General features: G+C 44.1%; 2 protein-coding genes and 1 long non-coding RNA gene across 10 annotated transcripts; 2 read left to right on the forward strand and 1 right to left on the reverse strand.

Annotated features, from left to right (window-relative positions):
- Positions 1-1,544: 1,544 nt before the first annotated feature.
- On the reverse strand, positions 1,545-211,110 carry HLCS (holocarboxylase synthetase). Of its 8 annotated transcripts, none has more exons than XM_055313524.1 (11): positions 210,931-211,110; positions 192,983-193,120; positions 186,706-186,868; positions 183,904-184,844; positions 178,615-178,797; positions 146,938-147,209; positions 15,973-16,040; positions 14,103-14,263; positions 10,469-10,583; positions 7,590-7,803; positions 1,545-5,649 (listed from the first exon to the last, which is right to left on the reverse strand). In XM_055313524.1, exons 3-11 carry the CDS (start codon positions 186,755-186,757, stop codon positions 5,478-5,480), a joined length of 2,178 nt encoding a protein of 725 aa, XP_055169499.1. In that variant the 5' UTR covers positions 186,758-186,868; positions 192,983-193,120; positions 210,931-211,110; the 3' UTR covers positions 1,545-5,477. The 8 variants fall into 8 exon arrangements, with proteins under 8 accessions (XP_055169499.1, XP_055169500.1, XP_055169494.1 ...); XM_055313525.1 differs by lacking the exon at positions 210,931-211,110 and adding an exon at positions 200,941-201,627; XM_055313519.1 differs by lacking the exon at positions 210,931-211,110 and adding an exon at positions 196,634-196,873 and having other exon boundaries at positions 183,904-184,841.
- LOC129502091 (uncharacterized) lies at positions 196,735-198,597 on the forward strand. The gene is made up of 2 exons (XR_008662894.1): positions 196,735-196,801; positions 197,956-198,597. It is a non-coding gene; the product is annotated as an uncharacterized LOC129502091 (long non-coding RNA).
- A 25,926-nt stretch (positions 211,111-237,036) lies between the features above and the next one.
- RIPPLY3 (ripply transcriptional repressor 3) lies at positions 237,037-246,930 on the forward strand. The gene is made up of 4 exons (XM_055313649.1): positions 237,037-237,166; positions 237,990-238,056; positions 243,699-243,766; positions 245,802-246,930. The coding sequence occupies exons 1-4, from the start codon at positions 237,081-237,083 to the stop codon at positions 246,067-246,069; spliced, it is 489 nt and encodes a 162-aa protein (XP_055169624.1). The 5' UTR covers positions 237,037-237,080; the 3' UTR covers positions 246,070-246,930.
- The last annotated feature ends 25,970 nt before the right edge of the window (positions 246,931-272,900 follow it).

Consider the following 272,900-nt stretch of genomic DNA (forward strand, 5'->3'; position numbering starts at 1 on the left):
AACTCGCTAGAGGGTTGGTAGAGCAATGGTGTATACATTTTCTTCAGCATTTCCTGCATTTCCTGCATAGCAAGAACATGCCCTGTATGTAACAGGTGAACAGAAGTCCTTTTATAAAGCACCAGCAGTGTTTTAAAAAATAAACTTCCATGCATTTTTGTCTTACTCTTCTATTTTTGCTTCAAGATTTCACCATCTAAAAATCCGACCGTGGCTCTGACGGGGATCGGTGCAGTGAGCCGCCGTTCTTTCAATGTGCTCCGCGCTACAAACCCTCCATCATTTCGCTGCTTCGGAAATGGTTTTCTTTTAGGAAACTCTGCGCCCTTCTCAGGGGAAAGGGTTTCTGCAAATGTCTTTTTAATTCGGCGTTCTAGAATCAAAGTGCAATCTATACTTGTTCACAACATGTGAGATGATGGCTTGCCAGCCTGGTGTCACACTGAGGGTCTGCGTCATTCTTAGCAGGGCCTCGGCAGCCTTATGGTAGGGGGTGAAATTTGCAAATTTAGGAACATCTGTGGGGCAGCAAAGGGCTGAGTCAAAAGAATCAAAGGCCAACACCTCTATCCCGCACTTACCTATACCTCATTAGCAGCACTTTGTGCACACAGAAAATAAGCCCGGGGTATTATTTTTTTACGCTCACAAGTCTCGTCATTAAACCACGATTCCTGGAAGGTGCAGGTTTGATGAGCAGATCTCACCTGACATTTTTCAATAAACTACCACAAAATGTGCTGTGTCTACCTTGTTATTAATCGCTGGGGGGCTGCGGTCATGAGTAAACACAAACCATGAAGGCTTTCGAGCAGTTTAAGATCTGAGGGTTACTGTGAAAAAATAAGGCCATTAATAGATTTACAAATGATAACGTAAACAGTCTTAACAAGGAGTGTGCATGTGCTTGAAAAATGAAATGTGTGCGAGGGAAAACTTTGTCTAAACAAACACGGGGGTTTTCAGAGCCTAGAACATGAAGGAAGATTCCTACGCAAGCCAGCTTCCAGGCGGCGGGCAGCCCGGTGCAGAGTTAACAGGAGTTACCATGGAAACCTAATATTGTTACCTCCATCTTTGAGAGTCTGCACATTGAAGCTGGGGATATCATTTCTTGACAACTTCAGTGAGGCTCCAGCAGGGGAAGAGGAAGCATTTTAATAAATATGACTCTCTTTCACACACACACAAAAAAAGAATAAAGAAAAAAATCGTAGTGGGTCCTAACACGTTGACAAAAATGCCAGATCAAACGGATTTGAGAAATAAACCCAGTTCAAGACTTGCTCGGCCCTCCAAGGGGCCTCCCAGGGAAAGGAATTCCTTTATGTTCATGGAAGCCCTTTCTAGAAAAGCCATTCCATTCATACCTTTGTAGAGAAGGGAACAGGGTGTGAAGGCTGAGGAAATCTGCAAGAGCTGAGTATTTTGCACCCCCTTACCCCCCACCCCTTTGTCCCTTTTAAAGTCCTATGGCCATGCCTTCCCCCTTGGTCCCTAAGGGCGGGAGAGGTTTATACGGCCAATGAATCCCGTACAAAGTCTACCCGAAGTTGTAATTTATTGCAACTGTAAGACAGGGTAGACTGGGGGCTGCTACAGATAAAATGGAATAAAAAGAACATTTCAAATAAATGCCGGCAAATGACAGTAGTTTAAAATCTTAGCGCATCGTAGCCCTTGGGTTATCGAAGATGCATTACGCAAGCTGTTCCTAAACTTAAGTAAGATATAGAAGGTTAAAATCTTGGGGAAAAAACTCAAAACACAAATCAAGCAGTTCTTGCAAAAGAATAAGAACAATTCTACAACAACAAAGCCTGTTCTTATAGTAAATATGCTGTTACATGGAATTTATTTTTCAATGAAAAACTTTACATTAAACCGTTTTATTACATTTATTTCTCACCTCAGTTAAAAGGGGTTTTTTTGACCTTGGGTTTTGCTCACTTTCCTTCTTTGGAGTAGTAGTAAGATTTCTCTTTTGTACGACACATAATCCATTTGTCAAAAATAAATCAAAAACAACAAAAACCCCCGAATTCTCAATACTTAGAAATACATACACCTCCCTTACTATGTAAAACTATTTATTTTGTAAAAATGTTTAACTATGAATAAAAATACTGTAACCAAGAGTAGTTGCCTCTTTTTAAAAACGAAACTTGTGGCAAAAATAACAATGAGCCCAAACGGTACAGAAAACCTTAAAGTTTATTTTGGTAGAGTTGCTTTTTTATAGGCATCGGTTTAAAGTAATGACTTTTCTGAGATGGTTCTTGGAAAAGGTAAAAATGCGAAGGTTCACACTTTTTTGCAAATTTCTGATGTGCATAGTAATAACCCAGGTGTTCTGCCTGTGAAGAGTGAACAGATCTTCCAGAAAGCAGGCTGAAAAATGTCTCCCCGCTGCAATCCTGAAACTGCTGGACGAGGCTGGCTTCTCTCCGGGTTCCCAGGCTCCAGGGCCGGGGCAACTGTGTAGGCCACCTCCGGGGCTGTACGTGGAGGGGGGCCCGGGGACTGGAGGCTGCATGCTCTCCCCGCCTGGGCCTGTGCACCCACTGGTTCCCACATAGGGCAAAGTCTGCAGCAGCGAACCCCACCCACTGCCTTGGCCCAGACACCAATCCTTCGACTGTGCCCGCACCCCGTGAAATCGGGGCTGGACACCCAGTGTCCCCAGGTGCTGCTTCGGCAGGGGCCACGGGAAGGCCTTCTGGAAAATAAAATGCGTACTGGAGAAAACTTCCTTCCTGAAACCTCCTTTCAGGGGTTGCTTCCCCACGGCTTCCCCTGAAATCCGCGGCCGGCCTGGAAGGGACAAGGTCTCGCCTTTTAACATGCCCGGGTAGCTGCTCCATGGTGCACAGCCTCTAACCTCGCAGGCAAACCAGATGCCCTGAAGGCGCATGCCCATCCTGAGCTCAGTTGCCACGTTTTTAAGATTAGGAAGAAAATGCAAAGTCCCTGTTAAGACTTTAAAGCTCCTTGAGATCAGAGATTGCCAGGTGCACCAACGCCCCCAATGCGTGAGTGTAGTGTAGCAAGCAGATAATTTCCCTAACGCTAATAGCTCTGGGTGAGATGCTTTTATTCAGCTGGTCTCTATGAAGCAGAATTTCAAAAGTCTTTGGTTCATATGAGGCAACAATCAGGTTTACGGGAAATGTAGCATCTGCTTCAAGTCTCTTTTGTCTCCCTCAAGACAACCGGGTGGCGGCACAAGTCTCAAAGGCACAGGGAAAGCGGTGCGCCCGGAACATCTCCATCTGCGCTGACGTGGCCACACATCATTAGTTTTAATTTACAGAAAGGAAATTAAATGATAACATTTTCCCCCCAAAGCAGAACTGTCTAGAATAGGACTTCAGCTTAAAACAACACATAGCATGTTTTTCATTAAAGAACCCCCCAAAGAAATTCAAACAGTAACAATGGCAGCTCTGAGGGATGACTTGCCTTATATTACAAAGTTTGAGAAATGAGACTTGCAACATTAGCCCAGAGATCTTTCCTCTTGATGATATTTTGCAGATGCCCTCTCAAGGGTGAGTCCATTTGGTGATTTCTGGGGGTGCCGTGGACTTTTGTTTAAACTTGTCACTAATTCCAAAAGAAGACTTGGACACTTAGGAGAGAGCAAGTTTTGTTTTTGGTTTTGTTTTGGTGGTTTTTTTTTTTTTTTTTTTTTTTTTAGAAAAATCATTCTAATTGAAGCCTTATTTGCAAAAATTACTTCTCCGGTTCTTTTAAAATGACATTTCCAAAAACCACACACTGGGTTGGTGTACTTAACTAAACACGCTATTTTCCCCCCTTCCTATGGCGCTGCTTGTGCCTGGCTGAAGGTAGGCAGATTTTTACCTGCCTACCTTTTCCTGAAAGCCACAAGTTTCTGGAATGAGCCTGACTGGGTAAAGCTGGATAAAGATGGTGCTAGTGTATAAGGAGGAGGATCCTGTTCAAAGCTGAGAGCCCCATCAAGTTTTCTTTCCACTACTTTCAGTTGCGACTGGCAGGAAGAGAGAAAAGTGGACAAAAATTGGCCTTTTAAGGACTGAAAAGTAATGTGTGTAATTCACAAGTTCAACGGAGATACGAGTGACATGGAAAAAGCATGGGGTACATCTGGAAATCGCAAATGCATATCAAAAGGTTTCCTTTCTTTTGTTCTTCCGTGGAGACTTTTAGGGCATCAGATCTTGAACATCTTCTTCTAAAGCTTCTCACACACGCACATGCGCGCACACACACACATCCCCCCTCTTCAATGACGGTGTTCAGTATCGGTTGCATTTTGTTTCTTGGCAATTTAGGAAAAGCGGAGCCAACAATTATGACTTACAAACAAAATGCCATGTATTTCTGCATTCTGTGCGCCACATGGTCTTTCAGGAATGCTCCAGATTTCAAAGTGAGCCTACAACTAGCTTAAGAGCGCCCAATCCTCCCTGGGGTGGGGCATGAGTGAGTCTTCGTCTCTGGCTGTTAGGGTCCAATTGTCTACCCCTCACACCCTCACGAGGCCTAATCCACACGTGAAGGATCTTGAACTTGATCCCATCACTTCAGAACATGCAGTAAATTCAAACTTACGGAAAGGGAGCTCGTAAATTACGGCCGACGTAAGTAACTGATTTCCTTTCCAAGGGTCACTGCACCCACACCAGTGACACCAGTCTCTGCAGCCACTGAGGCACGGTTATTGGACCACAAACCACCGGGCCCAGAGTAACGCTCAGAAGTCTTCCATCCCTTTTCTCATTAACAAAAAAAATAAAACAACGACCAAGTGCCAATGTATGTTCCTCTCGGAAAACGCCTCCCTGGACGCTCATAAACAGTGTTACCAAACCTCTACTTCATCGCTGGCCTGGGCCTGGAAGCTTTTTTGGATTTGTTTTTTAATAGTCTGGGAGTGAAGGTCTCCGCTACTGGGGAAACATCTGAATCATACCCTTGCTGTTTTCCAAATAAAAACTTTCTTTGGGGGGCTAGGAGGGGCAATAAACACACATTCGAGCCCAAGAAGGGAGAAGGATTTCACACCTGGGGTCGTGCTTCACCTGAACTAAGTCTTCCGCTGGTCATCCCTGCGCCCCGGGACATCTGCAAACACCAAGTAAAATGGTAATAGACAGAACCAAATTAGGGAATTAAGCAGATTAATTGGAGGGAGGGAACATTCGCCTACAACCCTAAATCAGTTTTCCAGGTCCTGAGGTTAGGAAAAAGCAGCAGGAATTGAACTGGAATGCTTGCTGCGGTGGCTTTGCCCGCCTTCCTGCTGCCCCGTGGCAAGGACAGCGGGCCCCAGGCAAGTGAGCCCCAGGCAGGTGGGTCCCAGGTGGGTGGGCCGCAGGCAGATGGGCCCCACGCAAGTGGGTTCCCAGGTAGGCAGGCCCCAGGTGAGTGGGCCCCAGGCAGGTGGGCCCCAGGCAGGTAGGCCCCAGGGAGGTGGGCCTCAGGCCCTGCTACTGCTGCTTGGGGATGATCAGGTTTCTCAGCATGTCGAAGGAGTTGCCATCGGGATGCACGGTCACCACGTCGCCATTCTCCTGCTGGACTTGAAGGAAGCCAGAGTCATCCAGGCCGACTATCCACACTTCCGGCCCCTCGAGGCCTCCCAGGCGGACCTGCTGGCCACTGGACATAAAGGACAGCAGAGGGTCAGTGAGAAAGGTAATGCGGTGTCTAGAGACAGGTAGCTAAGTCCTTACCCATCTGGCAGAAGGACTGGGGGAGGGGGCCCAGGATGGGGTAGGCGAGATAAAATTCTCTGGCTTCCACTGGTCCTCCGAGAACCGTCTTGATAATTACTAGAATAATCAGGGTGATGGAAATTCCAATAGGGAGTGTGGACTTTCTCCCAACTCCGATCATCTGGATGATGATTTGCACCACTTCCTCACCCTCCAGCACTTTTAAGAACCACTGTGCAATTCTATTTTTTTTTTTTTTGGCTGAGGCTAGGGAAGAAACAGCTAGGTTGGAAAGTTGATTTTCTAGAACGAAGCTGAGTATCATCAACTTCAAGTTAAACTCACTCTAATGCTGCTGCTTTTAATATTTTCCAAATGTACCTGTTGGGTTACATCCTTGTTAGATGATAATAATTATTATTTTAAAAGATTTTATTTATTTACTCATGAGACACACAGAAAGAGGGGCAGAGACATAGGCAGAGGGAGAAGCAGGCTCCCTGTGGGAAGCCTGATGCGGGACTCGATCCCAGGACCCTGGGATCACCTCCTGAGTGGAAGGCAGATGCTCAACCACTGAGCCACCCAGGCATCCCTAAGTAGTTTTTAAAATACAGGATCCACCCCCCACCCCACCCCATGCCAACTCATTTTTATTTGGAATAATTTTAAACCTACAGAAAAGTCGAGAAAATAGTCCAACGATCCCCAGAATTCCCCCTTCACTTATATTCACACCAACTGATAACATTTTCCATATTTGCTTTCTCTCTTCATGCACACACACATGCTTTTTTGCTGACATTTAAAAATAAGTTGCAGGCATCATGACACTTTATACTTAAATACTTCAGCATGTACCTCCTAAGAACAATCTCCCACAAAACCAGAATACCATTATCACCCTCAAGAAATCTAACCTCCACATAATAACACATCTAGTATATAGTTCATGTTTAAATTTCCCCATTGTCCCATTAATATCTTTTGTGGCTCTTTCCTCCCATCCAGGATCTAATTATGAATCACATTTTGCATTTGGTTGTCATGCCTCTTTAATCTCAAACAAATCTCCCACCTTCTTTTTATTATTATTTTTTTTTGTGTGTGTGTTTGAAGACCTCAACATTTCTGAAGTGTAGAGGCCTGCTGGAATACACCAGGGCTTCTCAAGCTTTGGGTGCATGTGGTGGTGGGCAGGCAGGCTGGCCGGGGGTGGAGGGAATGCCCCCCAGAGCATGTTAAAATACAATGCTCAGCCAGCCTCAGAGTTTCTGATTTAGGAGGCCCAGGGTGGAACCTGAGAATGTGCATTTCTAACCAGTTCCCAGGTGAGGGTGCAACTGGCTCCCGGAGATCTCACTTGGAAAACTGTTGTTATCTAGAATGTTCTCCAACTTAAAATTTTGTTTCCTCACATTAGGTTCAGCTTAAGCATGCTGGAAAGCTCTCAGGTGATGTTGTGTCCTTCCCTCGGCATCCCACCAGCAGGCACGGGACGCCCGTTCGTCCTGGTATTGCTGATGGTAACTTGCTCAATGTGGTGGACACCGGTTTTCTCCGTCAGAAAGGTAAAAAGTAATTATCTAGGGGCCCCTGAGGGGTGCACAGTCGGGTTGAGCATCTGACTCTTGGTTTCCGCTCTGATTGTGATCTGAGGGGTGTTGGATGGAGCCCTGCATGGGGCTTTGCGCTCTGCCAGAGTCTGCTTGAGAGTCTCCCTCTCCCTCTGTGCTTCTTCCCCCAGCCCACAAACACACACATTCTCTCTCTAAAACAAATAAATCTAAAAACTTTTTTCTAGACTTGTACTTACTTTCTTGTTTTAAGATACTGAACATTTTAAAAGACATTTTAAAAGAATGAAGACGGATCAGCACTGACCTGTGTACCCAATACTTATAATAAAGGGGAAGAACGCCATTGGGCCCTTTGTCCTGAAACGTGTCGATGAGCTTCTCCAGCACAGTCACAGTTCTGGCGATGAGCTCGTCGGCTCTTAAGGGCTTCAGCTCTGCCTTGTGTTGCTTATTGTATTCTGTGACGAGATCATTGATGCATATGGTAGGGTTACTGTTACTCACGTTAAATCCGCAGCCTGCGCAAAACCAAACAGTTGAAAAACATGAGCATCTCAACCTCTTGAGAACATCACACATTCTTCCCAGCCCCCTGGAAGACGTCACAGCCTTGTTCACTGACTGCCTGCTTCCTTTCTCTCATTGCAAGTTTATCATCTCTGGCCACTTGAAAAGGACTTATCGGGGCACCTGGGTGGTGCAGGGGGTTAAGCTTCTGTCTCTTGGTTTCAGCTCAGATGGTGAGATCAAGCCCTGTGTGGGGCTGCGCAGTCCACACAGAGTCTGCTTAAGATTCTCTCTCTCCCCCTCTGCCACTGCCCATCTCAAATAAATAAATCTAAAAAAAAAAAAAGAAAGAAACAAAGAAAGAAAAGAGAAAAGAGAAAAGAAAAAAAGGAAAGGAAAGGAAGATAAAAAAGAAAAAAGAAAAGAAAAGAAAAGAAAAAAGAAAAGAAAAGACAAGACTTATCTGTTTGGGGCCATCTTCCTTTTCATCACTCCCTTATTATCCTCATTCAAGCTACGACCCCTCCAACCTTGCTGCCAATCGGTCGGGTAAATAAACCAGCTAGATTCGACTCAATTAAACAGAAGCCATGAATGGGGCAAAGCTCCTTGGAGTGACCTCCGAAACAATACCTCATGTGGTCTAGCCAAGAACTGTAGCTCTGCACTGAGCCCAATAGAAAGTAAAATCTCCTGTTCCTTTTCCAACTTGAGTAACAAAACACATGCCTGAAAATAAGAATTTTATTCAAGTCTTAAGGAGTAAACTCTGGATTCAGGGATTTCAAACCTTGGTCATGGCACAACCCTCGGACACAACTTTTAATACTTTATCCCTGGAAGTCTCTGGTGTTACGGTTACGCCACTGGCAAGGGGCCAACCCGTGTTCCGTGGCTCGTGGCTCCCTTGCAGGCTCCCGACCCGGGGCTTCAGGAGAGGGAGTTACCAGCAGAGGGGTTTGAACAGGCTGGTCGCTGCTGTTACTTAATACCACCATCCTCTCCGGGAGAGTCGGAGTCTTCAGGAAGCCAAACCTCAGTTTTCAACAGGGCCCTGAATCAACCTCAAAGAGGGCTTCCATGAGAAATGAAATACTGCAAGCAGTGAGACTTGTTTTCAGGGCCTCTGAGAAAAAAAATCCCCAAATACTCGCCTCAGAGAGAATGATGATATTTATAATAACAGTATTCTTTGGTAAATGTTCTGAGTCATTTTCAGTGTGAAGGGAAGGATTGAATGGCCTCAGATTTAAAAAAATATATATATATATATACTGGCTATTAAAATACAAAGCAATGTAAATTACACCTGGAAAAAAAAAACAAGTAACTATAGTAACAAGGAAGAATCAGCAGTTGTTCACTTGTTCATTCATTCAACTGCACCCACAGTATGGAAGGTAAAGCATTAAATTAAGTGTATATAGTGCTGAAAAATCTCCCTTATGCTCAGAAAATTCAAAGTCCTGGGGAAAACAGCAACACTGAGTACTGCCAACTTAGGCTATGTTAAAGACATTTTTTTAAAAGATTTTATGTATTTATTCATGAGAGACCCAGAGAGAGAGAGAGAGAAAGAGAGGCAGAGACATAGGCAGAGGGAGAAGCAGGCTCCATGCAGGGAGCCCGATGCAGGACTCGATCCTGGGACTCCAGGATCACGCCCTGAGCCAAAGACAGATGCTCAACCACAGAGCCACCCAGGTGCCCCGAGGCTATGTTTTTCCAAGGACCAGAGGGCACCTCTGTTGGGGATCCTAAATCTTTCCCCAAAGACACCTCTTCTCCCCTCATCATCTCCCATGGCCTTAAGAATTTAATAAAAGCCATGAATTCCTTGGTTCCCTGAAGCCATCCCTGGACCTCCTTGATCTCTCTGGGCCCTACTTTGGAATATCTGCAATCTAGCCGAACGAACACATTTAAACATGGGATGCAAAGCTTGGAGGATCTGAAGCCCTTTGCTCAGAATAATATTCCCAGTTGGTAGCAGAGCTTGGAAACATAAGCTTTGCACTTTTTTGGCCGGTGCTTCCAACACACCATCATGTGTTTGCTGCCCGTTACTAATTAATTTCTGAACATTAAGTTCTCCTGGGCATTAGGGAGAAGCTGATGCTTGGATGAGCAGGAGCCTAACAGCTTCTGAAACCGATTCTGAATCCATCTCCTGGTCTGATGTGGATGTGCTGAGCGGAAATGGGATTCTATATCTCACCTTGACCAGCCTGGAGCTGCTTCTGCAGGTCAAAAAGAATTCAACTTTTTCATGGCCTGGGAAAGTCCAATTAAGAATGCAGGACCCCCAGGAGACCAGGAGACCCATCCTTGCAATTCATTTTCTTTTCTTCTTACAAAATGGCATATTAAATGTTTATTTTCACCATTTCTAATTCAACAAGATGCAGGCGTGTGGAGAGGTGTAATAAAAAAAAAAAAACCTGCTTGATGTGATACCAATTTGGTGGTTTCCATGGCCATAGACAGGAACGCTAAACCCCTGGAAGGGCTTTCAACCAATCTGGCCTGTTTTGCATACATATTGTGCTCTGCAACCCAAGACTCAAAGAAAAAGTAATCCCATATGATAATCCACTCTCCTCAACGTGGCCATGTATAAACCATCTTTATTTTTGCTTTTATGAATAAAAAAATGTGGAAACTTTAAAAACTTACCAATAAGTATATAAAATGTTTCTCCCAAAAGCGTCGAGTTAACCAGAACTCCACCAAGCTTCATGAGGTCACTGTAATAAATATCGTTGGGCCACTTCACTCGTAAGCTGATATCCTAAAGGAAAATCTGCACATGAATCAAGCAATCACAGGACACGGAGGGACCAGGAGAGCTCATCCAGCTACAAGGAAGATGAACGGGATAGTCTCGGATCTAACGGAACATTGAGATCTCATCCCCTCTTCTTGCTCTGGCAGCTAATCACTTCTTTGGGACAATCCAGTGGTAAAGGACCACTCTGGGGCTAGGAGAGAGACCTACAGAACACATCTGGCGCAAATCCCAGCACTCTCTCCACATCCCTGCATTGTTCATTATCCCATGACAGGCATAGGTCGTTTTACTGTGTTTCACCGACACCGTGTTTCTTAAAAATTGAAGGTTTGTGGCCACCCTGAGTCGAGCAAGTCTACTGGGGCCCATTTGTCCACGAACATTTGCTCACTTTATGCCTCTGTGTCACATTTTAGCAATTCTTACATTTCAAACTTTTTCAGTATTTGTTAGGGTAATCTGTGTCCAGTGATTAGAACTCGCTGAAAACTCAGATGATGGTTAGCATCACCCAGTGATTCATCAGTGGCATACAACACCCAGCGCTTTTAATTAAGGTGTGTACTTTTTTTTAATTCACCATTTTAATCATTGCACACCTAATAGTACCACAGCATAGTGTGAACTTTTACATGTACCAGGAAACCAAAAACTCCTCTGACTCACATTCTCGTGGGGATTTAGAACCAAACCTGCAACATCTCCAAGGTGTGCCTGTATCAACAGCCACCACCACTGAGTGCCTATCGTGTGCTAGGTGCCGGGGGCAGGGAGACAGGTATACCCTCAGGGAGCTCGTGCTGGAGAGAGAACGAAGCCCTAAATTAACCAATGTCACAAAAGGTGTGTAGAAATGTCTCAAGCTGGGACGCCTGGGTGGCTCAGTGGTTGAGCGTCTGCCTTCGGCTCAGGGCATGATCCTGAGGTCCTGGGATCGAGTCCTGTATCAGGCTCCCTTTGGGGAGCCTGCTTCTCCCTCTGCCTGTGTCTCTGCTTCTCTCTGTGTGTCTCTCATGAATAAATAAATAAAATCTTTTCTATTTTTTTAAAAAAGAAATGTCTCAGGTAGAATCCTAGAGAGATACAGAGAAGGAACATGGTTCCGCTGAATTATATCTGAAGGCCCCAAAGAACTGCCAACAGTCAGCAGGTAACAGAAACAGATTTGTTCTGTGGCTCGCTGCCTCTCCATCCTCGAGCAACCCTGGGCAACCAACCCTGCCTGTGCCCTCCCCCCATCACATCACAGTAGAATGGTCCAGGGGTGGACACTGCCTCGAGCTGGCCCACCCAGACCCCCACCTCCTGCTGTGACTCCAGCGAGGACACAGGGACCGAGTGAGACCCAATGGGTGCCAGGACTGCCAGGCCATACCATGGGTGGGTAGAGGATGAAAATCTGGATATATGGGGCTGGAAAAGAAAGAGACTTGGCAAAATAAAACCAAAAGGTTGCTGCGGAGCTAATGGCCTCCAGTCCCCCAGGGCTGGCTCGTTCTTCACAGAGGGCCAGCCGGGCACGGAGCCCATCTCGGCACTAGTCTGTCTGTTGCTCATACCAAGCCCCCATCCGGGGGGGTACTCGCTTCACCTCTGCTTAATGAGGAAGAAACTGAAGCTGAGAGAGCCTGCTTGGCTTGCCTGAGGTTACACTGGAAAGCAGCAGAGCTGAGAGTCAAACCCAGGGCTTTCTCTCAGTTTAACAAGCGAGGAGGCTACAAGGTCAAAATCAAAGCCAAGAAGAAACTAAACTAATTGAAATTTTAAATTTTATTTTATTATTTTATTTTTTCTTGTTTCCTACTATTTTTTAAAAATTTTTAAAATTTAAATTCAATTAATTAACATATAGTGTAGTATTAGTTTCAGAGGTAGAATTTAGTGATTTATCAGTTGCATAAACACCCAGTGCTTGTCACATCACGTCCCCTCCTTAATGCCCATCACCCCACCTTCCCTCCTGCATGTCCCCACCCCACCTTCCCTCCTGCAACCCTCAGTTTGTTTCCTTATTTTTTTTAAAGAAGATAATAATGCTTTAGAATACTCTGCATGAAATGATTATTTTTTGCATGTTTTTCTTAGCATTGTTCTTTTAAAAATTTTTTTAAATTAAATTCAATTTAGTTAATCTATGGTCTATTATTAGCTTCAGGAGCAGAATTTAGTGATTCATCAGTGACATATGACACCCAGCGCTTGAAGGTCCCTGGAAGGGAGGTGGGTGGGAGGATGGGGTAACTAACTGGGTGACGGGCATTAAGAAGGGCACTTGATGTAAAGTTTTAATTATTTTCCTAAGACTAATGAACCCGCTGCTAGGGTTAAAAATATTTCCCCCCATGACAGAAGTTTATCTTCTCAACTGCCTTCTGTGAGGCAAAGTGCCTAGCTCAGGGGCTGCAGGCCGACCTGTGAAGGTGTGTGACAGTCTGATGAGCCCCAGCCCTGCAGACACAGAGAACAAGGCTGCTGAAAAGCCTGGTGATAAAAGTCGTATTTCAGCATGTGTGCCGGGGACTTGATGGGATTGGGGAAACACATACCACCAGTCCTACGTGCAGTGACCATGAGGACACGACCACAGGGGAGGGGAGGACTGCTTCCCTGTCCAATGCCAAGCAGGCCCCTTTGAAAGTCATGATCTTAGCCTCTTACTTCAGGAATTAATACAATAATTGTGTGCAGCCTGACCAAGAACTGTAGGTGGGAGGGAGGCTGGGGGAGGAACCCCCTCTTTATATCCACGTGAAATTCTTCTAGGAAGGGACACATGGGTGGCTCAGCAGTTGAGCGTCAGGCTTCGGCTCAGGGAGTGATTCCAGGGTCCCCAGATTGGGTCCCGCATCAGGCTCCCTGCCTGCTTCTCCCTCTGCCTGTGTCTCTGCCTCTCTCTCTGGGTCTCTCATGAATAAATAAATAAAATCTTAAAAAAAAAAAAAAGAAATTCGTCCAGGAAAACTACATCCATCGCCCTCTTCCTTTGTCTTCTTCCTACTGACACTGAAGCCTCTGATGGTAACGACGAAGCAGACACCTGTGTCCCTACAGCGGGGAGCAGACACCTCACGTGAACCTGTACATTTCACCCGGGCAGCCACAGGTGAGGCTGGTCCTGCTGGGCACTGACCATGCTAAATGAAGACAGGGCTGAGAAGGTTGTTTAGGCATAAAACAAGCGTTTTCACCAGAAACCCCAACTGGCCTATCCAGCCCAATGTGCTCCAATTAAAGGGGAGGGGGAGAAAAACAAGGAAGACAAAAAAAGAGGCTTGCTCTAAGATGCTTGAGCAATCTAACAACAGCACAGAAAGGGAATTTTGGGAAATCAACCCATCCCAGGCAAGCCCAAGGCCACTCTAAAAGCTGACAGTGCTTTTAAAACTCCAGAAGGTGCCAGCTTTGCAAAGGGCAGGTGACAACTCCACATGCAGCGGTCATTCGGGCAGAGCCACACACCAACCCCATCTGAGACGTGCATGCAGGGGTGGGGATGTAAGATGAGGAAACCGCACATACCTGATACTCAGGAATCGACCTTACTGCCTCCACGACGGCCAGGGACATCAGATGCTGGATGAACGGGATCCTCTGTCCCAGCTGGGATCTCAGTGGGATGGAGATGAGCAGGGTGGACAGCGCGCATCCCATGGGGCTCAGCCAAGCATTCGCTCCCCGCCCTGGAACACAGGCCCCATCAGGAAAGCGGCCACCTCATCCCGTGACCAGAGTCGGACACACAGGATGCCAGAGACTGTGCCCAGGACTCAGAGCCACACGTGGAGTCAACCCACACTGTTGAAGATGCTTGGAGATTTTGGGGTTAACTCAAGAACAGAGAAGCTTTGTAAAATCCGATGCTTTGTTGCTGAACAAATTTCTGGTAAGTAGCGGACTGTCCTGCCTCAGTGAGCCTATCATTTATGCTTTGCTGATGCAAAGTCTAACGTGTCTGAACATGACTGTCAGCTTAATTGTCACCATCTGGTAGCACAGGCAAAAACGGAGACAGTGGGGAAACCGGGCTGGGTCTATCCTGGTCCAGGAGAGGTCCTGGAAGCCACATTCTAGAAGTGGCCCGTACTGGGGTGATGGTCCCACAGCCCTGTGAATATATTAAAACCCCCAGAATTGTACACTTTAAATATGGAAATGTGACGTCCGGTATGTGAATTATATCTCACTGTTACAAGGGGTGAAAAAAAAAGGAAGCTGACTTTAAAAAGTAATCCCTGATATTATCTCTCTGAGCTACTTTTCCTAAAAGAGAAATTGGGAAAATAAAATGATCCAAATGAGAGATATAATCAAAGTTCTTCTATGTCCTTTTTTTTTTTTTAAACCACCATATTAAGCCCTTCAGCTTTGGATAAAATGAATTTTCTCCTTGCGTTAGGTTCAAAAGACATGTTCAAAGGGAAGAAGTGGAAAACAGTGGATTTCTTATTTCATTGCTCCTTCTGAGCAAGGCGTAGAGCCTCTGAGAGTGAAAAGCGTATTTGGGGTGGCCTGGCACCGGTGGGGGCAAGGGCCAAGTGCCTCCTGCAGGACCACTGAGCATGGAGTCTGCTTGCATTTGGACCCCAGGTGGATTCCGGGAGGACGCAGGCTCTCGATTCCAAGGGTCAGCAAGTGGCGGAAGCTCTGAGCAGCCCATGGCTTCTCGGTGGTCACTTTATGAGTGGACACTGACCGCTGGCCAAGTGCCCGCTGCCTGGAACTTCCAGGGCAGCTGGGGTGGGGGCTGGCAGATGAGAGGCCTCTCCACGTGGCACTGAACAGGGGCAGAGAGGGCACCTCCCAGAGAACCTTCGGGCAAATAAATGTCTCTATAGCACAGTAATGATTCACACACTGCAATGCTTAGAATGTGTCAGAAAGAATTTACAAGATGTAGGTGACGGAATGTTAACACCATCCCCAGCGAGAGGGCACCTCGGTGGCTCAGTGGTTGAGCGTCTGCCTTCAGCTCAGGGTGTGATCCCGGGGTCCTGGGATCGAGCCCCACATTGGGCTCTCTGCAGGGAGCCTGTTCTCTCTCTGCCTGTGTCTCTCATGAATAAGCACTGGGTGTTATTCTGTATGTTGGCAAATTGAACACCAATAAAAAATAAATTTATTATTTAAAAAATAAAATCTTAAGTAAAAAAAAAAAACTATCCCCAGCGAATGTCTAGTGATTAATAACCATCTCTATTTGAGTCCTACCAAGACTCTGCCTTCTGATCAATCTCCCTCCCTCTTCCTCCGTTTTAGGGGGTGTGAAAGCAAGCGCTTCTAACCCGAGTCTTCTCCATGATCAGTACACACCCCCAGTGGCCAATCGGGCCACAAGAGTCACAGATTCTAGAAAACACAACAACAGCAACGATAACAAAAGATGACTGACCTTTGCCCTGGGTTTGGCGGACTGCGATGGCAATTAACCCCATTTCCTGCGGGATCTCAAACATCAACCTGCAAATGGTGGGAAAGACTGGTCAGCCAGAACCGGGACATGACAGCAGAGCCTGCAGCCCAGATGAAAGGAGGACCTGTTTGCGCTCACTTGCGGGTGTGCGCGAGTGACAAAGGGCTATCCTCCAGGTGTGGGGGGGGGATACTGACCCCATTCCCAGCCTCTGGAGTGATAACAAAGGAGAAAACACCACTGAATCAAGAAAGACCGCGGTAGGGGGAAGCAGGGGTCCCCGCCTGGGCTGTTAGCTCATTTAAGATGCTGTTAGAGGGGATCCCTGGGTGGTTCAGTGGTTGAGCGCCTGCCTTTGGCCTGGGGTGTGATCCTGGAGACCTGGGATCAAGTCCCGTCAGGCTCCCGGCAGGGAGTCTGTTTCTTCCTCTGCCTGTGTCTCTGCTGCTCTCTGTCTCTCATGAATAAATAAATAAAACCTTAAAAAAAAAAAAATAAGGGCAGCCTTGTGGCTCAGTGGTTTAGCGCCGCCTTTAGCCCAGGGTGTGATCCTGGAGACCTGGGATTGAGTCCCGCGTTGGGCTCCCTGCATGGAGCCTGCTCCTCCTTCTGCCTGTGCTTTTGCCTCTCTCTCTCTCTCTCTCTCTCTCTCTTCTATGTCTCTAATAAATAAATAAAATCTTAAAAAAAAAAAAAAGGCAGCCCCAGTGGCTTAGCAGTTTAGCGCCGTCTTCAGCCCAGGGCGTGATCCTGGAGACCCGGGATCGAATCCCACGACGGGCTCCCTGCATGGAGCCTGCTTCTCCCTCTGCCTGTGTCTCCATCTCTGTCTCTCTCTCCTCTGTCTCTAATAAATAAAAAAATTAAAAAAAAATGCTGTTCAATTCCGTTTCTTTGGAATATCCGATCAAGAAGTCCCGTCTTTCCTTCCGATGTGGCGTCCCTTCTCTGAGTGACAACTGGCAGCTCCTGACATTTGTTTCTACTTATGGTGCATTTCTGTCCAAACACTGGTACATAATCATAACAGAAGTTTCTGATTATTCAGAAAGCCAATATGGTGGCAGTAAAGCTGTTTAAAAGATACACCATCCCCTGAGAACTAATTATGTTTTAACTATAGTAAATAAATCTACACCTTCGGAGAAGTCCGGAGAACCTTGGATCATTTTAGACTCGAGTTCTGCTTTTAAAACGCTCTCATTTAAAAGAACGCAAACTTCCCTTTGGGGATAGGTAGAAAAGTGCCTTATATCTCCACCAAATGAGTCAACATTAACCTCTTTTTTTTTTCCAGAAAAGGAAAAGGGGGAAAAAAATCCCTCACACTGAGAATTTCCTCCCAGCTACTTTCTACATATTTTAACTCTGTGTTAGGAAGGCTTTCCACTGCGTTCCCAGAAGCTGCTGACCAGGTTCTGAGCGGGCATGGTTCATGGTAGGATTTATTAAAGAAAGCCAAAAAAATCAGGTTTGCCCACTGTCGGTGCAGCTGCTGGGGCTCTTGGAAATGCTTCTGGGGGACCAGTGCTGGAGAAGCTATTTGCATGGTGCTTCCAGTAACAGTTTCCAGGGTCCCACAGCAGCCCCTGTGTCAAGGAGAAAGGGCCCTCAAACAAGACCACATGTTCTGGGGGCTCTTTATCTGCTTTTGGGGCTTAGGGGAGGCGGTGGGGTTCTACAAATGGTAAGAGAAGAAACACACTTAAGAACAGAGAGAAGCAACAGTGTCTCCCTGTACATCACTGGCCAGCAGAGTTTGGCACCGGTGTGTGCAGACCCTGGTGACAAAGAGCCCAGAGGACCCCCCTCACTTGCTAAGAAGAGCCTGGCCACATCAGGCGGGGGCCAGTGGGTCCGACAGGCACAGGGCATTCCCAGCAAGCAGGCCGCCCCACCGTCTGTGTGCCAAGCCCACTTCCATCTTACATGAAGCACAGTTCCAGAAGTATTTCTCTTGGACACCATGAATAACCCATTGAGACCGACTGTTCCTATACACCGTGGGGCTCCCAGAATAAAGCGTCCTTTTCTTGGGTTGGACCAGAGGAACACAGAGAAGGAATCTTTGTCCACGCGGGGAGGGAACACTATCTTCTCGGAGCCTCGAGCTCTCCGGAAAGTTCCAGCAACCCCTTACCTGGGCTCCTAGGGCTGCGGTGGCAGCTAACAAACTTTTCCAAGGGAGTGGGCAGGGGGATGATGTGGCCTTTTGTGAGCAGCTTGCAAAAGCCCTCTCAACGGCAGGCGATCTAGGATGTTCTTTAAATAAACATGTAGACAGTAGACGGTCGAGTCTATAGCCAGTGAGGGTGATGGTGGAATTGGGCGAGGGGGTGGGGGAGGTAGAGAAACCAAACACAGACTTCTAGAACAAAGAGAAATGATTAAGGGAACATATGCACTCAACTGTTGGAGGTTTGGCAGCAGTTAACAGGGCATATTGATGAGAAGACGGGAGTTTGTGCAGCTGAAGGCCAAGAGGAAATTTCTGCAAGGAGGGGACAGAGAGGGAGGGAGGTAATGCTCACTTTGAGACAACGAGGGGCCGCCAGATTTATTTGTGCTATCTGAGATAAGTCTGGGGGCCAAACCACACGGCTCACGGTCAACAAAGAATCATTTATGAACTTCACGAATTCTGCATTTCTGAAAATGAAGTCGCCGGAGTGTGCTCGAGCAGAAAGGAGACACCGTAAATGCCTTTCCATCCTGAGCTGATGATGTTCTCACAAAAGGAAACAGAAAAAAGAAAAAGAAAAAAATTGGGGGAGCACTGGGTGGCTCAGCGGTTGAGCGTCTGCCTTGGGCTCAGGGCGTGATCCTGGGATGGAGTCCTGCATCGGGCTCCCCACAGGGAGCCTGTTTCTCCCTCTACCTGTGTCTCTCAGGAATAAATAAATAAAAATCTAAAAACGGGGGGGGGGTTAATCATCAGGTCCCTGCTGCTGTAGATTTTCTTTTCTCTTTTGCAAAGGCTGTGGAATGAAAGGTTTCTATGAATGGCAGCTCAGCGCAGGCCCTCGAGTTTGCTGACGGGGCATGCAGGAAAAGTGCTCCGTTTGCTACTCTCCTCTGCTCCTCTGGAACATCCAGACCCCAAAGGGTCGCTTTGCAAATGTGACCACTTTGGTTCCTGAGGACATCACAGCACCTAGGGGGAGCCCTGCCAGTGCGAACATCCTGGATTTCACCAGGTGGTTGGAATAAAGCTTCCAGGATTAAGACTAAGCTAGAAGCCAGGCCGGTATGACCCTGTGTGAAAATTCTGAATGAACAGAAACTTAAATTCAGACCCAGTCAATCCATTTGGGGGATTCAAACCTACGGCAAGAGTCCACACTCACCACCGTGCTATAAAAGCTAAAATGTGGGAGTAACATTCAGTGTTCGATAGGAGAATGCGGAGTACATTGAGGTATGTGAAGCCAAAGGGATAATTCACGGTCATTAAAAACAAGAGTGATGAAGAGTCTGTGGGAAGCAATGCTTGTGACACTCTACTAAATTTAAAAAGCCATATATAAAAACTACATATACGTTTATTCCACCTACGAAAAATTCATAGAAAATGGAGGGATTGAAATTTACTTAGGCTTTATTTATTAGGTCTTATTAGGGTGATTTTTTTTCTTTATTTTAAAACTTTTCCTTAAGATTAAGTGGTTATCCTTAAAAATTATTCTGAAAAATTCTGGTTAAAAAAAGCAGTTTTTATGTTTAGATATAATATTGGTAATTAATTCTTCATAAATATTTCAAAGAAAAGAATGAAAAGACCTGCTTTAAAATTAAATAAGACAATAAGTGTTACCTACAGCACCTATCATATTAGGAGCAAAAGTTTGTTTTATAGTATTAATGAAGAGAAATTCTTTTTTTTTTTTACAAAGAGAAATTCTTAAAACTAGTCTGTTCATATGCATCAGAGCTTAAAAATTTTATACCTTCTGACCCTATGACCATCCTTCAAGGAATGCATCCTAAGGAGTATTCAGGGAAATGAAATAATTCAGGGGCACAGTGGTTCATCACAGCCTTATAATGTGAAAAATCAGAAACAATACAAAAAAATCATAGCGTCCCTGCATGAACAACTCCCACGTAGCCATCTGTGGTAGAGGCAAACGTCCACTGGACTCCATCAGGTAGGTGATTTAATCACAAGCCAAATCCCTATACACAGCACGATTCTAATGATGTTTTAAAATCTGCTTTTTAAAACTGTTAAGCAATACAGCACCATATCAGCTCTGGTTATTTTGAGGAATGTAATTATTTGAAAAACTACGGAAAAGTACAAAGCAGAAAATAAGTCCCTCTTTTCATTAAAAGTGTATATCCTTCTGGACTTTTTCCCCTTTTAACAAATACACGGATATATTTTACAAAATAGGTTTCTGATGATTGGGGAAATTCTTTACTGTGGAGCTATTAAAATGATGTTGTGGATGCATAGTTATGGACTTTTTTAAAAAAGATTTTATTTATTTATTTGAGAGCGAGAGAAAGCACAAGCAGGGAGAGATGGAGAAGCAGGCTTGCCGTGGAACAGAGAGCCCCATGGGCCCAATTCCAGGACCCTGGGATCATGCCCCAAGTCGAAGGCAGATGCTTAACCTACTGAGCCACCCAGGAGCCTTAGTTAGGGGACATTCTTATTACACTGATAACTTGAAACATTTGAAAACAGCATGTCTGGTCTCATTTATGTAAGCTGTTCATGTGCATTTATAGAATACAGGACATACATCCACAGTGGTTGCTGTCCCCAGAAGCTGGAGGTCCTTACACCTGTCCCATTCAGTCTTTGGGAGGTAAGACTGCAAGCGGCTATTATTGTCTCCCTTACACTTTCCTGAATTTTCCAGTATTTCTACACTTGGAGTGGATTCATTTTATAATCAGGAAAAATGCTATATTTTTAAAAAGATATTTCTTTACACTCGACTCTGCTTTAAGTAGGGTAAGCATGCAACCGCCAGCTCACTGGCTGAACAAGCTCTTCCTTTTGAGAGATGATAGTTTTGCAACACAAGGGCAGCCGACCGACTGGGCTTTTACCAGGCTCACTGTGCGGATCCGCCTATAATGCACACGAAGCACGTATGGAGTGCTCCTTCTCTGGGGAGCACGTGCCCTGTGCAGTGGTGACAGGCTGAGTCTGCTTACTGTCCCTGCACAGACTCCCTCTGGGCTGGGGAGATGGTGTGCATGTGGCTGCTGGCATCCTTGGGGCGCGGGGGAGCTTCATCAACTCATGTTCTTGATGCACAAGTTGTGCCTTTTCACTGATATCTTCTTCCCCTGATATTTTCAGTTCTGACATCTCCTTTATTCTTAGCGTTCAGAAAGATACATTCTCTGCACCCCCTCCATACTTCCTCTCTATATGTGAAAAAGAACCCCTGATTAAGGGGGTAGGAATGAGGCAGGAGGAGGAGGATCCAGGCAGTCAGGCATTTATAAGTCACTATTTCTGATTTTTTAAAACTTCACTGGAAGATAAATTCCCACTATGCATAACCCCCACTGACATCTGCGTAGTTCAAAGGAAACAGCGCTAAATTTCATTTCAGGAACTTTTGAAAAAATATATTACATTGCAAACACCAACCATTATATTCGGGCAGCACTTTCTTTTTTTAAATTAAAAAGCTAAAATAATTTTTTGAAAAAGCTAAAATATCAAGATATGTGAGGTTTTAAAAAGTCTGATTCTATCAATGCAATCAATTTTTTTAAACAAAAAGTTGTCTTTGATGTAAGGATGCGCAGCGCTGTTTTTTGGAAAAAAATGCATAGCCATTTCTGTAACAACACGTGAAATGCAACAGGGAGTACATCACTCTGTGATGCGTGGGGATGCAGGGGTGACTTAATAGGCAGCAAGGCATGCGGGTGCATCCTGGGACTGGGGGGCCCACCTGAAGTCTGTTAAGGGATGCCGCTGGGTCAGACCCTCTGTTGGAGATGCTGTTTCATTTCCATATCTCCTAGCATACCAACCACTCCCAGGTTTCCAGCTACTTGTTCCCCATCTCCAACATCATGATCACACCTCACTACTGCTAAATCATTTCATTGCTCATAGGGAAGGAGTCTTGTGGATTCAGCTTTCAGAATGAGGCACCTGTCTAGCAGACCCAGAATTTATTGATGTTGGTCTGTATTATTCAATCAAGATGAACACAAGCCACTATTTCTTACCCCTGACCCTGCACCATAGATAACGGATGTCTGAGCATCATCTCCTTTTACCTTAGACGTGCAGTTACAAAATTCGCAGACGGACAACAAGGCTTGTGCAAACGGAGACCATCGTGGCACCCACAGCTACATCTATGACCATGTCCAACAGCGGTCCTGACCCTAGATCCTCACCCTCTGGACAGGAGCCTTTGCTGTACTCCCACCCACAGGAACTCAGACCATGGGCTAGGCCATCCGCTAAGAGTCACCAGATTACAGGATCTTCTCAACCCCCTCCCACATCCCTCCATACCCCCGCTCAGGCCGATCAGAGTCTATCCTCTGCAGCTGGATGTGGAGGGGCTCCACATGGAGTGTGTCCACAGCCATTACCATGAGACATCTACCCAACAGAGGGCCTTCTGCTGGGAGACACGGCTGCCATTACAGAAGACAGGACGCTGACGCATCTTGACCACATGGTGAGCAGACATCTGGGAACGCTTTTCCTACAGGCACTGGGTACACTTCCAACTTGGGCATTTGGAACTGATGCCGATTTTTTGCACGAGTGGTACTTCACACGCATTATCTCATCTAAGCTTCCCAAATCAGATGAGGACACAGTCTTGGACAAGCGAAACCATTTCTGTAAGGCCGCAGAGCCAGCAAGTCAGCAACTCAGATCAAGTTCTGGCTGGTTCTATGGCCCATGCTATTTTGCTGTTGTTTTCAACCTTTTTCTCTGAAATAATAACAGACTTACAAAAAAGCTGCAAGGATAGTATGAAGAATCCCTACAGGCCTTTACCCAGCACGCAGATTTCCCAAATGTTAACTTCTTACCACATAGATTGTTCTATCTCTGTCCATAATTTTTCCCCCTGAATTATGTGAGAGTTGCAGCTATCACACCTCTGTATCCTTCTGTATGTCTGTGTATAAAAATCAAGGCTTTATTTTATGTCATCAGAGCACAATGATCAAAATTGAGAACCTAGTACTGTGTTACAACACTGTTACCTCATCTGGGAGTCGGCAAACTTCTTCTGTGAAAAGCCAGATAGTTTAAATATCTTAATCTTTGTGAGCCATTAGGTTTCTGTTGCAACTGTTTGACCCTACTATCTGGGCACAAATAGCAGACACAGACAACATGTAAATAAGAAAATGTGGCTGTGTTTCAACAAAACTTTATAGACAAATTTAAGTTTTCATATATTGTTCGGGTGTCACAATATAGTATTTTTAAAAACTTAATAGGCTTTTTTTTTTTTAAAGTAGGCTTCATGCCCAGCGTGGAGCCCAAAGTGGGGCTTGAACTCACAACCCTGAGATCAAGACCTGGGCTGAGATCAAGAATCGGACGCTTTACTGAGTGAGCCACTCAGGTACCTGTAAATAGCCTTTATTTTTTGAATAGCTGTAGATTTATAGAAAACTGAGCAGAACGTAGAGTTCCCAGAGACACCCCCCACAGCCCCCCTGCCCCTGCTTCCTTATTACTAATACCTCATCTTAGCATAGTATGTTTAACTGACAAACCAATACGTTATGATTAACTAAAGGTCATTGTTTAATATTAGGGTTCTCTCTGTACCGCACAGCTTTACAGGTTTGGACAAATCTCTAATGCCATGTAGAACAGTTCACTGCCTAAAAATCCCTTGCACCCCACCTATTCATCCCTTCTTTGCTCCTTCCAACCCCTGATGGTTTTAATTTTTATTGTCTCTACAATTTTGCCTTTTCCAGAATGCCATAGAGATCTTACTCTTTTCATTTTGTTCCCAATCATTAAAAAATGTAAAAAACCATTCTGAGCTCCTAAGTGGTACAAAAACTGGCAGCAGGCCACATCTGGCCTGAGGATCACAGTTTGCCAATTCCTGATCTCATCTACAGAATTTATTCAAATTTCTCCCACTGCCCTGACAATGCCCTTGATGGTAAAACACAGTCTTCTTTCTGGTTTAGGATTGAATCCAGATCATTTAGTACAGTTAGTTGTCATCTCCCTTAATTGGGTTCAATTCTTTAGTCATGGTCTTTTGCAACCTAGACATTTTCTGAAAAGTGTAAGACATTAAGGTTATTTTGTAAAATGCCTCTTGATTTAGATGAGCTGAAATCTCCTCATGATGAGACTCAGGCCAGTATTTGGGGCAACAAAAAAGTTCTGAGTGAGGCAACACCTGGGTGGCTCAGTGGTTGAGCAACTGACTTGGGCTCAGGGTGTGATCCTGGAGTCCCAGGATCGAATCCCACATGGGGCTACCCACAGGGAGCCTGCTTCTCCCTCTGTCAATGTCTCTGCCTCTCTCTGGGTCTCTCATGAATAAATCAATAAAATCTTAAAAAAAAATTCTTAGTGAGGCTATATCCTTCTTGGTGCATCACATTAGAAGGCACATAGAGTTGCCTTGTCCCAGTGTTGGTGAATTAACTCTGATCCACTGGGTTAAGATGGTGTGTGCCACATTTTCCACTGTAAAGTCAGTGGTTTTCCACTGTAATTAACAAATAATTGTGGAGAGATAAACACCATGTTTCTCATAAAATCTAACTAGTTTCAGCATCTGCAGATGAATCCTGCTTGAACAGATTATTAATTCGATGGTTGCCAAATAATGATTTTGATTCATTACTTCTTCCATATTTACTTGATGGGATGCTACAATAAAGAAGAGTAAGGGTTTTTTTTATATATCTACTTGCATATCTATGTATTTATTTTTATCAGAATGGATTTATAGATTCACATTTAACAGGCTACATATTTTCCTATCATTATTTATTTTGATGATCAAATTGCCCCAGATTTGGCAAGTTGAAAGCTCCTTCAGCTGGGTTAACTGTGTTCTACTGACATGTCCCTGACATGATCAGCATTTCCTTACTTTCTGGCATAAGAAGAGGTTCCAGACTCACTTTCAAATGTCTTAGTCCCAGCCCTAGAATCAGCCTTTTTTCTTCACAGAGCTCTGGCTCCTTTTAGCAAAAATAAACTTACTTACTAAAAAATAAATAAATAAAAAAATAAACTTACTTACTTACCTATTTATTTATGGGAGGGTGGAAGTGCAGAGAGAGAAAGAGAGAGAGAGAGAGTCTCAAACAGACTTCACACTGAGCACAGAACCCAAGTAGGGCTCGATCCCACAATCCTGAGATCATGACCTGAGCTGAAATCAGGCATCAGATGCTTAACTGACTGAGCCACCCAGATACCTCACAAAAAAAAAAAAATGACATTTATAAAACAGATCTGGGTACTAGGTAATGACAAGAACAGGTGTTTCCTTTTTCCTTCCCTTCCTCCCTGTGTCCCCTTCTCCCATCCCATCGACCCATCTACTTTAAAACCACTGAAGTCCACTGAAATCTCCAATTCCCATTCAACACCACAAGGTCCATTCTATTCTCCTCCTTTCTATATTTGTAACTTCCTCCTCCAAAAATGAGAAATCTGGCTCCCATTATGTCAGATATATTTACTTATCTGCTCAATGCTGTCATACACAGAAAGTGGTTTCATAATTGCTGACCCATGCTACTGTGAAAAACATAGTAACTAGACTTCATTATTTATCTACAGTTCCTGTTTGTCTTTAGCCTGAAGATATACAGTCAGATAGCACATGTTTAAAAGTTCCTTGGCTTGTTCTTTGTTTCTTTCATTTTAGTGTGGTTATGTTATTTATCTAAAAGAAAGTTGGGCTTAATTATACTTCTGTATCCCACACAGGGTCCCTCCTTCCATCGCTGTTTCTTTCCTATTTTTTTAAAGATTTAAAAAATATTTATTTATTTTATTTATTTATTTATTTATTTATTTATTTATTTATTTATTTATTTGACAGAGAGAAAGAGAGAGAGCGAGAGAGAATGAGCAAGAGAGAGTATAAGCTGATGGGGAGAGGCAGAGAGAGAAACAGAGGGAGAAGCAGATTCCCTACTGAGCAGGAAGCCTGATGCAGGGCTCTATCCCAGGACCCTGGGATCATGACCTGAGCCGAAGGCAGATCTTAACCGACTGGGAGGGAGCCACCTAGGCACCCCTCTTTCCCATTTTTTTAACTTGGTTCCAAGAATCAGAACTATACAGAAAAGCATACTGAGAAGTGTCACGCTCCCCAACTCACCTCTTCTACCTGGATGGATCTCTCCCTCCAACTCTTTTCTGTAAATAACAACTCAACTAATGTCATAGTTTCTGGTTTATTCTTCCCTTGGTTCCTTCCACACAGGTGAACAGATATATGCATATTTTCTTATTTCCCTTTCTGCCTTAAGAAAGATACTCCTTTGCCTTTTGTGTGTGTGTTTGTTTTACTTACTATAACCTGGAAACACTCCTTGTAAGTTCCTAGAGCTCTTCTTCACTCTCTCCTAAAGCTGAGGAGTACCCCGCTGTATGGATGTAGCATGGCTTATTCAACTACTGTCTTATGTACAGGCATTTAGGTTGTTGCCAAAAGACAGCATAATGAATTCCTGTTGTTCTCACGTTTTTTGTGTTGTTGAAGTGGACCTTCAAGTGAATTCCTAGGAGTGGGATGCCAGGTCAAAGGAAAATGCACATGTAGCTTTGTTAGACACTGCCAGAGTCCCCTGCATTACTAACGAACCAGCCACAGATGGCATATCTGTTCCCCCACTGCCTCACCAGTACAGCATAACATCACGTTTTTGTTTTTGCCATGTGAGCTGGCTTTCAGTGTAGTTGTAATTTGCATTTCTCTTATTTGTGAGGTTTTCATATGTTTAAGAGCCGTTTGTGTATACAGTATGTGTGAATTACCTGTTCATGTCTTTCGCCTATTTTTAAGAGTGTGTTAATTGATAGGGAACAGTAGTGCTTTATCTGTGGCATCTTGCTAATATTTTCTCCCAGTTTGTTGTCTTCTGATTTTGTTTATGATGATTTTTACCATGCAAATTTTTAAAAAATATTTATGTAGTCAACTGTATCAATCTTTTACTGCCTCTTGTTTTTGTGTCTTCAGAGCCTTTCCCTATGCTCATCCACTTGTTTCTGAAACTTATAGGATTTCATTTTAAATTTAGAACCCTGATCCATTTGGGGTTTATTTTTATGTATGGTGAAGGGATGGGTCTGATTTTATCCCTAATTCCTCCCAAATATCTATCAAATTGTCCCTGGATCATTTGTTTAAAAGTCTATCTTTGGTCTAGGTATTTGAGATGCCACCTTTATTATCTACTACATTCCTCTATGCATTTGGGTCTATTTCTGGACTGTTTCTATTTCATGCTGCTGGTCGCTCCATTTATTCACGTGCCAATATATCATGTTGTTTTCATTACAGAGGCTGTATAGCATGTTTTAAAATCCAGCAAGACTAGTATCATCTTGTGGCTTTTCTTTTTCATTGCTTTCCCAACTATTATTGCACAATTACTTTTCTAAATGAATGTTAGCATCTACTTGTCTAGCTTAATGGTTAAAAAATGGCATTTTAATATAAATGCATTAAATTTATAAATTAACTTGGAGAAAACTGGTATTTTGGTGATGTCAAACTGTCCTATCTACCAGCATGCAACGCCTTACATTTTTTTCAGGTTACTTTTGTGGATTTCAGACATGTTTCAGAACTATCTCATGTAAATTTTAGACATTTTTTTGTTGTTATTCATTAGGTATTAACATCTGTTGTCTATTTTGATTGGCTAATACCTTCAGTACAATATTAAATAGAAATAGAGATAGTGAATATCCTTGCCTTATTGTGTTCTTAGTGGAACCCTTAGTTTATAGGGTTCCTCCACTAAGACACTCTCTATTCCTCACACACACATACAATCATATTAAGAAAATACCCATTAATTCTTATTTTGGGAATTTATTTATGATGATAGGATGTTGAATTTTAGGAAATGCTTTTTTGGCATCTGTGGAGATAACCATATGTTTTTCCTCCTTTTCACTCTGCTAACATTTTAATGAACTAATATATCTCTAAATATATTAATTTATTTTTTCCAATATTGAACCAACCTTGCATTCCTGGAAAAAACTGATCATGGTGTATTATTTTCTTAATGTGGTGTTGGATTCTGTTTCTTAATGCATATTATTTCTGTATCAATGCTCAGAAGTGATACTGGTCTGTAATTTCTTTGTGCTGTCTTTAACAGTTTTTTTTAAAAGATTTATTTATTTATTTATGATAGACACAGAGAGTGAGAGAGAGGCAGAGACACAGGCAGAGGAAGAAGCAGGCTCCATGCAGGGAGCCTGATGTGGGACTCGATCCTGGGACTCCAGGATCACGCCCTGGGCTAAAGGCAGGCGCCAGACCGCTGAACCACCCAGGGATCCCCAGCAGGTTTAAATATCAATGTTATTTACTTCATTAAAGAGGATCTGAATTTTTTTCTTTGTCATCTTGGTGGCAGTGCTCTCTCTGCTATACTCCTGCCTATTAACAAGACTAAAATGTTTTGGCTAATGATCCTATAGGACAATTCCAAGGGAAGCCTTTTCTATTTCTTCCTGAAATGGCTTCAGTACTCCTGGTCTGCATCCAATCTCTTTGCACCTGTAATTCTGTGTCATTTGCAACATGGAGGGATCAACCAGTGAGTCCCATTAACATGGACTAAGTTAAGTAATTTATGCTTACGAACCTGAACTAAGGCTTCCACTTCACCCTGGACAGCCAGGCCAGACAGACACTAGACTGTCTCAGGAAGGGATGTACCAGGTCTGAGAGAGATCAGCCAAAATGACCAGGTCTCCTGATATTCTACAGAGCATTTGTCACATTTACCAAGACAGGGGTCACAAGGGAAACCATTTTAAGATTCTTAATCATCTCCATTAAAACTTCAGAAAGAACTTGAGGACACGCTGCACTTTTCACTCAATTTTAACAGATGACTCAGTCTTTGCTAGAAACCACCACACTCAACAAATGTGGGATCCTGACCATAGAATCAAGGTCACAGAATCAAAGGTGCCTCTAGGATGAGGTCCTCTGACAGAGATGTGCAACCACCTGTGCAGTTAAAAAAAAAAAACAAAACAAAACCAAAACACACAGATGGTTAAGGCCTTGTCTTAGACCCATCGAATCCCAATCTTCAGAGAGACTGGGTATGCCAGAGGTAAGTAGGATAAAGCTGGTCCAAAGGCTGATATCCTGAAACCATTGCACCAAAAGCTATTTTCCAATGAAATTTTTTTTCTTAAACTGTATTTCTTGAAAAACGCCAGAGCTACAACATGAAAGAGTCCCCTCTCTCCTCTGGCCATACAACTACTGAAATAAGGTATTGTGTTCTTTTTATATCCTCTAAGATAACATGGGGGCATTCCCGCAGATGAAAAGATTTTATTTTCTAGAGCTAAGGTGGTGATTGGTAGCTGAAGACATGTGGCAAGGGGGAAAGGCATAGGGATTGGCAGCCAGACAGGAAGTGTACACCAGAAAGCACTACTGTATACTAGACTGGGACCTGGAAATGTCCGAGTTCCTTGTTAGTGTCCTGTTCCCCTAGATTGACTTCATTCATGGTCACCAAATGTCAGGCCTGCGTAGTTTCCACCCCCATGAAGCATGTTAAGAGCTAGGACAGTCTCAGTCTCTCCTCCCGCCCTCAATCTCTCTCCCCTCTTTTTTTCTTTCCTTCTTTTCTTTCCTTTTTTTCTTTTATCTTTTCCTTCCTTCCTTCCTTCCTTCCTTCCTTCCTTCCTTCCTTCCTTCCTTCCTTTCTTCTTTCCTTCCTTCTTTCTCCCTCTCTCTCTCTCTCTCTCTCTCTCAAACACACACACACACACACACACACACACACACAAACACCTGCATTCCTGATCACTACCTCATTATGACAGGCTTCCAACACTAAGTACACCAGCCAACAAAGTACCATTTTCCCACTCACTTTAAAAAGTTCTCCAAGGCCAGCGCACCTGGGTGGGTCAGTTGGTTGAATGTCTGACTCTTGATTTCAGCTCAGGTCATGATCTCAGGGTCATAGGATTGAGCCCCACATCAGGCTCTGCGCTCAGTGGGGAGTCTGTTGGTGATTCTCTCTCTCCCTCTCCCTCTGTCTCTCCCCTCATCCCCCAAAGCTCACATGCTCCCTCTCAAGGAAATAAATAAATCTTAAAAAAAAAAAAGTCTCCAGGACCTTGTGAGCTAATTAATTAATGAGCCATGTATCTTCGATTACAGGTAAAGAATGGTATCTCTAGGTCTCAGAAGGTATAGCAAGGTTACTGCATAATCCAAGGATACCATTCACGGAGCACCCAACCATGTGCTTGAGCCCTTAGTATGGGCGATTTTCTCCCTTGAACAACCCAGTGGCTCTAGTGACAGGCATTGCCACATGGTCTTTTTTATTTATGAGGATGTGGAGGCTGCAGAGATTAACAACCTGATGAGGTCCCAGAACAGTTAACCAAGTTTGCCTGGCTCAGAGGACCACTCTCTGAGTCACCACCAAAAAAAAAAAAAAAAAAAAAAAAAAAATCTCTTTTTTTTTATCAAAACAAAATTTGAAGGTAGGAATGCCACCAGTCTCTTAAAATGCATCTTCTAGTTGTATTAAGTGTGACTGTCCTGGGGAGAGGGGGAGGTTATACATTTTCCTGGAAAGTTATGAAAGTATACACCCAAAGCGTAAAATCAGAATGAGCTTCTTGCATTTTTTAGAACTGAAATAAAGTCATCTTAAATTTTTTTTTAAAAAGAAAAGAAACACCACCAGATTGTGCCAAAGTTCATTTGCTCAGCCTTGCCTGTCTGAGTAGATGTTTTCCCTACCTTGTGTGCACTCTTATTTCAAAAATGCCAATCATGGGACGCCTGGGTGGCTCAGTGGTTGAGCGTCTGCCTTTGGCTCAGGTCATGATCTTGGGGTCCTGGGATCGAGTCCCATATCGGGCTCCCCACGGGGAGCCTACTTCTCCCTCTGCCTGTGTCTCTGCCTCTTTCATGAATAAATAAATTAAAAAAAACCCTCAAAGTTAAAAAAAATTGCCAATCTTTCTTCACCAAATTGACATTAAAAATTCGAATCTTTTCCAACAGAGCCAAGGGGCTGCTGAAACAGCTGGGCAGACAAAGCAACAGGAAAGTAATGAATTTCTTCCTCTAGAAAGGGAGGCTCCACCCTGCCACCTAGGCCCTCATTGGGCCCCTTCTTCCACCCCCAAACCATCGCTGCTTCGAGGATAATTATGAGCAAGAATTTCCTGCCCCTGCCAGCTGGCCTCAAAAGCCATTGCTTCTTTCACCACCTTGCTGCCCTGAACATCACCCTTCCTCTCTCCCTCTGGCGGCTCAGACCTCTCTCCAGAGCCCTCCTTACACCCCACCCCACCAGAGATCAAGCAACATGCTGGAGCTCTGTTCCACCAGGAAGCTTAGCACCAGCTTAACTCTTCATTCCCTGGGACAAGGGGCCTCTTTCTTTAATGCACAGCTTTGCTCCATGATACGCTGGGCTTACGGCCCCCATGAACTAAACCTGGTTCTGAATCCAATTCTGTAACAAATTTTCATTCAAATGGTTATGTTCCATCGTCCGCTCCCCAACTGCATTTTCTACCCAACTCCGCTGGCCCCATGAGAGGCCAGCTTCTAGAGAAGGCTCCGTGCTGGCAGGCCGCTTCATAGTCTGCTCCCCAGCTGAATTCTTTTATTGTGCCAGCACATTTCATCATTGATGCTCCAAGATTTCCCAGCTCTACTATCGCATCAACTGCAAAGAGGGACAGTTTCACTTCTTTTCCAATTTGTACACCTTGATTTGACTCCTCTTGCCTGACTAACATGGCTAATATCCCTAGGACGATGTTAAGTAGAAGCAGAGCTAGCGGGTTTCCTGACCTTGGTGGAAATACTCTTGGGATGTCCCCATGAAGTGGGACCCCAGCTTTAGGATTCAGTGGCTCTTACTTTCTCCCAATACCAGGCCTCAGCCTCTACTCTCATCGATCCCCACCCCCCAGGGGCTCTGGGAAATGTTAGTTCAGGCCCATGAGTGGCAAAGGATCCCTTGTGTGGCTGGTCTCTGGAAATGCCCTCAGCCCAGGCCTTAGGGTCCTGTCCCCCTGCCCTCACCTCCGCAAGCTTTCCCTGCATTTCAGTGGGACAATCTGTCTCCCTGATGACTGCAGGTAGCAACCATGTGCCCAGCATCGTAGGATGGGTGGTATCCTTGGCCTTGTTTCAACAAGATATTTGTGCATTGAGAGGAGGCTGAGCAGATGGAAAGTCAGTTTTTCCTGGGGTCTCCTGGAAATTCTCTCTCTTGATAACTATCTTTATCCTGCCTCTGGCTGCCCCTTTAAAGAGAAAGTCCTTCTCATTTGTTAATTTGTGTGAGTTTTTACTGCCCTTTTATTTTGCTTGACATTTTATAATCAATCTTCTGTATATGTTTATATATGCTTTTCTATTCAAACCTTTTTTTTTTTAAATCTAAAAAACACAGTACCATACCGCCAAAGGTGTCAGGAAACGCGCTCAAATGAGGACGGGCTCCAAAGACCGCCCTGCCAACAAAATGCCAGTAAAATCTGAAACCCGGTTCAGACACACTGGGAAGGTTCCAAAATTTAAGACTTAAAGAACTTCTTTATTCCAGTAAATCAGCTTCCCTGTGAATACCATCAAAATCCTACGCTTTAATGAGAGAGGGAATATCAGAGGAAGGGGTGGAGAAGGAAAGGATTTGGATAAGTATGAAATTTAATTTAAAAACTATTATGAGAAGTTGAATTTCCCCCTCCCCCAACCAAATACATAAATCTTTCTCATGCATTTTATTTCATTTTTCTTAAAAAAATATTTTTTAAAGGTATCCTGAACCATTAGAAGGAAGGACAGGACAGGGTAGGTCAGCGGAATGGAGTTTTTTGGTAACAAATATTTATTTACTGGATTCCTAATAATTAAAGTGCCATGTTATATGGACAGGGGAATGCAAAGGAATTTTAAGTGAAGTCGCATTTCTCGCTGGATGTATAATTGAACCAGGGAGAAAAGAGCTCACTGGGAAGGATCATCATCAATACAAGGCCGTGTGGACCACCTACGATGTCAGGACAACGGGAGGTGCCGGAGTCAGGGGCAGACGGCTCACTTCACGGTGGGCGCAGGTCAATGCACAGCAAACCCACACTGCATTTAAAGACGTGAACACGTGTAGGAAATAAGCTTGCCTTTGTAGTTAATAATTTCATCTATATACAGCACTGCCTTCGGCCATGTCCCAAAGCTGGAACTTATCAAGGTCAAGAAGTACTGAACAAATTGCAAGAATATGGACTTCTCAGATTTTTCAGCCGGCAGCGTGTGTGTGTGTGTGTATGTGTGTGTTCACGGACACATGGGCGGGTGGGTGTGCACATGTGTGTGTGTATGCACACGCTGGTTGGCTTTTGTCACCTCCACTCCAGGTCCTGGTTGGGACTCAGCTGGGATGCTCTTCCAAGAGCGACTCCCTGGGCCACAGTGGGATGAGGCCCCACTTGACTCTTACACAGCAACTGGCAACTCAGCACCCAGCTTTGGGGGGAGGCCTGGGCCACTCTGACTCCAGCACAGCCGCCAGCCAGGGTCACAGAAAACCCAGTGGGGAGGTGCTCGGCTGGGGGTTTTGGGGGGGAGGGGGAGTCACCTGCTTGAGCTGACCCCAGTCTCCTGGTAGATAAACCTGGACCCCGCCCTCCCAGGCCGCTCAAGGAAGGAACGAGTCCGACCATCCAGGCACCCCGAGCAGAGCACCCAGCACACTGTGGACATTCAGCTACCGATGGCTCCCTCCCGCTGTCAAACTGACTTGAGTGGAAGGGAGGGAATTGGCTGGATCTCTTGTAGCAGAGGAGGAGGCTTCTGCCTTCCGGATTGGGCCATCTTAGGGCGCACTTCACCCTTGTCTGGGGTGCTCAGGAATGTTCTGGAGAAAGCGGAACCGTCTTGTCTTCCCTTCCCACCCCACCTGACTGAAAGGAACCTTCAAAGAAAAGCCCCGTGAAAGCACCTGATCGAGCAATCAAGGCCTGCTAACCACAGCGGTCCTGGGCCCGTCTGCGGCTGCTAAAGGCTGTCACCTGCGCCGCCTCTGCTCTTGGCCATCCCCGGAGGGGAGGTCAGGGCTCCCTGGGGAAACACTGCTGCCTTTTGCCTATTTTGCTCTCATCCCCCGGCCTGGCTCGGTTCTGATCACAGGTACATTCTGTTGGCATCTTGCTAGACTCACTCCATCTCTCACACCACTAGTAACCTGTCCAGTGACCACTGCCCAGAAAAGTCAAAACCCTGGCATTTCCTGGAGATACTGCTTCGTCTCCCTGATGCTGTAAGGTGCACGTCCATGCGCTTCGCTCCATCCTGGAGCACCTGAGCTCAATGCTTCATCCTTGCCCCCGAGGAACACACGCAAGTGGCACGCACTGAGCTCTCACGATGGGCTGGGCCACCTGCCACACGTGGGGCTAAGGCGACACAGCACAGCCGCCCCGTGTCAACAGCGGGGGCCCAAGTGGCTCCTCCTGCAGGATGTGGGGATGGACACGACTCTAGACCTACTGCTAAGCGCAGTCCCCGCGAATGACCCTCATAAAGCCACGAACAGTAAATGGAACTTCATGTTCTAATGAAATCGAGATTGCTGGGTGTGCTTTCACAAAATGAAACTGCCTGGAACTTCTCATAACGCTTTTTACGATAAGCATTAAAAGGCAAAGAGGAAGATGGAAGTTCCTGCTACAGACCAGGTCTGTAATGAGGGGGAGCGGTGGCCTCGAGGGCGGGGTCTGGGAGAGAGGTGTGTGCACTGCATTACTGTTAGAGATGATTATATAAAATGAGTGTGTTATTAAAAGGATCCCGAAGTCATAAAAAGTCAAAGGGACTTTTTAGTGAGGATGAAATAACTTCTTTGGTAAAAATGAATAACTTGTATTATAATGCTCTGGAGCATGGGGGAGTCCCAAAAGCAGGCAGGCACCCCATGTCCTATAGGCTGGGTGCATTCACATGCCAGAGATCTTTCACTGCCAGTCATTGGATTATGTTGTTTTTGTACAGCATTTTCATTTTGGAAAGATCAGGAACCCAATCTTTCAGGAAGTTGGTACAAGAGAATCCCTCCAGTTAGCAAATGAGTACCTTGATTATCTTATTAGGAAAAGTCAACAAAATGACCCATCTTCTCCAGCCACGCCAGCCACTAGACACGATTTGTTCTTACTTCTTATACACTACACACCACCTCATCCATTTAATGCTACAGAGAGAATGAAATCATTGGGTCAGATGACTGTGGTATGATGTGGTGGGGAAAAAAAAGTTTTTCATGCAGTTCTACTTCTTTCAAATGCATTCAATCAATTAAAAATATGCTAAAGTATGATTTTGGGCTTGAACTCAAGTTATTTAAATATTTTCCCTATAATTTTGTTTGTGCCCATAAAGGAAATTCCAATTTAATCTCTGACCAGACAATCATAAATTCTAAATTAGTGGAGGACAAATAGGACTCTCCTCTACTGTGGTCAGGAGGATGTAAGATATTTAATTTACAAATGTAATCATGCTAATGATAGTTTGGAAAACAGAAATAAAAGATGCAATTATTCATCCTAATGGAACATAACCACTTTTCCATAGTTCCTAGTCTCTTGTCAGATGCATGTTTAAAGATTTTTAAATTGATTCGCTACTTATTTTAACCTACTTTTTAAGTGATATAAGCATTGCTTTCTACTGTTAAGTCTTTCTGTTGATGGATAATGCCCCACTGAGTGGCTATATCCAATGCGTTTCCTAATGTATGGGTTTCCCCATATGTATTCCTATATATTTTCCCATCTATTTGTTGAATGTAGATTACTACAAAGTAGGGTTAATGGGTAAAGGGTAGGAACTTCTTATGATCCCTAATGCTCACTACCAAGTTGCTTTTCAAAAGGTTGTTCCAACTTATATCCCTGTCGAGGTTGTTGTTTTTTTAATATTTTATTTATTTATTCATGACAGACACAGAGAGAGAGGCAGAAACACAGGCAGAGGGAGAAGCAGGCTCCCTGCAGGAAGCCCAATGTGGGACTCGATCCCGGGTCTCCAGGATCACACCCTGGGCTCCAGGCAGCGCCAAACCACTGCGCCACCAGGGCTGCCCTCCTGTCGAGGTTTAAACTTGGTTTCAGAGTACCTATTTCATTATATCCTTGCCTCTCTTGAACAGTATCTCTCTCACACACACACACCCCAATCCATGTTTCTTGTTTGTTTTATTGGCTAATTTAGTGGGTGACAAGCATGTGCAGTGAACTGTGAAGGACTGTGAAGTAGGGTCCTGTGTTGTTATCTTGGCTACTATATCCCAGAGTAAAGGCATAAAAATAGTCACAGACACATATTCTGTATCTGGCAGCCTTTCTCAGCATCTTATGTTTCTGCTCATCTGCAGAGAAAGATCCAGAAGGCAGTAGGAATGCTCCAATCTGGTCTGTCAAGACTCAGACAGCAAGGGCAGGGGGTGGGGGGGAGTGGGGGCTGTCTGCACTGGCCAGGCTACGCAGTATTACTGTTCTGGCGTCATTTTTGCTCAGCCTGCAGAGCACTTGAGTTTCCGGAAGCAGACGGCAGGATTTTGGTGTTCTCTCCATTTAGAAAAATCCATGAAGTCGGCAGAATTTTCTTCCGTGGGTCTGTTCACCATCATTGCGTATCTGTGCTGATTAGCTGCTGATATGGTTTCTGATTCTTTTTAAAGCAAAGAATTTGGGTGTTGGACCAGCGCTTTGTACACAGAATAAAATGAAACAATAGGGACACCTGGGTGGCTCAGTGGCTGGGTGTCTGCCGTCGGCTCAGGGCGTGATCCTGGGATCTGGGATCGAGTCTTGCATCGGGGTCCCTGCGGGGAGCTTGCTGCTCCCTCTGCCCATGTCTCTACCTCTCTCTCTGCATCTCTCATGAATAAATAAATATTTTTTAAAAAATAAAGTAAAATGAAACAATAAACTAAGGTGTGCCTTAATTTTGAGGTTTGAGCTTGCTTATGCTTACAATGGGTTAAATATGCCTTATCAAAGATCTTCTGGAACATGAATCATAATAGAAAAGATTCCGCAGGAGGTGGGGGGTGGGCAATAGCAAGGTACCTGTCCAAAACAAAATCTACACACACCTCGCTGGGCCCTGGGTAACCCTCAAAAACACTCTCGATCATAAAAAAATTGCGAACACACAGCAAGCCAAAAGAATGGTGGAAGGAGCCCCCGCGTGCGCGATCACTGTCGACAACCAGTAAGCCCCTTAACGCGCACAGACTGGAAGGAGGCGCCCCACCCTCCCGGGGTCGCTGCCCCGGTCCAGCCTTCCCAGCAGCCAGTGACTCCAGTGAGGCAGCTTTTAGCATTTGCGAGAAGCAGCACCGCCAGCTGCCAAATTCCTGCTGGGTCGGCCAAGAGGTATGAACCAAAAATGAAAAAACACGAAGGATTTGTTTTTTAAAAGCAATACATCAAACATAAAAAGAGCTCTTTTGTATGAATTTTTGGTGTGGGAGCCAGAGAAGAGAAAATCATTCTCCCTCCAGGGAGGAAGCAGCCTGACCTCACCTGCAACTTTTCTCTGACGGTATGGGTTTTTCTCACCCCATTAAATGTAACCTACTCTAGGTGGGTTTGTACCATATGGGAGAAATAGGGAGTGATAGGGACAGTCCCCAAGGGCTGGCTGGGCTGCCACTAGCGCTGAGCACCCTGGAAGTCGGGCCCTCGAGCCACATAACCGGGGTGGTGGGGGGCAGACCCACATAAGCAGGGGGCCACATACGTGGTGGGGGGGGGGTGCACAGGGCCATGTGGATGCGGCTGTTTCAAAGGTGCCTGTCTGCCAGACCCACAAGGGCGTGAGGATCATGTTTCTGTGGCTTCACAAATGTGTACACCACCCCCCCCAAACACTCTGTAAAGGGAAAGGCAAGAGGAGAAAAAGAAAAGAAAAAATGGGCAGAACAATGGGGTTAAAATGGGGCATCCTCCCACCACTTAAAAATTAAGGGCCGGCTGGGATGGTGGGAGTACATTTCACGCTGCAGAGGAAAGGCAGCGGGATAAAACCAGTGTTCTGGAAGGGCATGGGCCAAGCAGCAGCAGCGGGGACGCCTCACAACCAGCCGGGGAGCACCGCCTGCCGTCGAGGCACTCAGGCCACGCTGCCCGGACCGGGAAAAGGCGATGTCAGTACTGCGTCCCTAAATCCCCATCCCATTAACCAGGTGCCAATAGTGAAACCTACAAAAGGACCCCAGTTAAATCACCTGGCGGCCGCTCAACAGGCTCCCAGCGCTAATCCCTGGGGACACGCAGCCTTTTCCTCGCTCGCAGGGCAGCGCGAGCTCACTCTGGCATCCGGGGGACCGGGGCCAGCTGCCGCCTGCCTGCGCACCAGCCACCGTAGACGGGTTCGGGGGGACTGCGCAGTGCCGTGCGAGGCATCGCTGACGATCCACCGGCAAAAACAGCACTTTGCCATGATCCAGACTGAGGAGGAGGAGGGTCACCCTCCGCTGATTCTCTGACATCAGCGCCCGAGTGAACTGCTGCTTGTGATTCCGGGCAACCCTGGGGACAGTGCTCCAAGGTTGGGGACCTTACGACCCCATTTGCGGATGAGACAACTCAAGTGATTGATCCAGGACCCCAGCTGGTCAGAGGCATGCCCCGTACCCACGACTAATAACTATTCCCAAATAAGGAAACCGAGAGCCAGTTGTCACATCACAGCACCGCAGAGCTGTGGAGATGCGTGGTGCCCTTGCAACTGCAGCCGGAGGCAGCTACGGGGGGCTCTGGGGAAGGAGGGTTGTGTCAAGCCGGGCCTGGGCCCTTTCAGAGTGACTGAGACCCAACGGGCTGCCTCCACCGTAGCTATGACAGTCACCCTACTGGTTTGCTTTCGCTTTCCTTTTATTCTCCTGCGAAGGCACCTGCTACAACATCCTGGGTGGAAGCCGCATGTGGGACACCCAGAACCCAGGTTGGCTTCCCCACAGCCGACAGGAGGGGATCGTGTGGCAATTCCTCTCCATTCCCTCATTCCTGAGCTTTGCCCTCGCTTCCCAATCCTGCAGAGATGTTCACAGCTGGACACGAGCCCCTAACATGCTCTCACCTCAATATAAGTGACCTGTTCACGGGCTCAGCTGGTTTGTACCAAGAGGAGAAACCTTGACTTTGCTGGGACAAGCAAAAAGTTAAGGTCGTTGAGATCTTTAATTACCCTTTCTAATGTTCCATTCACTTCTGGAGGTTTCCTTAGGGACAAGCACCTCGCTCCAAGCTCCTGCTTCTCCCAAGAGCTTGGAGGACATGCAGAGGCCCGTGTCCACTGGAGGACTCACGAAGACACCAGGGTTGACAGTACATCCTAACCTGTGCATCAGTTTTACTTTGTGAAGCAAAAAGGCTGAGTAAGCTGATAGGTTAAAATACTGTTTTTATTTAAAACAAATGCACACCAGAATTATGGAGTAGAAATACACATAGACTAGGGAAATACACAAAGTGGCAAAGAGAGCAAAGTAAAGCAGAGTAAAGGGACAGAGAGGGACAAGGTGTGGGGTGTCCACTATGTGTGGGATGGTGAGGCAGGGCCCCCTTCGGGAAGACATTTGTTCAGAGAGCACAAGGAAGCCAGACAGTGTTCCATGAGGGTATCTGAGACAGGAACGTTCAAGGCAGTGGAAACAGCAAGGCCAAAGGCCCCCAGCAGATATGGGGAAGAACACGGTGGCCAAGTACATTGTGAATGTGTATGGGGGTGGGGGTGGGGATGGCTCCAGGAAGGTGGGCTGTGGGGGGGCAACCTTAGGGCTTTGAAGGTCTGGATTCTGGATTTTATACTGAATGAAGAAGCAATGCTGAGCCATTCTAAACAGTGGGTGGATATAACCTGATTTTTTTAGGAAAGATTTACCTGGATGCTGTACGAAAAAGAGCCAGGGGCGTGCAGGGATGTGTGTGGGGGGTGTCAGGGGTCACAAAGGATCAACTGGGGGGCTGTAGCATGATCAGGTAAGAGGCAAGGCTGTGGGGGCTGGCGTGGAAATGCCAGAACCTGGAGGGGGGCAGGGGCATTCTAGATATTTCAGAAGTGGGGCCAATAGGATTTGAAAATAGTCTGAGTTCCTGAAAGAAAGAGAGAGAGAGGGAGACAGAGAGAGAGAGGAGGGGGAGAGAAAGGAAGAAAGGAAGATAGGAAGGAGAGAGTTAAGGACGAGTCTAAGAGTTCTGGCCTGCAGCAGCTAGAGGGTGGATCAAGTACTAGGTTTGGAAGCAGCAAGTATGAGAGGCTCACGGGACGGTCCAGGGGATCTAAAAGGCAGTGTGGAGTTGAACAGTGAAATCTGGGACAAGGCTACTCATTTGGGAACCATTTCTGTAATGGTTCCCAGAAATGGACCCTCAACTCTATGGTCAACTAATCTTTGACAAAGCAGGAAAGAATATCCAATGGAAAAAAGACAGTCTCTTCAACAAATGGTGTTGGTGAAGATGCAGAGAAAGTGGGACCCTCTTACACTGTTGATAGGAATGCAAGCTGGTACAGCCACTCTGAAAAATGGTATGGAGGTTGCTTAAAAAGTTCAGAATAGAGCTACTCTACAGCCCAGCAATTGCACTACTAGGTATTTACCCAAAACATACAAATGTAGTACGGAATGAGTAGGGAATGAGTCAAACTACAGAGGGAAGACGTCTGATCACCCTGACTTCGCTCTCTGGCAAAGGCTCCAGGTTGAGAATTCAGAACCCACAGCTCTGATTTCTTAGATACACAAAACTCGGTGACCATACCAGGTCAACACACCTGAACTGCCAACCCCAAGAAAAGGCAGAAAGGCAGCTCCTCCTCTGCTAAGAGACATGGATGGTGCTCATCAAGAAGTGTCTCCCCACACACATCTGCAGAGCAGGGCAGGAGGGACCCAGAGGATCCCCTCCTGAGATGCTTCTGCCTTCAAACATTTTTTAAATATATTCAGAAAGGGAGTAAATGATGACAGTATGCATCTTCCAAAATAATGCTGGCCCTTGACACAAACTACTGAAAATGACTTCAGAGTTTCTGTGTTATACACGTTGCCTAGCATAGAGTAGGGACTATATATATTTGAAGAATGGATAATTACACACATTTCTACCTGAAACTAGAAAATCTGAGACCATGAATCATTTGCAGCTCAACAAACATGCAAAATCACTATTCTGTGAGAGACAAATATCTGAGGTTTCCGGTGATCCAACACCCTCCTTTCATAGAATGAGACATGCTGCCTTAGATGAACGAGCTCTGCTTCCCTTGCAGAAAAAATAAGGGAAGGACTCTCACCATTGATTTCTAGCCCAGTGCTCTGTGCAGAGCAAATGCCCAGTAAATCGTAATGAATGTCCATTGAATGAGTGAATAAATATTCATTAAAAATTAACTGGACAGTTAATTTAGGTCACTCACTGGAAAAAAGAAAACAGTGAAACCAGAAAAGTATCTTTTTAATTTAAAAGGTTAATTAAGGATAAAGTTAAACAAATATTTTGGTGGCTAAAGTAAACCAAACACAACTGGGGTTCTAAACATTTGCAACTTGCAACTTTGAAAACATTCCATTATGTTCCACAAATTAGAAAGAAAAAAAAGAGGAAAAACTGCCTAACTCATTTTATGGTTCTAGTACAATTAATCTCAATTCTGAGTTAGGTAAGTAAGAAAACAAAGTAACAGGTCCTCTTCACTTATAAACAGGGAAGTGAAAACCTTAAATGAAATGCTAGCTAACTGAATTCATTTACACCTCTTATGTATAATACATTATAATCAAGAAGTGTTTATCCTAGAAATGCAAGGATGGTTTAACATCGTATCAATGGAACGCATCACGAGGGCAAAATGAGAAAATCACCTGATTGTCTCAGTAGATGCAGCGAAGGTAAGTGATACATGTCAGTGGGCCTGGGGCATTTCTCCAAATGACCTATTAGTCAGATGATTGGCTTCCTAAATTTACCAAATTTCCCGATTCCCAAAAGCATGTTTCTGTTACTATTCAAAATAGTACAGCAATTTGTATTATACATATCAGCAGGCCTGTGAGAATGGCAGGGGACCAGGATTCAGATAATCTGGGATACCGGAAAACAAAAGGGCCTCCCCTCTCCAAAACTGGCAAATAATCCCAAGCACCACTGCATCCCTTCAGACTTCCCACAGAACCCACCAGCCTGACCGGGGCCACTCACAAGGACGGAAGCAAAAGTACTTTAAGGTCATCATCCCCTTCGGCTCTTTTTCTGGAGGACAAGCGTGGATCCATGCTCATGAGCCGTAACCTCCAGAAGGAAGAATTCAAGAATGGGGGGAAGTAATGAAGCATCTACAGAAAAGATCATCGGACCTAAACCAGCAAATGCATTATGTAAAAGTGACTTCCGATCACAATCTCCCTTAACACTGTCCCTACACGGCAATGCCATCCAAAGACAGTATTCTGTGCTACGTCTAAAATCTTCCGATTCAGCTTTAAAACAAATCTTTAGCAACAGAACAGAGTGATGTCAGAAAACAGTATTGGTTCCATGTCCACACTTTCAGTAGCATGTAAGTCCAACATTTCATAAACATTATTACAATTATTTTTCCCTAGGTTTGCCTCATATTTTTGTTTTTATAAACGGGAACAGGTGTAGGGAGGAAGACTATTAATCCGCATTGGTATATATCGTTTGAGAAGTTTCCTATATAAAAAGCTCTCTTTTCATACCTTTGCAAAAATGTCAAGAATTTCCCATTTGAACACATTAAGTGAGGGAGTAAACGCACTGGCACTAATTTCCGATGTGTACTTCATCAGTTCAGTTTCTCAAAGCTCAACAGAGTCAGAGGCTGTGCAGCACACGAATGGATGACAAGGCTAAGGAAAAGCTGAGAACACAGAAGGCAACAGTAGATATCCTGACCGGGCGCAACATTCCTGAGGTCTCATCCTATCCTGCTGCCTGCATTCCTAATTTTGTGCATTTGCACTATTTCTGGGGCACTTACTATGTAACGGTATCCAGAGAGCAGGAAATGTAGCAGTAGACAAAGCAGGCCTGCATTCTGGCAGGAGGAGGCAAATACTAAACAAATAAGTAAATAAATACATCACATAATAGGTGAGGGGGTGACAGAAGGGGTAGTGGAGGCTGTTTTCTACATTTTGTAAAGGCAGTGAAGGAGGCCTCTCTCAGGAGCTGACATGTGAGCAGAGTCCTGAAGGAGGTGAAGGCAGGAACAGCATCTGGGAGAGGAATAGTCCAAGCAAGGGAAGAACACGCATGGAGGATCTGAGGCAGGGAGTGGGTGCTTGCCATGTCTGGGGCCCAGCACGCATGTGCGTGTGCATGTGTGCAAGAGCATCTAGGTCTGCTAGGCAGGGGCTGTGTGGGGGGCTCAGTCAGGGAGGGCTTCCCGACAGGTAAGAACCAGGGATTTTCTTTTTTTTTCCTCCCCCCTCTGGGTCCCATCAGATCTTTTTTTTTTTTAATAAATTAATTTTTATTGGTGTTCAATTTACCAACATACAGAATAACACCCAGTGCTCATCCCGTCATGTGTCCCCCTCCGTGCCCGTCACCCATTCACCCCCACCCCCCGCCCTCCTCCCCTTCCACCACCCCTAGTTCATTTCCCAGAGTTAGGAGTCTTTATGCTCTGTCTCCCTTTCTGATATCTCCCACACATTTCTTCTCCCTTCCCTTATATTCCCTTTCACTATTATTCATATTCCCCAAATGAATGAGAACATACACTGTTTGTCCTTCTCCGATTGACTTACTTCACTCAGCATAATACCCTCCAGTTCCATCCACGTTGAAGCAAATGGTGGGTATTTGTCGTTTCTAATGGCTGAGTATTTTCATGTGGCATAACATTTCTGAGATGTACTGCAGGCGCTCGTATTTTGCTCCTTTATATTGTTGAGTAGTATTCCAGCAATTTGTTTACCCATTTACCAACGTATAAATAGTGGGGTTGTTTCCAGTTTGGGGAGATTATGAATAAAAATGCTATGAACATCTGCATACGGGTCTTGGTGTGGACACACGTTTTCATTTATCTTGGGTCAAGTCAATCCCTAGGAGTAGCACTGCTAGCAGGGTCATATAGTGAGTGTTTATTTAATTTCCTAAGATATTACCAGAATGTTTTCAGAGGTGGGTGTATCATTTTGCATCCCCACCAGCAATACGAGACTTCTGGTTTCTCTGCATCCTTGTCAAGATAGGGTATTATCAGCCACTAAATTAGCCCTATAAATGGATGCATAATGATATATTATCTTGTGTCTCCCTGAAGATTAGTGATATTGAGTAGCTTCTCACATACTTTCTGGCATTCATGTTTTCTTTGAAGTGTCTGTTTGATTCTTTTGCCTTTTTTCCCCCCCTTGACACTGGGTTGTCTTAATACTCAGTTGGAAGACATTTTATGTATTCTGGCTACAATTTCTTTGCCAGGTATATGTTTTGCATATATTTTCTCCTAGTCTGTGGTTTGCCATTGTGTGTTCTTAAATGGGTCTTTTAAAAATAGCTTTTAAAAGTATATATGCAATGGGATATTACTCAGCCATCAAAAAGAATGAAATCTTGCCATTTGCAACGACGTGGATGGAACTAGAGGGTATTATGCTAAGCAAAATAAGCCAGTCAGAGAATGAGAAACACCACAGGATTTCACTTGTATGTGAAATTTAAGAAACAAAGCAGATGAACATGGGGTAAGGGAAGAAAAAATAAAAATAAGATGGAAACAGAGGGAAACAAACCATAAGAGACTTGCTTCTAGGAAATGAACTAAGGATTGCTGGAGGGGAGCGGGGGGGATGGGGTAACTGAGTGACGGGCATGAAGGAGGGCACTGATGTGATGAGCACTGAGTGTTACATGCAACTGATGAATCACTAAATTCTGCCCCTGAAACTAATAATACAATATATGTTAACTAAATTGAATTTAAATTTAAAAACTTTTTTAAAGTTAAAAATCTTTTTTTTCTTTTACAATTCATGCTTTGTGTTTTGTTTAAGAAATTTTTCCCCTCTCCAATGTCACAAAGATTTTTTTTACTACCATTTTCTCCCATAAGTTTAACAGTTTAGCTCTTATATTTAGGACTATGATCCATTTTGAGTTAATTTTTCCATATAGTACCAGGTAAAGGCTGAGATTCATTTTCTTTTTTCCACACAGACACCCGATTGTTTGAGCACCATTACCGAAATGACCCCATTTCTTTTCCCCCATTGAATGACCTTGGCATCTTTACCAAAAATCAACTGGCCATGTACACGTAGGTGTTGTTTCTGGGACTTCTACTCTTCTATTAATCTGCACCTCAACCCTTATGCCACTGCATTTATCTTGATTACTGGGGCAAGTCAATTTTAAACTGTCTCTGGGATATGTAAAAATTAGATCTGTACGTGTAATTATAGTTTATCCAGTCAGCGAGTCAACGTGACAATCTGAAGACCAGGGGAGAGACTGGAGATGTAAATTTGGAAGCCATCTGTTCAGAGAAGGTATTAAAACAGGGGACATTCCCCAAAGCAAGGATGCCCACACACGTGCCCTTTTATCACACTTGGAGCTGCTCGTGCTAAGAAAGTACACAACCTCTCTGATCTGTAAGCAGTGCGACTCCACTCCCTAGCAATGCCAGCAAGGTCCAATGTAGCTCTATATAATTTGGATCCACTAGATTTCTAAGGAGCAGAAAACTTGGACCCAACAAATCGAGTCCCAGATGCAGCCTGCAGGAAGTCACTTCAGTCTTCAAAGCCTCGCTTCTCCAATTTGAAAAAATGGCATTTCAGTAACAAGCCCAAACCACAGGGTTATGCGTGAACAACTAATAACAGCAACATGTAAACATCTAGGCACGGCCTCATGAGGCAAATCTGGCCATCTTTCTTTCTACAGAAGGGTGTCTGAGTGTCACAGAATTCGTTCCCACATTTATTAACCGTGCTTACCATCAGCTGCAGAGCATGCATGCAGTTTCTGCACTGTTCATCTCAAGCCTAAAAGAGCCCCTAAGGTTTGAGGCCAGCTTGATCCTATCACTGCATCATCAGAGGATGATGGGAAGAGCCTCCACGTACTAGCCAGACTCTGTGCTGATGTGCAGAGGTCAGTGCCACAGAGCACTTTCTACTGAAAACAGACAATAACACAGACGCGGACATGCTTGGGATACAGCTGCCACACTGTTCAGCATACAGCAGGTACTCCATAAATACCCGGTGAGCAAGGAGACACATGCAAAAACAATTTGTATAACAAGCTGAAACACAGAGAATCTGTAATCAGGCTTCCCAAATAAAATGAACATGGACATTACACGTGAACAGATACGTCGAGCAATGACAATGACAAGAGGAGCCAAGCCCTCCATCCCCGTGGGTCCCATTCTCAACATTTCACACGCAACTCAAAAATCTTAGCAGGTAGTACTATCATTAACTCCATTTTACTGGTGAGGAAACAGGCCAGAAGGTAGTAGGATTCCTGAATGATAAGGAAACCAGACCAGCGCTGGTCTGGGTGATCCCGCTGTGGGGTTTCCCGAACTACTGGGTCTTCATCAAGACAGTCAACCAGGCTCGTCCTCCCAGTGTTTCCTTCACCTCAAGCAGAAGACCATTTCCATCCTACAACTTCCGAACATGAGCCCAGTTGTTACAGAACCCGCTAGTAAGTTTAGAGTTGGCTCCAAGTCTTTACCCTGGGGTGTGAATTCTGTCCCCTTAGTTTTGGGGGTTGAGAGTGGTATTGAAGGAGAGAGGTAATGTTACGAACCTAAGGTCAATTGATTAGTAAGCATTTGTGGCTGCTGGGGCCATATCACCAATGGCAGCATGTGCCTCCACGGAAATTATTGTGGCTATCGTGCTTGGAGGCTTACAGCAGATGGATGAACATGCAGAAAACCATATTTGGTTGGACATAGTTACATAGGAAAATTAAAGAAATAGACTGGTGAAATCACTGGTAAGCCATAAGTGCCCCCTGAATAATTATCCTTGTTACTAACACTAGCCAAAATAAACCCAGAGACACACAATAGAGACACATTTAAGTTTTCAACCTACAACGGTCTACCAGAAATGGACTTTCGTAGTTGCTGGTCCTATGACATTTTAGAAATCAGGTTCTCATATATAATTAGCTCCTTGGCTTAATTCATGGGTCTCACATATTTATAACAAGGGGGCAGGGAACAGGACAATCTAGAAGAGGAGTAAATATGCTTTTGTCTCATACTCCAGTGTCAACAAGTATGAAGCAATTTTGAAAGAAAAAGCAAATGTCTCGCTTCAGGAACATTCCTACTGTTGTCTATAAGTCCTTAGCACCGTATGTCTGGCATATAAGTGCTTCACCAGTGACCGTTTATCTTTCTTTAGGATTATGAATGTTTCCAGTAGGAATTCACCTCCCAGTGAGTTTATTAACTTCTCTTTTGGTCAAGATATGTACAAAAATTTAGTGAATCTTAAATTATGGATCCTGTTCATTGTGAAAAATTATGTTTTATTTATAAAAACTCCAAATAGGCGGATTTTCATTTATACTCTTAGCAACAATAAGATATATAATATGATAAAAAATACCCTTAAATGTACATTATATTTATGGTGTATATATAAACATACAAGTACTTGGGGTACCTGGGTAACTCAACCGGTTAAGCTCCTGACTCTTGATTTCAGCTCAGGTCATGATTTCAGGGTCATGACACTGAGCCCCACATCGAGCTCCACACCCAGTGTGGAGCCTGCTTCAGATTCTCTCTCCACCCCCCAGCCCTTCCCTCCCACTCCTGCTCCCATGCACTCTCTCTCTCTAAAAAAAAATGTAAAAGGGCAGCCCCAATGGCCCAGCGGTTTGGCACTGCCTTCGGCCCAGAGTATGATCCTGGAGACCTGAGATCGAGTCCCACGTCAGGCTCCCTGCATGGAGCCTGCTTCTCCCTCTGCCTGTGTCTCTGCCTCTCTCTTTATCTCTCTGTGTCTGTCATGAATAAATAAATAAAATCTTTAAAAAATAATAAAATAAAAAATAATTTTTTAAAAAACAAGTATTTTATATGCCAAGAGTGCCAAATAATATTCTTTTCCAAAATTGTGATTATTCAGGGCTAACACTGGGTGAAAACAGCCCTAAGGGCAGTGGCCCAGGTCCAAGGCTAGTTAGACAGCTCTTCTCCAAGTGGTGACTCAGGAACGGGCCTCTTCCAACCTGTAACACTGCCACTTTCCTGCCTGACCTCCAAAATCACAATAGAAGGGGAAGGAAGGGGGGCGGGAAGCATCTAACAGGCCAGGCCTGGAAAGATGCATGCTTCGTGACCATCCGGCCTGTTGGCCATCCACACAAGACCAGCCCAGGTGAGAGGGTGGCTGCGTGCCCAGGAGGAAGGAACATGAAGCAGAGTCGGGAATCACGTAATAGTGTCTCTGCCACAAATATTCTCTACGTATACAAGAGACATTTGCCTTGTAGTTTACAAATGTTTACATGGCACTTTCTAGTTACATCTTATTTACTTATCAGTAGAAAAAGCTGCAAAGCTGCTGCTATCGCTGCCACTTTACAGGAGAAACTCTAAGGCTTGGAGAAGTCATTTAGCATCCAAGCAGATGAGTGACGTGGTGAAGACATATGTCCCCACCACCCGGATCTAGATTTCAAGCCCTCGCCACTGTGCTCAGCATACAGAACGTCAAGAATGCTGGACTAACGGAGTTTCTGTGATAGAACAGACCACAGACCATAGACCTAGAGCCGTCTTTCCACTCTCGGTGTAATTCCATAAAACAATCCACATGGGTGAAGTCAACAGAACAGTTCAGGCTGCCTTTCACCAGTAAACAGTTGTATGTCAACCATCTCGGGGAGTGTCTCAAAAACAAAATAGGAATCACTATGGCAACAATCCCAAAATGCGACCTGATTCTTATTCTGGAAGTCGGAGATATAGGCACAAATGTAGAACAGAAAGATTCAATTGAAAAATTAATGATGTGAGGGGTACATGGGTGGCTCAGTGGGTTAAGCATCTGCCTTTGACTCAGGTCATGATCCCAGAGTCCTGGGATCGAGCCCCACATCAGGCTCCCTGCTCACTGGGGAGTCTGCTTCTCCCTCTCCTCCCAGTTTGTGCGTTCTCTCACTATCTGTCACTATTTGTGTCTCTAATAAATAAGTAAAGTCTTAAAAAAAAAAAGAAAGAAAATTAATGATGTGAAAGAGAACTCTGTGCAATTGGAGTCCAGTTCCCAGTCCTACACCTTTAACTGAAAGGGAATCTCAGGTGTCACAATCATTGTCATGGTGACAAGGAGATGACTGGTGCTTGGACACAGGACAGAACACACAGCTGGGGACTCAAAGCCCGAGGCAATCCAAGCTGATCATAGGAGTGGCTATTCCTCCATCAACAAGATGCCCCTTCCTGATGGGAGGAGGTTCGGAGGCCAGGCCTAGAGAACGAGTCTGCACTCGTTGGCCAGGACGGGGCAGATGTACTTTCCACGGCTTCCTCTGCATGTTCTCTGTCCAGCATCAATATTTCCATGTTCGGGACGAAACAGAGTTACCTAACATTTAAAGGAATGACTTTCTCCTTTCAAAACAAGGAGGAATGTGCAGTATCAAATCTGGATTCCAGAAACCCTGGCACAGGACGACTCTGCGTCCCAAACTTTCTTGCCAAGGTTCCAGTTTATGCCCACGAGGCCCAGAGAAGGTTCCGGATGTGGCGGCAGCTTTTGGCTCTGAATGGTTTTGGCTGCAAGAACTACCCGGTGACTGATTTACTCCTCGATTTCGAGTCTTTTTTCCCCCCTCCATCAAAATAATTCTCCACGAATCATTTCCATGTTTCCAAGGCAAAAATAGAAAAAAACCAAAAGCTGTAAGTTAAAAAAAAAAAAAAAAAGGCCTCCGAACAGGAATGGATTTGCTATCCGACTGCCCTTTCAGGAAACCGTCAGGTAAAATCAGGCAATGTAATGGGCAATTTGGTCTCAACTTCCCCACCAGGAGAAACGCCTGCGCGCACATGTACACACACATCCATTCCCAGGCGGGCCCCACACCAGACCATAAGCTTCTAGTGAGACCGAATTCCTGTAGGAGGGCAGTTTCCTTTCTGCTATACCAACATAATGCTTCATTACACCAAGACACAGCACTCTCCGAGCTGCCAGGGAAGAAAAGAACGAAGCCTAAAATTCACAGTAAACTTTAACGTGCTAAGTGTAAATACCTAAAATGAATGTGTTCTATCAACCCTTTCCGGTTCTGTGTTTGATTCTTCCCATGGCCGAGGTGCAACTGGCCTCTCAAGAGGCCACTGGCTCAGTGCTCCCCGCAGGTGCCGTGACCACCACACAATCAAACCCCCCATCACACTCTGAGTTAGGGGCGAGGGGTGGGCCTCGACTTTCGTTCTGTGGGCATCGCCAGAACGTCAAGCCACCTGTGGTCAGTAAATCCAGTAATTCAAGTGGGTTGGAGAAGATGCCGGGTGCTTGATCAGAGGTATCCAGTGGAACCTGCCCAGGGACTCAACAGTGGACAGTCCCCAAACCTCCTACCCTGGGCCAGGAGCTGACAAAAGGACCCAGCCCACCTTCAGCTTCCCCAGGTAAGTGGGTCTCATGATGAAGCAAGATGTCCCACTGAGCTAAGAAACTCTCACCCACCCTCTTCCTACACTCTGATCCTTCTGTCCACCGTGGTCCTCAACAGGCCTGAGAGGCACTTGGCCAGAATTAGAGGGAGCATTTGGATTTATTTTTTTTATTTATTGAATGTTGCAATATTGCATAGCATCTCTAATAAAATATCAGACACCTAGCAGGAACCCCAGGTTCTGATGTTCTTTAGGTGATCATTAAAATAAACACCTCCCTCAGCTCTACTGAGGAGTCAACTAGAAGCAACCCAACCCCGGCATTCAATAATTTCACCTCAGAGTTATGTGATATTTGGGAGTTTACATACTGTTTCCTTCCAGGTAGTCAGGGCAGGGACCATCATCTCTATTTTGCAGTGGAACACACCATGGTGCAGGAACAGGGTTTTATTTTATTTTTTAAATTATTTATTTATTCATGAGAGACCCAGAGAGAGAGGCAGAGACACAGGCAGAGGGAGAAGCATGGGGAGCCCAATGCGGGACTCGATCTCAGGACCCCAGGGTCACGACCTGAGCCAAAGGCAGATGCTCAACTGCTGAGCCACCCAGGTGCCCCCAGGAACAGGGTTTTAAAACCGGTGAGGGTTGTGTTGACTTTGCACCCAAACAAGCTGGCTCAATACACACTAAGCCATGCCAGAAACAGGACGACACAAGATCGCTTTTAATAGCAAAGAAACAAAGCGAGTGTGATGTCCAGCTCAGGAAACACGAAGCTGGTGAAGATGAAAAGATGCTTCCAAATTTTAAAGGAGGAAAAAAAAAAAAGCCCTCATGGTTAACCCTCCCTCCTCTGTCGACAATAAAGGCAAGGTTCCCGTAGCACCTGACTGTGTGGCGGGCTCAGATCTGCACCGTCCTCTGCATCCTGGGCCACACGGCCACCCGAGCCTGCCGGTGGCTCTGTGTTTATGGGAGGGCGGCGGGGAGGACATGACCACCTCAGCTCCGTGGCGGGTTAAGCAGCCTGATTGAACACTGCTGCTAATTAAGGGCCCCTCTCGTCTGGCAGGACCACCGGGGTACCTTCTGCACTTGTTCATGACCACAGCACCTCGCTCAGAAATTAACTCCTGATGAGTGCAGACAGGGGCCCAGCTGGTCCTCCTGAGTCCTCCCAAATAGATAAATGAAGTGTAATAAGAATGCTGCTGACTGCCATGGCAAGAAGGGCTCTCCGTGACCTCTCGGTAAAATCCAGAGTATACTTTTACAGTGACTTAATTCTGTGCACTGGGGATACTTAATGCAGCCAGGGATGGTGTGAACAGGCTGATGGCCACAGGGACAGCATTGAGAAGTCCATCACCAAATGTCCTCTTATTAAGTATGAGCAAAAAGAATAAAGAGGCAATGTATGAGAAACTAATTTTCAATTGGCAAGCATTTTTGTTGGGTAAGATGTGCTATTTTTTCCCCAGCACTCTTCACGGGTCTAGGGACAACGGTGGCTTTTATTACAGTTTGCAAATTGTACAACCACTGCGCTCAGGTTTAAAATATTAAGCCCTCATTTCCCATCACTTATAGAGGACATCTCTTCCTAACGCTCTGTTTCAGAAGAGGGGAAGGGTGGCCATGATTGCCCAGGCCTTCCAGATAGAGAAACTTGATGGAAAGATGGGTTCTGGGTCACACAGCCAAGCCGCAGGGGAGATGGGACAAGAATCCAGAGGTCCAGCCACTCGCTCCATTTAGTGCCCCATAGGTCAGAGGACTCTCCCCTCTTTTATCTCAGTAAGTCAATGGGTGGTAATGGGGAGGGCTTGGAGCGAGGGCACTGGGGACCATGCGTGGTCACCACAGTCCCAATGCACTGGCCCATGGTGACTAATGCTGAGTGTGGTCCTGTGTGTGACATCCTCCTCAAGATATGACAAAAGGACAAGAGCAGGTTGTGAAGCACTGCCCTGGCCTCTAGATCGCACTGAAGCTACATCCTCCTGTGACTTTTTAAAGGAACAGAGGAGATCACCCAAGCAACAGATGAAATGACAACACTAGTCAATTTGGGTTTTTTGTTAACACAGCAAAAAAAGCAGGAAGCAGGATGACAAGATGAAGGGACGGGCGGGAAAGGCATCTGATGCCTTGATGTCAAATTTAAAAAAATAAAAGGATGCCAAAGAGAAACTGCCACAGTTCCCCCCAGGGATCGAGGCAGAGGGGATGGAATGAGGTGGAGGAAATCAAGGGAGACACCTCTTTGCTTTAGAGAGTGTATTAGTTACTGACTGCTGTGTAACAAATATACCCCAAATCCAGTAGCTTAAGACACATTATCCCTACTTTCAGAGGGTCAGGAATCTGAGAGTTGCTCAGCTGGGTGCTTCTGGTTCAGTATCTCCCACAGGTTGCAAGGAAGGTATCAGCTGGGGCTGTGGTCACCTCAAGGCTTGACCAGGATAGGGTCCACATTTGAGTTTAGTTACATACAGGCCTCAGCTTCTCAAGGGATGCACATCAGTTTCTAGCCATGTGGGCCTCATCACAAGGTGACTCACTGCACGTCAGCTTGTTTCTCCCAGAGCAATGGCTCCAAAAAGAGGGAGTGAAAGAAGGCCAGCAAGACAGAAGTCACAATCCTTTTCATAACCTACTCTCAGAAGTGACATCCTGGGGCATCCGGGTATCTCAGTGGTTGCTTTTGGTTCAGGTCGTGATCCTGCATTAAGTTCCGCATCGGGCTCCCCATAGGAAGCCTGCTTCTCCCTCTGCCTGTGTTTCTGCCAATCTCTATATCCCTCATGAATGAATAAATAAAATCTTAAGAAAAAAAAAGAACTGACATCCCATTACTTTTGCTATATTCTATGTTAGAAGTGAGTCGTTAGGTCCAGCCCACACTCAAGGGGGGGGGGGGGAGGCTTACAGAGGAACATGCATACCCCAGGGCAGACCTCACTGGGTCCATCTCAAAGGTGGCTTACCAGAGAGATTCCTCATTCTTTCCTTCTTGAATAAATCTAGAGATGGACTCTTCCGCAGTGTGCCTCCTCATACTCTAGGTGGGCTACCCATCATCATCTCACATTCAACGTCCTTTCTCACATAAGCAAGAACATCTTCACCCAAGACGTGGAGTTTTAAATATCAGGAAACATAACATATATGCCAGCCTGATATCATTTTTTAGGTGTGGCTGCCCAGAGCTGGCACCCCCGAGGACTGACTGTTCGTGGCTCCTCCTGTCATGTGACCTGCCCACAGAATGGTGTAGTTGCTTCCCAGAGCTCAGCTCTGCACCCTTCCAGAAAGTATATGCAAGAGATACAGCCTCACAGTAATAAGCACCAACATTTGTCAAGAACAAATGATGGCTGCGTACTGAGTTAGGACTCTGCATCCATCATCACATTTAATCCTTACAAGGAGCCTACTCCACAGATGAGGAAGCAGGGATATACCCAGGACATGTAATTCCCCACCTCCTGGGATCCACCAATTAGTGTGAATGAATGGTGCTGATTAGCTCCTGGGGATTCTCTGTTGCATTAAGATAAGCATCAGACACGAAGAGGTCTCATGACTGAATGGTTGTATGTCCATCACACAACCATATGCTCAGAAAATCTAAAGGAATTAGTGTAAAGCTATTAAGATAAAAATTAATTTAGTAAAGTATCATAATAGAGAATGTAGAAAAGCCAAGTGTTAATATATAACTATGTGCTAGTAATAACTAAAAAAAACTTTGTGATAATCTATGCTCATTACAGAAAATTTATTTTTTTTAAATTTATTTATTTATGATAGTCACACAGAGAGAGAGAGAGAGAGGCAGAGACATAGGCAGAGGGAGAAGCAGGCTCCATGCACCGGGAGCCCGATATGGGATTCGATCCCGGGTCTCCAGGATTGCGCCCTGAGCCAAAGGCAGGCGCCAGACCGCTGCGCCATCCCTCATTACAGAAAATTTAGAAGAATGTAGCAAACTAAGGCTGGGACATTGAGTCACCTAGGATTCTACTACCAAAAAGCATTTTGGTATATTTCCTTAAACTTTTTCTTCTATACTTTGCGGGTGTATGAATTTTTTTTTAAATTGTCATACTACAGAGGCTGAGTATCCTTTTTTCACTTTGCACAACATCAGAAGCATTTTACTCTTATTAATAAATGTTCTTCAGGGCGCCTGGCTGACTCAGTCAGTAAAGCATGAGAGTCTTGATCTCAGGGTTGTGAGCTCAAGCCCCGCATTGGGCATGGAGCCTACTTTTAAAAAAGAAAAAGAAATGAAAAGAACCAGGGCAAAATAAATGTCTTTAAAAAGTGTACCTTGAAAAATTCAATTTTAAATGGCTACCATCATATTCTTATAACCTAATTTTAAAAACGATTTCCTTTTACTCATTTAATGGGTCACAAAATAAATAAAAACTTTGTTCCTGTTTCTCATTTCCTGCCTTTAGCAAAAATTATTTGAATATCCATTTCAATTCTCATATTGGCTTTTTAGCTATATTTCTTTGCATTTTTAAATGGCTGCACCAGGGATTACCATATACATCGTAACTTTTCATAGCCCACTTATAGTCAATATTGTACCACTTCCTGTAAAATACAGAAATCTCTCAACAATAGAGGTGCTTGCCTACCCTTATGATTGTTATAGCTACCATATCTGCAAATGTTACAAGCCCCACAAGACAGTTATAATTTTTGCTTTTAATAGTTACATGATTGACAAAGAAATTGAGAGAAAAAAACACGAGGAAAAAAATGGTATTTTGTATTTACCCCAAAATTGACCATTTTCGGTATTCTTCATTTTTCCTCAAGAGTCCCAGTTCCCATCTAATGTCATTTCATTTCCCTCCAGCTTCAGGAAGTTCCTCTACCATTTCTTGAAATTCAGGTTGACTAGGGATGAATCCTTATCATTTTCTTTATCTAAAAATGTCCTGATTTTCCCTTCACTTTTTTTTATTTAAGCAGCTTCCATCCCCAGTGTGGAGCCCAGTGTGGGGCTTGAACTTACAACCCTGAGATCCAGACCTAAGCTGAGATCAAGAGTCAAACGCTTAACCGACTGAGCCACCCAGCCACCCTAAATGTTATTTCTTTTGTTCTGGTTGGCAACTACCTTGGCTGAACCAGAATGCAAACTCTTCCTCTGGGCAGCAAATTCAGTCTTAGTTCCGATCTTCTATCATTACCTGAGGTTCTTTTAGTCTAGTCCACGCATGCATGGTTCAACAGCTGAAGATGTGCATAGATGGAATTCGGAGATGCCCTCTCTGAACCCTTCCCTTCTGGTGCTCTCCCTCACTGCACTGCTAGCACTTGGCCAGAGGTTACTCTGAATGGCTCTAGTTTTTCCCTTTACAAGGACAGAGTCCCACCAGAGCCTGCCTGCTTCTGTTCATTCTTCAGTGACTTAGGGTAACTTTTTTGTGTGTTATGCTCAGTTTGCAGGATTATTTTCAGGAGGAGGGAGAGGAGTCTAGTCAGCTCTTGGTCCATCATTCTCAGAAAGAGAAGTTAAAGATCTCCATTTCTAAGTATAATTTGCCTCTAACAAGAACCAAATTGGCCAAATCCAAACCAACTCCGTAGAGAGTAAGGAGTGTGATGGATTATAAAATAATAATTCACAAGTCCAGAGCACGAGCTGAGAGACAGCCAAGACAAAGAACAAAAGAGAAGTACATCCCTCATTTGCTGCCCCTAGAGTGACTAGTACGTCATCTAACTTCCTACTCTGAAAATGATTCCTTACAAAATAATATCAGTTAATAAATGAAGAAGGAAAAAAAGACAAGAAAAATTCCCATTTTGCAAACCTTAGAGAACTGATTCAAGCAAAGGATCGCCAAGGTTGTAGGTGAACAGAATATTTCCTGGTGTGCCAAAGGGACGCTCCATGGATTATTCACTGAAAGAGACCATAACTGTAGAGAGAACAAGTAGTGGAGCTTCTCACCAAGTGATCCAATCAATAAGAAAGGTACAATATGTGACACAATACGAAATACACAGTATCACCTAGAAAGCTTGCCTCCCCAAAATATTTAACCTGAATCAACTCAAATTTTTAGACCTAACTTCTAGTTTACGAGAAACTGAGGAGCTAGAGGAACACAAACGTCACCACAAGGCCATAGCCAAATCCAGAATGTGGGGTATTTGTTAAGATAACTGCTCTGGTCTCTCCAAAACCTTGATGTCATTTTTAAAAAAGAGATAAAAGAAATATGTCAAACAAGTGCAATGCACAATTCTAGTCCACTCTTTTGGCTGGTTCTGACTCTACATCGGGAATAAAATCCAGACTAAGGTGATTTTTGGAGTCAATCTTGAAATGGCATCGAGAATGGTGAGAAGCCCACCATTTCCTCTTTCGACTCCAGAAGTGACTTGGAGAAGAATGGCTTGTACATAATACCTGTCCCTCCAGTGTCCATAACTTGCTGACCCATGACTTTGGGAAAATAAAATACAGCACCTGTGAGAATGAGGTTGATTGGGATCACCGGGCAAAAGTGAAGTTTCAGTGCTAGTAATTTACATGTTCACAATATTCATGTATTGATCTACAATATGCCAGATGCTGAGGTATACCCCAGCCTTTGTGGAACTACAGTTGAGTCAGAGAGAGAAAATAGGCTGTTACAAACCAATGGAATAAGCAGGATGATGAGTCAGTCAAGTAGAGTGTTCGAGAGTGCAAACATCTAAGGAACAGGGGAAGAAAAGGAGTACTATGGAGGCCATGGGGAGAAGACAGCAGATCTCCTTCAAGAGAAAATAGTTGACTGATAGCCTCTAGCCACTGCCAGGATACAGTACAGCTCCAGGTCCACATATTAGGTGCAGAGTCATTGTTTAGTAAACAAGTAAGTGAATCTCGATCACCCATGCCCTCCTTGGTCCCCACAAGTACTTCAGATAACTGTGATGCTCGTATAGGTTTTAGTTCCAGTAATCTAGTGCTCCTTAACAAACCACTTCAAATGTTAGTAGTTTCAGTAACTCCATCATTTATTTTACTCACAAATCTGTATTTGGGGCAGACATAAGCAGTTGTGTCAGCTGGCACAGCTCCAGTGGACACAGAGGATCTATTTCCAAAATGGCACAGGCACATGGCTAACAGGTTGGCACTAGCTTGGAGTTCAGCTAAAGCTGGGCCAGGAACTCAGTTCTCCACAGACCCATACAGGCTTCCTCTTGGCATGATGATTGGACTCAAGAGCAAGTGTCCCAAAAGACAGAAGGTGGAAGCCACCATTTCTTAAGGCCTGGGCCCAGAAATGAACCGTTACTTCTACCATTCTATTGGTTGAAGCAGTCAGAGCCCACCCAAATTCAAAGAGAGGGGACATGGACCCTAACTACTCATGGAAGGATCAAGCCTCTTCTTTTGAAATGGGCTATTTAAGAACTAAAAAGATATATTTCCTTCAAACCATAGTATATACACACATACACACACACATATCGGTATCCACTCAGTATGGCATTTGTTACCTGGGGCTTGGTAACAAATCACCAGCTCCCCTTACCAAGTCAAAGAAGGCTTTGAAAAGAATACACATTTGTCTTACAGTGTAGGAACAAAACTGATCCAAGTTTCCTTAACTAAACTCAATGTTCATTCACTTACACAACTTTTTTTTTTTAACACAACTTTCTTTGAGCAATTACTATATGTTATCCTAGGAACAGAAGGGAATACAAAGATTAACCAAATGCAGCATTTTCAAATTGCTCTCAATCTATTAGGGAAACAAATACACCCATTACAATGAACTCTAATGAGATAGAATTCAAGGATGCCAACAATGAGCAAAGTCCAAGGACCCAGAAAGAGAAAAGGAAGGAAACACAGGGAACGCTGACATTCTCCACATTTACCCCAACAGGGGTCAACTTATATCTTCATTTCTCTCTGTCATCTCCAGCTGGGCTCCCAGCCCTATGAGGTAGCCACACAGAATTCCAAAATCCAAAAATATTTAATACAGGATCCCTTTAAATGATATGTCCCTAAGAATGTCAACACAATTTGAAAAATGACTATTAATTCTATACAGTTTTTTAAAACTTTAAAGCTCTACTACTAAAACAATATATGCATGCATGAGGTATAAATCCCACCCCCATGCCTACATAACAGTAGCTCTGGCTTTTCCCAATTGCTTACCCTGGTCTTGTCACCTTCCAATTACAGACCTGAAACCAACTCAAGAGTATTAACATCTCACTGCCTGCTCCTAAATTGCATTTGGCTCAAATATCAAAATAACACTCAGCTAGAAATTGACATTCATGTGCTCCTGAGGCTACATGCTACCCAGGAACTTTGGTTGATTCCAGGAATCAACAAGGACAGTAATATCCTAAAGAATTATTGTCATTGCAAGCATCAGGAGGGGTCAAAGACTAAAGATTTTACTCCTGAAGCTTTAGACTACTTTATTTTTATGACTTTCTAATCAGATCTCTCTTTAAGACCTCCATCAACTCCTTCTGTCATTTAAAGCATTTAAAGAGTTTGTTGCAGATTAAGAATGGTCACAGATTCCTTGAGGCCTATTGAAAGGTGGGGGTCTATGTCCCTTCCCCTTGAACGTGGTTGGGTTCTGTAAATGTTCTGACCAATAGGATATAGTGGAACAATCTCTCACGCAGGCCTTAAGAGATTGAGAGCTCTCACTGCCTGTTTCCTGGAACATTCTCTGGGAATCCTGAGCTGCCGTGTAAAAAAGTCTGAAAGCCTTGAGACAGTCACACTGAAGAGGCCAAGAGTTCCACTACGAGACCACAGCCTTCCAGCCCTCCCACCAAGGAGACAGTCCTGTAAGTAAAGCCCATCTTCCTCCCTCCTGCCCAGCCCATCCACCAGTGAGTTATCACCATGTGAGCTCAGCCAACACAGCATAAAGACAAATAACTCAGCTCAGCCTTCCAAATTTCTCACCCAGAAAAATCACTGGATATAATAAAATTGTTGTTGTTTAAGTCATTAAAGTTTGGGATGGTTTGAACTGCAGCAGTAAATAACCAGAACAAATTTTAATCTTGAAACTAATAACTTTGGTTAAATGTATGCAAAAAACAAAAATGTAATCACAGAAGAACTATGAACAGAATATTCTTCTCACAGCTGACCTACTACCCCTGATAGCTATCAGCAAAGATTAGATCCTGGTTCAGACGCTTGTCTAAAAATAATACATTTCATCTATGCAATGTAACCATAGAGCATTTTAATAAATTATCCTTTAAATATCATTCATAATATTTTCCAGTTTTTACACTTTTAACTGCCAACCATCTAGTCTCTGATTTATTGGATTCTACCCAGAGAGAGCACACTTTCATCTCTTTAATGATATAACTGCCAGGCCCTTAGACATTTTATTATTCTGGTGTATCACAATTCAAGCTAGTAGTGACCTGCTTATCTTTCAGGACCATGCACAGTATGCATCTCTTCATTTTTAGAAACCCATCTTCAAAATCTGTAACCCAGTACAGAACAGTTGAGCCAGAGAAGCAGAAACCTCTGCCTTCAGTAGGCTGGATCCCTGTCTCAAGAAGGACCCAACCACCACATTGTTAATAAGCCAGAACAACCTTCCCACTGCCACTATAGTGAATGTAGCAGAAGAACTAGAATCTCAGCTTCACAGTCTAGAAATTGGGAGACAACATAGTTTGCCTCAGGAAACTAGGTATGAAAATAAGATTCATCTAGTAGTGGTCCTCAGAGAAACGTGGCTTAAAAATTAAATAACTGACAAAGATCTCTTCCCACTTATGACACCAATATATAAATATGTGGATCATAATTAATCTCTAAGCTTTCACAAAATCCCTGCTTTTGAACCTGCTACTGAACCTGACTTCTGAAAAAGGTCACCAGCACCAGACAGTGTGAGATAGTAGAAAGGGCCCAGGATGTGACTTGAGAGCCATAGCATCTAGTGCAGACTGGCTGTTGACCTGACAAATGGAGACACAAACCAGCTTCTCTCTCTCTTTTTTTAAAGATTTTTTAAAAGTAATTTCTTCACAATGTGGGGCTCAAACTCACAACCTCAAGATCAAGAGTCACATGCTCCACTGACTGAGCCAGCGAGGCACCCCTCTCTTAGTTTCTTTACCATGTAACACCAGAGGGATGGGGAAGAGCTCGTAAGTCCCTTCCACATCTGAAATTCTGTGATTCTTTATTGTTCTAGGAATGGCTAGGAATGGCTGGGGCACCTAGAACACTGGACTGCTCCTTGCACCCTACCAGGATCACTCTGCTTCAGTAGGAGATTGTAGGACACACTCTAGCCTCATGAACACAAGGGATGGTCCTACAAAGGACAAGGATAAAGCCAGGCTAAGGTGAAAACTACTGAGGCTTTATGGAATTGACTCTGCCTCTAAAATCTACTTAGTAAATGTCTCCTCCCACTGACCTTCTTAGAGTCTGATCAAACTGGGAGATAATGGATTCCCAATGGGAAATATCAACCTCCTATGACATTATTTATAATTTTTATAACACATAGAGTATGTTAATTAACATCTTAAAGTGCCAGATATCCTTTATGTCACTTACGCCCTAGTTTACCCTTTGACCTCAGAACAACTGTTAGTTGAAGGATATGACTGCCTAATACTGAAATCTACCAAATTATGTCTTAGAATTTTAATTTTTGAAATAAGTTTAAAAAAATTATTATGTGAGGCTTCTTCATAGGCCCAAGGCAGATCTTGTTATCTTGACTTCAGTTGTTTGTTTAAATGGCTAAGAAAATTATTTCCTCAACAAACAAATACTAGTCACCAAATTTAGTGAGTTTAAAAGAAGAAAGTATATATGAGGGGCACCTAGGTGGCTCAGCAGTTGAGCATCTGGCTTTGGTTTGGGTTGTGATCCTGGGATCGAGTCCTGTATCAGGCTCCCCAGAGGGATCCCTGCTTCTCCTGCTGCCTATGTCTCTGCCTCTCTCTGTGTGTGTCTCTCAAGAATAAATAAATAAAATCTTTTTTTCAAAAAGTATATACAAAAAAGTAAGCCAGAGACCATATACCAAAAAAAAAAAAAAATCAGATATACAAGGAGTCTTGAATTCCTGTTTTCTGGCAGTATTATGCCACATGTATTTGCAAACATGTAAACAACATGATAATTTTGCTGCAACTAGGAATATCTCTTTACCAGGTTATAAATCTAGTCAGCATTCCCCCCATACAACCTACTTCATGATACTAAGCAACGCAAACACACTGCCGAACAACCAGTGTTTTAATATTCAAGCTCCCATTTCTTCCACCACATAATTTCCTGTAATACTCTCATTCATGTCTGAGGTCCAAACACATTCTTATTGGTGCTTTTCAGGTGAGTATGCCAATAGCAAGAAGACTCATTCTTGAAAGATTGAGCTTTCCGAAAGATTGAGCTTTCCGAATGAGTCCTGAAAGAATTCTACTAACACTGCATATTTCCTGAAGAGGGATAATGTAAAAAAGCAAAATTTTAAGAAAATGGCTCTAATGCCATTTTCAGTTAAAAGCACTGGGAGATTTACAATGATCAAGTAATATGTCAATTTCTTTCAAATCTTGCCAACATTTGATGCCAACACAATTACAAGTTGGAAAAATGTGTAATGAATAAGGCAGCTCATAATTTCCCTTAGAATATGTATGTACAACTTATTAAGTGGCATAAAAAGCAAAGAGTCATGGCAAATGTTGAAACCCTAAATCTGAGTTTCATTGCTTTGGGGCATTTGAGTCAAACTCCATCATCTGGAAGTACCTAACAATAAGAAATATTAGGTCACGAGCTGTTTTAGAAACACCTGCAATACTTACACCTAATGAGGTGAATAAATGAGAGCTTCAGGTTCCCCATCAAACAAGAAAACTTAATAGTTAAATCTGACATAATAAGCCCAAACTCGAACCCTGTATAAATGAAAATACTCACATGGAGGGCATTTTCGCTTCCAAATTTTGTGGTTCAACTCCACTAGTTCCCTTACCTAAAGCCACCTGGTGGAAAAATGTGCCCCCAATTCTAGATCAGTACGGGTTTTTCCAGAGTATGGCTTAATTTATTGGAGTTTCTAAAGGCTCAGAAAGAATAGATATAGCTTTCTCTTGATGTCTTCTGTCCTCACCCCCACCCCACCCTCAAAACACCTATAAACTCGGTCAGAGGCAACGAGCCACTGACATCTCATTCCAAACCCCAAATCCCATCCTTTTCAAAGTAAGAGCCAGGCCAAAGGCAGGATGTGAATGGATGACTCTCTAGGCTTTCCCCTTGGAAACTGCGTGCGTGACTTATATACCATCACTTTTTCCCAAAGAGGAGATCATTTTGTTTTCTAGCCATGTGGACTAGAGCTTGGATCTTGAGGGTTGCCAGGTTTTGCAAATCAAAATCCAGAATGCCCAGCTAAAAGGTGAATTTTAGTATACGTGCTGCCGAAGTGAGCACTAAAAGGTGAATTTTAGATAAACGACAGATAATGTAGTAGCTTAAGTATGTCAAAAAAGACTATTTTCTCTGGCAAACCTATGCAGAACATTCATAATACTAAGGAAGAGAAATGAACACCACTACCTCTTCCTGAAAGCCCAGGAAGCAGAGAAAGGCAGCTAGGAGGTGTGAGAAGAAGTTAGAGGTGAGGAAAGGGAAAAGACACATAAAGAGAAAATAAAGTCTTTAGTAGAATTTCCACATGGTGCTTCTCAAACTTTAACATGTGCACCAATCACCCAGGGATCTTAGGAATTTAACCTGTGGGCTCTGACCTGCTAGGGCCAGGGGTCCCCGGTTTTCATCTTTTCTCAGGTGATGCTGGTTGATGCTCGTGGTGGAAAGCTCTCTGAAGCTCTGCCAGACAAGATGGGGGACATCCAAAGGGTGCGGGTAAGCAGCTGGTGAGGAGGGGGAAAGAGGGCAGCATTTCAAGAAGTTTTTCAGGCAGTTAAGGTTAAATACAAAGATCTGATCTCTTGTGAATTTTCTTCTAATTCCTCAGTGTGAGAAATAATCACTATCATCATACATACTAAGAAACAGGTTCTAACCCCCCAAAAGAGAAAGAGAGAGAGAGAGAGAGAGAGAGAGAGAGAGAGACACAAGCATCAAAGAATCTCAGACATGCATGGTTTTTGTATTATTGTTGAGAATCAAAGCAGCATTATTTAAGAATCTAGCACAAAAGCCTTGTCACGTTTAACAACCCAGTAAACACAGGGTGTAAGTTGTGCAGAATCCATCAAATTGGTGCTCTTAAAAACCAACTTGAGACCCCAGGCTTTGGCCACAGCATGGCCCGTGGGGGCAGCCTTTTGAGAGCTGTCACGAAAGCTGTCCAAATCTCATCTGGCACATACTTGCTGCACTTACCACCTCCTATTTCTCCTCCACCTCCCGGAAGACAGGAGAGGCCTGGCTCTCCACGGAACATGGTGTTCCATCTTGTCATTGGCGGCAATGAGTCTGGCTTGGGTCTCTATTCCGGATGATTCTGTGCCCACGTGAGCTCTCAGGAGGCAAGGACTGAAGGGCCCCAGGCTCTGGCTCCCCAGGGCTGTGGCCACATATACATGCAGACTCAGTGCACACAGACAGTGGACAGAAAAGAGGCAGACAGTCTCTAAATTCCCTTTAGGTCTTAACCAGGAAAAACACCCCAATGTGTAAATTTCTCACAGTGTGAGTAGGCAAAGGTGAGCATTTTTTCCACACTAGCACTTTTTGCAGATTTGGACACTGTTCAAAAGTGTTTATATTTATTTGGTTTCTTGGGGGCGAGGGAGCAGGGCTGCTGCTGGTTAGGAGGCAATAAATGGAGAATATGGAAAATCAGGTGCACCAGGACTGTGAGAACATGCAGGGAGGCAAGAGCATGTACACACCAATATGTGCGTACATGCCACTTTCCAAAAGTTATTTGGAGAAAAATTTTCCAATTTTTCGGCAGCTTATCATATGGGCCTGGGGTGGACATCTATAACCAGGGACATAGACATATGAGATTCTTACAGTGTCCTTGATGTCTCTGGCTCAGGACAAAATTTAAAAAGCCACTGGGAACTTGGGTAAACCATAGACTAGTCACCTCAGATTCCCTTCTCTTACTCAGCTTCTCTAGTCCCAAAGCCAAGTCTCTAGCTGGGTCCAAGGACACAGAGTTTATATGTAAGTCGATGCGGCCCCTGAAGGGTGTTGCTAGAGATACTAACCCATCACAAATATTTATTTTGGGAAGTAGAGATACACAGCTCTGGTTGGTGCCCACAGAGTCCTGGTCCAATAAATCCTAATTGTATGCACATACATTCATTGTATCATAAAATCCTATTTTTCCACTTATTAGAATTCATTATTCCAGAACCAATAGATGACCCTCCTCTAACATTTCAGACACGGAAATTCCTTTTTTCCAGATGATGGAGAGCTCTTTCACTAGCATGTAGGAGATTATGCCCCAAGACAAAAAGAAGGCGAGAGACACAAACTTGTCTTATCATTGCCATGCCCACAAATAAGGGCACCAAGAAATACTTTCCAAAGCTCCTTGCTCTAAAGACTGTGTTAGTGATGGCTCCACTTTATGATGGTGCAAAAGCAATGTGCATTCAATAAGAACCATACTTCGGATTTTGAATGTGTATCTCTTCCCGAGCTAATGCTATATGGTAGGATAGATACTCCCTTGGGATGGTGGGCAGGGGCAGGGACCCACAGCTCCCAATCACAAAGTCACGAGGGCAAATGACCCCTACACTTACAACCATTCTGCACCCATACAACTGTTCTATTTTTTCACACTCAGCAGTTTTCACTAAGTTACATGAGATAGTCAACCCTTCATAAAAAACAGGCTTGGTGTTAGGTGGTTTTGCCCAACTGGAGGCTAACGTAAGTGTTCTAACGTACCAGGGAGGTGAAGCTAAGTTATCACGTTCAGTAGGTTAGTTGTCTTAAATGCATTTTGGGCTTACCAATATTTCCAACCTACGATGGGTTTAATGGAACATAACTCCATTGTAAATCAAGGAAGGGCAGAGTTGATTGGAATGGGATGCCATCCTACGTTGAGGAAGAGCTATACTGATGTAAGGGATGGCCTAGCATTGGCTTGAGGGGCCAGGACCTTAGCTGACCCCAGATGAGGGTCAGAACATGACTGCATTCTCGTGAATGGCAACGATGTCGCCAGAGGCGGGCAGGCCACAGCTGCCAGTAATCCAAGCACCCCTGACCATGCTTTTTGCTTTATACTCACAGATATGAAAGAGCAAGGTGGTAATATTTCCTTTTTCGTGACTAGCAACCTTTTCTTTTTTTAAAGCCTGACAATGATACTAATAACTTAAGCAACGGATCAGATCGGTCAGCTGTTGCCACTGCTTAGATCCCAGTAAGACTTCCATTAGCAAAAATTAAAGTTGGCTTTCCTCCTTCCTGGCAATCATTCAGAGCAACCTTGTTTGGCTGTAATACACCATGGCTGTTGTAGGAACTTTCCGGAGCAAAGCATAAGCATTTGATAAAGGTTAAGATTAAATTAAAATGAACGACTAAGCATTAAATAATAGGATGCGTTACGTGCCATATTATTTTCAAAATAGAAAAAAAGCTACTTGTGGAATCTTCCAATATAAAGGTAGATTATAAACACTGTTACTTTCCCTTTTACTCACATTTGGAATTGCTCTGGTCTTACCATTTGCGCCTTTGTTCGGTCTGGACTTAATTGGTTTCTCTACCCTTCCCTCTAAAATTGAGTCTTTTCACCAAATGACCCTGAATTCGCCTTAATTTGATTTTCTGGGTTTACTGCGTTTTCATCTTCTAAGAACCATTACTTATCTTGTGCCATAGCTGTGATCACTTCGCCGACATTTGTTTGACTATGGCTCAAGATTTAAAATTTTTTTAAAAGGAGAAGAATTTAAATCTCTTAATTCTCAAACACTCACCTATTTTGCACCCATGGGGTATCCCCGCTCACCCCGCTCCTGCACCGGCTTCCCCACCCACTGCACTGGGGCTTCTTGTCTTTGACATCATGCAGCTCCCTGAATAAAAGGAGACTGCAGTCTTGTTACCAATGAAACGAACTTTACATTAGAGACGTCCAAAATGTGTGGATTTGGTATAAGCTTCTTTCAAAAAGTACTACTCCATTATTGGGAATGTTTATGCCTAAAAAGAAGATTCTGTGTTCTATTGTGTCAGAAGCTTTCAAAGTGCAATTGTTCAATTTGCAAACTGCAATTGGTTAACCAAGCTAAACTTAATTAGTCCAACGATCCTACAGCCCACATCAAACCCCACTGTTTGATGTATTCTGCGAGGTGTCCAAGCCGCCTACAGCTGTCTAAGTGCCACAATGAAAAGGCAGCTAGGCTTAGGTCTGGGAACTGAAATGAGCTGTTCTAAGTGGGGCTTTTCTTCCATTTTCTGAGGCTGCACTGCTCTGACCTTCTCCAAATCAATCCTTTGCGGATTAACATGTAAAGCAGTGTCGAATTAATTTCAGAAAGGGAATATGAGATCAGCCTAGGATCATACAAAACATCTAACTCCTAAACACACTAATGCTTCTAGCCATTCAATGAGAAGCTGTCAATAAAGGGAAAAAAGTCGGGGAGGGGGGCGGCCAGAAGGATTTGAAGGTTGGAGCAATCTATCAGACTAGTTAGCGCATTGCCTACTTCTGTGGCATGGCTAATGCATTCCTCTAGAAGTTAATCCTATTTCTAAAGACCATCCCGCTAGGGGCACATAGGCCGTGATGAATGAGAACTAAAATGCATTAAAATTCTCAACAACTTCACCAAAAGGCACACTATTAGATTCTGAGTGTCTACAATAAGACGGTTCATTAAAAGTGCAGGTCTTAAAGAAACCGCTTTTGTCCCTACAAAGTGAGGAGAGAGGATCCGATGTGTCACTTGTGACACCTGCAGCCAAAATATTTTTACATTAGGTTGTCCAAGTCATCACACAAGAAATGCAACATAAAACGGCAAGGGAAGGCCCTTCGCCGCGAGCTGGCTTAAATACCGTTATTATGCGCCTACACTCAGGGGAGGCTGTGTGTTTCCACAGCATTAGCCACACAACAGTGTCATTAAACCCACTTTTAAAAAATCAGACATGAAAGAGCACTTATTCAATTTCCCTTGAAGAAACTGCAGTGTTTGAACATGTCTCTTTTTCTCCCATTGTATTTTGCTTGTACTCAATTAAGAGATGATTTAGCCATTTATCACGACGGAGTTGGGGCTGAGCGTTTATACAGGCATTGAATCCAGCTTTTCTTGCAGGCAGAAGTCTGTAACTACCTCTAGAAGACAGCTGACGGTGGCGGGCCGAGACTGGAAATTACATCTTGATGAGCTGGGTCTTGGTCCCTGTCAACAGGCGTGGGGAAAGGCTGCTGGACAAGCCTCAAGAATGAGGCGGCGATGAATTATCACGCGGTGCTGATTCTAACATCAGAGATGCCAATAACGCAACACTTGAGGCCCGACGGAGCTGCCAGGGAGCAGCAGGTGAGGAGGCTCTGTGAGACAAATCTGCAGAAGAGGGGGGCACGCCTCGAGGTGGGAGGGGGTATTTGTTGAGTGAATGAATGAATGAATGAATGAAGGGATGGATGGAGTTCGACTTGGCTGCTGGGCTCAGGACAGTCACAGCTACTCAAATGGCTCAGGTTCTGCAAAAGTTCATCCTTGATGTGAAACACACGAGGGGGTAACCTGGACAGGGGAGCAGGGACAAAGAGTGGGGAACAACAGAGATGGACGTGTGACCGCGTACACGGTGTTTCTGTGCTTCATACACCCAACGATTGTGTCTAATCCTCACACCACATCACGACGCTGGCATCTGTGTTACAGATGAAGCACCTGGAGCCCAGAGAGGGCAAGTCGGATGTGAAAGGTCACACAGCTTGCGGGTGCCCGACAAGGACTGAACTGGGATCCGTCAGACTCTAAAATCCAAGCTCAGGTCGTGATCCTGGGATCCTGGGATCGAGTCCCACATCCGGCTCCCCATGCAAGGAGCCTGCTTCTCCCTCTGTCTGTGTCTCTCGTGAATAAATAAATAAAATCTTTAAAAAGATAAAATAGAATCCAAGCTCTTTCCACTTCTCTATAAAGGAAAGTCCTGTGCATCATAGAAAATTACAATATGGACTAACAGAAGGATTTGATGGAACGACACTGAATCCCTTACCCCCAAATGTCTGCCACCCATCAGGTCTTAGATGCTACTCTCAGTCTTCCACTTCGTGGTCTGAGCAGCTTTTGTCTTTTGGATTACCCTGAGAGAGGCAGTCCAAAAGCCCGAGGAACTGGAAGTAGGTCTGCAGGTGGCTGCCCAGTGGAGGGGGGGCAGGAGCAACCTCCGCCAGAAAACCTAGCATGAGGAGTACACAGCTGGGAGGTGACCTGGTGGCCTGGACTGGGGCCAGCCCCGGTGCCCAGGACGTGACGGTGCTCTGGCAAGTGGGTAAGAAGATAAAACAAGTAGCACTTGGGAAGGCATGGTCCCCCCCCATGAGAAAGGGGGAAATAATCCACACAGTATATCACTTTACAGCATAAAAGGTTGTGAACTGGGACAGAGGCCACCTGGGTGTTGGCAGGTTTATTTTACCACGTTCTTCTAGCACCCTGGGGAACGTGGGCATAGGGAGGGGTGCGCCGGACACACGTTTCCTTCCACAGATTTGCCTTCCTTTGCATCTGCCTTTTGCACACAGTAAGAGTGCGTGTGAACTAAGAAGAACAAGAGAGGGGAGCCTGGGTGGCTCAGTGGTTGAGCATCTGCCTTTGGCTCAGGGCATAAACCCCGGGGTCCCGGGATGGAGTCCCATATCGGGTTCCCTTTAGGGAGCCTGCTTCTCCCTCTGCCTGTGTCTCTGCCTCTCTCTCTCTCTCTCTCTCTCTCTCTCTCTCTCTCTCTTTGTGTGTGTCTCATGAATAAATAAATAAAATCTTTAAAAAAAATAAGAGAAAACAACTGTCCATATTTCACTGGTTTTGTTGAACCACAGTCATGAAGACTTGTAAAAAAAAAGTGAGGTGACAAATTCTAGACACTCATGCGTGCATTCATTCATTCATTCACTTGGTTAACAGGCTAAAATGATCACCATCACATTCACCAAAAAATACGGACTGGGAGATTGGGCCTCTGCCAACTATGCAGAACCTTCCTCCTCAATGTTGTGTTTCACGTTTTGCTCTAGCATGACCTCAATGTGACGCTATGAAAGCAAGTTTTCTGTACTCCTCTAACCCGGATGCTCACATTGTCACCTCCTGAACACCTTGTGAATGGGTTATATGATATCTAAGCATTTGTTTAAAACAAACAAACAAACAAACAAAACCCTTCAGGAATGTACTCTGAATAGATTAGAGGCTTAGTGCTGACTTTTCAGTACAAAGGCAGTCAGTGATTATCCTAAAACTGACATAAGGTTTAAGATACAAAGTCTGGGCTGTAGGAAGTAGATGCAAGAAGCATGAACACTGATTCCCTACAATGAGAATCATGACCAACACGAAGAAAGGCATGGGGAGGAAGAGGATGGGGAGAAGAGGGATGGGGAGATAGGGGAGACATGGACACATGGGTGCTGGGTCCCCGGCATAAGCACCAGGACCATCAGCCAGCCACCCTGATGAGCGAACAGCTAAAGCCAGTTGTCCTCATCTTCCCATGCCCACCAATGAGCTACTGTCACGCCATATACAAGTAATTTACAGTCCTGTTGATCGGTTTTATACATACTATGCGGTGATAAAAGGTCAATCCTCATCTAACGGGCGAAGCGGACTTAACAAAGCATATCCAGCAGACCTGGATATGCTGGCTTTTTTTTTTTATAAGTTTTATTTATCTAAGTAATCTCTACACCCAACATGGGGCTCAAACTCATGACCCTGAAATCAAGAACTGTAAGCTCTCCCAACTGAGCCGGTCAGGTGCCTCTGATATTTTTGTGCTTTTTTAAATAAACTTTTTATTTTGGAATAATTTTACATTTACATGTTTTTAATGATATGGCAACTTAATGGTTTTCTTTTTTATTTTTTAAGATTTTTATTTATTCATAAGAGACAGAGAGAGGCAGAGATATAAGCAGAGGGAGAAGCAGGCTGAGCCTGATGATGCAGGGCTCAATCCCAGGACCCCGGCATGATGTCCTGAGCCAAAGACAGGCACTCAACCACTGAACCACCAAAGTGCCCCAGTGGTTTTCTTTGTGATGGGCTTAGCATGTGTGACAGCAACCAGCACATATACACGCTTGCCCAAATCAATCAACAACTTGTTCAGGGATACAGAGACGTAGATACAGATGTGGTATCTAGGTAATACTTACCATGAATTTTACCACTCACTGTATTTTAAAAATATGGTCATCGAGGTTAACTGTCCATGCCTGGCAAACGCCCAGAAAATGGAAGAATAAGAAAAGGACAAGATCTAAGCGTTTAGGTTTAGTCACAGCAGGATAATGATTTTAAAAGCAAGTATTTTTTTAAACTATCAATAAGTACAGCATTTAATTCACAGTAAGGCTAAAAGAAATAAAAATACCCAAATAAAAGTTAGTATATGACTCATGGATTTACCTGTTCTATAAGCAAGTGCATAACTGCTCAGGTTTTCTTGACCTGTGAGCCTGGACTTCTCCCCAACCCCTTTCTTCCTTTTCAGAGCACTGCCAAATATAATAGTGACTAACAGTTTTTTGTTTTTTTTTTTTTTTTGTATCTAAGTCCCCACTGATTGTAACATACATCTCAATTTTAGAAGTGTTGAAAATGTATCTTTTAGAGCTGGTGAAACAGTAATCGTATTAAACCCAAGCCAACCAAAACTACATCTCTTATTTGTTTGGATAATAATGCACAATGCCAGGCAGAGTGGAAACTGGGTAAATATTTACTGAATCAATGGATGGTCTGGGAGGTAATACTCCTCTGTTCATACAGAATTACTTGCGTTTTGCTGACACACCATCTTCTCTCCCCTCTGAACTTACCTATGCCTGTGACACACCCTCTTGGATGTGTTTCATTATAAGGAATTATGTCAATCATTACGGATACCTCTTTACCATATGTGATAATTTCCATGTAAACTACAAATACTAATTTTTTAACTTCGTCAAGGATTCAAGAAGACTTATTGAATCCTTTCATGTACCCTGGACTTGTAAATACAGGTATGTGTGAACGTGGTCTATGAAAAGACAAACAGTCCATTTACCACCTTCAGGCATACAGGATGTATGTGTGCTCTCATCTTCTACCTCTGCCTGTCTTTTTGCATTTTGTCTTGGAGCCAGGAGACAGTGTGTGTCCAAGTACGCACCCACGTGCTGCAGGGCACGACACGTGTGATGTAATCTACTTCATAGGCCTCTTATCATCAGATGCACAGAGTCAGAGTCACCTGTATAAATTAAACTCAACTGGGTTTTTGTGTTTGCATTATCTACATAAATCTTTTTCTCTGCATTTGAACTATGTAGACAAGGCCTATTCAGCAGTTTCCCCTCCCATCCACGGAGGACAAAACTCCATTTGCTGCTGCCCTCAGAGGTTCTCTGTGTACCTAACACCATGACATCAAGAGAAATGAAAGAGAATGTGAATGCCATGCTTGCTGGAAGACCAATAAGGAGGATAGAGGACGGTGAACAGAATTATAATCAGTACTGAGATATTGTCACTTCTCAACAGAAAAAAAAAAAAACAGGAGGAAAAATCAGAATATCGGAAACACATTAACAGACCACTCTACTTGTGGCCTCCCTGGTAGCACAGATGGAGAGAGAAATCTTTTAGTATAAGCTATTGATGAAAGCCCATTAACAAGCCATCAAAGAGGCATTTCAGCAAATAACCCATGGACTACCTGCCTCCTCACCTGGTTTCCCTGCCACGCTCCTGGATGCCATTTGGGATGGTCAAGGCCAAATATGAAGCCACCTCTGCTATCTCATGCAGAATTTTTGCTTCTTGTAGGTATTCTCTTGCCCATACTATATGGAGACACTCTCCTTCAGAGACTTAACAAAGGACCAGAACCAAAGACGGAACCTGGGTGAGAGGCAGAAGCCCAGCAAACAGAGTACAGACATGTGCACTCCTCCTAACCAGGAGGGCAACAAGAAGCTACAAGAGTAAAGGGTAGTGTTTTCCTCCTATACCTGGGGCCATATTTAAATCAGTGACTTAGAGCTGGTACATAGAGGTGCCTCCATCTAAATGCTGGTTATGTGGCTTTGTTAAAGCTCTTAACCATTATGCTATGTAACCCATAGTGCAGGTAGGGGGGCTATATGGTTAATACTGAGCTCAGACTGGCCTGGGTAGAGCAGAGTTTATCAAAACAGGATGCAAATACCATGGTGATATGTAGAGCAATCTGAAATGACATTAGAACTTTCGAAGCCTGGCTGTCAAAGCCCACCAGGAACGCATCTGAAGTCAGGGTGGAAACTGTTCAACTTGCTGCAGAAAGGAGTTCACAGAGGAGCCAGGGAACATTCTGGTAGGGAGTTGGGAGCCACCTACTACAGACTTTGGGCTTGTGCTAACTGCTTCTATGGGGTGGTTAACAGTCGAATAGTGTCCCCTTCCTTAAAAAAAAAAAAAATTAGAGTCCTAAGTCCCTGTAGCTCAGAAATTTGACCATATTTTTGGAAGTAGGGTCTTCATAGAGATAAGTTAAAATGAGGTCATTTAAGGGAGACCCAAATCCAATTCAACTGATATCCTTATCAAAAGGGGAATATTGGACACAAAGACAGACAGACACACAAGGAAAATGATGTGAAGAACAGAAAGAAGAGGGTCGCATGACTGGAGTGACACAGCCACAAGCCAAGGATGCCACAGACTGCTGGCCACCACCAGAAGCTGGAAGACATGAGAAAGGAGATAGCCCTGCCAATACTCTGATTTTAAATTTCTAACCTCAAGAACTATGAGACAATAAATTTGTCATTTTAAGACAAAAAGAACTGATTGGCCATTATGGAACTCTGAAAATTATACTGCCTAGATTTCAAATTAGTTTCCTATTAAAAAATAATTACGGGGCACCTGGATGGCTCAGTGGTTGAGGATCTGCCTTTGGCACAGGTCGTGATCCCGGGGTCCTGGAGTCGAGTCCCGCATCGGGCCCCCCACAGGGAGCCTGATTCTCCCTCTGCCTCTCTCTCTCTCTGTTTCTCATGAATGAATAAATTTAAATATTTTTTTAATTAAAAAAAATAATTACAGCCTGTGTGTCAACAATTCTCGAGATTGGTTTGGTTCTGACGTGGGTGTGCAGGCATAGGCATTTATATTGTGATTTTTAAAAGATGAGCTTCAGTCATGTAACAAATCACTTAGACTTCTTGATTCAGTTAAAATTCAGGAGGTGATTTTGGTCCTGTCAGTGTTGCTTGGGATCTTGTGGATCCCCACGTCCCTCCCAGTCCCAGGACTCCATTATTCTGTCAGCAGAATGAGCATAACTGGGAGCACAGATGGATGATTGTGACCATCATCCACAGACTGCATCATGATACCAGTGATGCTGCAGAAAGGCTATGGGGCTACAGGGATTTGGCCACCATGCAACAAGTGGCAGGCTGGAAATGAGAACTATTTCAAGGATGAGAGATGCCCGCTGATGAAATGTAGCTCTAAACAGTGAGGACGGAACTTGAAATCTGGCATTCTGGCAAGCAATACCTCGGATGGCAGAGGGAACATGGAGGAGGGATGGTAAAGTGAGGGGCATCCTCTCCACATAACTGAGGACTGGAATTACCTGGATGGGAGAGGGGAGTTTGTTCAACCACTATAAGGGATTAGAATAAAAAGTGATATAAAAATATGAAATGGAGAGGATCCTAACTATTTTCACTCTGTTCACTCTGATTTTAATGTGAAAGTGACAACGATGGTAAATCTATCAAAAATCGTGTTTTTGCATTACACTGAACACCATGTAAAATGATTCTTGACAAGCTTCGGTAAATTTCAATTCTTTTAGGCCAACATTTCTTTTTTTTAAGATTTTATTTATTTATTCATGAGAGAGAGGCAGACAGACAGAGGCAGAGACATAGGCAGAGGGAGAAGCAAAGCAAGCTCCATGCAGGGAGTCCGACGTGGGACTCGATCCCAGGTCTCCAGGATCATGACCTGGGCTGAAGGCAACGCTAAACCGCTGAGCCACCCAGGCTGCCCTAGGCCAACATTTAAAATACATAATCACCTTTTACTACTATTGATTTAAGTACTTTTTTCAGTGAATGAACCTTTTAATCTTTCTCTCCCTCTCTCTCAACTCATTCTTTATTTTTCTCATGTGCTTAGAGTTCCAGAAATTGAGATTTCTCATAAGAAGGGTAGGGTACCTGACTGGGAGAGCTTCTCTGATAATGACACAGCGTTTTGATTTTTGGTTTGGGGGGGTTTTGGGTTTTTTTTTTCTTTTTGATCTTTAAGATTTGGTGTTGTTTTTGTCAATTCCCCTAATTTCCATTCTCTTATGTTGCTGTTGAGTTGTTTTTTCCAAATACATGAAAGGTATATGCCAAATATCAATTTTAAGTTTTTAAGTGACAAATCAATCCCATGCATGTGTGTTTATAATTCAGCATGAAAATATTCATAAAAAGTAACTTAGAATATATACATACTCAAGCATAACCCTTCCTGACTGTGAGACAAAAGCATGCCAGTGCTCGTGTGGGAAGGCATCCCCAAGAGAGGGGTCTCAGGAGCTGCAAAACTGCTTGGGGAACAGACAAGGAAAGAGCACCCCAGGCGTGTGATGCTGCTGTTTCAATGAGGACACAGAGGCAACAGCAAGCAGGCACATGAAAGAGTAGTCAGGCACTTGGGCCTGAGATGAAAGGAAGAGCCAGGCTAAGTGTGCTAAGGAAGAAGTACAGGAAGCGATAGATCTCCGGTGCCTCCGTGAAGAGTCTTTAAACACAAAGAAGAGCTTGGATTTGGTCCAGAGTTTGATGAAGATCTCTGCGGCACTTTACAGAGGAACTACCTCAGGAGAAGGGTTGCGGATGGAAATGAGGCCAATGGGAGAAGCCTTTTCTGAAGATGAACTTTGGGGCCAGGAAAAGAGGCTAAAAGAGGAAGAAGGACCTGATTACCCAATGATAGGTAAGAAAACAGATGGACAAGTAGAGCCAACCCAGAATATGTGTCTTTGATCCAAATCCCACTTATCCCTAAAGACCAAGCCAAAGCCTTCCTTCTGTAAGAAGCCTTTGCTGACCACTGGATAGATAAGGCGACCTTATACCCCAAATCCTTCCATCTTCCCTCTAGATTGACTTCCTGTCCTGCGGTGGCTGAAAAAATTAAAAATGGCATTCCCAGACTCCCTACAGGTAAGGCTTTGGAGGCAATGGACATAGATTTGCCAGTTAGATGTGCTCACACGAGATTTGGAAGGAGGAAGAGAGGCAGAGACACCCCTCCCTGACCTCCTCAGTTTGGCTATTGTGCACATCCAGTCCCCAACCCAGTAGGAACAGCAGAGCGAGTGTCCCAAGGCCACAAGGGTGTTGCAAGCAGGTGCAGTGGCAGTGGGGACCTGCCTCCTGGTCTCAGTCATGCTCCTGAGGTCACCAGTTCTGGTGGTTCCTCTGATCCCTCCCATTCCTCAGGGAAGACCACTTCAGGGGCCGGTTTCTAGGTCATTGTTGGAGCTGGCCCAGAGTCAGTATCTCAGGCCTTCTGACTGATCCCAAGTACCCAATCCCTGCATCCAGTCCCTTCCCACTCAAGAGACCTGGAACCAAGCCTGACTACCATGACTACCATGTACCCAGTTGGTGTCCTTCTTCACCTCCAACTGGATAAAGAGTAAAGTTCTATCACATGACATTTTCTAGAACGGTTAAATCAAGTTTTTCATCATGTCAAGTACTGTTAGTAACCTTTTCACAACAGCCTAAATAAATAAATAATATCATTAATACCATTTCACAAACAAGGGAGCTTGTCCAGGTTTACATGGTTAGCAAGGAACTGGGATTCCATACTGTTATACTGCCTCCCAGTCAAAGTTTATATGGTGAATATAGAATAAATATTCAAATGAGAGAAAGGGAAATATGGAGGTGATAAAGGGCCCAATGTTAAAGGCTAAATAAGTATAAACACAAACTAGGCATGTTTGTAGGCAAAAGGAAAAAAGAAGAGCAAAGAAAGGATAGTCAAATGTGTGGATAAAAAGAGTGTTGATGGTAGATCTAGTAACTGAGAAGGGATAGTGCACTAAGGAGGACCAAGGAGATATGGGAGGATGCAGACGTTTGGTGGCAGGTGCCTAATAAAATCCATGAGGAGCTTACACCAAACTCTGTTGTGAAGGTGAAAAAGGACAAGGGGCAATAAGTTAAGAAAAGTACTAAAGGTCAACAAGAGCTCTTCAGCGAGCATATTCAACTGGGAAGTGCAAAATACTGCTAACCTGGAAAAGATCAGCAAATAATTCCCTCAGTAGAAAGACACTCAGTTGATGAGCATATTTCTATAGATTTCTCATGTTCTAAGAACTGAAGAAAGGATACTACATTTTGCTCTATGTGCAGGCTCAGGTCTGATTCAGAAGTTCAGAAGGAACTGAATAAAAACCAGATACCAGGATAGAGCATATCACCAATAGGGTGAAGTATTTCTAATAGGACTAAATTTCTTAAAAGAATATTCATACTTGTATTTCCCAAGAGTTCAATGCTTGGTACACTGATGGTACTCAGAAGTTTGTGGAATGAATGAGTGGTTATGCTTTGCTAGAGCAGGCAGGACCAATATCCTGCAAATGTTAAAGAATGTGCTGAATGAAACTGCTCAAGAGAGACCTTTCCTTCATTATTCCTTTTATACAAAGGGGTAATGGCCTATTCAGCAATTCTTTCTTTTTTTCCCCCGACTATAACAGAGAACGTAATACCATATTTTCACTAATAGCAAAAACAATTCACATTAGAAGGGGTCCTTCCATCCACCAGAGTTAATTTTTTAAGTGGATAAGCAATTAAAGATGCCAAGTAGATTACAATTGATCCCTAGCATAAAAGTTGTGATCAATAAAAAAACAATCTGTAAATTTGATTGCATAAATCCTTTTTACTTAAGTCCACCATAAGCATAATTTTCAGGATCACTCCTTTGATCTCACTTACTGGAAAAGAAAGTGTAATGAAAATATTACTGCAGAACTGAGTTTTCAAAAAATTACAAAATACTTCTTTTTAAATTTTGAACCACTCATGGAAGACAAATGTATGATTATCAGGTCATACTACTAATCATGGAAAATGTATGATTAAAAATCCCCTTGGGATCTAGCTGAATTCCTAAACTAATATAATAAATACTCTAAAAAATGCAGCATGCTTTATTTAACTGGTTCTAACAGATCCTTACTGGTTTTCATGGTTTGGCAAATTTACATGTTGTCCTTTCACCTCATGCAATGAAGACTTCACTCACCTGACATCCATCTTGTCTCCCCTTGTTTGTTATGCATCTGTTGCCAGATCTTGGACTAAACTCCTTGAAATTTCAGATAACATACCAACCACACTTACTGTTTTACCTCCAGACACTGTGTCTTGCTGCTCAGTTTGTGAAAGAGGTACATCAGTGCTCAACTTCCCACTGCACTTCTCCTCCTACTCTGCTACCCATTACATTACCAAATTTCTAACATATAATCTCCATTCAGTAGCAACTATTGTATCTTTTGTTATCTGTCTATAGGTTAATTCTAGAAGTTGATACATACCAACTTTTTATGTTATGACACATATTTTACATTATTAACTACATAGATATTATTTGTTACAGAGCCAAATAGTATGCTAGAATTACACTTCCTTCTCAATGGGCTCACTGTGCCATCTAATGGAGAATGTTTTTCATTTCAAAATAAAAAAGAAACCCCTCTTTTTTTGTATTCTAACAGATATTGTTATGTAGTGGATTGGGAATGGTAGTCCCCCAAAAGATATGCCCATATGTCCTAATATCTGGAATCTCTGAATGTCATCTTATCCTGAAAAAGTTTCTTTGTCGATAAGATCATGCTGGATTACCCATATGGGCGCTAAAGCCAATGACAAGTGTCATTATAAGAGACAGAAGAGGGAAAGACACAGACAGAGGAAAATGAAGGCAGAGACTGGAGTGATGTGGCCACAAGCCAAGGAAGCCAGCAACCACTAGAAGCTGAAAGAGGTAAAGACAGGATTCTCTCCATAGAGCCTCCAGAAGGAACACAGCTCTTGAGAATACCTTGATTTCATATCTCTGGTCTCCAGAACTGTGAGAGAATAAATTTCTGTTGTTTTAAGCTGCCCAGTTTGTGGCAATTTATTAGAGCATCTCTAGGAGACGAGTATACCTGAACTCCCAAACACAGTACGTACTTACACACAGCATCAATTTCCTTTTTGTTCTGGACATTTTCCTCCTGAAGTACTCTGTCCCGTTCCATTCTAAACAGGCCTTCTGTATGACTGTCTTCCCAGGACTGCCTTTCAATGTTTTCATGGTTAGATCCTTGGACCCACCATTTTCTGGACCTCATGCTTTCATCCTTCTTGGTTTCCTTTTTTGTCTTGCCACAGCATAACCTCAAGTAACTGGCTAAGAAAAGATATACATTAAGCTAACTTTCTGAGTCTTTGAGTGTCCCCAAATCTTTTTATCTGTTTTCAAATTCAACTGAGTGTTTGAATTGAAACAAAACTCTAAACTCAAGACCTAGAGGGTATCATGTTAAGTGAAATAAGTCAGACTGAGAAAGACAAATACCATATGATTTCATTCGTATGTGGAATCAAAAAGAATAAAAAACAACAAATGAGTAAACAAAAAACAGAATGAGACTAATAAATACAGAGAATAAACTGATGGTTGCCAGTGGGGAGGTGAGACGGGATTGGGTAAAATAGGTGAATGGGAGTCGGGGAGTTAGGCTTCCAGTTATTGAATGAATTAGTCATGGGAATAAAAGGCACAGCATAATGAATATAATCTGTGATACCATAATAGCACTGTATGGGCACAGATGGTAGCTACACTTGTGGTGTACATAGCACAATGTATAAATTTGTCCGATCACTAAGTTGTACACACCCAAAATTAATTTTAAAAATTACAGGCTCAAAATTATTTTATGTTGGAATTTTAGCACTACCAATTCTAATTCCTTCATAGATATTTGTATCTATCCTCCTCTGGAAATTTTTAGCATATGCCCTTTATCCTTGGGTCCCTGAAATTTCACACTGATATGTCCAGGTATGTCTTTTAAAAAGCCACTCTGCTTGGTTTTATGTAAGGCCTTTCAACATGAAGTCATGTCTTCATGTATTATCTATCTGACAAGTATACCCCACCTTTTTCTCTCATCTCCCTTTTTCTGCAATAGAAATTTTCTAGAAGTCTCCACTGTCCAATAATAAAGCTGCTCACTACATATGATTATTGAGTAATTGAAAGTAGGCTAAGGAACTAAGGACTTAAATTCTAAATTTAGTATTTATTAATTTAAATTTAAATGGCCACATGTAGTTAGTTTTAGTCCTTACCTAGAACATTTTCTGGATTATATTCTTACTCTGCCTGAGAATTGCCATACCCTTTCAATTTTATAACTCTTTAACAGAATTTTATTCTTGTTTCAAGGATGAAATGTTCTTGACTAAACATTTATACCCTAATTAGAGGTTTGTAAATTCTATTCATTAAATTAGCTCTTTTTCCATCAGTCGTCAGTTTTCTTGTTTATCTTGGTCTTTTTCATTGTAAATTTTTATTTATTATACAGAGAGAGACAGAGCATACACAAGCAGGGGGAGCAGCAGACAAAGGGAGAGGGAGGCAGAGGGAGAAGCAGGCTCACCGCTAAGCAGGGAGCCCAACGTGGGGCTTTGACCCCAGGACCCTGAGATCATGACCTGAGCCAAAGGCAGATGCTTACCTGACTCAGCCATCCAGGTGCCCCTCGTTGTAAGCTTTAATAACATATTTGGTTACCTTTGGTTTTCCATTTATATTCAAACCTGCAGTAATAAAAAGACTGACGTATGGGGGCACCTGGGTGGCTCAGTGGTTGAGTGTCTCCCTTCGGCTTGGGTCATGATCCTGGGATCCCGGGACCAAGTCCCTCATCAGACTCTCTGCAGGGAGCCTGCTTCTCCCACTGCCTATGTCTGCCTCCCTCTGTGTGTCTCATGAATAAATAAATAGTCTTTTAAAAAAATTAAAAAGACTGATGTTAGAAGACGATTCTCCAAAGATATTTTCACATTTCTGCACAGTGCAAGCATTCACATCAAAAAGTCCTGGCCAGGGATACCTGGGTGGCTCAGGGCATGATCCCAGGTCCTGGGATCGAATCCCTTATCGGGCTCCCTATAGGGAGCCTGCTTCTCTCTCTCTGCCTGTGCCTCTCTCTCTGTGTCTCTCATAAGTAAATAAATAAATTTTTTTAAAAAAGAGTCCTCGTCAACATGATTGAATAGAAGAAAACATCCCCTGGAAGCTATAGAGAGTATATTGTTTCAGAGAGATTTAGATAAATCTCCCTGGGGCCATTTGTTTACATTGCAGGGTAGTAAAAACCTAGGGACCTTCCATGTTCTCTCCACCTTCTCCTCTTCTGAGAGAAGACTTGCTTATAGTCTAAAGTCAGTCTCTCTCTGTCTTTCTGTCTCTCTGTCCCCATAGGGAAGGAGAGGTGGATATGCTAGCTACCCCAAAGAGGATCCAAGTCTCATAATTCTGGGATTCCTTTCCTATGGTACAATCCAGCTGCACATGCAGGGTACCATGGACTGAATTGTCCATCACACCAAAATTCATATGTTGAAGTCCTAACCTCCAGTATCTCAGAATGTGGCTTTGTTTGGAGATGGGGTCTTTACAGTTGATTCACTTAAAATGAGACCCTTATGGTGGGCCTGAATCAAATATGATTGGTGTCTACCACAGACCCATAATAAGAAATTTGGACACAGACATATACAGAGGGAAAACAATGTAAAGACACAGGGAGAAGATGGCCATCCACCAACCAAGGAGACAGCCTCCTCACAGCCTTCCGAAGGAACCAATCCAACTGACATCTTGCTCTCAGACTTCTAGCTTCTAGAACTGTCAGAAAATAAATTTCTGTTATTAAGCCACCTAGTCTGTGGTTGTTATAAGAGCCCTGGAAAAAAAAAATACACATCAGCCTTTTACTGTGTCATCCCATGGAGACTGGAGCACTGAGAAGCTCTGTATCACAAGGTCTGCTCCGTGATTCAGAAATCTCATGTTCCTTTTAAAAAATAGATCCATATACCTCTGTGTGTGTGTGTGTGTGTGCATGCGCGCGTGTGCGTGCATGCACACAGGCTTAACAGCAGAGAGCTCTGTGTGATATACAGGGCTTGTCAAGAGACAAGTTTCACTTTAGCACAAGTATACACTGAGGATCTCTAAATTCCAGGATGAGAAGGGCTTTACTCTGTGATACCTATGTCACACTAACTGCCCTAGTTATCCTCAGAAGGTCATTTCATTTCTTTAAAGATAAGAATCAGATGAATGTTTTGCTTGGGGTAAAACTAACTGCCATTCTGTGGTGGAGGCAGAGGAGAGAGGATACTGACAACTCATCATACAGCCAGGCTCTGTTTTCAGCCCTCTGTAGTAGATGCCCTCCAAATCCAGAGCCTACGAGAGCTCTACCAGGGGGACCAACCCCTCCACAGTTGCAGGTCTCCATGTGTCCCCTAGGCTTCATCAGCACCAGACTTCCATCTGCTTTCCATCTTCCAGAAATTGGTTTAAATCTCATCTGCTGATAACCACCTCTTATGTTCTCTGATGTTGTAGATGTTTAAATTTTATGCACATACAGTCATTTTAACGGGGGCGCAAGAAGAAAATAAACGTGTGCAGATTACCACCTTGAACTAGAAGTGCCAATAGTTTTTCTTAAATATTGTTTCCTGATATTAAATCAAATAATAGGCCCAGTTATCTTAACTACAATTAACACTCTCAAGTAGCTAAATGACCACATGACATGTTATACAAAACCATTTTTTCAAGTGGTATTGAAAAATTTTAAGAAAAACAGGAGAAACCAAAATCTTTGAGGGTAGTCCAGCAGAAGGAAAGAAGTTAAAAGTTTCAGAATACAGAAATAAAGTCTTTCCATCAAAAGAGCTATTTTGTGTCTGGACATTAAAAATTATTTCATACATATGTGTGTGTGTATATTTTTATGTTAGTATTTAGGTATTGAGTTTTTTGGAATTAGGTGTTCTTTATAGGTAGAAGGAAATAATTTTAAGTTAAAAAAATACAAAATACAGTTTTTCATATCCTTGATTCCAGAAATAGGTTCTGAATCATCCCTTCCCAGGAAGTTCATTAGTAGTGTTCTACAATGACTTACCTTAGTCTATGAGCATCAGGATAATTGAGTAAATATAAGGTGGCTCAGTTGGTTAAGTAGCTGGCTCTTGATTTCATCTCAGGTCATGATCTCAGGGTCCTGGGATGGAGCCCCTTATCATGCTCTGTGCTCAGCAGGGAATCTACTTAAGGGTTCTTTCTTTCCCCTTCTCCCTCTGCCCCACTCACATGTGTGCTCTATCTCTGACATAATAAACCTTTATTAAAATAAAAAAAAAGAGCAGCCTCAGATACAGAACACAGCTGAGCTCTATAGCTCAGATTTTCAACCCTTCTACTGCCATGGTGGAAGGAAAAAAAAAAACCCCTTTCTATTCCCCAAGGGATGTGTTCTTGCACATAAATCAACATTCAGGCTCAGTTCAATACCGAAGGCCTGGTCCTTTGAAGCCAAGCCAGAAAGTCCCAGCCAGGTAGGTTACTGCTACCTCTCACTTGTCTACTGCGTGGTGAGTGGCCTTCTGGCTTTTATGTGATCGGACTTACAACCTAATGAAAGGGTGAAAAGGCCCAAGAAATACCTCAAGAGAAAGAAAAGATGGAAAGAAAAAAACACAAGGATTTACCCTATACTGTCTACTTGACTTGGAACCCCAGCAAGCAGAGTATCAGAAAATCTTGATGAAGGGTCTAATGTAGATCACACAATTGGAAAGCTTTTCTCCTTAACATCTGACTCAGTTAATATAGGAAGAAAGTCGGTTAGAAATGAAACAAAGTTAGTGGATACTATGACTCCTGACTTCACTTGCAGCCTAGTCAAGGATTCCTTTGGCCACAGGTAGACTATTGTATGCCAGGCATGATTCTGAGCACTTTACAGCCATTGCTCATTTAATACTCAACACACTATCCTTGCTTTATGGATAAGAAAATGAGTCACAGAGAGATTCAGTAACCTAACTAGTAAGCTAGTAAGTCACTAAGTGGCAGAACCAGTAAGTGGCAGATCCTCAAACCTGATATTGATGGTCATTCCCTAACTCCTTGCTTGTTATTACCTTTAAATTTCTTTCTCTCATTTAAAAAATGACTATTATGCCAACTTGAGCCAGCAAAATGGATCCTCAAAGGTAAATAGGAAAACAAAACCATGTTCCTTCAAAAAAGTAGCCCTCACTGCAGCATGAACCTCGAAAGAAACTGTGACCAAGTTCCAGATTCACAGCCACCTTCTCTAGACTTGATTCTTGGTTTCACTGTTTGGATGACTAAGGGAAGTAGAGGAGTTTGCTCTTTATTTTCCAGTTTCTGGAAAGGCCAAAAGAAGTGAACTTTCTCCCCTCAGAGGATAATATAAGACACAAAGATAGCATAGAACCCCAAAAAAGTAGGAAAGCTTTTAACAAACCTTTTGAAACTAAACATTTGATTCAGACCTGCTTCTATATGGAGATCTCAATATTATGAAATATGATATTCATATTCATGAGTATAGTAATATGCTATGAATAGTAAGGAGAGGGGAAGGAAGAAGAGGAAGGGGAAGAGGAAAAGGAGAAGATGCAGGAAGAAGAGAGGGGGAAGGCAGAGGAAGGAGGAGAAGAGAACAGCACAGCCAACCCAGAAAGGGATAAATCAGATTAAAAAAAGGAAAAAGTTCCAAAGTAAGAAAGTGGTAGAAGAGGGGCACCTGAGTGGCTCAGCTGTTTGAGCATCTGCCTTTGGCTGGGATTGTGGTTCCAGCATCCTGGGATTGAGCCCCGCATGGGGCTCCCTGCTCAATGGGAAGCCTGCTTCTCCCTCTCCCTCTGCCTCAAATAAAATCAATCTTTTAAAAAAAAAAAAGTAGAGGATCTAACATCTCCCACACCAGAATTATGACTGAAATAACTTTACCTTGAAAGTGTTTCCAGGGACACCTGGGTGGCTCAGTGGTTGAGCATCTGCCTTTGGCTCAGGTCGTGATCCCCGGGTCCTGGGATTGAGTCCCACATCATGCTCGAAAGTATTTCCAGCCACCAAAATTAGCTCAGAAACTATGGTCTTAAGTTTTGAGAAGTGAAACTCCTCCCTGACATGTTTTTCCCAACTAAAGAGATTTGCTAGACTCCGTATTTATCACCTGGCACACCGGGGCTCTCCATTAATAAATACCAGGAGCCCCCTAGTTCCTGCACATTGAGGTTCTTTCATTCCAAAAACAAAAGTGCATTTTCCTCCCTGGTTGTGAGTAGAGGTATAAAAGAGAAAAAGAAGAAAGTAACTCAGCATGGGCATGACCAAGTTTGAGGGTGACTGACAGGCCAGAGCCAGAGACTGCTCAATTCAAGACAGACAGGGAACAGGTGCAACGGACTACAGGACCAAGCAAGTGCAAGCATGACCTATCGTGAGAAAGACCGAGAGTCAGTGACCTAGGCGAGGCTGCGATGAGCAGAACCAGGGGGAAGCGGGACTCTGCAAGCATGTCTGCATGCTGTTGGGTGGCCCCACACCTTAAGGCTGTACAAGGAGACTCTTCCAATACATATTCTAAGGCTTCATATTCTGAGTTCAAAAATAAATTGTAAGGGGCACCTGGGTGGCTCAGGGGTTGAGCATCTGCCTTTGGCTCAGGGTGTGATCCTGGTGTCCCAGGATGGAGTCTTGCATCGGGCTCCCTGCACGGAGCCTTCTTCTCCCTCTGCCTGTGTCTCTGCCCCTCTATGTCTCTCTTGAATAAACACATAAAACCTTTAAAAATAAAGACAAAAATAAATTGTAAGGTTGAGAAACAAGTCTCAAGTTCTTAAGAAATGAGGAATTATCAATCGGGAGTTGCATGGGACCAGGAACAGGTGCAGCGCTGCCTTGCCTGCCTGAAGACTTCTCAAGGAGATGGCAGTCCTCCTAGGTGCCCTGATGAAGGTCTTCAGCCTCGTGTCCCATTCCCAGTGCCCTGACCATATGGAACCCCATTTGGAACCCAAGTGCTGGGGAGAAGCTGTTTTCCAGCACACTAGGCAACTGCTTCCAAGATTGAAAACCCAGGGGTTCCAAGGCGCCTGACTCAGATTTATCAGTAAAGCAAAATTACAGTTTTGTCTTTTCTAAATATTGTGACAAAGACTTTAATTTCACATTATGTCAAAAGTTTTACGGAGCCAAGAAACTTTCCAGTACTGAATACTCCTCACATGAATCCCACAGAAATCAGGCAGCAAAAAAGCAGCAATCATAACTATCACCTTTGGGGTCAAAATTCTGATTAAAACCAACTGACAGCTAAAGTGTATTTTATTAGCAGTAAGATTAAATGCAGAGCATATGTCAAAGCTGTAATATGAAGTCACAATTTCTCTAGATTACACTTGGAAGCAGTAATTTTATAACTTTGCCCCTCCCTGGCCCGTAAACCCAAATATAGTTCAGAAAGCTCCTCTGGACTTCAGGGCGCTATCGCTGCTCCGTGCAAGACCAGGGAAGGCGCTTCTCTCTGTGGGGCCTCAATCCCTCAGCAAGGCCATGCCAGGGCTCCCTGCTCCCCTTGTTTATGGACCTGGGTGTGTCTCCCAAGTCCGTGACATCGCAAGTCAGGGCCGAGATCAGGTGTCACAGGAGTACAGGGCTCCCGCACACCCTGGATCAGCTGTCCCCAGGCAGGCATGCTACTTGAGTAGTCTAATTAGCCACTATAAAGATGTTCTGTTTTGCCAGCAATCATGAGCACCAGGACATTTTTAGACACAAAAATATCCATTCAGGCATGTCAGAGCGGTGCCCTCTTTCTGTGGGCCTCTTGGTACTTCAGTTACAGTTGCAAAGAACAGATTCCCATTTTTTTAGTCCAACCAGGAGTCACTTGGCTTATATTCATCCTCTGGCTAACCCTCCCCATGTCTAACTCATCTTCTCAATAATCGCATGCAAATATGCCCCTGACCTGTTCCCAATTCCTATGCCCAATGCACTGTCGAATTTCAGGCTTATTATGGTTTGCTTTGATTAGTGAGATAGCCTCCAAAAACTTCCCCTGAGGCAGTCAACCACTATCCCCAGCCACTATCACAGGACTGTTCTGGAACACAGCCCTGCTTATATAGCTCCATACTCAGAAGGGCTGACAGCACTCTATGGTCAGCCCTTCCATCCAAGTGAGTTAATCTGTTTTTCTACTGTAGAACAGGAAAAAGAACCATGCTCACTCTGAGGCTAGAACAGGACCACTATTTTGCTTACCAGTATAGTGAAAACCTTGATTTTTTTTTTTTAAAGGCAGTAAGTGTCAAGGAATGATCTAAGTTTCTCATGTAGGAACTATACCAAAGATGTCCGCTGACCAATGATCAACATACACAAACTGGATGGCACTTGATGTTCTTGGTACTGGGATCTGACCTTATTGTTTAGAAAAGTATTTATAGGGACACCTGGGTGGCTCAGTGATTGAGTATTTGCCTTTGGCTCAGGGTGTGATCCCAGGGTCCTGGGACTGAGTCCCTCATCGGGCTCCCCGCAGGAAGCCTGCTTCTCCCTCTGCCTAGGTCTCTGCCTCTCTGTGTCTCTCATGAATAAATAAGATCTTTTTTAAATAAAGGCATTTAGAAAGGTTTTGTGAAGTGCTCATTTCGGCAGCATACATACTAAAAGCTTTGTGAATAACCTAAAGCAAAAAACTATGCACTATATTAGATGAGTTTTTATAATCTGAAGACCCTTTTAAATAGAAATCTCAACTAATAGGCAACTCAAAATTTCCCCAAATACACACTGTTTTACATATTTAAAAACACAACACAAAAGACATCTTGGCTATGTCCATGCCAAGGAAAAGTCCAAACAGAATGAAAGTGGCTGAATCCCAGAAAAAACATTTTATTAATCAAGAGGGAATTAATGTTTAATTTATCTACTGGGTGCTATTACCACAACTTCTTAATATCAAGCTCACAAAAGTATCAGCAGGAACGGAATGATAATTTAAAAAAAAAAAGAAAATTCTCCTCCCAGTAACGTTAGTCCATAGAAGAACAAACATTAGTAAGATCCACAGTGGTCAAACATGAAGAAATGAGTGGTAATTTTTACACATTGGAAGTGTTGGTTTTTCATAAAAGTATAATTTTAGAGAAATGTGCAAGTCAGCTGCAATCATGAACCTTGTATCAAGCTCAATAATGAAAGCCACTTTTGTGTTGGTGGGCTCAGCACAGCCCAGCCCCTGGTGAAACCCTGATATGCTATAGAGCTAATAACCAAGTTCTTACACTAGGGGTTGGAGGTGGGAGGGTGGGGAACGGAACAAAATATAAGTTGAAAACAAAATGAATATGTTTCCTGAAACAAAGCCAAAATCTGAATAATCCTTAGGTAATGACCATTTAGGCAGTTGATAGTTTCCCAAGTTTTTCTTTCCCCACTTCTTAAGTAACATGGGAATCTGGGCCAATTTTTCAAGCCAGAGAATACTTAGGAACTATTTTTAGGTCATTTCATCCTACTTTTAGTTGACTAGTGTAACCTAGGTGGCAGCTGGATTTCAAACCACCAAAGGACGGCACGCCTGTGCTCTCCCTGCTCCCAGCACCCTTTCCTCACAAGCCTCCACCCTCCCAGGAAACTGGCCAGTGAGATTTAATTGCCCTTCCTGCCATCGGCTTCTTAGTAATGCAAGTTTCCTTTCCTTCTGTGGTGGGCTGAAGCATGGCACCTCCTGTCTCCCCAAATATATGCTCAAGTTCCAATACCCAGACTCTGTGAAGCGTTTCCTCATTTGGAAAGAAGGGATTTGCAGATGTAATTAAAGATCTTGAGGTGAGGTCATCCTGAATCCCGAGGTAGGCTCTATATCCAATGACACATGTCCTTAGAAGAGACAGAAGAGGAAAAGACACAAAACACACGGAGAAGCCCACATGAAGACCAAGGCAGAGATGGAATGATGAATCCACAAGCCATAGAACTCCAAGAACTACCAGAAGAAGCTAGAAGTTGCAAATAACAGATACTCCCCAGGAGCCTTCAGAGGGAGCGTGGCCCTGCCAACATCTTGATTTCAGACTTCTGCCCTCCAGAACTGTAAGAGAATAATTTTCTGTTGTTTTAATCCACCCAGTTATGGTAATTTGTTTCAGCAGCCCCAAGAAACTAATACATTCCAGATACACAGATAAACGATTCGCATTTCTGAGCAACCAAGAAACATCACTTCAACAGTAACAGGAATCAACTTCTCATCTTTATGGCAACCTAAGCATTTGGTCTCTAAAATTAAATGGGATTGAAATGAACGCGGCTTCATGGAGTCAACCGCTGTGCAAATGCCCATGGTTGAAAAGACACAGGAGAGGGATCCCTGGGTGGCGCAGCGGTTTGGCGCCTGCCTTTGGCCCAGGGTGCGATCCTGGAGACCCGGGATCGAATCCCACGTCGGGCTCCCGGTGCATGGAGCCTGCTTCTCCCTCTGCCTGTGTCTCTGCCTCTCTCTCTCTCTCTCTGTGACTATCATAAATAAATAAAATTTTAAAAAAATTATAAAAAAAAAAAGAAAAGAAAAGACACAGGAGGTCAATGGACAGCATTAGCATGTCACTTCATGAAACAATGACATATTCTTCAGTGCTGCTTCAGTAAATCCTGGATTAAAAGGCAGAAAATCTCATTCAGTCACATGTGGATGGCTAGCTTTCAGAAATGAGTCTGAAATTATTGACCATCTTCTTAAGTTCACATGTGAGGAGGTAGGCTGGAGGGGCACCTGGGTGGCTCAGTGGCTGAGCATCTGCCTTTGGCTCGGGTCATGATCCTGGAGTCCTGGGATTGAGTCCTCCATCAGGCTCCCCTCAGGGAGCCCGAGTCTCCCTCCACCATGTCTCTAGCTCTCTGTGTCTCTCACGAATAAATAAATAAAATCTTAAAAAAAAAAAAAAAGGAGGTAGGCTGGAAAGGTGCCCAACACTAAAATCCTTCCAAACACATTTTTAATGACTCATTATTTTGTGAGAATGTGCTTTTCTTTCTACAGCATTCCCCACCTTATCCAGTTTTGCTTTCTGCGGTTTCAGTGACCCACGATCAGAGTCCAGAAGCAAATGATTCCCCTTCTGACCTACCATCAGAAGGTCAACAGTAGCCTAACACTAGGTCACATGCCTACATCATTTACCTCACTTCATCTCATCACAGAGGCATTTCATCATCTCCCATCATCACAAGAAGAAGGGTGAGTGCACTAGAGTAAGTTATTTTGAAAGACCACAGTTGCGTAACTTTCGTTACAGTATATTGTTATAACTATTCTATGATTAATCACTGTTGTCAGTCTCTTTGTCTAATTGATCAGATAAAATTTATCATAGGTATGTCTATGAAAAAACACAGGTACAATTGACCCTTGAACAACATGGGTTTGAACTGCATAGGTCCACTTACATGTGGATTTTTTTTTAATTTTTATTTATTTATGATAGTCACACACACAGAGAGAGAGAGATAGAGAGAGAGAGAGAGAGAGGCAGAGACATAGGCAGAGGGAGAAGCAGGCTCCATGCACCGGGAGCCTGACGTGGGATTCGATCCCAGGTCTCCAGGATCGCGCCCTGGGCCAAAGGCAGGCGCTAAACCGCTACGCCACCCAGGAATCCCATATGTGGATTTTTTATAGTGAGGCACTGTAAATGTATTTTTCTTATAATGTTCTTATAACATTTTCTTTCGCTTACCTTATGATGAGGATACAGTCTATAATTATAACATGCAAAAATCTGTGTTAACTGCCTGTGTGATTGGTAAGGTGTCGGTCAACATCAGGCTGTTAGTAGTTCTGTCTTCAAGGAGTCAAAAGGTATGCAGGGATTGGTGCCCCAATCTCTACATTGCTTAGGGGTCAACTGTGTAGGATCTGGTACTATCCGCAGTCTCAGGCACGCAATGGAGGTCTTCCCGTGGATAAGGGCAGGGACTCCACTTTATATACAAACACAAGCACACGTCAGCTCAATTAGGAAGTGCAATTCTTGGAAGGAGGTAGAAGAGACAGGTAGCAGCCCTCCAGGGAAGAAAGGACAGTGGGAGAACAGATGATAGCAGGAGATTACTGAACACGGAAAGGAGGAGATGTACACGAGATATAAGAACTTCAAAGCCAACGCTCAAAATATGAAGGAAAGGAAAGGAAATTAACAGGCACATCACAGAAGAAATCCAAATGGCCAAAAAGTTCATAGGAAGATGGTTCAAACTCATGATTCACACCTTATGATCATGCTTTTGAAAATTTCACAGTGTTTTAAGATACAGGAAGCCTCCTCAAATCCAAGTGTGGATCTGAAATGATGTTATATGGGTCTTTTCCAACCCAATTGCATTAACACACGTAAAACTCAAGATAGCACAATACTGCCTATTACCTTGATGATAAATTCTAAAGCTAACATTTATTTCACTGGGTGCCAAAGCTAGTGAATAACAAAAGTGTTATTTAGCTTATAAATGGTCCCCTTGTAATTTGCTAGCACAAGTGCTTTCCAAGGGAAGGGGAAAAAAAACCCTCAAAATATAAACAAACTCTAATATTTAGTAAGACCCCCATTACTCACAATAAAGGTTAAAGATGGATCTTAAATAGCTCATAAACAGAAAAAGTATGTGTGGCTTGATTGAAGAAATGTGTAACATGTTAGAGATCTATTTATCCTGGTAGGACTTTCATTGCTCATTTTTACATAATCACAGAATGAGACAGGCATATTGCCTAACACTTAAATTTGGTTTAAGACAAAAAAAAAAAAAAAAAAACTAGTCCCAAATATAAAAATCACCTATCCCTGGAAAAAGGGAGTCCTTTCTAATACCATCTACCTTTATTGTTGAAGCAGCTTTGCTTCCACAGCCATTGATGGGAGCTCAAAAAACACTCTCCATGGGAATATATTCAAATATCTTTAAAAAAAATGTCCTCTGAATCTTAATATATTGATTAAAATGGATAATAATGATTTCTTTTGAAATGCTTACACTGGGATTGTGATATACAAAAATGATAAATTTCTCCCATATTCCTTTTTAAAGATTTTATTTAAATGAAATAGAGAAAGCATGAATACTGGGGAGGCTCATAGAGAGAGGGAGAAGCAGACTCCCCACTGAGCAGGAAGCCCAACACAGACTCAATCCCAGAATCTTGGGATCATGACCTGAGCCAAAGGCAGACACTTAGCCAACTGAGCCACCCAGGCATTCCTCCCATATTTTGAAATTAAAGCCATCATCTGGTAAGATAGAATGACATTATAAAATAATATTCCTAAAAGGATGAGAAGGAAATACATACTATAAATAATAATACTGCTTTTAGGCTAAGTTGGTAGTCTTTAAAAAGAAATCCATTAAGATTCTCATTTTTCTCAGAGGGATAGAGAAGTGATATGAAGATAAAACTGTCTGGGGAGGGTGAATTTTACAATATGTAAGTTATATCTCAATTTAAAATTGAGAAAGCCCAAGACACACAAACGCACGCACACAGAATGCTCAGGGGATATTTACTTATTTTCCATCTAACTGCTATAAATTAAAGGTGTTTCTTAATTTGCCAAAAATATTTCAACTCAGTTGGCTTATACTTAGGTAACTGTCCTATCTACAAACAAAATAACACAAAAAAAAAAACATTGTCTGAATATTAGGAACAACTTACAATGTGTGTGAAGACTGAGAGTTCACAAAATTTGGCAATAAATAGTCCTGGTCCATCAGCACATAGTTTACTATTACTACAGTAACGGTAAAATGCTTTGTACATTTGAGGCCCCAACAAAGACTAACAATAACAGCCTCCCCGTGTTATGTAGAAGTCACATATTGCAACTTCCTTGGAAGGCAAGAATTTAGTCAGTCCTTGAACACGGCAAAGGGCTGCCCAATATGGTAGCTAAGAGCACAGGAGTCAATTTGGGTCTGGGCTGGGATTTGGGTCTGTCCTCAGTCACATGGGACCCTGGACAAACCAGATCATCTTAGTTGCAAGTCTTCTGATCTGTAAAATGAGCCTAATACAATTTACAAGTCTTGTGAACGAATGTATGTCAAAGGACTAGGCACGATGCCTGGCTCACAGCAGACAATTACAAATGGTAGTTGCATCCCACGTTGGCCTGGCTCTGCTCCCTGGCCACAGGTCAAGCCAGGCATCCTAGAAATCCTTCTGTTGATAACACAGGGTCATCAAACAAGAATGCTAGGGGTGACCTTGAAAGTCTACTGACCCAGAACTCTCACACGGCTGGCTGGAAAACTGTGTAGCAGACTGAGCAGCAAACACTGAGGCTGACGTGTGCGCACCTTACAGCCCTGCCATTCTGCTCCTGGGTATATACTCAACATATGCTTGCATACATTCACCAGAAGAACCAGAGTGTTCGCAACTGCACAACTGCTAAAAGCCCCAAACCAGAAACGACCTGAAAGCCCATCAGTAGTAGAACGGATAAACAAATTGTGGAATGTTCACTCCGTGGAGTACATAATAGCAATGAGGATTGCTCAATAAAGCAAGCCCATGGACTGACAGGGAGGAACACAGAGTCCCTGCTGTACGTTTCTACACCTGTCAAGAACAAGACCGGGCAAAACTCAGTGGTAGTGTAGTGCCTCTCAGAGGGAGACCATGACCAGAAGGGATCGTGACGGGGGCCTCTAGGATGCTAGACCTTTCTATGTCTTCATCTGCTTACATGCATGAGTTTAGTATGTAAAAATTCAGATGCTGCACCCTTAGGATATGTGTACCTTTCAATAGGCATATTATACTTTCATAAAAATGATTTTAAAAAAAATCCACCTCTATCGCTGATCAAAACAAAAAGTCCATACCCCACTCGAGGCCATACACGGAGAGCAGCACATAACACTCTAGTCCCGGCCCTGAATACCACCAGCCTACGTGGAAAAGGGACACATACCAAATGCAACACATAGCCCCCATCCATGATTTCTTCACTTATTTCTGGGCCTGGCATCTCTCTGATGCTTTTCACATGTTTGAAACTGGGTGTTTTTCCCTGCCATTATTTCTTCACTCCTAGTCTTTGGCTATCATCTGTATGGATGTAATCTTCAGATTAAAAAAAAAAACCCACCTCGGGATCCAGAGCTAAAATGAACCAATGGACACTGAACCCTTTCCATTAACCACACCTTACCTCAAGCAAGTCATTTAAAATAAGTATTCACATTAAAGTTACAATCTTAAATAAATGACTCCTTCAAAGATTAATTTATTTGTAAGCGACTAAAATGAATGCTAGCTATTTATAGAATGCTCTAATTATTAAGGATACATCATACCATAGTAAAATCTATAAAAATACATGCAAAGTTTTCTTAAACTGGAAAGCATGTGGAAAAAATAAAGTTCTCTGAAGTTTTGTATAGTCAGTTCTAAAAGATCAAAATGACCATTTCTTCAGGTCGCTATGTATGAGAAATAATTTTTTATTTTTTTATAGATTTATTTGAGAGAGAAAGAGCGCACAGCAGGGGGAGGCTAAACGGGAGAGGGAGAAGCCGACTGATGAGCAGGGAGCCTGATGCAGGACTCGATCCCAGGACCCTGCGACCATGACCTGAGCCAAAGGCAGACACTTAACCGACTGGGCCACCCAGGCATCCCAATAATTTCTTTTTTTTTTTTTTTTACGATTTTATTTATTTATTCCTGAGAAACACAGAGAGAGATAGGCAGAGAGATAGAGGGAGAAGCAGGCTCCATGCAGGGAACCTGAAGTGGAACTCAATCCCAGGACCCTGGGATCACACTGTGAGCCAAAGGCAGATGCTCAACCACTGAGCCACCCAGGCGCCCCCAATAATTTCTTTTAAAGTAAACACATCCTCAGGAATACTTTAGTCAATAATGCTCCCTCCCACAAGTGGAGCAAAGGGGATTCTTTAGGGCAATGGAACCAGGTGGTGTGATACTGTAATGGTGGACTGGTCCCATCATACTTTGTCCAAACCCAAAGAACGTACAAACCAATGAAGGGGAACAGTAATGTAAATGGTACTTATAACTAATAATGATGTATCAATATAGGCTCATCCATTCTAACAAAAGAGCCACACTAACTCTAGATGTTAATAACAGGAATAGGAAGAGAGAAGGAAGGGAATATATGGGAACTCTATTTTCTGCTTAATGTTTCTATAAATACTAAAGCTGCTCTAAGCAATGAAATCTATTCATTAGAAATGAATAAATAAAATAAATAATGCTCCCTCCCAACTTTTAAGATTTCCACACGTTTACCTTGCTGTTTTTCAGGAAATGCCTCATTTAGAACACAAAAGGAAAGAACAAAAGCTTTCACACATTTTCAAGGGTTTCCAGTTGCTCCTGCAAACATCTTTCAGCCACTGTTGATGCCTGTACAAACACAATTTTAAAAACTCACTAGAGAGACCGGCTATCTTGGGGTTTTGTACCGGGCTGGCATACGGTTCTTCTGTGTAAGAAAATATAATGCAAAACGTATTCAAATAAAAGCAAGAATAAGGGTCGACTTTAATACCTCAGGGAGAAATCCGATCGATTGGGTCCATAAGAAAAGATGTATGCATTAGGTGCTCCCTAATTACGACTGCTTTGGTGGGCAGCGGCGGTGGTGAAACAGATGTTGCAGACCTATTAAAGAAGGGGTTTCAAACATCTGCTTACAATTTTAAGGCAATTGTAAATACAGCAGGGAAGGTCAATTGGGCCAATTAAGACCGATGTGCAAATCCACCACCGCAGGTTTCTTTTCAAGCTTACATGGACTTGAGTTTTTTATGCTTCTATTTTCTCCAACCACAGTGCTTTTCTTTAAAGCACGGGAAATGGGTTTAAGAACAACTTTTGTCCATTTTGATTGTGATTTTTTTTTTTTAATAGGCACAGATTCTCTGTTGCAGGCACGAGCTGCACACCTTTTTCTTCGGGATGACTCTGTTTTCTTTCTCTTCCCCTTCCACCCTTCACAGCTGCTGTTCGGCTCCCAGACTGGCCAAGGGGGTCTGCTGTTACAAGCTCCCAGGGCAGGAATGAATAAGCAGAATGAACGGGGGCAGGTGTCACTCCCAGAAAAGTCAGCACTGTGACAGGCAACTTAGCACTCTCAGCTGTGCAGACGTTGCAACAGGGAGCGCTGGCTATTTCTACCACAAGCACCCTCACCAGCCCTGGTGGGGAAACCATCAGGTTTACGACCAAACAGTGGCAAACTTTAGTCTCCCAGATCCAAGTATGCAAAAACCAAAAATGCCCTAGGGTATGAAAAGTTCATGCACATCACAGGTGATACCGGGAACGCTCTTCTAGGAAATTCTAGGCCTTCCAGGAAATTCTAGGCCGGTGCTGTGAAGCCCAAGACTCCTGTGCCGCTCAACAGCTTGGCCCAGGAATACAGCAAGACTCAGAGCGAGACACAGGTTAGAGCAAAGACAAGGGGCGTCCATCCCAAACTCTACTAGGTAAACTTTCCCTGAAGCTGAAAGCTGAATGGCTGGATTTTTAAGACCGCTAAGTAGGTATAAAAGTCCAAAGTATCCCAGCCACCAAAATGCCTGCTTTGATAGGGATGAGAAATAATCTTGACCCACCTTCTTTCCCATGAGCTCAAGAGTTTAGGCCACCAGGCATATTTTGCCCCCCCCCCTTTTTTTTTGGTGACCCAGACCACAAAATTATTCTCTTTATTAAAGGGGGGAGAAGCAAAGTTAGACAAACCTGAATTCAAATTCTGTACATTCCAGCTGAGGGACCTCAAAGTTTATTTCCTCATCTAAAAAGTAGGAGTATCACTACTTTCCAGAGCATTACAAGTTGATACACAAGTTGATTTATTGAGCAAGTACTCAATGTTCATTTCCCAGATTGTACACAGTGAGCAATCAATAAATGTTGCGTTTCTGCCCTCCTTTTTTTTAATAAAGATTTTATTTTTTTATTTATTCACAAGAGACAGAGAGAGAGAGAGGCAGAGACACAGGCAGAGGGAGATGCAGGCTCCCTGTGGGGAGCCCAATGTGGGAGTCGATCCTAAGACCCCAGGATCATGACCTGAGCCGAAGGCAGCCGCTCAACCCTGGGCCATGAGGTACCCTTCTGCTCTCCTTCTAAGACCTTCAGGACCTCCACCAAGACATGGGTAAGGGTCCTGAATGTGTTCCCAACTGGGGTGGGGACAAAGGGGATGGTTCTCTTGAGTTACTATTTGTTTGTTTGGGGGGTAAAGGGCGTATGTATTCCTTTTTTTTTTTCTGTTGTCAATGTTATCATTATTGTTTGCTTTGTTTTTGATGCAACAACAACAAAAAAAAAACTGGATAATGAAAACTTAAAGCAAGTTCTAAAAAAAAAAAAAAAAGAGTCCTCCAAGCAGTAGGATGAGAAGAAATGGCATTAAGAACAACAACGACAACAACAAATGTTGAAGGAAAGTCAATATAACACAGAGAAATCGAAGTTGAGAAAGAACTTTCTCTTCTTCTATTCCCTTTTTACTTCTCAACCTTGAGGCTCGGCTGGCTCAGGTCTGAGCAAGAATAAAGAGCCCTGCTTGTCTAAACAACTGCTAAACCTGAGAGCAAACAGCTCAACTCCATGTGCTTCTTCAGCAAAATTCCTGTCAATAAACCCTGTCTTTGCTCAATTGGTCCAACAATGCCAGACTTAGAGCTGTCCGCTCATCCTGTGGCCGGCATGCCAGGGGATTTGCACAAGGCCATTCCAAGAACAGCTCTTGCGACTTCTGCAACCTTTTCGAAAACACAAAAAATCTAATTCATTTGGCTCACTGTTTTGGCTCTCCAGCTTCAGCTAATTTAAAAAAAAAAACCCTTTTAAAACAGTGTGAGTTACCGCAATATAAAATGACTACTTTCTTCTCTTTTGCAACAAATTAACACAGTCTTGTAAGCGAAAAGCTTCAGGCAGGAACCTTCGGGGTGGGCATTACTACCTGGGGTTCAGAATATCTCAATGTCACCAGATGCTAGGAATCTTTTTAACATCGAAATAAAAATTGCTGTTAAAAGAAAAAAATCAAGTGTTCAGCACAGGATTTGGTTTAAAAAGGAAAGAGCTGGGAGTCAGCAGCACACTAAATTCACAAGCATCTGAGTTCCAATACGGACCCACCTCTGTGAATCATTTAAAAGGGAATTTCATAGTGCCAACAGCATCAGCACAGAAAGTTAGAGTCAGCGTTAAGAGTAGATATGCAATATTAGCATCTTATTTACTATCCAAATAATAGGCCTGCAAATAAGCTAAGTAATTGATACCAAGGTACCTCAATATGAGTTCTCAAAGATCACTTTTCTTTAAAATACTGCATATGGTAGGTTGCAAAACCCAAAATATGATTTGAGTCAAAACTCCAGGGATGCCTGGATGGCTCAATGGTTGAGCATCCGCCTTCAGCTCAGGTCATGACCCCAGGGTCCGGGATCGAGTCCCACATCAGGCTCCCTGTGGGGGACCTGCCTCTCTCTGTCTCTCATGAATAAATAAATAAAATATTTTTAAAAAATAAAAATTAAATTAAAAAACCTCCAAAGACCTGGATATCACTGAGCTAGAAAGACAAGACCAGCATCTTCCTAATACTCTACATTGCAAAAACATTGGCTTCTCTTTTTCCTTCAACAGGATTTATTGTTTTTTCTTCCTGGTTTATAGCAGCAATATATATACTCACAGAAGAAATTTTAGAAAATTCAGAAAAATCACAAAGAAGCTGGGGATGTCTCCCATAATTCCATCACCCAAAGAAAACTGCCTTTAATATACTCTAGTTAACTTTTCTCAGCTCTCAATGCATACACAGGCCTTTTTTTTTTTTTTAAAGTAATTGGGTCATACTGTGGGAATTGGTTTTTTATCTGGGTTTTTTTTTCGTGGTTTTTACCAATTATAGCAACAATTTCATAGATTAAAAAATCTAACCTCCTATTCCTAGGCACTGAGGCAATCTCTGTGTTTACTTACAGAAAGTAGAGCAATGAATGTGCACACATATATATTTCTGGGCCTACTTCATCTTCTTGGGTTAAATTCGACAAACTGAATCATTGGATCAAAATATATGCACATTTTAAGATGTGTGTTACACAAGACACACTAGAAAGGCTGTATTAATTCTGCACCAACAGTGTGAAATGCCTGTTTTGCCACACCTTTGCCCAAATACTTCTTAATCTTCACAGTTTAGAGTGCAAAAATTATGTATTTTTCCATTTTTATTAATAATGATATTCAGATGTTTTTCCACACTTTTACTGGTCACCTGATTGATTCCACTGGGAATGGACTGCTTACTTACTTCCTTTACCCATTTTTCAATTGTGAAACATTTCTGTGTACTGAAAACATTAACCCTTTGATTACTATTTGTGTTCCAAATATGTTTTCTCCATCAGTCACCCATTTCCATAGTGTTATTTGACATTTAGAAATCTATTACCATAGAGAAACCTACCAACCTTTCCTTTTATCATTTTTTCCCTGGGTTTTTAAGCTTCAAAAGAGCTTTCCTATCCCAAGAGCAAATAAACAATCTGTTTTACATATTGAACTAATATCGGGAGGGCACTGATCTTGATTGCAATGATTGAGAGGGCAAAGCAGAGTTAAGGAAAGAAAGAAGAAATCCCGGAGGAGTGAGAAAGAGGTGAGAAGGCTTCTAAAAATAACATTTGGCAGACATCAACTAAATGCAAGTCTAATTTGCTTCTTAGTTAATGAAGGAGAAACCGGAGGTGGTGAAGGAATGAAAGGCCCATTCTAGAATGGAAATAATAAAATCCCCTCTGAAGACAATAACAACATTCTTGTTATACACGGAAAGCTAATCCTAAAATAATAAAGAATATATTGATATAACAGCACTGTGAATAAATTCCATTTAAGCTATGTTATTTTAACAATGACCCAGAAAATGTTGAACGAAAGTAGTTTGCTACATGCCCAGTTTGGGGAGGATAAAACCCACTTAGAGAACCCCAGGTTCTCAGTAACATACCTGGAAAAGGCCTCTTTGTCTGCAATCGGATAATCAATAATTGTGTGGCAAGAGGCTCACTTGTTATTGTTTATAAAGAGGAGCTCCATAAATATATGTGCATATACATATAAATTTCACTTCTTTCAAAAGGTAAAAGATCTATGAAATTTCACCATCTGAACCAGTTGTTAAACATAATCATAATCTCATTAGGGTCTAACAGAAAAGAATGACTTTGGCAGCTTTCAAACCAAACCCCTGCACCTCCTTTCTGTGGGTGGAGGAGCCCCTTGGGGGGGGAGGGGTGGCGTCTGGGAGGGAAGAGGCCACAGAGGCTGGAGACTTGCAGGTCCAGAGTCTCTCTGGCTAGAGAGCCCGGACAGCCTAAACCCCAGGGGCGGTGGGCACAGGGAGGACTAAGCCTCCTCCGGCCCCGCTCGAGCTGCTGGATTGTGGCTCTGCCCACCTTTGCTTTCAAACTTGCTCTACCAGCCTCCTCCTTCAAACTCCCCCTTGGTTTTGTAAGCTACCCGAGGTCCAGGCTCCAACCCATTCCCTTTCTGGTCAAGTGATACATGTCAATTTCTGTCATCCACAATCACCAACCCTGACTTGTACAAATTCTCAAGTTGTTTTTGCCACAAATTAAAATTCACTTTGATACAAAATGTCTTCAGCCCTAAAGTACTCAGACTCTACTGAAAAGCTAGCTTGGGGGCACCAGGCTGGCTCAGTCAGTGGAGCATGTGACTCTTGATCTCAGGGTTATGGGTTTGAGCTCCACGTTAGGTGTAGAGATTACTTAAATAAAGAGTTACTTTAAAAAGTAAAGATTACTTAAATAAAAAACCACAGGACTTCCACCCTGGTTGGGGAGTTGGGGGAAATGGGGGAGCAAGCCCACACTCTGTACCCTGCACCTTGGGGCTCCCGTCCCTCCCTAGACTTGCTGGGATGTCCCAGGGAGCTGGCTCCAAAAAAAAAAAATGGATCACTCTGGTCAAATAACTAGATTCATGGAAACTTAGCCATGAATTCCCTCTGGGTTACCTGGACAAGCCATATGGGACTGGGGGTTCATCCCTTCTGTCAGCTTCTTGTGTGGGACCGCAGGCCTCCTCTCCTGGCAGAAAAGGCCAACCCAGCTTCCTATGGGCTCCCAAGTTTCCACATGCAAGTTAGCTGATTTCCCAAACCATTCCTGTAAACAGCTGGTACCTAGGGTCCTGCTGCTTGGTGCCAGACCACCTGTTATCTGATTGACAAGGGGGCTCTTACTAGTCCCATACAAAACAAGAGCAAGAGGGGAACAGCATCCTTCTCCAGAATGTAGACCCACTTCATCCCATCACAGGGCCAGTACACCTCTCCCCTGGGGACCAGAGGGGTCAGGACCTGATCCTTGGCTGGTGAGTCTCCCTCTACAACCTGTTTCTTAAGCCATACCCCATGGCCTTGAGACCCCATCCACATCCTGGTACACACCGGGCATCTTCTGCAAAGGGACCGATCTGCCTGACAACTCTTGGGTGCAGATAGCTAGTCTTTATTTTGTGCATCATTGTTATGCGTTCCTACCATTGCTGTGGGTGTGTTTCCCCAACCACTGTATGTCTCTACCATTGCTTCTCCTTTCTCCCCACCCAATTTTAAATCAGGATCTGACAGATTTTAGCATCCTTATAAATTGCCTTAAATAACTTTCAGGGAAGAGTAGAGCAGAAGAAGGGGAGGGAGAGATGGGAAAAGGGAGAAAAGACAGGAGTTCTCTAACTTCTGAATGCCAAGAGCAACTTTTTACAATTCTTTGGCTTTCTAGGACTCCGTGCACACCACAGCTACAAGATTCTCAAGATCACAGAGGACTGAGAATGTCTTAAAACACAGCCATCTTCAAATGGGGCAAAACATCTATCCAGGAGGACATGTAGGCTCATCAGCTTTAAGAGAAAATACCCCCAGAGGCCCAACATGCCATCAGCATTCTCTGCTAACACAAGTCTATTTCAGAATGGCTTGGCGTCCAGGCACACACACAAGCTCTACCTTTAAACCTCCTCTTAAACCACTGCCTCCCTCCCACACGACAAGGAAAGGCATACCTCTCACCCTCCCTGGGTCTAACTGAGGGGCACAGCCTGAGATATAAAAACCTCCCAGGGGTACCTGGGTGGCTCAGTGGTTGAGCATCTGCCTTTGGCTCAGGTCATGATCCTGGGGTCCTGGGATGGAGTCCCACATTGGGCTCCCTGCAGGGAGCCTGCTTCTCCCTCTGCCTGTGTCTCTGCCTCTGTCTCTCATGAATAAATAAATAAAATCTTAAAAAAAAAAAACTAGAGGGGTAACAAAGGGCTAATGCAAAATATTGATGACTGTACAAAGATCCTTTAAACCAACACCACAAACCAGAGATTGTTTCCCATCATAGACCCAAAATGCAAAGGGTGGCATTTAGAAATGAAGTATTTTGATCCATGCTGCAGCATTCTGGACTGAGGTTTGTTCTAGGGTCAGGTAGATGGAGTGAAGACAACTTTCACTTTAATTTGCCTCTTCCATGACCTAGTTGCTATTCAAGAATACTTTACTCCCAGAGAAATGCCAAAAAGAGCTATTTAAGATAGGGCACCTTATGTCATCCACGGGGCAAACTGCATGTGCCTCATTTCATCTTTAAATTGGAATGAAGTGAGATGTGGCCTTTGGGGCATAAATACTAACATGTTTACCTAAATTCAAAAAGGAAGGTGGACTTTCTAAAGCAAGTCTTGTTTGGCTAAGAGGTTTGTCAGTGAGGACTGGATTCGACAATTAGGTTCTATGGCAGGTAGTTTCCCAAAATTGGAAGAACTAAATCTGTAGCTCCAAGGTGTTTATGAAAGTATATATAAAACATGGGATAAAATAAAAGCATTTTGTTTAAAAATATACCTATTGTGTTGACGAGGATGAGTCAAAATTACTTCAACTTTCTCAACTACTGTTAAGTAGATTAAGCTAAGGTGTCTCTAAATGAAGCAATAATCAGTATAATTAAGACAATTTGGTAAGTAATAGTAGAGTCTCTCGGGTATCTTTGATAAATCAGGTAGTTTCCAGCTTTTTGTATTCAACAAAAATGAAGACTGAGGGCAGACCTGAGTTATTAGCTGACAGACGGGTAAAAATTATCAAGAGAGAAAATGCCATTTTTAGCATATAACTTGAAAACCTTTCAAAAACCTGAGTTACAATGCTATAGAAGATGACGACGATGAAGGAGAAATATTTCCATTCCCATCTATGTTTTTAATGTGAAGATAATTTCTCATTCATTACTTATATAAAAAAGAAGAAAATTAATGCTGAACAGTCTCATTCTGTGAAAAAGTCATGTCCATCCACAGAAAACTGAACTGAAACCAATGACCTGATCCATTTCATTCAGAGCTCTATTTCCCGCAAAAATTTAGTTAGGTTGAATAAGCATTTGTCAAAATTTACAGTGTATTTGTTTTTCATATATTGTATACCACTAATCATTATAAGAACTCAATCCAGAAGAAATTTTTATCTTTAAAGCCTATGTTCACAGAAAATTGCACATTGTTGTTGAGAGTAGTATATTAGACTGATCAATAAAAATGACTTCCAAACATCTAAGTGTGTTACATTAGTATAAAATTCTATAGGGGAAAAAAATAAAATAAAAAATAAAATAAAATTCTATAGGGGAACTGGAAAGGCGATATGAGTTCAAGGAAATAAAACAAAACCATAAACTTTTGGCTAATAAAGAAGAGCTTCATATACCTTTTCATGGCCTAAAATAGGCATGGCAGTTAGATTCATGGATAAATCTCCAAAAGAGACACTGTGCTCTTGAACATCAATATTCATCATACATTGAAAATTACATCCTTCACAATTATTTAAATTTCAGATGGAAATTGTTAGATGTCAAGTAAACCACATGTAAGGGGATTTAGAGATTTCCAAAATTATTTTAGGGGGACACAAGTGAGAAAGTTTAACAACCACAGTATAACAGCGTCCCGTCCATTCCTCCACCGCAGAGAGTAATGCTCTCCGGCTCCCCCCAACCCGGGCACAGCGAGGGATGCTTAGGAGGATGTCCCCATCAGAAGATAATTTATACTGTGCAACAGTCGCAGTAAGCATCAAAAGGAGATGCAGACTGCGTGGCTCCTAGGACCTCTGACAACATAACATTTCAGAACAGATGTGGACATCTAGCAGGATCTTGGGGTGGTGGGGGACACAGACAATCAGACAAAGAGTATTCCCTCTTCATCCTGCCTGAAAAAGGTACCAGCTTTCCTCCCATTAATAAGAGGATGGCCAATAATTTGAACAGTTCAGGGAGGAAAAAGCTTAATGAGAGATATTCATTGCTGAAGCCCATGTCACAAAGTAGCCCCCAGAGCAAGGTCCTCTATGGGTGCAGGATTGCCCCCTAGGGGACATTTCAGAATGCCATTTTTTGGAGTCGTTAACAGTGACCAGAATTTAGTGTTCAGGGACTCCCACTGCCCTGCAGCGCACAAGCAAAGACCCTCTCACCTGCTGAAACAAAATTTTAATGTCCTGCTGGTCACTCGCATAGATGAGAAACTTGTTCATAACAATCTACCATGAGAGCCTGATTTTACCATTACCTGTGAACAAAAAGTACTTTCTGTACAGTTTTATCATATCCTTAATTTTCCAAGGATGCACATAAATCAAGGGGAGATGGGTAAAGTCCAAACGAAGTACAGAGATGTTTCCCATTACGTAAAATCACATCACCTAAGGCAACACCATTTGTGGTGTCTGAACGGCCAAAGGCAACACATCCTTATGAGTCCTTTGTTGCAAGGCCATTGTATGCATGATTTTAGGTCCAGGTGCATCTAACTACCTCATTGTGTCTTCTCAAACACTCGTACATAAGAGCCTGTATTAAAATGCACATTATTTTTCTTTACTTTTTGCCTGTTTTATGTTTAGATTATACTAATTTTTTCTTTTCTTTTTTTTTTCTTTTTAAGTAATCTCTACACCCAAGGTGGGGTTTGACCTCATGATCCTGAGATCAAGAGTCATGTGCTCTACTGATGGAGCCAGCCAGGCGCTCCTAGGATATACTAAATTTTTAAGTTATGTGTGTAGATCGGTTACACAGTCTAAGAATTCAACTTTAAGAGGTTAAATGATAGCAACACAAAATATTTATTATAAAAAGAGGTATGCACAAGGATGACCCTTTCACTTAGGCTAAGTGAAAGAAGCCAGACACACAGGGCCAAGTGTTGCCATAATTCCATTCATATGAAACATTCAGATTCAGGCAAATCTATAGAGGTTGCCTAGGGCTGGGAAGGGGCAGGAGGAGGATTGCTAATGGGGACGGGGTTTCTCTTTAGGTTGATGAAAATGTTCAAAAATTGACTGTGGTGATGGTTCCACATGTGTGAATATACTAAAAACCACTGAACTGTATGCTTTAAATGGCTGAATTGTATAATTGACATCCAATTATCTCAAAAAAGCTGGTGAAGAAAACTTTGGTATGGGTCTAATTTGGTTGGAAACCACTACTTTATGTAGAGTTACTCACATGGTAAAGAGCTGCTGGGGAAAAGGCAGGCCAGAACACCGGGGTGGGATTCCTGCCGTGTTAAAACCGTGCTTGAAGTTATGGAGCACTTCTGGTATTTAGACTGCGGACGGCTTTAGTTATAAAGGACAGACAAATGGCAATAATCATAGGTGAGACTTTCTAAAATAGAATCTGTCTCAGATTAGATGTAAACCATGGCTTCTATGGTTGAGAAAGACATAAATAACACATACCATACCAATAGCAAAGCACCAATAGTGCTTTGAAACCCTACGGAGCCAATTAACACTCTGAAAAAGCATTAAAACATAACCTGTTGTAGGAAGTATATCATCAGGCGATGTAATACAGCCCCCACAGCAACAAAAGGAAAAATAGGAAGAAAAAAAAATACATGAATGCCCAAATAGCACCCACCACCAATAATCACCTAGTTAAGAGAAAACCACATCTAGGGATCATGTTCCCTCACCTCTAGTTATGAGGTGGGTATGAGCCAGAGCATGAAATGGCTAATGTATTTTGAAATCAGAAAACTAGCTCAAAGGAGCTAAGATTTACTAGCATGTGAAACCACACAGACACACACACACACAAAGACACATACACACACCACACTTTTCCCTGGTGAGGTCATACTTTGATGGCCTTAAGTGTATTTATTTATTAACACAGGGGGATCCCTGGGTGGCGCAGCGGTTTGGCGCCTGCCTTTGGCCCAGGGCGTGATCCTGGAGACCCGGGATCGAGTCCCACGTCGGGCTTCCGGTGCATGGAGCCTGCTTCTCCCTCTGCCTGTGTCTCTGCCTCTCTCTCTCTCAGTGTGCCTATCATAAATAAATAAAAAAAAATTTTTTAAAAATTTTAAAAAATTTATTTATTAACAGGAAGTTCTCCCTTTGTGAGATGCATGTTAGTTGGACTTCGTGCATACGGAAACTCTGTCCTCACATGTCCTGCAAGAGCAAGGTCACGGCTCTGACACACACAGCTTTGGCCATGCAAAGTAAGGAATGCTTTGCACTGAAAGAGGTCAACTGATGTTTCTAAGTCTTCACTACTACGGAGGTTCATTTAAACAGTTGTCTCAGGACATTTTATCTCTTATTTATGGTCAGGCACACTAGGTATGCCAGTTCTACGTTAGTTGCTTCAGCAACAAGAAAATAAATAAACCTTTAGATCCTTTCTCCTTTCCTTTCTTTCTGTCCAACCCTATCCCAAAGCAGGAGATGGGAAGGCAGAAGGCAGGTAGGAGAAATACACAGAACCTCCATCCCCTGGGCTGTGCTCTCTCACCACTAGTCCTGTTCTGAAGACGCCCATAAGGATTCATGTCGGTGTTTTGTCTGTGCATACGTGAGGGAGCCTGGCCCAGCTATGAGACCAGCCAGTTGCAGTGAGGCCTTGGTAAAACAGTGAGCAGTAGTGTCAAGGCCCTGGCATTGCCCCCCCCCCCCCGCTTCGTTTGCCTACCACAAACCTCCAGGGCCCTCCCCAGGGCTCTCCAGATGCTCACTGCTCCCTCCATGTTGGCATTCCCAGGGGCCTGTGCTCTGCTCGCTTCACACAAGCTCCCCTTGTCAAAACAGAGTGGCCCTGTTTTCTCTGCAAAAGCCTAGCTCTTGGGGCACCTGGGTAGCTCAGTGGTTGAGCGTCTGCTTTGACTAGGGTCATGATCCAACGGTCCTGGGATCAAGTCCTGCACTGGGCCTCCTCACAGGGAGCTTGCTTCTCCCTCTGCCTGTATCTCTGCCTCTCTCTGTGTGTCTCTCATGAATAAATAAAATCTTTTAAAAAAATTTTTTTTAATTTTTTTTAATTTCTAGAAAAATCCCATTGGTTGTCCATACACTTAAGAAACCTTATCTTGTCATGAGCATGACTAAGTATCCCATTTACTGTCTTCTCCTTTCTCGTGTTTTTATTGTCAATTCTTTGAACGCATCTGGAACCTATTTTTGATATATCTCCAAAACACAGAAAATCCCAAGAGTACCTACTGGTTCAGCATTACTTGGAATATAAAGTAGGACTCTCTCCCTAACCACCAAGCCTCTTTTGTAAGAGGAGCCACGCTGGTAAAATCGAAGTTGGAAAGATCAATCTCTTTAAAAAAAAAAAAAAAAAAAAAAAAACAAGACTGAGGGGAAACCATCCAGACAGCCCTGAGTGTGTTTTCTAAATGCACCTGCTCATTCAACAAACATCCACGGAGCCCAATTCACCCAGGCTCAGGGGATATAGCAGCACACAAATCCCTGACCTTGACAGCTTTAAATTTTGGAGGGAGGGGGAGAGGGGATAAACAAGACAAGGGCAGGAGGTCAGGGAGAAGCGTGGACAGGGGTCCTTGGGGCAGGGCGGTGCCTGGGGTCATCAGGGTGGCATGGGGACATCGGAGCGAGATACACAGGGAGACAGAGCAGACCACACATGCGTGGACAGAGCCTTCCCATGAAGGACAGCATATGCACCACACACAGGAGTCTAACCCCCGCTTCCCAAGTGAATCAGCTGACTCTTCTCTCCCACCCTCTCCGGGCTCAGGACAGGGGCAGCAGGCTCTGATCTGCTGGGGCCCGTTTCCCACGAGGTCTGTGATCTTCCCTTCACTCAGCCCTTCCTTGAACTTCACCGTCTTTCACATCCTTCCTTACCTGACTTGGTTTTCCAGCATCTCAGCAGAATGCCCACCTCACTCTCTGGCTTTTCACCATCTCTGAGTCCAGACCTGCACCCACCACTCCCCGCCACTGCCATGTGCCCTGCAGACACGCACGTGTTCCACAGAAGGAAGGAAACCAGGGTGACAGTGGCCATCTGGTTCTTCACAGGAGCAGAAGGACTGAGGATTTTTTTTAATCTTTTAATCTCAAAAGTTTGTCTCAAAACTATAGCTGACAGGGCATCACTGCACAGTGCAACGCCCTCCCCGTGTAACAGCCTAATACTCTTTGCATTTCCAGAACTGCCTTTGATACAGGTTGTCTTGTGTTTAAAGAGCATCCAACCACAAACCCAACTGACCCCTCGAACTTGTGGCTGTAGTTTAAACCGAAACTGTGAGGATGTTGAACAAGGATTGTAAGGAGTGTCAAAGTCGGGCTTCATGAACCACGCTTCCCAACTGTGTTCACATGGAAACGTCCAGCAGCAACACCGCTTAACTACTGGTGTTCTAGCACAGTGACAGGGAAATGGGAAAAGTGGTCTAGCAATCCTCAGTCACACCATGGAGACTAATGCCTGCCTGGAGGGTGACACTGACCTGCACACCTCATCCTAGAATTGCTCCTTGCAGGTCACATTATTTATTGAACCAATATTCATCCAGAGCCCAGTATATGGCAGGACTCAGGTCAGAATTAACAGGGCAAGGATAAGAATGCACAGGGATCCCTGTATGCATGCACACATGTACTCTGTATGTGTACGTGTTGGGGGAAGGGCTAATTTTCATTGAGTACCTGCTCTGTCCCTGGCATCAGATTTAGTGTTTGATTTCATCTCATTCTGTCTGAATAGGCATCATTATTTCAGATTTTTCAGATGAGAAAACTAAACAGAGAGAAGTCATATAATTTCCCCAACATCACCCAGGTAGTAAGTGATAGAACCAGACTCAAACCCGGTTCATCAGACTCCAAGGCCATGCATGCCCCCCACGGGAAGCCACACCCCCTCTGGGAAGCCACTCTCCTTCCCCCAAACTGGCCACCTAAGACCAGGTTTGAATTAATGAAATGGTGAACTCAGACCAATGTGCGGGGAAAACCACTGATGCTTCATTCCTCATAAGACCTCAACCCCAAGTTCTCTCTGGAGACATTCAAATTTTAATTTAAGCTATTTTTAATTGAGAAAAATATGCCACAATGCTGTTAATTTTTATGTTCAAAAAAAAAACAAGGCAAATTAGAACTTTAGCTTTACTTTAGAAGGAAAAGTGGATGAAGAAACAGGCAATAAATAAAAAGGAAACTTATTACTTTTAGAAATTCACCTGATAGAGGAATTTCTGCATTTTTAAAACCATGTCTACTTTAGACATGGCACATCTGGTATGATAGATGCTGTGTATGAATGGAAACAAGTTTAGAGTAATAAATGTTTCCCAGTGTTAAAATAAACACCTCAGCGGTTCAGATTTTGGCCAGGCAATTTCTCCACAGTAGGAGGCACTTATCTACTTTAACACTTTGCTACTTAGAAATTATCACTCAATCAATTACCATCCACATGGGTTTATTTTTACAGAGAGCTTCAATAAAATGAGTGTGAAAATAAGTTAAACACATTCTATTCATTTTCTCAATTTTTCACCTCTCCCAATGGTGGATATGTTGACAGAAAAATTACTTCATTTTATTTCGGCAGACATTTATGGAATGCTGACCAGGTTCTGTGCTAAGGGCTCGGAGACAGGATATGACAAAGAGGAATGAAATGCAGGCCCCCGTCGTTAAGGAGCACATATAACCTACCTTATAACGTGGCTGTGTCTCCACAGCCCAAGTGGAGGCAAATGCAAGGAAATTCTGGACCAGATAGCTTCAACGGCGCCCCCTAGCTCCGCACAACCCCAAACCCTCTGGGCTCAGCCCAGATAATCTGCCAGTGAGTGGTTGGTTAGCTACCGTGGGCATTGCCTCGCTGCTCACAGTGCTTCCAGATATGGAAGTACTTTCTCACCAAGAGTTGTTTATTAGATTTTCTTTTTAAAGAGTACTTACCTGTTACATCACTTCTTATGAACACTTCTAAATTTATATACCACTTATTTAAAAAAAAATAACAGTTTTGTTGAGATATAATTCAAATACCATAAATTCACCCTTTTCAAGTGAAAAAGTCAGTGGTCTTAATATATTGATAGAACTGGGTACCTGGGTGGCTCAGCTGGTTAAGCGTCTGACTCTTGATTTCAGCTCAGGTCATGATCTCAGGATCGTGAGAGCCTGGGATGGGCTCCACGCTGCATGTAGAGTCTGCTTGAGATTCTTTCTCTCTCTCTGTCCCTCCCCCATGCGTGTTTGTTACGCAGTGGTAGGTAACAATGAAGCTGAGGAATCATGGGACATATCACTTTTTAGGGAAGAGACAGGTTACGAATGGATCATAGAGAATCTTAAATCTGCTCCTATGTGTGGGCACTCCCTGTCTAAAATAAAGATAAATACGCATTCACGGAATTGGGCAATCTCCACTACTATCTGATTCCAGAACATTCTCATCACCCCAAAAAGAAAATCCCTACCCATTAGCAATTGCTCACCATCCCCCCACCCAATCTCCTGGCAACCACCCATTTACTCTGTATCTCTATGGATTTGTCTGTTCTAGACATTTCATATAAATAAAATTATATACAGTGTGGTCTTTTGTGTCTAGCTTCTTTCACTAAGCATAATATTTTCATGGTTCATCCATGCTGCATGTGTATCAGAACTTCATTCTTTGTCATGACTGAATAATATTCCACTATACAGAAGACTACTTGTTTATCCATTCATTCATCCATTGATAAGGATCTGGGTTGTTTGGCTACTGTGAATAGCGATGCGTGTGCACACAAGTTTTTGTGTGGACCTGTTTCACTTCTCTTGGGTGGATATTTAGGAATAGACTGGCTGGATCATGTCTAATCTTTTAAGGCTGCCAGGCTGTTTCCCATTTGGCTGCCCCATTTCATATTCCCACTAGTAACATACAAGGATTTCAAATTCTCCACCTCCTCACCAATACTTCTGTTTTCTTTGTTTTAGCTGTTCTTGTGGGGCTGACGTGGCATCCCTCTGTGGCGCTACTTGTCCCTAAGGAAGTCACTATCATCACGTCCTGCTGCAGTGGAGAAAGGAAGGTCGGTCCTGATGGGGGGTGAGAGGTCTCCCTCCAAGCTCCAAAAGCTCATGCCCAGCCTCCCAACTCTGGTCAATTGCTGTCCCACCAAAGCAATGCTGTCTCTGCTTGTATAAAGGAATAAAGAAGTACACGTGTTTAGTTAGGTATTTTAAATAATTTGTAATATGGGATGGGATCTTCCCATGAGATGAAGACTAAGTTTCTTCTCCACAGCACCTTCTCTGTAATACTTAAGCTGAGCATGGAGAGCATGCCAGGCATTGTTCTAGAGCTTCACATAGTTCATTTAACCCAGATGACAACTGTAAGCTAGATTTTCTTTCTCTAATTTACAATTCAGGAAATGAAATAGAGAAGTGAGGTGCTGTTCACACTGCCACAGTCACCCAGGGAGTACAGTCGGCTGTCAATCTTGGGCAACCCAACTGCACAGCCCCAGGGAAAGAATGAGCCACTAACTCACTGCTACTTCCAGGAGCAGATGCAACCATGCCGTTCAAGAGCCAGAAACGGGAATGAGGGAGTGAAAACGCAAGATGCACAGAGGGGGGTAATTATCCAACCCTTTCTTGCCATCCGCAAAGCTCATCTTGCTAGGGAATGCTTCACAAAATTATAGGATGGACGATGGAAAGGGGGTAAGAATACAGATGAAATAAGATCAGCTACAAGTTGGTAACTGCTGATGGCAAGTGATAACACACAGGAGTTTCACTAGAATATTCTGTTTCTGTATGTATTGGAGATTTTCTACGCTAAAATAGTAAATTGTGGTGTCAAAATATTTCCCTTGAAATATTTATTCATCACAAAGGGAAAAACAGAATCCTGGCAGACGCCACCTTACCCTGGTGATCAAGGTTGGCATCATGCCACAGACATCATACACCAAGATGATGTAACAAGAAGTCTATCACTTGTGATACTCATCCCCAAATGCACAAACTCAATCTAATCCAAAGAAGACATGAGACAGACCCAAACTGAGAGGCATTCTATCTCAAAAGTGTCAAGGTCATGAAAGACAAGGAACCACAGAGGAATAGTGACAAATTAGAAGACACCAAGGAGACATGATGAACCATGCAAGGTTCTGCAGTAAGTTCTGCAACATTGGTTAACAGCTGTCCAGAAAGGAGTTAACACAGGACCTTACGCTACCCTTAGAAAGGCCAGCTTACAAGGTGGTCCTTGATTGGCTTCTGGGAACTTGGATTTCTCACCATTTCCTAACTTACAGGGTGGTTTACTGTCTCTGTGCTGTCTGTTCAAACAATATGGCTAATGCTGAACATTCTCTTTCCTTCTGGGAGTATAAAATTTTGATGTGAACCAGGCAGAGAGTACTTACATGACCCGGCCCCAATAACAACCCTGAGCACTGTCTCTAATGAGCTTCTCTGATAGATAGTATTCTGTGTCTATTGTCCACTGCTCATTGCTGGGGAAATTAAATATGTCCTATTGAACCCATGGGAGAAGAAACTGGGAAACTTGCACCCAGTTTCCTCCAGGCCTCACCCATACACACATTTCCCCTTTGCTGATTTTGCTTTGTATTCCCCCCACTGTAATAAAAAATAGCCATGAGTAGCACTGCATGTCCTATGACTTCTCCTAGAAAATCGGTGGGGGTGGTCCTGCGAACCCCCACCACTGTAACTATACCGAGGTGAATGTCTTCTTTTTGATACACATGCTGTGGTTTTGTCAGATCTTAACATAAGTGGAAGCCAGGAAGGTGAAAGCTTTATAGAAATTGTTTTTGCATAATCCATTAATTATTTCAAAAAATTAATTACACTTTTTCTTACTCTATCAGTAATTCATGTCTGTGGTACAAAATTTGGAAAATAAAGGAGAACATAAAGAACAAAATAAGAATTCCTAAGAATCCTCTCTTCCCAAGAAGAGGTCAATGCTAAAAATGACTCTTCTCCTAATAGATTTCACATCCACCAATTGGTCTCCCCAGAAGTCTGTGGAGAAATAGTTTGGGGTGATACTACAATGATGCTGTAGGGAAGGAGGTTTTAGTAAAACGAAGTCAGACTTGACGGGTCTCACCAGGTTTAGTCAATACACTGCAGCTATGGATAATAAGCTGCCCCCTTTACCAGCAAAAAACTGTGTCTGAAATTAATGATGGAAAAATGAAATGTAAACCACCAGAGCATATAAAGATGCTACAGAAAACTGGGATAGGTAGCAATATAAAACATTTTTTTAAGTTGATTCTGGGGGCGCCTGGATGGCATAGTCAGTTAAGCATCTGACTCATGATTTCAGATCAGGTCGTGATCTCAGGTTGGTGAGATTGAGCCCTGAGTCAGGGTCCATCTGGGAATGGAGCCTACTTGGGATTCTCTCCCTCTCCCTCTCCCCCTCTCACACTCCCTCTCTCTCTCCTCTCAAAGAAAAAAAAAAAAAAACAGTGGATTCTTATGCCAGAAAACAAGGAATGGTTCAAGACATGGTGGTGTGGATCCATCAAAGGACACAGGAATTATCTTGAAGGGGAATTATTCTTGGGCCAATCTGGGACACTGTGCACCAAAATAATACCTAATGCATTATAAGCCCTTGGACAAAATTAAAATCCACACATTTGTACTGACATAAACGAATGAATAAAGAATAAGAAAAGCTATTTCTTTTTTTTAAGATTTTATTTTTAAGTTATCTCTACACCCAACATGGGGCTCAAACTTACAACCCCGAGATCAAGAATACTGTGCTCCACCAAGGAGCCAGCCAGGTACCCCAAGAAAAGCTATTTCTTCCAAAGAATGTCAACAAATAGAGTAAAAGAGAATCTCGTCATTTTGCCACCTGATTTCTGCAAGAATCATAATAAAAGTATGGAGTGAAAAAATAAATAAACAAACAAACAAATAAATAAATAAATGTGTGGAGTGAAAGTCTGGACTAGCCTCAAAGCGTCTCCCTCACAGATGACCTATTTATTACAAAAGGAAAGCAATGATGTGTGGGTGAACGTGAACCTCATGCACGACAGCTGGCGCCCTGAGCCTCCCAATGGGATGCCCTGAGGACGTGACATCACGTGGGTTGTGTTCCTGCCCCCAAAGGCTTGAATCAAATCCTATATTCTTCCCCACGTCAATACCAGGATGACAAAGGAAGGCTGGGGGAATGCTCCAGATTATATGAGACTCCAGAGATGCAGCCACACATGCAATGAGCGATTCTGGAATGGGGTTAGATGACCACAGGGGATGTGGCTGACAACGGGCAATGTGTGGATACACACTATTGGAAAAAGACTTTGAGGGGAGCCTGGGTGGCTCAGTCGGTTAAGCCTCTGCCTTCGGCTCAGGCTGTGATCCCGGGTCCTGGGATGGAGCCCTGCAACAGGCTTCTCAGCAGGGAGTCTACTCCTCCCTCTGTCTCTGATCCTACCACCTGCTCCTGTTCTCTCTCCCTCTCTCTCTCAAATGAATAAATAAAAAAATCAGGAAGGAAGGAAGGAAGGAAGGAAGGAAGGAAGGAAGGAAGGAAGGAAGGAAGGAAGGAAGGAAGGAAGGAAGGAAGGAAGGAAAAGAAAAGAAAAGAGAAAGAAAATGACATTGTACCAACATTAAACGTGCTGAGTTACACGACATGCTGTAGTTACACAAGAGAAAGTCTTGTTCTTAACATGTAGGGTCGAGAGGGCATGAGGGCTCAGGATACACATATACTCACAACACGTGTGTACTCATTCATTGAAAAAGAGAAAGCAAATGTGGCAAAATGTTAGCAACTGGTGAATCTTTATGCTTATCTTTCTTTTAAAATAGGAAGCTTGAAGTATCGCAAAAACGGACATGGAAAGCAATGAGGTGTTCAAGGATCCCAGCAGACCTTGCAATCACACTAAGTCTCGCAAAGGAATGGAACGGGGCATCTGGGCCACACAGGGCTGGAGCAGTGGTTCAACGTGAAGCCACACAATGGAGAATTAAAAGTGTCGAATACACAACTGATGAATTCTTCAAATCTCCATCTAAAACTAATGATGTAAAAAAAATAAAAATAAATAAATAAAACTAATGATGTACTCTATGTTGGCTAATTGAATTTAAATTTAAAAAATTAAAAATAGTGATTTCTGGGTGGCCCAGTAGTTGAGCCATCTGCCTTTGACTCAGGTCATGATCCCAGGGTCCTGGGATCGAGTCCCACATCGGGCTCCCCGCAAGGATCCTGCTTCTCCCTCTGCCTATGTCTCTGCCTTTTTCCATGTGTGTCTCATGAAGAGATAAATAAAATCTTAAAAAAATAATAAATTAGGGACACCTGGGTGGCTCAGTGGTTGAGCATCTGCCTTCGGCTCAGGGCGTGATCCCAGGATCCAAGATTGAATCCCACATCGGGAACTTGATCCCGGTACTCCAGGATCATGCCCTGAGCCGAAGGTAGACCCCCAACCACTGACCCACTCAGGCGTCCCCAAAAAATTAAAAATTAAAAAAAAAATAAAAGCATCAAATACAATTGTATGTTAACTAACTGGAATCTAAATAAAAACATTTAAAAAAAAAAACTGTCAAAGACAAAGGGATTAGAAGACAGGCGGCTGCTACCAAAAGCCACAGTGGCCATCCGGGAGAAGGCTTGGACCCTGGCAGAAGATGAGCGAGGGGCCCAGCCAGAGCTCCACAGGACCAGCAGTGAGGGCCCCCTCTGGAGACTCCTGCGACTGAGATTGCATCACCAGGTGGACTCTTGGCCCTCAGACAGGAGGGGAGGCAGAGGGAGGCATGATTACCTGTGAGGGATGAATCTACTGACCTTCTCTGGCCTTGGCTCCTTCACCTACACAATAAGAGGGAGGGGAGGAAGGCACTGGAAAGCCCGTTAGTACATCAAAGTGCTCAATAAAGACCTCTTGCTGACTCCTGCACAACCGGAAAGGCAAAAAACGAGGAGACCGTGAGAGAGGGGACCCAATAGAAGAGACACAAAGCACCATCCCAGGGAGGTGGCAGAGGGGATGTCTCCAAATAACAATAGTGCAGCAGCCCTAGAGGAAGGCTTCAGGAAAGGAAAGCTGAAACCAACCAATGCAGTTAAGGATTTGGGAAATAACTTTGCTAAATTTCATTAAGTGTTGGGGGGGGTGTATACACAATTCAGTGGCTTTTAGTGTAACCTCAAAGTCACAGAACCACCATCACTACGTAATTCCAGAATATTCTTATCAACTCCCCCCAAAATAACCCCCTACGCATTAACATTCAATCCCTGCATCTGCCAACCCCTGGCAACTACTAATCTTACTTTGCGTCTCTATGGATGAGCCTATTCTGCACTTTTTTAAAAATATTTTATTCATTTATTCGTGAGAGACACAGAGAGAGGGGTAGAGACACAGGCAGAGAGAGAAGCAGGCTCCCTGTGGGGAGCCCGATGTGGGACTCGATCTCAGGACCCCGGGACTATGACCTGAGCCAAACGCAGACACTCAACCACTGAGCCACCCAGGCACCCTATTCTGGAAATTTCATATGAAGGATCATACAACATGCAGTCTTCTGTGACCGGCATTCCTTTACTCAACATAATGTTTCCAAGTCCATCCATGTGCAGTATGGACGAGTGCTTCATTTCTTTTTATGGCTGAATAATATTCCATTGTGTGGATGGACCATGTTTCATTACTGCACTCATCTACTGATGGGCATTGGGTTGTTTCCACCAATTGGCTACCATGAATAATATGGCTACAAATATCCACCTACAAGTTTTATGCGGACCCAACCATGTTTCATTTCTCTTGGGTAGATACCTACCAGCCCAGCAGCTGGGTCACACAGAGCTCTATGTTTCATCTTTGGAGGAATTGCCAGACTGTTTCTTCCAAAGTCACTGTAACATTTTCCATTGGCACCAGCAGTGTATGAGGGTTCTAATTCCTCCACATACTCACTCATACTTCTGTGTGTCTCTTTTATTATAGCCATCTTCGTAGGGGAGAGGTGGCCTCTCCCTGTAGTCTTGATTTGCACTTTCTTGACCGGTAATGAGGTTGAGCATCTTTTCATGTGCTCATGAGCAGGTCTGTTTTCCCTCAAAATTTTCTAAGATTTTCTGTATTCTTTAATCTCACATTCTGCCCTACAAGCTCAGAAATGCTCGGCATCCGTGTCTCTCACCCTCCTGCTCTCTGCGTTTTCCCACCTCACAGCCACAGCCTGTGAGCCCTACAGAACCTGTAATCTCAGCTTTCAGACCTGGAAGGGGATGAAAGAACCTCTAATCAAGCACTTATATGTTTGACAGACAAGAGAAGGAAGCAGGCAGGGGCAGGGCCGGGTGGCTTGGCAAAGCAAAAGCAACTCAGTGATGGATGAAGTGAAGCCCCAAGGTCTCTGGACGATTCTTTCCATCAAGCCAAGCCACACCCCTAAGTCAACACTTGCCATTTCTTAACTGCCACAAATTCCCCAAATCCCACAAGCCAAAAATGTACATGCAACCATAATACGAGTGCTCGTTAATCTCCCAGGCCTGGTGTGGCACACACAGAATGCTAATCCTGCCTCTGGGTGTGTGTAGTCGGGGGGGGGGGGACACATGGCACACGGGCGCCGGTGTGATGTCAAGATGCATAAGGGTCTAAGGAGAGAGCTCCTGACTCTACCTGGAGACATGGATGAGGCATCCAGAGTACACAGCTGACCGAGCTTGCCCCGTGAGCATGAAGCAGATAGGAAATAGTGGGGAAGGCAGTTAGGCAGTGGGACTAGCACATTCAAAGATCCAGTTTCAGGACACAGCAGGTGTTTTCATGAAACTGAAAGTAGCAGCAGGGTCACGGGCAGGGTCGGGCAGGGTCGTAGGCAGACCCAGGGCTGAAAAGAAAGGCTGGAGCCAAGTGGCATGCTACAGGTTGGGCTTTTGTGGAGGAAATGCAGACCTTGTGAGTTTTTGACAAAGGAAGGGAAGTGATCAAATGTGCACTTCAAGAGATCACTGGAGAGACTGCATCCCTGAACATCGTGCACATAGATTTTTTTTTTCAGCAAAGTTATGAAAACTGAAAATTACTATAAAACAACACATAAACTTGTTTAACATTCTCTTTATATTATTTCCTCTTTGAGAAGTTGTGCTGCCCAAGACCAATTAGTGCCTTTCAACCTCCTACCCTGGAGTGAAGAAATGCTACTATGACTTGGGGAACTCTGCTATGTACCCCAAAGCAGTGGTCTTCAGATCTTTAGCTTGCAGATCACCCTAAAAATTCACAAAAAACTATGTCTTGCATATTTTTAAGTTGACATATAATGGTTTTCAATATATGCTTGGATAGCTCCAAAGGCTGGAATCTCTGGCTTAGGGTAGACATTGATATTTTAAATAAAACTAGTATACCACTCTTAAATGTATTCAAAGGAATCAAAGTGCCACAAAAATGTGTTGCCCACAATCATCTATTTAAAAAGTACATGAACAGGGGCACCTGGGTGGCTCAGTCGAAGTGTCTGCCTTTGGCTCAGGTCGTGATCCCAGGGTCCTGGGATCGCGTCACACATCGGGCTCCTCACAGGGAGCCTGCTTCTCCCTCTGCCTGTGTCTCTGCCTCTCTCTGTGTGTCTCTCATGAATAAATAAATAAATTCTTTTAAATATATTTTTATTGCAGGGATCCCTGGGTGGCTCAGCGGTTTAGCACCTGCCTTCAGCCCAGGGTGTGATCCTGGGGTCCTGGGATTGAGTCCCGCATCAGGCTCCCTACACAGGGCCTGCTTCTCCCTCTGCCTGTGTCTCTGCCTCTGTGTGTGTGTGTGTCTCTCATGAATAAATAAATAAGTAATCTAAAAAATTTTTTATTGCAAGTTGATTTAGAGTTATAATTATCAATAGTAGAGACCTGATCAAAATATTGACATTTCAAATTTTAATAAAAATCATACACCTTAAAACTGGGAATCCACTGGAAATACATCGTTAGGAAATGAATGGGCCCTTCTTCTTTATTGCATCCATGGTTGGATATTCCTTTTTTTTTTTTTATAAATTAATTTTTATTGGTGTTCAATTTACCAACATACAGAATAACACCCAGTGCTCATCCCGTCAAGTGTCCCCCTCCGTGCCCGTCACCCATTCACCCCCACCCCCCGCCCTCCTCCCCTTCCACCACCCCTAGTTCATTTCCCAGAGTTAGAAGTCTTTATGTTCTGTGTCCCTTTCTGATATTTCCCACACATTTCTTCTCCCTTCCCTTATATTCCCCTTCACTATTATTCATATTCCCCAAATGAGTGAGAACATACACTGTTTGTCCTTCTCCGATTGACTTACTTCACTCAGCATAATACCCTCCAGTTCCATCCACGTTGAAGCAAATGGTGGGTATTTGTCGTTTCTAATGGCTGAGTAATATTCCATTGTGTACATAAACCACATCTTCTTTATCCATTCATCTTTCGATGGGCACCGAGGATTCATCTTTCGATGGGCACCGAGGATGGTTGGATATTCCTTATTGCTTATGAGATAGGAGACAACAGCAAGCCCATCCCTTCTTTCCACTTTTACACATTAAACACTGAGAAACCTTATTCACATACGTAAGTATGGGGAAATAGAAGGAGCTTTATTACAGCAAGGTCACTCAACTCTTTAAACTCCTTCCAACACATTTGCCAAAAATCACACCCTTATGTATCATCGAAGAATCTTTTTTTAATGACCTGTCAGCTGACAGATGCGGTAGGTCTTCCTTCAATTTTGTCTAAAGACCTGGAAATCACCCAAGGGGCAGAAAGGAACAGCCACCTGGTGGCATTCACTTTCTGACATCAATATTTCACACTGCTCTTCTGTTTGCCACCCCAGAGGCTATGCTCCAGCTCGGGCAAGCCTCCATCCATAACAAAAAGGGTGGGTGGGTGCGTGGGTGAGTGTGGATAAAAACCCACCTGAGGCCCCACCGTAGGTGTGGATTTCAGGGACGAGTCCACACGGAGGCTCAGGGTCTGGAATCTGAACCCTCCCCACTCGCAGAGCCCAGAAAGCACCGCTGAAAGACCACTGCTCCAAGGCACGCATGGGCAGACCACTGTCTACCACTCAGGTTAAACCTGTAAAGGAGGCTTTGCTCCTATTGACACCAAGAATGGACAGGGAAGCAGGAACACAGCAAGGCCAGAAAAGGGTGAAAAAGATAGAAAAGATCAAGAAGGGCTTAAAAAAAAAAAAAAAAACACTGAGCTGAGCTCCACAAATCAGAACTCTGCCACCTGTCCCCTGAAAGTCCATGAAACAGGGCACCTGGGTGGCTCAGTGGTTGAGCATCCGCCTTGGGCTCAGGGCATGATTCTGGGGTCCTGGGATCGAGTCCTGCATCGTGCTCCCCGCCGGGAGCCTGCTTCTCCTTCTGCCTGTGTCTCTGCCTCTCTCTCTCTGTGTCTCTCATGAATAAATAATAAAATCTTTTTTTTAAATTTTTATTTATTTACGATAGTCACAGAGAGAGAGAGAGAGAGGCAGAGACACAGGCAGAGGGAGAAGCAGGCTCCATGCCGGGAGCCCAACGTGGGATTCGATCCCAGGTCTCCAGGATCGCGCCCTGGGCCAAAGGCAGGTGCTAAACCGCTGCACCACCCAGGGATCCCTAAATAATAAAATCTTAAAAAAAAAAAAAAAAAGTCCATGAACCGAAAGTGTTCACCTTCCTCGGCTGTCCCCTTGCCAGTCCCTGCTTCTCCCTCACTGCACCCCAGAATCTCTCTGCAGAATCTCTTTGCACACAGTGTTGTGTTGTTGTTCTGAAAACAAAAGGCCATCATTTCAACCCCAGGGCTTCCAAACAGTAAATGTGATAGAACATTCTGACCATTCCATCACCACCATTCTGATACGGTCTCGTAACTCAAAATTATTCCCTTATCATATGCACTTCATATGACATCAGCTACCACACAAGTTTTTAATACACAGTAAGCAGATGGCCCCTGGAACTTCCCTTATATCTCACATCTGGTATTGTACTCCATATAAGGTGCTGAGTCCGATTTTTTAATAAAAACATGGCCTGAGCTTGTAAAAGTTCAAGTAAAATATACCTCTAAAACTGCTGTATTTAATTTCCAGTCATGAAAGTCCAAAATTATTGTAAAATAATACTCAACCTTTTTCATAGATCCGTTCAGCGAAGCTTAAAACTACTTTCCTTTCAGAAAGGAAAAGAGCTTCATAACTAACAGCTTCTTGGGTTCACATGTGCTATCTTACTTTTGTGAGCCTGAATTGTATAAATGTTATAACCTTCCAATCTGGACAAAATTAGTTTGGTTAGTAGCGGCAGAGTAATAAGGCACTGAAGTTTCTGGAGAGCGGCAGGGGGAAGGGAAAGGCAGAAAATGGTGAAGATGAAATCAAACGGGTCCACCTGAGGCTTGGTAGAAATTCATCTTCCTCTAAAATGAGATTCATGAAATTCACGAAATTCACACACTGGCAAATAAAGACCTCAACAAACACAAAGGTGACCGTAACCATGCTCTTCTGATCCAACCACCGTTTCGATTATGTTACGGCACTGTACATGAGGGTGGTGTGTAAGTGCGTCTCTCCCAAAAGGGCACAGATTTGTGCAAAGCTCCAACTCCCAGCCGTGCAGCTGATCCGACCCAAGCAGCTCCACGTGCACTGAATCTCCCGCTCTGGCCCATGAAAGGCACAGTTCCTCGAATTTCGAGGACTGTTCTCATGATTTGAGCAAATCCACAGCGGAAACGCAGGGATCACATTCCTTCGATCATAAATTCCTCAAAAGCAATCTTGCTCCCAAGGCAGCTGGTTCTAAATCAAAAGGTAACTTTCATTTCCTTTAAATAATTTGGTTTCATCTTTAACTATCATCTTCAACCACAGATTTCTAAATTGTTACTAAATTGGGTAACTAAGTAGAAATAAATGAGTATTAGATGCCAGCTATAAAACAAAGTCAAAAAGTGGAGCAGTTTAAAAAAAGAAAAGGTGTTCTGCTCTAACGAATCTACTCAGTAATAAATATTTCTCTGAAGAACTATCAGCCTAGTGTTTTTCTTTCTTTCTTTTTCTTTCTTTCTTTTTTTTTTTTTTTTTGAGCGTGGGGAAGGGAGGGTGCTATTAACTCCCTAGTTATCAGAATTGATATGCAGGAATCAGCTGACAAGGCCACTGTACAGAAACATGTTCTCTCAAATTCCGGGGGCCAAAGTGTAAACTGGCATATCCACTCGGTTTGGATGGCAGTTTAAGAAAAGCTATCAAGACTAAAGACACACCCCGGATGACCCAGTTCCGACTGGAGAGAAATATCACACGTGTCCGCAACGACCCGGGGGATGTAAGGGCATTGCAACACCAAATCTAAGAGTAACTGGTATACTCAGCTAACTATGCATTAGTAGGAAATATTAAACAAGAGTGGCCTGTTCTTACTGTGGGAGTATCACCCGGCAGTGAAGTATCACCAGGCAGTGAAAAGCAACAGGCTGGATTGATACACTGTAGCAGGTGCGTCTCCAAGACGCCTGGTGAATGACACAATATTGCAGCAGCAAAGATAGAGAGCAGTGCCCCGCACCTATCCTCCCTTCTTCCCCGCGCCCCGTACATCTCCTTCCTGCCGGGCTGGCTGGGACCAGGCTCTTGCCAAAGGACAGTTGGCATGTGCCACTCCAGCTCTCCTTAAGAGACCATGCCTGGCCCGCTATTTCCACCCTTATGCCATTCCCACTAGATAGAACAGCAATGACCAGACTGACCTGGAAAGCCACACGTTAAAGACACAGCGCCACTGTTAGCCTGGGGCCCTGAATGACCACAGGGAACACAGCAGCCCAATGACCTAGGCTACTTATCCTGGACTCTTGTAGGAGGCCAAACTGAATGCTTTTATTTTTATTTTTTTAAGATTTTATTTATTTAGGGACATCTGGGTGGCTCAGTCGGTTAAGTGTCCTACTTCGGCTCAGGGCGTGATCCTCCAGTCCAGGGATCAAGTCCCACATCGGGCTCCCTTATGGAGCCTGCTTCTCCCTCTGCCTGTGTCTCTGCCTCTGTGTGTGTGTATGTGTGTGTGTGTGGGGGGGTGTCTCATGAATAAATAAATAAATCTTTAGAAAAGAAAAGATTTTATTTATTTATTCATCGAAGACACACACAGAGAGGCAGAGACACAGGCAGAGGGAGAAGCAGGCTCCCTGCGGGGAGCCCGATGTGGGACCCAGGATCACACCCTGGTGAAGGCAGACGCTCAACTGCTGAGCCACCCAGGTGTCCCAATGCCGTTCTTTTAAAGCCAACTTGTTGCTAGGCCACCTGCTACATAGCAACTTAGTCTTTAATCTCAATATGGACGCATATAGCCAGACACCTGTTATATAACACTATATAGAAAAGTCCTTGAAAAAGACAGATCAACCTCCCAACAGTGATCACAGAGGTGGAAATAGGGGACGGGATGTGCCAGGGCAAAGAAAACAGGACCGGGGTGAATTTTAACATTAGTTGCAATTTTTAATTTTATGAAAGCAAAATACATTCATGTATTACATCCATCATTTGAAAAAATGAAAACAATCTATACAACTGGATGATTTTCAGTACCAATGACATCTTGCCTCTCAATTCTCCACTGAGCCTGTATTTTGATCCCAGTGTAACTCTAGCAAATACATCCTTCCACAGAGCAGAAAGAAAATGACCACCAGGGGAATCCCTGGGTGGCTAAGCAGTTGAGCGCCTGCCTTCAGCCCAGGGGGTGATCCTGGTGTCCTGGGATTGAGTCCCACATCGGGCTCCCTGCATGGAGCCTGCTTCTCCTTCTGCCTGTGTCTCTGCCTCTCTCTCTCTCTCTTTCTCTCTCTCTCTCATGAATAAATAAAATCTTTAAAAAAGAAAAAAAAGATCACCAAAATAAAAATCATAATGGAGAAAAGCATCAAGAAAATATTGTTTGCCTGCCACCCACACCCTGGAAAGGGGGAGGACAACTGCCCCACATAAGCAGAGAACTGTCTCAATGGAGTGTGGTCCTGCCCGTCCTGGGGGTCTCCAGACTCTGGGAGCAGCCCATTCCCCGGGCCAGGAGTGCACTGGCCTTGGCCAGGAGCTGGGGCAGAGGCTCGGGGGGTTAACAGCAGCCCCTCCTCCCTACAAGCTGCACTTTTCTTCCCATGAAAACTGGAGAGACTGGAGAGACTGTGTCTGGGCTCTGATTCCTCGGATTCATGCCTCGGCTGGAATGTTTAAAAGCAAAATCACAACTTCTTTTTTTTTTTTTTTAATGATCTGAGTCCATTTTTTAGGGGAAAGAGGTTTAATTTTAGACAAGTATCTTCCAGCTATCTTCTATGTGCCAGAAAAGAGCTTTCAATTTTCAAATCTCATTTCTTTCCTAGAGATTACCCAAGTAAACTGCATTTCATGTTTTCAAAATGTCCTTTGCCTTAGAAAGCAAAACAAAACACTGACAGAAAAAGAAGGTATGCTTAAGAAGTTCCATGGAACTCAGAGAAAAACCACCTCCAATAATTTCTCATCTTTACCAGATTCACTTTGTCCCTATTAAATTATCCAACCCCAATGAAAGTCTTTTTCTGATGCCATAGCCTTATTTTGTTAATCCTTCACTCGAAATTTGCTGACATCCTTAATCTCGTGTTTATATCGGTGGAGCTGAGCCACAGGCTCTGAGAATATTGCACTGCTTCACAGTAGTACATCAAATCCCATCCCCTTAATTTCTTAAAAAAAAAAAAAAGGAAATGGAGGTCATCCCACCTAGAATTATTTTAAGAACAATAAGGGAGCCTAATTTCTGGAGGACTAGGACAGAGATAGGAACAGCAGAGACCCTCCCCCCTTTAAAATAAAAGCTCTGAACCCCCAGTAACTATGGCAACCCCAAACTGCAAAGGATCTAAAGAGTAAAAGCTGCCTGCTGTGGTTTTAAAATAATTCCACACCAAAGCACACGTGCTGCTCATTTCAGGGACTTGGGAAATTGACACCGAATGTCCTTGGCAAGATCTGGCTGCTTTGGTTTTGTCGGGAACACAGCCTCTGGCCACCACCAGTCTGACCACTGTGTCTCCTCGGACACACGTCAGGCTTTTTAATACCATGGAGAAGCATGGGGAGGGGGAAAAGAGAAATTTTGGAAAGTTCTAACCAGTGGGTCTTGTACACAGCCTCAGGAAACAGTCCCCCTCATGGTTATTAGCCATTTGCCCATTACCTTGATTAGTTATTACTCACAATGATTTCTACCCAGAGGAGCACCTTGCTCCTTCCCATTTCCCAGAATATAGGTCACAATTCATGTAAAAACTAGACTATCAAGGAAGAGAAAGAAGGGACGCCTGGGTGGCTCAGTGGTTGAGCGCCTGCCTTTGGCTCAGGGTGTGATCCCGGGGTCCTGGGATCGAGTCTTGCATTGGGCTCCCCACAAGGAGCCTGCTTCTCCCTCTGCCTGTGTCTCTGCCTCTCTCTGTGTCTCCCATGAATAAATAAAAATCTTAAGAAAAAAAAAAGAAAAGAAAAAAAGGGGAGAAAAAGAAAGAGAAAGAAGATGCATTACTACCTGTGCCATCATTCCATCAATTGTTGGCAAATCGGCTCAATTTGGAGATAATATGGGTTTTCATCTCAGTCTCCTCCCAGAGATTACTGCTAAGGAATGAAGAGTGGAAAGTGTCCCTCAAAGTCTTAAGGACAAGGAAGGGGTGGGGGGGAGGGGTAGAAATTGCTTCACAACAAAACATCACGTTAGGAAAAATATCTTTAAAAAAAAAAAAGATTTAGTTATTTGAGAGAGAGTGCATGCAAGCAGGCGGAGGGGCAGAGGGAGAGAGAATCTTCCAGCAGACTCCCGGCATGAGCAAGGAGCCTGACACGGGCAGGACTCGATCCCACGACCCTGAGATCATGACCTGAGCCAAAATCAAGAGTCACACACTTTACCTTTACCGACTGAGCTACCCAGGCAGCTCATTACAAAAAAATATCTTAAAGACTACTTATGAGAAGAATTCCCAATAAAGTGATGAGCTAGAGATATCAAAGACTAAAATCCAAGGGTGCCTGGGTGACTCAGTGGTTGAGCGCCTGCCTTTGGCTCAGGTCGTGATCCTGGAGTCCTGGGATCCAGTTCTGTGTCGGGCTCCCCACAGGGAGCCTGCTTCTCCCTCTGCCTGTGTCTCGCCTCTCTCTCTGTGTGTCTCATGAATAAATAAAATCTTAAAAAGAAAAAATAAAGCATATGAATTCTAATAAAATTGGTATGATTTTTAAAAAAAAAAAAGACTAAATTCCAAGCACTAAGAGAAGAAGGCCAGCTCCTCAGTCTACCACAACTGAAAGGACACTGGAGGGCAGAAGCACCTACCCCCTCACCCGCCTCCGGCTGGAGCCTTGGAGAGGCTCTTTTGAGCAGTGTGGAGTAAAATTACATCAGAATACACATTAATGAGAATATTTTAAATAACGAGAATGCTGCTAATTATATCCTTTCTTTTTAACACGGGGTTGAACACTTTACAGCAACCCTGAGACTCGAGTGTACCCAGCAGGGAGCCTCCTATTCGGCACACACTTGTAAAGGCCATGACAGCAGCCTGGACCATATGAGGTGTGAGAAATGAAAACTTTATGTGCAGACAAATTTAGATTTTTAAAATATTTTCACTAGGGGCATAAATAAAGAGAAATTAGACCCCTGGGATTTCAGAAAACGAGAATACAGACTGTGATTTTTGTTTTAAATTTTAGTACTCAGAATACCCAATTCCTAAGGAGTAAATAATCCAGCAAGTCACCAAAAGGAACACTTCAGTGTTAACTTCAAATTTTTCACATCCTTTAAGCTGTTTTGTTCCTGGAAGGTGGGGAGGGAGGTGGGGAATTGTGTACATTGAAGCAAGAGAAAGAATGGTGAAAAATGTTTGAATGTAGGAAACAACACACATTTCCTTTTATGATGTGCCTCTCCTATGTAACTGGGGATGCCAAGTGTTTACAGAACTCCAACTTTAGTGAATTTATTAATTTATTTGTTTGTAAATTTATTTTAAGTATACTATCAGGACTATTTTTACAACTCTTCCCCAGTAATTCACTTATTACAAAAAACAAGAACACATTACAGCAAGGGTGAATTTTGGAGCGTCCGCTCATGTATCCCCCTGCCCAGTAATAGTCTACCATTTATACTCTCTTATACTTGCCTTAGTACATACCTATCAACCAGCTATGCATCCACTTATGCTTCATGCATTTCAACATAAATTTCAGATTTCCCCCTCTTAATACTTAAGCCTGCATTTTTAAAAAAAGATTTTATTTATTTATTCAAGAGAGACACAGAGAAAGAAGCAGAGACATAGGCAGAGGGAGAAGCAGGCTCCCTGTGGGGAGCCCGACACAGGACTCGATCCCAGGACACCAGGATCACGCCCTGAGCCAAAGGCAGATGCTCAACCATTGAGCCACCCAGGTGCCCCTTAAGCCTGCATTTCACTAGATTTCAATATATTAGTTTGTATGTAAAATTTACCTGCAGTGATATCATCACCGGGATCATGACCTGAGCCAAAGGCAGAAGCTTAGCCGCTTAGCCGCCCAGGCGCCCTGTGCATATAGTTTTTGAGATTCCTGCAAGTTGATAGATCTATCAGCAGTCCAGCCTTTCTTATTGCTGATATTCAAGTGTATGAATATGCTACAATGTATCCATTTATGTGTTTGACAGATGTGTGGGCTGTTCCCAGGTTTTGGCTATTAAAAATTAAGCTGCTATGAACAATGACATACAACACGTGTACACACATATTTTCATTTAGCCTGGGTGAATAACTAGGAAGGCAGAGGACTATTGGGTCAGAAGGGAAGTACATGTTTACTTTAATTTTAAAAAAAAAAACCTTTATAAAAAACCCATCACTTTTCCAAAGTGGCTATACCATTTTATATTCCTGCCAACAATGAGATGTTTAGGAATTGTGGTTGTTCCACATCCTCACCAATATTTGATGCGATCAGTCTCTTCTATTTTTAGCTAATCTGGTGGATGTGGGGGGTGTGCAGTGGGATCTCATTCTGGTTTTAATTTGCATTTTCCTGAAGACAGAAAATGTTAAGGGTCTTTTCATGTGCTTACGTGGCTGCTGGCATTCCTATTTTGTCAAGCATTGTTCACATGTTATAACTGAGCTGTTTGTCATTTGATTATTCAGTTGTAAATATTCTTTATGTATCACAGATACCAGTTTTTGTCAAATATAGGTTTGTGCAAATATAATCTGCCAGCATGTCGCTCTATTCATTTTAGCACTATCTTTTTGAAGAGCATACCGTTTCCATTTTTATGAAGTCTCACTTGTTAATTTTTTTAATGGTTACTGCTTTTGGTAACCAGTTCATAAAATCTCTGCATACCACTAAAAGTCACGAAAATACTTTATTTTCCTTGAGAAGCATTTTAATTTTAGCTCTTGGATTAAGGTCTATGATCTATCAAATCAATCCCAGTGTATGATGTGATATAAGGGCTAAGATTCACTTACTTTCCTATGAGAACTATGCATAAGGTTATGCCAGCACCATTTCTTGAAAAGACTTTCCTTTCTCCTTTGGATTGTTTTGACACCTATTACAAAAATCAAATGGCCAATTAAGGGCAGGTCTATTTCTGAAATATACTGTTCTCTTGATCTATCTCTTGTTAATGTCAATATGACATGCCTTAATTAATAGACATGCCTTAATTAATTACAAGTTTACAGTTATTCTTAAAGCCAGAGAATATGACTTCTTCAACTTTGTTCTTGTTTAAAATTACTCTCTATTGCAGTGTCCTTGCACTTTTATGTAAATTATATGTAAAATTTAGAATCAGCTTCGACCTTTCTACTAAAACTCCTCTTATAATTTTGATTAAACTTGTATTGAATTCATAAATCAATTTAAAGCAAACTGGCATCTTAATACTGAGTCTTCTCTTCTACAATCATAGTATCTCTATTTAGATATTCCTTAACTTTGAAAGGTTTCAGGATGCCTGGGTAGTTCAGTGGTTGAGCAACTGCCTTCAGCTCAGGGCGTGATCTCAAGGTCTCGGGATCGAGTCCCACATGGGGCTCCCTGCACAGAGCCTGCTTCTCCCTCTGCCTGTGTCTCTGCCTCTTTGTGTGTATGTCTCTTGTGAATAATTAAAATCTTTTTAAATTTTAAAAATTAAAAAATTAAAAATTTTTTAAATTAAAAAAAAACTCAGAAAGGTTTCTAATTTCTATCGTGATTCTTCCTTGATCCATGGATTATTTAGATGTTGTGTTGTTTAATTTTAAAATATTTGTGATTTTTCCTAGATACATTTTTGTTACTGACTTCTATGTTGATTCCATTGCGGACAGAGAAGGTGTGTCTTGCTCTATGTGATTTCAATCACTTGCTCTATGTGATTTCAATCACTTTATTTTTATGGAGACATATTTTACGGCCCAACATATAATCTACCTTGGCGAATATACCAGGTGCACTTGAAGAGTGTGTGCTGGATGTCGTGTTCTATAAACGCCAATTAGGTGATAGGAGTTGATAATGTTATTCAGATCTTTTGTTTTTCACTTATTTTTGGTTAGTTGTTCTAGCACCTGTTAAAGTGGTATTCAAATCTCCAACTGTGATGGTGGGTTTATCTGTTTTTCTCTTAATTCTATTAATTTTCTCCTCATTTTTTTGAAGCTCAGTTATCAGGCAAATACACAACTATGATTGTTATGTTTTCTCAGTGAAATGACCCTTTTATCCTGATGAACTATTCCTTTACCTCTCCTTATTCTTTGTCCTAAAGTCTGTTTTATTGGATGTTAATAAAGTCACATCCACCTTCTGAAGCTTGCTGTTTGTGTGGAATATCTTTTTCCATCCCTCTACTTTTAATCTATCTACATCTTTATAATTAAGCATGTCTTAAGTCTTAAAGAGAACATATACTCAGGTCTTGCTTTTTTTTTTTTTTTTTGTATCCATTCTGACACTCTTTTAACTGCAGTGTTTAGTCGATTATCATTTAGCTGAATTATGCCTGACATTTTGTTCATTTTTGTTTTTCCTTCTATTTTTCATTCCAATATTCCTTTTTTCCTGCCTTCTTTTGAATTATTTGGATTTTTAGTTTATCTACTTGCTTTTTAGCCCTACTTCCTTGCCTTATGTTTCATAAGGCAGAAAGATTTCTTTTAATTAATTAATTTATTTAAAGAAAGATTTTGGGGGATCCCTGGGTGGCGCAGTGGTTTGGCGCCTGCCTTTGGCCCAGGGGGCAATCCTGGAGACCCGGGATTGAATTCCACGTCGGGCTCCCGGTGCATGGAACCTGCTTCTCCCTCTGCCTATGTCTCTGCCTCTCTCTCTGTGTGTGTGACTATCATAAATAAATAAAAATTAAAAAATAAATAAAATAAAGAGAGATTTTGTGTGAGGGGAGGGGCAGAGGGAGAGAGAGAGAAAGAATCTCAAGTAGATTCCCCGCTGAGCATGGAATGCAATGCAGGGCTCGATCTCCTGACGTTAAGATTATGACCTCAGCCGAAATCAAGAGTCGGACCCTTAACTAACTGAGCCACCTAGACACCCCTTTGCCTTACATTTCTAGTGATTACAATATAAATGCTTAACGGACACATCTATCAAGTTTATACCATTTCACGTCAGATGTAGAAATACTGCCACCATATAGTTCCATTTACTCCTCTTCTACTTTCCTTTATGGTAGAGTTGCTATATGTACACCACCAGCATTCACAGGTGATGCCAGATGTTATAATTTTTGCTGTAAACAGTCATATATTGGGGCTCCTGGGAGGCTCAGTTGGTTAGGCATCAGCCTTCGGCTCAGGTCACAATTCCAGGGTCTTGGGATCAAGCACCACATTGGGCTCCCTGCTCAGCATGGAGCCTGCTTCTCCCTCTTCATGTGCCCCTCCCCAAACCCTTTTGTGCTCTTGGATAAATAAATAAAATCTTTTTTTTTTTTAAGTCATACTGCTTTAAAGAAATTAAGTAAGGGGGATCCCCAGGTGGCTCAGCAGTTTAGCGCCTGCTTTTGGTCCGGGGCTCAATCCTGGAGTCCCGGGATCAAGTCCCACATTGGGCTCTCTGCATGGAGCCTGCTTCTTCCTCTGCCTGTGTTTCTGCCTCTCCTCTCCCTCTTTCTCTTTCTCTCTCTCTGTGTGTGTCTCTCATGAATAAATAAATAAAATCTTAAAAAAAAAGAAATTAAGTAGGGAAAGGTACTGTAAATTTACTCAGATATTTGCTGTTTCGTTTCTTCTTGAAGGATCCAAGTTCCCCTCTGGCGTAGTTCCCTCTACTCCCTGGCACTCCCATTGGCATTCTATCCAGTGGATCTGCACTATAACAATTTATCTTAGTGTCCTTTTATCTGGGAGTGTATTTTGCCTTCACTGTTGAAGCCTATTTTTGCTGGGTGTAGAATTCTGGGTTGACAGGGTTGTGGGTTTTTTTCTTGGAGCCCTTTACAAATACTGTCCCATTCTTTTCGGGCTTCCATGATTTCTGATGATAAATTGTGCATGTTCAACTCATCATTACTCTGCATGTAAAGCAATGTTTTCCTCTGGCTGCTTTCAATACTTTCCCTTTATCTTTGTCTTCGGCAGTTCGACTATGATGTGCTCTGGTGTACTTTCATCAGCTTCATCCTGTTCATGGTTTGCTGAACATATTGAACTTGCCAATTCATGTCTTTTACCAACTTGGGGGATCACATGGCCATCGTTTCCTCAAATATTTTTTTCTGCCTCATCTGTCTCTCTTCTTGTGGGATGCCAATTACTATATACTGGATATTTTTAGATTATCCCACAGGTTCCTGAGGCTTGATTTTTTTCCCTAGTCTTTTTCTCTCTTCTTCAAATTGGATAATTATTATTATTCTATTTTCAAGTTCACAGAACTTGAGAACATGAGGAAAATATCATTATATCCATACAGTTGATCTTTGAAGGGTTATTGTGAACTAGACAAGCTAAAAGAAAAAAAAATGCCATTCTAATTTTTAAAGGAAATTACTAATTAGAGATGGCCTATCCCTGTTGAAATTCAAGGAAATAAGGAAATTACTTCTATGTTCTACCTAGTACAACATGAGTACCAGGAACTAAACTGAGACTTTCACATGTACCCTTCTATTTAACCCAGGAATATAGGTATTACTGTCCATGTTTTACAGATAATGGTACAGAAGAGCAAACAAGTTAAATAAGATGTCTCACTAGTAAGCTCAAGAACTGGGACTTTAACTATGACTCCCATTATACCCCTCCACAAAAAATCTCCTAACAAACTTAAGAAAATTACCAAGAATTAGATATGCAAGGTAATCTGATTTTCTATTATAACAAGATTAGTAATATGCATAGACGTTGGAAGGATGGGGGATATAGTGTATTAGGATTTCAAAAAAGCACCTGTAATAATATAGTATTAGGGGCTAGGAATTAAAGCTCTCACACAAATCTTTTAAATGCTGGTTCTACCACTTAACTCTTTGTATGGCTCTGGCCATTTCAACCCTCCAAGCAATAGCTCTCTCATTTCCTAAAATGGGAACCACATAATGGTACCTATCTTCTAGGGTTCTGGTAAAGACTGAATGGGGAAAATGCACGTAATGCACAGTACCTGCCACACAGTACATGCCAGATTAATTTCAGGTATTATTAAGGCATGGCCTCTCTGTGGACAAAAGATGAAACAATGTGAATTATATAATGGTGATGAAATAACATGAAAAGTTATAAACAACAAGTATTATTGGCCTCATCCCATTCAACTTCTAGCAATGTCTGCTTTTGTTTTATAATTTTCCAATTATCTTCTGGAAAAGAAATATTGTAATGGGGTCAACTAAAGAATTATACAGAACCATTGCCTCAAAAAGAAATATGCTTATTATTTAGAAGAGAAAAATGCTGGAAATGACAGGAGAGCATTCACTGGAGATTGCTTAAATAAATCATGGCCAAACTATATGCACAGAACAAAAGACGTGTTTTTAGCAGACTATCTGATTGCATGGGAAGTGATTATTTCATAAACAACATAATCACAGTCTTACATGTATTGTGTAGGATGAAAACAGACTAGAAGAAAATATACAAAAAGATTAATATGGTCATTTGTAGGTGGTGGGGTAACAGATGAATTTCATTTCCTTAGTATAAATTACTATATTGTCTAGTTTTCCATAATGGTCAAGAATTCTTTTTATAACTAAAAAAAAATACTTTCAGAAAAAATAATTAGTTTATGTACACTGGCTGGCTTTATGTCAAGACTTTTGGTCCTTCAGACCTAAAGTTTTCATCCCCAAAATGGCGATATAACTAAATGTTCATTTCTGGAGATGCTGAGAGAAAAGGTGATATGGGGATTAAAACAGTCAATAATGATCCTCAAATATCTTAAACCATCTTAACTAATTAACAGATCTTTTAACTATCATTTGGGAGAAAGTTAAATAAATTTTCTTGACTTAGATCCATGGCCAGACTTCCTCTTTGGAATGGGACGAGTTTTAAAGGACCCATCCCTTTAGAACAGCACTAGTCCTAAGATGCTGGGATGAGCTGCCTGAAGGTGTAACAGCTCAATAAATATTTGTAAATTGAACAATTCCATAAAGTTGCTCACCATGAAGGATTCAGAAACATCTGAAACAGTGCAGAGGGCATTCAGGTAGCTGGCCTTTCAGGTGCCACCCCCAGATCTAAGAGACCATGAGAGTTTTGGTATTCATCGTTGGTCTGATCTTGGGTTTACGAGATGCCAGCTATGACAACGTTGTGCTGAACAGATGTGATCTGTTTCATGACAGTTTCCAGGTGCCACAGCAAAACAGGAAAAGTGCTTCCAATCTTACCAGGGGGTTCCACCTCCACTGACCTGCCTGCAGAACCCCAAGACAGCCTCTGATGATCATCAACAGTTGGGAGGCACCATACATTGCAACAAAAAGAAGGGAAGGGAAAGAAAGGAACAACATCTATACAGAAAGCTACAGGAAGCCTTTTAACTGAGCTTCTAAACAAAAACAGAAACAATACTTTGTAAGGGGAGGTTCTCATCAGAGATTTATAATCCTAACAGGCAATATGCAAGTTTCTCCACCAAAGCTGAGATTCCCCTCTCGGAGTCTGAGTCTTTGAAACCCAAGCTACTCCAGCAGAGACTTCTCCTCTCAGACATTACTCATCTGTTAACTGGAGACATCTGACTAATCACTGGATAATCACCCCAAGATAACAGCTACTTAGCTTAACAGGGGCAGGGGATCTAGCCAGGCTTCCCTGGGTTCCAGAGGGGACCCTAGTCATTCAGTTTTCATTTTCAGTCTGGGGAAGGTGGGAAAACTGAATGGCGCTGAGTTTTATGACTAATACATGCATAACTTTGACATGACTCACAGTAACAACAAAAGAAACACAGTATAATCCCTCTGGATTGTGTAGTTGCACCTACAACAGGAGAAAGAGCTTATCTCATAACAGATATACTTCAATCCCCATTGCCTTAAATCTTCTTGGAACTAGGCAGGGTATGAAAAGAAACAGTCCAGGGGTTCCTAGGGGGCTCAGTCAGCTAAGCATTCAACTCTTGATTTCAGCTCAGGTCATGATCTCGGGATCATGGGATTGGGCCCTGTGTCAGGCTCCACCCTCAGCATAGACTCTGCTTGAGATTCTCTCCCTCCCTCTCCATCTGCCTCTCCCCCAGTTCACACTCTAAATAAATAATTAAAATATTTTTAAATTAATTAATTAAAAATTCTTTTCAAAAAGAAAGAAAAACAGTCCAGCCAACCAAGTCAGCCTGCCATTACGATTTAATTGTCCCCATCAGCTGGGCCTGAGTGTCCAGGTGACAAGACCTTGGGCACTTTGTTGGCCAGTGGTCTCGACTGACACCCATGACGTGAGGAACCAGGCTCTAGAAGGCTCTCCGGCCCCATTTGTATGGCGTGGGGCAGGGTGGGGCGGGGGTGGGGGGAGGGAGTAGTTCATGTAAAAAGGGGCTTTACTGCTTAAAATATATATATATATAAAATCAAGCCACAGATCTAGTACAATCCTCTCATTTTACAGATAAGGAAACAGATCCAGAGAATTTGGGTGGTTCCCCCAACATCACACAGCTGGTGTGTGAGAATGACAGAGATAAAATTACGATCTAAGTTTCCAAGGTCACTGACACCGCGATCCCACCATGTAGTTTCATTTTGGGGTAAATTCTGTTCACACTCTTTTACCCAATTTTAAGCTGGGAAAACTACATTAGTATCCAGGTGACCTCTAGAGCCAAAGGCCAGAAAAAGAAGTAGGGACAGACCTCAGCATAATCCCTTCCTCTTTTCTTGTCTCCTCTACCCTTCCCACATCCCGAGAAAACACTTCTCTGCCAGGCAATGACTTCATCATTTTCCTTCTCGCTAATTTGAATACTCTTGTGGGAGAGCCAAACAAAAAATGAAAATGATGAATGACCCCTTGTGCAATGCAGAAAAAATGTGGCGTCTGGGTCTCAGAGTGATGGAATCCCCCTCATGCAGAAACAGAACATGCTTCTCTCCAAAACAAAAAGCAGAAACAAGGGCATTTCAGAGCTCCGAGTGTGTGTGGACAAATGGTAGGTGTGTAAAAGATTTTAAAGGGGCAGATGAAAGCAAATCAACCCTCACCTCCAAAGCAGGTAAGTGTTTTATGTGAAAGAAAAACAGAAATTTTTCTGAGTCACAAAGCCATGTCGGGGGAGGAAAGGGAACAGGGAGAGGTATGCAGAAGAGGCCAAGGGAAAAAGATTTGCTTGATCACCTAACACATTTCTACAAAAACAAATGTTTTAACCCTCAGTTCAGCCTCTACTTCCTCACATGTATACAGGTAAGTGGCCATACTTGAATGATCATGAATATCAAAATCTAAGAATATTTAAAATTTTTCCACTTAGAAACTAGGGGCACCTGGATGGCTCAGTGATTGAGCGTCTGCCTTTGGCTCAGGGCATGATCCTGGGGTCCAGGGATTGAGTCCCGCATCAGGCTCCCTGCATGGAGCCTGCTTCTCCCTCTGCCTGTGTCTCTGCCTCTCTCTGTGTCTCTCATGAATAAATAAATAAAATCTTTTTTAAAAATGTGAATTCATAAACTAAGTTTTACTTTTTTCCTGCATTGAGTTTTACTTTTTTAAAATGAAGCATATTTGACATATAACACTGTGTACATTTATGATGTAGGTGTTAACTGGATACACTTATCTGTTGTAATGTGATTGCTATTGTAGCGATAATTGGCACCTCTATTACTTATCATTTCTGTTTTTTGGTTTTAAGTAGGCTCCATGCCCTACACGGGACTCAAACTCACAACCCTGAGATCAAGAGTCAGATGTTTTACTGACTGAGCATCAAGACGCCCCTCACATTACTTATTCTTTTTTTTTTTTTTTTAGTGGTTGGAATACGTTCTAGTCTCAAAGTATGTTTGACAATTATAATATGGTCCTGTTTACATTCACTGTGCTGTGCATTAGATCATGAGGACTTACTTAAGAACAACTCATTCATTACAAGTTTGTGCTCTTAAACAACATCTGCTCCAGGCTCCCACCCCCCCATTCCCTGGTAACCACCATTCTACTCTCTGTTCTTACAAGCCTGGCTTTTCAAGATCCTACATACAAGTGACATCACACAGTACTTCTCTTTCTCCATCCAACTTCTCTCACTTAGCATGACGTCCTGTCCATGTTGTCACATAACCAAGTTTTTTAAATGCTGCTTTCTTGTCATACATTTTTTTACTGCAGTAGAACCTTGGGACACATTCTCAATCTTCATTTTTGTGTTTTAGAGTAGATGGTTATCATCAGTCTCCATCTGTACCCATCTCAGTGGGCAAAGAGGAGATACAACCAGCACTTACCGACCACTGAGCAAAGGGCTCCTCATTTCACCCCTCCCTTTGGCCCTCTCAACATCAGTGGCATTCCTATGAGTGGGCATCACTACAGTTTGCTCGTTTCAAGATGAGAAGTCATGGAATTTGCCAGCGATGCTCAGAGGCGTGAGATGCTGTCAGCACCATGTGCTACCCTGACCCCAGATTTCTTATCTGTCCACTCTGGGCCCTCCCTGTCATTAAGAAACCACTCCTCTGCACTCAATAACTAAGAGTGAAAACATTCCCAGCCATCAGAGGACTCGGTTCGCTTCTAAATTGCAGTTAACCCTTGGCTTTCTAAGATGCATCTGAACCAGGGAAAAACATGTTTAGGGAATTTGCTGTTACCTTCTTTACTGAAAGCCTTTTCCAGCCCCAAACCTCGCTTTACTACCCTTTATGGCATTTTATTATTCGTTTGAATATAACAGAGGCATCTGACAAAATGAGTATCAAATGCAGTATACAGCTGAGCAATTCTGCAGAGTTTTAAGTTTATCTGAGACGTTTAACTCAAAACAATCGTGTGACATCAAACACGTATTTCTGAGCAGCACGAGAAATTTAGGGGTTCAAGGAAGATATGGGTGATACACAAGGCATATCGTGAGATGGATGAAAATGTTCAAAGAGTTGATGTTCTGGCTCTTTCCAAATGACTGTTGTTACCTATGAAAATAATAAATTGTGAAGATTTTAAGAAAGAACAAATGTGATTAAAAGAAGGGGGAAAACTGGCTCCACATACTTCAAGGGTAATACAAACACAGACAATGGACTATGTTTTCTCATCTTTCAAGAAAAGCTGGACTAAAACAACACATTTTTGGCAAGATAGTAACTAGTGATGAGCCATCATGCTTCATGCATGATGAGAAAAAACTGCCAAAATCTTCAACAAAAACTCCACCCCAAGAAAACACATATTACAATCTGGGGCAAAGACAATGCTGATCTGTTTCACAGACATTCACAGCACTGCCACTGAAGAGCATGTGATGAAGATTAAGGATAAGTAAATGGTGGCCTGCATGGTTTCTGATTTACCCAAGATCACTCATGTAGTAAAAGGCAAAACTGGAATTCCAACCTAGTACATCCTCAGATCTAAGCCCCTAGGTCAAACCAGCAAGCCTATCCTCAGGAATTAAAAATGAGTAAACCATGGGGAACTAGTTGTTTCTGCAAATACTTCCCACAGTGGATACCTCACGATAGTATTTTAGGGTTTTGTGTTTGGTATGGTTTGGTTTGATTTTGGTTTTGGTTTTTTGGTCTGGCATACCCTCAAAAGATTAAAAATCACCACCACTGAGAACATGAGAAGACTATGCAGTGTGTTTGGAAGAAGGCTCCAGAGGAAGAGCTTCCATTGTGTGTGGGGTCCAGAAGAAGCACCGCCATGGCTGGGCAGCCTGACCTGCATGCCCCTGAAGCCAATGACGTTCACTGCTCACATGGCCATCGCTGGATGGTTATATTCACCCTCACTCTTCTGTACAGCAAAACCTGGGACGCTTCAGGTTATCCAATAGTTAAATGTTGTTTAATGATAAGAGAGACAAAGAAGGTCCAATTCTAATGAAAATGCTACCCAGACAACACATGTTGCAACCATCACAAAATGGCAAGCCTCACAATGAGTTTACCCCGCTTTAAAAAAAAAAAAAAAAAAAAAAAAAAAAAACAGCTACAGAATGTGAAAGCAAACATCCTAAAACACTAAAAATTAATGTGGAGGCATCTCTGGAAAATAATGGGCCACTTCAAAATTCACTTCCAGGAGCTTGGCATGTGAAAGGTTAACTTATTCAGGTGTTGAATTTGGGGGGGGGGGAGAAGCATTTGATGGAGAACTTGCCAAAATCACCAGCCCTTCAGTCGTGACCTCTAGAGTCAAAGGCTAGAGTTATATTCTAAACCTTAATTTAGAAGTAAACATTAAAATGAAGGTTTCTTTAAAATACTTCAATAATTTTCACTTTAGAAGTACCAAATTGGCCCATAAAAAAGCTCACACTAATTATTCCAAAGCAATCAACTTCTTAAAAACCCTTTATTTCACAATTATACCAACATCCCATTAATTTGGGACACTTACCCATGTATTTATTCTTTGCTCATTACCTATGTGCACATTAAGAGTACACCAATAACACAATACAGGCATTAATATGTAAAACGTCAACAAAAGCCATCTGGAAAGCTAATGAATAATCAAGGGATTTCAAATTAAACTACAGAATTTTCCCTTAGAATCTTTAGGACAACACTGTCAAGTTCAATCTATTCACTTCGCCTCCAGAATCAATTTTTCAAACCTTATGACAGGTCTAATCGCTTCCACCTGTGTCTCTAGCTTGACTCTTGACTGGCATGCTACCAGCCAGGGTGGAAATGTAGACAAAGACCCCTATTAGGATCCGGCTGTTTCTCTACTGTGAGGTCACTCAGCCATTAAATTAGTTCCAGCCCAATTTCTGTCTCTCAGGCCTCGACTTCAGGGGAGGAGGGTGTGCAGGAGAGCGAGTTAGGGGAACAGAACCAGAAGAGCAGAAAAGGGAAAAGAGATATTTGGGACTGAGTGGACACACATGCAGAGTGGCGAGAAGCTAGGATGGGCCCTAAATGCTGAAACAAAAATCCTCTTTCTGAAATGATGGTGGCAGTGCTCCCCGAAGTGATTCCCCCAAAATGTTTTCCAAAACTGTGTTATGGGATTGTTTTTCCATCTCACTCCATTTGCCTGCAGGAAGTCCACTGTCTCCCATGCAAAGTGAGCCTAATTCACAAAACCATTTCAGCCTTCCAGAGGTGCTGGAGCAAGGCTGGCTGGTGAAAGAGGCCGACTCAGGAAGATCACCCGATCGAGGGAGGGTCCAGCGCCCCAGATCTCACAGCTGAGAGCAAGGCCCAGGGGAGGGATATTGCCACGGTTACAGAGCCAGGGCACGATAAAATATTCAGTTCTAGCATTCTGCTCACCAGACCGGGAGATTTATGGAGAAGAAATGGGTAGGAAATACCAGAAAGAGAGACAGAACATGGAAGACTCCTAACTCTGGGAAACGAACTAGGGGTGGTAGAAGGGGAGGAGGGCAGGGGGTGGGGGTGACTGAGTGGCGGGCACTGAGGGGGGCACTTGACAGGATGAGCACTGGGTGTTATTCTGTATGTTGGCAAATTGAAACCAATAAAAAATAAATTTATTATTAAAAAAAAAGAAAAAAAAGGAATGATGCCTGACACATAGTAACTGCTCAAAAAAAAAAATTCACTGACGAGTCTACTTCCTTCCCTCCAACACGTTACCTACTATGCCCGCTTCTCTCCACCCGAAGCCCTCATGCTCAGAACAAGAAGGGTGCCCACAACATGTATGGACTGAACGTGCGCTGCAATTTGAGTCTTCCAATGCACTGTAAGGCTGGGGTAGTACCTTCTCCATCATTCTCCCTCATGCACCTAACACAGTGCCTGGCATATAGCAGGCACGTCGTAAATGCTTATTCCATGAATGAGTAAGGCAAGCATCAGCCTGAAAAACCCAGGGACTTAAACAATAGTAAGAAAATAAAGAACTTTAATAAGGAAATATGTATTATTCTTTACAAATAAAAAAGTGGCCGCCCTGGGTGTGTTTATTGGGGATATAGCAGTATATGCAAAGGAAACCAGTATCAACAAGTTTGTGTCCATCTGACTCACCATCAACTGTGGCTTCACACAGGAGTTATTTCAACATCTGACAGCGACTTGGCAAAAGTCATCGAAAAAGATGATAGGAGTCAAAATCTAATAAGTGACAATTCCAAAATTATCATAACTTGGGGCACCTGGGTGGCTCAGGGTTGAGCATCTGCCTTTGGCTCAGGTCGTGATCCCCAGGGTCATGAGATCGAGTCCCACATCGCGCTCCCCAGTGGAAGCCTGCTTTTCCCTCTACTTATGTTTCTGCCTCTGTGTGTGTGTGTCTCTCATGAATAAATAAGTAAAATCTTTAAAATATATATATCATAACTCAGTTACTCCCAAGCTCTGTGCTCTGTGGTCTAGCCTAATGCCTTCTCCACAGCCGAAACTTATCATGAGATGAGACACAATGTAGTATCCCGAACCACGCAACTTGGGAGTTATTTCTCCCAGCAGTGATGATGGATTAGCACCATCTATTGCCACCACTGGGTGGTGTAGACCCCACCACCACCAATAGCTCACATTTATAAATGGCTTCCGGGGTGCGCAGCTGTAGGACGTGACTGTGGGACATTGTAAAGTTCACTGGTCCAGACACAGTACTGAATCCATGCCCTTGGGCCCTATCCAATCAGCTGAGCTAACTGGTCACAGGAAAATCTACCAGGAAATAGGGCAGAAAGAAAAAGAAAGGTGTCTAAAGGCAATCAAATCCAGCATTACATCCAAAAGGTTACCCTGACAATGGAGTAGAGAACCCATTTCAGGGTCAGAAACACAGGCCAGGTAAAAGGACTAGAACAGAAAATACAGGGTGAAATTATCTGTCCTAATTAGACTGGTGGGTAGCTCGGCCACTATTAGGGGAACATTACCCACTGACATGGCTTTCACTTCTTATATTTGGAGAGGGGAGCCCACAAGGCCCTTCAATTGCCTTGATTTAGTTGCCAGCAAGCAGCTGCCTTATCCCCGCCCCCCCCACCCCCAGTTACTCCCTTTCCCCAGAGCTCCTTCCCCTCTGCTGAATTACTAACACACCTTTAAAGTTCACAGTTTAGGGGCCAGCGTGAAGGCGGTGGTGGTGCATGGCTTTCACACCAGCCAGCTTTCATACCTTGAGATCAAATGGAAGCTTTCGATGCCTGTCTCAGGGCCACGGTAGGTTAACTGGGGTTGTAGCCAAAGGAGAAAGTAGGATGCCCTCTGAAGTATTTGTCAGAAGAGAAATTTCCAAATCGTCCTCAATTTGCACTAGTAACATAAGAAAAATACCTCTAATGGCACTGAGTAGGCAGTGACACAGAATTAATGTTAGTACTCAATTATTTTCGCCCATTTTTCTTTGATGGTTATTCACACAGAACTATCAGAGGCCTATTACAGTCTTCAGAAACTTCTATCTCTATGGAAACCATAAGGCTGACCTAGAAGGCTGTGATTTCACCCTAAGAACACCAACCCTGAGCCCTCACAGAGAGTGGGTGTCAGAAGCCCATTCCCTCTGATGTATATCTCAAATATGATACAGTCAGGACCCTCCTAAAAGGAAAAGCCACAACCCAAGGACACCAGGCTAGAGAGCAGGACCAGGAACTTACCTACCACCACCCCAGGGAGACTTTCCACTCCCTGCCCAGGGTATCTCATGGTCCCCATTTCACTCACAGCAGCACAGTGCATGGGGGTGTTGGAGGCAGAGAAAAAAGATTTTAGAAACCTCATAATAGGGACGCCTGGGTGGCTCAGTAGTTGAGCGTTTACCTTCGGCTCAGGTCACGATCCCAGGTCTGGGGATCAAGTCCTGCGTTGGGCTCCCTACAGGGAGCCTGCTTCTCCCTCTGCCTGTGTCTCTGCCTCTCTCTGTGTCTTTCATGAATAAATAAATAAAACATAAAAAAAAGAAACCTTATAATAAAGATCTATTATCTAATTTAAATTTTACCTCTATTCCAGACCATTAGGGAAGAGCCACAGAAGTGAGAGACATAAAGAAAGAAACACACATGGAGTTCAGACCCAGGCCATTCTTTTGAAAATTCTCCTTGTTCTGCATAATGGATCTATTGATGTGGCCAATCAACAGGAACAGTTCCATATACAGTAAATTCTGATATGCAGCTTTCTATGTGCTGGCATGAAACCAGAGTTTGACTCTGATGACCCTAGGCACTAAGAGATAATGTATGAAATTGGTTGATACATATAAAGTACATTGAAGCAGTGTCTGGAAAATAAAAGGTTTTAATACATGTTAGCTGGTATTATTATAATCACAATAGATTGTACTTCCAAGAGGATAGCTCATATGGGATCCAATATAATATTAGCTATAGAAATGGTTTTGGCCTGGAGCACCTGGGTGGGTTAATCAGTTAAGCATGTAAATCTTGACTTCAGCTCAGGTCACAATCTCAGGGTCGAGGGATCAAGCCCTGCATCGGGCTCCCCACTCGGTGCAGAATCTGCTGGAGATTCTCTCTCACCCTCTGCCCCTCCCCCTGCTCTCATGTTCTCTCTCTCTTCTCAAAAACAAATAAATAAATCTTAGAAAGAAAGAAAGAAAGAAAGAAAGAAAGAAAGAAAGAAAGAAAGAAAAAAAGAAAAGAAAAGAAAAGAAAAGAAAAGAAAAGAAAAGAAAAGAAAAGAAAAGAAAAGAAAAGAAAAGAAAAGAAATGGTTTCAGTCTTACTCTTAGAAAGTAATAAGCCATATGTTTCATCTACCTATCTCATGGTCCCTTGGTGGACAACTGAGTTTTTGGCATCAAGGTGACCTCTTCAAATTCCCTCTCCTAAAAAAGACTACAACCCATCCACCCCACCCCACCCCCAGGAACTTCTCACCAGGCCTGCTGAATCACGAGGCTGCAGTGAGTAACTTTATCTCTTAGTGTTAGGAAGGAAGCCATGCGAGCAGTGGGAGAGGACATCTGTAAGTTACGGTGAGCGGCCACTATTTATTTATGCAATATCTGCTCTGTGCCAAGGAGAGGGATTAATCATTAATCATCAAAGCTATTTCATTCTCTGTGTTCTACAGAGACCAGGCAAGAAGAGAAACAAAGAAGCTTCCTAAATGCCCTTGGAAAAGCCAAAATATTTTTCTCTTTTATAAAAATAAAAACTTCATCCTACAGAAGATTCCGACTCCGCGGTTGTGACGCTCAGCTACACACTTTTACAGACTCATGCTGCTTAACACAAAATTTAAGGGGAAAAAAAGAGTTCATTATCAAAAAGGAACTTACCAGTATTCAAGGGTACTAAAGCAGTATTTACCTGGCATTTCTTTTTCCATTCTAAGACATGTGTTCACAAGGGTGTAAGGAAACCCAACCACCTGATTACACAGGCAACAGGCCATCCACTCTAGAGGGATTGCAGTCCCCTCAGTAATGCACTGCCCACTACAGGAGCTCAGAGTCCATAATTCCAGTGGCTCAAGATCGTCCCAACATAAAATATTCTTTACTATTGCCCAACAAAAATGGACAAGAAGTGCCAGTCCTATCTAAATTTAACCTCCCGGGCACTGGGGTGGCTCAGTGATTGAGCATCTGCCTTTGGCTCAGGGCATAATCCTGAAATCCTGGGATTGACTCCCTCATCAGGCTCCTCACAGGGAGCCCACTTTTCCCTCTGCCTGTGTCTCTGCTTCTCTCTGTGTCTCTCATGAATAAATAAAATCCTTAAAAAAGTTAAATTAAAAAAAATAATAATAAACTTAATCTCCCCAAATCTTATAGCAAATACCATGTCTGATTCTTTTATTTGGAAAATATAACAGGTCACCTTTTCAACATAGTGTTCTCTTGAGTAATAAAGAATTACCAGAGAGTTCACACGCGCAAGTAACGATTGTTCCATATACAAACACGGGCTTTTTCCTTCTCGTCGAAGCGCAAGGGCCCGGGTAGTAGGGGAAGCAGAAGAGGTTGGGAACACTAATAAAGAAAGTACTCATGACAACACACAATAACCCAGCAAAACAAGAACTGTTCATTACCATGGCTCGTATTCCCATTCCCATTACACCCGCCTGGCTCTACCAATCCCGCAACACGAATGCTTCCCCTACAAACTCTTCACACAAAACTGCCAATTCCACGGCTTTGAGTATGACCATCAAGAAAATGCTAAGGTTATCTCATCATTTTATATGAATATATTATCAAATTCCAGAAAATAATAAGAAAGACCAAAATATTTCCCTACTGTGAATTACGCATCTAATTGTGTAGTCCCATGAGTGAAAAAGCCCAGAAACTCAGAATCCAGTGCTTTGTGGTTTATTTTGGAATCTTACATTCCTGAAACTTTAATACCATGTTGAAGGAAGATGCCTTTCTTACTCACTCCCTTTATAAGCCTACTTTTTAAATGATCTCAATATAAGAGTACTGATTAATACTAATTTAAGTACTTTCATCTGGTTGATGTTTTTTTAAACTTTAACTGAAGTCCAAGAAACAGAAGAAATACGAAGGAAAGCTCAGTAAGAATAAATCTCGAACATCTTGGGATGCCCGGGTGGCTCAGCAGTTGGGTATCTGCCTTCGGATCAGGGCATGATCCCGAGATCCGGGATCAAGTCCCACATTGGGCTTCCTGCAGGGAGTCTGCTTCTCCCTCTGCCGGTGTCTCTGTCTCTTTCTGTCTTTCATGAATAAATAAATAAATAAATCTTTAAAAAAAAAAAAAAAAAAAAACCCTGAACATGTAAATGGGATTACAGAGCGCTTACAAAATGGATTGGGTAGGAACATCAAAATGGGTTTGCGAATGTTCGAAATTTCCAATTTGTTTCAATTTAACACAGTTCACCTGTTGTTCAAATGTGCTAACCCCCTCAAAACACCTTCGACTAAGTGTTAGACGCCGGCTACGACCACATACAAATAAAAGGATAAACTGCGTAATATCGCCACTGGCTGAAGATATTTTTTCATGAAGTTTTTTCCAAGGATCATCTGAAAAGCCCACTAGCAAAGGAAGAGAGTCATGATTCACAAAATCCCCTTGTTTTGAGGTACAAACCTGTGATCAAGAAACATTTCTCAATTTTTCTTCCTACATTTTACCTCTTCCAGGATAAGGGAACTCCCATCTTTTTGCTAATGGGTTTATTGGGAGTAATCCTTCGTTCCCTCTACCCCTTCTCCCCCAGCACCAGTCAGGACAATCAACATAACTAGACTCCTCTGAGTAGGTACACAATATCCGCCCCCAACTTACCCGTCCAGAAGGTTCATTGTAGTGGGCGTCACCTCGGCAAACAGAATAACTTTCCCAAGTCGCTTTGTCTGCAGATTTTGTCGGTAGATCTCTAGGTTAAAATTTTCCGAAGAGAAGGCGCCCACGTCCGTGACCACAGGTAGAGCAGATGGGGTGATTTCTATTTCAGACATGTAGGATGAAAGAAACTTAAGGGAGAGCTTGCTGGATTTTATTACTCCTTCAGGATCCACATGTTCCCCCAGCCACTGCATAAGAGGGTCCAAGATTTCCTGCATTATAAAGAAATGAAGAGGTCGTAATTTGGCATTACATTAGGTGACGGTAGCCTTTCCCTAAAATACCACTTGGTAATGTAAGTACTTCCTAATTCATGACCAGTGAGAGCTAAGTAACATATTCCAAACATCTACGCTATCATACAATAGACAGGAAGTATTTGGAGTATGTCTACACTATGCAGGTCCACTTACACATGGGCTTTTTTCGGTAAACACTGTTCAGTGCTGTAAATTTACGTTCTCTTCCTTATGCTTTTCTCAATAACCTTTTCTTTTCTCTAGCTTACCTTATTGTAAGGATACTGTATATAATACACACAGCATGCAAAATATGGGTTAATCGACCGTTTATGCCATTGGTAAGGTTTCCAGTTAATAGTACGCTATTACCAGTTAAGTTTTGGGGAAGGCAAAATTATATGCTGTGGATTTTCAACCTACACTGGTAGGGATGGGGGGGGGATTCTCCTAATCATCACATTGTTCAAGGGTCAACTGCAAACCATTCAGAAGCCAGGATCCAAAGAAAAAAATATAGCTCCTTATTAAATTTTCTATCCAGCATTATGTCCTATATCCTTAAAGTCTTCTCCAGCTCTAGAGCTCCTTAGTAATTCTCTAGTCTGTGCATTTTGCAGAAAATGTACAGCTTTATACTTTTGCCTCTCAAGGAAATTCCTCCTCCTCGGCTGGGGAAATACTGTAAAATGCCAGTGAAAGCAGTCACAGAAGGGCCACCTGGATGGCTCAGTGGTTGAGCATCTGCCTTTGGCTCAGGGCGTGATCCCAGGGTCCTGGGGTCAAGCCCCACATCGGGCTCCCTGCGAGGAGCCTTCTTCTCACTCTGCCTGTGTCTCTGCCTCTCTCTGTGTGTCTCTCATGAATAAATGAACAAAATCTTTTAGAAAGAAAGCCAGCCAGGGAAGACAAAGTATTAAGACAATAGCTATCACTCTCCACCACTGGAGGACCTCCACCCTGTTCTGCTAGACAAGCTGGACACCACCAGCCACTGACAGGTCACCAGTAGTGGGGGGGACATGACTTTTACATCAGAAAATAATGGGGAACCCAACAGCTGCTTTGTCTGAATATGGGTCTGGGGGGAGGGGGTTGAGAGGGAGATAGAATCTTCCAGAAACCTTGCCTAACCCAGAACAGAGTTCTAATCCTTAAAACAAGAAGAGGTCTTGGAGGCTCCCGGAAGGCTGCAACATCCTCTCAAGCCCTGGAGGACTTCCCTTCTGGGTGGGGTACAAGGTGGGGCACCAGGGAAACATGGGATCAGAGAGGAGTTATTACCCCAAGAGGCCAATACCAAATGTATTAAAATCAAACAGTTGGGATGCCTGGGAGGCTCAGTTGGTTAAGGTACCGACTCTTGGTTTCAGCTCAGGTAATGACCTCAGAGTCATGAGATCGAGCCCTGTGTCAAGCTCTACACACTCAGCACGGAGTCGGCTTCTCCCTCTCCTTCCCCCTTTGCCCCTCCCCCACTCACACACACTGTTTCTCTCTCTTTTAAATAAATATTTTTAAAAATTAAAAAAAGGTGTTAAAAAGGTAAAATAAAACACACACAAGAAAATGATAAAATAAACATTAACTATGATAAAAACATCAGATTCAAGTAAAATGTTCTGTGCATTCATTCGACAAGCATTATGATATTATAGGGTCCCTACCATATGATAAACATTCTAAGTTCTGAGATTCGATTTGAACAAAGGGGCCAAAGTTCTCATCCTCAATAGGCTTACACTCTAGCATGGGAGTCAGATAATTTTGAAAAATTCAGCGGCACAAGACATCAAATGTTAGTAAGTCCTAAGTGCCAAGGAGAGATGATAAGCAGAGAGGAGAGATAAGAAATGTTGGAGGTAAGGGGATCCCTGGGTGGCTCGGCGGTTTGGCGCCTGCCTTTGGCCCAGGGCGCGGTCCTGGAGTCCTGGGATCGAGTCCCGCGTCGGGCTCCCGGCATGGAGCCTGCTTCTCCCTCCTCTTGTGTCTCTGCCTCTCTCTCTCTCTCTCTCTCATGAATAAATAAATTAAAAAAAAAAGAAAGAAAGAAATGTTGGAAGTAAGCCATTGTGCAGAAGGCAGATGAACCCAGGACGGAGAGATGGAGAGAAAGAAGGTAGGATCACATAACATATGGAGTCACATCACTCTTCTTTATTTATACAGACAATTCCAAGGAGGAGCAGAGGCTCCAAGTGAGCACGATGGCGGCAGGGAAGTGCCAGGAGGACAAGTGGATGGAGTTGGGGGTAGAGGCACCCACACCAGACAGAGCCATCAGGTCTACCGTGGGGACTCGGGCTTTCACCCTGGAGGCTTCAAGAAAGGGGGTGTGGTGACTTCCTGGTCACAGTCGCAGCAGGATCACTCACTTAGCCAACTGTACCAAGAACAGATTAAGGGGGAAGCAAACAAGTGGGAACAGACACCACCAGTCAGCAACCCTCTGATGTTCCCAGGACGGAGATGATAATGCCGGCACAGGTGCACCAGTGGCCATACGAGTCTGCGGTAGAGGCTGCAAGATTCGCTGACAGATCACATCTGGGACGTCAGAGGAAATGAGGAGTCAAAAATGAGCCCAAGCAACTGATTCAGCCAACTTTATTTATAAAACAAGGAAATAAAAGCTCACTTCTCTTTAAAAAAAAAAAAAAAAAAGAGCCCAAGATTTCTGGCCTAAGCACCTAGAAGGATGGAGCTGCCACCAGAAATACTGAGGGAAGGAACAGGTTTGGATGGGAAGAGTCAGTTCTGGGCACATCACATTTGAAATATTGGTTAGAAATGCATGGGGAAGGGACACCTGGGTGGCTCAGCAGTTGAGCATCTATCTTTGGCTCAGGGCATGATCCCGGGGTTCCAGGTTCTGGGATTGAGTCCTGCATCAGGCTCCCTGTGAGGAGCCTGCTTCTCCCTCTGCCTGTGTTCCTGCCTCTCTCTCTCTCTGTCTTTCAATGAATAAATAAATAAAATCTTTAAAAAAAATGCATGGGGGAAATGCTAAGTGAAATAAGTCATTCAAAGAAAGACAATATCATACAGTTTCACTTACATGCGAAATATAAAAAATAGCGCGGAAGATCATATGGGAAGGAGGAGAACTGAGTGGGGAAAAAATCAGAGAAGACAAGCCATGAGAGACTCTTAACTCTAGGAAACTAACCGAGGGTTTGCTGGAGGGGAGGGGAGTGGGGGATGGCGTAACTGGGTGATGGGCACTAAGAAGGGCACCTGATGTGATGAGCACTGGATGTTATACTATATGTTGGCAAAATGAATTTAAATCAAATAAATAAATAAAATTTAAAAATAAAGGAAGTAAAGAAATGCATGGAAGCAGAGAATAATAAGCAGGACGTGTCAGTCAGGGACTTAGGGGAGAGGTGCACACCAAGGACATAAATTTGGGATATTTCCAGACTACACCTGATAATTTGAAGCCAGGAGACAGGCTGAGAGCAATGAGAGAGTATCCATAAAAAGAGGGGTTCCACTGGTTTCCTGGGGCTGCCATTACAAAGCACCATAAACTAGAGGGCGTAGCAGAAATGCATTCTCTCACAGTTCTGGAGGCTGGAAGTCCAAAATCAAGGTGTCGGCAGGGCCACACTCCCTCTGACAGCTCTAGGAGAAAATCTGTTCTAGGCTTCTCTCCCAGCTTCTGGTGTTGCTGGCAATCTCCAGCTCCCTTCCCTCTGTCTGTGTCTCTTGTCCTCTTCTTAAAAGGACACTAGCCATATCGGATTAGGGCCAGCCCTCGTGACCTCATCTTAACTGGATTACGTCTGCAAAGACCTTATTTCCAAATAAGGTCACATTCATAGGTTCTGGAGATCAGGACTTCAATGTACCTTTTAGGGGAACAAAATTCAACCCACACCAGGTATCAATGCTTAGATGTCAGAGAGATGAGGAGGAGTCTGCACAGGACACTGAGAAGGCAAAGGAAAATCAAGTGTGTGTGTGTGTGTGTGTGTGTCTGTGTGTGTGTGTGTGTGTGTGTGTGTGTGTGTGTGTGTGTAGAGTGCAGAAGTGCCCTGGAAGTTCTGGGCCCAGTTTCACAGGCAGCAAGACAAGAAGATGATGGTAGGGCAGTAAGAAGAGGGCTGAGCAGTAACCACCAGGCTACAAGGCAGGGCCTATCTGGTGCAGGCAAGTCTGATATTAACAGGGGAAGGAAAGAAACCACAGACTCTAGGAACAAAATTTGGGAAGGAGTTTCCTCTAGGGGAAAAAAAAAAGACTGGGGCAGTGGCTACAGGGAGAAAGGGAGTCCAAACAGGTATGGTTTGGTTAAATAAGAGTAATAACAGCATGTGTCTTAATGATGATGTGAACTGTCCAATCCAGAAACGTAACAGGTGAACAGGTGAGGGCTGCATCCTAATGCTCAAGCACAGAGGTCAGCTTCAGGAGCAGAGCCTTCATCCACTGGATGGACGGGGTTCACATCCCCACTGGAGACAGCCAGCCTGTTTCCCCACTGATTCGCAGCCCTCCCTCACTCCGGCTGGCCGGACAGCCATCCAGGACAGCCCTGCGAACTCATCTACCACTACTCTGCTTTCAGGCCTCAAGGAGGGAGGGAGGAGTCCTGTGCCAAAGGCTGTTGACATCATCTTCGGATTCCTTCTGTTTTTCCTCAGTAAATAAAGCGCAAGATCAACAGCTAAGAGTGAAAAGAAAGAGGTTTGAGAGGGCAGAGTGATAAAAGGAAGGAAGTGGGGGAAACTGAATGAACAAGTAGAAGTATTCAGGGTCCACTCCAGGTTAGTGTTTCTGACTTCAGAGTAAGCAGGGCGCACAATTCTGTGATTTTATCCAGCCACACTCCGCAACAGAGCTTCACAGAATAGATGCAGAGGAAGCTGAGGGGGGTATATAAAGCAGCAAAGTAACCTGACCTACTGTAAATGAAGCCGGGATGGAGATAGGAAGATAAATAACAGGATAATCCTGGCCTAGGAAGTCACAATCCAATGGGGAGGACAGCTAGAGGAGCACTCCAGAACAAAACCAGAGAGGACCGTTCCAGAGGGAAAAGCAAAGTGCCCAGGAGGAGCACAAAATACAAAATGATTCTGTTTGAACAAGTACCAGAAAAGCTGTCAGAAGGCGAAAAGCTGAAGTGAGCTAACAGAAGCTACAGTACTAACTTTCCATCTTTGCATGAAGAACCAAGATAAGTTTTATTTTTTTTAAGACTTTATTAATTTGAGAGTGAGTGCCAATAACAGAGCATAAGCAGAAGGAGAGGGAGTAAGAATCTCAAGCAAACTCCACAGCAAGCAAGGAGCCCGACGCAGGGCTCGATCCCAGGACCCAAGGATCATGACCTGAGCCAAAGGCAGACCCTTAACCAACTGAGCCACTCAGGTGTCCCTCAGGATAAATTTTAAATAGAATATTCCCTGTTCACTATTATTTCTTTGATATAAATTCTATTAAGGAAGAAGACAGAATGAATAAATAAATATACAAAAGGAACCCTCTGTTATGGACTGAACATCTGTGTCCCCCTAGAATTCACATTGAAATTGAAATCCCCAACGGCTCTTATAAAAGCAACTCCCCTCGCCCTTTCCATCAGGCATGGACACAGTAAAAAGACAGCTCTCTGCACCCCAATAGAGTGTTCTCCCCAGAACCAAACAGGCCAGCGTGATCTCAGATGTGGAGACTCCAGAAGTGAGAAATAAATGTTGTTTATAAGCCCCCATCTGGTCTATGCTATTCTGTTTCAGCAGCCTGAACTAAGATACCTCCAAACCTCAAATCTGGCCTTTAGTTATAACCAATGCCTTAAACTTTGGTTAATGCTCCTAAAACATAAAGTTAACAGCTCTGAAATGCCTTCATCACATTCCCCAGGAGAGTCAGAGGTCACAAGGGCAGCCAAAAGCTACGGACACCTATGGGTGAATAGGTTAAATCACAAAAAGGGGAAATAATCTGGGTAACAAGTACTTCTTAACTAACTGCAGGTTTCATTAACTCAAGCAAAGAGTTAAATGGTTTCTCAGCAGCTATAGGCAATGTAAATCTCCATTCGAAGTCAATGAAACCAAAAAGAAACAGCTAGAACTGGGTAGCACTTTCAGAAAGGGAATAATGCAGGCAATCTTCTCTGGAGGGAATTATCCTACTGGTCACCTATACTCGTTCATCTAAGAAATACATATGGAGCAGCCAACTAGGTCTCAAAAATAGTACCACAGAATAAAGAGAGAAGGAAAGACCGGTCTGTATACACACAACTACAACCTAGTATGACAAGTGCCTAAAAAATTCATTCAAACTATTCAAATATACACATCCTTTGGCAAAGTGGATCAACCTGACCTGTCAAATTTAACCACTTATTCTTATTTACATACAAGTTAAGAGCCAGATTCTCAAGGAACTGCATTATCACTATTATGCCTACTAATTACAAAAGTAATATTCCAAATTATTTGTTTTTTTTTTAAACATTTTATTTATTTATTCATGAGAGACACAGGGAGAGAGAGGCAGAGACACAGGCAAAGGGAGAAGCAGGCTCCATGCAGGGACCGGATCCCAGGACTCCAGGATCACACCCTGGGCCAAAGGCAGGCGCTAAACTGCTGAGCCACCCAGGCTGCCCGAAATTATTTGTTTTTGAAAGCAATACTTAAAAGATACACAAACATGCAAAATAAAATCGATGAAAGCAAGGCACATGGGTTTTTGTTCTTTTGCCTCTTTCACATAATCTCTCAGGACTTACCCACAGTCAAGTAAATTACTCAGAACAAATATAATCTAAAAGATATAAAAAGAGATCTGGAACCTCTTAAGAAAAATAACTGTAGACCACCTATAATTTTCCCAAATATGTATATTCACTACAGTGAAATACAACTTAAAGTTATCAAATAAAACTGAGTACACAGGAAGGCTCCTCCTTCCATCATCCCTGAGCAGGGTAATAAAATTCTGGTTGCAAGACCTATCAAAATTACTACCTGTTTGATGCCAACCTGCCTGATACATCCTCTCAGATGCACTCAAGTTACAATGACTTATTGCAGAAGTAGTTGCTAACATATATAGGAGAAAAGAATTAATTCATGATTCTTAGCTTAACTCTACTAATGACCACCAAGACAGTATGGAAGTGCCACCCCCAAATCTACCTAACTTTTTGAATTCAATCACCAGAGTGTAGCAAAATGTCACTTCTTTAGGGAAGACTTCTCTGACCCATGACCCTCCCAATCTAGATTAGAACTCTTATTCATAAACAGTGACTTTATAGCACTTATCAAATTACAATTCTATAATTTATATACCATTTATTCAATGCCCACTGTCTTGCTAGAATGTAAGCTCCATAAAGACAACATATACACATTTCTGTCTTACTCCCAACTGTATCCGTGGCACCCAGATCTAACAAATAGTCCATGCTTAATAAGCACCTACTATATAAATCCATATGAAAATCCTTACTAAGAAAAATTCCTGAAACACCTGAGTGGCTCAGTGGTTGAGCGTCTGCCTTTGGCTCAGGGCATGATCCCGGAGTCCCAGAATTGAGTCCCACATTGGGCTTCCTACATGAAGCCTGCTTCTCCCTCTGCCTATGTCTCTGCCTTTCTCTCTGTGTGTCTCTCATTAATAAATAAATAAAATCTTTAAAAAAAGAAAAATTCCAGGAGCACCTGGGTGGCTCAGTAGTTGAGTGTCTGCCTTTGGCTCCAGTTGTGATCCCGGGGTCCTGGAATGGAGTCCTGCATCAGGATCCCCACAGGGAGCCTGCTTCTCCCTTTGCCTAGGTCTCTGCCTCTCTCTTTCTATGTCTGTCCTGAATAGATAAATAAAATCTTTAAAAAGAAAAACTCCACAAGTTACAGATAGATACAGATATAGATATAGGTACAGATATAGATATGTATTCCAAAAGGTAAAATCCAAAAAAGGCACTGGTAAGAGATGGTCTTGATATGGATACATAAGCCTCAAAAAGAAATCTGAAATCTTTGGAAGCCCCATCGGTCCTACTGAAAACAAAACAACTGCTATCAAATTTCACAATGAAATTCATAAAAGCCTTCCAATTAGTGTTATTTTGTTAATATTTAAAGCACAAGAATTTAGTATTTACCTTTCCTTAAGATTTCAAGCTAATTGAATACAATTCAGGTGAAACCAAAAACTGGGGCAGCCCCAGTGGCGCAGCAGTTTAGCGCCGCCTGCAGCCCAGGGCGTGATCCTGGAGACCCTGGATCGAGTCCCATGTCAGGCTCTCTGCATGGTGCGTGTTTCTCCCTCTGTCTGCGTCTCTGCCTCCCTCTCTCTCTCTGTGCGTGTGTCTCTATGAATAAATAAATAAATAAAGTATTAAAAAAAAAAGAAACCAAAAACTGATTGTTTTATAGTCACATAAATGCTAGCCCTTTGAATTAGTCACAGCAGTAGGGAAACATTAGCCATTCTCAAGAAAGGTGAATATGGCTTTATATTTCTTATTGGGACATGTTGCACATGACATGAAAACACATCCCAATAAGAAATGTCTGGGACAAGATGACAGGAACCCACACAAAAAAAGTACTAGACTAGGGTACCGGGGTGGCTCAGTGGTTGAGCATGTGCTTTTGGCTCAGGTCATGATCCCAGGGTCCTGGGATCTAGTCCCACATCGGGCTCCCTGCAGGGAGCCTGCTTCTCCCTCTGCCTGTCTCTGCCTCTCTCTATGTGTCTCTCATGAAAAAAAATAAATAAAATCTTTTAAAAAAAAGTACTAGACTAGCAAACAAGTTTAGCAAGGTTGCAAAATACAAGGTCAATATACAAAATTAGGTGTATTTCTATATACTTACAATGAGTACTTGAAGTCTGAAATTTTTTTTTGCACACCATTTTAAATGGAGTCAATAGATCTGAAACATTTAGGGATAAATTAAACAAAATGTGTCAGAACTATACACTGAAAACTACAAAACAGTCCTGAATTAAAAATGTTAAAAGCCCTGAATAATTAAGAGATATACCATGTTCATGAATCAAAAAACACAATAATGTTAAGATGTCATTTGTTCTCTAAATTGATTTATGGATTCAATGCAATCTCAATCAAAACCCCAGGCATTTTTTGTAGAAGTTGATAAGTTGATTCTAAAACTTGCACAAGGGCAGCCTCGGCGGCCCAGCAGTTTAGTGCCACCTTCAGCCCAGGGTGTGATCCTGGAGACCTGGGATCAAGTCCCCTGTCCAGCTCCCTGCATGGAGCCTGCTTCTCCCTCTGCCTATGTCTCTGCCTCTCTCTCTCTCTGTGTCTCTAATCAATAAATAAATAAAATCTTTAAAAAATAAATAAATAAAAAATAAAACTTGCACACAAATGGGAAAAGACCACAGAATGGTCAAACAACTTTGGGAAGAAAGTCTTACATTATCTTATTTCAAGATTTATTCTAAAACTGCAGCAATCAAGACTGTATAATATTAGCATACAGATACAGATTACTGAAACTGTATAGAGGACAGTTAACAGAATAGAGGACAGAAATAGAGCCACACATACATATGCAATTGATTTTTTATAAAAGTGCCAAGGTAATTCACTTGAAAAAGTATCATCTTTCAATACATGGTGCTGAAACAATTGAACATCCATATGCAAAAAAACAAAACAAGACAAAACAAAACCTTGGCCTTTACACCTTCCAGGTATACAAAACTTGGAACAAATTACAGACCCAAATATGATACTTCCAAAATAAAATAAATGAGAGAAACTTTCTGACTTTGGGACAGATAAAGCCCTTCTCAGATAAATAAAAAATATGGGGATCCCTGGGTGGCGCAGCGGTTTGGCGCCTGCCTTTGGCCCAGGGCGCGATCCTGGAGACTCAGGATCAAATCCCACGTCAGGCTCCCGGTGCATGGAGCCTGCTTCTCCCTCTGCCTGTGTCTCTGCCTCTCTCTGTGTGTGTGTGTGTGCCTATCATAAATAAAAAAAATTAAAAAAAATTAAAAAAAATATGAACCATAAAAGATAATAAATTAAATTTCATTAAAATTAAGAATTGCTGCTCAAGAGATAATATTAAGAAATATGAAAAGACAAACAGACTAAGAGAAACTATTCTTAATACATATATCTGACAAAAGATTTGCATCCATAAGATAAGAAGAACCCTTAAATCAGAATTATAGGAAATTTTTTTAAGATGAATAAATATCATGAGAGACACACAGAGACAGAGAGAGAGAGGCAGAGACACAGGTAGAGGAAGAAGCAGGCTCCATGTAGAGAGCCCGACAGAATTATAGAAAATTTATTTTCTTTTTTTTTTTCTTTTTTTTTTTTATTTATTTATGATAGTCACACACAGAGAGAGAGAGAGAGGCAGAGACACAGGCAGAGGGAGAAGCAGGCTCCATGCACCGGGAGCCCGATGTGGGATTCGATCCCGGGTCTCCAGGATCGAGCCCTGGGCCAAAGGCAGGCGCCAAACCACTGCGCCACCCAGGGATCCCCTAGAAAATTTATTTTCAACTTAGAACATCAATGAAAAGACATGAGCAGACACTACCCAAAAGAAAACATCAGCTGGCCAATAAGCACATGAAACTTGCTTAGCATCATTTGTCACCAAGGAAATGCAAATTAAAACCATAACATGCTACCACCACACATCCATTAGAATGGATAAAATTTTAAGTTCTGATAATATCTAGTTTTGGCAAAGACATGAAATAACTGGAACTTATAGAGATTACTGATGTGAATATAAAATGGTACAGTGAGGGCACCTGCATGGGGCACCTGCACCTGGATAAGGAGTCCAACTCTTTATTTTGGCTTAGGTCACAATCTCAGGATCAAGAGATGGAGCCCTGTATTGGGCTCCGCACTCAGCAGGGAGTCTGCTTCTCTCTCTTTCTCTCTTTGCCCCGCCCCCTGCTCATGTTTTCTCTCTCTCTCTCTCTCTCTCTAATAAATAAATAAATCTTTTTTTTATGTTACAATAATTCTGGAGAACAATTCGGCAGTTTCTTACCAAATTAAACGTACACTTACCATATGGCCCAGAAATTCTATTCCTAAGTATTTACCCAAGAGAAATAAAAACACATCCACACAAAGGACTTGTACATGAATGGTCATAGCAACTTTAGTCACAATAGCCAAAATTTACAAACAATCCCAATGTCCACAAACAGGTGAATGAGTAGATAAGTTAATGGCTTATTCATACAATACAACACTACTAGGCAATAAAAGGGAATGAACTACTCACATATGCAACAACACGGATGAATCTCAAAAACATATGCTGGCTTTTAAAAGAAAAGACAAAAAAAGAAAAAAGAAAAGACACAGAAAAGTAGCTACCATATGATTTAATTCAGAAACTTCAAAAAAGACCAATCTAATCTATATAGTGATAAGCAGATCCAAGCTTGCTGAAGCTGGTCACATGGGGATGCAGAGTGGAGGAGGACTGACTGAGGAAGAGAAGGAGTGAATCTTGTAGGACACTGGGATGTTCTATATCTTGATTGTAATGGTGGTTACACAGGCATGTACATTATCAAACCCTACACTGAAATGAGTACATTTTCTTGAATATAAATCATACTTAGAATTGATTTTTTTGAAAAATGTAAATAACAAGTTTATGCAACACTAAACGATAACTGAAGTCCACAAAAATCTTTAGTAACTCATGTCCAAAAAACACCAGCATCCCAATTTCTGAAGAAATGAATGCTTATTACTTTTACACTCAGCGCAAACACACAGGAGTGACTAAGGTTAGTTAGTAAGTCTGCTACAGGAAGTGCAACTAAGATCAGAGATGTACAGTATTCTGCATCATACCACATTAGAGCACTTCACCCCATCTCTCAACCTATTTGCTACATTCACCCATCTAACAAGATCCACTGGGTAAAATACAGCCACACCTCTAACTCAGCGATGGATTCAAAATATTTATTGTGCCATCTGGGTTTAGGTGCTCCTCTTCCCAAGAAACTCCAAATAACTGATCTTAACCGATAAAGGTTTTCTATCCCAGGGACATTTGCCTCATTGTAAATAATCGAATTAGTTGTGCTTCAGTCATAACACTGTCAGCTGCTAGGCAACGAGAAGTGGGCAAATCAGGAAATGAATCCACAAAGACATGGAATACAAGCTCTTTTCACGGGTGTCTCATTTTCAGTTAAATACTATCAAGGAGCAGATATTCTCATGGAATTTATATGAAGCAACTCAATTCTTAGTATTTTCCAAACAAAATATTCAAAGACAATTTCACATTGACTTTGTCTTCATGCAAGTCTAAAGGCACACAAGGTGGTGGATCTTTATAATCAAAAGATGTCACTCCTGGAAGGGCAGGATGGTTCTTGGTCCCGACCTCATTTAAGGCAGGAACTGCTCATTTGGCAACCTCTGGGTCAACTTTTATTCTGAGCACCAGTACCAAGCAGAGCAGGGTCTGAGATGAGTGTTCTCCTCCCTACGTGACTGGTCCCCTAGGCAGACACTTCTGTCCCAGCCCCACTGACCCCACAGTCTGATCATTCCCCACCTAACTTGTCCAGATTCCTCTTTGGATAGGAATGCATCCCAGTTTCGGTTCCCAAGACCTCTGCTTTCCTGTTCCCCCAAATATGCTCAGCCACCAGTCCCAAGCAAGCATGGTTACCCCAAAATGAATGGACTGAACCTGGAGGGGCTTCTAGCTTGAGTGACACACTGCTGAAACCAACCTATCCCCACAAACATCCAGGTCACCCACTGCCAAAAGACACCCACAAGCCAAAACGATCCCACAAGGGATGTGTTTTATTTGGCCCACTCATTTTGAACTGGTTGCTAACACATAAAAATCAGGATATTTCACAACAAATATCCTCTTGCTTTGGATTAAATGGAAACTCTTTCCCACATGGCAGTAACTGGCTGGGACCAAGTAGCACCACCCTTATGACTTTGGGACACACACTCTTCTGCCCCAGAGGCATTTGGGTTTGAGGTCACTCATCTTGGTCCTATATCAAGTGTTGCATCAACGGAGCAAGATCTCCCATGGGGCCCTCAATGAGGCTTCTTCCCCCATTAAGTCCATCTTAATTCCTCCGAGTGAGTCCAGTGATACTGACTCTTAAGATAGAAGGGGTCAAAATTGGCAGTTCCTCAGAAGTTAAACAGTATTAACATACAGTCCAGCAATTCCATTCCCAGAGGTATACCCAAAAGAAGTGAAAGTACAAACAGATACCTGAACACCAATGTTCACAGCAACACCGTCCATCATAGCCAAAAGGTAAAAATAAGCCAAGTGTTGACAGATGAATTAACAGACAAATGGACAAACGAAATGTGGTTGATACATACAACGGAGTATTCGTTAAACCACACCAAGGAATAAGTTCTGATAGATGCCATGTCATGAATGGACTATTATATTATGCTAAGTGGGGATCCCTGGGTGGCTCAGCAGTTGAGCGCTTGCCTTCAGCCCAGGGCATGCTCCTGGAGTCCCGGGATCAAGTCCCACATCAGGCTCCCTGCATGGAGCCTGCTTCTCCCTCTGCCTATGTCTCTGCCTCTCTCTGTGTGTGTCTCTCAGGAATAAATAAATGAAATCTTTAAAAAAATATATTATGCTAAGTGAAACAAGCCAGATCCAAAAGGACAAATACCATGATTCCTATTATGTGAAATATCTAGCACAGGCAATTCACAGAAACAGCAAGTAGAATAGAGAGGTTACCAGGAGCTGAGGCAATAAAGGAATGGGGAGTTACTGATTAATTGGTACAGAATTTCTGTGATGACAGATTTCTGGAAATAGACAGTGGGAATGTCTACACAACCTTGTGAAAGAAATTAATACTACTGAGTTCTACACTTAAAAATGGCTAATAGCATATTTGATGTTTCAATTATTTTAGCTCAATAAGAAAAGAAGAGGGACCAAGGTCTCAATCCTTTGCTCTGCCCCCATCGATCTGTGCTGCACACAGAGAGGACATGAAGGGGCAGCCGGTGTGCCATCCAAGGCCCTCAACATTAATGATGCCCAAGCCCCACAGGCAGTAAGTCAGAGTTGGAATCAAACTCAAGAAGCTCAATCTGCCTGGTTCCCAAATCCCTGCACTAATTCCTATCTCACAGTCTCCAGCAAGAGGACCCAACCCAACATAGGAACTGCCTACTTACTGCAAGCAAATGCTCAGGGCCTCACAAAGAAAGATACAAATTCGATATAACATGCAACTATGAAATAGTGATAAAATAGTGATAAAACAAATATATGTGGCTTAGAGCCAGAGTGCGTGGGAGAGAGTAAAATGTTTGGCAATAGAGACTTAAATTTGAAGCTTGGGCCTACCATTAATCAACTCTGTCTACTTAGGCAAGCCCAGACTAGGACATTTACACAAAAAAAGTTTTTATCATTTAAATGAGTTATCACTCACTACTCCGCTTTCCGAGGGACAGAGACAGTTCATCCAGAAGGGTTCCACTGAGAAGCCACTTACGGAACTGTGGGCAAGGAAGAGAAGCAAAGAGCTAAGGAATGGGGAAGCGCCTGGGCCCGGGATGGGCCTGAAGGATCAAGAGCACAGAGCTGCCCACAAGGGCTGTAAGCCAGGAGGGCGGAGGAAAGGTGTCCACCTCACTCACCTCCAGCCCACGCAACCTTGCAGCTAAGAGCAACCAGAGGCCGGGAAGGGGTAGAGAACAAGGAGACGGGGGAAACTGGGCAGTGGCCAACACATCCGCCAAGGGGGAACCCACAGCTGCTCGGAGCTGGCTGGGGGAGCGCTCTCTGAAAACCGGCTCTGAGGCCCAACCTGGACCCGGCAGCAAGATGAATTTCTGCACGAGCTGACCCTTTGTTAGCATCGAGACCACACCGGGGACAGTAACCCGGCAACTCCAAAGGACTCAGGACAGACGGCATCAGGTCTCCAAATCCCAAGGACAGGAGTCCCTCATGAGCAGGCCACTTCGCAGTCATTCTAGGTTGCCAGGCCTGGGACACAGTAGACGCTCAATAAATGTCTATTAAACTGTATTCCTTTTATTATGTAAAGGTATCGCTCAGGCTCTGAAAGGCCACGGATTTACTGCATTTTTTGTTACCTGCCAACTAGTGAAGACCACAAAAGGCTCGGGTAGAGTAGTAAAACAGAGGTAATGAATAAGGCATTTCTAACAAGGCTGCTTTTACAGGCATCACACCTCCGCTGGGCCAAACGGGCTCGTTTGAGAGGTGCAATCTATTCTGCGAGGGCGCAGAGCAGGAGAAAGCCGTGGGCGGCCCTAAAGGAAAGGGGGGCGTTCTGGGGTCGGGGCTCGCCCACCGCTTCCACACGAGAGGCGCTAACTTCCACTGACGGGGCTCGTGGGTTTGGGCTGTACATCCGCAGAAGTCTCCAGAGCCTTCATTAAGCCTGCCTGTGTGAAACGCCCGCCCTTTGTCCCGGTCCAACACAAACAGGCTCCTGGCGGAGCAGGGGAAGCTGGGGCCCCCGCGAGTGGGGACGGCCCGGGCGGCGTGGCCTGCTGACCCGCACCCAGATGTGGATGATGCCATGCCAGGCGCAGGCCCGCGTGGAGGGCCCGTCTCGAACATTCCACCCAGCATCTGCCCAGCATGCTGTGCATGGAAGCAGCGGAGCCCAGCACAGCATCGGGTCAGCAGCTCCGCTACTGGCCAGCTGGCAGGCACTGCCCATGCTGGGCCTCAGTTTCTTCATTTGGAAAACAAGAAACCCCAAACATCCCTTGCAGTTTTAACATCCAAGGCTCAGCTTCAGGATTCTATGTTTAAGGGGGCGCCTGGGTGGCTCAGTGTTGAGCATCTGCCTTGGGCTCAGGTTGTGATTCTCACGTCCTGGGATTGAGTCCCACATCGGGCTCCCCCCCAGGGAGCCTGCTTCTCCCTCTGCCTGTGTCTCTGCCTGTGTCTCTCATGAATTAATGAAAAAACTCTTAAGAAAAAAAAAAAACAGATTCTATGTTTAGTCCCAAATGTTTAATGCTCAGTTAAAATTGTACCATCATGGGGCAGTCCAGGTGGCTCACCGGTTTAGTGCTGCCTTCAGCCCAGGGCATGATCCTGGAGACCTGGGATCAAGTCCCACATCGGGCTTCCTGCATGGAGCCTGCTTCTCCCTCTGCCTGTGTCTCTGCCTCTCTCTCTCTCTGTATGTGTGTGTGTCATGAATAAATAAATAAAATCTTTAAAAAAAAAAGTGTACCATCATCATGGCGCCTAGGGGGCTCAGTCAGTTAAGCATCAGCCTTTGACTCAGGTGGTGGTCCTGGGATCAGACCCTGCATTGGGCATCCTGCTTGGCAGGAAAGCTCTTCTCCCTCACCCACTCCCCCTGCTTATACACTCTCTCTCTCTGACAAATAAAATCTTTTAAAAAATTAAGATTTAAAAAAAAAACTGTACCATCATCTCCAGGATTCCAATATTAAGAAATACTTAATAACAGTATTAAGTACTATTTTCCAATAACAATATGTTACCTGTAAAGAAGAGATGGAGCCGGCTGGAGGTGCACTCATAGAAGGCCAAGAGCCTCCTACGCCAACCATCCACTCATTTTAGCAAAGGTTCATCTGTTTGACTGGCTGTCACCAGGACCCTGTAAAAAGCTCAGAGAATCCACCCCGGGGCCAAGAGGGGCACAGGACACTGTCCTCGCTGCATTCACAAGAGCATACTCCCTACTTCACAGCAAGGGGCAGCTAGTGGACCAACCAGCATGGACCCAGTAGTTTCTAAACGGGAAAGCACATTTATAACAGATAAAACTCTTTGGTCTTTCTCCTAAACTCTACCTTGTCAGTGTTCCTCAGGCTCAGTCAACAGCGGATTCTCTGAATCTGTTTAACAGGGTTGTTTATGAAATTCCCATCATACCTGAATAAACGGTGGCAGAACTAGATGGGACGGGCAGCCAGTCTGCACTGGGTGGGCTGTTTGCTGCTAGCCTGTCCCCCTGAGGCCCCTGAGGTGTCCCAGACTCAGGAGCAGGGGAAGCGTTTCACAATACGTTAGTGGGAAAAGCCAAAGCGCTTAAGTGTTCAAACAAAACGCTCTTACTAAATGCCTACTATAGGCCAAATACTGGGAAGGGGCATAGAGATTAACAACATATGGTCCTTGCTTTCAAATGATCTTGTATTACAGTTTAATGGGGCAGACAGATATTCACATAAATAATACAACAGCGTTTGTACACTACTTACGGTTTACCCCAAAAAAAGGGGGGGGGGAGTTCTTATGGAAGCAAGCAATCAGATCTAAGGTTCCCAAGGCACAATACTTGGGTTAGAAAGTTGAAAGAAAAACTGTAAATCCTATACTCATGACGTGGTCATCAGTGGAATTTTCTTAGATCGGGGGTAGAAATCCTTTGTTGGGCATAAAAGATCAACTAGTTGTCCTCCCAACACGTGGCTTCAAGATGTTTCATGTTCTGTAATTCAGGATTTTTAAAATATATTATATCATAAGAATTCTGTACATGCTGGCCAAGGTGAAGATGGGATGTGCCCATAGCACAGTCCAGTAGGGCGATGACCAGCCATCCAGAACCACTACAAACCAGTAGGGTACTGGTTTACTTCAAATAAAGAAAACAAGCCCAGGGCCAAGTGCAAACTAGCACCACTCGTTGCCAACTCCTAGAAGCAACAATGTCAAAGTCTCATGCTTTCATAAATAACTTACAAGTTGTGTGCAGTAAAGTATGTATCTTCCAAAAAAACAAAACAAAACCTTCTTTCTCAAGAAAATGTAGCAAAATGTTAACAAGGGTGAACCAAGGTGAAAGCTACATGTGGTTTATGTACTATTCTTTCACCCTATCTTAGAATTTCTTTTCCTCTAAATAAAAAGCTGAAGACAAAAGAAGGAATTTGCTCCCAAGGCTCTTGTAACAAAAAACTAAAAATTAAAAAAAAAAAATAAAAAAAAACAAAACCACCACCAAGAACATCTTCTAGCGTTTCACATTTTAGTTGAATCAGCATGACCCCTGCATTGGGACAGGGATGCTAAGGCCACTCCGGGTAAGAAAGAAACACTTCCCTGAAAATCCAGATTGCCATCGTCATGGGCCATTCCTCCAGAGGCCTGGCTCTTGAATGATCCAAACGCAGGACCTACTCTCCCTGAACACAAACCCCAGTACGTTCGTGAAGCTTTTCAGTATATGTGGAATCGGTGTATTAATAACAGCTTATTGGCACTGAATGAAAAACACACAAGTCTTAATCTTAGGTCTTGAATTGGGTCCAGGTCCTACGTAATACCTGGCTGGAAGGGATACAGCTGTAAGCATGCTTGGTGACTGGAGGCTGTGTAGTGAGACCTGAGGTTTGAAACCAGGATTGGTAGCTTAACAAAATTTACTGGTTGTAGAAAAAGTAAACTTGCCTCTAGGGAGGTGAGCTCAGACTCACCATTCTGACAGCAGCCCCTGGTGGCCAGTTTAGTGAAAAGTGTTGGCTCTGAGGCTTGAAAGCTCCGACCTTTCCTTAATGAAGGTTGCTGTAAGCAGACAGTCCACTTCTAGGTAACAGCTGGGGGGCGATTAGGGAAGCAGCAAAAATTCAAACTGAGGTGCACTTTTGGGTCACATAAATTGCCAAGTCATTAGGTTACCTGTCGCTTGCATTTGAAAAAAAAAAGTAGTACTGTCTTCCAAGAGTAGAAAAAAAATGAGAATTCATTTCAAAAGGGCAAGATAATAAAACCAGGCAGGTAATACTTACCTTAGCTGGAACGTTACCTCATGTCTTAATTGTGTAGAAAACCCGTAAATATTCAAGAGCACAGCCTCCTATGCAAAATAAAGCATGCTCTGTCAACTTCCCTACACAGCACCACCAGATACCACTAATTTCCACAGACCAAATACTGGGAATTCTTGGAATAAAAAGAATTGCTCCATATGGCAGAAACTTCTAGAAAAAAAATGCTATCCTTCCATCAGAGAATAAAATAAAGTAGTCAAGCTTGGCTTTTTGTTGTTGTTTTAAGTAGTCAAGCTTGTAAGCAAGGCCTGATTTCTAGGGTGGTGGATTCACCATCTTACTGGATAGGACTAGAAGAATGCTGAGAGGCTGACAGTTGGCTTCATAGGCGGAGGGCTACAAGAAGTGGAAGCCCTTAGCTTCGAGCCGACGTCTTCATAAGGTGTGCTCTCACCACAGCCAGGAGAGAACAATCTGGAAACAATCTGGTGGGCAGCTGCTCTCATCAACAAACTGTTTATTGTAAGAAAGTGGCTGGGTCAAAGGCTAAATATCAACCCGAACCGAAAGCATACGGAGCAGAAATCAATACCGTCCCCGTTGAAGAAACCAGGACTTCTGGTGCAGAAAAGAGAGGGAGGGAAACTCATGCCTAGCTCTGCACCAGCACACATCAGACAAAACTCCTGTATTTCTGTGCACGGTTGTTTTGCATGCGATTGCAAATGATTATTTGCTGCTGTTTCCAGAACAAGGGCTGAAATATGGCATTTCAAGAGACACGGGAAATCTACTTTCTAAATCACTTCCCCTCAAAAGCTACACTGGCTTCTATCTAGTTGCTTCCTTCTTGCATTTGTTGTATAGAGAAACTGACACACTTATACACGATGCATGGATAATACAGCCCATCCTTACGTAAGTCCAGTTGGAAAACAGAACACCAACTGGATATGAGATTATACGAAGGAACTGATTTATTTTAGGTGTGTCTGTGGTCTTCTGGTCATGATTTTACACAGAGCTCTTATCTTTCAGAAACACAGACTAAAATATTTGCCGATGAAAGATCTAATAGCAATAGCTGGGATTTGTTTCAAAATGATGTGGAGAAGGGACAGGCAGGATAAGACAAAATAAGATTGGCCAGAAATAGAAATCTGTGAAGAAGAGGGATTGAGCTCATGAGTTCATTAAATTTTCTGTTAACTTTTGTACATTTAAAATTGTCTACAAAGCATTTCCTTTTACATGTGGGTACAGTACAGCAGTTACCATGAAAATAGAAAAAAATGTTTCTTAAATATGAGAAAAATATTAACGTACCAACACAAATTCACAGATTCCCTGTAAGGACACAGACGTACCATAGGTTTCACGATATTAGTAGGTGTCCGACAGGACAGTTTTGGGCAACGTCTGAGTCAGAGCTACTGTATTCCAAGTCAAACCTCGGAGAGATAGAAAGAGGTGTTCTGCATCCCCAGTGCATTCAAGATTCAACAGGCCAGAGTCTAACAGAAGCAGCCCCGCAAGATGGTATTTAATTGTGTTATGGAACATGAGAAAGTATGGGAGCTGGTAAGGAAACCCAACTAACATAAATAACCATGTTTTAAAACAGCCAACTTAGCACACAGATTTTGAAACCATAACTTGCTTGTAAATTTGAGGCTCCTATATACAGCACAGATAATTCTTAATAGGAGAATCAATCTGAGAAAAAAACTGATTTAAAATAGAGCAGAGAGCAGAGCAGAACATTCTTTTGTTGTCTTTCAATTAACTGTGCAAAGGCACCTACTGATGGTTTCAAATTGTTCCAGTATAAAGATGAAAATGGTAATAACCACGAATCCTTACCCAAAAAATGCATCCAGAGGAACGATCTAAAAGTTAAAAAACTACACACACACACACACACACACACACACACACACACACACATATATATGGATCTGATTGCTTTGCTGGGACTAGCGTGAAAACTGGAGTCCTGGAAAGAACATGAATGGTCATCTCATCTCCCTCCCACAACAGAACAGAGATTGTTAAAGTAATGAGAAGCTGATGACAGTGGACAGTCCTTTAAAAAGCCACCTTTTAAAAAATAAATAAATAAATAAGTAAATAAATAAATAAATAAATAAAATTAAATAAATAAATAAATAAATAAATAAATAAATAGCCACCTTTTGTGACACACTCATTTGGCCAAACTGAGACATCACATGTAATCCCAACATCACCAAAACAAAATACATGCAGAAGAAGAGAATCTTCAAAATTACACACTTTGGGGATCCCTGGGTGGCTCAGCAGTTTAGCACCTATCTTCGGCCCAGGGCATGATCCTGGAGACCGGGGATCGAGTCCTGTGTCGGGCTCCCTGCATGGAGCCCGCTTCTCCCTCTGCCTGTGTCTCTGCCTCTCTCCTGTGTGTGTGTGTGTCTCTCATGAATAAATAAAATCTTTTTTAAAAATTACACACTTTGACCTTTAAGGCACTTTACAGAACTAAAAAAAGCCTGAGGAAAAACTTCAATCTTCACGTAGAAGGTTGGCTGTGGAAAACGATAAACTCGAGTAATAATCTAGACAATTCTAAGGCAGAAAAAGTCTGGGCATTCCCCCATCCCTAAAAAAAAAAAAAAAAAAAACCAGAGCATCATTTTTTAATTTATGAAACCACAATTGGTGTTTTCTTTTAAAAGCTGTGTTTCCTTATTTACTGAGAATAAAAACAGGAAGGGGGATTAGTGGTGGCACCATTCAATTACTCACTAATAAACTGCCGTATGGAGGATTCATTTGCGCTCAAAGACAAGAAAACAATTTGTCAAATACTTTCCTATGGCGTTAAAAAAGGAAAACTTTACAAGTTTTCTTAGAAGAATACTCAATTTCAATTTTAATGTTAATTTTCAAATTTTACTTTGCCTACAGGAGGCAAGTAGGTTTAAACTACACACTTTCATAGTTCAGGGCTCAGGAAAGAAAGACCCGTGGAGTCTGACACCAACAAACACAGCCCAGCAAGGCACCAGTCCAGAATCTGGTGATCCTGCTGACCTGTGACGGCCAGTACCAGTCTGCTTTTGCAAGACATTCTGAATTTATGGGGCGCCTGGGTGGCTCAGTTGGTTGAGCATATACCTTTGGCTCAGGGGTCCTGGGATTCAGTCCCACATCAGACTCCCTGCTCCACAGGGAACCTGCCTTTCCCTCTGTCTCTGCCTCCCATGAACAAATAAAATCTTAAAAAAAAAAAAAAAAGAATCTGAATTTAAACCTTGGAGGTGCAAGAGCCAAGTGCCAACACAATCATTCTCTTTACCCAGAAGCCCTATTTTCCCACACCCAGACACATATACAGGAGACACATCGGAGGACTTACACACATAACACAAGATCATGCTATACATCTCCATTTGCGAGAGAAAATAGCTTTTCTTTTTAGCAGGAGTCTGTAGATATTTTTTAACATATTTATTTTTTAAAGATTTTATTTATGAGAGAGAGTGAGAGAGCACAGAGGGAGAATGAAAAAGAAATGCAGACTCCTCGCTAAGCAGGGAGCCCGATATGGGGCTCAATGCCAGGACCCTGAGATCATGACCTGAGCGCAGGGCCGATACTTGACTGACCCACCCAGGTGCTTCTGTAGATATTTTCATCTAAATTTCTCATCCTCAGGGGAAAAAGATGTCTGCACAAAGAAAGGTTCTATTTCAGCAATCTTATAGTATTTTCTAGAAGTTTTCTTAAAGCAAACATAGGAATAGTTGCATGTATTCCACTTACCAATTCATTTATTTTTTTATCTGTTAATTCATATGTTAAAATTGTCAAGACTCAAATACCACTAAAAATTACCAATTACAACGAATATTCTAAAGACGTTTCATTCATTCCATTCCTCAGGTCACCCTGTGGGGTTTGACCTATAGAATTGTGTGGGGCAATATCTCCAACAATCAATAAGAACCAAAATTAAGGGGCACGTGGATGGCTCAGTGGTTGAGCATCTGTCTGTGGCTCGGGTCGTGAGCCTGGGATCCTGGGATCGAGTCCTGCATCGGGCTCCCTGCATGAAGCCTGCTTCTCCCTCTGCCTGTGTCTCTGCCTCTCTCTCTGTGTCTCTCATGAAAAAAATAAATAAAATCTTAAAAAAAAAAAAGGAACCAAAATTATAATCTATACTCCAGTATTTCTCCTGCTGACTGTATTATTAAACCAATGCATGGAAACGTTTTAAGAAAGAAAAATACAAGACAAGCAGAAGGATAATACAGAGCTTTTCTAGAAACATCCAGTATCTGGAAGGCTGTGTGTGGCCAGACGTGGCACAGCAGCGTCTGGAAAGACGCACCGGCTCACAGGCAGCTGCGAGGAGCCAGAACAAGAACACACTGAGAAAGCGGTTACACCCTCCCCTGATCTCCGAGACAGACAGACAAACAGACAGACTAACCTGAGCCGCGTTTTCCTGCTGCCCAGCTGGCCCACGCTGGCAAGGGAGCCACAGAGATCTTCGGCCCCGTCCTGCCCCGGGCAGCCTCCCCGCGGGGGTCCGACCCAGGAGCACCCCCCTGCCCTGACACCTGGGGGGCCTCTACCCTCCCGCCCGGGGCAGGGGAAACAGGATCACACGCTATCCGGGGCCACCAACTGCACGACAGCTTGGCGACCCCGAAGTGTGATCGTTTTTTTCATTCCCAGAGAGACATTCCCGAATTATCGACACGAACAGAAGCAGAATGTGCTCCCCGCGGCTGCAGCAGACGCCCCCGGGGACCGGCGGCTTGGGGCCGGGCTCGGGTCTCGGTGCCCAGCCCCGCGGGGCCCCGGGCAGCTCGGCACCGGGCGGGGCGGGCCCAGCGACTCCGCACCTGAGCTCAAGAGGCCCCTTGGGCCCGGCCCGCCAGCCCCAGGCCCGTGGGGCTCATTCCCGGGGACGTACTTTGTAGGCCCCAGAGACAAAAATCTGCTAAGAACGTTGCAAGACTTCTAGAGACAGCTTCAATCGGCTTCCCCAGGAGGCAGCACCATAATCCGGACCCGCTCACACATGGCAGCTATTAGGGAGCTGGTGTAGGAGACAGAAACCATTTGGTCTTGGAGGACTTTTTATTCCAAAAGGGCCTGTTTCCCATCCACAGATCTGTGACTGCATAAGCGGTGGATATAAATAGTCTTGAGGAAATAAAAGCGCCCTTCCGAGCTAGGGTGCTACCCGCAGGAGGAAACAGCAGAGAAAGAAGCTCCCTCTGGCCCACCCCGCTTCCCCAGGCCAGGCGGCAAGATCCGAGCTAGAAGGGCACCCATTCCAAGTGCAAAACCACCAAAGCTGCGTCTGCCTGGGTCTCCCACGAGCACGTTATCAGTCCCAGCCTGGACTGGGGCCCAGAAGTATTTACTCTGCAGGAGTCTGCTTTGGAAACATTATTTCTTGTGAAAATAAGATGCAAATAATAATTTGATGCAAATAATAAGATGCAAATAAAAAATATCGGGTTTACGCAGTAGCTGAGAAGCCTCTCCCCACCACCACCCTCCAAAAAAAAAAAAAAAGACTAAAATAAAAGGCAGCTAAGGGAAACACCCCCGTATTATCTCTTTTGCATTTCAGCATCAAATCCCATCATAACGCCTTTGCCATAGGTATTATGTTCGATAACAGGAAGGCAGTTAAAATGAACAAAAAATTTCCAGTTTAGGTGAAGGAAGAAAGAAAGGAGAGAAAGGTCTATGAAGGACCCCTAAACATTCATAGCTATAAAAGCTTTTAAATGTTTGCTTTAATCTGCCAGCTGCTCTTTAGCTGGTGCCGTATTGTAAAATCGCTGCCACACCACCACGTCAGCCACATGTCAAAAGCTATTCAGGGCGCACCTGGAATTCTGAGTTTCTCTCTAATTTGGATCTCTAAAAATTATTTTCTAAGCTGTATTTAAAGTAACACTAGAAGTTTCCATCTCGCCGTACTGATCTGAGACTCAAAACTAAGATTTAAAGGGGGAGGCAGGGAGGATGCCATGCCAAATACGACGCCGAAAACACTGAAAGCAAAGGGTGTTTGATTTTTTTGTTGTTGTTGGAGAATTCTGATTAACTCAGAAAAATATGTGAGATGCTTTGCTACTCCACAAGCCAACCTGCTCTTCCAGGGGTAAGGACCCCTGCCCTGCCTTCCCACCTGTCAGGGCCACTGTGAGATCCAGATGAGGCCACCTGGGGAGGCACCTGGTTACCTACACCGCATGCAAGATCGAGATGGGACTGTATCTCTCTTCCAGAAACGTCCACAGGGAGGTCTCACACGTAGTAGGCACTCCGATGTTTGCTCAATGAAGAGATCAGTTAGAGGAGAAGGAATGAGAACCATGGGGTACGATTCAGTCTGTTCCTTCTGAAAGCAATCAACATCGGAAAAGTAACTCCCTGCTGGAAGGGACTACACTAGGAGATTTTTAATACATTTGCAGACACCGAAACTGCTCCTACCTGCTTTTTTTGGGGTGTGGGAGGAGGTATTCCACGGCAAATGATTTGGGGTTGAATCAAAATGAAATGTGATATTACTTTTTGTTTTAAAGCCTACAGGACCCATCCCACAACACCGAAATTACACACGTACACACAACATGACAATGTCTGCCCAGATGCTCTAACAACAACTCCAATTGTCACTTCTTGTTACGGTTTTACATCACCACCCCAAGGTGAAGGAACCGCATGCCCTCTCTCTGGCAGGACTCCTGCCAATGCTCTTAGGAGGCCTCCATACCATCAGCTACCAGCCACAAGGAACACCCAAAAGAAGACCAGCTTTGTAATTTCAGAAAGCTCCAGATCCCCGAGCGGTGATGTCCCAGGGTAGGAGAGCATGCCAGGCCGGCTGTGCGCAGTCCCATCCTCTCCCCCTTCCCCTGGGGCATCGAAAGGGACCCACTGGCAGTGGGCTCTGCACTGAGATCCCATCCTGGCTTGTCCTGATCAACCAGCTGCCCACACACCCAAGCACAAACCCCTCGGGCTCACCGCACACCCTCCCTGGGCAGAGATAAAAATGAAACAGAGCCCAGAAACCTGGAAACAAGAGGGCGAGTTTTTCCATGGGACTTTGTTCTGCAAAGGAATAAGCTGTTTTTCTATCAAATCCGGGTCACTCACAAACACGCAGCGGTCTCCCACAGGGAAAGTGTATTCCTGCTAACTTCCCAGCAGCACCCACGGCAGCACCCATGCCAGGATGTCAGTCAGCGTGGTGGCCACCCAGTAATCTGGGGTCAATCACGTATGCTCTGAGCCTCTCCCTCTACTCACACCTCCAGGAAGGAAGTTAATGGTTTGAAAGGACTCACTGTGTAGGCATCAGCACATCTGGGTCTTCTTTGAGAAATAGTTTGAGGGGTTCCATCGACAAACATCCAAGTAGGGGTGGGGGGCATTTGAATTATGAACTTCCACCAGGACCTCCAGGACCACCAGAAATCCCCTCCACCCACAGATGTGAATGCATAGCTGAAGCCCAGAGGTGCCCGCATAGGAAGGTGAGAGCCACAATTAAACCTAGCAGTGTAGCCATAACTAGCCAATCACCAGAGTCAAGTCATGACTAACACAGCTAACACTTTTATTATTTTTTTGAAGATTTTATTTATTTATTTGATAGAGAGAGAGACTGAGAGCACAAGCAGGGAGAGTGGCAGGCGGAGGGAGAGGGAGAAGCAGGCTTCCTGCTGAGTCCCCAACGTGGGGCTCGATCCCAAGACCCCGAGATCATGACCTGAGCTGAAGACAGATGCTTAACCAACTAAGCCACGCAGGCACCCCAAAGCTAATGCTTTTAAAGTAATTAAAATAGATGTTGAATATTAAATAAACTCTCCATATCTATCCAAGTGTCCTTGCTTTTTAACACTCGAGCTGTGATCACTTACAGGATACCTTCAAAATCCAATAACAGTAACTTGTGTGCATTTTTAATAACTGGTTTTGCTTGCTATAAAAATAATACATGTACCTTACAGAAAATTTAGGAAATACAAAAGTTTAGTATAATCACCTGAAGCCCACCACCCAGAAATATACCCTATGTGTTCTGTACTTCCTTCCAGTCTTTCTTTCTGTAGACATGTCTGTGGTGTACAGTGCTTATGTGTTTTGTTTGCTTTGACAGAGAATCATTTTGCTGAGGCCTGAATTTCAATCCTGCCCCTGGGAGTTTCAATTAAATGGGAACTCGGGATGCCTGGGTGACTCAGCAGTTGGACTCCTGCCTTCGGCTCAGGTTGTGATCCCAGGATCTGGGATCGAGTCCCTCATCGGGCTCCCTGCAAGGAGCCTGCTTCTCCCTCTGCCTGTGTGTCTGCCTCTCTCTCTCAACCTGTGTCTTTCATGAACAAATAAATAAATCTTAAAAAAAAAAATTAAACGGGAAGTTCCCGAGGGGCTGTACCTCGCAGAGCCCTGCTTCCTTCAGGTGTCATGCATGGTGACACTTATGAGGCCATAGATGACTGGATTTTATAGGGGAAATCACATGCTGCTGGGGTGTGTGGATGCCAGTAAAGGTCTCAGAACACAGCCCCAGCAAACACCAAGAGTCGACTGTACTTTAGGGGAGTGTTTTTTTCCATCTCCGTGCTATTCTTTTCTATTTGTAGCGTAGTAATGTGGAAGTTCATAGGTGCCTCATCAGTCTTCCGTACCATCTAAAAGAGCAAGGGCCTAGGCACCAAACTATGCAAACACAGCTGGGATGCAGTAAAACTATCCAGATAACTAGTATGTTTGTTCTTTCATATTCCATCCTATAATAGCACGTAGGACAAAGCAAAATGCTTAATGAAAGACGAATGTGGACTGCGACACTGAAATAATTCCTACAGATCCAAAAGAAAGTGCCACCAATATAATGGGAAACTACTAAAGTATGTGCAGCTGGTGCAGAGACTTTTTTTAGTCTCTGAACTCCTTCCCAGTCTAGGGAGTCTGTTCACCAGGCAGCCTAGCTCAGCAGCGACACCGTGCGGTGACAGGTGGGCGATTCCTAAGAGCACAGAGTACTTTCAAGGGAGCAGGAGCCAGCGCAGGCACAGAATCCTCAGGGCAAGTGATGGAGCCACGGACGGGCCATGTAGTACGGATGCCGGGATGCCAGCAGCCTCCCCACATGCCTTAATTCCACAGGGATCTACGAGATCTTGTAAGGAGGCTGCAGGAAAGAAAACCAAATACAAAGTACCACCCAACTCTCTTCCCAAACTATCATCCCAAACCATCTCTAAGTGCTAAGCCATCGGCACAATGACTAGACCACATCCCTAGATGTCGTCACCTCGGCATTAGGAGAAGACCCCAAGGAATTCGGCGGCTGCCTCCAGAATGATCATCGAAGTCTGTCCTGGTCTACCTTCACATTCATTTGCCTGATAATCCTTTAAGGAATATGTACTCCAGGAAAACAGACTCTCACACCCTGAATTCTTATATTTCCTTTGACAGTAGATTCAAAGTCTTCTAGAAGGAGGATAGAGGATATCCTCTAAGGAATGAGGGTACACGCAACAACCGTATACCCACGCACTCAGTTCCTTGGGCTCCCAGAGTAAAAAGGAATTCAGAGAAAAGCAGTAGGGAGAAAAAGTAATCCACAGCATAGAGATCCAAGGCAACCAGACCCACTGGAAGGCCCGAAATGAGGAAAGAACATTTCTGAAAAGTGTTTGCTCCCAAAGTTATTCTGTAAGGAGGAACTTAGTAGTCCTGGAGTCTATGTGGGGTGTCTGTGTATCCGCACAAAGAACAAATACTTGCTTTAATGGTGTTCAAGCACTTCATCCCCAAGGTCTGTGAATGAGGGTCACCTATCAGTCAGGGAAACGTATCCCCCCACCTACCCACCCACAGGCAGTTTAGAGAACCCAATGGAAAAAAACCATGAAGCATCTACTGGATACATTAATATAAGCAGACACACAATACAAAGCCCCTGCTTAGGCCTTTCAGGTTATACCCATCCTAAAGAAACACAAGAAATGCCTAGAGTTCAAACATTGAGAACACTATTTCCTCTTCATTGATACATCCAAGAGTCCAGAAGAGCAAGTCCCAAGACCAGTGTGCTCAGGATTCCCAGTCGGAATTCCCAGGAAAGGTCAAGGAGTACTGCCAAGGGCAAGCCTGGTCTATCTTGCTCCATGACCCCAGAAGAAGCAGGCACTCCCTCACATTTCCAGACTCAGCCCTCCACGACCAGGAAAGGGCAGAGAGAGATGATTTAGGACAGTGACAGTCCCAGGACAACTCACCTGGGACCAGTGACCCTTACCACAGGCTCTGTCCCATCTCTCCAAAGTGGGAGGACAATAAGTGGGCCGTCTATAGGAAGTGAAGCTCTGAGGACCCACTTTATTTTGATAAAAGTCACAAGATGGATTCGCTGCTTTCCTTCTATTAACTGAACATTTAAAACAGAGACAAATGATGTGGGGCTTTGAATTCCTGAGATCAAGCCACAAACCAAAGTCATACTATGGATTCCCAAGAGCACCCATTAAAAAAGAGTAGGGGGGCACCTAGCTGGCTCAATCGTAACTCTTGACCTTGGGGTAGGGTGGTGAATAAAGCCCCACGATGGGTGTAGAGATTACTAAAATAAATAAACTTTAAAAAATTTTAATAAAACATTAAAATAAAGAGTACAAACTAGCTAATCACTATCATGAAAATGCTATAAAAGAATGTTTCTTTGGGTACCTGGGTGGCACAATTGGTTAAGCATCTGCCTTCTGCTCAAGTAACTCTCCCAGGGTCCTGGAACCGTGTCTCCTGGCAGGCTCCCTGTTCAGTGGGGAGCCTGCTCCTCCCTCTCCCTCTGCCTGACCCCCTCCTTGTGCACTCTCTCTGTCAAACAAATAAATAAAAATCTTTAAAAAAAAAAAAAAGAATGAAAAAAATAATAATAAAAGCTGAGTACTGTTTAAAAGAAAAAAAAAAGAAAGAAAATAAAAAAGAATGTTCCTTAAATGGGAAAAAATCATCCACTGCAGTATCATTCACTTTTAAAATTTAAAACATTACCCAAAATCTTTTTTTTTTCAAAATCTTTTTAAAACTAGACACCAGGCACTTTTAAGTACATTATATACATGCAACTTATTAAAACTCCAAACAGTCTAATTATAATAATATTAATAATTTGATTGTCTTTTAAATAATACAATTCACATAAAACTTTAACATACATTATTTCTTGGAAACTTCACATAATCAATCGTATAAGGTACCCTAATCCTACCTGCCTTGGAGTTTATACCTGTCTTCTCCAAGTGAGCACATCCCACCCAGAGACCCCACTGCTCTGCTTTCCTCTGAAAACTAAGTATGCCAAGGGGCAGAGTAGAATCCAAAGGGAGTTTCTTCCCTTTTAAAAAGGTTGAGCCCCCCCGTGGCCCAGCCACCTTCAGCCCTGGGCCTGATCCTGGAGACCAGGGATCGAGTCCGCATCGGGCTCCCTGCATGGAGCCTGTTTCTCCCCCTGCCTGTGTCTCTGCCTCTCTCTGTGTGTGTCTCTTGTCTGTCATGAATAAATAAATAAAATCTTAAAAAAATTAAAAGGTTGAGGTAGGAAGTATACTTTGTTCTTCTCAAGGGAAAGCAGGTAAGTTTGGTGTTTGGCGTCACCTGGACTATCAGGTATTTGCTGAAACTGCATGGTGATATCTATTAAACACTCAAATTTCCCTATTTAACGGAGACCAGGAAAAGACCCACAAAATAATTTGCCACAATTAATAAGAAACTGACAGCCTGGCAAAGCAAAGGGGTCAGCGGGAGGAGACACCCCCAGAGAATGTGGTGACCTGTGCAAACCAGGTAACAACCGCAGACTTGATCAAAGGCAGTCAAAAGCCCGGGACAATTCCTGCATTTTCCTTGTAGACACAACCAGGAGATAGAAACTGAAATGCAGAGCCCCTTCTGCCACAAGATGGCAGACATCGGCGTAAATGAAACAAAACTTGGGATTTTGCCATCCAAATAGTCACTGAGAAAGGCCCGGATCAAAGCAAAGGTTTTCATCCCAAATGAATAAACTGTGGTTTCCAAAGATACTCTTGACACATAAAAGAGTGTCCCCTGTGCCCCCTAAAGTGACTGAGCCACGACCTTTAAGCCAGAACCCCTTCTCTCCCTCCCTCACACACGAACACCAAAAATACCAGTTATACTTGGCTGGCTTTACGACGGTTCCCAAACCTGACGTTAGAATAAAAGCAGAAAAAAAAAAAAAAAAAAAAAAAAAGCAGAGGGGCATGGGTGGCTCAGTGGTTGAGCACCTGCCTTTGGCTCAGGTCTTGATCCCAGGGGTCCTGGGATCGAGTCCTGCATCGGCCTCCTCGCAGGGAGCCTACTTCTCCCTCTGCCTGTGTCTCTGCCTCTCTCTCTCTGTGTGTGTCTCTCATGAATAAATAAATAAAATCCTTTAAAAAAATTTAAAAATAAAAAGAATAAAAGCAGAAATCACAATCGAAACCACAGAGGAGCAGGGTCTCCGTCCCACCAGAGCTCCGCACTCACCTCCGCCACAGGCAGTAAGTAAAGAGGCGTCAAGGCAGGAATTTGTTTCATGTCACAGTTTAGGCCGAGCGTTGTCAGGATCTCCCTAAGGACTTCATATCTTCTGAGATTGCTTGATTTGAGCAGATTAAAATCCTCCTGGCCTTGCACCACTGAAGAGCTGGGAGGTAGTTCTAGGTGGGCCTGAGGGGAAAAGATACCACCTGGTAAAGGGGGGGGGGCACTTACCCACCTTACGGGAATCGGTGCTTCCCTGGCTTTTCTGAAAACCTGAACAGGAATCCTTCGAATTATCAACAGTATGGAAACACTGAACTTGAACATTTGGAGAGTAACAACAGCGGTTAAAGAGACTCAAAGGAGCCGATTGAAATCACAGCAGCCGGGCAGAAAGGCGGTTGCTGGAAATGAGCCTGGATAGTAATCGGATTCCATCTGGGTCCCAACTTTTATCACTGACCAGTCGGGGGACCTTGGGCAAGTTGCTTACCTTGATGATTCCACCAAAACATCGAGAAATATGATTGTGCTGAGAACCCAATTAAGGTCGCTGCCGACCTCCGGGAGGCCAGGGGTCATGTTGAAACCCTCACTCTGGGATCCCTGGGTGGCGCAGCGGTTTAGCGCCTGCCTTTGGCCCAGGGCGCGATCCTGGAGACCCGGGATCGAATCCCACATCGGGCTCCCGGTGCATAGAGCCTGCTTCTCCCTCTGCCTATGTCTCTGCATCTCTCTCTCTCTCTGTGTGACTATCATAAATAAATAAAAATTAAAAAAATAAAAAAAAATTAAATAAAAAAAAAAAAAAGAAACCCTCACTCTACCTGAGTCATAACCACCAGGAATCAACCCCAGGATGGACAGTAGCCTCGCTCACCACTGGAAGAGTGTTTGCATGCATTCAGACAGAAGAAGCGGGGTTTGGGGAACCCCAGAAAAGCCCTTCCTCCCCATCCTCCTTCACCTGGATTGAATTTAAGATTCAAGACAATCTATTTAGTTCAGGCTTTGTCGTCCACTTCAAATTAAACCAGCCCCACTGGGAGGCACCTGGGTGGCTCAGTGGGTTGAGCATCTGCCTTTGGCTCAGGTCATCACCTCAGGGTCCTGGGATTGAGCCCCGCATCCAGCTCTCTGCTCAGTGGAGTCTGCTGCTCTCTCTGCCCCTCCTCCCAGCTTGTGTTTCCTTTCTCTTTCTCTCTCTCTCTCTCTCTCTAATACATAAAATCTTTTTTAGGGGCACCTGAGTGGTTCAGTGGTTGAACATCTGACTTCAGCTCAGGTCGTGATCCCAGGGTCCTGGGATAGAGTTCCACATCGGGCTCCCTGCATGGAGCCTGCTTCTCCCTCTGCCTGTGTCTCTGCCTATGTGTCTCTCATGAATGAATAAATAAAATCTTTTAAAAATAAATAAAAATATTTTTTCAATCAATCAATCAAACAGCCCCACCAGACCCCTCTGTATCTTGTTCTGAAGGAACATGCTAGAACCTCTGGTCCTCTTAAGATCGGATTAGAGCCCTGGAGGGTGGGGGCAGCCCGGGTGGCTAAGCGGTTTGGCACTGCCTTCAGCCCAGGGTGTGGTCCTGGAGACCCGGGATTGAGTCCCACGTCAGGCTCCCTGCATGGAATGGAGCCTGCTTCTCCCTCTGCCTGTGTCTGTGCCTTTCTCTCTCTGTGTGTCTCTCATGAATAAATAAAATCTTAAAAACAAAACAAAACAAAAAAAGAGCCCTGGAGGGTCCCAGAATATTGAACAACCTAAGCCTGTTTGCTTGATTTTATCTTACCTTTTCCAAGGATCAGCTGTAGATATCTGATGTATGTGGAGCTCCTGACCTGATATCATAGGAGCATGATAAAATAAAAAGCAAGGTGCCAGGCTTCGAGCAATGTAATATCCCTCAATTCCTACCCAAGATTTAACCAAGTCAAAAATACCATCCAAATATACTGTCCAAAGTGATCCAGCTATTCAAAATTGATGACAATCTGAGGTTTGTAGAGAAGTCCAGCATGGCCCCACACCACAGCGGGCCAGCAGACGGCTGCTCCTGTCGTCCAGGAGCAGGAGTGAGTCTGTCCTCCAAGTCTGTCCTCCAAAAAGCCCTGGAGAGAAGCTGAGGCAGAGAATTGAAATCCTTCAAGGAATCCAAGTCTCCTTCCCTGCGTTCTCTCCCTAAATGTGGCCTCTCCTCTCCAGTGGGCTAAGCCAGTGCTGCTCCAATGAGCACAGCAGTGGGTTGTGTTCAATGCAAGCACGTGAGCAAGTGGCTCTCCTGGAGATGACCCCTAACAGGTGGCAGAAATAAAATGAGCGAAGTTCTCCCAGGACCTGGGCCCAGAGCAGAGGTGGTGAGCATGATTAATGGCACACACACAGCCCAGGCTGAGTCAATACCCAGAAGATTCAAGAAGCACATGCAGTGAGGTGTGAACTCACAGTCATGCATGAGAGATGCCAAGGAGGAAAAGGAACACTCATCCCACGAGCAGGCCTTAAGAGCTGCAGGAGGTAAGATAACGGACAACCACTGACACTGTGTGAGGAGTGCTTTTGTGGGCTTCAAGACGAGGTGCTTCTAAAATGGAAGTGAGGGATGCCTGGGTGGCTCAGCGGTTGAGCATCTGCCTTCGATTCAGGGCGTGATCCTGAGATCCAGGATCAAGTCTCACATCAGGCTCCTCACAGGGAGCCTGCTTCTTCCTCTGCCTGTGTCTCTGCCTCTGTGTCTCTCATGAATAAATACTTTAAAAATAAATAAATAAAACAGAAGTGAAAAGACAGACCTCCTTTGGCTCTTTACCTCAATTCACAGGACAGGAGAGTGCATGCTTCTGGATTTGCACTCCTGGTCCTCTGTGGTACCCAAGAAACGTCTCATCCTCCAGCTGTCATACTATTACCATACTGATGGGTCCATTCCCATAACTTGGCTTCTTCTAAAATTAAGGCTTTTTGGCTAGACCAAAAGCCAGAACTAAAACATCTCCAGTCACAAATTGGCTAGGGGGGGAGGGGGGTTGCTACTGGCATGTAATGTGTAGCTCTGCTGACACCCTACAGTGCATGGGACAGGATGACTTCGTGACAAGAGGATCAGCCCAAAATGTCAGCAGTGCAGTGGTGGAGAAACCCTGCTGTAAAAATTAGATTGCTACTGCCATGTGCTAAAGCTAAATAAGGAAATAATTTTTTTTTTTTTTAGATTTTTATATATTGAAAGACACAGAGAGAGAGGCAGAGACACAGGCAGAGGGAAAAACAGGCTCCCTGCGGGGAGCCAGATGCAGGACTTGATCCCAGGACCTCAGGATCAAGCCCTGAGCCAAAGGCAGATGCTCAACCACAGAGCCACCCAGGCATCCCGGAAATAAATTATTTTTAAATCTATTTGGCCAACTTCATGCCAAAGTCTCGGTCGCTTTGATAACCAAATGTCAGCATTAATCCGCAGCCTTAAATTTCGCCTGCAAACCTAATCATTACAGCAAGCACCCGAAAATTTCCTTTTTCCTTATGACGAATGGTAAAGGCATCCACATGCAGCTCCTTGGCCGTGAGACCACCACCCACTGTGCAGCTGTGGTTTACCCTTGAAGTGCTGTGCCCCTTCTTATTGGGTTACATCATTCCTCGATTTATTAGAGATAAAGACGATGAAACTGACCAGGGAAAGAGGAAACTAACCAGCCCATGATAACATTTATTGGCTGATCTCGGCGGCAAGGTATTATAGTGACACAGGTCTGAGGAAAAAGCAGTGACCCTGTCACACAAAGACTGGAAGTCATTGAAAATCAAAAATGACATTCTAATCCTCTGAATCTGATTTTTGAAGCTGCATCGTATTGCCTTTTTTTCTAGAGCAATGCATGCAGTATCAAATTTTATGACAGTAACGGGGTCAATTTAAATGGTGCAGCAAGCAGAGCTGCCATGTAACGCAGAGAAATGGATCGTAGCAGTGCCGAATCAATTTTCTAGTACAAGTCTGTGCACAGGGGTGGTAAAAGTCACTATTCAAAACTGAAATACGGCTCTAGGAAGTCAGGTTTTTAAGTGGATTTTCTGGGAATGCACAGTTGCTATAGTTACCATCTTTGCAGAGAAAAAGATAAGAGGAACATTTATTAGGCCTCCAAACTAATTCATGTGCTTTTCAGCCTATATGAAACCTGCTTAGCTTGTACATATTTGTCTATCCTGATGTCCAGATTTCTTAATTGTATGCATCTTTGCCTGAGTATTATCTTAAGAACAAATGAATGGGCTTTAGAATAGTAAAGAAAACAAATTTATAACCCCCTGAAGAATGTTTGGTCAGAAAACCCAAGAGATTTTGCTCCTAGGATGCATATGAAATGAAAATAAACAACAACAGGAGCACCTGGGTGGCTCAGTGAGTGAGCCTCTGCATTTGGCTCAGGGCATGACCCCAGGGTCCTGGGATCGAGTCCTGCATCAGGGTCCTTGCAGGGAACCCGCTTGTCCCTCTCTGCCTGTGTCTCTGCCTCTCCCTGTCTCTCATGAATAAATAAAATATTTTTTTAAATAAAGAAAAAAAAACAGAAAATCATAAGGAACAGAGAATACATTTACAGTACTGAACTGTATTTAGCCAAAAAATTCCACACAAGAGGATCCATGCAGTTCAAAGCCATGTGATTCAGGGGTTAGTTGTATTAATATGCCATAAATCTAAACTGCTTCAATATTCTCCTCTCTGAAATTTTGCTCAGCATTTAGACTTTAAGAGTGACAAAATCATAAAAGAACCAAGGATTTGAAGTGTTTTCAACATTCACCACCCCAGCAGTTGGTGAGCATTTCCGCTACCTCAGCTACAACATTGTAATGTGATGGTTATTAACGCTGAAAATCACCAGCCAGAGGTGCTCAACTCCCTACATTAATTAAAAGGTTCCATTATATTGACCACAATGTGCTTTGAGACCAAATAGACTAATGTATTTTGTAAAGATTATTACCAGTATAGATCAAAACAGGAAAGAATTTTCTGACTGATTCTTGGTTTACTAGCAGTCTTTAATTAGCCATGACAGCCTTTGCTTCATTCCTCCATCCCAAGCATTTTGGTGAAATGGGATATTTCTACCGACAGGAAAGCCCTCATCTAAACCTACTCAGCATCAGCAAAAACTCCCAGCCAAGGATCAAAACTACCCCACAAAGCACAGACTGTTTTGACCCTTCTAGTATATAGCCTTAAAAAGCATACTCTCAGAGATCCCCAAAGATCACTACATGGATGCCAGCCTTCATACCTGGCAAAGAACGGCTTCTCCTCCACGTGTCCCAAAAGGCACTTGCACTATCAGCCTGTCTTTGTCCTCATTCTCCAGGTGACCCTGGAGCTGGCCCGGGCTGAGCTGCCCTCCAGAGCAATCCTCATAAACGAAGCCGCTGCTCAAGATGCTGAGCTTCACCTGGGTCTGGTCAGCCTTGGAGAAAACCAAGTTCTGGACTGTTTCCTTGAGCGTGCTCTTGCTCATCACCTGGAAGCCAGCAAGTGTGAAGGACGAACACAGGCCCAACACTTTCCCTCCTTCAGAAAGGTAGGCCATGAACTTCTGGGAGAGGTCTGCAGGAATAGCCTCCCTGGTAGCAATGACCAACAACAGACAGTTGTCTGACCACGGGTCTCTGAGGGCACTTTCCTTTGACAGGTGGTAGAGTGTATAGCTGTCGGTGTCCACACAGTCAGCCAGAACGGACCGGACCTCCTGGAACCTGCCCAGGGATTCCTGGGGGGTAGAGCCCACGTAGAAGAGGATGTTGGGTGCCTTTCCTGTGATGTTGACTCTCCTCCCTTCTCTCTCCGGGCAGCTGTCATCAGCAACATCCTCCAAACCACCACTGTGATCGTAGGGAAGATCTGGAATGTTCTCTGCAGATGCAAACTTGACAGATTCAATGGTGCTATTCTCAAGCTCCAAACACTCATGGCAACTAGACAGATGGAGGGGACAGTGCTCAACGGAGCCTACTTCTTTGTCATCCTCCTCAGCTGGCTCACTGCCAGAGGTACCAGCTTCCCCCTGTGTGGGATGGGCACGAAGAACCTTGGGGTCATCTTTACCGATGTACTCCATAATGCCCGGCTCTGGCTTACTCTCGGTGGAAGGTTCAGGATTCTGCTGTAGGATATGGGCTTGCTTATTTGAGATCTCAAGCGCCTTCAGAGTACAGTTCTGCAAATGCACTGCTAAAACATGAACAGAAGAGACAAGCCGTCAGCCGTTCTGATTCGTCACACGGTTCAGTTCAAAACCTCCCAGTGCTCTCTGCACTCCATGACTTCTGCTCCAGGGCAGCCCACCCAATGGAGACCACCTGCGCCCCCACCGCAGGTCTGCAGCATCCACTGGCACCATGGCATTGTTCCCACATGTTAGGAGGCTGCACCTGACAATCCCAACGGTGAAATCCAGGTGTCCACAACACCTTTCCCATGTGAGCCGGGAAGCCCCAGACCCCCTTGTTGGCAGGTTAAGAAGGTGGGCTTCAGAGAGGTAAGTGTGCCTTACTTATGGAATCAATTTCTTGGGTGTCCTAATAAGAAAATGAAACCAAGAAACAAAAACAGGCAGCTATCTAGTGTATCCATGCATACCTCCAGGCAGCAGGGGCTCTCAGGACACTTTGTAGAATCACTATGGGAAAAGGGTCTTTCCAGAATCTTACCTCAGGACTGGAATAGAAGCTTCCTTCCAATCATTGATTCAAAAACATTTATTGAGCACTTGTTATGAATCTGACATGGTATCAGGTGCATGCACATGCCAAATTGGGAAATTAAATGATTTACAAGAATTTCCTGAGCTGGTAACACTCATTCGCTCAAGATACAAATGAAGACTTTCATGGACATAGAAACTCAATTTTAAACCTAATTAAGGGGGTTGCTTGGGTGGCTCGGTCACTTAAGCATCTCTCTTCAGCTCAGATCGTGATCCCTGAGTCCCAGGATCCAGTCCCGCGTTGAGCTCCCCATCCAGCAGGAGGGAGTCTGCTTCTCCCTCTGCCCTCCCCCTGTTCACGCTTACGCTTGCTCGCTCATTCGCTCTCTGTCTCTCAAAAAATAAAATCTTTTTTAAAAAATAAAAATTTAAAATAAAAATAAACCTAATAAATGAAGACATTTTTCACGTTTCCTGAGAAAAAGATGTATCTCAAAATATTGTGATACATATTTTTCAAGTTAAAAACTGTTAGATTAAGAACTTTGTACTACCATTGGCTACACTTTACATTCAGTCGAACTATAGTCTAGGAACTAGTTATGCTTTTTAGATTGTGTGAAACAAACATTATATGGGTTCTACATTTGCACGCCATCCCACGGACGATGCAATCATGGGAAATCCTTGTTTAAGAATTTAAAAATCACTGGGGCACCTGGGTGCCTCAGTCGAGTAAGCGTGAGATTCTTGATCTCAGCTCAGATCCAGACTCTGGGTTGTGAGTTCAAGCCCTAAGTTGGGCCCAGCGTGGAGTCCACTTAAATAAAAAAGAGAATTTTAAAAGCACTACTGAGGGACGCCCAGGTGGCTCAGTGGTTGAGCCTCTGCCTTTGGCTCAGGGCGTGATCCCAGTCTGGGGATGGAGTCCTGTGTCAGGCTCCCTGCAAGAAGCCTGCTTCTCTCTCTGCCTATGTCTCTGCCTTTCTCTCTGTGTCTCTTGTGAAAAAATAAACAAAATCTTTTTTGAAATTTTTTTTAAATTTTTTAAGAAAGCACTATTGATATACTTAGAGATAAGCATCTCAAAAAACCCTAACACATGTATTAATCTCATATTATAAATATATCCAACCCGTTGAGTGCATTAAACTGAAGATGCATACTTGCCTTAAACCACACCAAACAAGAGGGTTCAACAGTCCTTAAGGTAATAATCAATGGATCTCCTGGTATGCTAAAAATATATTTTAAAAATGTTTCTAATTATTTAAGTAATCTCTACACCCAGCATGAGCCTCAATCTCACAACTCACTCAAGAGTGCCTACTCTTGTGACTGAGCTAGCCAGGCATCCCTGATGGTAACACTTCGAAAGTCACTTACAAACAATCTTTTGAGGTATCAGGCCATCAGCCATCTGGAGTCTATCTTCCATGAACGCCACCCCCAGCTTACTGAAGTCATCCACGCTTGCTTCAGCAATTAATTGATAAGGATCCCCAGGTCTGCAAGCTAATGGCAAACAGCAGTCGGACCACTTCACAATCTGAGAAACAGGGGTGAGGGAGGAGAGAGAAAAAGACAGTGAGATTGTTCTTCTCTGAAATAAGCAGATACTTTACTCTTCCCTTCAGCTCCCACCGATAAATTACAGTTAAACATAATGAGCTACTGGATATTCTGTTTTATTAACATCCAATTTGTTCCGGCCGGAACATTCTTGTTTCTAACTGACAACAGGGCTTCCAAAGCACTAAATACAACCCTCTCTCTTAAAAGCAATTGAAGTCTTAAGGGCACCTGGGAGGCTCAGTGGTTGAGCATCTACCTTCAGCTCAGGTCATGATCCCAAGGTCCTGGGATCCAGTCCCGCATCAGGCTCCCCTGCAAGGAGCCTACCTCTCCTCTGCCTATGTCTCTGCCTCTCTCTGTGTCTCTCATGAATAAATAAATAAAATCTACAAAATATAAATAAAATAAAATAAAATAAAATAAAATAAAATAAAATAAAATAAAATAAAATAAAATAAAATAAAATAAAATAAAATAAAATAAAATAAAATAAAATAAAATAAAAGCAATTGAAGTCTCAACTGCTTTTCAAGGAGCTGAAAGGGGAAAGGGCCATGGAAACACACCAATGTGCCCTTTAGTAACAGGAATTAGGAGAAAGCAACAGGTCTGCAATATCCAGTAATTTCTTTTTTAAAGATTTTATTTATTTGACAGAGACCGAGACAGCACAAGCAAGGGGAGTGGCAGAGGTAGAGGGAAAGCAAGCAGGCTCCCCACTGAGCAGGGAGCCCAATGCGGGGCTTGATCCCAGGACCCCTGGGATCGTGACCTGTGCCGAAGGCAGAATGCCTAGCCTGCCTAGCCGACTGAGCCCCCCAGGCACCCCATGCAGTGATTTATAACATAATCCGAAGACCAGCTTTGGCTCCAGTGTGGTCGGAGGCCCACTGCACCCCAACTCCCCAGGAGCATGGGAGCACAGCCCAACCCGACACCACGCTCTCTGCAGCCGCAGCCCAGGACTCTGAGGTTCTACACGGGGCTCCCCCTCGATTTCCTAAAACTGGGAAACCACTGTCCAGGACCCTCTAGAGAGCTCCTGCATGTCCCAGCTCACATTTCCACCACTAGGGAGACAGGGAAAAGGAGCTCAGGAAAAATGCAGTCCCAGACGCGTTCCAGTTTTTGTCAGTGAAGAAGGTGAACCTGGGACAAGGACTGGAGCCCCTGGGGGTTAAGAGCCTGGCTCTGGTGTCAGGGACCTGGGTCTGGGTCAAACTCAGCTCATCTTTGCTGTGTGTCTTCAGGCAAGTCTCGGGAGTCCCAGCTTCCTTACTCATAAAACAGGAATAGTGATACTAATACTCAGTCATCTTATAGGTTTGTTATGTTAATGAGATCCATGAGTATATAATGTCCCCAGGGGAAGGCCTGGGGGCAGCAAAGCGCCCAAGTGATGAAAGCCACAATTATTAGCTATTATGAATCTGGCTTTAAAAGCAAGTGACTAGGGCATCAGCGGCTGAGCATCTGCCTTTGGCTCAGGGTATGATCCCAGGGTCTTGGGATGGAGTCCTGCATCGGGTTCCCCATAGGGAGCCTGCTTCTCCCTCTGTGTCTCTGCCTCCGTGTCTCTCATGAATAAATAAAATCTTTTATAAAGTAAAACAAAAACATAAAAATAAAAGCAAAAAAATAAAAAATAAAAATAAAAGCAAGTGACTAGAATGGTCTTTTTTTTTAAGATGCCATGAATGAGGGATCCCTGGGTGGCGCAGCGGTTTAGCGCCTGCCTTTGGCCCAGGGCGCGATCCTGGAGACCCGGGATGGAGTCCCACGTCAGGCTCCCGGTGCATGGAGCCTGCTTCTCCCTCTGCCTGTGTCTCTGCCTCTCTCTCTCTCTCTCTCTCTCTCTCTCTCTGTGTGTGTGTGTGACTATCATAAATAAATAAAAATTAAAAAAAAAAAGATGCCATGAATGATTTCCCGGTTTCCCATAACAAATTGCCCCAAATTTCATAATCTGAGATAAATAATTTTGAATTCCATTTTTTAAACTGATAGGCTAGGTTTTTAGAACTAACACTTGCTGAGAACAATGAGAAAGTGCTGGATTACATCAATAAAACATCTTGAAAGCGCTGAAGAAACAACTAGATAATGAAGCACTGCCCCACCCGATGCTGGGATGAATTCTGAACCTTAGAGCGGTAAGGGGAGTTCCAACAAGCCCAGCCTCCTCTGCCTTTAGGGAACTTGCTCACTCAGGAGACGTGGCATTCAAAAGTCAAGGTCCAACTGGCATAGATCAATGCAATGGGACTGAAAGCACAGAAATAAATGCATACGCCTACAGACAACTGATTTGGGACAAGGTTGCCAAGACCATTCAATGGGAAAAGAACAATCTTTTCAACAGACAGTGCTGGTATAACCAGGTAACTATGTGCAAAAGAATAAAAATAGACCCCTACATCATGCCATTTACTAGGTACAAAAATCAACTCAAACTGGGTCAGATCCTCAATATAAGAGCTAAAACTACAAAATTCTTAGAAGAAAACAGGGCCTACATCATCATGACCTCAGATCAGGCAATGGTTTCTCAGGACACCAAAAGCACATGCAAGAAAAGGAAAAACATAAATTGGGCTTCATCAAAATCTTTGGGCTTCAAAGAAAAGCTGCAAGACAGTGGAAAGAAAGACAATCCACAAAATGGGAGAAAATATTTGCAAATCACTTATCTGATAAAAGACTTGTATCCATAATGTATAAAAATATAGAAAGAGCTCCTACAATAAAGACAAAATACTCCAATTTAAAAATAGACAAAGTGGGGGTGCCTGGGTGGCTCAGTTGGTTAAGCATCTGCCCTTCATTAGGCTTGGGTCATGACCCCAGAGTCCTGAGATGGAATCCTGCATAGGGCTCCCTACTTAGCAAGGAGTTTGCTTCTCCCTCTCCCTCTGCCCCTCCCTCCTCCCCCCCTGCTGGCGCTCTCTCACTCTTTCAAAAGAACAAAATCTTTAAAAAATGAACAAAGGAGCATGTGGCCGGCTCAGTGGTTGAGCATCTGCCTTTGGCTTAGGTCACGATCCCAGGGTCCTGGGATCAAGTCCCACAACAGGCTCCCTGCAGGGAGACTGCTTCTCCCCCTGCCTATGTCTCTGCCTCTCTCTGATTCTCATGAATAAATAAAAAGAATCTTTAAATAATCAAACAAACAAACAAACCTGGAGTCCTAAAAGCAGGTATTCTCAGCAGGGACCATATCCCCCCTGAGTGGGCAAAAACTAGTTTGAGGATGATGGAGGTGGGTGAGGGAGGGTGAAAAAAGTTATAGATAGCACAAAGGATTGTGGCCCTCCAAGGATGAACCCGACCCACAAAATCTTACTCCTTATTATTGCATGTCTCTCCTTAGAATTCAAATTGAATCTAATGTTCCTCATTCGAGAAGCCGTTGAAATAAAGTTGGGAAAAACTTTCTTATTTTGGGGGGGGGGGTACTTAATAAATGAGAGTCAAGTCTTTATGGTCTAAAGATTGAAACCCACTAACAGGTCTAGGATATCTGGAGAAAGAAAAGCCTCAGGATTTTCTTCTAGCTCTATATGTGGCCTGCTCTCCATTTGATCACCGACTTCTCCACCTCCCGCCAGACATGCAGCCAGAGTTCAGAGTCAGGGTTCACCTGACCAGCATTTCAGGGGGACTCTGCATCTCAAATCCGACACCTCTGATCTGGGAGGACAGCAGATGCTGACAATTCACACAAATATGTAGCTGATTTCCAGCTTCAAGAATGGAGGAAGGATGTCCCCTCAGGAGGATGAGAAGATAAACTAAGGCCTGGGCAAGAGCTGGACCGTGCAGATGAGGGTGGATGGGAAATGTAGGAAGGGAACAGCACAACCAACCTCCTGCCTGAAGCCAACAGCACATTGCAGGCAATCAAAGGAGGAGGAGGCATCATCAGCCAGTGGAAACCCTGCCCAGTTGCTCAAAAGTTGACTGAGCACCCTGCTGGAACAGCCAGTGGTGTGGAGCTATGCCTCACAGTAAGCATTTAGTGTCAAAGGAGCCAATAATGAAATTCTCAGACACCCTTGAAGGAGGAGAGAAGGGGGAGATAAGCCAAGCACTGGGATGGACAGGAAGCCGCCAGAGAACAATACACACATCCCTCTGATCAGGTTTCTCAACACAGCCAGCTGTTTCCTCACCTAAGTGCATTTCCTTTTTGTAGAAACATGGTCCACGAGCCACAGACCATGCAAACTCCTCAAGCAGTGCCGTGTGCTCCATCAAAGCAAAGCCACACTGTCACCGACACATCCAGGGCTGTTTGTCTAAAAGCAAACAGGGCGCTTCCAGTTTGCACTTCGAGTTGGGAACAAAGGGATTGAGAAAGAAAGGGGAAGTCAGACCAATGGCTTGCTCCCAAAGATCAAAGGGAAGGAAGCCCTGGTCAGCCCTAAACACAAATGGATTTCCTGCCAGAAATCCCTTCCATAACCAAAGCTCGTGACTTTGTAGTTTTGTCAATGACAGGAGGCAGTGATGCACCTGCTCAACTCAACACGCGGCCACAGGAAGGCCCAGGACCAAGGAGCATGTTAAATTCTCGGGGGTGGCTCTTCAACAAACTCTCCTTCCCAAGGTGGCCTGCGGCAAATGCGGGAACAGAGATCTCAACAGTCAGCTGAGCGTCAGCCAGGTGATGGTTAATTTCATGTGTCAGCTCAGCTAGGCCATGGTACCCAGGTGTGTGGACAAATTTCAGTCCAGATGTGACCGGAAAGGTATTTTTTAGATGTGATTAACATTTCTTTTTTTAAGAGACGGAGGGAGCCAAAGGGCAGAGGGAGAGCAGGAGAATTTCAAGCAGGCTCCACATTCAGAGGGCCTGAGATCATGACCTGGGGACGAAAGCAAGAGCTGGAGACCCAAACGAATGAGCCACCCAGGTACCCTGACGTGTGATTAACATTTAAATCAGTGGACTTTGGTGTCACCTGTGTGGCTCAGCAGTTGAGCATCTGCTTTAGGCTCAGGGCATGATCCCAGTCCAGGAATCAGGGATTGAGTCCCGCACCCGGCTCCCTATAGGGAGCCTGCTTCTCCCTCTGCCTGTGTCTCTGCCTCTCTCTGTGTGTCTCTCATGAATAAATAAATAAAAATCTCTAAAGATAAATAAATAAATAAATCCGTGGACTTCCATGAGCCTAAGGGCATGACTGTGTCTGGTGAAAAGCATCCAGTGTAGCTTGAGCAAGAGCCTGCTTCCCTGGATTTGTATCTTGAAAGAGAACTCTGGCCATCAAGAGGAAAACCCACAGACACAAGACAGGATGACACTTTCATGGTCTAAAGCTGAGCACGAAATGAGGAACGGAAATGAAGCTCAGACACCTGGGGGGGGGGGCTCTGTAGAATTTGGACCTTCATCGCAGGAAGGAGGCAGGAGTTGAGAGGAAGAACAGGTTGGGATGTTCCTCTGAGACTATCCTTTTTTTCCAACAGAGAAATAGAAACAACTACTTTGGGACAGGTTATCAGGTTTGAGGTGTTTTTACAATATTCCAGGGGAGATATCTAGGAAGGACATGGTGATATAAATTAACCACTTTGGCCAATTTGAAGGAAGTGGAGGACAGATTGGATGTCCCTTGAGCAGCAAGCAGCGCTGCCCGATGAAAACGTAACATAAGCCACCCAGGCAGTTTTTCTAGCAGCCACATTACAAAATAAAAAGAAACAGATGAAAATAATTTTAGTAATATGTTTTTCTTTAACCCAAAACATCCATAAAAGAAAGGGAGTCACAAAGGCTAGGAAAGAACAAGGGAGAAATAAAATTTACTTTTGGTTAAGACATAGTTTGCTGGGCGCTAGGGTCACTCAGTGGTTGAGAGTCTGCCTTGGGCTCAGGGTGTGATCCCGGGGTCTTGGGATCAAGTCCCGCATCAGGCTCCCCACAGGAAACCTGCTTCTCCCTCTGCCTAATGTCTCTGCCTCTCTCTCTCTCTCACTGTGTCTCTCATGAATAAACAAATAAAATCTTAAAATAAAAAAAAAAGACATAGTTTCTTTGATTAAAAAAACATGTGATAAAAAAAACAAAAAACATGTTACTCACGGTTTCTGAAGAGGAAGATGGTCTCTGTAAACTCTCACCTTGCACCCAAATGCTCTCTGTCACAAATGCTATGTGTTCCGCTTCCAGTATAAATGGAGAGACAATAAATAGGGCCCATTTGTTCAAGTCATCGATGGACTGGACAGAGGGAAAGAAACACACAAAAAAGGAGGATTTAATATCACTTCAAACCACAATTGCCACTTATATCAACAACCAGGACCTTCCCTCTGTAATTCCAGACGGGATCTAAATAAGGTTCTCGGGTGGTCTCCTATACACCACATTAACCCTGCATCTCTTACTGAATTGTAACTATTTATTTTTTTTAAGATTTTATTTATTTATTCATGAGAGACACAGAGAAAGAGAGGCAGAGACACAGGCAGAGGGAGAAGCAGGCTCCACGCAGGGAGCCCAATGCTGGACTCGATCCCAGGACTCCAGGATCACGCCCTGGACCAAAGGCAGGCGCTAAACCGCTGAGCCACCCAGGGATCCCCGAATTGTGACTATTTAAACACCTGCAGCATCCCTTCTACGATTTGTAACTTTAACATCTATAGATATTTGTGATCCACCATTAATTGTGAAGCTGGGCTCACCCCTACCATGCCTGACTGCTTAAGGCATGAGGAGTTTTCCAAATCACAACTCCGAAGCACATTTAAAGGTGTGGAGGCTCAGAAGTGCAAGCTGGTAAAAGAAGTGCATTATTAACAGGAGCCTGAAGAAGTCTTCCATTTCCTCTAAGGATTATAGATAGCATCAACATCGGTTATCAGATTGCATATGTCGTTTATCTGTGCTCTCCCTCCTGAAATCTCTCTAAAAAGATAGCAAATGAATTTGAAAAGGCTTTAACCCACTAATAAAGGGATATCAAGAGCAGAAAAGCTGAAATCTAAGGCTGCAAGGGATGAGCCCTACCACTACCCCCCCCATAAAGGTCAGGCTCCACCCACTGCTTACCAATTCAAATCTGCCCTTGCTGGGAGGATCAAAAAGCATTTCCACCTGGCCTAGTAACCTGGCTCACGTAGAATATTGATAAAAATCTACTGAACAAATTAGTGAATAAAAATTTGGGGAGGGGCAGCCCAGGTGGCTCAGCGGTTTAGCGCCGCCTGCAGTCCAGGGTGTGATCCTGGAGGCCCAGGATCAAGTCCCACGTGGGGCTCCCTGCCGTGGAGTCTGCTTCTCCTTCTGCCTGTGTCTCTGCCTCTCTCTCTCTCCTCTCTGTTTCTCATGAATGAGTAAATAAAATCTTTAAAAAAAAAAATTGGGGGTTGAAAAAACTCTGTGGGTAAACATAATTATCAATATAGAAGTTAACAACAAAGGGCGCCTGGGTGGCTCAGTGGTTGAGCCTCTGCCTTTGGCTCAGGGCGTGATCCCAGGGTCCCAGATCGAGTGCCACATCAGGATCCTCGCAGGGAGCCTGCTTCTCCCTCTGCCTATGTCTCTGCCTCTCTCTGTGTGTGTCTCTCATGAATAAATGAATAAATTCTTAAAAAGAAAATTTTTTTAAGTTAACAAAAAACAGATCGTCCACCTTACTCAAACACGGAATGTGTGTATATTAAACAAAACATCTTTAAATTTCCAGTTTGTATAAACTCTTTGATTCTAGTTATCAATTTCTGCGGGAGCTTCAATTATATAAACATACAAATTCTATGCACCCACGTCTAAATATGCGATGTTAAGAAGACAACGTGAGACCTAAGATTCATTTCTGTAAAGTTAACGTCAGCCCAGGTGGACTGCCAAGGTATCTAGCCAACCAAATCAGTAGCCCTACCATATTTTACAGCTGAAATGAACAGTAGCTAACCACAAAAAGTCAAGTTTTCCAATTACAGGCCTTAAACATCGGCGCTAAAACCCAACAACCACTAACCACTCCTTCATTCACTGAAATGCTAAGTGACTATTCCCAAGGCAAGCTGCTAAGCTAAACAGACCCAATTCCTAGGGAGAAAAAGATAAAAACTGGAAATATGAAGGGTGATTTAAAGTTTATGTGGAAAAAAAATAATAAAGTTTATGTGGGCACAGCACCGGCCCGTCCCCTCTAGTCTGAAGAACGAGGAACATCTCCTTGAGATGATGATATCTGAGCATCTGACATAGGGTGAATGTCCAAAATGTTTACTCTAATTGAAATCTTTTTTTTTTTTTTTTTATTTATGACAGTCACAGAGAGAGAAGGAGAGAGAGGCAGAGACACAGGCAGAGGGAGAAGCAGGCTCCATGCACCGGGAGCCCGACGTGGGATTCGATCCCGGGTCTCCAGGATCGCGCCCTGGGCCAAAGGCACCAAACCGCTGCGCCTCTAATTGAAATCTTAATGGTTAAGTAAATGAATCCTGATTGGAAACCACTGCAACAGAAAAATGCACCCTCTCAATTTTTCCTTATTTTGTTCTTTCCACCCAGGTTCCTTGAGAGAATTAAGCCCTAATTAATTAATTAGGCTCTCAGGTGGAATGAATGTCTCCCCATCCTGCCTCTAGGTGGTACTAACTAAGCACTCTCTCAGGACTAGAAGAGTTACTCATCTCATTTTCTGTGTGCCATAGTATACTAACAAGGAAGGGTATTTTTGATTTGCCAGAAGCCGGGTATAATTTCATACTTAGGCATAAACAAAGTATTCAAACCTAAGATAAGATTTTAATTCCCACGTGGGTGTTATGGCTTCCCACACAAAGAAAATCTTACTCCGATGCTAAAAGTGAGCCAACTTTTCAGAAGGAAAAGGAAAGGGAAACAAACCCATTAAAAGCAAACACTTTTGGGGGATCCCTGGGTGGCTCAGCAGTTTAGCCCCTGCCTTGGGCCCAGGTCTTGATCCTGGAGACCCGGGGTCGAGTCCCACGTCGGGCTCCCTGCATGGGGCCTGCTTCTCCCTCTGCCTGTGTCTCTGTCTCTCGTGAATAAATAAAAAATATCTTTTAAAAAAGCAAGCACTCTTAAATATTAATGAGAAGTGCTAGTGATGGGAAATGTGCGCAGAACTGCACTGCCAAGTCAGGTCCACGTCCAACTGCTGAGCGCAGAGAAGTGTGGCCCCCCCTTTTCAGAAAGGGGAACAGGGGATTCGCGCAGACTCCAGGACCGGCAGGTGGAAGAGCCTGCTCAACGTGCAGCTATCCGGCCAAGAACTGGGTCAAAAAAATCAAAGCCTATGCGCAAACCGACAACGCGTGGGGCTGGTTGGTAAAACCCGCCAGCGACCGGGCCGTTTCTGTCGCCTCGGAGATCAGGGACAGCGGCTGAGGATCTGCCGTCTTCCCGCGAAGGCAGGTTCCGCCCAACTCCGGCCCGCACCGCAGAGGAGGTCGCAGGACGCTGCCGGTGGGCAGCGCGGGCCGCCTGACGTGGAAAGGCGGGGGCCAGGCGGGCCTCCCCGGGCGCTCCGCCCGCACGCCTGCTCCCCGCAGGTCCGCGCGCAGAGGAGCCCCGAGTCCGCGGCCCCCGGGCTCGCACCCCTCGCGCCGCCCGCACCGCCCGGAGAGCAGCGCGGAGCCCGCGGCCGCTTCCGGCCCGCTGCCCCCCGAGGCCCCGCCCCCCGCGCGCCGAGGCCCCGCCCCCCCTCCGGCCCCGGCCCCGCCCCCCTCCGGCTCCGGCCCCGCGCCCGCCCACCTGGCTCTCCCCGACGCAGAAGACGCGGCCGCCGCGGCTCAGACACACGCGGGCGTCCCGGGGCCGCGCCGCGGCGCCGCAGAAGGTGAAGGAGCAGCGGGAGGCGCGCAGCCGCTGCACCGTGGCGCGCACGAGCGCGGCCGGCCGGCGCCCCCAGCGCGCCCACAGGTACAGGTAGCACAGCGTGATGAGCATGACGGGCCGGCCGGCGGCGGGGCGCCAGCCCGGGACGCTCGCTCCACCGGCTCGCCCCTCCCGCCCGGCCCCGCCCCGCCGCCCGCCCTCCCGCCGGCCGGAAGAGGCCGCGCCATAGGGGTGAGGCCGCGCGGGCCGCGGAGGGGAGGGAGGAAGGGAGGGAGGCCTCGCGGGGGGGGCGGGAGGAGGATGGAGGGAGGCCGTGCTTGGAGTTGTGGGGTGAGGATGGAGGGAGGAGGGACGCTGAGCTGGGCGGAGGGGGGAGGAGGGAGGCTGAGCTGGGCGGAGGGGGGAGGAGGGAGGCTGAGCTGGGCGGAGTGGGGGAGGAGGGAGGGAGGAGGGAGGCTGAGCTGGGGGGAGGATGGAGGGAGGCCGTGCTTGGAGTTGTGGGGTGAGGATGGAGGGAGGAGGGACGCTGAGCTGGGCGGAGGGGGGGAGGAGGGAGGGAGGAGGGAGGCTGAGCTGGGGGGAGGATGGAGGGAGGCCGTGCTTGGAGTTGTGGGGTGAGGATGGAGGGAGGAGGGACGCTGAGCTGGGCGGAGGGGGGGAGGAGGGAGGCTGAGCTGGGCGGAGTGGGGGAGGATGGAGGGAGGAGGGAGGCTGAGCTGGGCGGAGGGGGGAGGAGGGAGGCTGAGCTGGGGGGAGTGGGGGAGGATGGAGGGAGGAGGGAGGCTGAGCTGGGGGGAGGATGGAGGGAGGCCGTGCTTGAAGTTGTGGGGTGAGGATGGAGGGAGGAGGGAGGCTGAGCTGGGCGGAGGGGGGAGGAGGGAGGCTGAGCTGGGGGGGTGAGGATGGAGGGATGTCTCTCTTGGAGGAGGTGAGGATGGAGGAAGAAGAGAGGCCTTTCAAGATGGGGTTGAGGATGGAGGGAGGCTGTGCTTGGGGTTGTGGGGTGAGGATGGAGGGAGGAGGGAGGCCTCGCCGAGGGGCCGGGTGATAATGGAGGGAGGCTGAGTTCGGGGTGAGGAGAGAGTCCTGAGCTAGGGTCCACTCTTACCCCCCAACCCCACACTGGGGGTGGAGGAGGTATGATGGAGGGAGAAAGGAGACATTAAAAAGAGGAGGTTGATAGGTTGGAGACCATGGGGTTAGGCCCATTTGGCCAAAATCTTGCCTCCCTTTCTCAGGAGAGCTGGGAGGCAGATTGAAGAAGGGGCTGTGGATATGTGTACATTAACCAGTACCATACTGGGATTCAGCTACCATACACAGCCTCTACCCAGTCCAGTTGGGAAAATAAGGTGAGGCTGGTTTATTAGATTTTTCTAGGCCTTCTTGCAAAAATGATTACATTAATTCATAAAAACGATTATATATACATCTGGACTCCAAATAAAGGCTGAAAAGTTGAAGGCAGACCCGCACGAAAAAGGCTGCCTGCTGTTCTTGTACATGTAGGTCACCAATTTGTGAGCATCCGAAGACCAGAAGAAAAAGGGAAACTTAACAATTATGAGTCAGTGTCCTTGCCCCCTAAGAGAAGCATAATTATTCCTGAGAATGACAAAGATCTCTCCCATGGAACGTCATGTAAAAAGGCACTTTGCGGAGTGCCTGCGGAGCTCAGTGAATTAAGTGTCCGACTCCTGATTTTGGCTCAGGTCATGATCTCAGGGTCTTGGGATTGAACCCTCTGTCTGGGTCTGCACTCAATAGGGAGTCGGCTTGAGATTCTCTTCTCTCCCTCCACCTCTGCCCCTCTCCCACAAGCTCATTGCACATGCTCTCTCTCTAAAATAAATCTTAAAAATAAAAGGCAGTTTGGGGGGGGGAAAAAAGTGCCCCCAGCCACTCTGAAACATAGCAAAGATTTTCCCTGTGTTGCTTCCTACTCTGGCCTTTGCTGTAAGTGGAATGAATACTGCAGCAGCAATCCGGTACACCACTCCCACATTTTAACTTAATCCAAGGGTAGATTTTTAAAGTGCCCTGACCATTTATCCATCAGCCTTTTATTTTTTTTTTTAAGATTGGATTTATTTGAGAGAGAGAAAGAATGAGCTGGTGGAGGGGCAGAGGCATAGAGAAGCAGACTCCCTGCTGAGCAGGGAGCCTAAGGAGGCCCTGGATCCCAAGATCTTGAGATCATGACCGGAGCCAAAGGCAGCGGCTTAACCGACTATGCCACCCAGGTGCCCCTATTCATCTGCTTTAAAACAGCAGTATGGGGATGCCTTGGTGGCTCAGTGATTGAGCATCTGCCTTTGGCTCAGGGTGTGATCCTAGAGTCCCAGGATCGAATCCCATATCAGGCTTCCTACGTGGAGCCTGCTTCTCCTCCTGCTGTGTCTCTGCCTCTCTCCCCCCCCCCCTTTTTTTCTCTCTCTCTGTGTCTCTCATGAATAAATACATAAAATCTTAAAAAAAAAAAAAAAAAACAGGAGTATAGAAAACCCACTTTCACAACTTCAGAGTTTTGGTTGGAAGGCATAGGAACTTTTTCCCAGTGCGTGCATACAGCAACAACAGATTTTAAAAGAGAGATCCCGGGGATGCCTGGGTGGCTCAGCAGTTGAGCATCTGCCTTCGGCTCAGGACGTGATCCCCCAAGTTCTGGGATCAAGTCCCACAGCGGGCTTCCTGTAGGGAGCCTGCTTCTCCCTCTGCCTGTCTCTGCCTCTCTCTCTGTGTCTCTCATGAATAAATAAATAAAATTTTAAAAATAAATAAATAAGAGGGAGAGAGAAATTCTGAAAAGAAGCAGATTCAAAAACAAACATCACAGTGGACCAGAAATAGAAGAAAAACAGTAACCAATAAGCATGGCTGAAGCTGTATCTTCCCCTTCCCTGCAGGACAGTGACAGTTGGGAAGCAAGTTTCTGGCATGGTCACAAGGCCTAAAGTTTTGTCATTGTGTCCCTGGAGGAAGAAATATGAATGAGTCCCCCTGAGGGAGCCCTTAGCCCCTCCAGGATAACACAGGGCTTACAAGTTAGGAATGAGAAAGTGAAAAGGCTTTACAAAGTGATAAACCCTGATATGTTACTGGACAAACCCTTCAGATGGCCTTCTTGGAGTTTGCTGAATTGTGGCCCTAAGAACACAGCCTCTCCACTCTGCTTGGTATGAAGAGGTCATCTCTTCCACCTGAAGGTCACAAGCATCTCTCGTTTTTCCAAGTTCCTTAAGAGCTTTGTAACCCCACCTTCCCAAACACCGTAAGTCCAACATGCCAGAAGAGAATTTTCCAGGTTTGCCTTAAATGCTTCAAGACATCATGGTCTCAGAAGACATCATGGGGAAATGTGAGGATCAATTCTACGTACAGCTGTGGGTTATAAAGCATAGGGACCACAGTGGGCAAATGTGAACTGGGAAGTCGGTGAGGTTCCTTCTTGGCCCTTAGACCAAAGAGCACCATTACCATTCAGGCCCAGGAAGGAGCAAAGGAAGGCAGAGGAGTCAGAGAAGTTAAACAGGCAAATGGCAGGCTCTGTTTACGATCCCTCCTAAAATAAGGATAACAGCTCAAGGCTGGAGCTTGGCTTCATCATCCCCAGACAGCAAAGGAAAAGGGGAAGGGTGCAAAAATAAGACATCAGGGGGTCTCACTGTGTGCATATCTGATTGACATCTTATGGTCCCTCACCACTCAAAGTGTAGTGCCTGGACCAGCAGCACTGGCATCACCTGGGAGCTCACTAGAAATGCAGAGCCCCAGACCCATGGAAGCACCATCTGTGCTTTCACAAAATCCCCACGAGATCCACAAACATTAAAATTTGAGCAACACTATTGAAATCCACCTCTGTCACTCCCTAGATTTGAGTTGCTCTGGACTCTTGAGCAGATTATTCCAAATTATTGTGGAGAACAGACAAGGGATAGACCACAGACTAGGAATTTAAAAGCAAGGCTGGGGATCCCTGGGTGGCGCAGAGGTTTAGCGCCTGCCTTTGGCCCAGGGCGCGATCCTGGAGACCCTGGATCGAATCCCACGTCGGGCTCCCGGTGTATGGAGCCTGCTTCTCCCTCTGCCTGTGTCTCTGCCTCTCTCTCTCTAACTGTGTGCCTATCATAAATAAGTAAAAAAATAAAAAAAATAAAAAAATAAAAGCAAGGGTGTCGTTTATAAGAATATCACTACAGAAAGGAATTGTAGCACTCAACCTGCCAGAGGCTGAACACCAACTCAGTAACTCGTCACCATGCCTGCCTTTCTACCAGAAAAGCTGACTCAAAGTCTCTAGAATACCCTGGAAATGATAATTTGGGGAAAAGGCAGAGTGTTAACCAAGAGTATCACCCAGAGGAGCTGTCCTGCACCCCCACCCCAATTAAATAGATAACTTCCTCCCCAGGGGAAGCCTATCCTGCTGACAGTAGTTGTGTCTGCATCTGGAAAGCATTCTGAATGCAGTCAAATGGCCCGAGCTGAGTAGGACAGTTTGTGAAGCGATCCAGGATAGTTGGAAGCATTTAGTAGATGCTGAATTTTAAAAATCTCTTAACTGTAAACAGTTCACGTTTAGCAAATGAATCACATAGTCTCTGCTTTATATAAAAGAACTTATTCCCTCCACATCAGTGTTGGAGTGCTGAAAACAAATGATATTGAGAGATCTCAGGGTCTCAAAAATGACCATCTGTTTGAAAAAATATCCTCCATAAAAATGATTTAAATACAAATTTAATTGAAATCATGAGGTTTTTGTTGATAAAGGCTGGAGCATGAAGAGCTTTTCTTTGTCTGAATCTCTATGGTGTGTGTGTGTTTATTAGTATGTGTGTTTATTAGCCAGAAAGTTCAGGGAGACTATCCATATGCAGTTCACCGTTAAGTAAATTAAACTTTTTTTTAATTTATGATAGTCGCAGAGAGAGAGAGAGAGGCAGAGACACAGGCAGAGGGAGAAGCAGGCTCCATGCACCGGAAGCCCGATGTGGGATTCGATCCCGGGTCTCCAGGATCGCGCCCTGGGCCAAAGGCAGGTGCCAAACCGCTGCGCCACCCAGGAATCCCGTAAATTAAACTTTTAAGCCATTAATCCTTTTCATTATTGGTTTAAATGCAAAAAGAAAAATTCAGTGTGGACCAATAGAAACAAGCTGCCACCAAAACAATAAATTTGAGGCTTGGGCTGTGATCAGGGCCTGATCATTTTGTCATTTTAAATCTTGCTGATTAGCAAATGCCAGGCCCCATGAAGGTAGGGATCAAACCAACCACCACCTCACCTTGGTCAAAAATCAATTCTGGAATCCCAATTTTTTTTTTTAAGATTTTATTTATTCATGAGAGACCCACAGAGAGAGGCAGAGACACAAGCAGAGGGAGAAGCGGACTCCCTGTAGGGAACCCGACTCGGGACTTGATCCCAGGTCCCCAGGATCACATCCTGGGCCAAAGGCGGTGCTAAACAGCTGAGCCACCCGAGCTACCCTGGAATCCCAATTTTTAAGAACATTCATTCCAAATAGGAAAATTTTGTATTAAATGCCTTGTGCATTTCCATAAATTATTCCTTATAACTAATTATATAAGGAAACTGAGAATTTATTATTTCAATTGCATTTTATTTATATAAACTTTAGTTTTCTAGTAATACTGCTTTTGGAAGTTTTACATTTATCAAAAGGACTCTAAGTTCTGCACAGTTTGTAATTAAGGGGTGTCTGAGAGGCTTCTGGGATGGAGTCTTGCATCTGGCTCCCTGCTCAACAGGGAGTCTGCTTCTTCCTCTCCCTCTGCCCCTCCCCCTACTCGATAAAATAAATAAAATATTTTTTAAAAAATAAATATTAGGGACACCTGGGTGGCTCAGTGGTTGAGCATCTGATTTGGGCTCAGGTCGTGATCCTGGAGTCCTGGGATCGAGTCCCACATCGGGATTCCTACATAGAGCCTGCTTCTCCCTCTGCCTGTGTCTCTGCCTCTCTCTCTCTATCTCTCATGAATAAATAAAAATAAAATCTTTTTTAAAAAATTAAAAATAAATACTAAAACCTTAAGAGCCTATATTTAATGTGTCATTATTTACTTATATGGTATGCCAAAATAAAGCTGTCTCCCTACAGTAAAAACAAACATATTGACTGGTAGTAAGTAGGTCAAGATAATGCTAACTGGGAAAACCATTTGAATTTATTCATTATAAATCTTCGTATAACAATATGTAACATACTAAGTTGATAAAAGAATGTTACATATATTTTAAAAGAAGATCTAAGTTTTAAGATTGGATTTGTTTACCAACTGTGTAAAGTGTATTGATTCTAATATTATCTGTAATTCAATAATAGGCTGAACCAGTTAATTTGCTGGAGATCACACACACATGTGTATCTTAGAACTATGTTTTAAGTGACAGTACATGGATGCAGTGATAAGGAAATGAAACTTAAAAAGAATGTTGTAGATTGAGCTGATTTCAAAGTAGAATGGCTGCCCTCCCCACTCCTTCACTATCTGGAGGGGCTGGGGATCACTTGCTAAGTTCTTAAATTCTTGAAACTGTTAGCTATTAGAATACCAGCACCCTTCAGCTGAAAGCAGGATGAAAACAGTGGAACAAAACTCTCCATCACATGAATATGTAAAGAGCCACACTAAGCAAGAGATTATGAATTACTGGGGTGCCTGGCTGGCTCAGTTGGTGGAGCATGGGACTCTTGATCTCCAGGCCATGAGTTCAAGCCCCATCTTGGGCATAGAGCCTACTTAAAAGCTTAAAAGAGAGAGGTGGGGGGGGGGATTATGAATTACTAAACATCCTTCCTAGAATACTAAGAACCAAAGGAACTGTACAGAAAGTCTTGATATCTATTCAGTATATGATTCAGTATGAGCTTTAATACTCGTATTAACACATTGTCTTAGAGCAATCAGACTTAAATGAAGCAAAAAGCAACTTTATAAAAGAGAAAAGGAGATAAAATCAAAAGATCAAAAGAACTTTAAGTCAGAACACCTCAAACTATTGAAAATAGCAAACTCGTGGCTTTAAGAGAAAAAGAAATCTCTTTTCCAGCTTTGTTCACAAAGATGGCCTCAGAGCAATTTTACCCTTAAAGGCACCAGAGTGCTCAGATCCTGTATGCCTGCTATTTTTTCCATTAAAAAAAAAAAAAAAAAAAAAAACAGAGATCCTTGGAGAAATGGCTGGTGCAGGTGTTAGGGAATACCTGATAGGCCAAGACACTTCATGCCAGAGAGAAGGTAAGCTTCAAAGAAAAATAGGGTGGTGTCAGAAGGATACAGGAGCTAACCCAAAGGGCAGCCCCCCTGCTAGCCAAATTAGGGCAATTTGAGTATCAAATTGAAATGCATTAAATTTATGAAGAGCCATGAGCTCATCATGAGCCACAATAAAAGTTTAAGTATTCTAAAAGAATGTCAACTATAACACACTATTGAGCCTTGTTATTTGATTATGTTTGTATTATGGACTCATCCTATTTTTTTTTAAGATTTTATTTATTCATGAGAGAGAGAGACAGAGAGAGAGGACTTATTTATCCTATTGATGAATATTAGTAAATTGTAAATTCTTCCTGGAACGCCTGGGTGGCTCAGCAGTTGAGCATCTGACTTTGGCTCAGGGCATGATCCCAGGGTCTCTGTATGGGGCTTGCTTCTCCTTCTGCTTGTGTCTCTGCCCCTCTCTGTGTGTCTCTCGTTAATAAATAAAATAAATAAATTCTTCCTTTAAAAGGTTATTTCTGAGCCAAGTGAGAATCATCAATACAAAGACCCTGGAAGCTGTGATGCCAAAGCAGAGAGAGCCAGGTTTCAGTCACATCTCGTTCTAAGACTCCTGAAGAGCAGGATAGTCCTAAAAATACAACAGTACAAGATGTTTTAGGTGTTGAGCGGCTGCCTTGGGCTCAGGGCATGATCCCAGGTCTGGGGATGAGTCCCACATTGGGCTCCCTATGGGGAACCCACTTCTCCCTCTGTCTATGTCTCTCTGCCTGTGTGTCTCTCATGAATAAATAAAAATCTTTAAAAAAATTAAAAAGAATCATTGGTATGACCACAGCAGATAGGATTTGATGTCTCCTAAAGACTCCGGAAATAACCAGCAAAACTCTTTGATGATCAATGACTCCATTAATTGGGACAGTAACTGTTTTCTTAAAAATATATCCATCTGCTAATCCAATAAAATTTTGAGTCAAATATAGACAGGCTTAGAAGAAACAAAACCACAGATTATTAATATTTCTGGATTAATAAGGAATCCATGTGTATGTGGTATTGATATGCCTGAAACGTATTAAAGAATATGGCGATTTTAGGCACACCCTTCTAAATCTGATTTGAAATGGGTTACTCTTACCTTGTAATCTTACTAAGTTTTTAAACAGTATTGAAACATCTAAGACATCAGGTTTGCCATACTGATAAGCTTATTAATTTGCTAGATTTATACAAATTGTTAGACAACTGAAGTACATAAAAAGGAAATTTAATTTAGGAAGGACTTAACGGGTGGCTCACCTGGGTGGCTCAGTTGGAGGAGTGTCTGCTTTCGGCTCAGGCAGTGATCCCAGGGTCCTGGGATCGAGTCCCGCATCGGGCTCCCCTGGGGAGCCTGCTTCTCCCTCTGCCCCTCTCTTCTGGATCTCTCATGAATAAACAAATAAAATTAAAAAAAGGGGGGGGAAGGCCTTGTAGCCTGGACGGGGATGCTGAATACCCACAGCAGGACCCTTCCCCACCTCTCTCCATGTCCGTCTCTCTTCTCTCCAGAAGCATATCTATAAATAAATAGATGTAATTGTGTGTGTGTGGCCCATCTGCAGAACAGGAAGAAGAAATCAGTTTCTCTCGATAAGCCAGAACTACATGTCAGCAGTTGGAGAAAGGAAAATGCTCCACAAAATGATGGGTCCTGAATGTTTTTCCGGGCAGACATGATAACCCCTTTCGGGGAGGCTCTTGACCCTCATGACCACAAGGTCATTAGCCGTTTCTGTTTCTATGTTACAGGTTGAACTGTGTCCCCCCACCCAAATTCTAATGTTGAAATTCTAATCCCCAGTACCACAAAATATGATTGTATTTGGAGATAGGTCTTTCAAATGGTGATTAAGGTAAAAATGAGTCCTATGGGTGGGCCCTGATCCAGGAGAACTGGTGTCCTTCTAAGAGATCAGGACACAGATCCACATAAAGGGAAAACCACGTGAAGACAAAAGGAGGAAATCTTCAGAAGAAACCAACTTGCCAGTACTCCGATCTGGGACTTCTAGCCTCCAGACTGTGGGGACAGATTTGGGCTGTTGAAACTGCCCAGTCTGTGGTACCATGTTACGGCAGCAAGGACACATGATCTTAGCCAAAAGTCCGGGAAGTGATACGGCAGCGAGGACAAACTGATATATCCTAGTTCTCAGTAGGCCCTCCTCTTGTCTCTGACCATTTCTGGGAAACAATGGTCTAGAGGGAGTCTTTGCCCCCAGCTTCTGGCCTCACCAACATTTTCTTCTGGGGTGGTCCTGTTTGCTCTCTGGGTTTCGGTGGCCACCCCTTTGGGCATGATGTGTAACTAGCCAGGGTCACAGCTATTGCTTCTACATAGCTACTTGAACATTCTGTGCAACACGAATAAAACCCACTGTATTTTTTTCTCCACAAATGTCCTCTTTGTCCTGATTTCTCTAGCTACAGTTAATGACCTCAGCCTTCTTTTCGTGCGGACCTACAATGGAGTCATCTTGGAGTCCCACCTTCACCCCACAGCCTCTATATCAGTGAATGGCATCTCCACACTGTCTCTTAAGAGGTTCATCTTCCTACCCCACCCCTCGTCCAGTCCAAATACCCATTCTGCTCTCACTGACACTAACATGATAGCCCCTGATGATTCCCAGAGTGCTTCCTGCTTCCCGTGGCTCTGTAACCCAGCACATCTCCACCTTGTAACTTTCCAAAGTCAACTCTGACCTCGTCACTCCCCTACTCAAACCCTTCAGTGTCCACCCCTGCCCCCAGTGAGTTCAGTGTCTTACTTGGCATTCAAGACTTTCCATTGTACCCAGCCAGCCTAGTCTTGCCCTAGTGCCATGCATCCTTTTTTTTTTTAAGATTTTATTTATTTATTCATGAGAGACACAGACACATAGGCAGAAGACCCCAGGATCAAGCCTTGAGCCAAAAGCAGATGCTCAACCGCTGAGCCACCCAGGTGCCCCACCATCCATCCAATTCTTTATTCATTGCACATCAGCACACCTTGCACTATGCTGATCACTATGTATATTCTCATATTTAGACCTCTCAACTCTGCAGGGTGGCTGTGGTCCCCATCTTGCAGAGGAACAGCTGGGAGACTTGCCCAGGTATCACAATGGTGGGGAAACTGGAGGCTAAATTTGTCTTTCTGACTCCAAAGTCTTTCACCATATGAACCAGGCACCTGAGAGCAGAGAAAGTTCTATCCACAACAATAATAAATAGAAATGAGTCTCTAGATCCAAGAGGAAACATTGACAGAAGGTTTAGGCTGTGGCACCGCCAGCCCTGGGAGCAGCCGTTTGTATCCAGATCAGACAGGCTGGAATGGTCCAGACCTTGGACACATCCAAAAAGCTGTAGGTGAGATTTCATCAAGATCCTCCCAGCAAACAGCTGGCCCTGGAAACAGCCTACTCCAAAACCCGAAAAAGGCTTAGGATACGGTTTCTACACAACTGCTGAATATCACTGATTTGATAACATCTTTTTTTTTAAAGATGTTATTTATGTATTTATTCATGATAGACACAGAGAGAGAGAGGCAGAGACAGGCAGAGGGAGAAGCAGGTGCCCCTCGATAACATCTTAAAGAACCTCAACTATAGGAAAATCCAAAGTTAAAAACTACAGTCTAAGTGTTATATTTTTAAAAAATCTAAAAAGGTAATAATGATAAAAAATAATAATAATGATAATAATGATAATGATAATAATAAATGCTAGGGACTCCTGGGTGGCTCAGTGGTTGAGTGTCTGCCTTCGGCTCAGGTCATGATCCCAGGTTTGGGGATCAAGTCCCACATCAGGCTCTCTGCAGGGAGCCTGCTTCTCCCTCTGCCTATATCTCTGTCTCTCTGTGTCTCTCATGAATAAATAAATAACTCAAATAATAATAATAATAAATGCTATGTGGTATCCTGGATTGGATCCTGAAACTAAGTGGACCTTGGTGGAAAAACTAGTGAAATCTGAAGTCTGTAGCTTAGTTGATGTACTAGTTTTGACAAATCCATGGTTGTGTAAAATGTTAACACTGGAGAAAACTGGGCAAGGAATTCTGTACTATTTTTGCAACTCTTGGAAGTCTAAAATTATTTCAAAATAAAAAGTCATAAAAATTAGGGGATGACCCTCTCCTGAATTTCTTTGTCTGTCCCTAACTAGCCATATGGTCTTCATCTCTCTGGGTCCCAGTTTTCAACTGTTTAAAAAAGGAGTGACACAAACCAGATCATCTTCGACCTCTAAAATTCTGGGATCCCAATACATTTACAACATGATTCACTTTACAAGGACTTGATTGCAGTGATGTCTTACTCACTTTCATAACCCTGGTATTTAGCACTGTGCCAGCACGTAGTGGGTGCTCGATAAAAGTTTTTGAAACCAAACTGGCTCATACCTCAATTTGCAAGATGAGGTTAGAACTATTAAATCTTTTGCCTAGTCAACCACTAGAAAGCGAAGTGCTCACAAAATTTCCTCCACTGAAAGCAAATTTATCTTCATCTGACAGAGGGGAGTGATCCTTTCCGTCCCAGGCATATAAAAATCATTCCTGGTTGGGGGAAGGGAGTCACCATCTGTGAATAGTTTCCTGCCCATCAAACAGGACCTCCAGTTGGGGGCGATTAGTACCATAAGCTTCCAGAAGATTAAACAAACACACACCACTCAGCAGGCTCACAAGTCTAAGCCACCACAATAGATCAGATACTGAACTGCAAACAGGTGAGTGCCACTCATCTCCAGTACCTGTTCTCTTCCTATTTCCTGAACAAAAAGGGTCTCCCTTTTAAAAGACTGGTTAGAAAGGTTAAATGAATGGGGCACCCGGGTGGCTCAGTGGTTGAGCATCTGCCCTTGGCTCAGGACATGATCCCAGAGTCCCAGGACCCAGTCTTAAGTCCACAGAGGGCCTGCTTCTCCCTCTGCCTATGTCTCTGCCTCTCTGTCTCTCATGAATTCATGAATGAATGAATGAATGAATGAATGAATAAATAAATAAATAAATAAATAATAAATATTTTTTTTAAAAAAAAAGGTTACATGAATGACTGGAAATTGACTAAAACCTCTACAATCAAGATGAAGACAGCATTCACAGGGCATCCCCTTAGCAGCCCAGGGCTGAGCCTGTGAGCTGCAGTTTGCATGGCAAAGCAACAGAGGCCGCTATCTGGGTTCAGATGTTGCCCCAGACCCCCGACAACCCCCAGGGGCAAAAATGCAGACATGTACAGTGACCATGTGACCGTAGGCAGATGCCTTTGTCCCACGGTTCTACCAGAGAACAGAGTCCTCATGATGCTGGCTGGCTGAGGATTAAGAATGAGGTGGGCACGCAGGGCCGAGTAGCGATGATCCGATCCAGGAATAGCCCACCTGGACAAGTCAACAGGAAGGGACTAGAAGGGCAAGATGCTTTCATTTCATCCTCCTAACTCTTAAGGGTGAGTAGGATTACCTCCTTCTAACAGCACAGGAATTGGGCTGCAGTCTACCCAAAGCAGAGCTCCTTTCAAGTAGATCAAGTTGCCTTTCTCAGGCATGGAAAAGCATCTTATAAAGCATCTTTTGCTCTGGAAACTTCATGGGTCTGGCAAGCAAAGTTTGGTGAAAAGAATCGGGGAGAATGGGAGCATTACATGCAGCCCTTACATTCCCATGCCAGCATGGCTTTGTTTCTTGTTTTCACTGAACTTGTGTTGTCTGGGTTTCGTTTTATTATTATTATTATTATTATTATTATTATTATTAATTCATTTATTTGACAGAGAAAGAGCACAAGCAGGGGGAGCAGCAGAGGTAGAGAGTGAAGCAGACTCCTCATTGAGCAGGGAGCCGGATGCAATGCTCTATCCAAGGACACTGGGATCATGACCTGAACGGAAGGCAGATGCTTCATCGACTGAGCCCCCCAGGCACACCCTGAACCAGTGTCTTTATAGAGGCACCAGCATCAAGATGCCAGGAAGGGGTCCAGAAAAGCTGCCATGCCCCTTGTCAGTGTCCCTTACTTTTTGCATGTCAACCTGTGATTTTTTTTTTCAAATGCAAACATGTTTTTTAAACGCTATACTTGTGGAGAACGTAGCATAATGCATACAGTAGTCGAATCACTAGGTGTCACACCTAAAACATCATCAACTACACTTCAATTAAAAAAGTATCGTATAGGGGCGCCTGGGTGGCTCAGCTGGTAAAACATGTGACTTGATCTCAGTTCAGGTACTGATCTCAGGGTCTTGATCTCCGGTTCTGATGGATGGGTTCCTTGATGGGCATGAGCCTACTTGAAAAAAAAAAATTTTTTTTAATAAATAAATAAATAAATAAATAAATAAATAAATAAATAAACCCTATAATGTAGCTAAACAAAAAAAATAAATCAGTTTATGCAGGGACGCCTGGGTGGCTCAGCGGTTGAGTGTCTGCCTTTCACCCTGGATCAGGTGGTGATCTGGGGTCCTGGGACTGGGTCCCACAACGGACTCCCCGCAGGAGATCTAGCTTCTCCCTCTGCCTTTGTCTCTGCCTCTCTGTGTCTCTCATGAATAAATAAAAATCCTTTTTAAAAACGAGTTTATGGGATCCCTGGGTGGCTCAGTGGTTTAGTGCCTGCCTTTGGCCCAGGGCATGATCCTGGAGTCCCAGGATCCAGTCCCACATTGGGCTCCCCGCAGGGAGCCTGCTTCTCCCTCTGCTTCTGTCTCTGCCTCTCTCTCTTTCTCTCTCTCATGAATAAATAAATAAAATCTTAAAAAAAAAAAACTTTATGCAAACCCCACTTCTTAACCTCAAAAGCACTGCATGCAGTTTACAATAAAATAACAGTAAACCTGGTGGGATAAAAGGAGAAATTCAGACTTTGGAAAAGGAAGCAGCAACTCGGTGACCACGGGGCGAGCACGTACCCTGTTTACAAATGCTGGTGAATCCCTAAGTCGAGAAAGGGCCGTTTCCAGGAGGAGCCAAGAGCAGATGACGCAGCTGAACTGGAACTGCTCTACGCAGCCCGCTTCCAACACGACTTCAGCCCTGGAAGGACGGTTGCCTCCAGCCCCCAGTCGGGCATCTTGAATAAGGGGGAAAAAAAAAAAAAAAGCAGAAGAGCAGGAGGTGATCTAACAAGTCTTTTCTATAAATAGCCCCCCCCCCAGGGGAATAACAGCGCGATCTAAAGCGGAAGAACCGGTCAGTCCTCGGGGAGCCCCCACCCCACCCCGGGGGGCGTGGACGCCGCCGCCGGGCGCCTTACCTGGGCGCCTCACCTGGCCGAACGAGCGTGCCCGGGGCGCCACGCACACCTGTCGCCCGAGCCCGGGGCCCTGCTGCCTGCTCGCACGTGCCGCCCGGCAGGGGCGTCCCAGCCAAGGACACGGCAGGTGGCAGCGGGGGCATCGGAAACAGACTGTGGCAAAGGCCAGGTAGGGAACCCACGGCCGCAGCACGACCCCAGTCCTGACCGCTCCGGCCACGCTGGCGGGGCTCCTGGCTCGAGCCGAGCACCCTTCCCCGGCCGCCCAGAACACCGCCTGTCCTACCTGCCCTTGGGTTTTGCCTTAAACCTCCAGATGTCACCTCTTCAGGGAGGTCTCACTGGACCCCTAGGCCAGGTGAGCCCCCGGACCCCGGACCCCCGCCTCGTCCAGCAACAACACTCACCCACCTTGTCGTTGCTTGAACCCCGAGCCTGCCTGCCTTCTCTCTGAGGCTGGGAACTCGCCGGGGGCAAGGGCAGGTTCTGCCTTTATTCCCAGCACTTAGTGAACTGAAGGTGGCTGAAGGTTTTGCAAAATGAGGAGTAGCCACAGGGGACCGCTCTTGATAGGGTGTTTGGTGAAGGAGGTGCTTATTCAGGGGCGCTTGGGTGCCTGGGTCAGTTAGGCATCTGCCTTGGGCTCAGGTCATGAGCTCAGGGTCCTGGGATCCCCCTGCATTCGGCTCCCTGCTCAGCGGGGAGCCAGCTTCTCCCTCTCCTTGGAGCTACTCTCTCGCTATCTGTGTGTGTGTGTGTGTGTGTCTCTCTCTCTGTCTCTCTTAAATAAATACAAAAATAGGGCAGCCCAGGTGGCTCAGCTGTTTAGCGCTGCCTTAGGCCCAGGGTGTGATCCTGGACACCTGGCATCAGGTCCCACATGGGGCTCCCTGCATGGAGCCTGATTCTCCCTTTGCTTCTCCCTCTGCCTGTGTCTCTGCCTCTCTCTCTCTCTCTCTCTCTCTCTCACATGAATAAATAAATAAAACCTTTAAAAATAAATAAATAGGGGATCCCTGGGTGGCTCAGAGGTTTACCACCTGCCTTCAGCCCAGGGTGTAATCCTGGAGACCCGGGATTGAGTCCCACATTGGGCTCCCTGCGTGAAGCCTGCTCCTCCCTCTGCCTGTGTCTCTGCCTCTCTCTCTGTATCTCTCATGAACAGGTAAATAAAAATCTTTTTTAAATAAATAAATATTTTAAAAAGTAAATTTTTAAAAATTGCTTATTCACTGGATTTCTTGTCCCAATGCTAGGTGCCAACTGCTTCTTTCATTGCAAGAGTATCTGACATCTGGATTTACTGTTCCTTTACTAGGGGCACTTACTAGATTTCCATTACTACCTTGATGATATGTGGTCCTAATTTTGCCATCTGAACCCTGAAGCCTTCTCTCTCTCAGCACAGCAGCGTCAAGCAAGAACCTGAGCCATCCCCATCTGTGTTTTAGGGAATAGGAAATTCATTATTCTGTGCTAAGACCTAGAATGACCCATGGTGACTATTAGGAATACTGCTCCCCCCCCCCCCAACACCACCAAAATGAGATAAATGCAAAGACTAAACATCTGGGAAAAGAAATAGAGTCTGACTCCCAGTTAAGTGGCTACGGATGGCCTCCAGGTCACAGAAAACCTCAAGTTGAGAACTCCCGTCACTGCTGAGGTTTCTAGTAAAAACAAGAGAATTCAGAGGTGACCAGAATAAATGTCTTCAAGAACACAGTTGCTGACAGCTGCAAACTATTCCATGTTTGAGTGTTCCCAAGATCTGTTAACCACTCTTCTGTTGTTGGATTGTTTTCTCCCCCAAGTGACTGCTCACACAATGCTGAGGAGAATGGTCCTATACAAAACTTTTTCCCACCTTTTTGGTAATTCTCGGGGATATATTCCTACTGCGATCTTTTAAGTGAAATTACAGGGTTCAAAGGATATAAGCCTAAGACAATGGGAACCTAAGGCCAAACTTCATTTTATCTCCTAGTAGAGGACTAAGGGCTATTTTAACATAGCCTTTAAAAAAAATCTTTACTACTTTTAGGGGTGTCTGGGTGGCTCAGTAGATGAATCATCTCACTCTTAATTTCGACTCAGGTCATGATCTCAGGGTGGCGAGATTGAGCCCTGAGTCTGGCTCCGTGCTGGGTGGGGAGCCTGCTTAAGATTCTCTTTCTTCCCCTCTCCCTTTGCCCCTCCCCCTCTCAAAAAATAATTCTTTACTACTTTGATTGATGAAAAATGGTATCTTTCTCTAAAAGACTGGTTTTTCGGGGCACCTGGGTGGCTCAATGAGTTAAGCATCTGCCTTCGCCTCAGATCATGATCCCAGAGTCCTGAGATCTAGCCCCACGTCTGGCTCCCTGCTTGGAGGGGAGCCTTCTTCTCCCTCTCCCCCTGCTTATGCTCATTCTCTCTCCCAAATAAATAAATACAATCTAAAAAAAATTTTTTTTAATTAAGAGTAGTTTTTCTTTCCTTTTGAAATACTGGAAAAACATTTTTTCTTTCAATGTTTAACTGGCCATTTGCATTTATTCGCCTAGGAAGGAGATTTACAATGCACACAAAAAAACCCCTAGACTACTGCCAGTACCTCTATACTTATTATCTTTCCCATCCCATACTCATGACTCTCATCCTCAATATTCCATTTATCACTCCCTTGCTTAAAAAAAATCTTTAAAAAATGAAGATTTTATTTATTTATTTGACAGAGAGAGAGAGCACAAGCAGAGCAGCAGGCAGAGGCAGAGGGAGAGGCAGGCTCCCCACCAAGCAGAGAGCTGGGTGTGGGGCTCGATCCCAGGACCCTGCAATCATGACCTGAGCCTAAGGCAGACCCTTAACCAAATGAACCACTCAGGTTCCCCTAAAAAATACATTTTAAATACAAATGAGTATATCCCTACACAGGACATTGTTTTCTTTTAGCTTTTAAAAATATTATTCAGGGGCCCCTGGGTGGCTCAGTCTGTTAAGCATCTGCCTTGGTCTCAGATCATGATTCCTGGGTCCTGGGATCAAGCTCCATGTCGGGGCTCTCTGCTCAGTGGGGAGCCTGCTGCTCCAGCTTCAGTTCCCCCTGCTTGTGCTCTCTCTCTATCAAATAAATAAAAATCTTCAAAAAAAATAAAAAATAAAAATATTATTCAATAACTACACTTCTGGGATCCCTGGGTGGCTCAGCGGTTTAGCGCCTGCCTTCGGCCCTGGTCATGATCTTGGAGTCCCAGGATCAAGTCCCACATCAGGCTCCCTGAATGGGGCCTGCTTCTCTCTCTGTCTATGTCTCTGCCTCTCTCTCTCTCTCTCTCTCTCTGTCTCTCATGAATAAATAAAATCTTTAAAAAAAAATAACCATACTTCTGAGCCTTGCACTTTTCCATGCAATGCTTCTAAGATTTACACATATAATTTTGCAGAGCTGCACTTTATATGCACTTTCATGGCTATATAATATTCCATCAGATGGCTACAACATCATTTGTTTAGCCCTAGTCCAGCTGATGGACGCTGAGTTATTTCCAGTTTGTTTGCTATGACAGCAGCCCTACTCTGCACACACCCTTACTTATTCCTGGAGCCCGTGGGCAAACACTTCTCCGGGTATGGACCTAGGAGAGGGATTACTGGGCTGAACTAATAATATTCAGTTCTCAAAGATAATGCCAAACTGTTCTCCGCAGTAGTTAGACCAATGTACTTCCCATTACCAGAGTTTTTTGGGTTTGGGTTTGTTTTGTTTTTTTTTGAGATTTTCTTTATTCATAAGAGACACACAGAGAGAGGCAGAGACATTGGCAGAGGGAGAAGCAGGCTTCCTGCAGAGAGCCTGATGTGGGACTTGATCCCAGATCCTGGGATCACCACCTGAGTCAAAGGCAGACGCTCAACCACTGAGCCACCCAGATGCCCCCATTTGTGAAGTTCTTGAACACAAAACTTCACATTGTGGTTCTTCAGAGAATCCTCTAGAGGCTACGAGCTGGCTAATCACAAATCCCTTATTGCCCAAAATCTAAATTTAGGCCATGGTGGCTTGGAGTCGATGCATGGCATGCGGGACAACAGCAGGGGTGTTACTAGCCTACAAAATCTTCTGTGAGCTTGGTCTGGGAGGTTTTCCTAGTGATACAAGAGTCCTGTGCCCAAGAGCTCGAGCAGCTGCTTTCTGAAAGAATCTCCTGCTATTTGTAGCTCTATGCCGTCACCTCCCCTGTTACCTACAGCCTTCTATTTAAATCAGCCACTCTTGGCATCTCGAACTACTATGCTTCTTCAAGGCCATAAAAACATGTACACTCTTTGATTTGGGATTCACAGTTGTGTGGGCATTTATTCTAAAAACAGTAATGAAAGAAGAAAGTATAGTCATAAAGATATCGTTAGCAACATTGCTTATGAGTGTTTAATTGGCAAAATTTTATTTTTAAAAATTATTATTATTAATTTTTAAAAGATTTTATTTATTTCTTCATGAGAGCCACAGAGAGAGAGACGCAGAGACACAGGCAGAGGAAGAAGCAGGCTCCCTACGGAGAGCCTGATGTGGGACTCAATCCCAGGACCCCAGGATCACAATCTGAGCTGAAGGTACATGCTCAACCACCCAGGTGTCCCTTAAAATGATTATTTTAAAGCAATCCCTACACCCAACATGGGGCTCAACTCACGACCCCAGATCAAGAGTGGGATGCTCTATCGACTGCACCAGTCAGGTGCCCCTTAATTGCGAAACTGTAAACCTTCCACAGTAGGAAACATATTATGCACCCTGGGATGTATCCACTAAGTGGTACAAGGTGCCACACAGACTTTTCTTCTTCCCTGAACCACTGTGGAGATTAAGTTGCAGAAATCATGACTGTTCACCCTCAATTATTTCAGGGTGAATTTCCTAAGAACAAAGAAGGTCCTCTCATGTAACCACCTTGCAATGTTCAAATTCAGAAATTCTAACACTGATCCTATGTGCCAATAACTCAGGTTCAGTACATGGTCACATTTTGCCAGTTGTCCCCATAACATCCTTTGTGGCAATACCATCTTTTCCAAAGTCACATATTTCCTGCAGTTGTCATGCCTCTTTATTCCCCTTTAATCTGGACAGTTCCTTAGTCTTTTTGTCTTTTGTGGCTTTGACATTGAGAGTCAGGCCCGTATTATTATCCTTCAATCTGAGTTTATCTGTTTCCTCAGGACCCAATCAAGTGATGCATTTTTGGCGCATGATGTCAGGTCACCTTTACTGATAACACTGACTTTGATCATGGTTAAGGTGATACCCCCCCCCCAAGTTTTCCACTATAAAGGTTCCTGTGGAGTGGGACTGTGAAATATTCCCCAACTAGCTTTTACCCAGGGGTTTTAGCATCCATTAATGATTCCTGCTTGAGTCACTTATTGCTATAATAGTTGCAATACAGTTACTTTTCCAACTCAGCTGTTCCTTCAGCATTTATTAGCTGGTGCTCTACTGTAAAGAAGAGCTATTCCTTTTACCTCTATTTATGTGTTTGTAAGATTATTTTTTCGTATCATTGTGGACTCATGGATCCTTTTTTGTTCCAATGTTGTAATTCACTGCTGTCATTATTCATTTGGTTTTCTAAGTGCTTCAAATTTAGGGATGCCCGGGTGGCTCAATGGTTGAACATCTTGGCTTTGGCTCAGGGCAGGATCCCAGGGTCCTGAGATCGAGTGCCACATCAGGCTCCCTGCATGGAGCCTGCTTCTCCCTCTGCCTATGTCTCTCTCTGTGTGTCTCTCATGAATACATAAATAAAATCTTTTTAAAGAAATTGTTCCAAATTGGCCATTGAAAGCCCTGTCAGGCTGCCCCTGACCTGTCTGCATCATTCTTTGAGCACCTCCTTGCTTTCAACTGGCACCACATGCTGCTCCTGTGGATCTTTCTGTGGGTAACAGCTGTGGAATTTATCTGAGAACTGAATCTCGTTGTCCTCAGCACACTGGGGATACATGAGGTCCTGAGCTGGTACACTGACTCTTGACCACTTTGTTCTCCAGATAGAGCTTTTCCGCTCCACCTCCCTGAATTAATAACCTCCTTGCACGTCATATGGCACGACTGCAAAGTATTGTGCAGGACGATTCTTTTACCCTTTGAAGAAAACACGTTTTGCTTTGTTTCCCAAAGTTTATTATTCCTATAGCTAAACAAGTAGATTCAGGATTGTTATCTGCTAGCTCTCTTCATAAAAGCTGGATGCGGGCCTCCAGGGTGGCTCAGCGGTTGAGCTATTGCCTTTGGCTCAGGTCGTGATCCTGGGGTCCTGGGATCGAGTCCCACACTGGGCTCCCCAGAGGAAGCCTGCTTCTCCCTCTGCCTATGTCTCTGCCTCTCTCTGTGTGTCTCTCATGAATAAATAAAATCTAAAATAAAATAAAGTAACAATTGGATGAGACAAAGCCTTGGGATCCGAGTGTTCTTGGTACCCCCCTCCTCCAGATTGAAATTCAGTGAGACTCTGAGTCTTTCTTCATATTGTTGTCTCTGACTATCCTGGCTCCGTGGCATCTTTCCCTGCCCCTCCCAGAATGAGCCATTACTCTAAGATTAGTGGACAATGGTGTTTAGAAACCAAGATAGGGATGCAAGGAGTGCTCATGGCTCTTGGAGTGGCCCTGTTCCCCCAGCTTTTTCAGCAGGGAGATCTAGGAAATAGATTCCAATCCACAGAGCTCTTCCTAGCCATTCCTTCCTCCATGTTTGTGACACCCTACTTCCAGTGAGAATCCTGGCTCCCCAAAGTATTATACTTATCGATCTACCAAATCCTACAATACACAGGACATATTTTCATAATTGCTACACCAGACCACTGCCAACTAAGTGAAGTTCAAATTCCTGTGTAGTTTTGTGTGCTTGTTTACACACAGAAGGTATACAAAGATTTGTGGTCAAAAGCGATTCGGGTTTACTTCCTCTCCTGCAGTTAATTTACTAACCCACTTAGTTCATTTGTTCACTTGTTTGCGTTCAATTTTAGTTTTCTCTTCTCCCATCTTTGTTCATTTTACTTTTTGAATATTAAAAACATTCACATTTCCAGAAGTCAAAGCAGGGGCGCGCGGGTGGCTCAGTTGGTTGAGCAGCTGCCTTTGGCTCGGGTCATAGTCCCAGGGCCCTGGGATCCAGCTCCACACAGGGATCCCTGCTCAGCACGGAATCTGCTTCTCCCTCTCCCTCTGCTGTTCATCCTGCTTGTGCTCTCTCCCTAGTGAATAAAATATTTTTAAAAAATAAATAAAAGTCAAAACTACAAAAAAAAAAAAAAAGCTTAGATACATGTCATTCCTTAAGAGTTTCTCCCCATTCCCACTCATCCATTGTAAGTAACCAATTAATTAGTTTCTGGTTGATTCTTCGTAAGTGTTCTTTTTTTAGCAAAAATAAGCAGATACACGAATATTTTATTTCCCCTTATTTTACACAAAAAGTAGCACATATACTTTCTTGTATTTGACTTTTTTCACCAGTATATCCTAGAAATCACTCCGTATCAGTTCATGGAGATCTTTCTCATTCTAACAACTGCATAGTACTTCGTTGTGTGCATGTGCCAGTTTGTTCAAGCCCTTGTCTATGCATTGGCACTAAAATTGTCTCCTGAATGTTGTCTTTGCAAGTAATGCTGCAATAGGTAACCTTATGTGTATATATATATACACTTTCTGTGGGTGATGGTGTAGATGTTTCTCCAGGGTGAGTTTCTAGATGTGAAACTGCTGGGTCAAAGGGTAAATACTAAGTTTTGTTAAATGTTGCCAAACTCTCCCCTAGAGGAGTTGTACCATCTTGCATTTCCACCAGCAACGTATGAGTAGCGCCTGTGCCCCCACAGCCGCCTTTACTCGTGCTTTTGACTTTTGCAAATTGGATTAGCTTAGAAATGAGATCTCAGAATAACGTGCATTTCTCTTATTAGGAGAACCTAACATCTTTTCATTTAAGGGCCAGTTTTACACTTTTTTTTTTTTTTTGCAGATTGTCCATTCATGTCTCTTGCCTTCTTTTAGATTGGAATTTTGGGAGAGCCTGGGTGGCTCAGTGGGTTAAGAGGCTGCCTTTGGCTAGGGTCCTGAACCCTGGGTCCTGGGATCCAGCCTGTCTGTGCGGGGCTCCCTGCTCAGGGGGCAATGTGCTTCTCCCTCTCCCTTTGCCCCTTCCCCTGCTTGTGTTCTCTTTCTAATGGGTAAATTTAAGATTTTATTTATTTACTCATGAGAGACACACAGAGAGGCAGAGGGAAAAGCAGGCTCCTATGCAGGAGCCCGAGGCCGGATCCCAGGATCCCTGGGATCACGACCTGAGCCAAAGGCAGCAGACGGCCAAGCACTGAGCCATCCCAAGTGCCCAGGTAAATAGGATCTTAAAAAAAAAAATAAAATAAAATAAATAAAATTAAAAAAAAATAAAATAAAATAAAAAAACACGGATCCTAAAACAATGATGAGATGAGCACTGGGTATTATACTATATGCTTGCAAACTGAATTTAAATGAAATATTTTTAAAATCTAAAAAAAATAAAGCTGAAGCTTTGATCTCATTTACGTGGGATACTAACCTTGTATGTGTGATAAGACGTGGCAAGCCTATATCCTCCCCATCTTTTACTTTCTTTCTGGGAGGCTTCTGTTTGCCTCTGAACCGACGTTTGGTTTTCACTGCGGGCAAACGTACCGCTCTTTTTTCCCTCCCCCCTCGCACCTGGGGTGCGACTGGGGTCACCGCAAAGCCTCCGCGGCACCCACTGCAGAAAACCCACGCGAGCTTCTCTTGCACCAGGCGCGCACGTGAGTCCGGGAGGCGCCCGGCGGGGGCGGGGCCGCGCGTGCGCACTGACAGGCCGGCCGAGCCGGCGGGGGACCCGCGGGGAGGAGCGCGAGTGCGGCGGCGCTGCCGCGTCCCCGACGTTTCCTCGCACGCCCCCCCCCCCCCGGAAAGCGCCGCCCCGTCTCGCGGGCCGGGGAGGGTCTCCCGCCGTCCCCGCGGCCCCGCCCTCCCCCGGAGGCCTGCGGCCGTCCCGCCCTGCCCCGCGGCGGCCCCCCCCCACCGCGTGGAGTGCGCAGGCGCGCGACGGGCTCGGGGCCGCGGGAGGGCGTGCGAGCCGCGCTTCTCCCCTGTCCTGCTTGTGTTCGGCCGCCCTGTTCTCCGCCTGGTCCTCTACGGACTCCTTTTTTTTTTTTTTTTTTTAGATTTTATTTATTTATTCATGAGAGAGGCAGAGCCACAGGCAGAGGGAGGAGCAGGCTCCTTGCAGGGAGCCCCACGCGGGACTCGATCCCGTGACCCGGGATCACGCCCTGGGCCCAAGGCGGCGCTAAGCCGCTGAGCCACCCGGTGCGCCCTGCAGCCCTCCAGCCGGGCACCTCCTTATAACCCGATCTCAAGATGTTCAGCACAGATAGGGGCTCTCCGCGCCCTCCCCAAGGGCGTCCCGGTCCCAAACACAAAAACAAGTTGGTTTTGGCTTTTTGCTTATTTATTTACATTTTATTTATTCATTCATGAGAAACATAGAGGGAGAGGCAGAGGCAAGCAGGGGGAGAAGCAGACCCCTCCACCCCCTCCACCCCTCCACCCTCCACCCCTCCAACAGACCACCCCTCCACCCCCTCCACCCCCTCCACCCCCTCCACCCCTCCAACCTTCATGAGAGACACAGAGGGAGAGGCAGAGAGGCAGGCAGAGGGAGAAGTAGACCCCTCCCCCCTCCACTCCTCCACCCCTCCACCCTTCATGAGAGACCCAGAGGGAGAGGCAGACCCCTCCACCCCTCCACCCCACCACCCTTCCTGAGACACAGAGGGAGAGGCAGACCCCTCCACCCCCCCCCCCCCCAGGGCCCGGTGCAAGCCTCGATCTTGTGATCCTAGCATCAGGACCTGAGATCAAGGCAGAGGCTCCACCATGGAGCCACCCAGGTGCCCCCGATAGTTCTTTATTTCATAAATGGTGTTATCCGGTACTTACAGCAAGGGGGAGGCCGGCCTAAGAGCTTTGCAAATGTAATACATTTAACTGCTTGTTACAATTTGAGCATGCAAGAGTCCCTGAGAGGAACAACCAGCAAGAGCTACAACTCCCCCTAAGCGTGAGCAAATAACCTGCCCTATCTCCAACCTCAACTTGAGAGGCCGCCTCAGCCTCGTCCTGCTTCTGCCTGGGAAGTATTTCTCTCCACTCCAGATCCTAACTTGCATAGTGATTCTTACACGGTAGTCCTGTTCTTGTGCCTGATGGCTTCTTTCTTTGCTGTTGCTTAAAGCATTTTTGAGGGACGCCTGGGTGACTAAGTTTCTTTTCCAAGACCACAGCCAGGGAGGTCTCTGATCCTCTGCCCCCGCTTCAGACACCAGCCACAAATGGATGCCCAAACCACCCACATTTCTGTCAGGCGGGAAACAAAGTCGTGGGTTCCCACCCTCACCTCCTCCAGTTTGAGAATTCCCTAGACCACCACTCAGAACCCTGGAAAGGGCTTTACTCACTGTCCCCCCAGATACTGTGAAGGAGGAGCACCAGGCTCAGGAGGAGCATCAGGATAGAAGAGGAGCTCCCAAGGGAGGCCCAGAGCTTTTCTACCTTTTCTGCACCCAGCCCCACCCTGGCAGCACCCAGCCCTGAACCCTTTCTGTTTGTTGGTTTTTACCATTTCACTTGGGTAGGTGGAGGCTGAGGTCAGTGAAAGTTAGAACCCTCTGATGACTTGATGGTTTCCCCAGTTCCCAGGCCCCGTCCTGAGACAACTGGGAGCCCAGGGTTATCACCTCATTCCCATGAACTCCACTGTGGTTGCCCTTACCAGGAACTTCCAAGGGTTTGGGAGCTGTGTGCCAGGAACTGGGACAAACACCAGATATATTTTTTATTATACCATGCTCCCCCAACCCCATAACTGGATGTAATGAGAAAAACATCAGGCAAATTCCAACAGAGGATCATTCTACAAAAATACTTGACATGACCTTAAAACCGTCTAAGTCATCGAAGACAAGGACAATCTGAGAGGTTTTCATAGTCAAAAAGAACCTAAAGTGAGGGTTGAATGCAATGTGGTATCTGGATGGGATCGTGGGACAGAAAAGGAACCTTAGGGGCAACCCGGGTGGCTCAGCGGTTTAGCGCCTGCCTTCAGCCCAGGGCGTGATCCTGGAGACCTGGGATCGAGTCCCACGTGAGGCTCCCTGCATGGAGCCTGCTTCTCCCTCTGCCTGTGTCTCTGCCTCTCTCTCTCTCTCTCTCTCTCTCTCTCTCTGTCTCTCATGAATAAATAAATAAAATCTTTAAAGAAAAGAAAAGGAACATTAGGGAAAAATAGAAAATCTGAATAAAGTATGTCTAGAGATAATAATACCTATATAGGTTTATTAACTGTAACAAATATACTGTGATAATGTAATGTATTAACAACACAAAACTGGTTTATGGGAACTCCACTATCTTGCAAATTTTCTGTAAATCTAAAATGATTCTAAAAATAAAACTAATTAGGGTACCAGTGGCTCAGTGGCTGTCTGCCTTCGGCCCAGGGCGTGATCCTGGAATCCCAGGATCAAGTCCCACATCGGGCTCCCTGCGTGGAGCCTGCTTCTCCCTCTGCCTGTGTCTCTGCCTCTCTCTCTCTCTCTCTCTCTCTCTCTCTCTCTCTCTCTCTCATGAATAAATAAATAAATAAAATCTATTAAAAAAATAAAAATAAAAGACCAGGCAAGAATTTGTAAATCACTTTCTTGTATTTATGGTCAGTGTGCTGGCAGGTAGGAAGAGAATACTAGAATGGAATCTTCTGTGAGATGCCATGGTGCCTATATATCCCACACAAAAGGAGAGTGAGGAAGACCCCCCCACTTGCCAGAGCTGCAAAAGAAGTGATGTTTACCTGGTCCCTCAGCAACTCAACCTAAACAAGGAAATACAAGGGGTCAGAGTGAGGAGAAGAGTGGGGTGATATTTATTTGGAGAGACCCCTGGGCCTGCTGTAAGGGGTCTTCTAACCCCTCCTTCTACCAGGAGTAGCCCAGAGAGCGTGTTAGTCTGTGTCCCTGCATTTGGAGGACCCTGTGGACATGCCTCTGACATCCCCTGGGAAATCCAGATGGATTGACTGAATGCTTTGGTGGCAAGGCTAGGAGCATGCAGCTGTCTGCAGTTCTTATAGGGGTCCCCGAATCCCATGTGGGCCATGGGGGAGAGTAGGGGGCTGCCATTGATTCACTGAGGGTCCTGCCCAAAAGAGCTGCCTAGGAGCAGAGGGAGGAATGTTAGATTTCTAGGGCTGAAAAAGTAGTTGCAAGTTAATTCCCCAAATCAAGTTGCATTTGCCAGAATCAGGGGATCTGCAGTCAAGAATTCTCTAAGTTGGGGGACGCCTGGGTGGCTCACTGGTTGAGTGTCTGCCTTCAGCTTAGGGCATGATCCGGAGTCCCGGAATTGAGTCCCACATCGGTCTCCCTATATGGAGCCTGCTTCTCCCTCTGCTTATGTCTCTGCTTCTCTCTGTGTGTGTCTCTCATGAATAAGTAAATAAAATCTTTAAAAATATATATATATATATTTGAAGAATTCTCCAAGTTGGAAACCTCCAAAGAAATTCCAGAAAGAAAAAAGAAAGAAAAAAGGAAAAAAAAAAAAAAGAAATTCCAGAAATACCCATGAGAGGACAAGGAGCTGAATAATAGACCCTTGAGAACATGAAGCCCCCTCCCCGCCACCAGCCGGTCAGACCTGTCCCATCCTCCCACTTCTCCCACCCCAGCTGGAGATTAAGCCCATAGATGGTGGGGAGCCAATGAGCAGGACACCAGGCCAGCGGAGAGCAGGAACCCCCAGCCACACTCCCTTTTGCAGGCAGGCAGCTGCCAACCCCTGACCTACAGTTGGCCTTGGAATGGAGCTTGAAAGACTGGTGGGTAGCTAGGACTGGAAATACTAGTTTCTGAATTAGAATGACATTGTGACTTAAAAGAACCCCTAACATTGTCTCCTACCTGAAATGAGCCAAAGAGTTTTGGGCCTACCTTAGGGGCTGAATTATGTCCCCCTCCAAACAAGATATGTTGACATCCTGACCTCCAGGACCTTAGAATGTGACGTTATTTGGAAATGCAGTCATTGCAGATGTCATTAGTGAGGACAGGGTCATACTGACCGGAAGGATGCGCATGATGACCAAGGTAGAGACTGGAGGGACGCAGCGAGCCACCAAAGCAGGGCAGTGGCAAAAAGGACTCCCTTACCGGTTTCACAGGGAGCATGGCCCTGCCAAAACCAGCATTTTGGACTTGTACCTCCAGAACTGTGAGGATAAATAAATAAATAAATAAATGTGTTGTTTTAGGCCATCCAGTTTATGGTACTTTGTTACATAAGCCTAGGAAACTTCTGTTTCTGGGGCAGGCGAGATAATTTCCACTGGATGCATTTAAAGAGATAGTGAAAGGTAAAGTTGAGTTCATCGTGTTCCATGAGTCATGCATACAATATGCCAGTTCCTCCAAACTATCTTGTGGAATAAATCTCTCCCAGGGACCGAAGGAGTGTGACAGGCTCCTGGCATAGAAGCCTAGGCCCATCCGGGGTTCCAAAGGAAAGAGGACCTGGTATAGTGGTGATGAACTCTGACCCCTCTTCCAAGAACTTAGCCTGAAATAGAGTCACAGATGAGCATGATGGTGTACACCTGTATAAGGTTAGTTGCCAAGGCATTGCTGGTAGTAACACAAGGTTGGAAACCACCTAAATGTCCATCAGGTAGGGATAGTTAAATAAATGTTGGCTCTCCACACACTGGCATACTGTACAACTCTTCAAAAAAGATGAGAAGGTGCCTGGGTGGCTCAGTTGGTTAAGTGTCTGTCTTCAGCTCAGGTCATGATCTCAGGGTCCTAGGATCTAGCCCCGCATCAGGCTCCCAGCTCAGTAGGGAGTCTGCTTCTCCCTCTCCCTCTGCCTACTTCTCCCCCTGCTTGTGCTCTCCCGCCCCCCCCCCTTTCTGTCAAATAAAATCTTAAAAAAAAAAATGAAGAAGCTCTCTGTGCATTGATACGGAAAGAGAAATTCTGGAATATGGTAATCTACCTTCTGTGTAAAGGCAGAGGGGCTGATGATAAACTATAAGAATATTTGCTTATATTTGCATAAGGAACCCTCAAGCCTGCACTAGAAGCTTTGAAAAGTAGGGGGTGAGGCAGCTCGGGTGGCTCAGCAGTTTAGTGCCGCCTTCAGCCCAAGGCGTGATCCTGGAGACCTTGGACTCGATCCCATGTAGGGCTCCTTGCATGGGGCCTGCTTCGCCCTCTGCCTGTGTCTCTGCATCTCTCTCTCTCTCTGTGTCTCTCATGAATAAATAAATAAAATCTTTAAAAAAAATAAAAGTAGGGGATGGAGGAATGGAGCGGAAAGGTGCAGGGGTGGGAAAGAGACTTGCTTACTCTTTCACTTTTTATGATGGGTTGTTTTTGAGCCAGTTAAACACAAGATCTGCTAATGAAATAAGATGAAAAATGAATAAGGAGAACGTCAACACACCTGGTTTTCTAGAGCGAGGAGTTAATTGGATATACAGTTGATCTTTGATAAACATAAGCATAGGGATCCATTTTTTACACAGATCCTTGTGGATTTTTTCTCCATAAGTACAGTACAATGCTGAACTGTATTTTCTCTTATGACTATTTTTTAAGATTTTGTTTATTTATTTGAGAAAGGGAGATTGAGCAGGAAGAGGTGCCGGGGGAGAAGGAGAAGCAGACTCTCCATTGAGCAGGGAGCCCGATACAGGGCTAGATTCTAGGACCCTGAGATCATGACCTGAGCTGAAGACAGACGCTTAACCGACTGAGCCACCCAGGCGCCCCCTCATCTTTTTCTAAGAGTTGTACAGTGTGCCGAAATCCAGAGTCTACTGTGTAAACAACTGAGCCACCCAGGCGCCCCCTTATCTCCTCTTCTTATAAGAACACTAGTGATAGTGCCTGGCTGGCACCAGTTGGAAGAGTGTGTGACTCTTGACCTCGGGGTTGTGAGTTTGAGCCCCACACTGGATGTAGAGATTACTTAAAAAAAAAAAAAGTTTTTATTTTTTATTTCTCAAAGAAGTGAGGTCTGGGTAGCTCAGTTGGTCAAGCATCTGCCCTCAGCTCAGGTCATGATCTTGGGGTCAGGGATTGAGCCCCATGTCGAGCTCCCTGCTCAGTGGGGAGTCTGGTTCTCCCTCTCCTTCTGCCCCTCCCCTGCCCCCTACTCGTGCTCTCTCTTAAATAAATGAAATCTTTTTTAAAAAAGGAGAACACCAGCTAGAGTAGGGCCCACCCATATGATCTCATTTGACCTTAATTACTTCTTTAAAAACCCTATCTCCAAGAAAAGGGAACTTGCTTACATTGTTGGTAGAAATGCAAACTGGTGCAGCCACTCTGGAAAACAGTATGGAGATTCCTCAAAAAGTTAAAAATAGAACTACCGTACAACTCAGCAATTGCTCTACTAGGTATTTACTTAAAGGATACAAAAATACCAATTCAAAGGGGCACATGCACCCCAATGTTTATAGCAGCAGCATCAACAATAGCCAAATGATGGAGAGAACCCAAATTTCCATTGACTGATGAAGGGACAAAGAAGATGTGGTATGGGGCACCTGGGTGGCTCAGTCGGTTAAGCATCTGACTTCAGCTCACGTCATGATCTTGAGGTCCTGGAATTGAGTCCCACATAAGGTTCTGCACTCATCAGGGAATCTGCTTGTCTCTCTCTCTCTCTTTCTCTCTCTCTCCCTTCCTCTCCTCCCACTTGTGCTCTCTGTCTTTCAAATAATAAAAGAAGAGGGATCCCTGGGTGGCGCAGCGGTTTGGCGCCTGCCTTTGGCCCAGGGCGCGATCCTGGAGACCCGGGATCGAATCCCACGTCGGGCTCCCGGTGCATGGAGACTGCTTCTCCCTCTGCCTGTGTCTCTGCCTCTCTCTCTCTCTCTCTCTCGCTCTCTGTGTGACTATCATAAATAAATAAAAATTAAAAAAAAAAAAAATTTAAAAGAAGAAAATGTAGTGTGTGTGTGTGTGTGTGTGTGTATGATAGAGTATTACTCAACCATCAGAAAGATTGAAATCTTGCCATTTCCAATGACATGGGTGGAGCTAGAGTATATTATGCTAAGTGAAATAAGTCAGTCAAAGAAAGCTAAATACCATATGATTTCACTCACATGTGGAATTTAAGAAACAAAACAGATGAACATTGAGGAAGGGAGAAAAAAAGAGAGAGAGAGAGGCAAACCATAAGAGACTCTTTCTTATAGAGATCGAACTGAGGGTTGAAGGAGGGAGGTGGGTGGGGGATGGGCTAGATGGGGGATGGGGATTAAGGAGCGCTTGTGATGAACACTGGGTGTTGTATGTAAGTGATGAATCACTAAATTCTACTCCTGAAACCAATATTACACTATATGTTCACTAACTAGAATTTTGTTTGAGATTTATTTATTTGAGAGAGAGAGAGAGAATGCACACACGCACACTAGGGGAAGGGCAGAGAGAGACACAGAGAGAGAATCTCCAAGCAGACTCCCTGCTGAGCACAGAGTCCAACATGGGGCTTGATCCCAGGACCACAAGATCATGACCCAAGCTGAAATCAAGAGTCACATGCTTAACTGACTGAGCCACCCAAGCACCCACTAACTAGAATTTAAGTAAAAACTTAAAAAAAAAAAAATTAAAATCCTATCTCCAAATACAGTGATGGTCTGAGGTACTGGGGGGTTAGGACTTCAACATATGAATTTGGAGGGGACATGATTCAGCCCATAACAGATTCCTTTTTATGGGGTCCTGGTTGCAAAGCACAGAGCAATGCCTATCACCCCATGCAGATAAGACAAGAAGAGACCATCAAATTGTGAAACTCTCAGGCATCATATTCAGTCCACTCCTGGAGAGCCAGGCCAGGTCCAGCTTGCACGTAGTGGGTTTCACTGCAGAATCCCAGTGGCTGGAGACAGGTGGATGGGCAGGTCCCTGGAGCCCCTGGATGGAGATTGAACCCTGGGGTGAATGTATGACAGTGTCCATGGGAAAGAGCAAAAGAACAAAGCGGAGGTGCCAAGTCAGTCAGATGAGAGAGGCAGGGCTGAAGTTTAGGGCAAGGACAGAGGCAGAGCAGGCAATGGGGACATCAGAAAGGACTGGGGCCCGGAATGGGATTATTTATCCAGGTTGTATCCACATCAACAGAAAGATAAGCTTTCAGGCATAATCAGCTCATCTCATGGAGTTGTACAATGGTCTCAGGGTCATGTCCTGCAAGACAGAGCCCCCATCTTCACGTGTCCCTATAGACATGCTACACTTGTCCCTCGGAAGATGATCTCCCTAACTCTGTGCTTGAGCTTTTGCCAGCTTGGGAAAATAATGGACTGGTGGCTGGTCTAAGTGTGAGCTCCAAGCCACCTAACCGAGCAGACCAAGGAGACTGCTCAGAAGGTGGCAAACACTTTGTTCAAAAGGTTAGCTCGTTCTGGGAGGCCTCCCCCACTCTTCATCAGAGGGAATGGGCAGTGAGCTGAGTAAGTTTACTTGTCTTTTTTCAAAGGTTAGGAAAACAATTACTGTATATTTCCAGGAGCCGTAGATGTCTAGGATTGTCCTGCTTTTTCCTCCTTGTGTTTCGCATACCTCTCCTAGCTCCGTTAAAATACGGATCCGCAGAAAAAGTGTCTTCATTTTCAACACCATGAAAACCCAGAGAGGCGGAGTTTACAGGGAGGGTCTGAATTTCAACTTCTCACAACAGTCACAGAGTTTCAGGGTGACCCTGAATAGTTTCATTTGAGAATGAGCTATAGGTCTGGCTGTCATCATCCGTTCACCTCCCCAACACAATTTATCTGTCATATCGATAGCCCCTTGGGAAGCCAGCGTGGCTGCAGAGTGACACCAATTCTGACAAATGACAGAGCAAGTGCTGTCTTCCCCAGAGCATGCTTGCCAAGCCTTAGACTCAAGTGAGTCTGCCTGGGTTGATGTCCAGCTCTAATTTTCTGGGTGATCTTGAAGTAATGATTTAACTTCTCCATGCTCTTGTTTCCTTACCAGAAAACTTTAGATAATGCTCTCTCCCTGGGGCACCTGGCTGGCTCCGTCGGTTATAACATGTGACTCTTGATCTCAGGGTTGTGAGTTCGAAACCCCATGTTGGATGTAGAGATTACTTAAAAATAGAATCTTAAAAAACAAACAAACCCCTCTTTCCCTTACATGTTGGTGTTGGTGAGGACTGAGTAAATTGATAGCCATAAACCACAGTGCCCAACATATAATAAATGCTTAATAAATGTTAGCCGGAGTTGATGTTACTACATTAATTATTATTAATGAGGTAGGTAAGTCATTTCCTGAGCTTCTGTTACCTCGGCCGTGAAACGGAGAGGAGCCAGGAATGACACCCACCTCACTTCCGGCTCTGGCATCTTGAGTTCTGGCTCTCCTATCTTGATCCTTTGGGGTTTTGTTGTTGTTATTGTTTGGTTTTGGTTTTTGGTTTTGGTTTTGGCTTTGGTCAGGCACCACTCTGAATGATCAGGCAAGCTGTCAGTAATAGAAGTTTCTTTGTTCGCCTCTAGACACAACTGGAAGAGTGAATCTCATTACAGTCATCAATTTGGGAGCCAGTGTAGAGGTGACTATGGGGGAGATATTAATGTCCTGGACCTGCTGTAACAAATGACCACAAACTGGGTGGCTTAAAATAACAGAAAGTTATTCTCTCACAGTTCCAGAGATCAGAAGTCTGAGATCAAGGTGCCTGCAGGGCCCTTCTTCCTGGAGTCTCTCTGGGAGAATCCACTGCATTCCTCTCTCTTAGCTTCGGGAGGCTTCCAGCCATCCTTAGCATCTCTTGTCTGTCTTCATGCCTCCTTCTTCTCCATGCGTCTCTGTGTTTCAAATCTTCTTTTGCCTTTCACTCATGATTTCTCTAATAAAGATACCTGTCATTGGATTTAAGGCTAAATCCAGAATGATGTCTTCTAGAGATCCTTTTTTTATTTTTATTTTTTTTTTGAGATTTTATTTACTTATTCATGAGACACACAGAGAGAGAGGCAGAGACACAAGCAGAGGGAGAAGCAGGCTCCCTGTGGGAGGCCCGATGAGGGACTCGATCCCAGACCCAGGATCACACCCTGAACTCAAGACAGATACTCAACCACTGAGCCACCCAGGCATCCCTGTCCTCTAGAGACCCTCAATTACATCTGAAAAAATTTTTTTGTTTAAGTAAGATCATTCATAGGTTCCTGATTAGGACTTGGAAATATCTTTTTTAAAATTTTTATTTATTTGTTTATTTATTTATTTATTATGAGAGAGACAGAGAGAGAGAGGCAGAGACACAGGCAGAGGGAGAAGGAGGCTCCAGGCAGGGAACCCGACGTGGGACTCGATCCAGGGACTCCAGGATCATACCCTGGGCCGAAGGCAGCGCTAAACCACTGAGCCACCCGGGCTGCCCATGACTTGGATATATCTTTTTTGGGGACACTAATCAACCTACTGTAGGTGAATACCATCCCACTTACTTTGGGCCCAGTATGAAGTGAGATCCTGCTGCTTATCATGTGCCATAGGTGAATGAAACAGGCTGCTTTCCATATTCTCTCATTTGTGGTGCTAAGTCAAAATACATAATTAGACAACTCCAAAATATTTCTTCCTTTTTGTCCAAAGCAAACCATAGTCACTGCTACACACTTGTGAACACATGCTGGGCATCTATTATGTCAGAGGCTGTTCTAGGTACCAGGATACCGTAGTGAACAAAAAAAGACAAGAGCCTCATCCCTGTGGAGCTGACAAACCAGTGAGAGGGGTGGACAATAAATGAAACAAATATATTTTAAGGGGCACCTGGGTGGGTCAGTGGTTAAGTGTTTGCCTTTACCTCAGGTCATGATCCCAGGCTCCTGGGATCGAGTCCCACATTGGGCTCCCTGCATGGAACCTGCTTCTCCCTCTGCCTGTGTCTCTGCCTCTCTCTCTGTGTGTCTGTCATGAATAAATAAATAAAATATTTTTTAAAAACTGAAAAAAAATATGGAATATAGAAGTCATGGGAACAAAAGGCACAGCACAGGGAATAGAGTCAATGGTGTTGTACAAGTGATGGGTGGGGAGAGAGGGCAGCTACACTTGTGCTGAGCACAGCATAACTCACAGAGTTGTTGAATCACTGTGTTGCACCCCTGAAACTAATGTAACATGGCATCAACTACACTTCAATGAAAATTAAAGTGTTTAAAATGGTAGATTTGGGGGCTCCTGGGTGGCTCAGTCGGTTGAGCATCTGTCTTCGGCTCAGGTCATGATGGGGGTCCTGGGATCGAGCCCCATGTTGGGCTGGCTCTCTGCTCAACGGGAAGCCTGCTTCTCCCTCTCCCACCCTTCCTGCTTGTGCTCTCTCTCTCTCTCTGTGTCAAATAAATAAATAAATAAATAAATAAAGTCTTAAAAAAATCAAATGGTAGATTTTGTTATTTGTATCTTACCATGATTTTTTAAAATAAAAATTAATTTTTAAAAACAAAAATATCCCAACGCACCTTAATTCCCATGGAGAAATATGTTTTTTTGTGTTGTCTCCCCCCAAAAATCCCTTGGAAAATAATGTCAACAGCAATAACAACGTCTCGTAGCTTCTAAATCAGCTTTGGGAGTCGTGGAGCACTTTGTGGAGCAGAGAACAGGAAACAAGGTCTGTCCAAACACAAGGAGAGGAAACATTTCCCTGCCCGTCCTCAGCACTGTTTATGTAAAAATATTCTGCCCTCAGAGATGTTTTGACTTTTGGTATCCTCCTCCTAGGCCAGCCGGAAACCCTGAGGGTTGACATCTTTACTCTTTGTTTCCAAGCAACGCCTGGAAGTCAGCATAGGAAAAAGAATTTTTAATTAAAGAGAACAGAGCAAGAAATAGAATCTCAATTTTATCTGTTTCCCGCATCACCTCCCAGGCAGGAATCCATGCACTTCAGTTGAAGCTATGCAATTTTTCCCAGTTTATAAGCCAAAGCCTTAATTAAGTTTTTTTTTAATGACTTCTATACCCTTTGGCAAATGATTTCCTCTATCAGAAATACCTTCCTCGGACCCCCCCAAAAAAGTTTAAGAAATAATTATACTTGGTAACACAAAAATCTTTTGAATTCCTGACTACCTCAACAGCAGTTTATTTTTGTAACTGTATTTTATTCTTCTACCTGCAGAAAGAACTTAAATAAAAAAACAACAACAACAACAAAAAAAACCTGTTGATCCTTGGGTGGCTCAGTGGTTTAGTGCCTGCCTTCGGCCCAGGGCGTGATCCTGGAGTCCTGGTATCGAGGCCCACATCAGGCTCCCTGCATGGAGCCTGCTTCTCCCTCCTCCTGTGTCTCTGCCTCTCTCTCTCTCTCTCTCTGGGTCTCTCATAAATAAATAAATAAATCTTTAAAAAAAAACCAACAATCTTTATTCTGTATTACCAATGAATTTATTTTTCATTACATACATTTTCAGCAAAAACGTGCACAGCTAATTAAGTTTCATTACAGTTTGTGGAGTTATAACACTCCACCTCCTTGAGGGTAGGATATTTACATAAAACATTTGGAACTCTTCTGTTAAGGAGACCTGCTTATTCTCCTCACTCAATATTTATGGATATCAGTATGAACTCATTGATATTTATTATATACTTTGGGTTATAACCCAGTACTACTTTATATTGTTGCTCAAATTGCCCCCCTTTTTGCCAGGCCATGTGTTCCTTTTTTTTTTTTTTTAAGATTTTATTTATTTATTCATGAAAGACACAGAGAGAGAGAGAGAGAGAGAGAGAGAGAGAGGCAGAGACACAGGCAGAGGGAGAAGCAGGCTCCATGCAGGGAGCCGGACGTGGGACTCGATCCCAGGACCCCAGGATCATGCCCTGAGTCAAAGGCAGATGCTCAACTACTGAGGCACCCAGGTGCCCCTGGGCCTTACCTATGCTTGGCAGAAGGAAGAACAAAACAAAACAAAAAGACAAAACTGTTTACTGTGTGCAGGCGCTGTCTTGGGGTCCTTCTTGTCTTTTAAACTTATTCAGCAGCATTCAGTTTCTGAAGTCCATGTACCCGTAGGAGTACAAGCTTTGGTTTTCTTTTTTTTTTTTTATAATAAATTTATTTTTTATTGGTGTTCAATTTGCCAACTTACAGAATAATACCCAGTGCTCAAGCTTTGGTTTTCTAACCAGATGGTGACTTTACCCCAGTTACCTAGCCTCTCTGAACCCCAGTTTCTAAATCTGCAAGAAAAAGATAATGCGGGGATCCCTGGGTGGCGCAGTGGTTTAGCGCCTGCCTTTGGCCCAGGGCGCGATCCTGGAGACCCGGGATTGAGTCCCACGTCGGGTTACCGGTGCATGGAGCCTGCTTCTCCCTCTGCCTGTGTCTCTGCCCCTCTCTCTCTCTGTGTGACTATCATAAATAAATTAAAACATTTATTAAAAAAAAAAGAAAAAGAAAAGGATAATGCCTATTTGTGGAGTTGGGATGAGGATTAAATCAATAGTTTATAAAATTAATTATGTACTCCAAAAAAGGAGCAAAAGATTCCAATTATATGAGGTGCCTGGAATAGTCAGAGCCGCAGCCAAAAAAGTAGAATGGTGGTACTGGGAGCTGGAGGAGAGGGAAAGGGGGGCTGTGTGTTTAATGGGACAGAGTTTCACTTTGGGATGATGAAAACATTCTGAGGATGGATAATGGGGATGCATGCACAACAATGTGAATGTAGTTAATGTTGCTGAGTTGTATTTGAAAATGGTTAAAATGGTAAATGTTGTCATGTATATTTTACCACACAAAAATATATGCTCATTGTTGAAAATTTAGAAAATATTTTTAAAGTGTTTTAAAATCCTTAGTGGGGTGCCTCGCTGGCTCAGTCAGTAGAGTGTGGGACTCTTGACCTGGGGTTAACAGTAAAATAAATAAACAAACAAATAAATAAATTCCTTAGTTGTCACAGTACTCAGTAGCCACTTCTGTTTTGTCATTTATAGGTTCTGTGTGGTTTGGATCCCACTCATCCAATTTTGTTCTTTTGACATTATATGTATAACTGTGCTGTTCAAAACTCAATAAACAGGGATTCCTGGGTGGCGCAGTGGTTTAGCGCCTGCCTTTGGCCTAGGGCACGATCCTGGAGACCCGGGATCTAATCCCACGTAGGGCTCCCGGTTCATGGAGCCTGCTTCTCCCTCTGCCTGTGTCTCTGCCTCTCTCTCTCTCTCTCTCTCTCTCTCTGTGACTATCATAAATAATTAAAAAAAAAACTCAATAAGCATTTTTATTAAGCTGCGTGATATTTCATCACTGCTTCGTCATTGTCATAGGTTCAGGCATATTTTTCAACATTGTAAATAACACTATGATGAACCTCACCCTATAAATTAATACATCTTTAATATAGACCTTAAAGAAGAATCACTGAGCCAAGAGGTGACCTTTTTTTTTAAATATTTTATTTATTTATTTGAGAGAGACACAGCATGGTGGGGGGAGGAGTAGAGGGGAGGGAGAAGCAGACTCCCCCTTGAGCAGGGACCCCCATGCAATTCTACATCCCAGGACCCTGGGTTCATGACCTGGGCCAAAGTCAGCCACTTACCCAACTGAACCACTCGGGTGCCCCAAGAGGTGACCGATTGATTGATTGATAAATTTTTTTAAAGTTTGTATTTATTTATTCATGACACACACACACACACACACACACACACACACACAGGCAGAGACACAGGCAGAGGGAGAAGCAGACTTCCTGAATGGAACCCGGTTCAGGACTCGATCCCAGGACCCCAGGGTCACGCCCTGAACTGAAGGCAGATGCTCAACTGCTGAATCACCCAGGCGTCCCTAGTGATCGTTTTTAAGGCGTGTGATAAATGTTGTCATACTTCCTTAGAAAGGTGACCTGACCATATTGCCACAGGTTCCCTGAAAGACATTCATTTTAAGGCACCCACAAGGGCTGCCAACGTTCAATATAGTATTTTACGGGTGTAACGTCCGCTGATGTTACTCTGTGGCTTTCCCGACCGCTGTTACAATCAGTGTCTTCTTTCATCATGTGTATGAACTTGTATATAATAAGGTTGTTACTTTTCCCTCTCTGCCTCTAATTAGGTTTAATCATGGTCAGAAACCTGTTGCTTTTAAGAAAAGAACACGGGGAGATACTTTTGTTACTGAAGTTCCTGGATTTATCTTCCTTTTAATTTAAATCCCATACAGCAAGCTCCAGTTCTCAAACCCAGGGTCAGGGGGGCGCGGAGGACGCAGATGCTGTTTAACCAAGGGGCCCCCCCCGGAAGTCGCCGGGGCAACTGGTAAACCAGCATTCCTGCCACCTGGCCCTGCGGGGGGCCCGGGGTGGGGGCGCCCCCATGAGCCCCGCGGCCTGGGGCAGTGCGCTCAGGGCCCCGCACCCGCGGCTGCAGGCTCAGCCAGGCGCTCTCCTGGGGGAAGCCCCCCCCCCGGGAGCCCCGAGCTCTCCGGCACACCCGCGGCCGTGGGATTGCGCTCTGCGCTCGCTCCCCTCCCCGCGCCCTTCCACCGCCTGGAAGCGCAGCCGCGGCTCCGCCCTCCCGGTTCGCGCAGCGCCGTCGGGGCGCCCGACCTCCAGCTCCGCGGGCCCCGCAGCTCCGCGAGGGTCCGGGTCTCGAGGCGTCGGAAGCCGCGCCCCCAAATCGCGGCCCGCTTCAGAGGGGTGGACGTGAGCTCCTCCGGAAATGTGGGCACCTGGACGCTCCCTGGGGCCACGGGGAGCCCCGGACCGGCGGGGAGAAGCCGGGGACCCCGTCGCTGCCGCAGCCGGCGGGGGGGGGGGGGCTGGGCGAGCGCCCCGCCAGCCCGACCCCAGAGGTGACCCCGGGGGGGGAGGGCCCTACAGACACCACCCCCCGCAAGTTCCTCCCCGCGCGAACCGAGTCACTGCCGTCGGCCCTGGCGACCCATCCTCGGTTTCCTTTGTCCCTCCTCACCCTCGCCCCGAGCTTCCTGAGTCCTCTCCACGGAGATCCGTCCTCCCCCCACGCCCACCCCTTCCCCCCACCTCTCTTCTTCCCCCCACCTCTCTTCCCATGTCCCTTCTCCCCTCACCCCCTCCCTCCCCTGTCCTCCCCCTACCCTCCCCGTTCTCCCCTTCCCTTCCCCCCTCCCTTCTCCCCCCACTCTTCCCACCTCTCTTCTCCCCTAACCCCCTCCCTTCCCCTCCCTCCCACACCCCCTTCTCCCCCCACCCCCTTCCCTTCCCACGTCCCTTCTCCCCCCACCCCCTCCCTTCTCCCCACCCCCTCCTTTCCCCCTCCCTTCCCCCTCCCTTCCCACCTCCCTTCCCCCCCACCCCGTCCCTTCCCACCTCCCGTCTCCCCCAACCCCTCCCTTCCCACGTCCCTTCCCCCCCACCCCCCTCCCTTCCCCCCCAGTCTCCCCCTCCGCCCTCCCTTCCCCACCCCCCGGTCGGGAGCCTGTGTCGTCCCCGCCCCCTCTCCGGCTTCCCCGTCCCCTCCCGGGGCCTCCCCTGCGCCCTCCCCGCCCCGCCCCTCCCCGGCGTCCCTCGGCCCCTCCCGCCCCGCCCCCGTTTTTAAACCTGGCGCCGCGCGCCCTGGTAGGTGAGCGCCCTCGCCCGAGCGGTTGGAGGCGCGGCCGTGGCCCCGGCGCCGCTGGAGAGGCGCGGGCTGCGCGGGCACCATGAGACCCGAGGCGGCGGCCGGAGCCCGGGAGGCGCGGGGGCGCGCCTGTCACTGCCCCGCGGACGGTCCCCGGAGCCCCGAGAGGTGAGGGTGTCCCCGCGGCCCCGGGACGCACGGAGGCGCGGGGGGCGCAGAGCGGACGCTGCAGCGCCCTGAGCCCCCAGAACCCGGGCGGGCCCCGGAGCGCCCTGGTCCTCCCGGTGTCGGCGCTCGGGGCCGACGTGCGCAGCCCGGGGAGGCGCCCCGCGAGCAAACCGACCCAAGCTCCCATTCACAGCCCCGAAACGCCCTGGGCTGGGCACGCCGAAGCCTCGGGCCCTCCCAGCTAGCGTGCTGGGGACCCCCTCACGTTGACTGTCACACTCGAGCGCGGTTTTTGTTTGTCCTGCGCTTGGGGCTCAGCCCTTTCAAGACAGTGCAGTTAAAATCAGATTCACCGGGGGAAGCGTGGAAGGGGCCGGGTGGGTAGGCAGCCCGAGAGCAGAAACCCATTCCCCCTCTTTTGCATCGTAGAACCCCGTGGAGTCCTCTCCGCAGGGTGCGGATCCCTCAGCCCCAGGGGGGGTGCACTTGAAATTCGCGAGCAACAAAGTAGCCAGCTGCAGCGGGGGAATCGGTCGGAGAATCTAGGCAGGCTGGGAGAGAAACCCCGCAACTACTGCGTCCCCTGATCATTGCATCAGATTTGGGACTTCTCAAAGCCCAGGGAAGGCGGAAGACTGAGAATGTGGCAGGAGGAAAAAAAAACACAAGTGGCACCAGCTTATCCACAGATAGAACTTCCTGAGGTCTCCAGTGACTCCTTCTCAGGCAAACATTGGAATTGATAAGAATATTAACTCTCATGATATGATTCTAAAAGACACCAGAAAATGCTGGGGTTCACCTCTGGTCCCTGCCTTTCCAGCCCCACACCGTGGAGACCTTGGATCCTGACACCCCAAGAAGCTGAGCTGACCAGATCTGGAAGCCCGGTAAGGTAAAGGTGGGCATTGTCGTATCAAACGATTAAGCCCGAAAGTGGCACAACTCAAAAATGACCATGGAAGGTCCCCTACTGCAGGGGAGAGGGGAGAGGGAGCCTGGGGGAGCCGGCTGTGGCTCCCACCTGAGTCACATGTATAGACTGGGCTCCTGCTTGCTGCTTTCTTGAAAAGCAGAGCCACTATGGCATAGCTCTTTCAAGGGCATTGTAAGAGAGTTCTAGAAAAGAGTAAGAGAGATTTCTTTTTCTTTTTTTCTCTTTTCTTTTCTTTTCTTCTTTTCTTTTCTTTCTCTTTTTGAGAGATTTCTTTTATGTTGAGTTTTCCCCTCTGCAAACCAGCAGGTAGAGAGAGGAGGGGAGAAGGCTGCCCTGGTCCCCTCTCTGAGCGTGGCATTACTGGTGGCTGGTACCACAGGGTAAATAGGGTCAGAGACCAGTGTGGGGTACCCAGAAGGTACGGTTAAATGCCCCCACCAGCTGGCCCTTTGTGAAGTACTTTTGCCCAGTCTGCAAGCACTCCTGGGGTAATTCATGTTGTCTGAGCAAATACACTCCAGCTGAGGGCTTTGTGCCTAAAGACTAGTCTCCACCACTCTTCTTTTGTTTCCTCCATTGGTAATTGAGTTGCTTTATACTTATTGAAGGAATGGCTTGCTTTCAGAGACTTTACCTTCCTTTTAAAAAATCTTAAAATGTAAGTGGATGGCTTTCATAATGCCGAAGAGCTAATCAGGCTGGGAAGGACCATGCGTTTCGTTTCCCTAACATGTGGTACGTGTTATGTGTGCAGTTATTTGTAATATGATAAGAAACTCAGGTGTGCGAAAGCTGACCTTTGACTGTATTTTGATATTTTGATACTTTGTTCAATTAGCCTGGATAATGGAAATTTTAACTGTTACTGTGATTTAAAAAATGAAACAAATACAATCTGTATCAAATTGAGGGGTATGATTCTGTAGCCCAGATTATCAACTACAGACAATATCTAAATAATGGGAAATAGTTACGACATCTTTTGCATTCAACCTGAAGTTCTTAACATAAGATTTATTTTTTAAATTGAACACCAATAAAAAAATAAATTTATTAAAAAATTTATTCATGAGAGACACAAAGAGGCAGAGACATAGGCAGAGGGAGAAACAGGCTTCCTGCAGGGAGCCCGATGCAGGACTCTATCCCAGGACCCCGGGATCATGCCCTGAACCCAAGGCAGACGCTTAACCACTGAGCCACCCGGTCGCCCCTTTAAACATAAGATTTATTTATTTATTTTTTAAAATTTATTTATTTATAATAGTCACAGAGAGAGAGAGAGAGAGAGAGAGAGGCAGAGACACAGGCAGAGGGAGAAGCAGGCTCCATGCACCGGGAGCCCAACGTGGGACTCGATCCCGGGTCTCCAGGATCGCGCCCTGGGCCAAAGGCAGGCACTAAACCGCTGCGCCACCCAGGGATCCCTAAACATAAGATTTAAAAGGTTCTTGGGAGAGGGAGAAATTATAGAAGTTTACAAGTATCCAATTTTTTGTTAAGTGAAATGTACATGGAGCCTATCAGTTGTTGCAAGAATAAAAATACTATAGTAGAGCCTGTAATGCAGGTGGGGTTTTTTTCCGATTATGATGAGAAGGCTATTTGTTTAAAAAAAAAAAAAAGGCTATTTGTGAGAAAAATGGATACTTGGAGAAAAGTGTCAAGCTGTAGGAAGTTGCTAGTTGGAGGTCCGTATGGCACACTGGATGAAGCCGTTGTGTCCGTGGATTGGGGGGTGCGCTGAGGGGACTTGCCTGGCCAGCTGTTTGCAGAGCCCCGCGGGCCAGGCGGAGAGGACAGCCGCGGCGGCCGCAGGTTCCACGTACCGCACACGGTTCCCGGCCCCGGGCGCGGGGAGCGCAGCCTGGCACCGACGGGCGCGCTTCTTGCTCCGCAGCGCCCTCTCCCGACAACGCGGGAGAAGCCCTTGGTTGCAGAGCCCTCTTGTGTATTTCTGGAGAAATTGAGAAATTTTGAGTGTGGGGTTCAAGACCCTGTGCCCTGATCCCCGGAGTCACCCTCACCCGTTCGGTAGCTCCTACCCCCCCTTGGGGAGCAGTCTCCCTCTCCTGCCTGGAGAAAACGAGCGGTAGCCTAAGACTTCGGTGACCTCTGTGACATTTCCTCCCTGGCCACTTGGCCACCTTGCAAGGGAGGTGATTTCCTGGAAGGAGAGGTCAGGGACTGTTCTGATGGGTTCAGCCTCCCATTGTACAGGCCTCCCCCGCCATCGCTGTATGGGAGTCAGGCTGCGTGGGGAGGAGAACCCGAGACTAATGAAAGTCGGCTTCTATCTCTTCTCTCTCTCTCTCTCTCTCTCTTTTTTTTTAAGATTTTATTTATTTACTCTTGAGAGAGAGAGAGTGAGGCAGAGACACAGGCAGAGGGAAAAGCAGGCCCCATGCAGGGAGCCCAACGTGGGACTCGATCCTGGGTCTCCAGGACCATGCCCTGGGCCACAGGCGGCGCCAAATCGCTGAGCTACCCGGGTTGCCCTTGTATCTCTTCTCTTAACTCATAAGGACACACACACACACACACACACACACACACACCCCTTTCCTTATATACATTTCTGATCCCCTTGAATTATCGAAGTGTGAATGTTTAGACGTTTCTGTCATCAGAAAGTGATCTTTAATTAGAAGATATTTGTGGCATAAAGTTTTTAAGGCTGTGTGTGTTGGGGAATCAAGTTTTACAGTTTTTACTGGTCTGTTGTATTTCACAGAATTACTCACTTAAAGGAAGCTGTTCCTCTCTACTAATACTACCTTTTGGCCTCCACCAAAGACTGCATCGTTGCGTTAGATGCTCTCCCATCACAGGGTGTAAAATGGCCTCTGACAGCCCAGGATTGCTTACTGTGGTAATGAGCTTTAGAGGTATTTTATAATTACAGAGCCTAACACATTCTCTGGAGTCCTCAAAAAGCGAACTTCGGGGCACCTGGGTGGTTCAGTGGTTGAGCATCTACCTTTGGCTCAGGTCGTTGTCCCAGAGTCCTGGGATCGAGGACCCATTGGGCAAACTGCTCCACCAGGAGTCTGCTTCTCCGTCTCTCTCTTCCTCTCTGTTTGTTCTCTCTCTCTCAAATAAATAAGTAAATATTTTTTTTAAAAAGTGAACTTCAGGGCAGCCCAGGTGGCTCAGTGGTTTAGCGCCGCCTTCAGCCTAGGGCCTGATCCTGGTGACCCGGGATCGAGTCCCATGTCAGGCTCCATACAGCTTCTCCCTCTGCCTGTGTCTCTGCCTCTCTCTCTCTGTATATCTCATGAATAAATAAATAAAATCTTTTAAAAATAAAAAAATAAAAAGTGAACTTCATTTTGGAGACAATACTATTCAAAGAACCTCATTTTCTTTCCCTAACTTCTCTTGCCACAGCATATTGTAAAAACTATGGTTGATAAAATATAATGACATTTGTTCACAAAGGCCACGCACCTATCATTGCGGGGTGGAATGGATGCGATGATCGTTGGTGGCAGAGAAGCCTCAGGGTCCTTCCTTGTCGTACTCTACAGCTTTTGTCTCACTCCTTGTCTGGTTCACGCTAAACTCCATGCAACCCAAGGGCTGGGGATTCTGATCCGTTGCCCCAGCCCGTTTCAGCTCATTTTCAAGCTGTCCCCGGATGCACTGTCCCGAGATGCCCCACTCGGCGCTTTCTATAGTCACTAAAACTTTCAGAGAGCTCTGAGATCAAAGGGCAATTTCCAGCTTCTCAGCCGCTCAGATACTCTGGCTACAGTTCAGGCCAAGTTCATTGAGATTCAGGGCCTCACGAATTTGGGCAGAAGGGGGCTCAGCCCGGGACAGGTAGTGTGACTGTCCCCTCACCTCCCCGAGGCCTATGCTGGTCACAGCATGCACAACCTGGCTCGCTCTCTCCCTTGTTTGTGTCTTTTCTCCATCAGTGTTGCCCTTAGTTGCTCAGACTGGCTTCCCTTTCCTCCACTCTTGATGTAAAATGGCTAAGTGGTTTTTTTTTTTTTTTTTAATACTACTGAAGTGCCCTTGGCATTCATCTTTCCTTTCCTTTCCTGCCACTGGTCAAATGTCTGTCCCTTCTTGCTGGGTGCCCCGGAGCCCTTATCTCTCCAATCTAGGCTGTGCACTGCTCCCACGGGCCACCATTCTCCTTAAAATACAGATCTGATTGTTGAACTCCAGGCTCAAAGAGCAGCAAAGGGGGCCCCTAGGTGGCTCAGTGGTTGAACGTCTTGCCTTTGGCTCAGGTCATGATCCCGGGGTCCTGGGATGGAGTCCTGCATCGGGCTCCCCACAGGGAGCCTGCTTCTCCCTCTGCCTATGTCTCTGCCTCTCTCTGTATCTCTCATAAATAAATAAATAAAGTCCTTAAAAAATCAGCAACGGTCTCTAGTACTGTCTCCAGAGTGAAACCTAGACTCCAAAGTAGGTGTTCAAAATATCCTGTAATCAGGGCAGCCCCGGTGGCCCAGCGGTTTGGCGCCACCTTTGGCCTGGGGTGTGATCCTGGGATGAGTCCCACGTCTCAATCCATGCAAGGAGCCTGCTTCCCCCTCTGCCTGTGTCTCTGTCTCTGTCTCTCTCTCTCTCTCTCTCTCTCTCTTTCTCTCTCTCGTCTGTCATGAGTAAATAAATAAAAATCTTAAAAAAAATATCCTGTAGTCAAGAGCCAGCTTCCTGTTGCAGCCCATTAAATAACACAGCTTCTTGTTCATGCCATGCTGGGCCCCTCAGCCGTCCCTACCTCTGCTCTCTGTTGTCTAGCCCCTCAGGATTTGAGGCTCCCCTCTGGAATGGTCTCCAATTTGCACACCCAAATGCTGATGACATCTCTGCCAGGCCTCTCCATGAACCTTTTCTTGGCATCTTGCTATACGAGGCTTTGTAGTGTAGTCATTTGCCTACAAGGCTTTGTCGTGTAGTCATGTGTCTACGTGTGTGTCTTTTCTTATTAGATGTATTTTTTTAAAAGATCCTATTTATTCATTTGACAGAGAGAGAGAGAGCACAAGTGGGGAAGCAGCAGGCAGAGGGAGAAGGAGAAGCAGGCTCTTTGCCGAGCAAGGAGCCCAATAGAGACTCGATTCCAGGACCCCAGGATTGTGACCTGAGCCAAAGGCAGATGCTTCAGCGAATGAGCCACCCAGGTGCCCCATCCCATTAGATTTTAAAAGCCTCAACTGAAGGATTCATTTTTCTGTCTTTGAATCCCAGTGGCCAGGACATCACTGACAACAGGAAGAGAGAGGGGCTTATCAAATCCTGTGAAGGTGTTTAAACTGTTTCTAAAACTGGTATTGAGGGACACCTGGGTGACTCAGTGGTCGAGCATCTGCCTTCGGCTCAGGGTGAGATCCCGGGGTCCTAGGATCGAGTCCCACATCGGGCTCCCTACATGGAGCCTGCTTCTCCCTCTGCCTGTGTCTCTGCCTCTCTTTCTCTGTCTCTCATGAATAAATAAATAAATATTTAAAAAAATAAAATAAAACTGGTATTGATACTAAGAAATGCAGACTACTTAGGTTTTATTTTTTTAGAATTTCAATATGCTATCTCAGAGGTGCTTGACTCTGTGTTCCTATGTGTCTGTCTTTACAGCTCGACCCTGGAGGTGACCGAGAAAGTCCTGGATCGAAGGGGGCCTTTGGGTTTCAGCATCCTGTAAGGTAATGTGACTTCCCAGTAGGAAATCAGTGATTTCCTTTTGATAGAAGCATAAAGACACTTGAGTGTCTTCAACTGTATACGTTCTCAACAAAGTGGGAAATAATTCAGTATATTCTCTAATATTTAGTTATTATCCCAAGGAACTTCAAGGCTGTTTTGTTGGATTTCTGAAATCCATTCATTCATTCATTCATTCATTCATTCATTCAGCATTCCAGTTGCAAATTGGATTGACCTCTTTCCTTGATGTCTTCTGTTTGCACCTTTTATTACATATTATGTCTTGTGTTAATTTTAATTCAATATGAATTATACATGTGTATCTGCTTCTTAAATATTTAAGGGCATTTCCATTTCTCTCCCAGGATATCAGTTAGTATATTGTCTAGAGCAAAGTAAACCTTCAAAATATATGTGTGATCGAATGAGGGATTGGGTGGTTGGTTCTCCCGTGGTCTCGGTGGTGGTCAGGGCCTTACTCTGTATCCCTCTCACATTTCATCCATTTTAGGCCAGCATCTCTGGCCTCTGCCCTCTACATGCTAGTAGCTTCTCAGTTGTGGCAACCAAAAATGTCTCCAGATGTTGCCAATGTGCCCTTGAGGTTCAAAAATCTTTGGCAGTTCAAAATTGTTGTGTGTTATTTATAGCAGGGTATTTTCTGTCTTTCTTTGCTTCTCTATCCAAAAAGAGGAAAATTGGAATCAGCTTTGCAGGGCGCCTGGATGGCTCAGTTGGTTAGGCATCTGCCTTCGGCTCAGGTCATGATCCTAGGGTCCTGGGATCAGTCCTACACTGAGCTCCCTGCTCTGCAGGGTGCCTGCTTCTCCCTCTCCCTCTGCCTGCCACTCCCCCTGCTTGTGCTCTCTCTCTGTCAAATAAATAAAATCTTAAAAAAAAAAAAAAAGAAAAAGAAAGAAACAAGGAAATCAGCTTTTTTAAGGATACATGGCTGGCTTAGTTGATAAAGTGTCTGACTCTTAATCTTGGGGTTGTAGTTTCAAGCCCTACACTGGGCATCAAGATTACTTAAAAATTAAAAAATGAAAAAGAAATCAGCTTTGCAAGTAAATAGTGATCAAATGATAATCCCTCTCAGTTACTCAGAAGACCTCAGGGGAAAAATGCAAATAAATTAGTGAGTGAAAGGTACGAGAATAAGGAGTTATGGAGAGACTGAGGGATAGTTCAAGTACTTTCTATGTGTAACTGTAATCCTAAATTCTACAAAACCTGGATTTAGAGTTCCAAATTTATGGGATGCCTGGGTGGCTCAGATCGTGATCTCAGGGTCCTGGGATCGAGTCCCACATCAGGCTCCCTGTAAGGACCCTGCTTCTCTCTCTGCCTGTGTGTCTGCCTCTCTTTCTGTGTCTGTCACGAACAAATAAATAAGATCTTGAGAGTTCTGAATTTATATATTTATGTTCTTTCCCTCCCTTCCCGCCGGTCCTTTCTTCCTTCCTTCCTTTTCTTTAGACACATAGGGTTACTGTTTGCTGTTTTGGCAAAGCCAGGAACACACCCCTATAGCTTCTCCATAGCAACATACAGAAAAATTAGCTGCTTTTCTAGACTGGGGTTTCAGAGTCAAATTTCTTCCTGAGCCCAAAGTGTCACAACATTCCTCATGCTTAGGGGTGTTGGAGGGAGTGAGGGCCTAACCTACGTAGGACCTGTATTCTCCAGGATACGCCAAGTTCTCCATTTGATCAAAATAAGACTCTTCATTTTGAAACTCACTGTTTTAATTTCCTTTTCCCTTCTTGAAAGCACACCCTTTCCCCCGTGTTGGTCTGGATTGATTTGCTCACTCAGATGAGAGCTCATTTCCAAACTGGTATAGGATTCCTTGCCAGGTCTCTCCACCTGCCCATGGTTTTGGGTTCTGATGATTTAGAAAACAGTGTGTGCAGCAAAGGCAAGATCAGGGAGGGAGATTGGGAGCTAGCTGCTTCTGGGGAAAAGGACCCGCTAGGTGGAATTTAGCTCGTTTCATGGTGATTAATGGTGTATTTGTTTCTTAAATATTAGACTTTATTTACCCATTTCAAAGCGCCAAGAATATCTGCAGAGTTCTGGGGAAAAAGTGCTGGCCAGTTTCCCAGTGCAAGCCACAATTCACTTCTACAACGATGAATCGGATCCAGATGACGAAGAACAAGAGGAAGAGACCCAGTCTTTGAAACTTCAGTGCCAGGAGGCAGAAGGTCGGGTGGAGAATGGCCCAGGAGGGAAGGGCAGAGGCCATCTGACAAACCCGGGCTGGAGATCTGAAGGACGCAGTGGCCTCGATGGTTAAGGGTCCACTCCCTTATGGTGACTCTCTGGGGGGGCACTGAGCATTCTTTGCTCAAATAAATGGGGTGTCTCTCCGACACCAGACTTGGCTCACATCCACCCTTGGGGACAGCTCAGCCAAGACACCTTGCACTCCCCTCCTGTACAGGGGTCTCTGGCCAGCACTGCACTCGCAGCAAGAACTTCGCTTGTTAAGCTTGCTTCTCCTGGTGATTCTCTTCAGGGCGCTCATGCATACCATCGAGGAGGGATTCTAGGACCAGGAGGTTTGTGTTGACATGGGTTGTTACCCGACGGGACCAACTTTCAGAGCACGTTCACTATGGTGGCTCTGCCATTACATGACAGATTATTCCAATGTGAATTAAATAACCCACCCCTGCCTCTCACTTACCCTCAGACTCATTATTTAGGTATTTCTATTTTTGTAAAAAATGATTTACATCATTTTTTTTACATCATTGTACCAACACAAATGATGTGTTTGTTTAGTGGCATTTTGAAAATACTTATGAAGAATAAACAAAATAGAATAATTCCCATGAGTAACAGAAACTTTAAATAATGAAGTTTTAGGGCACAATTCTGGTTAAAAGTTTATGATTTTCGTCTAAGGACTGGATGTAGGAAGATAGAAAAGAGCTTTAACTCTTAGTTGGGGACTGGGTTGGGCTTATTACTTGAATAAAATAACACTGTTTTTAATCAAATGATCTAATATAAAATTATTTTCACTTTTTTTTATATTTTGATGATCAAATGATTGTGTTCCACAAGTTTATTACTTAACTATCTTACATGTGATTGTCTTCTTCTCTATAGTACATTATATAAGTTTATACTTGAAATAAATATTTTGAAAAGCAAAATGTTTGATAATCACCTTTTTTAAGACAATTTTTAAAATTTATTTATTTATTTATTTATTTGATTTTACTTTTGGGGGCGGCTGGGTGGCTTAGTTGGTTAAGCATCTGCCTTCAGCTTGGGTTATGGTCTCGGGGTCCTAGGATTGAGCCCCAACATTGGGGTCCTTGCTCAGTGGAGAATCTGCTTCTTTCTCTCCCTCTGCCTCTCCCCACTGCTCATGCTCTCTCACGCTTTCTTTTTCTCTGTCTCAAATAAATAAAATCTTAATTTTTTAAAAAAGTAATCTCTACACCCAATGTGGGGCTCAAACTCACTACCCTGAGATCAAGAGTTACATGTGCTCTACTGAATGAGCCAGGCAGGCATCCCATGTTTAAGACAAGCTTAGATTTATTTAGTGCCTGCTTTAAGGTTTTTCAGTTTGTCAGGATGTTTTCATATTTCGCTCTTCAAATGATATTGTTTTTAAGGGGGAACCTGAGTGGCTCAGTTGGTTAAGTGCCTTCGGCTCAGGTCATGATTTGGGGGTCCTGGGATCGAACCTGGCATCAGGCTCCCTGCTCAGTGGGGAGCCTGCTTCTCCTTCTGCTCTTGTCCCCACTTGCACTCTTTCTCAATGGCTCACTCTTTCAAATAAATAATCAAAATAAATTGTTTTTAAGAATAAAAAAAGTATAAAACAAAAGGGATTATAATCTCGATGTCCGAAGAGTCCATTCATATTAAAAAATTGGAGTAATATGTGCAAATATATTAACAATCCAAACAATATAGAAAAGTATACATTTGCAAAGTAAAAGTCATCCTCTCCTGTTTTCCCTTTTCTCTGTGCAGAGGTACCTAATGTCAATTATTTTAGATTGCTCTACCCCTTTCAAATTACTATTTGGGGCAGTCCCGGTGGCGCAGCGGTTTAGCGCCGCCTGCAGCCCAGGGCGTGATCCTCCGGAGACCTTGGATCGAGTCCCACATCAGGCTCTCTGTATGATGCCTGCTTCTCCCTCTACCTGTGTCTCTGCCTCTCTCTCTCTGTCTCTATGAATAAATAAATAAAATCTTTAAAAAAACAAAAAACATTACTATTTGTTTTTTCTCTTTTCTTCTTTCTTTCATAACTGGAAATCTGTACCTCTTAATCCCCTTTATCTAGCTCACCCATCCCCCATCTGCCTCCCATCTGGAAACCACCAATTTATTCTCTGTATTTAAGAACCTGTTTGGTTTGTTCATTTGTTTCATTTTTGAGATTCCACATATGAGTGAGATCATATGGTATTTGTCTTTCTCTGACTTATTTCACTTAACATAATACCCTCGAGGCCCATCTATGTTAATGACAAGATCTCATTTTTTGTGTGTGTCTTTATTCATTTATCTATCCATGGACACTTGTATTGCTTTCCTATCTTGACTGTTGTAAATGATGCTGCAATAAACATAGAGATGCATATATCTTTTCAAATTCGTGGTTTTACTCTCTCTGGGTAAATGCCAACTTATGGAATTACTGGATCATATGGTAATTCTGTTCGCAATTTTTGGAGGATCCTCCATACTGTTTTCCACAGTGGCTGCACCAATTTACATTCCCACCAACAGTGCACAAGGGTTCCTTTTTCTCCATGCCCCCCTGCACACACTTGTTATTTCTTGTCTTTTTTAAAAAGATTTTATTTTTGAGAGAGCTAAAAAGTGGGGGAGGGGTGGGGGGAGGGAGAGAGAATCTTAATTGTTTTTTTAAGATTTAGTTGAGAGAGAGAAAAAGAGAGTACAAGGTAAGGGGAAGGACAGAGGGGGAGCGAGAAGCAGACTCCCCACTGAGCAGGGAGCCCAACAGGGCTCCAGCCCAGGACCCCGGGATCATGACCTGAGCCAAAGGCAGGCGTTTAACCAACTGATCCACCCAGGAGCCCCTGAAGAGAGAATCTTAGGCAGGCTCCACTCCCTGTGTGGAGCCCAACACCAGGTTCAATCTCACAACCTGAGATCACACCCTGAGCCTAAATCAAGAGTCAGACTTACAACCTCGAGATCAAGTCTCATGTTCTACCGTCTCAGCTAGCCAGGTGCCCCTCTTTCTTGTCTTCTTTTTTAAAAAAATTTTTTTTAATTTTTATTTATTTATGATAGTCACACACACACACACACAGAGAGAGAGAGAGAGAGAGAGAGAGAGAGAGAGGCAGGCAGAGACACAGGCAGAGGGAGAAGCAGGCTCCATGCACCGGGAGCCTGAGGTGGGATTCGATCCCGGGTCTCCAGGATTGCACCCTGGGTCAAAGGCCGGCGCCAAACCGCTGTGCCACCCAGGTGCCCCTCTTTCTTGTCTTCTTGATATCAGCCATTCTGACAAGTGTGCGGCGATAGCTCATTGGGGTTTGATTTGCATTTCCCTGATGATAACTGATATTGAGCATCTTTCCATGTGCCTGCTGACCATCTGTCTATCTTCCTTGGAAAAACGTCCATTCAGATCCTCTGCTCTTTTTTTAATCGGATTGGTTTTTTTCTTTTCTTGGTCTTTTTTTTCCCTTTTCTGATTTTTTTCTTAAATTTTTTTTTATCAGTTAATTTCATTGTTTCTTTTACTTGTTTAAAGTACATTTTTCCAGATTTTTTTCTTTTTCTTTTTTTTAATTTTTTTTTTATTGGAGTTCATGTTTTTTCAGATTTTTTTTTTCAGATTTTTAAAACAATTCTACCTGGGTTTGTTTCAGGAAAGATTAAAGATGGCCTATTTTGCTGGGTTTTAACAGAAAAATATTAGAGAGTCTTATCCTCACTGTGTTGCTTGAGGTGAAGCTTCAGTTATCTCTCATTTGGCTTTTAGTTTTTCTTGATAAATCACTTTTACTGAGAAAAAAAAAAAAAAGGTCTGACCCAATCTCCCAAGTTCTGTCAAGAAAGCAAACTTAGGGGCGCCTGGGTGGCTCAGTGGTTGAGCATCTGCCTTTGGCTCAGGTTGTGATCCCGGGGTCCTGGGATCGAGTCCTGCATCGAGTTCCCCATGGGGAGCCTGCTTCTCCCTCTGCCTGTGTCTCTGCCTCTCTGTGTCTCTCATGAATAAATAGTCTTAAAAAAAAAGCATACTTAGTCTACCATATATTCATTTATAAACTGTACATTATATGAAACCATTTGAAGTTGTTGATGTTTGGCTGTTTTGACCTCCATTTCCATTCATTTACAAAAAGATTTTAAAAAATCATCTTGATGGTATTTTCTAAAACCTGCATTTCTCCTTTTTCTGCAATAACTTTTCAAATAGTGATGCAGAAAGTGGATTTCACATGTGGTGCCATCTAGCTACCTTTCCTCTGAAATCTTTTAAAATTTTGAATCAAAGCAGCCACTCCCACAAAGGATACAATTAGCCAGATTTCCATTAAATATATTATTTCAAATAAGTAACCTGTGATTCAGGCTGATTTTTGTGAGGCATCTCTTAGTGGTTCACAAAAAAAAAAAAAATAGCTCCTAATGAGTGTGATTATTCAAACAGAATCTTGCAAATACCACAAGCTGAAGCATGTTAGAAACATTTGTGCTTTCCCCCAGCTATATGGCAAAACTCCCAAAATGGGGTAATTTGTTGCAATATTTGTTTCTGCTTATCTCCAGAGCATTTTCATCTCTAGGCTTCTAACTGATTTTCTAAGGAAAGAATTCATTTCAATGTGTTGACCAAATTGTTTCTTGTTTGTTATTTTAAGGACTTTCACTGTGGTAGGAAAAAAAAAGTGTTTTTCCAGGGCTGATTCTTTGTGTACTTTGTATTAAACAAGCAATTGCAAAATAGTCTGCTAAACATTTATCATTAAATTTGGTGATATTTTGTAGAATGCTAGATTGAGGGTCACATGATTTTAAACATATCAGTAATATCTGAGGTACCATCTATGTTTTGCTTGAAGTTCGATGCTAATGTGTTGATAACTCAATTTTCTTGGGAATTTCAATTATTTTTTGCTCACTTCGTATCAGATCTTTTTACTTGTCATGTGGCAGAAAATGAGCTTGTAGGAAAAGCAGAGGTTTCAGCCTTGCCGTTTTCTTGGGGTTCGCTTGTACCTGGATTACCTTTATTATTTTTGACCCAATTTCTTGGGTGGAAATTGTTTTTTTTAAGCTGTAATTCATGTACTATAAAATTTACACTTCCAGAGTGTACAATTCGGGAGTTCTTTGTGCATATTCATGGGAGTTGCATAACCATCCCCACTACCTAGTTCCAGATTTTTGTTTTTTTAATGTAGGCTCCACACCCAGTGTGGAGCCCAGTGTGGAGGCCAACATGGGTTTTGAGCTCATGACCCTGAGATCAAGACCTGAGCCAAGATCAAGAATCAGATGCTCATTTGGCTGGATGAGCACTGGGTGTTATGCTATATGTTGGCAAATTGAACTCCAAAAAAAAAAAAAAAAGTCAGATGCTCTATTGACTGAGTCACCTAGGTGCCCCCAGAATATTTTCATCACTCCAAAACCCCACCAAACCCATTATTCTCTAATGGTGACTCTCATGGCTCCCTTCCCCCAGTCTCTGTCAACAACTGATCTACTTTCTGCCCATCTGGATTTTCTATCATGGACATTTCATGTAAATGGAATCATACAACATGTGGCCTTTTGTGTCTGTCTTCTTTCACTCAGCATAGTTTCCAAGGTGCATCCATGGTGTAGGATATATCAGAGCTTCATTCCATTTTATGGCCATGTTTTATTGTACGGATACACCACATTTTATGTATCCATTCATCAGTGGATGAACGTTTCGGTTTTCCCTGTTACGAATAATATTCCTATGAACATTTGAATATAAGTTTCTGTGTGGACATAATATTTTAATTTCTCTTTGGAATAGACCTAGGAATGGAATCCCTAGATCAAATGATAACTATTTTTTTAACTGTCTGAGACTGCCAGAGTTTTCCAGAGCATTTGCACCATTTTACCCTCCCATCGGCAGCATGTGAAGGTTCCAACCTGTATACATCCTTGATCACGCTTCTTACCATCTTTTTTTCTGATTACAGCCATCCTAGTGGGCCTGAAGTTGTATCTCATTGTGGTTTTGATTTTCATTTCCCTAATGACTAATGATGTGGGCATTTTTCATATGCTTACCTACTTTGGTGAAATGTCTATTCCAGTCTTTGTTCATTTTATAATTGGGTTGTCTTTTTCTTGTTGAATTGAGATAGTAGGGCAGAATTTTTCTTAAGGATTTATTTATTTATTTTAAAGAGGACAGAGGGCAGCCCAGGTAACTCAGCAGTTTAGCGCCAGCTTCAGTCCGAGGCGTGATCCTGGAGACCCGGGATAGAGTCCCACGTCCGGCTCCCTGCATGGAGCCTGCTTCTCCCTCTGCCTGTGTCTCGGCCTCTCTCTCTCTGTGTCTCTCATGAATGAATAAATAAAATCTTTTTAAAAAAGATAAATAAAGAGAGACAGAGAGAGATGGGGGGAGGGGCTGAGGAAGAGGGAGAGAGAATCTCAAGCAGACTCTGGTGAGTGCAGAGCCCAACTTGCTGCTGTATCTCACAACCACAAGGCCATGACCTGAGCCAAAATCAAGAGTCAGATGCTCAACCCACTGAGCCACCCGGCAACCTTGGGTGGAATTTTTTTTAAGCCCTTTATCTTTTTGGTGAATGTTAATTTAGTTACAACTGGTTAATACAACCCATAAATTCACTTTACCACACACATATACACAGCAATATACTAAGCCAAATGAGTACAGGTGGCTCCATACCCTACTGTTATACAAACCCTCCTCTTCCACCAGGAGACCTTGTGTACCTTGTATGATCCATGACCAGGTACCAAACAAAGGTACTGGTTTCAATCTGTGCATTAAATTAATAGAGGTTAAATTAAATTATCTTTTAAAATTCTTAGGTTTAAAAAACTCCAGGAGTCCCAATATTCCCTACAGATCCCTCCCCTGGACTGTGTGCATCCACTGTGTAGACTCCAGCCTGGGCTAAGACAGTGCTAATGCCTTCACCACTTCAGTCTTGATTTCTGTATGATTCAGTTATATTGGCTCAGAGAAAATTTCAGTCTGAATAAGAATTAAGCAAGTCCTTGTTTTGCAGATTCCTGTTATTGGCCAGGAGAGAGACAGTGCCCCCACAGAGAAGTCTATTGGGCCTTGCAGCACCGGGCCTATTGCTCCCCAGTAGAATGTTCCGCTGCATGGTTGACAGTGCATTTTCAGTAGCATTATCTTCCTTCAGAGGAAATAGAACATTCGTGGTCAAAGAAGACTGCAAAAAAGTAAAATATGTACCACCACCAAACCAATAGTCACCTTTATTTTAGGTAAGGCTTAGGGAGGGGCCACTGGGTGGCTCAGTCAGTTAAGCATCTGACTCTTTTTTTTAAAGATTTTTATTTATTCATGAGAGACACACACACAGAGAGGCACAGACATAGGCAGAGGGAGAAGCAGGTTCCTTGTAGGGACCCTGATGTGGGACTCGATCCCGAGACTCCAGGATCACGCTGTGAGGCAGACACCCAACCGCTGAGCCACCCAGGTGTCCCAAGCATCTGACTCTTAATTTCAGCCCAGGTCATGGTCTCAGGGTTGTGAGATTGAGCCCACACTCAGCCAGTCTCCTTGAGATTCTCTTTCTCCCTCTGTCCCTACCCACCCCGGCTCGCTCATGTGCTCTCTTTTTCAAAGAAATAAATAAAACTTTTTTTTTAATTCATGAGACACACACACACACACACACACACACACACACACAGAGGCAGAGACACAGGCAAGGGAGAAGCAGGCTCCACGCAGGGAGTCTGACGTGGGACTCGATCCCTGGTTTCCAGGATCAGGCCCAGGGCGGAAGGCAGTGCTAAACTGCCGAGCCACCTGGGCTGCTCAATAAATCTCAAAAATAAAGTAAGGCAAAAAAACAAACAAACAAACAAACAAACAAACAAAAACCCTGCTCTCTGAAATTTATATAAAGGATTATTATTTCTCTTTATATTCCAGAGGTCTATTTGAATAATATATCAAAGAACATATTTTTAGAGGCAGTCTCATAGCAATTTTAGTATAAAAACTAACATTAAGAAAATAAAACCATCCTTTCTTCTTTCTAGGCTAATTTTTCATTGTAAACTTTTTACTGAAGAATAACACACCTATGAAAACATATAGCATAAGTGTGATACATATTTGCAAGATTAATAGCCTCACACAACAGCACTCCGGATCAAAAACAAAGCACAACTAGCCCCCTCGGAAAACCCCACGTGCTCCCTTCCAGTCACTACTCCTTCCTACACCATAGATTCCATTTGACCAGTTTTGAAGTTGTGATCAGTAGGATCACAGGACACATGCTCTCTCGTGTGTGGCTTCTTTCCTTAACATTCGTTTGTGAGATTCTTTCATATTGTGTGCACAGTTGTAGGTGGCTCATTCTCTGCTGAATTGACCCTCACTGTGCGGCTATACCACCATTTATTCGTCCCTTCTCCTCCTGGTGAGTACTTGGTTAGTTTCCAGCTTGCGGCAACGAGGAATAGCACTGTTTTGTGTTATTTCCTGTACTTGTCTATCAGTGGATTTGGGGTCCAATTCCACTGCATGTACTTCTAGGAGTGGGAGTAAGAACACAGTTTTTATAAGCCTGTCCTGTGTTTGTCTGGTCTCCTCCGGCCAGAAACTAAGGATGGGAGAGGGGTTATGGGCCAGGAAGTTCTGGAAGAAAAGAATGAGGTTACCAGCAAGGCCATTCTTTCTTTGAGATCTTTTTTTTTTTTTAAGATTTTATTTATTTATTCATGAGAGAGAGAAAAGCAGAGACACAGGCAGAAGGAGAGTCAGGCTTCCTGTGGGGAGCCTGATGTGAGACTTGATTCCAGGACCTTGGGATCACAACCTGAGCCAAAGGCAGATGCTCAACCACTGAGCCACCCAGGTGCCCCCTCATTGAGATCTTTATAAATGAGCTGAAGCTCAGAAGTGCCGTGTTACCCAGTGAGTGATCATGGGCAGTAGGCTCTTCATTCTTCCTGAGTTAGGATTTTGTAACACGGTGTAGGAGCTTATTTCATTAAGGTTGTGGAAGGGGACCTGGGACATTTGATCTCTTAAGATCCTGGAGAAGAAAGTCTAAGAACTCTTCTCTGTGGGTTCCAAGAAGTTTCTGGGAACTTAGTAAGGCTTCAACCAAGCTCTTGAACTCATCTGATGCTTTGACATACAGAAAAAAATCCAATTACAGGAAGAGTTAAATCTGAGAACAGAATCCACAAGCCTTATTTTTTTTTAATTTTTATTTATTTATGATAGTCACAGAGAGAGAGGCAGAGACACAGGCAGAGGGAGAAGCAGGCTCCATGCACTGGGAGCCTGACGTGGGATTCGATCCCGAGTCTCCAGGATCGCACCCTGGGCCAAAGGCAGGCGCCAAACCACTGCACCACCCAGGGATCCCCACAAGCCTTAAAGTGTCTCCTTCTCAGCAATGAGCTCAGGCCTCTTCCCCACCTCCTGTCTTGGTGATTGAGCAGCCTCCCTCAATGGGATTTTTGTACACTGACCATGGGCCACATGACACACAATTCTTAGCTGTTTCTGTAGCTCAGCCCTTCCATGCTAATTATATAGACTCTACTAAGATTTTTCCATTATTTTATTTTGGACCTGCATAATCAACTGAAATCAGGGATTTTGTTTGGGCAAATTATTTTTTAAAGAATTTATTTATTTATTTATTTATTTATTTATTTATTTATTTATTTAAACTTTATTTATGAGAGACACAGAGAGAGAGAGGGGCAGAGACATAGGCAGAGGGAGAAGCAGGGTCCCTGTAAGGAGCCTGATTTGGGATTGGATCCCAGGATCCCAGGATAATGTCATGAGCCTAAGGAAGACGCTCAGCCACTAAGCCATCCAGGCGTCCCTATTTATTTATTTGAGAGAGAGTGAGAGAGCGAGCATGAGCAGGGGGAAAGGGTGGAGGGAGAAGCAGACTCTCTGCTGAGCAGGGAGCTCGACCTGGGGCTCCATCCCAGGACCCTGGCACCATGACATGAGCCGAAGGCAGATTCTTAACTGACTGAGCCACCCAGGAGCCCAGGGCAACTTATTTTTAATCACCTTTTTCTCCTGTGATAGCTCATTTAAAATAAAAAACCACTTGTTTTTCTGCATCTGCATGAGTCATATTTGTAGAATTGCTGGTGAAAGGCCAATACGTAAGTAGGTAATTTTTTATGACGCTTATGAAAATGATGGATATTTATAGAAACAACTCCAACTCCCTTGGAGTTTGCTGGGCAAATCTAGAATACTATATTACTGTAATATTCCATTATATCATTACATGGTAACCTTTACAACCAGATTTTATTTTCATTTTATAGTTTGCAATATTTCAAAAGATGCTCAGCATCATTAGCCATTACGGAAATGAAAAATTAGAACCAGGGGCACCTGAGTGGCTCAGGTGGTTAAACATCTGCTTTAAACTCAGGTCATGATCTCGGGGTCCCGGGATAGAGCCCTGCATAGGGCTCCCTGCTCAGCAGGGAGTCTGCTTCTCCCTCTGCCCCATCCCTCACTTGTGCTTGCTCTCTCCCCCCCCTCAAATAATAAATCTTTCTAAAAAAGAAAAATTAAGCCCACAGATACTGTCACACACCTACTAGAATGATTACAATTTTTAAAAGCCAGACAATCACAAGTATTGGCAGAGATGTGGAATCACTAGAAGCCTCATACATCACTGGTGGGAATATAAAATGGTTAACAGTTTGGAAAACAGCTTGACAATTTCATTAAAAAGTCAAACACAAACTTACTACACAAGCCAGCAACTCCACTCCTAGGAGTCTACTCAGGAGAAAGGAAACCATTTGTTCACAGAAAGACGTGTACTCCAATGTTCATAGCACCTTTGTTCATAATAATCCCAAGCTGAAAACAATCCAAATGTACATCAGCTGGTAAGTGGATAAGTAAAATGTGGTCTATCCGTGCGATGGGATATAATTCAGTAATAAAAGGGGGTGAAATGTAACATTAGTGCATGCTAAAACATGAATGGACCGTGAAAACATGAGGCTAAGTGAAAGAATCCAGATGCCACAGATCACACTGCATGGTTCCGTTATATGAAATGTCAAGGAAAGGCTTGCAGCATGCTTGGAGAGAGTGTCATTGCCCAGGAACCAGGTCGTGAGGTCTTGTGTGGCACCTTCCTCTGTACACAGGGCAGTGGAGAAGAGAATGACAGAGTTTTGAACAGGAAAGTGCCAGATTTCTGTTCCCAACAGTCTTTCCATACAGAGGCAGGAGCGGGTAAGGAAAAATCAGAGGAGAGGCTCTCAGTGGTGAGAGAAGCGGGCTTGAACCTCGGGAGGAAGGCGAGAGAGGAGGACACCCGCTTAAGGATGCACATTTTTGTGTGTACGTGTCTGAGCACTTGTCGGGGTTGCAGAATCGCAAAAGATGCACCTGCTCACTAGGTAGTTAGCTGCCCGCTGCTCTCAGGCTTCATGCGGGCTCCTGTGCGCAGGTGACGTTCTTTAGGACTCGTTAGCCACTCTCGCTGTTGCTGTTTGCCTGTAGTGCGATTCTGAATCAACCTCAACTTCATGAAGGGGATCATAGTCTCTGGTTGTGGATAAAGTCAGAAGCTTCATTTTAAGCATGTGATTTCCCTTCTTCTCTCCCATCATGCTCGCGCTCCTCAGCAGATTGAGAGGTGTGCTTCTTCCTCACTAATAGTCCTAGGCCATAAATCTAAGTATGCAAGAAAAAAAACAAAGGAAAACAAAGAAAAGGCAAGTCTGTAACAATAATGCATTATATATAAAAATGCATTACATATAATTATATATCTAATTATAATATATGATGCATCATATAATTATAGATAATGATTATATAATTACAATATTTTAATATACTATAATAATATATAATAAAATAATTATAATTATATATAATTATATATAATGCATTACATAATGCATTGCATATATAATTATATATAGTTATATATTATATCTAATTATAATATATCTATATTATGATTATGTAATGCATTATATATTTATTCTAATAATATATAATATAATATATGATATATTATAATTATATATTATAATCCTAGAGGAGAACACAGGCAACACCCTTTTTGAACTTGGCCACAGTAACTTCTTGCAAGATACATCCATGAAGGCAAGAGAAACAAAAGCAAAAATGAACTATTGGGACTTCATCAAGATAAGTCAACAAAACTCAAAGACAACCTACAGAATGGGAGAAGAGATTTGCAAATAACATATCAGATAAAGGGCTAGTATCCAAGATCTATAAAGAACTTATTAAACTCAACAGCAAAGAAACAAACAATCCAATCATGAAACGGGCAAAAGACATGAAGAGAAATCTCACAGAGGAAGACATAGACATGGCCAACAAGCACATGAGTAATGCTCCTCATCATTTGCCATCAGGGAAATACAAATCAAACCCAACAATGAGATACCACCACCTCACACCAGTGAGAATGGGGAAAATTAACAAGGCAGGAAACCACAAATGTTGGAGAGGATGCGGAGAAAGGGGAACCCTCCTGCACTGTTGGTGGGAATGTGAACTGGTGCAGCCACTCTGGAAAACTGTGTGGAGGTTCCTCAAAGAGTTAAAAATAGACCTGCCCTACGACCCAGCAATTGCACTGCTGGGGATTTACCCCAAAGATGCAGATGCAGTGAAACGCCGGGACACCTGCACCCCAATGTTTCTAGCAGCCATGTCCACAATAGCCAAACTGTGGAAGGAGACTCGGTGCCCATCGAAAGATGATGGATAGAGAAGATGTGGTCTATGTATACGATGGAATATTCCTCAGCCATTAGAAACGACAAATACGCACCATTTGCTTCGACGTGGATGGAACTGGAGGGTATTATGCTGAGTGAAGTAAGTCAGTCGGAGAAGGACAAACATTATATGGTCTCATTCATTTGGGGAATATAAAAAATAGTGAAAGGGAATAAAGGGGAAAAGAGAAAAAATGAGTGGGAAATATCTGAAAGGGAGACAGAACATGAGAGACTCCTAACTCTGGAGAGACTCCCTATAACTCTGGGAAACAAACAAGGGGTGGTAGAAAGGGAGGTGGGTGGGGGGTGGGGGTGACTGGGTGACGGGCACTGAAGGGGGCACTTGATGGCATGAGCACTGGGTGTTATGCTATATGTTGGCAAATTGAACTCCAATAAAAATATATATTATATAATATATTATAATTATATTATAATCATATAATATATAATATAGTATAATTATTATTATATTGATAATATTATATTATCATAATTATATATAATATATAATATTATGATTATATAATATATGATACACATTTATAATATGTTATAATTAAATAATGTATAATATATAATATGATTATATTATGAGTATGTAATGCATTATATAATTATTATTTATTATATATAATAAATTATTATATGTAATATATTCATTATATTCACATTGCATATATATTATATATAGTTATATGTTATATCTAATTATAATATATATATGTATTGCAATATAATGCATTATATATAATATATATGCATAATGGTTGCTTTGTGCTGAGACTGGGCGTCCTTCCATGATAGGGATTGACTGTCGATGGGTGCAAAGAAACTTTTTGGGGTGACAGAAACTTCTAAAACTGGATTATGGTGATTGTTGCCCAATTCTAGAAATTTACTAAAATTCCTGAATTGCGCGGTGCTACGATGGGGTAAACATATAGTACATAAGCAACACTTCCAATAAGGCAGTTAAAAAAGCTTAGACCCTTCTCCTAAGGTAATACTTGTATATTTTTCTTAGCCACTGACCCAATAATGAATAATGCAATTTTTTGGAATGAAAAAAATTTATACTTTAAAAAGTAACCCAAAGGGAAAGCTCTAAAGTACTCATTTGATATCTTAGTTTTTGACTCTCTGGTTTCTCAAGGCCCTATTTTCTGCACACTTTAAGTGACCTCTGAGCCATCCATCACAAAAAGGTGAAGAGGTCTCAGGTGTATGTTTGGGATGATGGGTTCAGTTCCAAAGTAAGATACGACGGGAAGAGTGTTTGCGGAGACCCAGGTCATCATTAAGCTAGATCTTTTTGTGAGCATCTTAAATTACTTTAAACTCCAAGATTACATTGTTGAGCAATATGGTAGGGCTATGACCCAGATTTTAAGTCAGGTGTAAGACCTGGGACTCATTACCAACAATATCAAACAATAATGGTCACCAGCCGTCATAATTTGGGGCCTCTCCAAGTACATCAACTACACCTGCAAATGCAGAAGTTTTACAGGGTTTTCTATGATATGCTGATCCTAGCAATAGTTATGGTTACAATATGGCTCATTAAGAGATTTTTTAAAATATTTATTTGTTTATTTATTTGTTTATTTATTTATTTATTTATTTGAGACACAGGGAGAGGCAGAAACATAGGCAGAAGGAGAAGCAGACTCCCTGTGGGGAGCCCGATGTGGGACTCGATCCCAGGACCCCAGGATCATGCTCTGAGCTGAAGGCAGACGTTCAACCACTGAGCCACCCAGGCATCCCTGAAAGATATTTTTGAAAATTTATTTAAAAATATATTTCCTGGGATCCCTGGGTGGCGCAGCGGTTTGGTGCCTGCCTTTGGCCCAGGGCACGATCCTGGAGACCCGGGATCGAGTCCCACATCGGGCTTCCGGTGCATGGAGCCTGCTTCTCCCTCTGCCTGTGTCTCTGCCTCTCTCTCTCTCTCTGTGACTATCATAAATAAATAAAAATTAAAAAAAAATAAAAATATATTTCCTGTAGTGCCTGGGTGACTCAGTCAGTTGTGTGTCCTACTCTTAATCTCAGCTCAGGTCTTGATCTCAGGGTCATGAGTTCCAGCTCCACATTGGGCTCCATGCTGGGTATGGAACCTACTAAGAAAAAGAAAAACCAACAGAAAACAAACCCATTTCTTATCAACGTACAACAGATAAATAGAGAAGTAAGCAAATTATAAGTGCTTGATGAATTTTATTAAAGATTTTATTTTTAAGTAATCTCTCCACCGAATGTGGGCCTCAACTTACAACCCCTAGATCAAGAGTCACACACTCTACCATCCAAGCCACCCAGCCACCCAGTACTTGATAGAACACAGCCTTTAAAATACAAGCCAGATTAAGAAATAGATTACCATCACTCCAGAAGCTCCTCTTATATGCACACTCCCAGCTAACACACTAACTCTCTTCCCGAGGGTAGCCACTATTCTGACTTTTTTTTAAGAGAAAGAGAGAGAGCAGAATCAGGGGGTGGGGTCTGAGGGAGAGAGAGAATCCTAAGCAGGCTCCATGCCTAGCACAGAACCCAATGCAGGGCTTGATCTCATGACTCTGAGATCATGATCTGAGCCAAAATCAAGAGTCGGACTTTTAACGACTGAGCCACCCAGGTGCCCCATGACTTCTTTTTTTTTTCCCCCATGACTTCTGATACCACTAATTTTGTTGCCCAATTTTGAGATTTATACAAATGGAATCGTACAGTATCTGTTTATTTGTGTCTGGTTTCTTTTACTCAACATTGTGTACATAAGGGTCACTCATTGTTCTATGGTATTCTATTGTAGGAATATATCACTGTTTATCCATTCCCTTGCCAATGGACATTTGGATTGCTTCCAGGATTTTGGATATTATGAATAATTCTGCTAAGAACTTTTTTTTGTTGTTAAAGATTTTATTTATTCATGAGAGACAGAGAGAGAGGTAGAGACACAGGCAGAGGGAGAAGCAGGCTCCCTGAGGGGAGCCTGATGCGGGACTTGATCCTGGGACTCCAGTATCACACCTTGAGCCAAAGGCAGATGCTCAACCACTGAGCCACCCAGGTGTCTCAAGAATTGTTCTGAATATGCCTTTTGTGCATACATGTGTGCATTTCTATTGACTAGGTATCTAGGAGTGGTTGCTGGGCCACAGGGTACGTGTATGGTTAGCTGTAGTATAAATCATTTTATTTTGCTAAAATCCAGAAAGCCACTTGAAGTGATTTAAGAGTAAACACACCCAAATGCAGAAATTTTCTAAATATAAACACACGTTCATTCATCTTCAGAGTTGACCTGAGCAAACACTGGCATAGGTAGGACAATTGAATATCAGTCACGAAGTTACTGGAGTGTGATGCCTCACAAACATGACTTCTGAAGACACCATCTTCTGTGAGTTTCGACCCTCAGGAAATGAGGTCAGTGTTAGCTTTCTGGCATTCCTGCCTGCTCCCAGGCTGGAATCTGGATGAGCATGGGTTGTATCCCTGCCTTGGCTTTGATCCCAGAGAAAAGCATCATAAATGTGTTCAATTTCCCCCTACAATCTTGAAATAAATTTATTTCGGGGTTAGTTTAAAAAAATGTCCAAGGTGGGGATCCCTGGGTGGCGCAGCGGTTTGGCGCCTGCCTTTGGCCCAGGGCGCGATCCTGGAGACCCGGGATCAAATCCCACCTCAGGCTCCCGGTGCATGGAGCCTGCTTCTCCCTCTGCCTATGTCTCTGCCTCTCTCTCTCTCTCTCTCTCTCTCTCTCTCTCTGTGACTATCACAAATAAAAAAAAACAAATTTATAAAAAAAAATGTCCAAGGTAGTTATTAGCACAGGATACCAGGCTGAGTCTCTCGGTTCCTAGATAGCACTTCGTGCTGTTTGGAGCTCTGTGGTTGTCTCCCAGGAAGGGCTACGGTGGGCTGTGTCTGCAACCAGTTCTTCTAGGGTGGTCTTGGTCTCATCCAAGTTGCAGCAGGTGCCTGTGCTTCCTTCATTTTTATGGCTGAAAAGGATTTCATCGTTCTGGATGGATCCTGTTTTGCTTATCCATTTGTTTGTTGTGGCCACTTGGGGTGTTCCTCTGGATAGCTTCTTCAAGTTCATCCTGGCCTTGTAATCCTGTTATTTTCAAACATGAGCTATCCCTCCTGAGAGTGGCGTAGATTCAGGACCATTGTGAACAGGGTCTATAATTCTGTGCTTATCTGATGTTCGCCAAAGACCAGTGTTCTGGCACAACATGAGATGCTCCATGTATTCCTCTGCAACTTGTCGAATCCTAAAATGGAAACAAATGGCACCCGCTCTCATGTGTACATGAATTGCTAAAATCATTACTCTTTCTCCCTCTTCCATTTGCTCCCCTGCTTGCTCCTTCAAATCAAACTAAAATAGGAGGTGCATGGAGGATCTCCTCCGTCAACCAGGAAAATGAGCACAATGATTCTTCTGTGCACTTGGGAAGCCTCCAAGCTCACCTGAATACCTATTTCATTGGCCAGTTATTCTGATCACTTGGAATACATTTTCAATATGGTTTGACTGTCTCCAAGCATGTCAGGTTGGAAAAGCAATCACAATGGCCTTTTTTATCTTTGCCTCCTACATTCAACAAAATATTGAAAATGTGACAAGGAGAGAACAGTAGAGGCAGTAAAAATAACATAAGAAATTTCAAAGTATCTTCCAAATAATCTAGGCTCCAGCGATCAGAGCTTTTCTTCCTCACATGTGCCTAGGTTGTTACTTAGAGCGCCAAGACTTCAAAATTCAGGTCCAAACAAAAGCAAACAACGTTTTGCATTAGTCCAAGAGGTACCTTGATTTAATTCTGCTGATAGTGACATCTTTTTTTTTTAAGATTTTATTTATTTATTCATGAGACACACACACACACACACACACAGAGGCAGAGAGAGAAGCAGACTCCCTGCAGGGAGCCCTATGCAGGACTTGATCCCAGGACCCCGGGATCATACCCTGAGCCGAAGGCAGACGCTCAACCACTGAGCCACCCGGGTGCCCCTGACAGTGACATCTAATGTCACAAAAACTCTTTGCTTTTTCAACTTCTGAGAAAAGACAGAAATTCAACTGTCATTTTGATGTCAGCATGTGACGAACCCCCATTAATGCTCTCATTTGTCCTCTAGCAGACACCCTCTGGGGGACACGTCCAGCTCGCCATCATTTCCCTCTTCTTTGGGGACTACTCCGAAGCCAGCCTGGGAACAAGGTTGAGTCTGTACCATGAGCATTTCGGAGGTGCGAGTGGACGTGTCTGGCCCTGCGGACTGGTGAGTGGACGAGGCTGGTCTGTAGAGATGAGAAGCGGAACAGGTGTGCTCGGAGGAGCAGAGGTGAGCAGCTGTGGGGCCTGCCGGTTAGGTGGTTCTCGGTTCACTGCGCTCCTGCCCTGAGTTGCATGAAAAATTCTTATGCTTTCTCAACAAAGGCAATACTTACCTGATCATGTAACACTGCTAGAATCCTTGCTGTGGGCCAGGTGCTGCTCCAAGTACTTCTGTCACGATATCCTCACGAGACCTTATGATGTCATGACCACTATTATCCCCATGTGACAGCTAAGGGAACTGAAGTGCAGGCGAGTAATTGCCTGTTCAACCCTCATAGGGGACACTTGGGGTCAGGATCCAGGTCCCTGGGGCTTTGCTGGTGGCATGTCGGGGGGGGGGGGGCCTGCCAGAGGATGCTGAGGGAGGAGGAGCCCACATTCCGATTGGCCTGGGGAAGGACCCCAAGGGTGGAACAAGAGAGCGTCCTTCTATCTCCAGGTGAATGAGCAATTCTCTAAGGACGTTAGCAACCCTGTTACCCACTTCTGCCACCTGCCATCCTGCCATCCCTGGGGAAGAAAGGGAAGATCTGGAGCTAGCGAGGGACGTGAGGTTACAGCCTCTCCCACCTCAGGGACGAGGGTGAGGGCTACTGGCACAGGAGTGGGGGCCGAGGGTGCTGTCCCTAGAAAAGCTGGTCCCCTCTCACCTGGCACTTCTGGTGGCAAATTGCAGCAGGCAAAGCAGCAGCTGAGAGTCCGGTGACTGTCCTGTTGCCTCAGGTGGTTCTGGGCATTCCTTCCTCTGGTGGTTGGTTCTACTTTGCACAGTGGCAGGAGCAGGGCAGCCTCAACCCACTGGGGTGGACTTGTAGCATCGGGCTGCCCAGGGACATTAAGAGCAACACAGTTAAGAGCAATCCAGGGGTGCCTGGGGGGCTCAGTGGTTGAGCATCTGCCTTGGGCTCAGGCCGTGATCCCGGGGTCCTGGGATCGAGTCCCACATCCCGCTCCCCCAGAGCCTGTGCCTCTGCCTCTCTCTGTGTCTCTCATGAATACATAAATAAAATCTTTAAAAAAAAAAAAAAGAGCAATACAGACTTACATTTCAGACATGACAGTCCTAGCGCCGTGGCTAAGGTGACAGCTCTGTGTTCATAGTCCAGGTGCATGGACCAGCGAGACACCGGAGCACCCGGACGCTTAGCCTAGAAGGACCTGATCCTGGGGTGCAGGCCCCCAGGAGCGCCTCCTCTTGCCAAAGAAGATCCTGTCCTGGTTGCTGCTCCGTGTCTGCTCCCCTTGCCTGTCCCCTCTTCCCTCTGCTCTGGGCAAAGCAGCCACGTTCCCTCTTCTTAGTTCTGTTGCTTGCGTGGCCCTGGGGTGAGGCTCCGTCGCACACCCGGGACCCGTACGCAGACCGGTGAGGACGCAGTTTGTCTCCCTAGCTCCCCATTGCTTTCTGTCCTGGACTCACACACCTTCGGTGGAATCATGTCAAGCAGGTGGCTTTGACCACTTTGACCCACAGAAATTTTACATTCTCATAGGTCAACCTGACTGTAGGTCTTTTAGATTTGAAACGTCTTGCTGCTTTGTTGTGGCAGGAAAATAAACAGAAAGAAACAAAGTAGGAAATATTGGACACATCACAGACAACGGAGAGATTTTCCTGGCCTGTCTGCTTTTCCTTCTTCCCTTTTCTTTTTTCTTTTTTTTAAGATTTTATTTATGTATTCATGAGAGGCACAGAGAGAGAGGCAGAAACATAGGCAGAGGGAGAAGCAGGCTCCCTTGGGGGGAGCCCGATGCAGGACTCGATCCCAGGACCCTGGGATCACACCCTGAGCCAAAGGCAGACGCTCAACCACTGAGCCACCCAGGCATCCCTCCCAGGGGCCTTCTTTTTTTTTTTTTTAATAAATTAATTTTTATTGGTGTTCAATTTACCAACATACAGAATAACACCCAGTGCTCATCCCGTCAAGTGTCCCCCTCCGTGCCCGTCATCCATTCACCCCCACCTCCCGCCCTCCTCCCCTTCCACCACCCCCAGTTCATTTCCCAGAGTTAGAAGTCTTTATGTTCTGTGTCCCTTTCTGATATCTCCCACACATTTCTTCTCCCTTCCCTTATATTCTCCCAGGGGCCTTCTAACACTGAGCTTTGAGGATGTCTCCTGAGGTTACCCCATGGCCTGATTTGAAGGTCGGACAGACAGCTTCACCCAGTTGGTGGTGGGGCCAGACCCAGCCTCATAGATTCCCTGGTGCCTTTGTATCCTCATCCTCACATCTCTGCTCACTCTCTCCTCTCCTTCCTGCTGCCTTTCATTCTGCAGCTACCTCTCGGTCCTGCCCTGGCCCCCAACCCCCGTGAGAAAGAGTCCTGGTGGCTCAGGCATCTTGTCTGATGCAGTCTCGAGCTCCTGCTCCCGTCCCCGAGGCCCTGGCTCCGGAGCCAGTTTCTCTCTGTACTATGTGTTTTGCCCACATGTCTCCTGGCCAGGCTGTGAAGTCCCAAAAAGGGCAGCTTCCTTATCTCCATTGTGGGTTTTTTTTTTAAAGATTTTATTTATTTATTCATGATAGACATAGAGAGAGAGAAAAAGAGGCAGAGACACAGGAGGAGGGAGAAGCAGGCTCCATGCAGGGAACCTGATGTGGGACTCGATCCCAGGACTCCAGGATCCCACCCTGGGCCGAAGGCAGGCGCTCAACCACTGAGCCACCCAGGTGTCCCAGGAATCTGATTTAAATAAGTTTTTTGGGGGCCCTTGGCTGGCTCAGTCAGTAGAGCATCTGACTCTTGGTCTTGGGGTCGTAAGTTCCAGCTCCACATTGGGCATAGAGTTTACTTTAACTAAATCTTTTTTTTTTTTAAGTAACGGTTTTCTCAAAGAACTATTTTGCAACTAGGAAAAAAGCTAAAGAATGGGAAAGAGATTTCAAATTCATAATTTTCATTTTTTTAAAAGATTTTTTAAAAATTCATTTGAGGGAAGCCCTGGTGGCTCAGCAGTTTAGCACCGTCTTCAGCCCAGGGCGTGACGCTGGAGACCTGGGATTGAGTCCCACGTCGGCTCCCTTGCATGGAGCCTGCTTCTCCCTCTGCCTGTGTCTCTGCCTCTCTCTCTCTCTCTCTGTATCTCTCATGAATAAATAAATAAATAAAATTAAAAAAAATAAAAATTCATTTGAGAGAGAGAGCAAGAGCTGGGGAAGGGTCAGAGGGAGAGAGAGAAGTAGACTCCCTGCTGAGTGGGAGCCTGATATGGGGCTCAATCCCAGGACCCCAGGATTGTAACCTGAGCTGAAGGCAGACTCTTAGCCAACTGAGCCACCCAGGTGCCCCAAATTCATAATTTTCCTAATAAGAGTAGGGACTCAGTAGGTAATAGAGTTGGTTGATCTAGCCTTCTATCAGTTGATATGTGTGCTTAACAACTGTTAAGATGCCCTTGACAAGGATGCTAAGCTCTAAAAATTTCTCATATATCTTGTACATCCCCAAAAGGGATTTTATATAATTTAAGCATAATTTTAGAATTGTGGTTTCTGTATTCTTATTTTAAAAAATATGATGTGCTCTGGGACCTGTTTAACAGGGTGGTCTATAAGTCTTTAATGACTTGCTTGTATCTATAATCAGATCACTGTATTTCTTCTTTTTGCATTTTGTTACTTCAACAGAGGAGTTTGCTGGGCTCTTTTCACTGTAGGTGAAAGGCTTCGTATATGACAGGAAGTTACCACAAATCGTTTGCAAAAGGATGATTTAGGTGGGTTTATTTTTTTATTGTTTAAATTTTATTTATTTATAAATAAATAAAATTTATTTTAGACCTGCGAGGAAGCTCTTTCGTCCTGGTTCATAAGTTAAATGGGTCTCAATAAATTCCTGAGAAATCATGGCCTTGAAATTTCTTTGAACTTACTTCATTATTCTGAAAATGATCATGGAAGACCCACTATTGCTTTCTTGAATAATTAAAGCTTAAAATGCATATTAAATAAAGAGTTTATCAATATATGATGTTGACGAGTGAACAGTCAGGCTTTGCTGGTGGGACTGTAAAACTGTGGTTACCTTCCTGGCAATTTGGCGATAGGTAATGAGTGCTTTTAGAAGTTTCATATCCTTTATCCTTCTGTAAATATTTCTTAGGGTTATAATTAGAGATAAGGCCAAAGATTTTCATACAGGGATATTTGTTATGGTGACATTTATACAAATAAAACTCAGGACTTATCCTTAAAATCCAATAGTAGAAAATCTGTGAAATTATGGTGCATCCGTAATGCCACAATATTATGCAATTGTTAACCACTCACTATATAATTTTATCTGAAAAACGAAGCATGCAAAGTTATATTTATAGTGTTTTTGTTTTTTTGTTAAACGCACATGTCCTTAGGAGAGCTTACACAAGACTATTAAGAATAATTATCTTTGAGTGAGGGGTTATGGTGATTTTCATTTTTTTTCTTTTCTATAGTTTAAAAAAATTCTCTACAATGCATGCATATTACTTTTAAAATAAGTGATACTGATTAAAAAACAACACAAATATTTAAAGCATCAGTCACTAGATACCATTCCATATTCATTACTCATGTAGATCTTAAATTCTACAATCATGAAACTACCTTAGCCAAATCTTATGGACTTTAATCAAGAGTATTTCTGATACAGTTTGTTGATCCAAACACTGTGCAGTTAATGGGCTCTTCAGTACCTTTCAATCACAGAAGTTATTTTGTTCGTGGCATTTTCATGATTAATCCAACATGAAAAATCTGATCTAGCCCAATTCACTACCTACCACTAATCTTATTGGTGACAAGCAGCTTCTGATAAGGATGGGTTAGAGAGGTGAGAAGGAGGGCAAGTTTGGGGATTTGACTTCCCTGAACCCATTTTCTTTGAGGGATTGGATATCTGATCTGATTTCGTTTACTTCAGATCTTTGAACAAATCATTACACAGGTATTTTGGGTAGGAAGGAGTTAAGTCAAGAAGCAGTACTCCATTTAGCATTTGTTTTGGAACCACTTACCTATTGGGTTGCTGACAGCAATAAACATTTTTTAAATACTTCAAGGAATGAAAGTAGATTGTCTTCCCATTAGAAAGAGGCAGAGGAAAGTTGGTTATTTCTCTATACTCATTCCAATGAATGTTTGAGTAAAAAAAAAAAAAAAAAAAAAAAAAAAAACACAAAAACCCAGAAACCAAAACAAAACAGATGAAAGTGACCTCTTAAATTTGTTAGGCATCTCTCCAAGGTGTGTGGCCCTAACTTCCAAGATGGCCTAGGAGACATATTTATTTTGTAAAATGAAGTTCAGAAAGGCAAAGATATCATCCACTTAGACCAAACATTCAATAACTCCAGCAAATGGATTGTCAATAGGCCTTGACATACATTCCTTACTCTGGCCAGAAAGGGGTAGAGTTATTCTCAAGGTTAAGTAAAGGTCATCTCTCTCTGCCAACTGCCACTCAGCAGTGATGGAAAGGCACGGGGTGGAGCTAGGTGCCTGGAAATTTCACTTAAGAAACAAATGGCCCCAGTCTGTCTGAACACTCAGGTCATTTCTCTTAGTTTTCCCATAATTGTACTGGATCAGTAGTCAAGTAAAATGACAGATTCGTCACTGATAGAATCTCTGTCCTGGGTTGACAATTCTTTAATTTGTGGGCCTTTGCGGTCAGAGGCCATTATATCTAATTGCCTTTCGTCCTGCAGCAGTTCATCTATCTTTCACACACATTAAATTTAATCTTCTAGTTCAATGAGGACAGAGAATTTGGTCTGAAGTAGCTTTCAGACTGGTTTCAGAAACTTTAGTAAATTCAAGGGGAAAAAAAATCTTAAAAGACATGGAAGTTTGAAAGGAGAACACAAATAATGCTGGCTTTCTGGTTACTCAAGGTTGTTACCAAGATCTCCACACTGATAATTCTAAGTATTTAGGACCTTAAATGATTTGACTCCTTAAAACATGAAAAAAGTTTACATCTCCCTCATTGCACCTTCAAAAGTACTTAATTGTAATGCTTCTGATGATTCCAGAGAGGAGCCTCTGAACTTCCCCTTTTTCATTCAACAACCGTATACTTTGCTCTTCTGTGCTAGGAACCTGGGACCCAGGATGAATCATACAAGTTCCCAGGACGAAAAGTAAAAACAGCGCATGTGTGTGTCTTCATGTGTGTAGCAGAGAGGACATTCAGAGAGACATGGACACACTCTGGGGTATGGATGGGGAGCAGCAGCGACAACTGTGGGCTGGGATCTAAGGATTAGATCCTAGGGGTTTAGTCCACTTTGCCTGATTCAACCCTCAGGATGATCTCAAGGTAGGTGTATATCCCTCTAGCATGTGAGAAAGCTGAGCTTTGGGCTGCAGGGGTTGGGGGCACCCTTTATAAGGCCTCGCACACCACACAGGAGGTGAAGTGAGGACTCAGAGACAGAGACAGCAGAGGAGAGAGAAGAGTAATGCTGTGTAGAAGCACGTTAGTCCCTCTCACTGTTTCACAGGAGGGATGGTTATCCCACACAGTTCACTTCTGGCATTGGCGGCCTCCAGATTTGGGCTATTCAGTGGCACAACCTGGCCATCATGGGCACAGGGCTTTCTTCATGCTGTGCCATCCTTAGCCCATGAGTTTTTTTTTTTAATTTTTAAAAATTTATTTATTTATGATAGTCACACACAGAGAGAGAGAGAGAGAGAGAGAGAGAGGCAGAGACACAGGCAGAGGGAGAAGCAGGCTCCATGCACCAGGAGCCCAATGTGGGATTCGATCCCGGGTCTCCAGGATTGCGCCCTGGGCCAAAGGCAGGCGCCAAACTGCTGCGCCACCCAGGGATCCCAGCCCATGAGTTTTAATCCTCAGACTTGAGGGAATACTTCTTCTGTTTCTTGATATGGATTTTAAGCCATACTTGATATTGGAGTAGCCTGAATAATGACCACAAAGACATCATCAGGTCCCAGGCCCTGGACTCTGTAAACGTCACCCTCTAAGGTGACATCTTTGAAAATGTGACAAAGTTAAGGATTGTTTTATTTGGCAATATAAACACCTTATTAAGAGTGGCAGACAAGCCCTGTGGGCCAGTAGTCGACCCAGACACCCAGGACCCAGTAGCAAGCTCAGCACAGTCTCTAGGTTGCTTGCTCTGACGCTGATGGGGTGGGCATGTTGCCCTCATGCGCTGGGCCTTTCTTGGTGCAGATGATGGAGCGGTTTGGGTCATTTATGAATTCCATGCACACCTGTGTGCTCCATCCCTGAGAACCAGTCCTGCCCAGCGCCTTGCTAACCTTGCACATGGCTTATGTCCATGATGGTGGTGCAGGTGGCAGTTGGGAGGAGAGAAGTTAAGGATCTCGACATGGGGAGCCAATCCTTGATTATCTAGGTGGGCCTTAAATGCAATCACGAGTGTCCTTAAAAGGGGATGATTTGATACGCACAGAAGGGAACGTCATGTGTCGTTTGTTCAGGCTGCTATAACAAAATACCACAGGCTGGGCAGCTTAAAAACAACAAACATGTATTCCTCACTGTTCTGGAAGCTGGGAGTCCAAGATCAAGGGGCTTACAGATTCTGGGTCTGGTGAGAACCCTCTTCCTGGTTCAGAAATGATCATCTTCTCACTGTGTCCTCACATGGCAGAAGGAGAGAGGGAGCTCCCTGGGGTCTCTTCAGTAGAGGCACTAATCCCATTTATGAAGGCCCCACCCATGTGACCTAATCCCCACCCAAAGGCCACACCTCCATATTGGTGGTTAGGGGTTAGGATTTCAACCTATGAATCTGTGGGGGACACAGACATTCAGTCCACAACACCATGTGACCACCGAGGCAGAGACTGGAATACTATGGTTGTAAACCAAGGAATGCCAGCAGCCACCTGAGTCTGGATGAGGCAAAGGACAGATACCCCTGCTGAGCCTCAGGAGGGAGCTCAGCCCTGCTGACACCTTGATTTTGGCCCAGTAAACCCGCTTTCAGACTCTTGACCTCCAGAACAGTGAGAGATGTTTCTGTTGATTTAAGCTGCGAAGTTTGAGGCAGTCTGTTATGGCAGCCCCAAGAAGCTAACACAGTGATAACAAGAACTGGTGGAAAGGCAGCATGGATTCCAGGCAGTGGTCCCCATGAGGAAAAAGTATGAGATATAATGATGTTGGTCATAATTTAAGGGCCTATTGTGTGCCAAACATGATTCCCTACATTCTAGAAATTGGGTGTTGACAGATGAAGAAACCAAAGGTCAGAGAGGTCAAGTAACCTGCCCAAAGTCACACTGGCAGTAAGTAGTAGAGCTGGGATTTGGACTCAGGACTCATTGATCCCAAAGCCCTTGTCTTTTTACTGTACTTCTTGGAAGTTGGCCATATTAGTGTATATTTATTCACTATTTGTATAAAACATTGAACCTTACTGATATTTGAATGTGCAAATTAAAGCTGCATACCATTCCTTTACTTACCATATTAGTAGAAGTGAGATAAGCGGTGCTTACTGAGTCACACTGCAGCAGCTTGCTCATTTTTTGCTGCTATAGATTCACCAAGAGAAACATAACAGTGTTTTCCCTTCTTCCCACACCAGCAAGGAGAAGCTGGCAGAGAGTCCACGTTTCTTTCAGGGGGGTGATGTGCATGTGTCTCTGGAGGAAGGACAGTAAATGGAACTTTCTGTGCAGATGACGGAGACTTTGCCTGGGCTTGTGGTTTCCAAGGCCCACTATCA

Source organism: Nyctereutes procyonoides, unplaced genomic scaffold, assembly GCF_905146905.1.
Source record: "Nyctereutes procyonoides isolate TBG_1078 unplaced genomic scaffold, NYPRO_anot_genome, whole genome shotgun sequence".
In the NCBI taxonomy this organism is placed as follows: domain Eukaryota; kingdom Metazoa; phylum Chordata; class Mammalia; order Carnivora; family Canidae; genus Nyctereutes; species Nyctereutes procyonoides.

Excerpts from the sequence above, each read along its gene's own strand:
- HLCS (XM_055313518.1), bottom strand. The coding sequence starts at position 196,828 with ATGCTCATCACGCTGTGCTACCTGTACCTGTGGGCGCGCTGGGGGCGC. Across the intron at positions 7,804-10,468 it reads AACATTTTATATACTTATTG|GCTGCGGATTTAACGTGAGT; the intron begins GTAAGTTTTTAA and ends GGTTTTGCGCAG. Across the intron at positions 5,650-7,589 it reads TATAAGTATTGGGTACACAG|TGGCCAGCAGGTCCGCCTGG; the intron begins GTCAGTGCTGAT and ends CTTTATGTCCAG.
- RIPPLY3 (XM_055313649.1), top strand. The coding sequence starts at position 237,081 with ATGAGACCCGAGGCGGCGGCCGGAGCCCGGGAGGCGCGGGGGCGCGCC. Across the intron at positions 237,167-237,989 it reads GGTCCCCGGAGCCCCGAGAG|CCCCACACCGTGGAGACCTT; the intron begins GTGAGGGTGTCC and ends CTGCCTTTCCAG. Across the intron at positions 238,057-243,698 it reads TGACCAGATCTGGAAGCCCG|CTCGACCCTGGAGGTGACCG; the intron begins GTAAGGTAAAGG and ends CTGTCTTTACAG.